The sequence below is a fragment of the Rhamphochromis longiceps genome, linkage group LG8, assembly GCF_057381845.1.
Source record: "Rhamphochromis longiceps isolate RC_006_pf linkage group LG8, R_longiceps_female_GT1.1, whole genome shotgun sequence".
NCBI lineage: Eukaryota > Metazoa > Chordata > Actinopteri > Cichliformes > Cichlidae > Rhamphochromis > Rhamphochromis longiceps.
In genome coordinates this window covers 11,507,207-11,776,868 of record NC_140564.1, presented here as the reverse complement: position 1 = coordinate 11,776,868, position 269,662 = coordinate 11,507,207, and the positions used below count along the sequence as shown (strand labels likewise).

General features: G+C 40.0%; 4 protein-coding genes across 6 annotated transcripts; 2 read left to right on the top strand and 2 right to left on the bottom strand.

Moving 5' to 3' along the window:
• Positions 1–2,382: 2,382 nt before the first annotated feature.
• pemt (phosphatidylethanolamine N-methyltransferase) lies at positions 2,383–82,286 on the bottom strand. Its single transcript, XM_085415746.1, has 7 exons — positions 82,020–82,286; positions 80,133–80,240; positions 55,367–55,482; positions 40,569–40,714; positions 27,999–28,110; positions 8,377–8,451; positions 2,383–4,193 (listed from the first exon to the last, which is right to left on the bottom strand). The coding sequence occupies exons 1-7, from the start codon at positions 82,125–82,127 to the stop codon at positions 4,139–4,141; spliced, it is 720 nt and encodes a 239-aa protein (XP_085271872.1). The 5' UTR covers positions 82,128–82,286; the 3' UTR covers positions 2,383–4,138.
• A 33,721-nt stretch (positions 82,287–116,007) lies between these two features.
• Positions 116,008–119,015, top strand: LOC146663141 (zinc finger MYM-type protein 1-like). 2 transcript variants are annotated; one of them, XR_014913002.1, is made up of 3 exons: positions 116,008–117,145; positions 118,067–118,168; positions 118,328–118,361. XR_014913002.1 is itself a non-coding variant. In XM_085415744.1 (3 exons), exons 1-3 carry the CDS (start codon positions 117,718–117,720, stop codon positions 118,879–118,881), a joined length of 789 nt encoding a protein of 262 aa, XP_085271870.1. In that variant the 5' UTR covers positions 117,165–117,717; the 3' UTR covers positions 118,882–119,015. The 2 variants fall into 2 exon arrangements, 1 of the variants encoding a protein (XP_085271870.1); XM_085415744.1 differs by lacking the exon at positions 116,008–117,145 and adding an exon at positions 117,165–117,850 and having other exon boundaries at positions 118,328–119,015.
• A 28,364-nt stretch (positions 119,016–147,379) lies between these two features.
• On the bottom strand, positions 147,380–266,516 carry rab26 (RAB26, member RAS oncogene family). The gene is made up of 9 exons (XM_085415745.1): positions 266,104–266,516; positions 262,615–262,725; positions 209,499–209,540; positions 206,438–206,504; positions 189,090–189,142; positions 157,422–157,487; positions 155,403–155,459; positions 154,628–154,704; positions 147,380–150,760 (listed from the first exon to the last, which is right to left on the bottom strand). The coding sequence occupies exons 1-9, from the start codon at positions 266,278–266,280 to the stop codon at positions 150,658–150,660; spliced, it is 753 nt and encodes a 250-aa protein (XP_085271871.1). The 5' UTR covers positions 266,281–266,516; the 3' UTR covers positions 147,380–150,657.
• Positions 169,114–172,002, top strand: LOC146663140 (uncharacterized). Of its 2 annotated transcripts, none has more exons than XM_085415742.1 (3): positions 169,114–169,215; positions 169,722–170,696; positions 171,521–172,002. In XM_085415742.1, exons 2-3 carry the CDS (start codon positions 169,748–169,750, stop codon positions 171,580–171,582), a joined length of 1,011 nt encoding a protein of 336 aa, XP_085271868.1. In that variant the 5' UTR covers positions 169,114–169,215; positions 169,722–169,747; the 3' UTR covers positions 171,583–172,002. The 2 variants fall into 2 exon arrangements, with proteins under 2 accessions (XP_085271868.1, XP_085271869.1); XM_085415743.1 differs by having other exon boundaries at positions 169,131–169,162.
• Positions 266,517–269,662: the final 3,146 nt, after the last annotated feature.

Here is a 269,662-nt window from a genome sequence, read left to right as displayed (position 1 = left end):
GCTGTCTGTCTAGAGCAGGGGTCCCCAACTCCAGGCCTTGAGGGCCGGTGTTCTGCAGGTTTTGCATCTCACCCTGGGTCTACACACCTGAATCAAATGATTAGTTCATTACCAGGCCTCTTGAGAACTGCAAGACATGTTGAAGAGGTAATGTAGCCAATTTAAATCAGCTGTGTTGGATCACGGACACATCTAAAAGCTGCAGGACACCAGCCCTTGAGGCCTGGAGTTGGGGACCCCTGGTCTAGAGCTTTAGGTCACCCATGTTTTGGAATAGCACAGAGTCCAAAACTCAGTAAGTGCAGAAACTTCCATCCTTTCAAATTCTTCTGCTTATTCAATTCAGGTTTGCTGTGTGGCTGGAGACTATACCATCTGTCATTGTCTGAGAGGTGGAGTACACCCAGGAATGGATGCCAGCCTGTCACAGGGATAACTCATTCGCAGTTAACTGAATCCCATGCATGTACATGGGGAGAACATGAGAACCACATCACTGAATGTTCAATCTTCAAGATCTGAGCAGTGAAAGCAGACTTGGATTGGACACTTTTCCCTGTAGTTTGCAGCTGTATACCAGCACAGTGAATTTTAAATCCAGTAATCTTCAGCCAATCTAATTCTTGGGGTTTAGTAAAATCATTGCATTGTTTAGGAGCTAAACATTTTAAGGCATTGTTATACATATTCCCACATTCTCATCTGCCCTGTTGGAGACAGATATGCAAAGTCTTGCCTTAAGTGCTTCCATTAGTAGTCTGTATTTCTTTTTTTTTTTTTGGCCTGTCCCGTTTGGCTCTTTTGCCATCAGAATTGTTGTCTAAAGGCAAAGAAAGGTGCCCAACGGATTTACTTTACCAAACTGACCATCCCAGCCTTGCCGTAATGGTCCATTTGATTCACCTTTTATTGTTTATTTTATTTTCACTTACTGAATACGGGACAGACTTGACTGGGGGAAAGAAGGGGAGAAAGAAAGAGGGAAAGAGAAACAGCTGAGAAGAGGGACGGGGGAGAAGGGCAAAAGACAAAAACCAACAGAACGGGCAGAGAAAAAAAATGCATATATCAATCACCTGGATCACCTGCTGAGAAAGAAAAAAGAAAGCAAGCAGAAGAGAACAAGAGTAATAGAATAAACAACATCACAATGATATATGGGAATATGACAGTAAATACTAAATGTTAAACATTATTGTGCAGCACATAAGATCAACAGAACACAGTGTGCTTTGAGGTAGGAGCCAAAAAGGGTGTAGTTTGTGGGTGTGATCACCCGTGTGTACACCTGTGAGCATGGACGCGCTTGTTTTTTGTTTTTTTAAAAGGTTCCTTCATGTAATAATCTGCTAGAGGGTGTGGGGGGGCCACAGCCCCGTCCTCCAGGGCGTGAAGCAGGTGTGGAGGAGATCAAGGCTCCAGACATCCAGAGGCCCCCAGAACACAAGAGACCAAGGAAGACCAACAGAGGGGCAGCCGCGCCACTGTCCCAGAAAGAGCTGAGGAGAGTCCCAGATGAGGGCTCACTCAGCAGCCGCGGAGCAGAAGCCAGGGGGAGTTGCAGTGACGCGCCCGTGAGCTCCGCCGGCAGCCAGCTGATCCTGAGTGACCGAGCCCCAGGCCGAGAGGCCGGGGGCACCCCACCTCCGAAGTGGCCCGAGCGAGCCCCAGGCTCCAGGCCCCGATAAGCGGCCGCCAAGGAGTGAGCCGGTGTGTACCTGGACGCCCATCCCCGGACACAAAGAACCACCAACGCACCGATGTCTGAGGGGGTCCGCCACTGGCAGGGGAAGTGGTGGTAGGGGGAGATAGGCCTCCAAACCTTGGAGGGCCTGAGATGTCCCCAGAGAGGTGGCGCCTGACACCCAACCTGACATATAGACACAGACATACAGGCACACACAGACACAAACATCCATTCCCACCCTCATGCTCTCATATGCACTTACTCCACACTCAACCAACGTGGAGACAGACATAAAGAGACGTTGTACACACGATCACACTCCCCAAGCGTACTCTACAAACCGGGACTAGGTGCCCCCGCCCCTGGAGGGGGGAACTGCACCCAGACCCAGGTGGTGTTTCCCTTTTCCCTGCGGTGGGGGGAGGCAGACCGCCCCGACTCCGCAGCAGCAGGAAGGCTCCACACTCCAGACCGCAGTCGGACGGCCAACTCCTCCTCCTAGTCCTAGCCCCCCCGCTCCAGCAGGTCGCAGAGAACGGGGGTGAGAGAAGACTCCGAACCTCCCTCCACCCGCTCATTGTAATGTTGATGCATGTGTGTTCTAAGGTGCATTTAAAACCCAGGAGGGCTTGGAGCTACCAGACTTGGAGTAGTCTGTATTTCTTGAAACACAAGGAGACCAATGCTTTGCACCCTGACTCATTCCTTTATTACATAAATCACTTCATTAGCATAAAGTAGCAGGCAGTGTGCATTGTTCACTTTGGAATGATTTGCATAGTTGCACTGTTAAGCCAGCAGTGAAACAGCTTCTCTGAAATTTGAAATGATTAACATAATAGAGTAAATACAGTACCATGCATCTTAACACTGAAACCGTCACAGTGTGTGAAGCCACAGCAAATGCATATACATGTATATTTTTACTATAAAGTACGGATCAGTGGCCTTAAAATTTCTGTTTTACTTTAACAGACATTGAAAATGTTCGTCTCAGTAGCGGTTTCAGAAATATTTTTTTTAAAAACAAGGTAGTTATCATGTTGGCTTTTGAGTGAACTCGGATTAAACTGGGACCTTGTTACACTGTGGTTTCAGTCTTGGCTAACACTTTAAAAATAAGCAATTTACATCATGTAATATCTAGAACAGTAAACTTCCTACAGGTAAAATTCAGTCATTCAGCCAGGAAAGCGCACAGACACACCTCTGAAGGACGATACACTTGGAGAGTTATAAAACAACAGGGGTCACTGGGACTTTTAATAATAATATACAGTTGGAGATCTTAAACACAGATATAATTAAAAAGGTTATTCATGAATTTCTCCAGTCACTTCAAATGCATTTGAATTATACATTCTGACTCACCTGCATAATTCACTAGCACATCTCAACTGAGCAAAGCCCTCTGATATCCCTGCAGGACTGCCCCCTCTGTTTGCTGTTTTGATAGATGTAGATTATAAAAAAACATTGAATTCTTTGTCAGGCAGTTATGCATGTTGCAAGTTTGCATGTTTGTCCGGCACTATGCATCTGTAACATCTTATCTGTGAAAAGATTTCTGCGCTCCACCTGCCTTGAAGAATATTATGGCCTGTTTTCTGCTGCTGATCTTTAATACACATACAGATAAATATGATACAGCTGAGTGTTAAACATGTTGATAGGTCAAGCAGATTTGCCCTCTGGCAGTGCTGTGCAATACTGCAAGGTTTAGTATTGATCTGATTCCAAGTAAATACAGAGCCAGTATTGCTTATACCGATACCTTTAACTTATAAAGGCAGCTTATGTAGGGTGGAGCAGTGCGTCATGACTTAGGAGATGAATAATCATCATTTTGCAAATTCTGAACACATTTTAATGACCACTAAAGTCACTGTGATTTTTACTTTCCACAGTAACACAACAAAAGACACCTTTCAGATTTTCATGTATTTTCAGACTGAGTTTTTTTGGAGAGCTGGAAGGTAAACGTGTCGTCTCTGAACCACTTCTGTTGTTTAAATGCGCTGTAGGTCCTAAATTAAACAGACATGACAGTCAACACAAAAAGGTTCAGACATGTTTCACAGTGCATGTTTGAGGTATATTTTTAATTTACAAAAAAAATAATTATTTAACACAATTAAGTGGGTTACACACTGAACTGTGGGGATAGAAGCAAATTATTAATCCGATACTAAACCAGCGTTTGAATCGATACTATCGATATTTGGATTCTCGATCTCAAAAGGACTGACATGTGACAGGATCAGAAAAAAGCCTGCATGTAGATTCCCCTTTCACAAAATCACTTTGAACTAACAGAAAAACACACGGATCAGTAGTGGGGATGTTTCCTTCGTATCCATGGAGGAGGTCAAATAATGACCAAGGCTCTCAGTCTGTTCACACCGGAGGGAATCCTCATCTGAACCCGAAATAGGACGTGTCCGGGGGAAATTATTCATGCTTGTGGCGCAGACTCCTCTCTCGATAGATCTGTTCGGTGAATGGTCTGCAAATACAGAAAAACAAACATGTAATGGGACAATAAATGAGCTTGGAAGGCTGTACCACTCTGTGCCAGGAGCGCGCCTGTGTGTTGAACCGTGAGGGAGCTTGAGTATATGAGTGAACGATAGCAAGATGCCCTCGTCTCTCCACGTGCTCCACCACTCTGCTGCAGATGGATGCAGATCAAAACTTTGGAGTCCAAGAGCAAAACAGAGTTTGAAGCTTTTCTGTGGTACTAATGGCTAACACAAGAATCAGAATCAGTGGACACGCTTAAAGAATTTATGTATCGTGAAAATTTTACAACATGATGTAACATATTGGGACACTGCCTCTTGGTCTCAATGTATCGTTGCAATCAAGTTTACTGCCAAAAGGAATCATATCCATCCCATTAATTAGGCACACCTTGCTAGTACTGGGTTAGACCTGTTTTACCTTCATTCTTCATTGTATAGCTCCTACAAGGACTGCACACCAATGATGCAAATCTCCCAATGCACCAACTGTTTATGCAAGGCAGGATGGATCCATGCTTACATATAGTTTACCCTAAACCCTGGCCCTTTGGTGAAGTCATGCAATGCAGACTTACTTTCCTGCTCTGAGCTAACCGGAGTGTCATCCAACATGCTCCTATAGCCCATCTCCTTCATGGTTCAACACGCTGTCCATTCAGAGATGTTCTTCTGTATCTCTTGGTAGTAACAGGTGGTTATTTGAGCATACGCAAAGCAGTCTGGCCATTCTCCTCTGACCTCTGGCATCAACAGGTCAGAGAACTGCTGCTCACTGGATATTTTCTGTGCTCTTCTAGACCATTCTCTGTAAACCCTACTGATGGTTGTGTGGGAAAACCCCAGCAGATCAGTGGTTCGTGCTAATCTACTAGCACCAACAACCATGGCAGAGTCAGCACCATTGAAATCACATTTCATCCCCGTTATGAACCTCGGGACGCATTTGGAACCATGCTGTCATGTGACTGGCTGAGATATTAGTTAATGGTTAGTTAAACTGTGTCTCTAACATGGTGACTACTGAGTATATCATTAAAGCAAGGAAATAAGGAACTGAAGTATGATAAAAGTGAAAAAACTAAATGCACAGCGCAGCTTTTTAGGAGTACTCTACAGAGCTCCTGCAGTACTGGATGTCACAGCATCTTTATTAAACATTTAAATGCTTACACTTCACACTGTTAAGTAATTTTTTGTTATCCTGCTGACTCTCAGAGCACCCAGCCTGTGGATCTACCACCATGGCCAGTCATCAGTTTCTCGCTTTTCAGGAAAGTCATAGTAATCTAATAAACTGTGCGTAAGAATAGATGAAACAGTGCCGTTTCATCCTGGTGTGAGCTTTCATCGCTGCACTATTTGTATCATGAAGATGGCGATTACGAGCTAAAACAAATCCAAGACGCTCTCTGAACTCACTTGACACCAGTTTCTATTCCCTGCATGGCTCCCGCATCAATCCCACCGCCACTTTTACCAATTCCAGTCACCGTGTGAGGTAGAATCCAAGCAGACACCCTACTCTCCACGTATAGTTTAAACAAATGAGATCATCCTGAATCTCTTCCAGCAGCGAAACACAAATATAGCACATGAATCCCAGTGGCAGTGTGTGGTAAAATCTGGCACCTGCCTATCCTTCAATTCACAGGTTCAAGCTAAGTGAGACAACGATGGATCAGTGTTGCCGGATTTAAATCTGTGCGCTCATGCACAGCTTGTGTTTAATGCCTGACACTTTCGGAAAAGCATGCCTCCGACTCAGCCAGGGTTAAAAATCTCTTTTTAGACTTTCATTTTACTCGGGTGGAGATTTATTTGGTCTATTGAGGCTACTCAGAAACACTCAGCTAGACAAGGATAGCAGAATCATTTCTTGCAATCGCTGGGTGAGTCGTGCTGCAGAAGAAATTGTCCATGAGAAGCAGTGAAGGAAAAAAGTTATAAACCAAGCCAAGTTTTGTTGGACTGGTGAGATAGAGCAGGGATGTCAAACTCTTTTCACATCATGGGCCACATACATACATTAAGTGGGCCGGCCAGTGAAAAATCTCCTTTCTGTTTAATGTAAATAAGTTTAACTGCATATTTAATCCCAGGGATATATTAATATTTCAATAATACATTAAAATTATTTATTTATAAAACTATTGATACATTGTAAAAAAACAGACATTTCTATAGTATACTGATAAATAAACAGGAACTCTGTAATTAATACTTCTGTGTGGATTTAACTGTATGGATTGAACAGCTACATGGAATATTCTGATATTCCAGAATTTCTGATGCCAGAAAAAGTAACACTGTTACCATCTACATCCTCAGAACATGATTGCATTTTTTGTAAGTGGAGGCTTTCCAGTTATGTTGCTGTATCCCATACAGAGATGGGCAGTAACGCGTTACTTGTAACGCGTTAGATTACAGTAACGTACTCGTTACTTTTTTCAAGTAACGAGTAAAGTAAGGGATTACTATTGCAAAAACAGTAATTAGATTACCGTTACTTTCCCGTAGGAACGCTGCGTTACTGCGTTACTAAAACCGTGATTTTTTTGCGAGAATGTCTCATGACAGTGACGTAAGCGAGTGCGCCGTTAGTGACAACAGCTGTGTGCAGATCAATAATGGATCACATATCGATTGTGGGAGAGAGTATGAGCGTGCAGCGTTTAAAGCGTGGAAGTACTGACCTTACTTTAAGTTTGATTCCATAAAAAGTGACAAAAACATTAGCGTCCATCGTGCGTGGGAAGAAAACTTCTTTTTACAGCGAAAAAAACCCTAAACTTCCAAGCAAGCACCGAGTGCGCAACGACGTAATGGGAAACTCACAGAGAAACTCGCGGATTCTTGAACTGACCGCGGCACACCTGCACCAGGGTAAACCTCCGCCTGCCCTACTCCTGCTTTACAGGTGAAAATAGAGCAACAGGACCGCTAGTCTTTGCCTTTATTTATTTTCTGCTGTGTTTTACTTGCATCTATTTGAAAGAGTGAGTGTAAACACAAAAAATATTTTATTTTATGTGCTGGAATGTGCAGAAAATAGGTTTAAATGTTAAACTAATTTATTCAAGTCAGAGAATGTTGCATATAATAAAATTTTTGCTTGATGCATAAAGTTAAAAGATTAAAACTGATAAAACAAGTTAAAAAAAGAGACTTTTCCATTTGATTACATTTTGTATGATGGATTATGCAGAAAAAGTAGAATTGGGCTGAAAGATCTATCGCTTTATCACCTCTTCAGGTTGTAAATCGTGTTTTTAAAAAGTAACTAAGTAACTAAGTAATTAATTACTTTTGAAAATAAGTAATCAGTAAAGTAACAGGATTACTTTTTTGGGGAAGTAATCAGTAATTAGTTACTGATTACTTTTTTCAAGTAACTTGACCAACACTGATCCCATATGTTGCTGATTCTTGTTTTTAATCAACAAATGTAATTTTCAGTCTTTTCTAAAAGCTGCTGATGTGACACGTGTCATGAGTAATAACACCAGACCTTCAGGATCCTGTGTTATAATCTGTGTGACTCAGCAGATGCAGGTTGACTGCTGAATAAGTCTGTGCTGAAACAATACTTAAGTTTATTTGCATATTTTTCACATTATCATTCAGCCTTCATTTTTTGACCAGAAAGGTTTTTTGATCCATGTCCTCTCCTCCTTCTGGTTATCTGCATATTAAAGTCTAGGGCCCATGACTCATAAGTCTCTGCTTTTTTCCTCCAGGTGTCTCTAGTTTGGTTTAATGAGCTGGAAACCAATAAAAAAAGGGAGCAGGAAGTTGTTTTCTTCCCTCCTCCACCTTCTAGCCACTACAGCTGCAGTTTTTGTTTTTGTTTTATAACTGATGAATCAAGTCAGTGTATTTGCACATCTTTATTTTCTTATTTCTTTTGTATGGTCAGTAAATTACTGTTACAGGTTTTTTAGATGTTGCTAAATGTTAGGGCTCTTGGATCTCTTTGACTCTTGTTGGTTTTTTTGATTTTATAAGACCGCATTTGTAGCGAGCATTTCTGGGGGCTGTAACCTACAGTTATTATTTAAGGTTATTTTCAGTTGTCACATGTTGCCCTCACTAAACCCATATATAAAGGATTTTAACAACAAATGTGATTTAATGACAAATGAGAGATTTAGAAAGACTTACCCTTCAAAGCTTATTGCCACCTTGTATGCCAAGGCCACTATGGCAGTAAGAACTAGACCGACAGGACTGGCACCACTGCAGACAGAGGGGGAAAATGACTTAGTTAGAAGGGTCTAGTTACATATGCTATATACACTAGACCATTTCTCAGCAAAGTATCCATTACATGTAATGTAATGTCATTCGTTACCCAACCCCCCCCCAAAAAAAAAACATTCATTCTCTTCCACTTATCCTTGTCAGGGTCGTGATGGGGGTCTGAAGCCTATCCAAGTTGTCTTAGTAGGTACAACCTGGACAGGTTGCCAGTCTATCATAGGACCAACATACAGAGACAGACAACCAGAATCAGAATCAGAAAGGGGTTTATTGCCAAATGTTGAGCAGGTTTACAACATTAGGAAATTGCTGCGGTGCTTCAGTGCAAACATAGTGTCATAAATAGCACTTAAATAGACATGAAAAAAATAAAAGTAGGGATAAGAATTAAAAGTGCTACGTAGAAAGATATGTGCATGAGCTATACATGAGATATATACATGAGAATAAGAATTAAGAGTGCTACGTAGAAAGATATATACATGAGTGCAGGTGGTGATCAGTGCCAATCATGGAATGATGCAGTGAACACAGCGTAGGGTCATGTGTTAGTAGCGGGAACAGTCATATGGTTATTGTTCATGTGTCCAACAGCAGAGGGGAAGAAACTGTTCTTATGGCGAGAGGTTCTGGTGCGAATGGACCGGAGCCTCCTGCCTGAGGGGAGCAGGTCAAACAGACTGTGTCCAGGGTGAGAAGGGTCAGCTGAGATCCGAGCTGCACGCCGCAATGTCCTGGAGGTGTACAGGTCCTGCAGAGATGGGAGTCTGCAGCCAATCACCTTCTCAGCAGAGCGCACAACACGCTGCAGTCTCTGTTTGTCCCTGATAGTGGCTCCAGCGTACCACACGGTGATGGAGGAGGTGAGGATGGACTCGATGATTGCAGTGTAGAACTGCATCATCGTCCGTGTTGGCAGGTTGAATTTCTTCAGCTGCCTCAGGAAGTACATCCTCTGCTGGGCTTTCTTGATGACGGAGGTGATGGTGGGCTCCCACTTCAGGTCCTGGGTGATGGTGGTACCCAGGAGGCGGAATGAGTCCACAGAGGTGATGGGGGTGTCAGTCAGGATGATGGGGGGGAGTGGGGCTGTGTGCTTCCTGAAGTCCACAATAATCTCCACTGTCTTCTGGGCATTCAGCACCAGGTTGTTGTGGCTGCACCAGGACACCAGACGTTCAACCTCCCTCCTGTAGGCAGACTCATCCCCGTCCGAGATGAGTCCAATAACGGTGGTGTCATCTGCAAACTTGATTAGCTTGACAGACTGGTGGGTGGAGGTGCAGCAGTTGGTGTACAGGGAGAAGAGCAGAGGAGAAAGAACACAGCCCTGAGGGGAGCCGGTGCTGATGGTCCGGGAGTCCGAGACATTCTTTCCCAGCCTCACATGCTGCTTCCTATCCGTCAGGAAGTCAGTGATCCACCGGCAGATGGGGTCAGGCACATTCATCTGGGAAAGCTTGTCTCGGAGATGGTCTGGAAGGATGGTGTTGAAGGCAGAGCTGAAGTCCACAAACAGGATCCTGGCGTAGGTTCCTGGGGAGTCCAGATGCTGCAGGATGAAGTGTAGGGCCATGTTGATGGCATCGTCTACAGACCATGGACCATGGACCATTTTGAGTTACCAATTAACCTATCCCCACTACCTGCATGTCTTTGGACTGTGGGAGGAAGCAGGAGTACCCGGAGAGAACCCATGCAAACACGGGGAGAACATGCAAACTCCATGCATGGCCCTGGCCTGATGGTGGAAGTGGAAACTCAGGACCTTCTTGCTGTGAGGCAACAGTTCTAACCACTATGCTATCCTTATGCTTTAAAAAAAGAAAGAAAGAAAGAGCCACACAGGTCGAGGCACTGGTTGGGGACTATCTGGAAACCACTGATTGCCAGAGAAACATGTATTCCACAACTGGATGGTAAGTGGTAGGTTGCTGGCAGTCACTGTGAACTCAGTTACTAAAGGCCCATGGATTAATCTATGCAAATTACAGTGACAGCAGCAATATGCTAGCTACCCAAGCAATTACAAAGAGGTTTTTGGTGTCACATAAACACTAACGTTCAACAAACTCCAGCAACCACTTGCAAACTAGTTGGGGAATACTGGTCACCAGGTAAATACTAGGTTAGCAGACTGCTCTCTAGGCATATATGACTGATTTCACCAAATAAAAATTTCCCACAAAAAAGATGTACAGGGTGGGCCATTTATATGGATACAACGTAATAAAATGGGAATGGTTGGTGATATTAAAGTCCTGTTTGTGGCACATTAGTATATGTGAGGGGGCAAACTCCTCAAGATGGGTGGTGACCATGGTGGCCATTTAGCAGTCGGCCATCTTGGATACAACTTTTGTTTTTTCAATAGGAAGAGGGCCATGTGACACATCAAACTTATTGGTAATGTCACAAGAAAAACAATGGTGTGCTTGGTTTCAACATAACTTTATTCTTTCATGAGTTATTTACAAGTTTCTGACCACTTATTAAATGTGTTCAGTGTGCTGCCCATTGTGTTGGATTGTCAATGCAACCCTCTTCTCCCACTCTTCACACACTGATAGCAACACCGCAGGAGAAATGCCAGCACAGGCATCCAGTATCCGTAGTTTCAGGTGCTGCACATCTCATATCTTCACACCATAGACAATTGCCTTCAGATGACCCCAAAGATAAAAGTCTAAGGGGGTCAGATCGGGAGACTTTGGGGGCCATTCAACTGGCCCACGACGACCAATCCACTTTCCAGGAAACTGTTCATCTTGGAATGCTCGGTCCTGGCACCCATAATGTGGTGGTGCACCATCTTGCTGGAAAAACTCAGGGAACGTGCCAGCTTCAGTGCATAAAGAGGGAAACACATCATCATGTAGCAATTTCAAATATCCAGTGGCCTTGAGGTTTCCATTGATGAAGAATGGACCCACTATCGTTGTACCCCATATACCACACCAAACCATCACTTTTGTTGTGCCAACAGTCTTGGAGGGATCCATCCAATGTGGGTTAGTGTCAGACCAATAGCAGTGGTTTTGTTTGTTAACTTCACCATTCACATAAAAGTTTGCCTCATCACTGAACAAAATCTTCTGCGTGAACTGAGGGTCCTGTTCCAATTTTTGTTTTGCCCATTCTGCAAATTCTGTGCGCCGATCTGGGTCATCCTCGTTGAGATGCTGCAGTAGCTGGAGTTTGTAAGGGTGCCATTTGTGAGTAGCTAATATCCGCCGAAGGGATGTTCGACTAAGTCCACTCTCCAGTGACATGCGGCGAGTGCTACGCTGTGGGCTCTTGCTGAATGAAGCTAGGACAGCCACTGATGTTTCTTCATTAGTGACAGTTTTCTTGCGTCCACATTTTGGCAAATCCAACACTGAACCAGTTTCACGAAACTTGGCAAGCAGTTTGCTAACTGTAGCATGGGAGATGGGTGGTCTCGTAGGGTGTCTTGCATTGACTCCACATTACACTGTGGAGCTGGAAAAACGCCAACCATCGTATCCTATTTATACAGGTGGAAAACAAGAGTGGAGGAATTAAAATATAGACAACTTAAATTAATGAGTGACATGTATTTTACTTTTTATTGTAGCACTCTACTTTCTATTAGTCTTTTTTACGCTAATAACTCAGAAAGCACCTGTATGTGTCTCAGGAGCTACACCTTACTCACAAGCCATCTGTGGGTGGGCATCAGAAACAGCAATCTTACACTCACTCGACACACTGACCTACATATATCTGATCAGGAAGTGGCACAGTGACACACATTCATTGTATGTTAAAGTGTGCTTTTGCACAGTAGCACATGCAGTCTTGCATAAGAGGAGGAAAAGCAGCGGGCATATTTAAGCAAAAACCTGAGTGCTGATGTAAAACACCTCTCATGAGGCACAGCAATCTGAATAAGAAAAAGCTAGTGACAAGCTAGAGCGCTGCCATTATATTCACTGTTAGTGTGTGTTGCAGAGCATTTTTGTTCTTTGAATTTGACACTTCACACAATTGATTTACATTTTTGCCACACCGTCTATTGAAGCTTACCATTCAAAGACTTGTTTGCCATTAGGATAAAGAAAAAAGGTTAATCAGAATCAATCAGAGCAGGACACGGGGGGAGCTGAACTTGACTTGCTGAACAGGCTTATGAAACTATCCACCCTGACCTAGATAAATGGGCAGTAATAAATTCAGTGCTTTTCCAGACTTATTCAAATGCAAGACCATGACAAAGGACACTGCACTGGCTCTGTAGCTCTATCTAAAAAACTCAAAATGAAAGAAGAGGAAATTTGTCCTTCAGCTTCAATATGCCACATTTGAACTTTAACTCATTTTAAATCATACAGCCATTCAGTACTCAGTAACCTGTCGCCTTTTTAATGTCAGTATTGTAAGCTTTTTACATTTTGCAGGTAATAACACTTATACAAGTTATCTAAGGGGGGACATTACTGTTTTACATATACCAGTTTGAGACACACTTAATCTATCACATCTGGGAACCGTGTGAATGTGTTTGACGTGGTGAGGAGGATGAGGTGAGGTGCCACAATGAGGAGACATGACGTTGACAAGATATCTGAATAGGTTTGTGTCTGTGGTACTTGGGGGGGGGGGGGGGGGGGGGGGGGGGGGTTGTAACTTGGATTACAAGTTAATCAGAATCAGAATCAGAATACTTTATTGATCCCTGGGGGAAATTATTTTTTGTTACAGTGCTCCATTATAAACCAACATTAAGACAAGACAGACAATACACTAACTAAGAATAGTACAATATATACATATATATGCATACATACATACATAAGTCACTCATAAATAAATAGCTGAACAAGAAACATGTGTAGTTATAGCAGCAAACAGTGTGTTAAGTGGATGCGTTGTACAGGGAGATGGCCACAGGCAGGAAAGATTTCCTGTGTCGTTCAGTGGTGCTTTTCGGTAATCTCAGTCTCTCACTGAACGAGCTCCTGTGACTGACCAGCATGTCATGGAGTGGGTGGGAGGTGTTATTCAACATTGTCTTTATCTTGGACAGCATCCGCCTCTCCGACACCACCTTGAGGGAGTCCAGCTCCATCCCCACAACATTGCTGGCCTTACGGATTAGTTTATTAAGTCTGTTGGCATCTGCGACCCTCAGCCTGCTCCCCCAGCATGCAACAGCATAGAGGATCGCACTGGCCACAACAGACTCATAGAAAATCCTGAGCATTTTCTGGCAGATGTTGAAGGACCTCAGTCGCCTCAAAAAATAGAGACGACTCTGGCCCTTCCTGTAAAGTGCTGTGGTGTTTTTAGCCCAGTCCAGTTTGTTGTCAATGTGTACTCCAAGGTATTTATAGTCCTCCACAATGTCAACACTGACCCCCTGGATTGAAACAGGGGTCAAGTGTTTCCTGGTCTTCCTGAAGTCCACGATCAGTTCCTTGGTCTTTGCCACGTTGAGCTGCAGAGACCAAGGAACAGGGTGGAACTAACACCCTGAGCCTCTGAAGTTTAGAGTCTCAGTCACACAAACCTAGACCGGTTTGTGACCTCTGGCAATCTCCAGCTACTAAGGTAAAATGTTTATTTCCCAAATGTTTTTTTAGTAGTTGCTGGCAGTCCAAATGTGAGATCGGTGAGAAGGTACACACCAAAAAGCTCCCTGTAATTGCTTTGATTGCTAAAAGATTAGTTTGGTCGCCCATAGTTTGCATGGAAGATGCCAACTTGTCTGCAAACACTCACCACTTGCTATCTGAGCTGTAGTGAAACTTGAAAAAGTGCAACCCAAACAGAAAATGAAGAATGTTCATGTAAAATGATTTTTGAGTAAAAGTTGTGCCTTACTTCTGTAGCCAACATTTTAAAATGCACAACTTTTACTTTGAAGGTGAAAGGTTTCTTGAATGTGTTGCACTTTTTACAATTCCCCCACCGCTTGGTGAGAAGTTTGTACTTGAAGACAAGTTGGCATCTTTCTTGCAAACTTCTGACAAACAGAGATGGGCAGTAACGAGTTACTTGTAACGCGTTAGTGTAATCTGGTTACTTTTTTCAAGTAACGAGTAAAGTAAGGGATTACTATTGCAAAAACGGTAAATAGATTACCGTTACTTTCCCGTAGGAACGCTGCGTTACTGCGTTACTAAAACCGTGATTTTTTTGCGAGAATGTCTCATGACAGTGACGTAAGCGAGTGCGCCGTTGGTGACAACAGCTGTGTGCAGATCAACAATGAATCATATATCGATTGTGAGAGAGAGTATGAGCGTGCAGCGTTTAAAGCATGGAAGTACTGACCTTATCTTGAGTTTGATTCCATAAAAAGTGACAAAAACATTAGCGTCCGTTGTGCGTGGGAAGAAAACTTTTTACAGCGAAAAAACCCCCCCTAAACTTCCAAGCAAGCACCGAGTGCGCCATGACGTAATGGGAAACTCACAGAGAAACTCGCGGATTCTTCAACTGACCGCGGCACACCTGCACCAGGGTAAACCTCCGCCTGCCCTACTCCTGCTTTACAGGTGAAAATAGAGCAACAGGACTACTGAGTCTTTGACTTTACTTTACTTGCATCTATTTGAAAGAGTGAGTGTAAACACAAAAAATATTTTATTTTATGTGCTGGAATGTGTCGAAAATAGGTTTAAATGTTAAACTAATTTCTTCAAGTCAGAGAATGTTGCATATAATTAAATTTTTGCTTGATGCATAAAGTTAAAAGATTAAAACTGATAAAACAAGTTAAAAAAAGAGACTTTTCCATTTGATTACATTTTGTATGATGGATTATGCAGAAAAAGTAGAATTGGGCTGAAAGATCTATCACTTTATCACCTCTTCAGGTTGTAAATCGTGTTTTTAAAAAGTAACTAAGTAACTAAGTAATTAATTACTTTTGAAAATAAGTAATCAGTAAAGTAACGGGATTACTTTTTTGGGGAAGTAATCAGTAATTAGTTACTGATTACTTTTTTCAAGTAACTTGACCAACACTGCTGACAAATGCTGAAAACTGCTAGCTATCGGCAGGGAAGGTTTTGATGCAGCACGATTAAAATCTCTGTAACCAACTTTACACTCGTGACACTTCCAGCAACCTCAGAGTCCACAGAAGACACACTTTTCCCTCAGGGTGGTAGGGTCAATAACCAGTCTTTAGGTCTACTTGACAAAGGTTTTAGTAATCAGTTTGACAGCAACTGCCAGCAACCTCCAGCAACCACTAACCTAGTTGGGAGACACACATGTTTCACTAGTGAGTTGCTGGGTGCAGTCTTGGCTGTCAGTGTCAATATAACCTTAACCCCAATTCTAACCCTGTGCAATCAGAATATGTAATTTCTGTTGCTATTAAATTGATTTCAAGTCTTGGCAATCAGAAACAGTAATCAGACATCAAACATGCAGCAAAAATTATTAAAATTTTTCCCAAAAAAGCTGTTTTGCCTTTCTCCAAAATATAAGCGTAGGTAAATGGTAAATGGCCTGTATTTGTATAGCGCTTTATTAGTCCCTAAGGACCCCAAAGCGCTTTACACAACCAGTCATCCACCCATTCAAACACACATTCACACACTAGTGATGGCAAGCTACATTGTAGCCACAGCCACCCTGGGGCGCACTGACAGAGGCGAGGTTGCCGGACACTGGCGCCACCGGGCCCTCTGACCACCACCAGTAGGGCAACAGGTGAAGTGTCTTGCCCAAGGACACAACGACCAAGACTGTCGGAGCCGGGGCCGAACCGGCAACCTTCCGATTACAAGGCGAACTCCGAACTCTTGAGCCACGATCGCCCCAGGTAGAGTCGGTTATTCACTAATCATTAAGTCAGCCAGATTCCTAGCATCTCCAGTCTGCATATCAAAGTGTGGTCTAATAGCAAACCCCAATTAATACTGGGACTGGAGAAGCACGTCTGAAGTGATAAGACTGCTGAAAGAGGCCAACACCATCAGAAAACATGTTTATCACAAAAAGATGAAGATGAAGGCAGAAAAATTGTTTAGTTAGGTTGGCAGCACAAACAGACACTTTAGTGATCCAGTAATGTGCAAATCATGAACGAATCACTCACAATATATATTTGACACATTTGAGGAAAATACTAATAACATAAAATAAAATAAAATAAATGTTCCCTTTAGAAATCTTAATTTTTTTGCTCTATAAAAATAGTTGTTTTTCTTTTTCAATCACTCATCTTAGCAGTAGGATTTACATGAAAAGAGAAACAAATTAAGTTTGAGTGAAAATGTAAATTTTTTGCACTCTCTGGGCAAATGACTCAGTGACTCAAATGACTCAAAAAAACGATTCACTTTGGTGAGTGACTCATTCAAACTCGATTCAGTAAAAAGAATCGAATTTACCATCACTACTCTGATCCAGTTTTCTAGGCATCACATTTTAGTCCTTCTCAAAACCCGAAACAAGCAGGAGTTGAAAATACAAATTTAAGTCATAAAGTCCTATAAGGGAAAATATGGATGTGGGGCATAGCCACATTACTTGTGTTGTATGTTAGTCATTAATAGTAGTAACCCAGTAAGGTTTATGTTGTATGCTTAATGCAAGAAGATGAGAGCAACAACAGCTCTCCCGTGACTTTAAATTTCTGTGTCAGTTTAGTAATAACTGGGATTACATTTGATTCACATCTTTCCCCAGCTTCAAATTTGACACACGACACTGGCTTCTGTGAGGCCCACTGATTGCGACAGACCAATCTGACAGGGTGAGTCAGTAGACCTTGTGTAAATTTCTATTTAACACTGACCCATATAACAAACTGTCATAATTACAAACAACCCCCCCCCCTCAAAATTCCTTATGCCACACCGGAACATCATCGCCATTTATTGGTATGACGCAGTGTTATATTCATCCCATTTTTGTGATTGAAACTGCTCTAGAAAAAGAAGCAGGATATTTCTTATTAGTAGTTCATGACCTTTTAGCTGTCTGGCTTCCTATTCTGAGACAGAATGTTAGATGATTTATATGAAACAATGGTGATCTCTGAAGCATACGATTCAATGAGACAGCAGTTGTCAGTTTGCTGTGAGTTAAATGTCTGAATAAATGAATGCTATATTTGAATAATCGCAGCATATTATATTCAGTCCATCTGTAAGTCTCGCTCGACATGCTGTTAGCTAAATCTCATTGGAAGTATTGTTTATGAATATGAATGTGCACAGTCTGTGTGAGCGATTCCATATGTGCTCTGTGTATGAAGCAGGCTGCAGATGTGCTAATCCTTCTTTGGCATAAGTTTGGACAACCCTGCGTCGTCCTAAAAGTTAGCGTTTCTTTTAAAAAAAGAATAAATTTAAATGTAAAAGAAAAACAACAACTTGCTCCTCAGCTCACAGTTGAGGAAGAAGTAAAAGTATTAGTACTTTGCGATAAAAATTGTAACATGAATAAGATGTAACTGACAGACTGCATGTGTATTATACAGTTTGCACACTGAACATGAAACCTTTAGTCTGCAGGAATATTTAGGTCACACACTCATCTCTCTGGCTCTCATTGATTTTCATTGGCAGACACTGTTCCTGGATAGACCTCAGCCTGGGAAAATATGGGTTAATGAGTATTTATCTAGGAATAGGCTACTTAGCTAGTCCCTGAGTGATGTGGCTGCAATCGACGTCAAGATGTCAAGTCAACAAAGGCTGATTTTATTTTGAAATATGGGTTACTATAACAAATAAACTATATTACATTCAGGTTAGCAGCTTTGTGAAGCTCCTTCATAGTCAAGTTATACAAAGAGAACATTTCATAACTTGATTTTTTTGCTGACCACTGTTAAACAACAGAAAAAGAATGTGCTAACTAACAGGCATATGACTGAAAAAAGATTTGTAATGTGGTGATATTTGGTGGTCCCATACAAACACGAGAGTCTTACAAAGCCAGTGATGACTGTCAAAAAACCTTGGGTTGGACTCCTCTAAATAGAAATCTGAAATGGGATCCAGTACTCTACAGTACCTCCATCATGTCACAACAGATGTACGAGAGCAGTTTATTGTGGTGGTGACCTTTGAAGAACAGGTGTTCTAACATGCTGTGAATGACGAAGCTATCATGTTTACTTTCAGCACATTGCTACCTTAGCTTAAGTATGTAGCACGATAATATTTGCTAATTAGCATTGTTTTGCTATCTGGCTTTAAATCAAGATTTCAAGTATTAACAAGAATATTAATATTAACATTTCATCCTATTTCATCCTGATGAAGGCAGACTGCTGGGACGTCTGTGGCATCGTGCTTGTGTGCACATGAACACTCCAGTTAGCAAACATGCTAAAATCTCTGCATTCAAGTGTGGTCACTACTGGGTAATATATTACACATTACTAATTACTTACTTAATTACTCTCTGGAGAAAGTAAATTTACTCGTTACATTACTTTCTTGTCACTCTGTAAAATTACATGAAACCTACTGTCACACAATTACCAGTTAAATCTATAAACCAGAGGCTACAGTTCCAAACTCCAGTCTGTGGATGGACTCGGCAAACTAAGCTAAATCAGCTTAACTGATATCTTAGCATTATAACCTCTCAGCCAAATCAGGTCTCTGAAAACAAACAAACAAATGAACTAAAAAAAACAATGGTAAACATGAGTTTTAACAATTCACAGCATATTTGAGCAACTCATAGAATTAAAAATACACTTTAGATGTCTGAGCAAAAATTTCGAGATGAGGAGAAAAAAGTGAATGTCAGAGTCTGTGTGTCTCTCTGGGTCCAATTTATACTATAATCTGACCTAAAATAGCCATTTAAAAAAAGCTTAGCACTGACCATCCACTTATATACTTCATAGCCTTATTACAGATCACCGGAGGACATCAAAATCAAGTACCATGTTGGGCTGGAATTCTGTAAAATACACCCAAGCAGTAATTGGTATAACCTTTGAAGAAATGAGGAGAACAGAAAACATTCTCCGGTCTCAGGTTAGCCGGTTGATGACGATATGTGGGTTTAAAGGAAAGATTCACAGAGGTTACAGCCTAAGCAAAAATCTAGTGAGTCAGACAGTCACACAATATCACCATTTTAATTGAACAGCACTTTAAAATAGTGCAATTATCTTACCTATGATTGACAGCTCATGTGGAGGTGGGAGATAACAGAAATGTTTATTTGGCACATTCTCCTCTCTACATAATAAGAAAGAGAAGCATTCTTAATGGGATATTGCACTTGCATGAGTATCATCTCTGATAAGTCTTTATCAGGTCATTTCTTTGAAGCAGATATGACGCATATGTAGATGAAAAATTTATTAAAGCAAATGAAAGTGACAAAGGTGTCACTTCACATCATAAATTCTTCAAGAATTTTATATCATGTGGAAATGGCTTTTAGTGGATCAACAATACCTTTAGAAATATAATACAGTGCTTCTGGACAGTATTCACAGTGCTTCATTTGTTCCACATTTTGTTATGTTACAGTCTTCTTCCAAAATGGATTACCGTATTTCCCGGACTACAAAGCGCACCTGAATATTAGCCGCACAAGCTAAAATCAGGGGAAAATCCTGTTTTGTACATACATTAGCCGCACCTGACTAAAAGCCGCAGGTGTTTCAATGTTGACTTATCATATGTAAGAGAATATGCACAAAGGGAATTGTCAGGAAAGAGATGGCTGTTTGGAGACACACCCCTTTTATTAATATTTTGAAAAACAAGTTATGGGTACATATTTGCACATGTAGTACATAACAGTAACCTACAGCACACCAGAAAAATAGATTCGGACTACCTTTTAGGCTCAGGTGCAGTGACACGGCTTTAACAAGAAGAAAAGTCAGTCATTCACCATCTTTCTCTTCTTCCTGCGCTCTAAAACCACCAAAGTCCTCTTCTCCAATGTCGGAAACGAACAGGCTCAGGATGGCTTCGTTATCCACTCTCCGCTTCTCTCCTTCGTTGTCACTTTCAAAACCAAAGAAATCCTCGTTGTCAGTGTCAGAGTCGAACACCCTCAGAAGGGCCGTGGCGGTGTCCTCCTCTCCATCATGCAGCAGTCCAGCCCTTCAAAATCCGTTGGTGATCGTGGATGTTTTCGCACTTTTCCACGCTGTCAGAATCCACCGGTGGAGTTGGGCATAACTTGCTTTTCGCAAGTTTATCGCCGCTCGTCATCCACGCCTCCCGCTGAATGCGTAGCGTTAATTTGAAGTTTGTTTTTCGCGCTACTTCGTACGGCACTACGTTGCCTGGCGGACGGACATGTGACTAACATACCACTCTTGAACCCCGATCCTTCCGCCAGGCAACGTAGTGCCGTACAACAGCGGAACAAACAAAACAAATCGTCTTACGATATCACAAAAATCATGGAAAATCCATAGAAAAGCCGCAGGGTTCAAAGCTTGTGCAAAAAGTAGCGGCTTATAGCCCGACAATTACGGTAAATTCATTTTTCACCTTAAATTCTATGCCCAATACCCCATCACCAAAGTGAAAAAAGCTAGTATTGGTTTCCTTACAAATTTATCAAAAATAAAAAACAACAATATAACAAGTAGATAGCCATTGACAGTCTTTATAACATGACACTCAAAACTGAGCTCAAGTGCTTGATGTGCATGTGAGTCCGTCTGTGGCAAATTCAGTTGATTGGACATGATTTGAAAATGCTCAATTCAATTCAATTCAATTCAATTTTATTTATATAGCGCCAAATCACAACAAAAGTCGCCTCAAGGCGCTTCATAGATACAGAGAAAAACCCAACAATCATATGACCCCCTATGAGCAAGCACTTTGGCGACAGTGGGAAGGAAAAACTCCCTTTTAACAGGAAGAAACCTCCGGCAGAACCAGGCTCAGGGAGGGGCGGCCATCTGCTGCGACCGGTTGGGGTGAGAGAAGGAAGACAGGATAAAAGACATGCTGTGGAAGAGAGACAGAGGTTAATAACAGATATGATTCAATGCAGAGAGGTCTATTAATACATAGTGAGTGAGAAAGGTGACTGGAAAGGAAAAACTCAATGCATCATGGGAATCCCCTGGCAGCCTAAGTCTATTGCAGCATAACTAAGGGAGGATTCAGGATCACCTGGTCCAGCCCTAACTATATGCTTTAGCAAAAAAAGACTCGTCTATATAAGGTGCCATAGCTGACAGAGCATGTCAAAGTGCAAACCAAGCCATCAAATCCAAGGAATGGACTGTTGACCCCTGAAAGATTATATCGAGGCACAGGTGTGGGTAAGGGTATAGAAAACTTAATACAGCACTGAAGGTCCCCCAGTGGTCAAAGTGGCCTCTATCATCTGTAGAAGGAAGAAGTTTGGAATCATCAGAACTTTTCCCAAAGCTGGCTGCTCAGCCAATCTGAGTGATCAGGAGCCACAGGCAGAGATGTGACCAAGAACCTGATGGTCACTCTGACAAAGCTCCAGAATTGCTCTGTGTAGAGAGGACCACCTTTCAAAGGGACAACCATTTCTGCAGAACTCTACTGATCAGACAATGGCAAAGTGGCCAGATGGAAGCAATTCCTCAGTAAAAGGCACATGGAAGCTCACCTGGATTTTGCCAGAAGATACCTAAAGGACTCCAAGACCATGAGAAACAAATTTCTCTGCTCTGATGAAACAAACATCTTTGGCCTGAATGCCAAGTGGCATGTCTGGAGGAAACCAGACACCACTCGTCACCTGTTCCTACAGTGAAGCATGGTGGTGGAAGTATCATGCTGTGGGGATGTTTTTAGGCAGTACAAACTGGGAGACTAGTCACAGCTGCAGGAAAGAGGAATTCAGCAATGTACAGAGACATCCTTGATGACAACCTGGCCCAGAGCACTCTGAACCACAAACCCTAAGCACACAGCCAAGATAACAAAGGAGTGGATTTGGGACCACTCTGCTGAAGACCCTTGAGTAATCCAGGCAGAGTCCAGAGTGGAAACCCAATTAAATATCTTGTGAGAAATCTAAAAATGGCTGCACACAAATGTTGCCCATCTAATCTAATGGAGCTTAAAGCAGTTCAAAGAAAAATGAGAGAAAATACCTAGAAACGGGTGCACCAAGCATCATACTCATAGAGGCTGTAATTGCTGCCAAAGGTGCTTCAAAAAACGATTGTTCAATTCTGTCAATACTTATTAATGTGTTATATTTTTGTTTTTATTTTTTTTATAAATTTGCAAGAATTTAAAGCAAAAGTATTTCACTTCATGGAGTATGGAGTGTGCAGAATTTTTAGGTGAAAATAAATGTAATCCATTGTGGAATAAGATTCTGTGATAGTGCTGTGAATACTGTCTGGATGCACTGTACATTATCACTGAGATAGAAAGATAAAACCATCAGCCATCTGCGTATTTTATCTCCCTTTCTTTATCTTCACATTGTAACTTGATAAATCAGCTGCAATAACCCTTTCCAACACTATTTGAGTAGTCTGAGGAATACAAGCATAGATCTAGGCTGTTCCATTGTATTGATTTATGCTGGATAGTCTTCTGTACTGAGTGCCCCACTTGTTGAATGCTGCTCAGCACCCTAATTTTTAGATGAAAGTCTGTATGTCTGATCGAGCCATTTGTTGAACCACCTGCACTCTCTGTTCACATTTATTGATCTTTCTTTTTGTCAAACAGTGGATGATTCACAAATTATTGCCAATAGATTCCGTTCTTTCTTTCTAAGCCTCATTTTTATATTCTTCACCAATGCTTCAATGCTCAGTTTATGTCTCATATTTTAAAAACAAAAAAAACCCAACTCCCTCTTATTCTGAATGGCATGAACTATGATTGAAATGACACACAGTGGTAGCTAACAACTGGTTGGAAAAAATGTCTTTTGTCCAAACTGCAGGAGGTTGCAGGCTGTCCTGGGATGAAATGGGTCACAAAGAAAGTGCAAACTGACAATGTCCTGATCGCTGTGGTTGCTAACAGATTGCCAGTTACCTGTAGTCTACATGGAAGTTGCCGAAAGGTCTACGAGCGCTCACTATCTTACCACGGAGCAGAAAATGGAAATGGAAACCATTTGCTTTCCAAGTAAAACTTGTGCTTCACTACTGAAGCCAACTTATTTCAAAAAGTGTTACATTTACTTTTGTGTCACAGTCTTCACAGTTTCACAACTACCTGATCAAAAGCTCGCAAGTATTTGCAGACAAGCCAGTGTTTTCCAAAGAAACTATGTGCAATCACGGCGATCTGCTAGCAAGCAAACCAATCACGAGAAGGTTTTTGGTGCGACCCCATACACCTTTTTGTAACCAATATCACCTGGCGACAGGCAACAATCTCCAGTAAACACTCTCAAGCGATCAGTGAATAATTATTTAATAATTATCATCAACTCAGCCACAAAGTAAAGCTACAGATCGGGGTCGCACAGTGCTGAGGCAGATAATGTGGAAAAGTTGCTAATGCTCTCCAGACTCAGACCTTTGCTGATATTACCTTCAACAGAAACACTGTGGGATGGGAGCTTCATGACCTTGGTTTCCATAGACTAGCAGCTCCTGTAGGTCTAGTCTGTTAGTGGCCTGGTATTTTTGTCCATATAGGGTATATATATTTGAGGGCTTATTGACAAACAGGTGGGCAGCACATATGAAAGTACTTAACAACAGGTGAAAACAATATGGAGAATCTGAGAAAGACAAAGAGAGGAAGCAAAACTATCAGGGCACAAAATACATCAGATATTCTAAGTAAAACAATAAATAACCAAAACAGACTGACACAGACATGGTTAACAATGTCAAGAGGACCAATGTGACAACAAAACACAAGGAGGCACAGGCAGACAAACTGCTACTAAAAATAGTCAAGGTGTTAAACAGAACACAAGAGATCACAAAACGTTAAATGGTAGAATAACCATTATAATCAATATCATAAGAACTAAAACTTCCAATATACTAGAATATGAAACAAGAAATCAATTCAACAAGTACCAGACTAATATGACAAAACTAAAAACTATTAACCAAAGATCAAAAATATAATGAAGACAAAACGAGAAAACAAACGTAGGAGCAGTGAAACTGCTTCACGCTGCATTTCAGAGATTTATGATTACACACTGCCTCTGCTGGGACACTCTCCACATACACACCAAAGTAGGCACCACAGCTGTATAAAGCAACAGGCTAGTGCACAGTTGTGTGATTTTGCCAGAAGCAGAGAGTGACCTTCTGAAAGTCAGTGTTGTTGTTCTCTCTTAGTAAGAAATAATAATCCATCTCACAAGCATAACACATGACTGCAGTTAGAGCTGGGCGATATGAGATTTTTTCATATCACGATATGTTTTTTTCATTTCAGGCGATAACGATATCTATCACGATATAAGCCAAATAACTATATTTGTAAGATTTAAATGTGCCGTTGCTCACAAGTAAAATGTGAAATAATCAGCAGCTTGTTTTGATTTAAATATTTATTTCCCATAATAAGTTCAACAGGGTAGATGTACTTAAGGAACATGAGACTTTTTCAGATAAATAAAGGCAAATATTGCAAACTACACAAAAGGCAGCCGCTAAAGCGTTTAAGTTTCAAAATAGAACAAACGAAACAGACTACTAAATTGTCAATTCCACTTAGAAACAAAATATTAATTCTAAAAATAAATCTTAGTTTGTTTTACAGAAGAACAGACAAAACTAACTTTTGTCAGTATCAAATAAACTGAGAACTAAAAGGAAATTCTCAATCTCTCCTTGTTGTATAGCTGAGCTTTTCAAACAGTTTTAACAGTTACTTTAGTCTGACAAAAGCCGAATGATGAATTAGCGCTTCCAGTCAGAGACCGAGGCTACGTCCACACGTACACGGGTATTTTTGAAAACGGAGATTTTCCGTTTTCGTTTTAAAAAATAATCCCATCCACACATAAAGGCAGAAATGAAGGAAAACGCTGCTATGAACATGCCAAAGCAGCAGGTGGCACTAGATTCCTAACCGTGCAGAAATGTTGGCCAATCAGAAGTCTAGAAGCCTTGGTGGGAAAAAGTAAACAAAGCTGGGGCATAGAAGCAGACCCGAGTCGTATGTGTGGACGGACAGTAACTGTGTGTATATGTAAGCATTTAAACACTGCAGAGTAGAATTAACAGTAACAGTATTGTAGAAATTCATTTCACCGAAACAATAACGTGGCGCACAGTGTGACGCATGCACCAGTTTATTGTATTTCCAGACTTGCTTTCGTGCCGAGTAGCGTGCAATTTACAGTGCACGCTACTCGGTTTTTTGTCAGACTTGAAATAGCCGAAATACCTTCACACTACGGAACTTCTATGGCTCTTCCGTTCGACAATCTCTCCGGCATTGGAACCGTCATCTGTTTTCTCTTCGGTCACGCTCGGTTGATTTTTCTAGTCGGCACACTCATTTCCTCCATTATGCGCTGGCTCCATTACCCACTGCCTGCTTCCCAAACAAACACACGTGCGGCTTGGCACTTGTGCTGTACGTAACAAGTCACGCGACGTGACGCTGTGGCTGTGATTGGTTCGGCTCTGCGCTACTTAGTTTGGATTGGCTGACCTTTTTTTAAAAATGTTTTTTATTTTAAGAGGACAAGAGCGGCGAAGTCTATCGCGATAGCTTAATTTCTCTATCGAGTAAAAGTTATATCGCGATACATATCGTTATCGTTCTATCGCCCAGCTCTAACTGCAGTCAATGATGCAGCTAAAGAGCAGCATTCACCACACTTTTTAATCAGCTGGATTTTACAATTGTAATAAAACAAATTATATTTACTTAGTTCTTATAAAATGTGAGGAAAAAGAGGGAGTCACAGAGGGGTACTATCTGATATTCAGTGCTCTTTAAGCAGCTGGTGTTCTGTGTACGGTGAACTAATGTGGACTAAGTCGTGACAGATGATGATGATGATGATACAGACTGCAACTCCAACGCTATGCCATCAGAATGTAACAACTTTTGAAAATTGTTCTTCCAAGTCATGAGGGCAATCAGGACACCAACCCCCTACCAAATAATTAAAACTTATAAACATTAGTAACTTTTTTACTAAATACACTGTAGCTGCACTTTAGCTGTTTTTGGAAAAACCCATGCCATGACCGCATAAATGTAATTACATGTGTTGTGAACACAGCCCACACAGATACAAATGCTGGCAATGGAGTAAGAAAGTAGCGTGGACTTGTAGGTTCTAAATACAGTCATCACGCATGTCTAAATTAAGCTGAACTGTATGATTAGAAATGTAAAAATTCAACTGCATTTCACTTGAAAATCAAATTTCTGTTACTGTAACATTCCATTGCAAACCTCTGGTACCAGTGCTGTAGCAGCATCATCATTGCAGACAGTCACGGTCATAAACCTGAAGGAAAACACGAGGGCAATCCCAAAAGTAAGGTCTCCTATCATTTTAGAAATACAAACAACCATTTATTTTCCATAATATTGACATCATTTTAAGACTTGAAGACTTATTTATTTTTCTAAATAATCGCCATTTCGGTTGACGCATTTTTGTAGACACTGTAGCAGTTTTACAATACCTTTGTCATATCCGCTCGCCGCCAAAGTTAGCAGATCATTCTCTAGGGCTTATTACTACAAATGATCCCTTCACATGAAAACAAAAATAACTTATTTTGGATGAGAAGTCTTGAAGAACATGACTGCTAAAGATAGCTTCCTGCTGACCATCGACAGGCAATGTGATATTGGGTATTCTGAACAGAACAGAGCAGGCTGAGGCAGAGCATGCTATGATATTTCGGCATATATAATAAAGTTGCATCAAAGATAGAGTTAAAGCAACTGTATGAACACAAGTGAGAGAGATATAGAGAAAAGAGGTGGGAGTGAGACGAGAGCTGAGAATAGAGGATAGAGTGCAAATTAAATCCAAAGCAAAGAGAAAATGGGGCTAAAATTTGTCATAACAGAAAATGGAGTGAAGATGAGGCAACACTCGGAAGATGAGGCAACACTCGGAATGGAGTCCGTATAGCTCCATGAGAGGAAGAATGGGAGGCTAATAGCTTTTCGGCAGCTGGGTCTTCAATAAGAGAGTGCCTGCCTAGCAACTGCACACGCTGAGCTCGTAGCAGCAGCCTGGTCACAGTTGTCATAGAAACAAGCACACGTAAAAGTTTTTACTGTATTTACAAAGAGCAGTTTGCAACTTGAGAAACATTTACAATTTTTAGGTTCCAGGTTATTATCTGCTCTCGCTTTATTTAGAACGACTTTTGACGTACATCAGGGGACTCATTTATTAACACGCTACAAACTCCTCTGGTTATATTTGAAACAAAGATATTGCTAACTTATTAAGCAAAATCTCTTCCTTTCTCCATCTTGTGCTAATCACTTCCATAAAAGTGACCTCTACTGTCACACACAGAGTCTCCAACACACACACACACACACACACACACACACACACACACACACACACACACACACACACACACACACACACACACACACACACACACTTACATGAGTGCCAAGCCGAGGTAGTTAGCTGTGCTGCCCCAGTACATTGGGTTCTCTGTGATGTTGAAAGGAAAGCCTGTTACCTTCTCATCCATCAGAATGCCAAAGTAGTCACCTGGAAAATACATAAAAGGACAAAACCTGTGTTTCATAACTTCAGTCTGACAGTTTCTTTTTCTTTTCAGTGATTCAGGAAACTGGAGTGCATCCCAGTAGCACTTGGCAAGAAGCAGAAAACATTTCTAAACTGTCCAAATTTCAGTTCTACATCATCTTATCAACTAGTCCCTAGTAGACATGGATTCAGTCAGCAAAGCCCTTTGGACTTGCACAGCGCTACCATGGTTTCTGCTATGCCATCAACTGATGTCTTGTTTTCACAATCCTACCAGACAGATTTTGGACCTGCTTATCAAGTCTACGATGATTTTTGACATGTACCTGACAAAACAACACAACACTAAAGTCAGACTGAGGATACACTGCCGGGAACATGACACAGCTGTGTTAATGCTGCAGTGTCTGGGTGCTGTGCGTCACCTGGCTGTTACTGGTGTCACAATACAACTCTATGGGCATGACTTCATGTGTAATCTTTGGACTTTGTTTCATAGCAAAATATTACAAAAGAAACTTTTTAGAACCTCTGACAACCTCTTTTGGTGACCTGTTTTAGCAGAAATATGTCCTTAACTTTTAGTAATGGGACTTTTTCTGACAACCCCACTCTTAGGAATGGCAAAGTGTATGGCAGCATAGTGCCTTAGTCAGAGATGAGACCCACTGATGGGCACTCAGTGATTTTGTTTTTTTTCTTCCCTCCTAGTACACTAGTGCCTAAAAGCTGGCCTCACAAAGATGTGTTACTGCAAATGGGACTATTTTCTGGTTGGCGCCACTGCTTTGTATTTACTGGTGCAACATGAGTCGATGACTCATATATATATATATATATATATATATATATATATATATAATATATATATATATATATATATATATATATATATATATATATATATTAGGGGTGCAACGATATTCGTATCGATATTGAACCGTTCGATACAGTGCTTTCGGTTCGGTACGCATATGTATCGAACAATACAACATTTGTAATTTATTTTATCAACTTTCCTTCCGACGATGCTGTCTGTGTTGAGCGCTCAGTGAATCTGCGTTCGACTACTCCGCCTAGGCTGCACTGTCGAGCGCAGATCCACTGAGCGCTCAACACAGACAGCATAGTCAGAAGGAAGAGCGCAGGGCAAGCTAGCAAGACACATGGACCTCCCCCACCCTCATTCAGATCTGGCGTTTGGAATTATTTTGGTTTTCATGTGACGTATGACCCTGAAGGTAAGCGAGTCATGGACTAAAGTAAAACAGCATGTTGGATGTGCCATGCAATGCTCAATTACATGGGTGGGAGCTAGTGTGTTAGTGCAGTTAGCTCGTTAACGTGTTGGCTGTCTAGCCCCACACACGGGGCGATCGGCGGTAGCTCGTTAACGGAGATTTGCAGTGTTGTGGCGTTAAGGTCATTTCAACGAGATTAACCTGAAAGCACTAGTGGGAACACAACGAATATGACTGCACATTTACGCCGACATCATCCTAGTGCAAAGACCAAAACAACAAGCATGCTACTAACTTTAGCCGAGTCATTTAGACAGCTGTTAGCACATGATTCTCCTTATGCTGCTGAGAATATAGCCCAGAAGAAGCGGATAGTATAGCTTTTATTTTGGAAAGAGACATTTCTCTGTAATAAACTCTCTTTTCCAAAGATGAGTGATTCCTCAATCAGATACAGGGCTTGCAATATCGCTAGCCCGACGTCCTGGAGCTAGCGATTTTTTTCAGTCGGGCTACCAAAATCTATCTCTGCCCTGCCCGTCGGGCTATTGTAGGAAGGAAAAATATATGTCAATGCTTTTGCATTCTTTCAGAAATGTAGCTGGGTAATTATGTCATTGGCATCTGTGAGCCACTGTCAATATATGACATATTGAAATCGCGTTTGAATTTGCGCTTGTTTTTTTTGCTTTCACTTTGCAATCGTGCGAACTGTGTATAGAGAGCGACAGCACTGATCTGTGAGTGATGATAATTTGCCCACCAATTCCTCTGACATCGTCTTATTAATCGTTAGCTTACTATGCAAACATGACAAGTGAAATCTCCTGCAGCAAGCTTAAACATGTGAGAGGTTGATTGCGCAGAGAATCGCTGAGCTTATGTGAGTGCGTGTGTAAAAGCAGCAGGATATATATATTTTAGTTCTGCTGAGCCAAATAAGACAGGTCAGGGTGAAGAAGTGACAGCCAAAGAAAAGCTTACCACAAAACGGAGAAGTTATGACAAATCAGACTATAAGGCAAAAAGAAAGTGCAGCTTTATGGTTTCATGGACAAAATAATTTCTGTTGCTGCAATATGACGAACTATATAACCAGGGCTGCACATAAGTGGTCCGCAGGTGCGCATTCGCTGTCAAAATAAAAAACACGCACAAGGGTTAGGGTTAAATTTAAAAACTGTACTTTTGAGTTAAAATATAAATTTATAATTTTAATAAATGAAAAATTAAAAAGGCATGAACATTTTTTTTGTATCGAAAAAATATCGAACCGTGACACCAAAGTATCGAACCGAACCGAACCGTGAATTTTGTGTATCGTTGCACCCCTAATATATATATATATATATATATATATATATATATATATATATTAGGGGTGCAACGATATTCATATCGATATTGAACCGTTCGATACAGTGCTTTCGGTTCGGTACGCATATGTATCGAACAATACAACATTTGTAATTTATTTTATCAACTTTCCTTCTGACGATGCTGTCTGTGTTGAGCGCTCAGTGAATCTGCGTTCGACTACTCCGCCTAGGCTGCACTGTCGAGCGCAGATCCACTGAGCGCTCAACACAGACAGCATCGTCAGAAGGAAGAGTGCAGGGCAAGCTAGCGAGACAGAAGTTAAGCTCTCCTTGCAACATGGCAAATTGAACCTCCCCCACCCTCATTCACATCTAGTGTTTGGAATTATTTTGGTTTTCATGTGACGTATGACCCTGAAGGTAAGCGCTTCATGGACTAAAGTAAAACAGTATGTTGGATGTGCCACGCAATGCTCAATTACATGGGTGGGAGCTAGTGTGTTAGCGCAGTTAGCTCGTTAACATGTTGGCTGTCTAGCCCCACACACGGGGCGATCGGCGGTAGCTCGTTAACGGAGATTTGCCGTGTTATGGCGTTAACGTCATTTCAACGAGATTTACGCTGACAGCACTAGCGGGAACACAACGAATATGACTGCACATTTACGCGGACATCATCCTAGTGCAAAAACAAGTGGAAGCAGACAAAAACAACAAGCACGCATGCTACAAACTTTAGCCGAGTCATTTAGACAGCTGTTAGCACATGATTCTCCTTATGGGGACCTGATATGTTTAATATGCTGCTGAGAATATAGCCCAGAAGAAGCGTATAGTATAGCTTTTATTTTGGAAAGAGCCATTTCTCTGTAATAAACTCTCTTTTTCCAACGATGAGTGATTTCTCGATCAGATAGATTTATTTTATTTATTTTGTTGTTTCAGCAACATTAAATTTAAAAACTGTACTTTTGAGTTAAAATATATATTATCATTTTAATAAATGACAAATTAAAAAGGCATGAACATTTTTTTGTATCGAAAAAATATCGAACTGTGACACCAAAGTATCGAACCAAACCGTAAATTTTGTGTATCGTTGCACCCCTAATATATATGTATATATGTACATTTAAGAGTGGCTATCAAACTTAGAACTTGTAATACTATTATATTGTACACAGTATTGTAAATATGGCAACATATATTGTTCGTACTTTATGCAAGTATTAGGAAAATATCCTGTCAAGTCTGTTTCTAACAAAAATCTGACAGCTAGTGTAACATGTCATCCTTATGTTGAGTTAGATGTTAATTTTCTGTGAGACCACTTTACCAGTAAAGACACTCTGGAGCCTTTTCACACAGGGCTCACGCTGGCTGTCCACGAGAATTAGCCATCCCACTTTGTTGCCCTTTGTCATAAATGCAGATGCTGAATAAAAGGAGTTGTTGCTATAAAATTGACCCGATCCTGTTTGTTCATTTAAAGAAACTGAGAAGACATTACACAGAGAAACCTGTCCCTATCCCGGAGTGGGCACTCTGCCTATTCTGAGAGACATGGCCTCAGACTTTGTGTCCTTTACAAGCTAGAAGTCATTGTCAACCAAATCTGACACCTACCGCCCCTCAGCTTGAAGTCCAAGACTTATTGCTTAAAATGTGAATCAAGATCTCACTACATTTGTACTGCATAGCTCCAACAACAGGCCCAATACATCTTATTCACAAAGGCATTTGTGAATAAGACTGTATAAAGAAGACTGTTGAATGCCCTCTCCAGGTCCTCAAGACACATCTAGGCTGGTTGAGTAAACTCCCTCGCACGCTTAAATCTCATAAGAGGATAAGAAGCTGGTTTAGTGTTTCATGACCAGGAGAAACTGAAAATCACTTAGACCTCAGAGGTTTAAATGTCAAAGCCATTTTGACATGTCTTTCTGATACTTTTGCCATAAAATAGAGGTGTCTGTTAAACAAATGCATGTCTGCGAGTAAAATGTTAGTGAGAGCAGCTAAACTAGGTCACCACTCAAAGTAGCGTTAGCCCTTTAAGGTCTACTACGTAAGAAGTACTGCACACACATGAACTTTTTCTGACCCATTTTGGGAATTAAATGTAACAGGGCATGAAAATTCTAATATTTCCCTTATACCCTCCTCATACACCCACACACACAAATATTTACACATACACTTACATGCAGACTCCAGTAGGTAACACTGACCTGCTGAATTGTGTCCAAGTGTCCAAGTTATATAACGATTTTCATAATGTATGCTCATTTAAACGCCACAGGTAGAGTTGGATAAAAAAAAAAATTATATAAATTTGATTATATAAACAAATTTCTTGGTTTTGAATAGAAAACCAGCTGTAACTGGCTGACGGAACAATATGCTAACCTCAATTTTTGACTTTCAAAGTGACTACTGTTAACCCGTTTAGATTTAAGAGCTCCTGCGTCACTGTCGTTTCAATACGGTTATGAAATTAGGCAATTTGGATTTGGTGGACAAGCAGCTGCAATAACTGTGGTAGTCTAGAGGTTAAAGATGTGGGTCTGTGATCAGAATCAACAGGTTAACACCGAGCGTAATTTGATTTTGTTTGGATCTTTGTTTCTAACCTTGTGCCATCAATTTGAATCATCAGGTCACCGTGACTCAAGGGGATTAATATAGAGCATATAAGACATTGAAACACAACATACACCCACAGGCTATGTCCTTCAGTATGTGTTTGTTTATGTGGGTGGAAGGGCAAAGGGAACATGGTGGAACATAGAGATCATACCGACACAATTAAAATCATCTCAAGAGTGAAACACATATATGTAAACTTACACAGACAGAAATTTTCAAATTAATCAGTTGGGAAACAGTTGGGAGGAATACAAAGATCTTTATTATTTGATTAACATTTAAAACTCCTCATAGTTTTTGCCCTGTATATCTCATGCTGCAGTCACACTAGACAAATGGTGGTTTGAGACCACTCCGTGACCAAAATTATTGAGACAGTGTGCAATGAACCTGCAATCTTGTTGCCTTGGAAATGGTTGATTAAAAGATGGGAACTAGGTCTGAGACTACTTGCAGTCAGCTGCTGTCTTCAAAGTATTCTACCAACCAAAGCAAGGAGGTTTTTGCCAACCAGTTGCAAACCACATGTTTTTCACTAATGACAGGTGGTTGTCAGGGTGTCACTGACTGGACTGTAGACCTGTGTGCAATCATTTGATTTTCCCAGCAAGTGCCATCAATTACCATTACCCACTCAGAATTGGTCAGGGCGTATACATTTTACCCTCATGCCCCAGTGGTTGTCAGATGGATGCAGACTTGTTTGTAGGCCTCTGTGTCTGGGGCCTTATTTATCTGATTCTACATTGTCATCGTAATTATCACACATGCAAAATGGTGGACAAGTTAGCATCATGTGGGTAGTGGCTGTAAAGCCTCAATAGGAACAGAACCAGCATACAGTTAGTTTGTGCTGATGAATGCAACTTGTGTAAAATGGGCCCCCAAATCGACTGAGGTTGACTGCAAAATGTTGTCAATCTGTCGGCACTTATGAAGTAGACAGCAATTATTTGAAAACCTTCACCTCTCTGTTTGACAGTGCTTACAAAGCAAATGGAAAGTGGTCATTCAAAGTTTGAGGATGTTGCAAGCATAACCTCCTGGTGAACCGTTGGTCACTGCAACTAACCTGCAACTAGTCTCTGAACGCGAAAAACATCAAGGCAATCATAGAGTAGCCACCACATTTTCCTTGTCACTCTTGTCTTGCACTTCGATTTTTTGTAATCATCGAGTATAAATTGCGAATATTAAGCTGTCTGCATGTAATCCCCCCTTCCCACCCGGAAAAGTTTCTACCTGGCGCACTGCGCTGAGCATGTGTGTTGATTTCACAAGGAGGATGCAGAACAAATTGCAGAAATTTGCAAAACATGCCGTAAAACTATTGCTGCTAAGGGTAGCAATACCACATATTTATTCCACCAGCTGAAAGGTCATCCACTGCCATAATAACACTGTTTAAAATTCTGCATGTCAACGTCTCCCCACACACCAAAGAAAATGTTAAATAAACCAGTAGTGACTCCTATGACTGGTCAGTAGCTTTTGTTTTTTGTTTTTTTAATTGTCACCATCTACACTTTTGTTTCTGTAATTTGAGGTCATCACATTTTTTTATTTTACAATTTTTATACATTATAAACACAAAAAGCACCTTTTTAATTTTTAGTTGTTTTATTTTATCTCATTAATTCTTGCTTGATGTCCTATTTTGTTGCTGCGATCTTTTGTTTTCTAAAGGTCTAGTGTTGACCACAGAAAGAGACTTACTGTGACGCTATTGTCATTTGTCGAAAACTTCTCAGTTTTGTGCAACCGATCGTTAAAAAAATGGTTAAAACATTTCAGTTCATTCAGATTTTTTGTATTCAAAGTAGAAAAAAAATTGAATGTTCGATTAAACATACAATTTAAAAAGAGTTTTCACAGCTCTCTATGCAGTCTTGTGAAAAAATGAATTACATCCCATGATTCAAGAGCTTCAAGTAATTGTTTCTCTTTATGACTTTATCAGTCTATGACATGGTTACGGAGGAACAGATAAATATTCTATTCAATTCACTTTATTGTTACTAGACAAGCAGACAGGCAGTACAATGAAAGTGCAGAGAACACAGTAACACGCAAGATGAGATAAAATTGTTAAATTTAGGGAAAAGAAAAACATTTCTACACATCACCAAACTGCCAAAACCTCTGATTTTATAGACATTTTGGCATATCATCAATCAATTTTCCCTGCTAATTAATTGCATTTGATTAACTGGTTATCAACAGGGAGTTTACACTTATTATTATTTATTCATGTGCATTTGATTAGTAATGCCTGGCTGCTACTTACCCCCTATCCCAGGGGTCACCAACCTTTTTGAAAGTGAGAGCTACTTCTTGGGTACCGATTAATGTGAAGGGCTACCAGTTTGACACACACTTCTCAAATAACAAATTTCCTCAGTTTAACTTAATTATGTGTTATCATTAATAATTAATGATATTCATCTATGTACGGACACTAATTATGTTAATTATTTTTCACCATAATTATAAAGAATGCAATTAGGAAACAAGGTAGGAAACATAAATATCAATATGCAACGCTTTATTTCTATATATCTCTGCAAGTATTTACATTTTGAAGTGATCACTTCTACAACATTTTCACTTACCACTAACAAATTTTAACAAATCATGCACTGTTACATACATTATTTTTGTATGTATGTAACATACAAAAAATCAACTTTCAAATTTTACAGAACTTTTCACCAAATTGGCAGCATTTTAAAGCAAATTGTCACATGTTACACTTAACAAACACATTTGTTTTTCAATAATTAAATTCAACTTTGACATGACACTGTAATGTTGCCACTGAGAACATCTAATATGGCTTTCTTTGTCTGTTAGTGGGAAACCTGGCATTGCATGCTGTTCACCAGTGTGTTGTAATCTGGGGTATAACTTGACACTGCAACTCTGAGTGAGTCTTGCAGATGTGCATCGGAGAGGCGTGTTCTGTGTTTGTTCTTGATGAAGTTCATGTCAGAAAAGGCTGATTCACAAAGATAGGTTGAACCAAACAGGCTGGCAACCTTCATAGCTGCTGTGCACACACCACTGTACTTTTCTGTGTCAACAAGGCACCAAAAGTTTGGTGCACCCAGATAGGCTTTGAGGTGGACATCATTTTGCAATGTTACAATTTCGATTTCCACCTGTCCAGCATCCAAGCTGAACATTGAACTTAGTTGCTCAGCAATGCATGTTGTGTCCACATTCATGAAAGGATTGGAAACAAATGAGACCCATGGCTCAAGCTGATCAAGGTCACAAAACCTGTTCTCAAACTCTTGACCAAGTCGGTTTATGACTTGAGTGTACTTTTCTGCAACTTTGTCAAAAGTCTCAGATGCAGAAGCATTGTCTTTCAGCACCATCTGCACAGAGGGAAAGTGCAGCACCTTTTTTCTCTGTAAATGCACAGAGAAAATGTTCATCTGGGCTTTAAATCCATTTAAAGCACTTATCATGTCAGCAACAGTCTTACCTTTGCCTTGCAGCTCACAGTTCAAATGGTTCAGTTTCCCAGTAATGTCTGTTAAAAACGCAAGGTCAAGTGTCCACTCAGTGTCCTCCAGCAGAGATGTGTCTTCCCCTTTGGATTGCATGAACTCCTTGATTTCACCCAAAAGTGACAAAAAACGAAGCAAAATCCGTCCCCTGCTGAGCCATCGGATTTCCGTATGTAGTAGCAGGTCACCATATTCAGCTGACAGCTCCTCCAATAGCACCTTGAATGTTCTGTGCTGTTTAGCTCTGGAGCGGATGCTGTTTATGATCTTCACGACGGGAGTCATGACGTGCTCGAAGCCGATCACCTTTGCGCATAACGCCTGCTGGTGAATGATGCAGTGGTAATGCATGAAGTTTGGGAACTCTGTGTCACCTTTACAGTGAGCGATGAATCCCGTATGTCGGCCGATCATAGCAGGAGCCCCGTCGGTAGTCACTGATACCAGCTTTTCCAACGGTACCTTTTTCTTCGCGAAAAACTCCTTCACCGCGTTATAGATGTCAACTCCCTTCGTTGTTGTCTTTAGCGGCAGTAGTGTCAGAAGTTCTTCTTTTGTGGAGAAACCATCAAATACCATCCGGATAAAGACCATCAGCTGTGCTGTACTGCTGCTGTCGACGGACTCGTCACACTGGATGCTAAACCAACTGCACTTTGCCAGATCCTGATCCAACTGATCGGCCAAGTTCCCGGACATAGCCGACACTCTTCTAACAATTGTAGTTGCCCCCAGCTGGACATCAGAGAGAGTGGAGATTACATCGTTTCAATATTTCTCGTCTTTAAGCACAGTTTTTGCAATTATCATCATTGCTTCTTTGAAATACTCCCCGTCTAAAAATGCCTTCTTTTTCTTAATCATGAAATGTGTAGCTCTAAATGAGGCTTCGGTTGCTTTTTGAGAGTTTTTCACCGGTCTCGTGAAAAAAGACTGCTGTTTGCTCAAACCTGCCTTTAATTCGCGGGCCTTTTCCGCTCGCAGTGTGCTGCCCTTTGGGTAGTTAGCATGGTAGCTTGTGTGACACGTTCGGAAATGTCTCTCCACGTTGTGCCGCTTTGCCGTTGCCACAGTTGCCCCGCAAATGAGACACACGCATGAATCTTTCACAGTGGTAAAAAAGAACTCTTCCTCCCATTCACTGTGAAAATTATATGTTTTCTTCCTTTTTTCCGCCATGTTTTCCTCATCTCCTCACCTTTGCCTTTGCTGGTCTTCACGGCAACTGTTTCCGTGGAGACCAGCTAGCACTAAATATTAGATCATGATCTAATATTTAATAATAAACATTTTTTTAATATATTATCTCTAACAAATTAACGCCAATGCAATTGTGATTAAAAAAAAATAGCAAGAAAAAATAAAAATAGATGCAGCTTACTGGTAAGTTGTTATGGTGAGCTATTTTTAGAACAGGCCCGCGGGCGACTCATGTGGTCCTTGCGGGCGACCTGGTGCCCGCGGGCACCGTGTTGGTGACCCCTGCCCTATCCTATGGAAGGAGCCAGCATGTCCATAGTTTTTCAGAGGACTGTATGCACAAACATCAAATGTAACAGCAGCCAGACATGTGGCTTTTACTACTGCTTTTTATTTGAAGGTATACTGAAAGTTGAATTGTTCCTGTTTTATAACTGCAAAATTTATTGTTCCAAATGGTTGGAGAGTGAAACCTGCAAACAGCGTTTTGCGACCGGCTTGTCCACTCCGAATACAAAGTAGACTCCTGTTATCACACATGCAAATTCCTGGCACGTCCTGCTGTTCCTCCTGCCTCCCTTCTGTTGTCACAGATAGTGATTAGTTTGAAGCGGAGTGATGGACTGAGGGCATTTCAGTGCACCGATGGACAAATATGCTGAAGAAGCTCAGACAATCTGCCTGGTTCTTGAAGATGACTCATTTAGTCGACTGACCTAAAAAAACAGAAGCTACTGCATGCCAAATGGTCCTGGCAATCTTGAGCTCATGTTCATTTGAAACAATGCCTGCATGTGTTCAGGAGTACATTGAACAAAAGAAAAGGTGTTTGTCTCAGAAGGAAACAAGAAGATATTGGGACACGCCATATCATGATTATGAAAACGACTATATTCAGAGAAATATGTTGGGGCGCATGAATTGTTCAAATGTGTCAGAGTTCATGTGTCTTTACTTATGTAGAGACATGAACTACATGTCCTCTTTTGCATTTTCCTGTGTCTCATGTGATCCCTTAATGTTACTAAAGGCTGTTTTATTGTAGCTTTCATGTACAAGAGCACAATGTGGTGCTTTGTTTGCTCATAGTTTGTAAAGTTTATAGTTTTATAGTTTGTAAAAAAATATGATTTTATTATAATTAATGCAGTTAAGTGAACACAAAACAAGTGTTTAAGGCCATGCTTGGGGTTTTGTAATGCTTAACCCTGAGCAAAATTATAATTTATGGTAAATGCTAATATCTACATGCTATTGTAGCCACAATCTCACTGATGCTGCAAACCGGTTCTGAGAAAGGTGAGGTGCCATCTCTGTTTTGAGCACACTGACTGGGACATGTTCAGGGAGGCTGCAACAAATGGCAACCGCACCAACTTGGAGGAGTAAACATCATCTATGATCAGTTACATCAGCAAGTGCATCAATGATGTCACTGTGTCCAAGACTATCACAATACGCTCCAACCAGAAACTGTGGATGACTGCAGAGGTGTGTGAGCTGCTAAAGACTTGAGAGTCCGCCTTCAGAGCAGGCGAAAAGGCAGCCCTCAGAACAGCGAGGGCCAAACTGCATTCAACACAATCATTCCTGAGCAACTGGATCCCAGACATTCTGATGGAGAGACATCAGTCAGTCCGGATCGGTAATAGCATCTCCAACAGCACCACACTGAGCACTGGAGCCCCTCAGGGCTGTGTGCTCAGCCCACTGCTGTTCACTCTGCTGACTGTGCAGCAATGCACAGTTCGAACCACATCATCAAGTTTGCCGATGACACGGCTGTGGTGGGTCTCATCAGCAAGAGCGATGAGTCAGCATACAGACGGGAGGTGCAACAGCTAATGCTTGGTGTAGAGTCAACAACCTGCCTCTGAACACGGACAAAACAAAAGAGATAATTTTGACTTCAGGAGAGCACGGAGAGATCACTGTCCACCTAACATCAATGGATCCTCTGTGGAGGTCGTCAAGAGCACCAGATTCCTTGGCGTTGACTTGACGGAGAACCTTTCCTGGTCCCTCAGCACCTGCTCCTTAACTAAGAAGGCCCAACAGTGTCTCTACGTCCTTCCTTGCACTTGTACTATGTAGTCATGTGTTGATTGTCTGTTATATGTAGCACCATGGTCTTGGAGGAACGCTGTCTCGTGTCACTGTGTACTGTATCACTGCACATGCACAATAAAGCCACCTGGCTTGATTTGATAAAATTCTGATCGTTAGCATCTGAAGGTTGGGTTAGTGTGTTAACAGCCTGCAAGAATCTATTCAGTACCTGTTAAAGAATTGTATTAAAAACTACATATGTAAACCATTTAGTGTCACAAGAGGAATCACCACAACATGGGATTCACCCTCTGGGAACAATGGCAATCAAGCGTCTGCTGATATATGCCAGTCTGGATAGATGCTTACAGTTTAAATCTTTGTTCTTCAGTGATGTGTACAGTATTCTTTAATAGGAAGTTATATTTAGACTAAAATTATTTTGTGTCCATTTAATATCTGACACTGTGTCTGGGACTCACCTAGGAAGGTTCCGGTGAATCCCAGAGCGAGGAAGCTGCTCACTACGAGAAGGGTACCAAACACCATAAGACCTATCCCAGCGTAGAAAACCTCCATCCTCTCCATCACCTCCCACCTGGCCTGGGCCTTCATTGCCACTGTCATACTACAGGAAAAAAAAAAGAAATCACAAGTGACCAGGTCCCATTATGGTGAATATAGTGGTTATATACACAGTACAGCAAAAGCAGAAAAGTAGAGCAATTGCTTTATTTAAGGCCTGTATAATACTACCATAATATCCTAAACTTACATCCTGAATATACAGTGGTACTATACTGTATGAAACAACAGGGAGATTAGCATGCTGCTGCAATTGCAAAACAGAAAAGTTTTGGAGTGGAAAGGTTTGAAGCTTATCTCCTAACAATGCACCACTTCAAGAACACAGACACAGCCAGTACAATAAAGGCCAGCGTAAGGGCAGCACAAATTGGAGGGTTGGAAGCATGCAGTTGTAACACAGGTGCAGCTGTCACCTGTAATGTCACAAAAATAGAGTATAAGGACAGGTTTAGATACAGCTGCCACCCCCCCACTTGTCGTGACTTTGTTCATAACAAATTTGTTGTTATCTTATACAACAAGTGTGTAACATCCATGCAGCACACATCATACTGGATGTGGCATGCTGTGTGATGCTCCAGGTATTGTAACTGAACACATAATAATGGAGAACTAATGTCTTGCAGCATTTTTTCATGCTAAAAAATAAGATTTTGCTCTTGTACATAACATTAGCATATCTGGCTTCAAATTTAGTAGCACATGTAAAGTACCTTAGCCATACAGCAGCTTAGTAAGCTGCTGAAGTGGGTAGAATCTGTTTCCTCTTTCCACTCTTTTCTATCTCCAGTGGCCCAGCCTTAATCTGCATCTGTCCGAACAATCTAACGGTTCAAAGCTGTTGTCATCAAGTGTTTTCTCGAGTGGAAACTAGGTTTCTCAGAATTATACTGTAAAGCTTTGACCTGACTTTATAAGATAGCCTGACAGTACAACGGTGGCTAGATAGTGGTTTCAAACCCAGGATCCAGTGAGGCAAAAGTGCTGACCAACACGCCATCATGCTGTCCTTACTCTGATATCTTTGAACAGAAATACATCCAGAACAAGAGTAATCCATTAAAGGTCTATGATTTGCAAACTGTTCTACCTAATTATCTCTAATAATACTTGAAAACACATTTTCATTTTGCTTCTTAATGTCCCCAAAATAAATTTGATCATTTATCGAGCTAGTCACCAACTGCAGGACTGGCAGATGATGTGAGGGTTGTGTGTCGGGCAAGTGTGCTCGTTGAAAAAAAAAATTATTTTGCATTTTGTGCTTTCATACAATGTTTGAATGAAGAGTTTCTAAAAGGATGAAAGGGTCTCTAAAAGATGCTCCACTGGGTTTTTGTGTTGCCTTTATGAAAAGATGATACTAGCAGAGTTCTGACTACGAATGCAATTATCGATTTCAATTGTAAAGCATTCACAGTGAGACTTTGTCCACAGACCATTACCACTTTAAGTGCCACCTGAATAACTGTTCAGACACTGCTTGCTCTATGATTTATTAGAAGCACAACTTCCATAAACATATGTGGACAATTCATATTTATATATGAACACCATTCTAAAGGGTAAAGGCAAGTTCATGAGACTAAGGTAGGGATACTGACTAAACCACTCCTTACTTAATTCACTGAGAATCACTAATGCAACATTTATACATCATGTAACAAAGTATCAAATACTTATAGCGGAGCTGTTATTCTCATTTTAAGCTGTCTGGTTTTATTCTTGGAACATACAAGGGCTGTAGGGTCGCATGATTCACAGTTTTGTCTGAAACCAAGCATTTGGCTCATATAGTCATAAAAAAGAAGGTAAACCTGTTTTATTAGGTAAATACAACCTCAGTTGAACAACAACACATGGCGTCGTTTAACATATTACCCTGTCTGATTAGTCATTTAACAACACCAAGCCACCATGTGTGAAAACCTAATTAGATCCTTAATGTTTAAGTGAATTAAATTGGTAAGTACCAGGCAGGTGCTGCTACTGAAAGGAAAGACAACAAAATGATCTTTAATAACTAATATTTGCTGTAAGACCATTTTGAAACAATTTTAGTCCATTTTAAGACATGTTAAAGTTCACGATGGGACAATCCGAAAAAGACTATACAATTATGGCTCGTTTCTCCAAAAGGAAATGTTCTGCAAACCCTCTTCTTTCTAAAAAGAACAAGTCATGGATTAGGTTTGTAAAGTCTACATTACAGCAACCTGGGAGAAGTGACTGCCGATTTATTATCTGACTTTTATGTTTTGGGATCTTTTTACATTCTACAGTTCTCTGAATTTTATGAGGACTCTCACAGCCAGCTGATCTGAATTGTTACCTGGCCACGGGATTCAAAAGTAATATCTTTCCAGAATTTCAAAGGCAACATCTACACAGGTGTTGGGGCTGATGACATACATGTACATGTGTGCGTTTGAGTGTGTCTATATGTGCGTAAGCTTTAACACACCTGTAGCTTTTGGTCTGAATGTAGTGTGCTTCTTGCCGAGGAAAATGGCTCCCAAATCAAACTAGGTTTGCGGTTAATAAGAAAAAAACTAGGTTACGGGGTCCGTGCTGTGAATCTTATGCCGTTCCTCCTTTTGCAAAAGGAAGCAGGAAGTGTAATGTGATGTGGCATTTTGCCACGTCAGACACAAAGAGCAACTGCTGGGATGTCTGTTAAGTAAGGTTGTCTGGCAGAGCATACTGCTGAGATTTGGATTGGAAAGGAGGCAGGAAAAGGGGTCAGGGGGACGGGCATGTGAGCAGGGGGTTAGTGGGTCTCAGGGACTGACCACTGAATGTTTTGTAATGAATGGTGACGAATCACCGCTGGTCCAAGAAATACAGAAAAACTCTCATTAAAATCAAGTTTTCCTGTACCATTTTATGCTATAGCACAGCAAAGTGTCTATTCATGGTAATATAATTGTTTCATCACAATAACGTAAATTAGCCTTACGGGTCAAAGCCATACAGCATCTCCATTAAAGCCTTCAAAATGTGAAACAGAATGTTTGACAAGACAGAAACACCACAGAATGAAGAGGAAATATTTGGAGGTCAGATAAGAAGCTTCTGTGTGGGAGTCACATAAAGGGTCTTTCAAAGTGAGCTGCTTAGTTTAAAAGTTTAGAAGTAAATGAAACACAAAAAACAAGGCTGGTTATTTCACATCAATTTAAGATTTAAACCTTGGAGTTTGACCTATAGTCTAATTGAAAATGCTTGAAATCCTCTCTGATCACTCAGTGATCATATATTTTAGGTAGCTCATGCTTCCATTAGGATCCTCAGTTACAGCAACAATGGGTGCACCATCTTCCCCTTATTTCCTAGATTTCCCCTTCACACTGCAGCACAACTACCTCCAGAGTGATTTTTTCTTGCTTTTTTTCCTTTCCTGCTCCTGCAGTGATGAGATGTTTGCTAGTTTTGCTTACTATTGGCAGGACTACAAGCCAGTAGCAAATAGAAATACTGCACAGATCAGTTCACAACTTTCACGAGGAAATGCTGCTGTCTGGTCTACTCTGGTCAACTAGTTGTTGACTTCATTTAGCCAGAAAACAGCAACTAGTCTTTTTTAATCTGTCTAAGATGAAGATCTCTTTGGATCTCCAAATACATCCTTGAAAATGTGCCAGACAACTTAAGAACTTTGAGACTGTGAAAAGTAAATGTTGTCTTTTAAGATGATTAATAAGAACTTCAGATAGAGATGTCCATTTAGACAAGAGAACTAAATTGACAAAAAGAAAAGAAAAAGATACCTTGTGCATAATACGAACTCTTACTTTTGGCTCCTACATGTATCATATATGTACCACATTTAGTTCAAGTCAGAAAAAATTGATAGACTTAGTTACAGATGGGGGCCAACATATTGTATTCAGTGGAGGCCACCTCTTGCAGATTAGCAGTCTTGACTGACAGACACCTCTGGTCCATCGGTTATGGGCTTAAATGAGTTCTTCTTTCGAGCCTGGAGGCCTACTCTGACTCTTTAAGGAATGTGTCAACAAGCCTGAAATGCTCTGCAGGATCCTGTTTGCTCTGTGCACATTGCTTTAATTGTGCATCTTCCCTTAGGGATACTTAACAGAGCTCCAATGTTTTTACAGAAAAAGCAGGATTATTGAAGCTGATGTTTTCTGTGGCAAATGTCTCTACAAACATTTTCCATCAAGGCTGTTCCTTTTATGTGTTTTTACTTTAACACTCACATTCTGTTAAAGCAACATATATTACCTTGTTCTACCAAAATTGTAAACACTGATAACTGTCTACTAAGTTTGAAGCTGATGATCCTCTAGCCCAGGAGGGGGGCAATCTCAGTCCACGAGGGCCGGTGTCCCTGCAGGTTTTAGATCTCACCTTGGGTCAACACACCTGAATCACATGATTAGTTCGTTACCAGGCCTCTGGAGAACTTCAGGACATGTTGAGGAGCTAATTTAGCCATTTAAATCAGCTGTGTTGGTTCGAGGACACATCTAAAACCTGCAGGGACACCGGCCCTCGTGGACTGAGATTGCCCATCCCTGCTCTATCCCCCTTCATCTATCTGTTCTCTGCTGTGTGTCCACTGCATGCATCACAGATAAAATCTGCTTGTGTAGCATTTCTCTCGCTTTGATTTCTGTTGTTGCCATGATCACACAGGCAGCTGTTGCAGCAACTTGTATTACTCTCAACTGTAAATGCAACAGAAAAGAGGAGCTACTGCCCTCCATCTTTTTACTACTCCTGCTAGTCTCAGCTGCTCTGTGTTTACACTGAAACAGTCAAAAATGTGGACAGCAACTCTGTGACGCTCTGCGGAGATACTTATGCATCTTGATTCAGAGTTCAGGATGATGTTGGGCAAATAATTGTCCAACATTTAAAAGAGTTCTTTGCAGACAACTTTAAGGAACAACTTTGGTAACTTGCATTGTGTAATGATGATCAATGTAGACTGTTAATGCCTGGTTTTAATATTGCATCACCCAAAAATAATCACATTACAATGCCTAAATTAAAAACAAAAAGATTCTTTACCCCCACCCAAGAAAAAACAACAACTCTCAAATGGGTAAGTGTCTGTGGATTTTCTCCCTTACAAAACTACCCATTCAACTCGAGGCACAGGGAGCAACAGTGCTTTTAACACAAGCCTCTGTAGCCAGTTTGTACTTGCAGAAGTAAAACCGAAGGTACATGTACACTTACTAAAAGTATGTCATTTAGTAAAAGACAAAATTTTGAAAGCTTTAGTAACATGACTCAGGGCTGCTCCTAGGAACCCTGACTCACAGCTCAAGGTAGCTCATGTTTGGCCACTCCAAAGTTTGTCTTCTCAGGCATGTTCAGTACAGGCTGTCTCTCATTCATCAGCAAACGGAGCTGTACAGACAACCAATTCAATACCTGCTGCCAACCTTTTCCAAACATTAATCATATTTATATACATGGATTTTTGATATATTCATGTTACAAATTCAGAGCAATTTGTACGACTGAATGTGTAACCCTTTTATATTTAGTACTTCTAAATCTGTCATTTGCTCTCGACTCTGTGTTAATAGCAGGAAAGATAAACATAGACAGTTAATTACAAAATTGACTTATTAAAGCTCAGAGAGCTTTCCCTAAAGGTTTATCATTAAGCCTAATCAGTGGAGAGCATCAGTGCTGTATGGTTGGCAGATAAAAATAAACTCCCTTGATATCCTGCATGCCTGTCAAATAGTTATATTTTGGTCTGACAGAGCTATAAAAAGGCGTAGCTGGCAATCAGGTCATTAGCACTGTAAGCAAGTCATTTAGGCGGACAATTTAGCAGCACAACAAAGAGGCTTTAAGGTCAATTGGTCAGTGTGTCTGTTAGCTGGGACTGAAAACAGTAATAATGTTTTAGGTGGGTTTTTTGTTGTTTTTCCACAGAGGACCATTGTATCTGCTGTGGTGAGCAGAGCAGAATTGCATGTTTCTATTTGCGCTTTCCTGCAGAGGACAAATCTGCTGAACTGGCCGAGCAGCAGATCAGAACACAGCCATGGTAGTCTCATAAACCAGCGGTCCCCAGCCTTTTTTGCCCTACAGACCGGTTTATGTCCGACAATATTGTCACGGACTGGCCTCACGGATAAATACAACAAAATAAAACCAGTACTAGTACCAAAAAAAGAAGATTTATTCATAACACACAGGAAAACACCCAGGGAAACCAAGTTAACGCTAAAAATTATAAAAAAACCCAAAAACAATAAAAAACAAGTAAAACCAAGAAAACCATAACTTTCACACCCAAGCCTCAACTCTTGCGGCCCGCTACCAAACAACTCACGGACAAGTACCGGTCTGTGGCCTGGGGGTTTGGGACCGCTGTCATAAACAACCAATAAGCACAGTGATTCTGCTGAAAACTAAAAAAATGTGTACTACTATACTGAGTATGATCATTATTTCTGAGGCCTCAAAACAGCTGATCATGCTGGAACTCACAGTGCCCTGGGAGGAGCGGATCGAGGAGGCCAATGAAAGGAAACGTGCAAAGTACCAGGAACTAGTGCAGGAGTGCAGGGGAAGGGGCTGAGAGACTTTCTATGAGCCCATAGAAGTGGGTTGTAGGGGCTTTGCAGGACGATCACTCTGCAGAGTCCTAGGCCGGCTGGGTGTGGCTGGGGCAGCCAAGAAGAGGGCCATCGAGGCTGTGAGCCTGGGTGAGGGTGTATGATGTTGTGAGACCCGAAACACCTGATGACCACAGGATACATCACTGAAGATGCGTACCAGTGCATCCAGGAGATGTGTCTTGTATAGTACTTTGACTTCATCACTCTTCATGGCATGCTGAGAGACAATATGATTACAAATGTTTTTTGGTAAGATAAAGTTTTTATATGAACAGCAGCAGAACTAGCAAATGTAAGCTTTTAGTTGAGAAATGAGGCTGTAGCATTGGTAGAAAAAGCAAGCAGGGCACTGATGTCTTCAACTCTAAAAATAGAAACGGTGCATTCAAGGTGAACAAATGGATGCATGGTTAGAACACATACCACAAAGATTAAAATGTCCTGTTTCAACTACCAGGCAGCTAGACCTTTTCTACAGGTCATGCCATCGTGCTCTCACTCAAGGAAAGATTATTTTGTCATAAACAATGAATAGTATATTATCTGACTTAGTGGGCTTGAATTGACCAGAACAATGCCCACGTGCCAAATACGTGGGTAATGAGTCACTTTGATTGATAAACAAAAAAACCCAAACCCAACATTCATTAATGTTCATGTCTGCTCACTAACAGCTTTACTCTGTCTTTGTTACTATGGTAATTAGCGCTAAATCAAGTTTTTCACTGGGTGAATACGTCATTCAACCTCATCTATTTTACTTGTGGTGTTTTGCTATTCTACACATTTCTGCAGCAATTTTGTTAAATTAAAGTCCCACTGATTTCCCTTACAAAGTTCATTTTGGAGCACCGGCGTGACACTGTTGTGGTTTCATCATCGGTCAAATAATAAACTCTTCTACAAAACAGATGGTTTTTAATGATTTTTAAAATGATTTTACTGGTTTAACTGCCATTATATAAATACCAGAATAGGTCTTTATTTTTGTGTTTAATAATATTAAAGAGTCCTGACTAGAAAAAGAAAAAACAGAACAGCAAAAAACCCCAGATGTAACAAACAACACCTTTATTTAACTGAGGACCTTAATACTACATTCACACTACGAAAGTAATGGTTAGAGACTTTGCTATGGCCAAAATTAATGAAACTGTGCAGTTAACTTGGACTCCACTGTTGTTGCGACTGAAGTGGTTGGTTTGAAGATGGGAACAAGGTCAGTGATCACTCAAAGTCAAACCACCTTTAGTGGATCATCAGTTTGTTAAGAAATTCCACCAAGTTGGCAATTACATGCAATCTGTTTATGATAATACAGCGATTAACTGTGACAAATCCACAAAGTCTGTTACTGTCTGCATGCATAGACATTCATAATTTAACAGAAGCACATATTAACTACTTACACTCAGAGTCCGGCCAGAAGCTTAAAGATTTTTAATCAGAAATTCATCTACATCTAGTGACATAGACACAAAATGAGATTGGTGCTTGGGAACCTTTGCCACCTGGTTGTACTTTGGTTATACTCCAATATAAAAGCAAAGGTTGACTCAAGTCCCATATTGCAGAGAGACACATCACAGACCTACAGACTGACTTGGACTGATTGCAATGTGTTCACAATCCGTCTGGGTTTATAGATTAGACAGTAATTAAATGCAAACCTTTGCCAATCTGTCTGAGAATGAGAGTGTCTAACGGAGACCGTTAATGTGAGGGAGATTACGACTGTTTGGAGACAGGTTGCCTCCAAGAAGGCTACCTGTGCAATCGCCATGCAATTGAAAGTGGTCCAGTTGGTTGGCACAGCTATTTGTAATAAGTAGAGCAGCTAAACTTGTTTGCCTCATTTTTATAATCAGGTTACACTGATTAAAAGTTAAAGACTTTTATGCTGGTAGCTGCAACCATGCAGTTTCAATAAAAAGTGCAATAATTTGTATGGGGCTATGCAAGTTGACTCCCTAACTGTTATATCCCCCAGATCTGCTGCATGTTGTCTAGAGATTTGTAATTCCCAAATCCAACCTAGCATAAGACTCTAAAAGGTTTTTGTTGAAACTGCAGAAAACATTATGCAATAGACTGTATATACCCAATTATTAGAAATGTGACCTTCAAGGAAGGTTTATTTCAATAATCAAGAAAACCGTGCTTCAGAATTTGCAAGCAAGTACAAAAAGAGGATAAATAATTTGTCAGCAAAAAATACTAAATAAAAAAAACATTTTCCACTTTCCAAGGATTCAGTGTTTCACTTAGTCATTACCTTACAGGACAGACACTAAAAGCATTCCTGCTCAAATATATTTTGTTGACTTTCACATGTGCAGCGCTCATCATAAGTGCTGCCTGCAAGCCCAACAACTGACTCACTTAAGTCCAACCAGCGACTTCATCAAATTAATTTTTGAATTGAACAAATTTGTTTTGATAAATAGTTCTGGTTCAGGATGCATACAGTGGGGCAAAAAAGTATTTAGTCAGCCACCGATTGTGCAAGTTCCCCCACCTAAAATGATGACAGAGGTCAGTAATTTGCACCAGAGGTACACTTCAACTGTGAGAGACAGAATGTGAAAAAAAAATCCATGAATTCACATGGTAGGATTTGTAAAGAATTTATTCGTAAATCAGGGTGGAAAATAAGTATTTGGTCAATAACAAAAATACAACTCAATACTTTGTAACATAACCTTTGTTGGCAATAACAGAGGTCAAACGTTTACTATAGGTCTTTACCAGGTTTGCACACACAGTAGCTGGTATTTTGGCCCATTCCTCCATGCAGATCTTCTCGAGAGCAGTGATGTTTTGGGGCTGTCGCCGAGCAACACGGACTTTCAACTCCCGCCACAGATTTTCTATGGGGTTGAGGTCTGGAGACTGGCTAGGCCACTCCAGGACTTTCAAATGCTTCTTACGGAGCCACTCCTTTGTTGCCCGGGCGGTGTGTTTTGGATCATTGTCATGTTGGAAGACCCAGCCTCGTTTCATCTTCAAAGTTCTCACTGATGGAAGGAGGTTTTGGCTCAAAATCTCACGATACATGGCCCCATTCATTCTGTCCTTAACACGGATCAGTCGTCCTGTCCCTTTGGCAGAAAAACAGCCCCATAGCATGATGTTTCCACCCCCATGCTTCACAGTAGGTATGGTGTTCTTGGGATGCAACTCAGTATTCTTCTTCCTCCAAACACGACGAGTTGAGTTTATACCAAAAAGTTCTACTTTGGTTTCATCTGACCACATGACATTCTCCCAATCCTCTGCTGTATCATCCATGTGCTCTCTGGCAAACTTCAGACGGGCCCGGACATGCACTGGCTTCAGCAGCGGAACACGTCTGGCACTGCGGGATTTGATTCCCTGCCGTTGTAGTGTGTTACTGATGGTGACCTTTGTTACTTTGGTCCCAGCTCTCTGCAGGTCATTCACCAGGTCCCCCCGTGTGGTTCTGGGATCTTTGCTCACCGTTCTCATGATCATTTTGACCCCACGGGATGAGATCTTGCGTGGAGCCCCAGATCGAGGGAGATTATCAGTGGTCTTGTATGTCTTCCATTTTCTGATGATTGCTCCCACAGTTGATTTTTTCACACCAAGCTGCTTGCCTATTGTAGATTCACTCTTCCCAGTCTGGTGCAGGTCTACAATACTTTTCCTGGTGTCCTTCGAAAGCTCTTTGGTCTTGGCCATGGCGGAGTTTGGAGTCTGACTGTTTGAGGCTGTGGACAGGTGTCTTTTATACAGATGATGGGTTCAAACAGGTGCCATTCATACAGGTAACGAGTGGGGGACAGAAAAGCGTCTTACAGAAGACGTTACAGGTCTGTGAGAGCCAGAGATTTTCCATGTTTGAGGTGACCAAATACTTATTTTCCACCCTGATTTACGAATAAATTCTTTACAAATCCTACCATGTGGATTCATGGATTTTTTTTTCACATTCTGTCTCTCACAGTTGAAGTGTACCTCTGGTGCAAATTACTGACCTCTGTCATCATTTTAAGTGGGGGAACTTGCACAATCGGTGGCTGACTAAATACTTTTTTGCCCCACTGTATATAAAGCTACCACTTCACCTTTATTTATTTTCAAATGTTTACAGCAGAGCCCTCTGTGTGCTGCCCTCTAAACGCGCACAAAAATCTATTTTTTTGAATATCTGTCAAACTGTTTCGGATCATCAAAGAAATTTGATATTATACAGAGATAACCTGAGTAAATACAAAATGCAGTTTTAAAATCATTTATTAAGGGAATGGAAAAGGTTGTCCAAACCTACCAACGTTCTATATGAAAAACCGATTGCCCTTCAACCTAATAACTGGTTGTGCCACCCTTGGCGAAAAAATTGCAATCAAGTGTTTGAGATAACTGGCACTTCAGCTACATTGGAGATTTTTGCAATTATGAACGGCCTGTTTAAGGTAATTCTAAAGAATCTTAATTGCATTTAAAAGTTCACACTTTGTGCTTCAGCTTCTGTGCAGAAACTACTGGACAGACTTTCACCAGGATTTTCTGGTGGAGAGCAGAATTCATAGTTCCATCAATTATGGCAGGTCGTCCCAAAACAGCAAAGCAGTTCCAGATCATCACACTACCAGTACTATGCTGGTGCCACAATTGTTGGTATGATGCTTTTTTTTTTTTTTAAATGAAACGATGTGTTCATATTTATGATAAATGTAACGGAACTCAAACGTTCCAAAAAGTTCAACTTTGCTCTCGTCAGTCCATAGAATATTTTCCTAAAGGTTTTGGGGATCATCAAGATGTTTGGGGAGCTTTTTTGGCAAATGTGTACTCTTTTTGATCACCAGTGGTTTTCTCCTTGGACTCTCCCACGGATCCCACTTTTGCCCAGCCTCCGTCTTATTGGTGAATCATGAACTCTGACCTTAATGGAGGCAAGTGAGGTCTGGAGTTCTTTAGATGTTTTTCGGGGTTATTCTGAGACCTCCTGGATAGGGATGGGTACAGGTGTCCGGTGCCATGATGGTACCGGTTCTGACATAAACGGTAGTAACCAGACCGAAAAGCAGCGCACATTTCGGTGCTTTATTTCGGTGCTTTTTTTTCCTGAGCTGTGATACACTTCTAGCCAATAATTTTACGTTTCCGAGGATAGTAGGCGGGGCCAGGTACGTACGTTCTTTTAGAGCAGAGCTACAGATTAAAATGCCCAAGGCGAAAAGTCTGGCTGTACTTCACAGCAAAATATGCAAACTCAGCAGCCTGCAACAAGTGCTTTAAGCTGATACTGTGATACTGTCAAAGGAGGTAACACCTCAAATCCGATGAAACACCTGGCGATGCATAGCGGTTTTTTTTAAAAGCCCAGAAATGCGCCGTATGATAGCTTGCTGCGAGACCTCACACCGAGCGCATCTACTGTGCGTGGGTTGCCTGTTATCTGACCCGGAGTTAGCAATATCCCCCAAAAACCCCGAAGAGGAGAGTCCTGGCCCCTAGCCCTGCCAGTGTATCAGAAATGATGAGGATGATGATGCAGCAGCAGCCGTTCTTCTCTGCGTGAGTAGCTTAATGTTCGTGTGTAATTTACGTTGAGTAGGCTAACCACGTTATTACATTAATGCATGTAAGGTTTGATGGCAGATACTCCCTTCACCCTGGCCAAAAAGGCTAAAATGACCAAAGAAAAAGTGGAAAACAGTTAAACATGAGAGGTTTTGGATAAAGTTTGTGTTTTTTCCATTGATTAAGCACTGCTTCCAGCCAAGAGTGATACCATATATGCCCTATAGCTGCAGAAAAGGCTAACATTGTTATCTTTTTACAAAAAACCAGCTGAACATGAGAGGTTTTTGGACCAATTTTGTGTTCTCCATTCTTTAAGCACCGGTTTGAGCACCGTTTGAGCACCGGCACCGTTTCAAAAGTACCGATTTGGCACCGGTATCGGATAAAACCTAAACGATACCCATCCCTACTCCTGGATGAGTGATTGATGCGCTATTTGTGTAATGTTGGTAGGTCGGCCATTTCTGGGAAGGTGTTTGAAGGTTTCTCTGTTTGTTGATAATGGCAATCACTGTGATTCACTGGAGTCAGAAAATCTTAGTGATAGCTTTGTAACTCTGCACTGATAGATGTAAAAGACTTTGTTTCTTGGCTATGTCTTTATATCACAGTGTAATGTGTTACTTTTTTAGATCTATTAGCCCAATTCACTTTGTCAGACAGTTTCTATGCAAGCGATTTCTTGATTCATGTTTAGCAGTAATCAGGCACGGGTGTGACTAGTGAAACTGAACTTAGCTTTCCAAAGAATCTGGCCAATCCCCTTTAATTCATGATACATGAATGATGCATTTTGTACACAGGATCAGGTAGATTTGGATAGCTTGTTTCCCTTACAATGTCAAGTTTATTCCTAACAAAGAAAATAGTTGATGAGTAATTATCCATTCAGATAACAGGTGGATGTTGGGGCGTGTAGGAGTTGAAGCAAGCAGCAGCAGTGACACATGGAGGGATATGAAACCTGCACCTTTACACAGCTACATGTACATGATGCAGTGAAGTTCAAGGTGTTTGACTGAAAAAGCTGACAGGCTTTGTTGTATCTAGGTTTGCTGCACGAATTTACACGAACCTCACGATAAAGATTTCTAAATAAATGCGCTCTAATAATTGCTTTGTCAGGGATACATTTGGTTTTAAATATAATTAGCTAAATTTACAGACTGTGTGGGCTAAACCCAAGGGTCCTTTCTAATTATACTATTAAGAAGTGAACATGCTAACATTTAACTTCATGGCCCGCAAACTTACGGTACTATCAGTGTATATAGTTGTGAAGAGAAAAGTATTCATAGGATTCTATATTTCTTCATTATGTGTTGCTTCAGTTAATTGCAGTTTGCAAGTGTTTATTTAAGCACAACCCTCTTAAAGTGGACATGAAACAGTACATGTATTAAGGCCAATTTACACCATGGAGCCCTATGCTGAAACTGTCACAGCTGTCTGTGAAGCAGGATCTAAGATATAAGTCTTTAAAGTTAGAGTCACTGGCTGGCTCGTCGGTTGCTGCTAATAGACTTAAGTTATGTTAGCTAAGCAGTGACAGATCTGCTGACTCAGTGAAAAACAAGGTCACTAAAACTAAAACACTGTTGGCTAGCTGCACTGAAATGAGAAAATTTACCCATTAGCCATAATGTTTGGGTTTGCTTTGTTTGGTTTTCATCAAACATGGATTTTCCCAAACATTTTCACTTTAACTCGTCTCTCCAAAGGACATCCAGAAGTCTTGCCTTTTTTCCTCTGACAAGACATGGAACCACAGCTTCCTATTCAGTATCCTTGTTTGCAGCCTTATATGACTACATCCAAGTTTATTACAGCATTTAATCACCTAATTCACATTTTCAGTTCTTGTGAATGAATGAGTGAGTGAATAAATCGCTTTGTCCCACAGCTATATTTAGCTACTCAGAATGCATGGTGAGTTGATAAAAATTCTCTTCCTGAGCACAAGAGAAAACTGGCAAGACAATTTATCTCTTTGGACCAGCCTGTTCCCAAAATGTTTGTTGCCCAGCAACAGACATCACACAGATCCTTTGAGAGAGGGGAAAAAAGGCTTGTTGTTGCATTGACATACAGTCTGTGTGTGGCTTTGTTGAGAATCCTTTGTCATCATTTTGACCCACAGGGGGAGGTGTGGGTGTATGGACACCATATAGGAAGTGGTAAAGCGTGGGGTGATACTGCCACATACAGAACCGTGGGCACAGATAAAGAGCAAGGAGGAAGGAAAAAGGAGCTGTGGAGAAAGCAGAAAAAGAAGGCACAGAGGTGGGACGAAACAGAAGAAGAAACAGAAACAAAGAGTGTAAAAGGGGACAAATTCATACAGGCTTATATGTCCAATGATGTCCAAGTGACCACTGGACTGGTGAAGGCCTGCCATCCAATGTTATGAGAACCAAGGCTTTCTTTCAATCAAAGGTGACGTACAAATTTAAAATTGTTGGACTGGATGAGGGGGATAACAAACCATATTTTGTTATGGTTAAAAGTGTGTTCCTCACCTGTGGCTGCGGTAAATGTTTAGCAGTATAATGACGAAGCCCAAGCAGCAACAGGCCAGGTAGGGGCTACCAAAGAGCCCCGAGAGTCTTCGTGTACGATGCTCCCATCTCGCCACCTGACAACAGGAAGACAATGACAACGGTGTTTACCATAAATATCCAATTAAACTGCATTAAAAAACTGAAAGTTAATGATTGTTTGTCACACTATGTCAGTCTAAAAAACCCTCAAAGCTCAACTTTTTAAACTCAAGTTTGGCAGAGCTCCAGCATTGCTATGTGGAGCAAGGACAACCTTACAGAAAGAAAATCATTTCTGCAGCACTCCACCAATCAGGCCTGTATGGTAGAGTGGCCAGAGAGAAGCTATTCCTCAATAAAAGACACATGACAGCCCATTTGGAGTTTACTAAAAGCCACCTGAAGGATTCATCTGTATTCATGAGTAGATCGAACAGGAGGTCCTGAAGCCACTGAAGCCAGTTTTTTGCAGTCCCAGGTCAGTGAGGGAATGGGTTACACCAGTTTTACCAAGCAAGCATACTTTATAGTCCATCTACAAGCAACATTCAACCAAGAAAATAAGCTCCATGCAAAATCCTGTTCATTATATGCCCGAAACATCTAGGTCATTATCACAACAGTTTTTTTTTGTTTGTTTGTTTTTTTACAGTATTATGTATGCAACAACAATACGTGCACATGAAAACATTGGCTTTACTGGCCATGAAAAATCAGAATGCTCTTGACAAAATACTGAAAATGGTCTCCTGGTCAATTTGCATATACTTTTGTGAAGTCTCAAAAGTGCTGCCTTTATCTGCATTTTAATGAAGTTTTCAAAAATGAATACGATTTTCACTGGAAGTGTCAAGGATGGACAGGATAAGAATATCAGACGGACAGTTCAGGTTGAGCTGTTTGGAGACAAAGTTAGAGAGGTGAAGCTGAGACGGTCTGGACATGTAGAGAGGAAGAATAGCGGCTATACTAGACAAAGGATGCTGGAGATGGAGCAGTCAGGCAGGAGGAAAAGAAGGCCACAGAGAGGGTTCATTGATGTTGTGAAAGAGGACATGTAGACGGTTGGTGTGACATAAGAGGATGCAAGGGATGGACGAGACAGAGGCAGATACACTGCTGTGTCAATCGCTAAAGAGCAGCCAAAAGAAGGCAAAAGAAAAAGAATAAAACAGGATTCTTTGGCTACCACAGCAGTTTCTCGTATAGAGACAGAGAGATCTTGTTTGCTTTTGGTATCTGGCTTTGAGCCTTAAATAGCTAAATATCATGACTTTTGTCTACAGTTTTGAAATATTGTGCCCATGATAGAGACAGAAGAGTGCTGTTTGTTTGCATATGTTGTTCTGCCCTGAAGCGATTATTTGTTCAAGTTTATTTGTTCACCTCTGAAACAGCTGGTGCATTTCCACACAGCTGTATTCTCTTGCTGGCTATTGATAAGTGTTTATTTTTTTTAAGCTCTTTATATAGTACCGTGCATATCCAGCAGGGAGTGACGCCATAGAATCTTATCTAACTGGTCACAGTTGCATTTTCCAAAACACACTTCTCTCCCAAAAAAAGAGAATGGAAAATAGTCACATCATGCCCATTTATGCAGCACAAAAGGCATTTAACCCATCTGTCCATACGGTGAACCTTTCAGTGGCATTAGCAACTCAAAGTGCTGTTTGTGAAATGACTGAAAAACTTAAAATTACCACCTGACAGTGGGCTAAGGAAATGCATAGATGACTGTAAAAAAAACAAAACAAACCAAAAACAACAAAAATGAATCCCACAGGCACAAATGTTACCATGGCAACAGCTTTTCTATGTTCAGCAGCGGCAAGGTAGGAAAAAAGAGGATGCAAGGGATGGACGAAATATATAAATATAAAGGTGAGGTGAAACAAATGTTAAGAAGTGGTAAAGAGTCCTTTATGGAGTGCAGCAATCCCCAGGTATAAATTGCATTGTTAATGGGTTAGCGCTACCTGCTCAAGACCGATCAGAAGCAGCTGAGAAAGCATGCTTAAGCATGCTGAGAAAACTTGGCAGCTCTCTTTGCATTTTTAGAATAGATGAAAAGCTTAAATCAAGAATTAATCCCCTTCTCCTTTCTCTGAAGCTCATGTCGTCTGTTTTGTTTTTTAAATCCCAGCCTTCAGCAAGCCGTATGCTGACATTTCCTTTTCCTTTCTTTCGTTTTTCTTCTGCCTCCTAACAGAGTTCAACTGCTATGTAATTAAGGGCCAGCAGCTGATGTACTTTGACTAAGATGTATGGTTACATCCACAGTTTGCATTGCAGTCTGCTCCACATGGACATTAGCACACAGCGAGCTGGAATGAAACTGAACAATCATAGCAACAGTGGGGGAATAAATAATGATTAGGTCTGCAGATAGCAGGTTTGTGTTGAAATGATGACACAATGCATTTTACAAACACATCAACATATTATTTTACCAATTCACAATGGTTCTTTTTGAGACTCAAAGTAAGTGGCACTGATCTAAAAACATAAAAAATAAAGACAGGATGTGTGCTCAATACAAAAATAAGAAAACATTCTTTTATATGCTGGTGAGAGCGCCCCATCAGCTTCACAATTCCTTGTATCACATAATAAACTGACTCATTCTAGCACCTCAATTTTGGGATGAATAACCTATAAAAGAGGTCAACTTCTGCTTTACTGCCAGTGTCATATACTTGCTCAAATGTCATCCTGATTTGGTCACTGGAGAAAAAATTTCCTGACCAGTTGGCAAAAAACACCTACTTGCAAATTTTCTAGGGTCACTCATGGGCTGCATGAACATACAGCACTTATTTACACTATGCCCAGCTTTCTGTGCATTGTGCTTCTGGCATGCCAGAGGGTCTCTTATTTGTTAGTTGTTGGCAACCCCACCTACACCACTACACCAGACTACAGCCCCTGCTAGACTGTGCTAAACTATCAATGGAAACACAAACAGAAAATGCTGCGCTATATGGACAGATCCTAAAAGATTCCAGCTAAATGTAGCTAACTAATAAAGCTTAACATGATGTTGCTCCAACTTTGGATGTTGAAAATGCATTTAACAATGTGTGTATGCCAAAAAAGTCGAATATACAGATATAAACGAGAAGTAATTACACCTGTTGATAAAATTGCTAATAACTATTTGGTCAATTAATAATAAATTAGCTTCTGTGCTAGCATGTACATCTAATGTTACGTAAGCACATCTGCCTCCCTACATGTGTCCATTATATCTCTATCATAGGTTTTTCCAGAGTTGACAGAAAATCATAGGAAAAAATCATGACAACCTGGTAATGTCAAAAATAAGAGAGGAAACATTATGTAACCATTCAAGTGTCCCTGATAAAACTACAGTTTAAGCTCCAACTGAATATAAATAAAATGCATAAGTACAGAGATGGGTTCAAAAGAGGTAGAGAGTGTACTCACCTAAGAGAGGAGGACATTTTGTGACCAATGAAATTCTTAGTCATTGATATTAAGAGTTTTATTACTTTCTGCTAAATATACCAGATGACTCAGGCTAATCCATGTTATTATACTTTATACATTAATGTGAAAAAGAATGGATACCCTCTTTAAATATTGAGGTTTTATATACTAGGGCATCACTTTTTTAAAAAAATGATCAAAAGCTTATTCAATAGGAAAGATTAAATTCATGACAGTACAATTAGAAAAAGACTGAACAAGTATGGCTTGTTTGTCAGGAGGACAAAAAAACTTCACAAACAATGTCTTTTGGACAGATAAGACCAAAGTGGTCATGACTGCCCATAATACACATAATACACAATACAGCATATCAGCACAAACACCTCAAACCAACTGTCAAGCACGTTGGTGGAGGTATAATAATTTGGACTTATTTTGCAGCCACAGTAACATGAACTCCTTTGTATACCTAAAAACACTGTGCAGTCCAATGTGAAGCCATCTGTCCAATAGGTAAAGCAACAATGATCCATGCACATTATCAAAGAAAGGTCTAAATAGCTCACAAAAAGAACGATGTGTTGCAAAACCCAAATCAGATGGTGTGGCATAAACAAATGCCTGCGAACCTCAATGAACTGAAGCAACTTTATACAGAAGAGTGACCAGTGCTCTACATGGGCCTGATATCCACTTACGAGGACATTATACTGCTGCTGTTCTATCAAAACTTTAAACGAATATCCTCATATATGGCTCTTATTTTTCTTAAAAACAAAAATAAGGTAAGAAGAAAAAAAAAATCTGGCAATTCTTTATTTTTACATTCATCGGGCCCCAATATGCCCAAATATCAAAGAGAAATTAAAAATGCATGTCGTGGAAGAGTTCGGGTCGAGGTTAAACCATCTTATAAAGACATGTTGGGTTTTTTGGGGTTGAGTTCTACTGTGTCTTTCCCTCTACATTGACCTAAAAAATCCAAAGTAAACTTTAACAAGGAAAAAGTAACTACTGGCACAAGGACGATAAAACACTATAGATGAAATTGCACTGAATGCACTGCTGTTTGGATGTTACAATGCACCAACTACACATGCTCCCCAGGGAGCAGACTTCAAACAAGTAACAGCAGTAACTAATTGACCACGGTTTCTCTCGCTGTCCATGTCCATGCCAAAAGAGAATAATCATGACTTTCACTGGAAAAAAATTTAAATGACGACTTTGTATAAAGAAAAAAAAAAAAAAAAAACCCCACAAAAAACCCACAGTCTCATGGCAGTTTGTGCAAGTTTTCATTGATACGATTCACGTCGATGTACATAAAAATCTATCACTATAAAGGGCTAAAATTTCTACATTTGTGGCTTAGAGGGATTGACAGTAGAGCAAATCCTTTTGCTAGACACACGGATTATATACTTCATATGTATTATTTAAGTTTTAGTAATTTAATTTAATAAATATTAGGTCTTTATTTAAAATTATTTGGTTATTTTAGATTTAGGTTAGGACTATAAATTATTCTATCTACTGTAACTATCATGAAAAAAAAAAGATTAGCTTAGCTAGTCTTAGTAATCTCAAACCCAACAAACATACCTCCATCAGCCATATTAGCAGGCCATTTATGTTAGTATACTCTCTTCTGATCAGGCAGTGGGCCTCTAAGCCTCGTTCAGCCTGATTTGCAACCATTCACTGGGTGATGGCGTATGCTAAAAATATTCAGGTGTTCTGTATGCAGACTACTGATGTTGCTATCAAATCATCAATCAAGCGCTGAAACTAACAGCAGGCACAGATGAGGAGAGTACAGGCAGTGGCGCCACATTGGGAGAACTAGCAGCTCTTCAGCACAAATTCAATCAAGGCTTAGGTAACAGGCTACACCTGCATCCCCATCAGCCCACTTAAATCTGAGATACAGGCACTTGATTGGACTTCAAGTCAGGACAACAGATAGATGGAACCATGTCTAAGGAGCTGAAATGGGAAAACATAGTTAAAAGTAGCCCCAACTGAATATTACCTCAAGACACCCTCTGCAACATACTAGCAACAGAACTCCAAGCAGAATCTACGGCATGCATGGAGGTTATAATGACAGAATGTCACCTTGAACTTTAGCCTCATAAGAAGCTGAAAGTTTTTTGCATTTGTGTGTCTGTGTGTGTTGTACACTGTATTAAAAGACATGTAATGGAGAACAACCTGCACACAGACTCAGCCAAGTACATTAATGCGTGGATGTGTGCCGTCCTGGAGTAATGAGGAGAAAGAGAACAAGAACATGGACAGGACACATGGATACACACAAACTGGTGAATATTTGATTAATTGTCTGCCAGGACAGAACACATGGAGCAAACTAAACTTACACATACGGATAGATTTCTGGAGTCCTGTAAGATTGAGATAAGACTGAACATAGTTTGAATCACTTATAATGTTATTGTGTGTGATCATTTATTGCCCCCAGCAGATGAATAACAAAAAAAACAATGCAAACAAATGATGCCTTTTTGCAGGCTGCTAGCAACAAATTGATCAAAGATACACTTTAAAAACCCAGTCTCTGATTAGTGGTTAGATACAATGCTACTTTGGTTAAGTATGAACAGAGATGGGCAGTAACGCGTTACGCGTTACTTGAAAAAAGTAATCAGATTACAGTAACGAGTAAAGTAAGGGATTACTATTGGATGCAAATTGCATTTCGTTGCCCTGTACCTGTGCATGTGCAATGACAATAAAGTTGAATTCTATTCTATTCTATTCTATTCAATTCAGTGTGTGATTTTGGAAACGTTATGTCTTTAATGTGACATCACAGGATGATGGATTAAAAAAATAACAAGTGTGGCATACAGCTAAGCCCATGCCTTTTTACATTATATTTTACCCGATATGGTTTCCTTCAAATTTATGTTAAGGTCAACTTTTACCTTGGGCCCTAACAATGAAGATCAACTTCAAAGGATTAGCCAACCTAGGTAGTCTTAAAGGCCTAGTATATTTTTGTGAAGTTTAAAGACCTTGCAGACAATATAAAGTTTTAACTGATTGTCACATTTGGTGTGACTTTGACCCGATTTTCACTAAAATGATTTTCACCTCGAGCTCGAGGAAACTGCTAATAAACAGACAGACAGACAAATGGTACTGATTAAATACTCCTGGTCTTCTGTGGGAGAAAAATCCCATAATGACAAAAATTTAACTCTAAGCAGGAAACTTCGCTCCAGTCCTTCTGTGTAAAAAACTAAGTATATGGACGCCCGTGATTCAGTGACTTGTTGAACCACATTTAGCACCATTAACTTAACAAACACCATTTGTGACAAGCCTTAGCCGTTGGACAGATTACCGTGCATTTTACTCTGAAATAATTTGGTATACAGAGAAATTCATGGTCAACTAAGTAACTGCAAGTTGTCCAAGCCCTGTCAGTTGGTATGAGATGTTTATGCTGATATGCTGTGATTGTTTTTTGCCAAACATGGCACTATGCATTATGGCCAAACATCTCCACTTTGGACTTGCTGTCCAGTGGACATCAAATTCCAGAATTTGTGTAATTTGTTTAAATGCAACTTTGCAAACTCAGACACTGTGCCATGCTTTTTCTGTTTGTTTGTCCCCCCCCACCCCTCTTAATTCCAGCAAGTTTGTACTTATTTGAAAAAGAAAGTTGTCAAATTTCTGTGAAAACAAAACATGACTATATCTTAAAGACTTTGTTCAAAAACTATGATGCTTGGGGCTGATTTTTTAGGCCTATTTGAAATGCCAGCATCAGTTTCTTTTAACTATAGCAAATCAAACAGCATATCAGACTTTTAATGTGACAACCAGAAGAAAACATCAACAATCTCGAAACTGTTTCCATTGTGCCCACTGGTGTGACTCACCAAAACATGCAGACATTAGCCTACGCTGTGTAGGTACATCTGAGGTCACGTCAACCTTGCAATCAGTGTAATTGATTGCAAGTAAAAAAAAAAAAGTCTAGTGAATAAAATCGTAAAAGCAATGAACTGTAACTTCAGTTCTTCACTCTAGCGATAAATACACGAGTATCTCTTGCATCGCTGAAACAAATGCATCTGCTGTTATTGACTTCAGTCACTTGAGGTCAAAATGCCCATGTGAACTTTCTGACTAGAAGACAAAGATGATGATTGTCAAATCTCTGGTTACGCTCATGGATCCAGCCATCTCTTTTAGCAGTAACACTCTACTAAGTCATTGCTATAATATCAGAGAGTACCAAACCCAAGTTGGTCTAAGCGAATTCACAGAATATTGCTGAAAAGGGTGTGGTCCTAAACTCGAGAGTCTCTAGTTGTCATCATTTTTGTTTCCCCCCCGACCTCTGCTGACAGCATTAGCTGATAAGCCCTTTGTTTCCTCAAATGTAGGTCACTGGGTCATCTTAATATGTAGAGAGAAGCTCACATGACTATTAATATGCTGTTTGCTCTAGCAGTTTTATCTTCACATACAGTGGGATTAATAATGCATGTGCTAGTGGCATAATTATTTTTTCCACTAAGACCAACCTCTATTTTTGAGGGGAGAACTGTACTCGATATGTTTGTGCCATTACTTTTTTAAAATACAAAACAATACATATTTATTCATCAAAATCAACATTTACTAAAACTAAACCAAAAGTTATTTACTTTATAACTTTATTATATTTACTGATTTCTTATCCAATAATCTGCTAAATAGTGCCATAGGTGGCCAAATAAGTTTTAGATTTCCCCATTTATTGTGATGGGGTGTACAGTCCTGCCATAAAGAGTCATAAATTACATTTGAACTGTTGTTCAAGAACTACCATTCCATTTCAATTACCTTAAAAAAACATTACTTGTAACATATTTTTACCATATTACACCATACTAATGCTTAGTACCCATATTTAAAACCTATTTTGAATTTATTACTACTATAACTACTATGGTGTCCTTTCAGAATGGAACAATTGTGCACTGGCTTTGACATAACTAATGACGGGACAAAACTGATATGGTATCAGTTCAGGGTTTTATACTAGTGATAGTATATAGTTACTAAAGATAGCAAAGAGTTTGAGATTAGCTAAACAAAATGTCAATCCTACCAATGTCATCTTTAAACAAGCTGATATGAATGCTGTTACTTTTGTTGGTGAGCGTGAGTTTATCTGGGAAATGTCTGAGGTTTGTTTCGGCCTCCTCAACTTGACTGTTAATAAAATAGCAAGAACCTCTCAAAATCCGCACAACAGCAACTCTCTTGGTCCCACTTTGGACTTCATGTCCTAGCAGACTCTTGTCACAGTTCAGTGCACTGACGTATGGGTATGAACTCCTAAAACACACGTACATGTCTGTATCCGTTTCTCTGCTGATAATATTCAAGGACCTTAGAAACGAAGAAGAAAAGGTCAGGTGCAGGAGGACTAAAGAGGGAAAGGCTCAAAGATGTAGCTTAATACAGAAAAATAAGTGGCAGCCACAGAGTGGGGCAGTCAAAACTGGAGGCTGAAACACCATGTAATAGCTTCTATCTTAGGATCACTTTCAGTGACTGGCTTTGAAATAAACAAAACTGTATGTACTATACTTGATGTATTCGTCCCAGGATTTTGCTACTACATCCACATTACTTCAAATCTCAGCTTTCAGATTCAGATTCTTGGTCAGTCTCAAATGTCATTTGTAATCGAAATTTTTCTCTCAGATAAATGCCCACTCACGTGAAGTCTGTAATATTCTTGAGATTTATGATTGCGTGATTTTTATATATTAGTGCTATTTCTTACATTTGTAAACTCTAACATATTGTATTATTTAATTAGTTTAGTCTGTTACTGTTACTGTCTTGGAGCAACTGTAACCCACATAACTTCTTTAAGGATTAATAAAGTATTCTGATTCTGAAAAAGAAAATATCCATATTCACGCTGATAACACTCAGTGCAGTCAGGTGATTGATTACAAACAGGGGGGTATTCCTTTTTCTTTGTCCTTGTTTCATTGAACTAAATGGTGAGTTGTATCGGACGTGTTCATTTCATTTTATCGTAGAAAAATTAGCAACAATAATGTAAAGGGTACTAATGGAGATATAATTATTAATGCCTGATAAGTGATTAATTATTAATCACTTACCAGTCTCTCACATTGTTGCATAGAAATTATAGCCCATTTGTTTATACACAGCTCTCCTAAGGTCATGACACAAAATTCAACCAGGTGGATGTCTGAAGGTTTCAGTTATGTCAGCCAGGCTTTAGCCATCATCCAGATGGCCTCACATTTGACTCTCTGGTGTACAGAGGAGTTAATGGTTGACTCGAAGCCCAAATTATCACCCCTCCACCACCATGCTTCACAGTTGGTATGAGGCGTTTGTGTTGACATGCCATGTTCTTTTTGAGAGAAGAGACATTCGCCCAGAAACTCTTCCAACATGCCATACCTACTCAGTCTTTTCCTAATTGTACTGTCACAAACTTCAGCATTTAACACATTGACTGAAGCTTGTAGAGTCTGATATGTAGTTAAATCTAGATTCTATCAATTATGTCTAATCTCTAAGGCCAAGCCCTATATACCACTTATGGATCTTAAAAAAACGTATCCATGCCTTTGTTACATCCAGATTTGATTACTGTAATTCTAACTAACTAACTGCAGCTAGTTCAAAATGCTGCTGCGCATCTCTTAACTGGGAGTGGTAGGTTTGAGTCTATTACTCAAGTTCTTTCCGACCTGCACTGGCTCCCCATTAAATATCGCATTGATTTTAAAATCGTATTGCTCACTTTTAAAATCATAAATAGGGATGGGTAACGGTATCGGTTCTGACATAAACGGTAGTAACCAGACCGAAAAGCAGCGCACATTTCGGTGCTTTATTTCAGTGCTTTTTTTTCCTGAGATGTCATACACTTTAGATTCTAGCCAATCATTTTACGTTTCCGAGGATAGTAGGCGGGGCCAGGTACGTACGTTCTTTTAGAGCAGAGCTACAGATTAAAAATGACCAAGGCGAAGCGGTCAAAAGTCTGGCTGTACTTCACAGCAAAATATGCAAACTCAGCAGCCTGCAACAAGTGCTTTAAGCTGATACTGTGATACTGTCAAAGGAGGTAACACCTCAAATCCGATGAAACACCTGGCGACGCATAGCGTTTTTTTTAAAAGCTGAGAAATGTGCCGTATTTGATAGCTTGCTGCGAGACCTCACACCGAGCATATCTACTGTGCGTGGGTTGCCTGTTATCAGACCCGGAGTTAGCAACATCCCCAAAAACACGAAGAGTAGAGTCCTGGCCCGTAGCCCTGCCAGTGTAGCAGAAATGATGAGGATGATGATGCAGCAGCAGCCGTTCTTCTCTGCGTGAGTAGCTTAATGTTGTTCGTATGTAATTTACGTTGAGTAGGCTAACCACGTTATTAAATTAATGCATGTAAGGTGAACTAGCAAATATCATCATAGCTACATGCGGCTGTCTTCTTGTTTGCAGTTAAACAGCTAAACATGAGAGGTTTTTGGACAAAGTTTGTGTTTTTTCCATTGTTTAAGCACTGCTTCCAGCCAAGAGTGATGCCATAAATCCCCTATAGCTGCAGAAAAGGCTAAGCTTGTTATCTTTTTACAAAAAAACAGCTGAACATGAGAGGTTTTTGGACCAATTTTGTGTTCTCCATTCTTTAAGCACCGTTTCAAAAGTACCGGTTTGGCACCAGTATCGGATAAAACCTAAACGATACCCATCCCTAATCATAAATAATACCGCGCTCATCTATCTTACTGTTCTCAGCTTTTATACCCCCAGGAGAGCGCTTATATCAGCAGGTCAAATGCTCCTGGTGTGACCTAGATCTCGGCTTAAGACCAGAGGTGACCGCGCATTCGCCTTCATTGCACCCTAACTGTGGAATAGTCTGCCTCAAGCTATTTGCACATCTGATTCAATTCAATCTTTTAAATCTTGATTAAAAACTTGTTTATTTAGCCTAGCCTTCCCTGCTTCCTAGAGCCTGCATTTGTAAGTGTACTGTAATTGATCTTTTTGCTCTGATTAATGTTTATAATGATTTAACCTTAAGCCTTTTGGCTTGTGCCTACTGTACCTGGTGTATTACTGGTTAGTTATGTCTCCCACCTGTCACTATATTTGTATCTATTTGTATCTGTTATTGCTCTTAATTACTTCTTTGGTATACCTTTGGTTTTTAAATGTGCTATATAAAGAAAATTGTATTGTATGTAGTTCTTGGGTTTTTTGCAAATTGTCTGAACATTGGTATGACCTTTTGGTGTTATTGTTCATTCTGCTATGGACCAGAAATTATTTTATTATGTTCTGATTTATAAAACCTTAGAACTAAAAGAGGATTTACTTTCTTTTAAGGTCTCTCAATAGGGCACGTGTATCTGCTCCTCTTTTGATATCATTCAAGTGCCAAAGGAAATGGAAAGTGAGAACAAAAGGACAGATGGAGGACTAAAAAATATGTGGTAGTCATAGAGCAGGTCAGTCACAAATAGAAGCTAAAACACTGGTAGGTAGGTAGAATCAGTACAGCAGGTACTTGTGGTGACAATAACAATAAACGAATAATAATAATAATAATAATAATAATAATAATAATAATAATAATAATGCTAAGTGTGAGCACTCACTGCATTTGGTACAGGTCATTACTCCCATAATGTCGGGAGCACAGAATTCTCTAATGGTGAAGGACTAAGCTTTATCTTCATTGGCTCTGCGGGGCCACCCCAGTAAAACAATCCCATAGCATTACCTGTCCTCCAGCAAATGTTACAGTGGAGTCAGGCAGGTAAGGAAGCAGGATTCATCACTCTACAGAACACAGTTCTCCTGCTCCAGAGTCCAGCAGTGGTCTGTTTTGAATTCTGTAGTTATTGAGTCTGTAGAACATTACACTGCATTACCTTGGCACTTGATGACTCCACACTGTAAGTTTACATAGTCTGCTGTTTCATCACTGAATTGCTCTTAAATGCTTCCATTTGCAACAATTAAACTTAGAGTTAATCCTGGATTATCTCGGAGGGAAGAGGTTTCACACACTGGTGTGCAATGGTGGCATCCTATTACAGTACTGCACTATTTTGAGCTTTTTGGAGTGAACCATTCTTTCCCAACTGTTTGCGGTACGTGTCACAAACAGTTGTGAAGGTGGGTCAAGGTAGGTACTTAAGTTTTGTGGGAGTCTCATGGCAATGGGACCGATACCTGACTGTAGAGATTGTGAGGTGTTGACCAAAACCTTTGTCCGTATAATGTAATTTAATAATAAGAGCTTTTTTATTCTGTTACCTCATTATCTATATTTCCTTTTCCAAACTTCAGAATCTTACAGTCTATCTCCTGGCAATCAGTCATTTACAGCAAAGACAATGTGTTACATCATTTATATGAGCCCTGTCCAGGTTCAAGTAGACTTTGTCAGGCCGTTTTCCACTAAATATAAGCAAACTGTTTTGCAGACAAACATTTTTAAGGTCATCAGAACATGCTTTGCATAAAAACCTTCTTTACCTAGAGCCTGAAGTCAAGTGTGAATTCTAGCTGGAATGTGAGCTCAAGGTAGATAAACCAAGAAAAGACAAGCTGACCACTTTCCTACCAATGAATTAGATACATAGCTCGAAAACATGCATGTAACGCTACCTAAAAAAGATTTCTATGAAAACAAAATGCGAATGAAGCATTTGTTTTACAATATGAGCAGAAATGTCATCTACACAAACACATGGTATAATGTACATGGCTGTTGCCATGGAAACTCATTCAAGGGTTTCAGTGATGATAGATGCAAATGTAAATGGCACAAAAATAATGCTTTAAAGATATCCGTGTCAACAACCCTTTTCTTTCACCTAGGTGCTAGTTTTAGAAAGAGAGGATGTAAGCAGAGAACAGAAAGAGGAGTGTGGCACACAAACCTGTCCATGACTGCATAACCGTGACTTGACTGCTTTGCCTGCGATTCTTTTGAAATAATAAAGTTTGTATAAGGTTTCAGCTAGAGATGGACCGATCCGATATTACGTATCGGTATCGGTCCGATACTGACCTAAATTACTGGATGGGATATCGGAGAGGGAAAAAAAATGTAATCCGATCCATTAAATATTAAAAAAAAAAAAGCACCTCACAAAACTTGTGACATGGCTTAACTCTGCTCATAACCGCTCATAGCACATCGGAGCAGTATGCATCACGTGATAGAGCGGCTGTAGAGTGCAAGGCCTGTTGTCTGGTTGAGCATTCGGAGCCTCGCTACCATTTCATCTCCGAGGAAGTTATCCCAGAGAGAAGTAAAGCAAGTGTGTAAGTTCATCTCTGAATGTTTGTAAAGCATTCCAGCGTTAAGCTTAACAACCGATATATGGAGCGACTGCCTCTTCTCTCTCTCTCCCTCTCCTGCTGCTACTTCAATCATGAAACTGATTAATGATCAGCTGTTCGGCTTTTCCGTCGCAAGTCCGTCTCTCTTGTTTGTTTATCGCCCACTTTGCGCCAGAAAGAGGAAACCAGCGGGTGAACAACAGCAGCATGTTTAAGCTTGATAAGCTGTTGTTAGAATTAATTTATTATTACTTTCTACACCAGGATCCTTTTCTAGCTGACGGCTGGTAACTGTGCAGGGGCGGATGTAGCAAAATTTAGCCAGGGGGGCCGATAGGGCATTAACAGGGAAAAGAGGCACAGAGACATACTTTTCTTTCTTATTCTCATTTAAAATGTCTAGCTTTTAATAAATAATTATCTGAATCTTACACCCAAAGTTTTAATCTGATGTAAAATGTATAGAAGTCCATTACTGTATATAGTAACTATTAAGTCTAATATACCCTAGTAAGCTATAGTACTTTTTCCTTTGGGAAGGTACCATCTGTGCAGTCTGCAGTTCTGTTGAAGAAAGATGTTGAATCTATTTAATTATTCTTGAAAAATAATTTATTTCTGTGCATTTTTTTCACACTGCATCAAATTAAAGTTGATTACGTCGATAAGACATCATGAGGTGGAGGGTGGTTCCCTTTTTTTTTTTTTGCTGGGAGTTTGCAACCCTATTAGTTAGGTTGCTTACTCTTTAAAATACCAGAATAGGGAGGATAGAGTAGGTTTAAGTTTATTAGATTGATCAGTATTGCTGAACTATGAAATATTTTGGGTGTAGTGTATTTTTTGCATACAGGTATAACAGAATAGCTTTAGTGGGTTTTTTTTTTGCTTGAATTTGAGTATGAACTTATACAAAATGCAGCAAGATATTAAAAAACAGTTTTATTGATTAAAAAAACACTATATCGGATTCATATCGGTATCGGCCGATATCCAAATTTATGATATCAGTATTGGACATAAAAAAGTGGTATCGTGCCATCTCTAGTTTCAACTAAAAACTTTGAGGTACAGGAATGACAGGCTAATATGAATTACTTGAGTCTTTCCGTCATCAATGCCTTAGTGGTTATGCAGATGGGGCAGTGTGGATGAGAGAGCAAAAAGTAAGAGTAGAGCAGAAAAGCAGAGATATAACACTATGTGGAATGGTGGTTGATGACGAATCTACTGAGAGATGTAAGAGAACAAAAACAAATCATCTGATCTGGATCTCTCTTAAAAAAAAAAAGTAAAAATCTAGTACTTTAAGTGGTGCTACCCAACACAAAACAATTACTATTTTTTGTACAAATTTCTTCAAACCAGTGTAATTTTGAAAGTTAATTTTGATTTAGTTTTATTCATAGTCTTTTGACTGAAATGTCATTTAGTTTCAGTTATAATTCAAGAATCTGAATTCTTTCAGTTTTAGTCGGCTAATCATCATCAGATTATAGTAGTCTGGCTTTACTGCACAAAGAGATTGATGAAAGTGTCAATACATTTCATCATACTCCTCGTGCATTAGGTTTTATTTAGTTTTCATCTTGTTTTCATCAAAAAAAAAAAACTATGATGAAAATTATTGGTCAACAAAATTAACACTTTTTGAAACACTGTTTGATTGAAGTGGTATGACTGTAAAAATGTCACAGATTATAAAGCTTACACACAGGACAATTAGTTCGCAGATGACACCACCGTTATTGGGCTCATCTCTGACGGGGATGAGTCTGCCTACAGGAGGGAGGTTGAACGTCTGGTGTCTTGGTGCAGCCACAACAACCTGGTGCTGAATGCCCAGAAGACAGTGGAGATTATTGTGGACTTCAGGAAGCACACAGCCCCACTCCCCCCCATCATCCTGACTGACACCCCCATCACCTCTGTGGACTCATTCCGCTTCCTGGGTACCACCATCACCCAGGACCTGAAGTGGGAGCCCACCATCACCTCCGTCATCAAGAAAGCCCAGCAGAGGATGTACTTCCTGAGGCAGCTGAAGAAATTCAACCTGCCAACACGGACGATGATGCAATTCTACACTGCAATCATCGAGTCCATCCTCACCTCCTCCATCACCGTGTGGTACGCTGGAGCCACTATCAGGGACAAACAGAGACTGCAGCGTGTTGTGCGCTCTGCTGAGAAGGTGATTGGCTGCAGACTCCCATCTCTGCAGGACCTGTACACCTCCAGGACACTGCGGCGTGCAGCCCGGATCTCAGCTGACCCTTCTCACCCTGTACACAGTCTGTTTGACCTGCTCCCCTCAGGCAGGAGGCTCCGGTCCATTCGCACCAGAACCTCTCGCCACAAGAACAGTTTCTTCCCCTCTGCTGTTGGACACATGAACAATAACCACATGACTGTCCCCGCCACTAACACATGACCCTACGCTGTGTTACTGCATCATTTCATGTCTGGCACTGATCACCACCTGCACTCATGTATATATCTTTCTACGTAGCACTCATAATTCTTATTCTCATGTATATATGTTTGGCACTGATCACCACCTGCACTCATGTATATATCTTTCTACGTAGCACTCATAATTCTTATTCTCATGTATATATCTCATGTATATCTCATGCACATATCTTTCTTTCTACATAGCACTTTAATTCTTATTGTCTGCACTGAAGCACCGCAGCAATTTCCTAATGTTGTAAACCTCAACATCTGGCAATAAACCCATTCTGATTCTGATTCTGATTCTGATTAAGCACATTCTAGCTCCTAAAAAGCACACCCATCATTTAACACTACATCCAAGGCTTTCAGAAATTACACCATGCATGTCTATGCAATCAATACAACTTGATTATAAGAGATGATTCACATGTAAAAATCATGAGTAATTAAAAAATTCCAATGTAATGCTAATTAGCAATCATCACAGTCAGTGTTGCACTGCAGTTAAGAGCATATTCAAGTTTTCTATACAAACTGCAGGTGCAATATCTGGACTGGCAGAGATATATTGCCGTCTTCCGGCTCTCAGACAGGGTACCTGAGTCAGTATATAGACCACCTACATACACACACAGGCTCAAAGCCCACACTGTGCAGGTGTTGCTGAGGTCAGTAATGCCTGCAGAGATTCATTCCTTACACACAAAGTGTACCATGCCCAGAATCGGTGCAACCACAGGCTGATTTCTGGGGCCTAAAGCTCAGGATTATCCTCCTTTCATAACAAGGTCAATGTGTCACAGCCTCACTCTGGCACACTGCCCTCCTGGCCCTGCTGAGTTCTTTCTTTAAGTCAATTTCCTGGCACTGGATGTGTCATGAATTAAACACACGGGACTAAAGAAAGAGAAAACATGGCTGCAGCGGGGTCTGTTTTAGAGACAGATAAAATTGTTAACATTTGGGCATGATCCTGAATATTTCAATGCTTCAAAGTGGTTGCTGAAGCAACATTCATTACAGCAATTTCAACTCTGGAAAAACTCTGTTTTGATTGGGTTTCTTCAATCAAAACATTAAATGTCTTAAAAAGATGATGTCTGACCGTGGCTGCAGCATTCTCGAGGGAGGAATCGGTTGTGATCGGCAGAGTATTTCAAGTTCAACTATCACGTGAGCGTCATGATCCTTTTTATGGATTTAATGCTCTATTACTTTACAGGTTATATAATAGACATTATGAAGAATTACTTTAAGAAGTAGGAGGATTGTTTTTGCTGCTTTACCAGTATTTTTTTTCTCCTTTCATTTGCACCCCTTCTTTTGTGATTTCACCTCAAGTATGAGTCATCCTGGTAGAATTACTCACAGCACTCTGACACACGCACTTGTTCAGGTGAAACTTTACACTGTCATTCCTGCAGTCGCAGACTTACTGATTATGGTTTACAGCAAGGATAGCAACCTTTACCATGAAAAGAGATATGTGGTACTTCGTTTTAGCATTCAGTACAATAATATAGTACTGTGAAAAAGTAATCTGTTCGCATTTTGCTTCCAAGGATCCAGAAAATTTTTGTAATTTTTAAAAGTGGCTTTGAACAGCAATCCTCCAGGCTTTCCGGGGGTCTTTTATAGGTTTTCTTTGGATACTGGTTGCTTTTTCATTCATTTTTAGTACAGCTCTTGTACTTGACCATTTTCAAAGACATCCTCTAGTTTTTCAAGCCACTTAACACTGACTTATTAACCCTTTAAGACCTACCACAGAACCAAGTCCGCCAGAGCTTATATTACATTTTTACATGCTGTGGTGCCATTTTTGGGAGTATTTCAAGTTGCTATACATCAATACAACCATTATAGCCCAAATTTTAATAATATATCTGCATTAGGTGCATAGTAATTACATAAATTGCAAAAAAGTGCAATAAACTACAAAAAAAATTGAAAATCGTTTTTGTTTTTTTTAACATATATTTCGAGTTAGAGAAATTTAAGAGGCTTATCCCTCAAAACTGTAAATACAAAAAAGTTGCACAAACTAGTTTCCCACCACAGGAAATTTATTTTGAGTGTCTTCATAGTTTTATTTTTGAAATACACCAATTTTCATATACTGCAGGAAAAACAAAAATAAATATTATAATGCAAATTTGCAAAATAACAGCATATGCATCAAAATAAACTATTTCCAGCAGTGCAATATGAGTCCTAAGCATCCCAGAAACGACACAGAAAGTCATAAACTCAAACATAACTTTTAAAAACACAAGTATGGGCTCATAAGGCCCCGATCGTAAAAAACTACATTTCCGCAAAATGACGTCACTTCCGGTTTCGGGCAGCTCATGGTGGACATGCGACAGTTCACGCTGATGGACGTAGGAAGTGTTATGAACAGCTGATCGGATCGGCGAAGCGTGTTTCTGGAATATTGTGTTTTTGTTGCTGCAAGTGCTTTTTATGCAGTTTTTGCAAAGCTATATGTGGAAGGAAACTGTGACCTAGGACAAGCTGATGGCATAAGATGTAAGTACAACTCCTCCGGTTTCATATGCAAAAAAAAATTATTGCGCTAGCTTACGTGGTTGCAGAGCTACCGGGATTTAAAAATAGTTACGCAAAACAGAGCGTGCCCGCTCCGACCGGCTCTAAAGGGTTAATCATTCAAGGTTATAAACCTGCACCTAACTGACAACCCATTTTAGATTGTATCTTTGGGTACTTTGTTAGTAACAGCCTATCACAAAAACACTATCTGAATCTATGAAAAATGCCAAAGATAATGAGATAACAATTCAACAAGCCTAAAATAGTGTTGTTATTTTTTTTTTTAGCTAGTAAGGTTAATGCTATAGAGCAATTAGCCAAAAACTTGGCGTATGTCAGCATGGTATGCAGTGTGATTTTAAAAATGTGAGAAAACTGGACAAGTGGAGGCATAAAAAGAAAAAGTATCAGGTGAACAGTATCTGAAAGTCATGTCTTAGGAAATGAGAAAGAAAAAAATCCATCTACTGTTCGCTGAAGCATCAGCAGAGACGGTTCAGGGGAAAGGTTGTTACAGCAAAGGTACTTGGGAGAAAAGGCTGAAGTATGTCAAATTACACCCAATCAGTGGCAACGGGTCTAATAGACTGATGAATACAAATGTGACATTTTTGGTTCAAATGTTGAGAGTTATAACAGTCAGTTTCTACAGCTATCTTCACGGTTTGGTTTAGATTGATGATCATTTTTTTTGATCATATGATTATTGATTGTTACAGAGTTGTAAAATATCATAGTTTTATGATATTTATCATGGTTATAAATCACTGGTTTGACATACGGTAGGGGGGTTTCTCTCTGACATGCGTGGGACAACTTCTACATTCCAATATGAAGTTTTATCAATAGTAGCCATTAGAAGATGGCAACTCTAGTATTATTTGCTGGTTTCTGCAAAAATCAAGTCTGTTTTTATCATGTTTGTTGAGCATGTGTTAGCAACAGCCTCCGATTTGTGTTTGACCAAAGGTAGAAGGTTGGACATCCTGATATGTTTGTGTTTTTCCTCCTGATGTAGAGCAGTTAACCAACCTTGCATTTTAAACACCATTACGATGTTTAATTTGAAGATTAACTGAAGCGCGCCTCGACTTCACGTTGTAACAGGGCAGCTGCTCTGTGCTTCATCTCATTTTAGTTACATCATCCGATTCAGTATAAACGTTGGAACAGTTCAGGGATATTTTGTTGCATAAGAAACACGATTTGGAAACACTAGCATAGCGTGGCCTCATATGGTGATAAAAAACAGCTTTTCTTTATTTGTGTAAAGTTTGAGTGCAAATGGGATAAAGCTTCCTGACTGGTACCTGCCAAGCTGCGATTGCTTTTTTACAGGTCGAACCACGTGTGGGTGCACGTATTCAGTAGTACCTCACTGCAGACTTATACCTCTATGCTGAGACTTTTAATAGGTACCTGGAGTTTTCTAATAAAAAGCTGTGTGACCAGGAAATACTGATTTTTTTAGCACTCTATAACAACTTCTACAGAATGTCTCTCACCTCCTGATAGAACATTTCAGTTACATGTTGCTTTATATATAGAAAGGTGATTTTCTCCCAGTTCATTTAACTATTTATGATACCTTTCCCTAAGACAAATCTAAAAATATGGCAGTACTTTTTAAATAAAGTTATTTATAACTTAGTTCAGATTAGTTTATATCTTCACATGCTGAAAAAGAAGGACACCCACATTGTTGGACCAGCGTTTAATTGTGTGTCTGAGGTAAAATGCTACTATTGTATTTCCTGTACTGGTGCACACTTTGAGCACTTGCTGTCAGACACAGTGATCTGTTAATTTACATGTGAAGAAAAAAGAATAAAATTAGCCGTGCAAATTTTTCCTGTGAAATTAAGTGGTTGATATGAATGATATTTGTGCATTTGGTGCTTTTCAGAAGTGAAAATAAAACCAGATAATGGAAGGAAATACTTTACACAATTTTCACACTTGAATATGAAAAACAGGTAAATAGTTGGGGTTCACCTAAAAGGTTTTCATACCTTTAAGCATTGATGATTCCTTTCTAGATGAGCAATCTGGTTATTCTATAAGCATTTATGCACCATCAGAGATGTAGTCTGTAAACAAATTACTGATAACAAGCGGACTAGCCGCTCCCCTCTTTCATGTTTCCCAAAAGACAATTTCAATTAATCTGACCAAAGAACAGTTTTCCACTTTGCCTCAGTCCGTCTTAAATGAGCTTCAGCCCAGAGAAGATGGCAGGTTTCTAGATCATGTTATCTGCATAAACTGTGTTCACAGACAGTGATTTCTGAAGTATTTTGAAATGTCTGGTCCAAACTAGACTTATTAAAAAAACCTACACATAAAAAATGAAATTTTAAATAACCATCAGCATTTTTGTCAGTCAGTTTGGTAATAAAATGTAAGTGTGCAGAAAGAAGGACTGTCCTTATTTTCCTGACATACTCAAACAGAATAGAAATGTCTTCTTAGGAGATCACATCTAAAGAATTTGGTCCCAAAGCCAAAAGAGGGCTGGGAATGTCTTCCAAACTGTTCTTCAGTTGCCTTTAGTCTTACCCGGACATTTAGGCTCCCTCTGAATGTGCAGCAGGAAACAATTTGCGTTCTTATAAGTATTTCTTTTGTCACAATGCAGTGTGACTGTGACCTACTGTAAATTCTGTCACCTAAAAAAATCTGCAGACAGTAGACAGACCACAGGATAATTACTGGGTCGTTCCAAACTGCAAAACATCTTCAGCTCAGACGCTTTTGCTTTTACAGACTCTCCTGTCAATTCAACCATCTCCTGTTGTGTTAAACAACTAACAGGGCACCGTGTACCTCACACTGCAGCTGTTAAAGCAAAAGTAGCTTCATGTCCTTGCTCACTAATAATAAAGTAGACTGGCAACTTTGAAGTATGAGAGTGTTGGAAGCTTTCCAATTAAATGCTCATCCTTCTTAGAGATAATTCAGGCTACAACATCTCTAGGGTACATTTTTACTTTGACTGTGTTAAAATAAATTAAGTAGTCTAAAAATATTATATGCTAATAGCATATAAATAATATCACACGTGCCAGATTGCAACTTTGGTTAAAGGTTGGTTAAAGTTATTGGACTGTATGTAGTGCTGGTGTTTACAACACAGAAGGCCATTATGTTGTCAGAGAATCTATTTAAAATGCCCCCAAAGGCACCAACGGCACAAAAACTAACCATTGAGGTCTAGCTTGATAATTTGAAGTAATAGATGCTGTCTAGGCTATGTCAGTCAAAGTGGCCACGCTCCTTATCAAGGGTTAGGGTGCAATGCTGATGCACTGGTGCCTTTGTTAACCAGCCTTAGGTTGCCACTAGTGGATGACGCTTTCATCAGGTAGCCTGCTTTAATAAAACTTGTCAGAAACTGAATTAAACGTGTAGATGCAAATACACTTAAAAAAAAAATGGCAGCTACCAAAACAACACAAAAAATAAATTCTGGCATGTTTATATGTATAATATTACTTCACTGTATCATTATACATATTTGTGTCTTTATACATTCATAAGACGGCTAACCCAAAGCAGAAACATCCCATCTAGAAATGGCCACTTCTGGCACATAGATTATAATGGATAAAATACAATAAACTACCTTCAAAGTAGAAATTCTCAAACTGGTGTTACATCACATTTCACCTCTTTAATTATTATTCATGCTGTTCTCATTGTAGCAAACTTTTTCCTAACAGCTAAATTAAATTCAAAGTTAGCAGCTAGTTGGTAACAAAAACAAAACAAGAAAAAAAACCTGTAAAATTGTCAATCAATTTAACAGTCAAATATTTCTTGGAAATGCATCTATTGGATCAGTTAGCAAGAGGAAACTTATCTAATCCAAACATCCTCTAGCATTATTAGCTGCAAAATACCTCCATAACTCATCTATTATATTAATTCACAAAAAGAAAAAGTGAACTGGGAGTGTAACATTTACTTTTCCACTACCTTCTATCAAATCAGTCTGTACAATCATCTTCCTTATTCTTTAGGTGACAACAAAGGGATTGTCATTTCTTCTTAAAATCCCACTGGCAGTTCCTTTAGCCTGATGTTGGGGTAGAGAATAACACCATCCATCCCAAATGTGTTGAGTCACTCTTTAACAAGATAATATTCCAATAAAATCTAATTAAACCTCCATCCAGAGTAGTCACAACTTTGACAATTACCGCGCTGTAGCTCAAACAGAGGAGATAATAAAAAAGTGAAAAGTTTGATAACCTTTCTATATGAGCAAATCCTAACGCTGTTTGTCTCACATTATAGCCACTTAAAGCTTCTATTGCATCATAACGCTGAAACAGGATGATTTGAAATGAGTACCTCAGTGACATTTACTTAAATGCAGATAATTGGCTTCTCCTTGCATAAGACAAACATGCTGGGGCTTCTTGCTGGGCTGTGCAGGTGTTATGGTGGATAGATTAAATGGCCAAGTGAGTCATCATTAAAAGGTTAATTAAATGAATTTCGAAACCCGACACATGAACCAGTTGGAGCAGTGAAACTCTAGTTAAATTAGGCCAATTTCAGAGAATAATTCCACTGCAGAGTAATTTATTATTATTATTGTTATTATGAAAGTTAAGCAGCAGCATCATAGAGTAAATGAAGGCTGCTGGAGCCAATGAGACATATGAAAATGCAATATATCTGTTTGACCTCTTGTGAAGTTTTAATTAAAGATGTATAGATATATATGCATGTTTTTTAATCTAACTAATGCTTACGTACTTTAGATATTAATATGTTGAGTTGGCTTTATGTAACATAATGTTGTATTTACAGTATTATGTAGACTTGCAGATATAATTAGACCACAGTGTTGACTTAATTGTCTCAATAACTACCATCAGTGGGAAAGACGTGCGCACTTATGCCTGCACTTGATACCTGGAGCATCTGTGGAGCGTCACGTAAAAGTTTATGTAATGAGTCTTTACCCTCTGATGATGTAAAGGACTAAAAATATGAATGCAGACTCTTCCTTAGTTACTAATCTCCAACACGTTGACTCCCATACTGCTATTAGCCAAAAACATGACATATCTCAGCATGCTGTGCAGTTAGTCCTTAAAAACGTGAAGAAAGTGGACATGTGGAGGGCAAAGGAAGAACAGGGAGGGCAAAAGAAAACCATTTACAGCAGATTAATAATACATAAAAGTCCTATCATTAACAAATAGGAAAATAAACAGCAAAGATATGACACAAGACCTGAGGGCTGCATCTGCCCCTCCACCTACTGTTCACTAAAGGCTCATCAGAAATGGTCATCAGAGTGGCTGTTAAGGAACCATTTTTAAGAAAGGGAAACATGGAGAAAAGGCTGAAGTACGCCAAATTACAAAACAAAATCTGTGGCTTCTTTTGACTTGGAAGAAGACAAAAAAGAGAGACAACAGTGAGTGTCTAAAGGCATCTGTAAAACAATGGAGGCTGTGTCATGGTTTGAGGCAGTGTTAATGACCCTGTTAAAGTTCAGATCTCAACCTGATAACTCGTATGCTGATGACCTACATTTGTTATGCTAAAAAATGCAGAATTAACACTGAAGCCATCTTGGAAGCTACAAATCCTATTTGCAATAACAGGCCTCCAATCCAACTGTTTGGTTCGATTTTTATTTTATTTTTTTTAAGTATTGACTTTTGCTGTTTGAAGGTAACCGTCACAGGTTTCAAATCGAAAAGTCTAACAAAAATTTATTGGAAAACAATTGCTCTTTTTGGCAATGGAAGAATAAGGTTTTGATTGCACAGGATGAGAAGTACACACATTAAAACTAATATACACTCTTTTTTAGTAGCTAAAAAAAAAAGCTCTAATACAATCTAGAGCAGCACTTACCACATTCCAAAATAAAGGGTTAAAAAGGATGGCAATCACAGCAATACACAAGCGGGAGTCGTAAACATGAATGTGTTTTAGGAAGGCTTCCAACAGCGTCAAGTCCATCTGAAAGAAATAACCACGGGAAAATAAGAGAAACAAAAAATTGACTTGTCAATTAAGGTCACATCCATTCCATATAACATGACAATAAATAGCAGATGCACCTTGTTAACCAAGCTAACTAGCCAGAACTAGCATTAGATGACAAGGCCCTGGCTCTACCGGCCAATTCCAAGCAAAGTCTACAAAACAATTTTCAGCTCATCTTTCATATACAGTCTATTACACATTATACAACCATCTTCCCTAATCTGACCAAAGTGTCCTTGACTTATGGTTTGAACTGGCCAGTTACCGCGTAGTCATGCTATATCAAAAGCTTTCGTACAGCGCTTTGATATTGAATAAGCAGGAGCAAAATAATCACAGATCACACAGTGAAACACGCTGAAGGGTGTAAAGATTACTTAATTAATTAATTTTTATGAAGTGCAGCAACAGCGATAAGATTTCTTTCAAAAACAGTAGGCTCCTCTGTGTGGTTTTCCACTTTATATCCACTGCCGCCAGTGATGGAAAGCAATAAAATCCGTCCTTAGGCTAATGCCCTCTGTTTACTTTGGGTGTCTTCCGTGTTCTTCACAGTGTCAGCACCAAAAGGGAATTATAGCCAAAAGTACTGTGAGCCATTTTGCAGTTAGTCAACAGGAAAGATCTGCAGACTTCATGACAGCATCGTGACTACATAAAATTTACTTCTTTTCAGCCTGAAGGCTTTGCTAAAGGAATGGTCTGGATTACAAGAGCTTGGAGGGGTTTGCAAACCCCTCTCCTGAAGAGGGGTTCTTACATTACAGGGGTAAAACTGAATAAAACTGGCAAATGGTAAGTAAATATCTGCCAAGATTTAATGGAGCAGGACAAAAGGGTGGCAAAAACACTTCACACTACCGTGTGTTTTAATTAAAAAGGCTAATCACAGCTAATCTTTTATCTGGAAGGATAAGAAAAGTGAAAAGGGAAATTGAACAGGTTAGCATTACTTTGTTGAGATATATGCAGCAGATAAGATATTACATGCTCACAAGATTCTGTAGGCTAACAGCTTACACAATTACATTTTTGCATTTTTCGTCTTTACATATATTTATATTTGTCATGTGTGGAAATGAAGCTAAACGTCTGCACAAAGTTGCCAGCCATCAACAGATACATACACAAATTAAAATATGAAAATAAATTTTAAAAAAAATTACATTTAAAAATGTAAATAAAAATATGATGGGCTGAGTTAGATAAATATAATATATAAATAAATAACACCTAACCTTTAATCATTTTTTTTAATTTACTAAGACATATTTCGTTTATGGATATGGAAAATGTAATGTTAAAATGTTCTGCTTGGTATTTGTATTATTACTTCAATAATAATGAACTTATCTTTGAAATGCACAATTTAATAGCTAGCAAACATGGCACTTTCCCTGCTCCATTTTTCAACCTGCGCCGGTTACATAACCTCTTCTGTTTTAATCAAAATAAGAGCATAACAATACCCTGCATGTCACAAAATATACATGTTATGGCTCAATTAAACAGACAAGAATTGTTACGTCTGTGTTTTATGCTGAAACTGCATTGTACTGGTCATAGTAAACACGTGTTCTCCGAATGAAGAAAGTCGTGCATTTATTTTGAAATTACCAACTGTACCGACTGTGTTTTCCGGCGGTCAGCGCTCAATAGTTCAGTCGGTCTGTCAAGAGACAAATGTAGCTTCTCAGGGAAGCGGAGCTACGTTACGCGGAACAACTTCCTGTGACACGGCTTCACTTTTACCTTGGAATAATCGACGTTGTTGAGCCCTCCGCAGCAGTCGAGCAGCGCGGGGTGGTTGTCTGTAGCAGGACTGTCGTTCCGCTCAGCGTCTGCGTTGCTGTCACTCATATACACGCAGAGTGGACGCTAACGGACACGCAGCACTCACACACCGGCGCGGAAGATAAGTGTTGCACAATAAACAGAGCAAAGTTCTAATTTATCACTAAAAAGAGGCGGCAGTTGTGGGTATCTACACATGTCCAGATAACCTCCAACCTTGCAGTGCATTGTGGGAAATGCGGTTCAATTTATTTATTTTATTTTATTTTAATTTTGCAGATGAAGAAAATAATAACAAAATAATGTTTTAATATTTATTTGAATATGTTCTGTAAAATACACCTGAACATTTAATATTTGATTTTTTTATGTCCTTTTTTTTCCTCTTCTGTAGTAAAAAGGATCGCCTGTCGCTCTAGAGTGACATCTGCTGGCTTGAAAAAAATAACCTGTAGGACTCCCTCCCAGCTATAACCTCTATAAACCGTTCAGTTGTAAAACATATCAGTTTAAATGCAAGATGAAGATTGAAACAGATTTTTTTGTAAGTGTTTTTTCCTTTTTTTAGAAGTCTAAATTAAAGGGTAATAACAACTGAAGCAGACCTATTCAGCTTTGTTTCCCAGTTGGCTGAAGTTAATAATTCCTCTTTCGTTTCTTCCCTCACTTCTCTTGTTGTCTTTTTCTTCTTTAACTTTTATGTCCTTTCTTGCACTGAGTTTCGTTCTGCTTTTGCCTCATTTCTGTAAGCATCTTCTCTCCTTCTATCATTTTTTCCTCTTCCACTGTTTCCAACTCCTTTGTGTATTTACAGTTCTCTTTTCCTGACTCACTGTCTTTTCATTGACCTCTTCCTCCCGACCTACTTCCACCCCTGATTCCTTTTAACCTCGTCATTTTCTAATCTTTTTAAAAAAAAGTTCCTACAGCACTTCTTCTTTCCTTTCTGCTTTCTTCTTACTCATCCTTCCACCTTGCTTTCATCATCCTATTCTCTGCTTTTTGTCCCCTTACATTTTACATACTTCCTTGTTGTATTGTCTTCCCATGACCTCTTCATTTGCATCCCTTTATCATCTTTTTTCCTGTTCCTGTTCAACATCACAATCTTATTTCCCTTCCTTCCTCATTCTCATTTATTCTCATTTAATCTATGTCCATACTTTGTCCTCTCTATTTTTCTGCACCTTTTCCTTTACTCTTCCTCCTCTCCTCCTCCAACTGCCAGTGTTTGTTTGGAGTCAGTCATTAAGCAGAAGACACCCCATGTAGAGGGAGAAATAGAGGAAGTGCATTGAAAGCCTTACAGCTCCCTGACAGAGCATACCATCCATTCATCACCGCATGTAAGCCGACAACTTTGCCACATAAAATGAAATGAGCGCGAAATCGGTGAAGATTATGGCCGTAATTAAGATTCTCTTCCCTCTGTCTCATTCAGCTCTGCTTGTTTCTCTTCCTTGCTTCCTTGCTTACAACCTCCATAAAACACGTGTAATCACAACATTACAACCATTGTTGTGTTTGTATGGCTAATATTCTGAAGCCTTGATGTTAGTAACAGCAGTGGTACAGTAACAGGTACTTCCAAGGAAATGCACTTAATATTTGATCATCAACAAGTGTGGCCACTTCAATAAAAGCTGAAGTTTTCAGTATGCAGGTCTGGAACATCAAAGTGTGTGTTAACAAGAGTGGACATCCCACCAAATTTACCCCAAGGTCAGACCATATAGTGGTTAGAGAAACTGATAACAAAGTGCTACATCTTCGACTCTGCAGCCCTCCATTAGCGGGTTAAATGTTAAAGTTCATGACAGTACAAAAAGACAGGAGGTAGTAGTAAAAGACTGAAAAAGTATGCCTGGGTTGCCAGGAAAAAGCCTTTTCTCTCTAAAAGAACATGGCAACATGGCTTAGGTTTGCAAAGGTGCATCTGAAAAAAATCACAAGAAAGTAACACTCGATAATACAGCTGTAATTAAATTGAATATCAGTGTATTCTATTTGAAATTACAATGTAATTATAGTTACAACTGTAAGTAAGGTTATAATGATACTAGAATTTCAAACTACTACAAAAAGAACCCAGGAAAATACTCCATACCCAATAACATTTTTGATACCATTGGGACGATTTTGACCTCATCCTGCAACAACAGAAGGAATGACTCAATATTCTATCCTTGATTTGCAGTCTGCTAGCCGCTAAGTTAATGATAACAGGTGGTTAATGTGGCTATCGGGTAGCTGCTAACAGTTGAACGCCTAACGTTAACGTGTGCGACTTCAAGGTGACATTTATAATGACTGTCTAATACTTCAGTGTCATTGAAATGAGAGCCGTGGTGACCTCTTTAAAATTATTTTAAAGTTTTCTTCAGTGTTATGAATGTTAATTTCTTCAAGTGTTAGCGGGGAGAAGAGCTGTGTGCCTGTTTGTATGCAATGGTGCACTCTGAAGTACTGTGCCAGGTGGAGGAGGTGACAAGGACACTGTTTATATTGATATTCTTGCAAATTAATATCAAATTCGAAAATAACTTTAGTGTCAAACAATATCTGAGTATCGGTTTTCTTTGACATCCCTAAATGTAAGTAAATTTAAGTAGTGCGTAATTAATTTTAAAGTAACCTACTGCATAATGTCCTGGTAATTTAGCAGAAAAACAGACAATATTTCCCCATCTTAGATACAGGGGCTTTTCAGGCTTTTACAGTATACTTAAAGTATAGCTGGAAATTAGACAAGATGGAGCCACTCCATAATACAGCCCACGCCCCAAAAAGTACAGCATACGTACAATGTGAAAGAGAATTTCAGCTAAAATACAGTTAAATTCCATTTAATTACACCCTTAGGGCCAGGCCATTCTGGGACAATGTCCTTCAGATAGAGATGATTGCCCATAGTGCACGTTTGGCACAGCATATTAACAGAAACACCTCATGTCAAATATCAAACACTGACATGAAGAAGTGATGAAGCCACAGGATCTGGGCACCCTGCAGCCATTAAGCTGACCGTGAGCTCTTCTGTATTCTAGATTCAAATATGAGGCCATCTGTCCAACAGCTAAAGCTTGGTCCAGACTGAGTTTTCCAGTGGGACAAATATTCCAAGTAAAACAGCAAATCTACAACAGAATGGCCGAAGAAGAAAAGAACTGAGGTGCAACAATGACCCAGTCACATTCAAGACCTCAGTTGGATTAAGATGCTGTGCTGGGACTTTAAGATAGCTGTGCATAAAGGTATGCCTGCAAATTTCAATGAACTGAAGTAACACTGTAAGTAAGAGTGGGAGATGATCAAATTAATCAGCCATTCACACTGACATTAACTGAAATATTTTACCTGGTGCAAAATATGCTCAAGTGCGTAAATATGGCTCTATGAATAGTCTTTTATTGCAAGCATCTGTGAATAAGCAATATGTGGAACTGATTGAGAGACACTAAAGTGACTAAAGATAACAACACTATTCCTAAGCGACTTGTCAATCGTAGGATAATAATACATTTTCTTCGTCACTTTAATACCCTGCTTTATCTTTTATGCTCTAAGTAGCAACATCATTTACAAAATAAACATCATGCTGTGTTGAAGATACTTTATAGCAATTGAGATGATAAAATGATGATAAACTCATTCAGTTCATAAAATAAATAATTAATTATTCATTCCAATAACAAATCTTACATTTTGCAGCTGAATTTCCTACACGACTAAACTGTCTTTTTCAATAATATAATCTGTTACCTTATTTACTCATTCTTATTGGACAAAATTGCTGCTGTGGTTATTGAAATTGAGTATGCAGGACCAGCAGAGATTTAAGTCATGTGTTCTTAAGCAATGGCAGTAGCTGCTTGCATCACTGTGACTGTACAAATGATGGTTTTTTTCCCCAAAGAGAGTGACTTGCATAGCAAATGTTTGATTCTAACTTTCCTCCTTCATTGCTAAGGATCATGAAAAAGTAACAATATCACATGTCTCTATTTCTCTGCTCACGAACATGATGTATGTTTTAATATAGTTCTTCTCAGAACCATATTTCGGTGTGTGCTTCAAAACAAAATTAGGACAATTCCTCCACCATATTTACTGTTTTACATTTGGCTTTGACACTTTAACACCTCTCTCCTTAGCACACATCGACAACAATTTGATCCAAAGATTTCAAATTTTGATCTATGGATTCATTGGACTCAATTTGGCCCTGCGACAGACTGGCAACCTGTCCAAGGTGTACCCCGCCTCTCACCCTAAGACAGCTGGGATAGGCTCCAGCGCCCCCCTCGACCCTGAAAATAATAAGTGGAAGCGAATGGATGGATGGATAGATGGATTCAATTTGGCATACCTTTTCTCCCTCTTTCATAAGAATGGCTTCTTGATAGCCACCTTTCAGCTGAGACTTTCTGATGAGGGTTTGGCAAACAATAGATCGATCAGCTGAATGGCTAGATGCATCTATCAGGTCCTGTCAGGTCTTGTATTTCTATTTCTTATGGACCTGACTTCCAGATACTTCTTATTTGCTGTGGACAGTTTTATGACTGTTGTATTGTTTTATTTCCTCTTGTCCAGTTACATTTTGCCAAGATAGGCCACTTTTTTCAGTTAATAGCTCTATGCCAATCACCTTATTGCTGCAAAAATACGACATTATGATTATCAAACTGTGATATCTAAAGAAATGCAAAATGTAAATGTTTTCTAAGTTGTCTGTTACAGGTAGATTTAGGTGACTTTAATATGTTTGAATAAGCCTTAGGTCATTGTTAAATGGCTTAACATATTCCCCTGCAAATGGTTGTATACAAGCACTCTACTGAAAATGAGTGAAAAAGCAACAATACCATAAGAAAAGATCTTGGTCCTCGGAAGCAAAATGAAAAGAAATGAGGGATTGCTCATAAAATTTGTGCAGTACTTTTTGCTTATGTAAATGCACAAAAACAATTTTGGGGGGTTTAGCTTGAGAAAAAATAGATGACTTCAATGAGTATGGTAACAGGCCGTTACGCCATCCCCCCTGTGTTTTTTGACCCATTTATCCACCACGAGGTCCTCACTGCAAAGCTGAGGAGAGTTTGTTGGCTTTATTTCGGCTGCATTTATTACACACACCTGTCAAAAAACGACGGTGCACCTTTGATTACATAGCTGGCTGAATAATGGCATAGACACATCTGGTCAAAGTTTTGAAAGGCCTGTTCGGTTTGCAGGACAAATAATTGTAGCTATTTCCATGTATAGTTAAACATTAATCCAGCTATTCACATAAAAACCACTTCTTGTAAATTCACATGCAATATACATACACATACAAGAGGGTCAAGTACCACTGAAATATCACTAAAAGAAAAAAAAACACATTTTGCGGGTCTTCCCTTCTTATGCTGTTTCTCTATCTCATGCTTCAGTCTTACAGCCTGCAGGAACTCTTTATTTCCTTCACCTTCTTCTCTCACTGATATATCTATTAACACATGTTGCTATGAGGTTTAATTGACTGCATTCATTGCTCAAGACCCAGGTCCCTCAGGCAGAAGGTGCATACAGAGTAAAGCTGTCAAAATGCTATGTCAACATCAGTTACTCAGTGGAACATGTTTGTATTATATATTTGTTTCCACATGAAAGGATCTGCAAATCATTGGATAACTGTATCAGTGAGATGTGGTTCTTCCTGCTTGCAGTGTTACTGTTCGTGCGCATTAATCAGTCGTAGCTTTTATCCTACGCTAAGGAGATACACCACCATTCAAATTCACTGAAGTATGTATGTAGGTGAGTGAATCAGTATTCAAGTGCATTTATACAGTCTATACAAGAGTAAGTGCAGGTAAAACCATGCATATATTAACTGTTCCTTTCATAGCTGAAGGGGCCGTGGAAAGTTGTTGGACCTTTGATGCATTTAGACAAGTGAACATTTGAAAGAGTACCTACAGAAAAAAAGGTAAGATAGTCAGTCTTTTCTTGAAATATCCACAAATATAAAAACTAGCTACAACTTTGGTATCAAAGGGCAGTCTTTCTCACTACAGCAATACATACATATAAATATATATATATGTATATATATGTATATATATATACATATATATATATATATATATATATATATATATGAAGGTAACAGTGGTCCCCGTGGTAATCGGAGCACTAGGTGCGGTGACACCCAAGCTAGGCGAGTGGCTCCAGCAGATCCCGGGAACAACATCGGAGATCTCTGTCCAGAAGAGCGCAGTCCTGGGAACAGCTAAGATACTGCACAGGACCCTCAAGCTCCCAGGCCTCTGGTGGAGGACCCGAGCTTGAAGGATAAACCGCTCGCAGGGGCGTGCTGGGTGTATGTGTATATATATATATATATATAGATATCCAAGAAAGGGTCTCCAGTATGAAGAGTTGGACAGCACCAGGGCCCGACATGGTTCACGCCTACTGGCTGAAGAAGCTGACTGCACTCCACGAGCGTCTAGCAGCACAAATGAACCAGCTGCTAGTTAACGAGAGACACCCGGAATGGCTAACTGAAGGCCGGACGGTCCTGATCCCCAAGGACCCCAAGAAGGGACCGGTCCCCTCCAACTACCGACCAATAACCTGCCTCAGTACTACATGGAAGCTCCTGTCAGGCATCATATCGGCTAAGATGAACAGGCACATGGGTCAATACATGAGCGGGACACAGAAAGGAATTGGCAAGAATACCAGAGGCGCAAAACACCAGCTACTGGTAGACAGAACAATCAGCCGAGACTGCAAGACCAGACTGACCAACCTGTGCACTGCCTGGATTGATTACAAGAAGGCCTATGACTCAATGCCCCACAGCTGGATACTGGAATGCCTAGAATTGTACAAGATCAATGGGACCCTAAGAGCCTTCATCAGGAACTCAATGGGGATGTGGCGTACAACACTAGAGGCCAACTCCAAGCCCATAGCACAAGTCACCATCAAGTGCGGGATCTACCAAGGAGATGCTCTGTCCCCACTGCTGTTCTGCATAGGCCTGAACCCCCTCAGTGAGATCATTAACAAGACTGGCTACGGATACCGACTACGGAACGGAGCAGTTGTCAGCCACCTCCTGTACATGGATGACATCAAGCTGTATGCCAAGAGTGAACGAGACATCGATTCACTGATCCACACTACCAGGCTATACAGCAATGACATTGGAATGTCGTTCGGACTGGAGAAGTGTAGTCGGATGGTAACAAAGAGAGGGAAGGTAGTCAGAACTGAGGGGATTGAACTACCAGAAGGCAACATTGCAGACGTAGAGGACAGTTACAAGTACTTGGGGATCCCACAGGCGAATGGGAACCATGAAGAGGCCGCTAGAAAGGCTGCAACCACCAAGTACCTGCAGAGGGTCAGGCAAGTCCTGAGGAGTCAGCTGAATGGTAAGAACAAGATCCGGGCCATCAACACGTACGCCCTGCCCGTGATCAGGTACCCTGCTGGGGTAATAGGCTGGCCAAAGGAGGAGATAGAAGCCACTGACATAAAGACAAGAAAGCTCCTTACCATGCATGGAGGGTTTCACCCCAAGTCCAGCACCCTGAGGCTGTACGCTAAGCGGAAGGAAGGGGGCCGGGGACTGGTGAGTGTCAGCACCACAGTCCAGGATGAGACAACGAACATCCAAGAATACATTGGGAAGATGGCCCCAACTGACCGAGTGCTCAGTGAATACCTCAGGCAGCAGAAACCCAAGAAAGAGGAGGGAGACGAGGAACCATCATGGAAGGACAGGCCCCTGCACGGTATGTACCACCGGCAGATAGAGGAGGTGGCTGATATCCAGAAATCCTACCAGTGGCTGGACAAAGCTGGACTGAAAGACAGCACAGAGGCACTAATCATGGTAGCACAAGAACAAGCTCTGAGCACAAGATCCATAGAGGCTGGGGTCTATCACACCAGGCAAGACCCCAGGTGCAGGCTGTGTAAAGATGCCCCAGAGACAATCCAGCACATAACAGCAGGGTGCAAGATGCTAGCAGGCAAGGCATACATGGAACGCCATAACCAAGTGGCCGGCATAGTGTACAGGAACATCTGTGCCGAGTATAACCTGGAAGTCCCGAGGTCAAAATGGGAGATGCCCCCAAGGGTGGTGGAGAATGACCGAGCTAAGATCCTGTGGGACTTCCAGATACAGACGGACAAAATGGTGGTGGCTAACCAACCGGACATAGTGGTGGTAGACAAACAGAAGAAGACGGCCGTAGTGATCGATGTAGCGGTTCCGAATGACAGCAATATCAGGAAGAAGGAACACGAGAAGCTGGAGAAATACCAAGGGCTCAGAGAAGAGCTCGAGAGGATGTGGAGGGTGAAGGTAACGGTGGTCCCCGTGGTAATCGGAGCACTAGGTGCGGTGACTCCCAAGCTAGGCGAGTGGCTCCAGCAGATCCCGGGAACAACATCGGAGATCTCTGTCCAGAAGAGCGCAGTCCTGGGAACAGCTAAGATACTGCGCAGGACCCTCAAGCTCCCAGGCCTCTGGTAGAGGACCTGAGCTTGAAGGATAAACCGCCCACAGGGGTGTGCTGGGTGTTTTTTATATATATATATATATATATATATATATATATATATATATATATATATATATATATTGCCCACCTGTTTCTGGCATCAGCTTGCTCATTTTTTTCACTCCCATACATATAAAATTGCTTCCATTTTAAAGTTTCCTTGCATTCACTGGTTTCTCTTCCTTGTACTGCCCAATATAAAACTCCAGCATTCAATCTAGACCTTCCACAGGTCATTCAATAACAGTCTGAGCAGTTTGCACTATGAAAATAAATAAAATAAGCAATTAAACTGACACTTTTATCGCCCGAGTTAACAAATGAATGTTGTTAATTCATATTATTAATGATTATTTATATTTTGTAATTGTATTTAATTATATTTTTTGAAAGTTACAAATCATTTTACGGCACCCGTGAGATTAATCAACCACATTATGTATTATATAGTTAATTGGTAAATGTTTACAAATGGTGAAGCATCCATTTATGACACATATTAGCCTATTAGATATCTTTAAAATAAAAATTCAGCACCGTGACTACACAGTGGATCTACAAAGGTACAAAACTTTCACAACGTTACACTTTTCAGTTCATATTTTACGATTCCAGCACTACAAATACTGTTGCTTTCCACAGCAAGATATTATTTTATTTTTCAAATTTGACACTTGCAAAGTCATCCAGTGGAGAGATTGGACCGTTTGAGCCAGTTCTGGCCCTTAGGTCATGGCATTAACCCAATTTATTGGCTACATTATATTCATGAATAGAATACTAGGTAATGATAACAACACCTTTCCCTTTATTTGTTCCTTTTCATATTTCTACTACCTATTCATTCATTCATTGAAGAATATATATGTTTGACACACACCCTCCCATTAAAGCAGTAAAAATCATGCAGTTAATTTGTTTAATCTTTGTTTAACTCAGGCTCAGTTTTAGGCCCTCTTCTCTTTATAATATACATCCTCCCTCTAGGTACCATCTTCCGCAAATTTGATCTTCAGTTTCACTGTTTTGCTGATGACACCCAGTTATATCTCTCTTGCAAACCTGATTCCTCCCTCCCACCTTCTTCCCTTACAGAATGTCTATCCGAGTTAAAATCCTGGTTTACCTCTAATTTTCTAAAGCTCAATGAGGATAAAACTGAGATCCTCCTTATTGGCACCAAATCCAACCTTTTGAAGGCAAACCATTTCTCACTTACCATCGATAACTCCACAGTTTTCCCTTCTCCTCAGGTTAAGAGCCTTGGTGTCATCCTAGACAGTACACTTTCTTATAAATCACACATCAATAACCTCACCCGTTCTGCCTACTTCCATCTACGTAACATTAACAGATTGCTTCCTTCTCTTTCCACCCAGTCTACGTCCATTCTTGTACATAGTCTTGTTACCTCCCGTATTGACTACTGCAATTCTCTTCTGCATGGTCTCCCCCAAAAATCCCTCCATAAGCTTCAACTGGTTCAGAACTCTGCTGCTCGCATTATCACCAGAACCCCCTCCTACCAGCACATCACCCCTGTTCTTCAGGAACTTCACTGGCTCCCTGTGAAATTCCGGATAATTTTCAAACTTCTTCTGCTCACCTTCAAGGCCCTTCATAACCTCGCTCCTTCTTACCTTTCTGACCTGTTAACCACCACTTGTTCTGCCCGTTCACTTCGTTCTTCTTCTTCTGTCCAGCTTACTGTACCTTCCTTCTGCCTCACCACCATGGGAAGCAGAGCTTTCAGCTGCTCTGCTCCCAGGCTGTGGAACTCTCTGCCCCCTGAAATAAGAAATATTGGTTCTCTCCCCCAGTTTAAATCCCAACTCAAAACTCATCTGTTCAAATCTGCATATTCACTGTGAATCCACTGTTTGTTCATTTTATCTTGTGCTTTATTTTATTGTTCTTATTCTGCCATTGTTTTACTAAGTGTTTTATCCTATTGTAAAGTGTCCTTTGGTGACTTGTAAGGCGCTCATAAATAAAATTTATTATTATTATTATTATTAACTATTGCTGAGGTGAATGGCTGCATGGGCCGACATGCTTTACCTGATTAATTATTTCCTTTTTATGATATTGTTGTTAGTTTTTTCACTGGCCCACTAACGTGTTGTATATGTAAATGATTGCTTTGTTGTCATGACTCTCCTGGAAATGTCCTGCGCTAGTTTCCATATGTATTTGCTCTTTGTTTTATGGGAAGAGGTGCGTCTTAGAGCTGATTAATCACTGTATAAATAAATAAATTAATAAATTGTCACCGCACAGCAGCGGGTAGCAACTTGAGTCTAATAAAACTTTCTCTGTTTGTTTGCTTGCCAACAGGAAAGAGGAAAAGTGTGTAGAGAATGAATACACCTCCTGCACTCAAACAACAACATCCGTTACTATACACGATGAGTCTGATATCCTTAAATGGAAGATGCACTTCCTTCTGGATTACAAGAAACTGCTGAACCCTCGTGCTATCAGTACATCTTGTTTGCGAATGTTACTGTAAGTTGCATTTCATAGGGATCGATATGTTCTTTGCATAAGTGAGCTCTTTTGCGTAAGTCGAAATTAGCGTAATAACTCATGGTTGTTACAAATCAGAGATGAGGTGTTCGGTACTAAACTGAACTGCTGATGAGTTTCAGCATTACGTACTCTATTAATTCAGTAAAGCTGCTAAAAGCATTAGGAGGAGAGCCCGAAACATAAACAGCAGGATGGACTGCCACTGTTTCCTTTAGCAGATTTGTAATTCTTATCAATTTCCTGTCTTGTGCTATCTGATCCCTTACTATTGACATCTATTATTCTGGTGATCTAACACTGTGCAATGGACTGCTGGCTAAAACTCAGCAGGCTAAAGCTTGTAATAGCCATGGGGGAAAAAATCATTACATTAGAACCATTAAGGAGATTATTCATTAATGAACAGGATTCAACAGGAGATTCTACTGAAATTACACCAACATTAAACCAAATAAAGTATATAACTGTCACTGACAATTTGCATGTAAAAAATTACATTCGGTGCTAAATGTGTGTCTGGAAACGCTCTAAAGGAGTGTGTTGTAACCACTTTCTGTTGCCTCCATTTGTGATTTGGAATAACGTCAGATTTACTTATTTTTCTTTGGTGTTTCAGTGCTTTCACTTTGGGTGAGGGAATTGTGGGAAAATAAATGCAGAGCCTTCCGCTTGTTGTCGTTCCGTCGACCTTTGACCGTAAACACGAGAGAAAGCTGGAAGAAAATGATGTCACCCAGCGGCTGTTTTGATAAATAGTGTTTACCTGCACTGAATCATTCGCTTTCCTGTGGGAAGCTGTCCATGTGTACTGTATGCTGTCCATGTATAAATAGGCCATGTACTGTATCTAATGTGGGTTTGTGCTTGGACAAGTTCTCGTACAGTAACAAGAACCACCTGAAATTCCTGCAAAATTGCCTGACACACAGGAAAGTGGTGTACATGTTTGCAGTTAAATTCTCTCTATGTCAACTAGGCACAAAGGAGCTACTGTACGCCTGAGTGCCCTGCTCTCTCTCAGTAGACATGCCAAGTGATAATTGGGAATTTGATGGGCTGTGCTGTGTCCTTCACACATTGCAAAAATCTTTAAAGAGTGAAGTCCCTTAGTGGAAGACAGAAAATCCTCCAACTCCCACAAAAATGGTTTGACTGTGCACCTGCAGTAAGAGTGATAATAATAAGTCTGATGGTCAGTGATCAAGTACGATGAATTTTTTCTACTGCTTTGTAGGAATCATGATGATAGTGTTTATCTGGGGTCTTGAAGTGGGGAGGGTGAGCAGCTTTAGGTACCTGGGCGACATCACTGAAGACCTCACCTGCACACTGAACCCCGGCTGTAATACAGCTGAGCGGCTGTATTTCCTGAGGAGGCTGAGGAAATTATGTATACAGCAGATTCTGCAGCTACATTGTGGTAAGCACACTGACCAGCTGCATCGCTGCATGGTACGGCAGCGCTACAGCTATGAACCGCAAACGCCTGCAGAGAGTGATAACAACCGCAGAGAAGATCACCAGGACCCGCTGCCCTCTCTGCAGAGCATCTACCATCACAGAGTCCAGAGGAGAGCTGCGTCCACACACCCCCAACATAGACTGTTCACACTTCTGTCCTCAGGACGAAGGTTTACAAGTGTGAAGTCCAGAACATCCCAACTCACCAACTCCTTCTTCCCCACTGCTTTCAGACTCTTCAACAGCTGACCTACTTTAACATAAATCAGAATTTTTGCACATCAGGTTATCTTACATATCAAACCAGCATATTAAGCTCATAGCTCTTTTACACACAAATCTATTTAATCCTTCAATTTCTTGTCTCCATTTATTTATCCTCTTAGTATTTTATCTGTTCTAGTTCTATTGTACATATTAACCGGCATCTGTGTGTGGACAGCAGAGAAAGAATTTCATTGCACAGAGAAATGCTTTTCTTTATACCGCTTTGAATCTTGAATCATTGGCTTGAAGTGATGAAGTTTGCCCTTTGTTTTCCAAGTCCAGGAAGTCCAAGAGTCCAAGCAGCACCTCACTACTGGTCTAAATAAAACACGACTGCAGAAGGCTGGGTAAAGGGCTTTATGCTGTTAAATGTATACCATAGGTACGTCAAAACCACAAAACCTGCTAAAATTCTGTAGGTCATAACCTGACGTGCACCTCTCCGGAAGCGTAACTAGTCCAATAACGTATTGTCATTGGCATGTTCAGTACCACTGATTCTTCCTATGTTGGTCCTGCTACTTTATGTTTACTTTTACTTTATGTTTAGTTTTCATGAGAGAATATTAAGTATCACCCCAATGTCAGGAATAAGAATCATAGCCTGAATATACAGTACAGAATCACACATGTCAGCAAATTCCTGAATGGAGACTGCCAAAGCTTTCAGAATGGATATGAGGGAATATACAAAGAAATCGAAAAACTGTTGGCTTCCAAAAGTCCCAACACTATTTGATTCTATAATGGCTTACTCTACATAAAACATTTGAACCACAAGTGTTTTGTATGCAGAGCCAGGGTTAGGGTTAGCCTAACCTTAACCCTAACCCTAAGGTAATTAACACCATACAATTCCTGTTATTGGTAGTCTTTTGCTCTTTGTGTCTCCATACATTATTCCACATGTATTTCCAGCTGTCCCCTACCCTCCAAATGAGGCCTTTGTGTATTTATACCTTCAGAGCCCTTTAGTCTTTCTTCCAATGTCTACTTATCTCCATGTTTCTTTCCACCAATGTGCACCAAACTCTTCGAACTCCCCTCTGTCCTGAGCAAGTCCACATTTACGTGTTTTTCATTCCTATGTGTTCACTCAATTTGGAGTCTGTTGTGTATTCTGTTTCTCTGAATATTTAGGGTGTTGTTTTTTTCCATCATTAAAAGTGAGTTTTATGCTAAAACCGCCTCCCTGTAGGGTCTGGAAACCATGACACAGTTACTGTGAAATTGGAAAGAAGCATAATATACTCCAGGGCAAAGCTTTCATTTAGATTGTCACATTCCATCCATCTTCTATATCGCTTTATGAAGCGAGAAGTACTCGATGTTTCCTCTGCAAATATCATCATACTTGGTTTATTCTAAGAAAAACCTTTGCTTTAGCCCTGAGCAAGTCCACATTTACACAGAAACTTAGCAACTCAGTACTCTAATGTTTTTAATCAAAGAGCAATCGATAAATGAATGTGTTGTGTCTGATACTGTATAATGAACTGACAGACAGGACGCTTATATGCTTTTGTTGGGGAACTTCAAGTAGTCCCTGTGGTAGAAGCGAGCATGATGTTTTACAGCTGAGTCAGGTGAGACGGTCAGAATGATCCGGCAATGACATGTCAGAACATTCAGTTGCACATGGTGTGCAGGGAGCCCTGGAAAATGAATGGCCTCTACCAGAAAGTTGCGCAGCACAAAGCAATTTGTCAAGTGCAGTTAAAATGGGCAATATGTACTTCAAGCATAAAAAGAGAGCACTGATAACAAATTTGTCTCCTGTATAGCAAATATTTGTGCAGATGCTGTAATTCTAAGACCAAAACTGATAGACATGCAAAATAGTTTCTTCCAAACCAAAGATGCCAAATAGAGGGTTAGGATTGATTAGAAGATCTGTTTTGGTGTGTGTAAGAGCCAATTAAAGGTTAATTTTATTGGTACTGGTAAAATGATTAGAGGAGAAATATACATGTTTGATGTTAAGGATATAATTTCTAGTTGATTTCAAAATACTGTTTTATTAAAGGTATAGAATATAGAAGTCCGACATTCTAATGCGCTTTTTAGTATTTTGGGCTTCCGGCACACTGTAATTACGTAGTTGGGGAGTCGGATAAGCTGGAAGCAACACAGTTTTTTGACCGAGTATTGCCATGTAAATTAAAAGTTTCAATAAACATCTTTTTTGCAAGAAAAGTACCTGGACTTGCTCGCGTTTCAAATACATGTTGCCGGACTGACTCCTAAAGGTGGTACAGAAGAGTGAAATAGAGACGGAGTGCCGCCACTACAGTGTGTGTGTGCACACGCTTGTGTTTTCAGGTAAGCAGAATTTGGGACCATGCTTTATTTGATTTGATGCAGGGTAATTTGCTCACAAGAAACAAACAGTCGTCGAATATCTTAAGTGGTAGAATCTTTTCTCTTATTTTTTCATGTCATATTTCACACTTCAAAAAAACAGAATCCCCTTTAGTTTGGTCCCCTCCCCAACTCCTTTACTTTGTGTATGTGAAAATACAGTAAAAGGATATCTCAGACTTTGTCTTTGTTTGTTTTTATTTCTACCCATGAGAATAAAACATATGTACGATTTTTAAGCTTAATCTTGCTGCTTGAATGTAGCTGGACAACACTGGAGAGTTCTATGGGAGAGCCATGGCAGTACCACTGAAAAAAGAGCTACTGAATCCCTTTGCAGCTACACGCAACAGGTACATATAGCTTGGCTTGCATCAAAAACCAAAGACTAAAACTAGTACGACATCTGTGACACTGACAGTCAGAAGTGAAAAGCAGTTGTGCAAATTTACTTAAGTAGTAGATTCGTTAGTGGAAATCAAACTGAATATTTCATCAAGGGCTTGCATTAGCCAGCAGTTTTATAAAACAACATTTAAATTTAAGACCTTCTAGAACATTAAGGATGCGTAGATCCCCCTTTTTTGGGCACAGTTTTTATGTACTGCAACACTGTTTAGGAGTTAGGGGAGAAAGGAGCAGGAGACTGGTGCAGTGTCTGCAGTGATGCCAGCACTATACTGGTCAGTCATCACAATGAAAGGGCTTATCAAAGCCATCTATTCAACAGTTAAGCTGCCTTATATGCTCACAAACACTGAGTAAAAAGCTAAATGTACTGGAATGAGGTCTTGATGTATGCTCAATCATCCAGGTAAGTAAATCTCCAAAAGTACTTTGTACACATATGACTGTGTGGCCACTACCAGCTCCACCACCATCATCAAGTTTGCTGACGACACCGTCGTGGTGGGCCTGATCTCTGATAACAACGAGACGGCCTACGTGAAGGAGATTAGGAATCTGGAGAACTGGTGCCAGAGGAACAACCTCCTTCTAAACGTCAGTAAGACAAAGGAGCTGATAGTGGACTTCAGCACTAAGCAGGAGAGGAACTACCAGACCCCCGTCATCAACGAGTGCCCAGTGGAGAGAGTGGACAGCTTCAAATACCTCGGAGTTCACATCACGCAGGACCTGTCATGGTCCTGTCACATCAACACCGTGGTGAAAAAGGCCCGACAGCGTCTCTACCACCTCAGACGCTTGAGAGACTTCCAACTGCCCTCCAAGGTGCTCAGGAACTTTTACTCGTGCACCATAGAGAGCATCCTGGCGGGAAACATCTTAACCTGGTTCGGGAACAGCACCATGCAGGACAGACGAGCTCTACAGAGGGTTGTGCGGTCAGCTGAGCGCACCATCCGCTCCGAGCTCCCTGACCTGCACTCAATCTACAGCAGGCGGTGCTGGACCAAGGCCAGGAAGATCGTGAAGGACCTCAGCCATCCCAACAACAGACTGTTCTCTCTGTTGAGGTCAGGAAAGCGATTCCGCTCCCTGAAGACCAACACAGAGAGACTGAGGAGGAGCTTCTTCCCGCAGGCGATACGGTCTCTCAATCACACCACCACACAGTACTGACCCACACATATGGTTCTTACACACACACTGGACTTTCTGGACTTTGTTTTTGCACAACACTGGTCACTATATTCTTCATTTCCAGTTAATACTTGTACAGCTGCTGTTATTGTGTATATATTTATTTATATTTAGATTTCTTCATACATTCTTATATAGTTCTATATTGTGTATTGTGTATTTTGTTGTACAGTTATTTTATTTTCAACTTTAATTTATATATTTTATCTTATTCTCCCAGTTAAATTTACCCTTCATTCTAATTTGTGTTGTACAGTTATTTCATTTTTAACCTTAATTTATATTTTATTCCTTCCTAGTTAAATTTACCCTTTTTAATTTTTCATATTTATTTCCTATCTTATTCATAGCCTTTCCTTTTTTGTTTTCTTTAGGTCACGAGCAGTTGTCCAAGCATTTCACTACATATCGTACTGTGTATGACTGTGTACGTGACAAATAAAATTTGAATTTGAATTTGAAAGTTGATTCTGTTCATCTGGACGTAGCGTTTTGTGGGAGAAACGTTTCGTCACTCGTCCAAGCGACTTCTTCAGTCTCACCTGACTGCAGGTTTCCACAAACTTATAAACAGCACATTTGCATAATGACTGAAACTGGAATGAGCCTCAAAGAGCAAGTAGAGGTAGTTCTGCCATCTGACCAGGATGTTTTATGGGCACATCCTAGATGAGGTGGTTCCATCATTTTCTACTGGGAGGAGGCTCCAGGGCAGAACCAAGACCAGTTTACACCTCAAAGATGGATTGATGGATGGTTAAGTTATATTATTAGTTATTATTAATCACTAGCTCTCTTCCACAGTGTGTCCTTTGTCCTGTCTTCCTCCTCTCACCCCCAACTGGTTTGTGGCAGATGGCTGCCCCTCCCTCACCCTCGTTCCACTGGAGGTTTCTTCCTGTTAAAAGGGAGTTTTTCCTTCCCACTGCTCAATCCAATTCAATTCAATTCAATTCAATTTTATTTATATAGCACCAAATAACAACACAAGTCGCCTCTCGGCGCTTCATAGATACAGAGAAAAACCCAACAATCATATGACCCCCTATGAGCAAGCACTTTGGCAACAGTGGGAAGGAAAAACTCCCTTTTAACAGGAAGAAACCTCCGGCAGAACCAGGCTCAGGGAGGGGCGGGGCCATCTGCTGCGACCGGTTGGGGTGAGAGAAGGAAGACAGGATAAAGACATACTGTGGAAGAGAGACAGAGGTTAATAACAGATATGATTCAATGCAGAGAGGTCTGTTAATACATATTGAGTGAGAAAGGTGACTGAAAAGGAAAAACTCAATGCATCATGGGAATCACCCGGCAGCCTACGTCTATTGCAGCATAACTAAGGGAGGATTCAGGGTCACCTGGTCCAGCCCTAACTATGTGCTTTAGCAAAAAGGAAAGTTTTAAGCCTTTTGCTAAGTGCTTGTTCACAGGGGTTGTTTGATTCTTGGGGGTTTCTCTGTAAAATTGTAGGGTCTTTACTTTACAATATAAAGTGCCTTGAAGCATTTATTGTTGTGATTTGGTGCTATTTATAAAATGGAACTGAATATGACATTAATGCACGGACAGTTATAATCCCATAGTACATCATGCGATATTGTTAAAGAGGTTACTATTCTTAAGTTGTTAATTATTGTAGTATTGGTTCTTCCTTCCCTGCCCTTCCTTCCCTCTATAAACATTACAGTTTCCCGCCATCCTTACTTTCTATCATGTCATTAGAGTTTAAATGAGGCGAGCCAAAATGTAACTATGTATGTAAACAAGTCATCCTTGTCACTGGATCGATAGAGACGGCTGCCGCGTGACTACAGCAGTAGATTGATTGGAAATGACAATGTGGCTCGTGGGACTGTTAATTGATGCACAAATACGTCACCTACAGACTGAGGCTGAAGGGCCCATTTCCATCATATATGAGCAGAAAGTCAGTGCAGTAGTCTTCCTACGTTTTCGCCTGTATTCTTACTAGGAAACATGCGTCACCTCTCTGTGGGAAGCGCTCTTCAGTCTCCAAGGGAAACAGATTAACGCAGTTTTCTAATTCGATCATAGTAATTTTATGAGTCTGTCAACGAGAGGCCTCTGTAGCAATGACAGAAGATGGCTGCAAAGTGGCCTTTAATTCTGGCTCATATAGTCTGAGAATGAGTCATAAGAGCACAGAGTGGAAGCTACATCATGCTTTAATTTCTTTGCTTTAAGGCTGACTTTTTCACTCTCTAGGTTACTTATGTGGTCATTTACAATGTCAGTCAAGCCCCCACTTATTAATTCAGTTGCTGACCTCTTCACCAATTTACTGATTTATTGACACAAATATTCCACCACTGACAGCGGCATTTCTACGTAATATGCTGACATCTGAGCAGTGTGAGGTGCATGTGACAGTACTTTGAAAAGTAAACTGATACACTTCAATACTGGGGGGTTGAGCATTTAAATGATGTGCAGAGGGTGTATAAAGCATTGTACACTTCCCTGTGAGTGAATTCACTCACATTTCATAGTGAGCCGATATCTCCTCCAGCATTTAACCAGCAGAAAGCGTGTTGATTTCTGACAGTACGTTAAATGTTAAAGTTTATGACAATACAAATATAAAAAACACTTATGGCTTCTTTAAACTGGTTGCAAGGATAAAGCCTTTTTTCTCTATAAAGAACATGGCAGCAGAGCTAAGGTTTGCAAAGTTCCTTCTAAAAAACAAACAAACAATGTGTTTTGGACAAAGGGGGTATCACAAATGTAACAGTGTTCATGGCGTTTTTCATACCCATGGTGTACTGAGATTGATTTGGGGGATTTAAGGAGATGAGGGGGTAAAAATTAGAAATGTGAGAAAAGGCTAAATGCACATATACCCATGCAGAGAGAGAGAGAAAGAGAAGATGAATAAAAGGGAAGAGCTGAAGGGGAGCACAGGGAGAACAAAAAGAGACCAAACAAAGGACCAGCACTAAAGACATCGGTGATCGTAGGGGTTTTGCCCCACAGCAAGAAATCCTGAATAAGGCCATTCTGTGTGAAGTTTCTATGTTTTTGTACAAGCTCTCTATGGCTACTCTGGTTTCACCCCACAGTCCAAAAGACATGCATGGGTTAAGTTAACTGGTGATTTCAAATTTGCCTTAGCTGACTGTAAGTATCAATGGTTGCCTGTCTCTTTGTGTTAGCCTTGTGACAGACTGGCATCCTGCCCGTGCTTGTGTGCACCCTTCACAAGCTGGGATAGCTGGGATAGGCTCTTATTCTGTGAATTTATCTACCAAATAAGGCCAATTTGTGTAATAAATTTTCTTAGATGTATTAATTTCTTAGTTTAAGTTGAGATAAAGGAATTACGCACAGTCTCCCTCTCAAAATGAGAAAGACACCAGTGATATCAGATCAATACTTGATATGGAGAAAATCCCAAACCTAAAATTTTATTTTCCTATCAGAACTGGAAAATTCAATCAGTGCTTTCTCTAGTGATAAAGGGGTCAGTGTGATCATGTCTATTTTCCGGCATCTACAAGCTTATTTGTTTCATGGACTATAAAATAACTGGCACAAATTACCAGACACATAATACTCATTTTTGCCCATTTCGTCCCTTTTGATTTTCTGCTTTGATGGGTGCTACTTGAAATCGGCATCTGTTGAAACCTGTGGCGGAGCCTTTGGCACAATTTGGCTTGCATTTCTGAAGACTTTTTCAGCTTCTCAGTATGAAGACCTTTTCAAGAATGGAGGTAAGAGGAACAAGCTGAAATCCATCCCAAAGCGCAAACTCTCAAAGGATCAATTACACATTTGTTACGAATATCTAAACCAGTGGTTTTCAAATCAGTTTTGTGCCCATAAATAATCCAAAGGTCAGTTTTAGTTCACATCTGTGTTCACATCTGCAGACAATAGCCTCTTGCCATTTGACATATCATTAGTTCATTTCATTTAATGTATTATCATCAATTCACTTAACTAACGCAAACTAATGTAAGTCTGTTAGCCAACCAACAAATAACCCAGTATTGTCATGTTCTGAACTGCCACAAGATCCGCTACACATGCTCTAAGAACTTTAGCTTTAACAACTTATTTTTAAATCCAATTTCAAGAGAGTGCTAACTCTATGACAGTTTTTTTTGAGTAGGGCCCCATTTTGCAAATTAGCCTTTAGTCAATGTAATGCTAGATAGCTAAATGTTGCTACTCTAGCATTAATTGTATGGAAGATGCTTAGATAATGTAATATTCTCCTTAGGTTGTTCCAGTTTTAGGTTATTTGGAGTTTCAGCCTACCTTATAGTTCCTGTTTTCTTTTCTTTTCCACAATTTTATTCTCCGTTTGGCTGACTTTTCCTTTGTAATTTGTAATCATAGTTATTGTTTTTAGTTAATTCCCTGAGTTGTCATTATTCCTCCATGTTGTGTTCAGTGTGTATTTTAAGCTTGCATTTATGTGTTAGATGTTCCCATGTTTAGTTACTTCCTGTTTTATTTTGGAAGGCCACACACATCATCTCTTGTGTACTGTGTTTAGTTTTGCTTCCCTTGTCTCAGCCTGCAATGACTAGTTTCAGCTGATTTCCCTGGTGTTTCCATTTCTCTTGTTAACTTGTGTTTTTATAGCCTTTGCCTCTCTTTAGTTTTTTGTTTTGGTTTTTTTTGTTATACTGACTGTGGACCTCCCTGTGAGTGTTCACCGCTAAAGCGTTTCTTCAGCTTGGATTTTCAGACGTTGTTTTTTAGTTGCCACTTGAGCTCCATTGCCTATGTCTGCATCAGCCTTGGGTTAATAACCTAAGGCTGATGAATGTTGGTTGACTGTCCCTTGGGAACTTTTGCCCAGTGCCCCAAAAGACTCTGAAATGCCCACTGCATCCATCCATTCCATCCTGGAGGACTGGGGCTTAACCTGGCTGTCATAGGGTGGGAGACGGGTCCACCAGTCTGTCATAGGGCTAACTTCCTGTTTCATTTCACTGCTTCTGTTTCTTTCCTTTACTTTCCCAGTTGTATGTCTTGCTCGATGTTTCCATCAGTCTCCTGAGTATATGTCATGTACTCTTGTCTCTCCTTTGTGGAATGTCTGTTTACGCAGTTTGTCAACTTGCCTTTGTGCTTAGTTCCACATAGATTTTCTGTTTTATTTTGTTTTCATTGCTTGCTTTATTTTTTTGAGTACTTGGCATACTCCCTGCAGCACCTTTATCTGTCTCACAACTTGTACAACTGGACCTTTTGGACTGAGCTTATATTTATATATATATTACTTTTAACTGCAGATTATAATATAAACGTAGCAAATAAATACTTAAATGTTCACTTAAATCACTTAAATGTTTTATGTTATGTATGATAATAAGATTTTAAGTATTGCTATACATATGCCAGTTCCAGATCATTGCTACCAGAGCTTTCCCAGGGAAAAAGTAAATACTGTAGAAGGCAACGGACTACAAAAGAACTTTGAAATTATTTGGCTGGATTGGCACTTAACTCATTCACTGCCAGCCATTGGCAGTGAATATGTTAAACCCATTGACTCATGCACTGCAATTGACGGCTATAGACGTCAATGGCAGTGAATGAGTTAAATAAATACCAAACAATTTTCCTCTTTACATATAAAAAAAGGCCTTAGAATATCCTGATACATCTAAAATGAACATATTACTGTTTCTGCTGTTTTTATCTTCAAATAATATGTGGTTAACACAAAATCCTGGATCTGGGAATTATACATCGACCAACTGGAAAATCCAGTAAAAATGTGCGGCTGTTTTTTTTTTTTTTTAAAACACCTTTTAAATTTCTTGCAGCAGTGTGAGCTGCTTTTACAGAGAAAACGGTAAAGATTCTAATTATTTAAGATTATTAGGATTATTCTTTCTCCATTCTCAAAGCTGGAGCTGCAGTTTGCCATTTCAGAAAAGTGGAGATCTGAAATGCATTTATTTTATTACAATCAAGAATACTCAACTATTTGTCCTTTTATCAGTCTTTCTCTTGTGGTTTGATTGGACACAGAATAACTTGATTGGCAATCAGGACCACAGTGTGGTCAAGTCTGAGTGAACAAAAGCCACAAAAGTTAGGTTTGTGGATCAATACGATGTCAGTGAAAGAGAAAAGAGAAGAAACGAGGAAAAAGTGTTTTTATGTAACCTGTCATGAGACAATATCCATCATGTTGAGTGCTTAAAAGCTGTCTGAAAGGCAAGAAAAACCTTACGGCATTAGACCTTGAAGAGATGTGCTCATGTCATGACAATTGGGGGCATAAGTTGTTGCACAAGAACAGGTGTATGGCAGCAATTGTGCTCTCATATGGTCAATGTGTTATGAAAACAAAGAAAGAAAGATTAGTTACAAAGTTTTAAAAGTGCAGTAAAGTTTTTTTTTTTTCAATTCAAATGCTACTATACTGGATTTGTTGGGCCAGTAGTTTAGTCAACTCTGCTTAGAACAATGAGAAAGTCCAAGTAAGTAAGTGAAGATCTAAGAAGGATATTTACACAAGTTGGGAAGGTCTACTGATTTCAGGATTATCAGTGTAACATGTTACTTGGATATTACCAAGGAACTAATAAGTGCTATTTGATGTTTACTTGAACTTGAAAGTGCTGGAACAACAGTATTACTGTCGACAGTGAAGTGAGTTTTCGATTGTGATGGACTGAATCGCCAGCCCCAAAATCAACACCTTCAAGCTGAACTAAAATTTGCAGCTGGCCACATGGACAAACCAAATTCCTCCTGGAGAAAAGTTTTATAGTCAGATGAGCTTTAAAGTGCTTTGTGTGCTCTACATAAGTACCAGTCCATTTACCACTTAAAAGACGAAGATTGAGCAATTTGGCCACAATGACGACGTATGTTGGGAGGACTACAGTTGACGCTTTCAAGCCCGCAAAACTGTAACAACTGTCAAGCATGGCGGTGGTAGCGTCATGCTCTGCAGTTGTTTTGTTGCAATTGATCCTGGTACACTGCACAAAGTGGATGTCAAAGGACAGCTTCCAAACTCAAACTTCACCTCAGATCAACAGCTAGATGGTGGAAACCTGGACACGACTTGGGTGTTCCACCAACAGGACAGTGACCCCAAACACACATTAAAACTGGTTTTGCAATGTTAAAGCAGGCTAACATTAAGCTTCTTCCCAAATCCCTGACCCCAAACTTGGGCTGTATGCTTAAAAGCCGGGTCTGCACATAAATGCCGGGTTCAGGAAACCAACTAATTTATATTAACTCTACCAATTCTGCCAATGCCATGTTCAGTGTAAGATTTGACAGATGGTTGTGTAAAAAGGTATCAGCTGTTATCTAACAGGGCTGCATACGAGCTTTATGTTCTGGTCCTTTTTTGCCTATATTGAAAACTAAAATAGAATTGTTTTTACCCAGTGTAAAGATGAGAAGTAAATCCATCTTTCTATCTAAACCATTTACCATCTGTTTGATACCACTCCTTTGTTTTTCATTAACTGCTCCATGTTTAATTAAAGGAGGTTAGGACCAAAACGGACCCTTATTGTGGCTCATTTGCAAATGTGAAAAGGTGATACTGTAATTAATAGTAAACCAGAAGTTGCTGAGAAAAATATCTAATTCTTAATCATGAATTATTAGGCCTAAAAATAGTGTTTCCTCTCCATCTGTTGATCTTTTAGCATATCGGTTAATGCAAACATACAGTACTAACTTATTGCTTTTTCAAATACTATAAATGAATGACTTTGTATCATTATTACACATTTTTAAACTGTGTTGTATTTGCATTTTATGGTTAATTGAACCGGGAAATGACGCATTTAAATCTTATTGAAATTCTGATGCATAGCAGTAACAAGGCCATTTCCTGTTGCTTACAACTAATGAAACACATCTCTGCAAGTAAATCAGATTTTATGTTTTGATAACCGCTAACGGCAGAAAATCTCTGCTGTAATTTAAACGCTGGTGTTCATGCATGCAATATTTGGTATGCTGTGTCATCTGCTGAATTTATTTAGCTTCTCCCTCTTCATTATTTTAGTAATTCGGGAAAACATTTTTAATAATCAGGCCCTGTAATCTCTCATTTCCTCTGCAGCAGGAATCTCATTTTTCTGTGGTGGGTTGAGAGTATTTTTCTTTTCTCTTTTTCTTTTTTTTATACAGCTCAAAAACAGACAAGCAATTAGTAGGTTCTGCAAATAAATAACTGGGCTGTATGTCGGTTATTGAGGGCAATACATGTTTCTCTTTAATAAAGCTGTACTTCAGATAACAGCCACTAATTACTGATGTCTTCAGTAATCAACTGAGCCGACAGTTTGGCATTCAGCCTGCTGTGAACACCATGGATGGGGTAAAACAAGTGAATTCATTTGTTTATAATCTGTAAGACTAAGAAAAAAAGGGTAAACACTGTGCAATGATACTTTTTTTTTTTATCAGGCAGAACAACAGAACAGAAATACATAACAATCTAGCATATTAAATGGTAAATGGACTGGTTCTTATATAGCGCTTTTCTACTCTTCTTTATGTTAAACTAAGAAAACTTTAAAGTTATCATTTTTTTGTATTTAATAAAAATTCTAAGCATTCATGTAGAAATTTTGCTCTTTTTTTTTCGTTTTGTGTCACGTTCATTTGCAGATGGTATTTGCATCTCTCAGCACTTGCAGGCCCCGTTATTAGGTACACACTGGCCTTTCAGAACTATCTTAATTCTTTGTGGCGCATTGACTGAAAGTTAGAAATATCCTGTCTTAGAGTGACGCTGAAAAGCTAGTTCATGAATTTATTACTTCCAGGCTGGACGACTGCAATTCATTATTATCAGGATGTCCAAAAAACTCACTGAAAAGCCTTCAGCTAATCCAAAATGCTGCAGCAAGAGTCCTGACAGGGACAAGAAAGAGAGAGCAGATTTCTCCTGTTTTGGCTTCCCTTCATTGGCTTCCTGTTAAATCCAGAATTGAATTCAAAATCCTGCTCCTCACATACAAGGTCTTAAATAATCAGGCCCCATCTTATCTTAATGACCTTGTAGTACCAGATCACCCTATTAGAGCACTTCGCTCTCGCTCTGCAGGCCTACTTGTTGTTCCTAGAGTATTTAAAAGTAGAATGGGAGGCAGAGCCTTCAGTTTTCAGGCCCCTCTTCTGTGGAACCAGCTTCCAGTTTGGATTCAGGAGACAGACACTATCTCTACTTTCAAGATTAGGCTTAAAACTTTCCTTTTTACTAAAGCATATAGTTAGGGCTGGACCAGGTGACCCTGAATCCTCCCTTAGTTATGCTGCAATAGACGTAGGCTGCCGGGGGATTCCCATGATGCATTGAGTTTTTCCTTTCCAGTCACCTTTCTCACTCACTATGTGTTAATAGACCTCTCTGCATCGAATCATATCTGTTATTAGTCTCTGTCTCTCTTCCACAGCAGGTCTTTTATCCTGTCCTCCTTCTCTCACCCCAACCGGTCGCAGCAGATGGCCGCCCCTCCCTGAGCCTGGTTCTGCCGGAGGTTTCTTCCTGTTAAAAGGGAGTTTTTCCTTCCCACTGTCGCCAAAGTGCTTGCTCATAGGGGGTCATATGATCGTTGGGCTATTCTCTGTATCTACTGTATAATATAAAGCGCCTTGAGGCGACTTTTGTTGTGATTTGGCGCTATATAAATAAAATTGAATTGAATTGACATGAATCATGCATCTGCTGCAGTTTTGTTAGCAGTAAATCTCTGCTCCACCACATCCTGAAGGTGCTATATTGGAATGAGGGTGTGGCATTAAAAGGAAGCTCAGTGACAACCTTGTCACCTTCAAAATCATTTTAAGGTGACAGTGAATTAACTCGTACTCCTTGTGATGCTTAGTTTAAACTAATGAAGTATACTGAGACAGAATATTTTCTGAATCTTTGGATCTTTAACATCCTGTTGTTCCTAATTACAATCCCCATCGCATTAGACCCTATTGCATCAATTTTTCTTTATGTCCTAGCCGGTTTAACATCCACATGTAAATCATATCCTCTCCTGACTGTAGTTCTCTCTTATACACCAGTATTAATGTCATTCCTTTTCAGTGGTTTGCAGTTGGCTTATCTTCCCAGATCCACTCTCTGGCCTTATCAGCCCAGAGAGCTGTTATTATTATTATTTGCATTAACAAGCAGGGGAACAGGTTTACTTAATAAATTGACCAGTGAATGTGTATACCTATGTATATAGATGGACAACTAGCAGTTGCTAAGCATTTTTTTTTTTTTACTACTGCAAAGGCATCAGAGGTCAAGATAGACCCACTAATCAGAAGATTAGTGGGTCTATCTTAGCTCTTTCTTTAGTGAGGTCCTGAACGCTCCTTGGTGTTTGTGTCTATATGTGAGAGTCTTCGATACTTGAAGTTCCAAACTATGTATACAATAACAATCCAGTCTAGATGTGGCTTTTATTGTGAAGTGCTTTGATCAATAAGACTAGAAACGTGCTTTAAAAATTGAGTTCAAATGACAATAAGACTACAGCAAAATAGCAGTGTTTTTATTACAGCATTACTTTTGTAAAGCTGGAAGAGATGGTGGTGTGAAGTCTGTCTTTGGAGCTCTATGAATGCTGACTAGAGCTCAACAGCCTCTTGAAACATATCACATATAGTGTCATGGGCCGTGGTGCGCGGGCACGAAAGGATCCAGGCGCAGACTCCGAGCTAACAGAAAGACACTTTATTGAAACAACGAAAGGCGACCCGGGGAATTTAGAGAGCAAAACAGAAACTAAAAACCCGGGGAAACAATGACACGAGGAAGCCGGGATCGGGACGGCGGGGGGCTGCAATAGAAAGGGGAGATGATTACTAGGGAGCCAGGAAGCGGGGAAAACATATCAGGACTGAGTTAGAGTAGGGGCTTACGATAGAACGGGACCGTGGGAGCTCGGGAGGGAAGTGTGGCAGTCCGTGGGGGGCAGGAAGTCCGTGGGAATGGCGAGTGGGCCAGGTGAGCACCGCGAGATCCAGTTGAGCCGGAGGACAGGCAGGTAGCAGACGCCGAGTAGAAACCTGGACAGAAGTAGGCAGGTTAAACAAAGTTCCAAGCAGAAGAGAATGCACACTTTTCGTGGAAGTCTGGTTACCACTGTGGGGATGACTAACGGACTGGCGTGGAGCATCCGTCAGCGCCGGATTAAGTGGATCTCCGTGTAATCACCATGATGGAGAGCAGGTGTGCTGGTGATGGCCCAGCCCGGGGGTGTGGCTACCCGAGCATCACGCATTCCACAGACACAGGACCACGGACCATGACATATAGATATAGCGCCTTAAAAGCTTCTTTGTTGTGCCCATTTGTATGTTTCTGTACATCTAAGAACACTGAACAGATGGATGTGAAGCTTGCATATACCAAAGATAGAAAATCCCAGAGCAAATAGTGGTCTGCACCATTCTCAGCACAGGGGCCAAATTGTCTTATAACAACTTCTTCCAAGTAGAACAACAGTTACACATGGGCTCAGCTAAACTCATGATCCGTGGCTCAAGGTAATACTTTTGATTTCCGATTTTTCTGAATCAATCCAGGCAATAAAATATCAGCTTTATTTTTAACCTGTTGTCTTCAGTTTGCTGATAGTTAAACATGATTATGAACAGAGTATGAGTTAGTGGACTATTAGGAACAAAGAAGGACAACATTGTAGGAAAACCTTAGCATTTTACTCTGCATTTATCCTCAGTGGCATAATGGTTATGCGAGTTTGCAGTACAGCTTTAGAATCGAAGGAGGCCATGGTCACCTTCTATTACCAAAAAGAAAAGGAGAAGAAAAAGGACCATGAAAAATACAGGTTATGCTCACATCATTGTTTCAGTGGCTCATAAGCAGTGTTGGTCAAGTTACTTGAAAAAAGTAATCAGTAACTAATTACTGATTACTTCCCCAAAAAAGTAATCCCGTTACTTTACTGATTATTTATTTTCAAAAGTAATTAACTACTTAGTTACTTAGTTACTTTTTAAAACCACGATTTACAACCTGAAGAGGTTATAAAGCGATAGGTCTTTCAGCCCAATTCTACTTTTTCTACATAATCCATCATACAAAATGTAATCAAATGGAAAAGTCTCTTTTTTTAACTTGTTTTATCAGTTTTAATCTTTTAACTTTATGCATCAAGCAAAAATTTAATTATATGCAACATTCTCTGACTTGAATAAATTAGTTTAACATTTAAACCTATTTTCTGCACATTCCAGCTCATAAAATAAAATATTTTTTGTGTTTACACTCAGTCTTTCAAATAGATGCAAGTAAAACACAGCAGAAAATAAATAAAGTCAAAGACTCAGCGGTCCTGTTGCTCTATTTTCACCTGTAAAGCAGGACTGCGGTAGGCGGAGGTTTACCCTGGTGCAGGTGTGCCGCGGTCAGTTGAAGAATCCGCTAGTGTCTCTGTGAATTTCCCATTACGTCGTTGCGCACTCGGTGCTTGCTTGGAAGTTTAGGGGTTTTTTTCGCTGTAAAAAGAAGTTTTCTTCCCACGCACGATGGACACTAATGTTTTTGTCACTTTTTATGGAATCAAACTCAAAGTAAGGTCAGTACTTCCACGCTTTAAACGCTGCACACTCATACTCTCTCCCACAATCGATATGTGATTCATTGTTGATCTGCACACAGCTGTTGTCATTAACGGCGCACTCGCTTACGTCACTGTCGTGAGACATTCTCGCAAAAAATCACGGTTTTAGTAACGCAGTAACGCAGCGTTCCTACGGGAAAGTAATGGTAATCTAATTACCGTTTTTGCAATAGTAATCCCTTACGTTACTCGTTACTTGAAAAAAGCAATCAGATTACAGTAACGCGTTACAAGTAACGCGTTACTGCCCATCTCTGCTCATAAGTGATGGTGATGCAACTTTTACAGCCTTCATAAACATTTCGCAAGACCCTCCAAGGTCTCATATAATTATGACAGAACTTCCGTATAGTTGAGTAGGTATTATATAATAGGCGATCACTAACTTGACGCTTAATTTGTGCTTTTCAGAAATATGTTTGTCCTGATGAAATTGTCTGACAAAACAGGAACTGATCAAAGTTTATTCAGAGAAAAGTGGTTTACATCCAATCACCCATCATCAATGTTTAACTCTTAGAGATGGGAGGTGATGTACACAACATATTCAATAATACGTGTCCATTAGAACAATCACGATTATCTTGATAAGCTCGAGCTGCGTAAGACCTTAAATTGGACAAACGGTTAAGAAAACAGATGCTGGACTGATGGAGAGATGACCTGCTATCAGGTCTTTTATCAGTTCCCAGAGTCAGAACCAGACACGGAGAAGCTGCATTCAGCTTTTATGCTCCTTATATCTGGAACAAACTCCCAGAAAGCCTCAGATCAGCTGAAACACTCAGTTTATTTAAATCCAGGTTGAAGACTCACCTGTTCTCAGCTGCATTTGAATAAAGCACCAAATCCACACTTTAAGCTTAAATTTCAAAACTTACATTTAACTACTGATTTTATCTACTGTTCTGATTTTATCTGTTTTGATTTTATATACTGTTGTTTGTTTGTTTGTTTGTTAATTAGTTAGTTAGTTTATTTGCTTGTTTTATTCAATTTTAAATCATGCTTTTTATTTGTTCTTGTTTCTAATGTCTCTGTAAAGCACTTTGAATCACCTTGTTGTTGAATTGTGCTGTACAAATAAACTTGCCTTGCCTTGCCTTGCCTTGCTAGTCAAATAAAGAAAGGATAGAATTAATGAATGTCCTTTATTAGATTAGATTAGATAGAACTTTATTAATCCCTCGGGTGGGTTCCTCTGGGAAATTCGATTTCCAAAAAAAGCACAGCACCGACAGAAGTTACAGAGTTACAGAATATTATATATACACACACACACACACACACACACACACACACACACACACACACACATATATAAATACAGAGACAATATAAATAAAATATACGAAGGGGATAAATAGAATAAATAGGAATAAAAAATAAAAATACAAGTGAATTGCACATTTCAAGTATTTAAGTATTTATAGTATTTAATAGGTTATATAATCCAAATTTTACAGGAGTTTTTCTTCAGGAATTACCTAACCAAAAGCATGTGCTTCAACAGTAAGACAAAGGCAAAAATATTTATTGTTTATATACACTTTGAAAACACATCAGAAAAAAAAATATTCATGCCAATATGGACATATGACCAACTCTGTAACACTATTCAGCATGACCGGTTTGGTGATTGGTCAGTGATAGTTTAGGGAGGCATATCCACTAGGCAACCACACCGTGACTGCCATTAGGTATCTGGACAAAATTCTTGGACCCACTGTCAGACCCAACACTGGTGCTTTGGGTTCTGGGTTCCTCCTGGTGCATGATAATGCCTGGCCTCATATGGTGAGAGTACACAGGCAGTTTCTAACCCATTATCCCATCCATAACAGTATAGATATCCAGCATCATTTTTTTCCTATTGAGATCTGAAGTGTTCCTTTCAGATCTGCAGAGTTTAAAGCCAGACATTGTTGTCTTACAACAAAAACCAGAAAACCGTAGATGAGAACTGGTTTAGCAGGAATTTAGGTGCATTGAAATGCTGTATATGTGAATCCTGAGCACAGGAGCAAAGCAAACGATGATCAATTAAGGAATTAGTTCCTCAGATACTCTGGGGGGGGATGTTAAGGAGAGCTCATTTGGAAGAATTGAATGTAATTTACTGAGACAGAGAAATTAATTATTGCATTTGCTGATTAGACACCGATGCCCCGTCATGACAGAATCCCAGCAGTGACAGGACCCCCATTAACACCATCACCCAGTGAACCAATGAGCCACCAGGTGGCTATCATGCTAATATGTTACATAGTGATGAACAGAAGGCCAGTGTGGTATGTAAAGCCTGGACTACAGTCACAGCCTAATGCTTTGGCTACAGCTGTGCACACATATATAAGAAAGTGAAGCTGCATTGTTTATGAAACACAGAAATTTGTGCCATTTCCAAAACGTATGGCCCTGACTGTCCATGAATGATGCGGCGTAGCAGCTTTATTTTCTGAGAGGGAACATTTTTGCAACTTACAAAGGATAAAATAGGTGCATAAATAATAAACAGCAGTGGAGGCTTCCAGCAGCTCAGTGGTTAAGTAACACGTAACCATTAATGTACATAATGTTACTGTTCCAGGTCACTGAGGTCTACAGAGTTTCAAAAGTAAACCAGGTCTACTGTCAGGTACCGTGAACCCGCTGGGTTCATATTCATTACGTTTTAAAGTGCAGCTTATGTAAAGAGACAACAGCCACAGAAAAGGTACAGTTTCTTTATTGAGTGCTTTGAACTTACTGATCTTTCAGAATGAGACGTTGCCATGATGCAGTATCTGACAGCTGGAAACATGTGCTTAATAGTCAGCAGATTAATGGCTACTTGAATTACTAGTGTTATGTTCTAGGTTAGCGGGTTTACCCTGGTGCAGGTGTGCCGCGGTCAGTTGAAGAATCCGCTAGTGTCTCTGTGAATTTCCCATTACGTCGTTGCGCACTCGGTGCTTGCTTGGAAGTTTAGGGGTTTTTTTCGCTGTAAAAAGAAGTTTTCTTCCCACGCACGATGGACACTAATGTTTTTGTCACTTTTTATGGAATCAAACTCAAAGTAAGGTCAGTACTTCCACGCTTTAAACGCTGCACGCTCATACTCTCTCCCACAATCGATATGTGATTCATTGTTGATCTGCACACAGCTGTTGTCATTAACGGCGCACTCGCTTACGTCACTGTCGTGAGACATTCTCGCAAAAAATCACGGTTTTAGTAACGCAGTAACGCAGCGTTCCTACGGGAAAGTAATGGTAATCTAATTACCGTTTTTGCAATAGTAATCCCTTACGTTACTCGTTACTTGAAAAAAGCAATCAGATTACAGTAACGCGTTACAAGTAACGCGTTACTGCCCATCTCTGCTCATAAGTGATGGTGATGCAACTTTTACAGCCTTCATAAACATTTCGCAAGACCCTCCAAGGTCTCATATAATTATGACAGAACTTCCGTATAGTTGAGTAGGTATTATATAATAGGCGATCACTAACTTGACGCTTAATTTGTGCTTTTCAGAAATATGTTTGTCCTGATGAAATTGTCTGACAAAACAGGAACTGATCAAAGTTTATTCAGAGAAAAGTGGTTTACATCCAATCACCCATCATCAATGTTTAACTCTTAGAGATGGGAGGTGATGTACACAACATATTCAATAATACGTGTACATTAGAACAATCACGATTATCTTTCTTTGAAAGCAACATATTTACCATGGGGAAAGAATGGATTCTTTGTCAGCTAGAACATGCTATGACGCTATCTGAGGTGCCGGACAGTGTGAATGGCTCTTGAAAGCAAATGAGTGACATAGAGGAATACATGGTGACATCTGGCCAATGACGTCCTCTTGTGTGGTGTGAATGTAACCTCTTGAAGCTCTGAAGCATGTCAAGCATGTCAGTTAAAGACCACTAACTGGAAGAATTCCAGTAAACTTGAAAAGAGGCAAAAGATGTTCTAAGAATCTTTCCAAGAAACAGGACAAATGTGAAATTTGTCCTCCTGAGCCCACATGGTGAGGACATAGAGGGGGCGACACACTGTCTTACAGACTACCTCAACTTTTGTGTGGACACAGTCGCCCCTGCTAAGACGGTACGGTGTTATCCTAATAACAAACCGTGGGTAACACAGGAAGTAAAAGCTGTCCTCAACATGAAGAAGAAGGCTTTCAGGAGCAAAGTGAAGGAGGAGATGAAAGCAGCACAGCGGGAGGTGAAACGCTGCCTGAGGGAAGCAAAGGACACCTACAGGAGGAAGGTGGAGCAGAAGTTGGAGAGGAACAATATGAGGGAGGTCTGGAATGATGTGAAAACCATCACAGGCCACAACACCAAGAAAAGCACAGTGGGGGGGACTGTGGAGAAGGCAAACAAACTCAACAACTTCTTCAACAGGTTTGACCAGCCCACAACCCCCCCACCCTCACCTTCACTACAGAGTCCTCTCCCCACTCTCCTACCTCCCTCGCTTCCCCCCCTTCCTGACACCATGACACCCCCTTCCTCCAATCCCTCTCTCAGCAGCAAGACATCTCCCCCCCTCCCCTCCTCCCAAACATCTCCCAGTGTCACAGTGGATCAGGTCAGGAGACAACTGAGGAAGCTTCGCCCCAGAAAGGCAGCAGGCCCAGACAAGGTGTGTCCTAGGATGCTAAAGGCGTGTGCTGCTGAACTTGGGGAGCTGCTACAACGAGTCTTCAATCTCAGTCTGCGACATCCTGCATCGTCCCGGTCCCCAAAAGGAACCGGCCCAATGAGCTGAATGACTTCCGACCGGTGGCACTGACGTCACATCTTATGAAGACTCTAGAGCGGCTCTTCCTCAACCTCCTCCGACCACAGGTACAACATGCCCAGGACCCACTACAGTTTGCATACAAGGTGGGTGTCGGAGTGGAGGATGCCATCCTGTACCTCCTACACAGAGCCCACTCACACCTGGATGGGGGAAAAGGCACGGTCAGGATCCTGTTTCTTGACTTTTCCAGTGCCTTTAATACCATCCGGCCATGTATGCTTCAGGAAAAACTGAACAGGATGGAGGTGGACCCCTGCCTGGTGGCTTGGATCTCCGACTACCTCACCGACAGGCCACAGTACGTCAGGCTGAAGGACATCACGTCTGACACTGTGGTCAGCAGCACAGGAGCACCACAAGATGTTTTTTTGGCAAATGTGAAATGAAAAATTTTTTGTGTCAACCAACTTTTTGAAATTGAGATTGAGCATACAATCCTCTCAGCCTCTGGACAGGCACTTTGACTGAAGGTGAATCCACAGGTGACTTCGTGGGAGGCAACCTGTCTCTAAATAAGTTGTTGAAGTTGAGCTGATCTCCATCACTGAAGCAACTGTTTTAACAGCAACAAGATCTCAAGTTCATTGATAGGAACTTTTGTCCTGTGGCGTGTCCAGCGGGGTGGCCTGGGGGGGCACAGGCCACCCCCCCAAACCAGACTGGCCACCCCAGGTGCCACCCCGAAGCTAAAACAATAAAATTCAATTAAATATCAAATGTACGATTACGTTTTCGTAGTGAAGCTCAGATATCCGAGTGTAAGTGAATGCAGCATCGGCAAAGGAAGGAGAAAGACGGCACCACAGAAAGCTATTTTCCGGCAAAAGAAAATGATGAGAGAATAAATGTCCTGGTAAGTAATATTAAGTTTGTTGAGTTTAGTAAACTTCGGTGAAATTAGAATACCAAGGAAAAAATAACACTTAAAGAATTATTGCAACCGCCGAATATTTCAGTAGGCTACTGGGCGGCCGCGGAGCTAGCATAAGAGTTATTAGTTATAAGATATAATCCAAGTTGCAGGTTAATACTGGCAGTGTCGCCATGCCAGCTGACTGTACTTCATCATCAGCCAGTGTTGTTCTTTATACATCAATATTACCAAAGTTTGTGCCATGTTCAATGCAGGGATGTGCAGTTCTGGTCCTCCTGGTTTCAGATGTTTCCATACTTCAACACAGCTGATTTAAAGAATCATTTACAGACTTGTGCACAACTAGGTGTTTGGGGATTATTTGATTTGAATTGGCTATGTTGGTATAGGTAACATCTAAAACATGCATGATAGGGGTCCATAAGGGCAAGAATTTGACATCCCTGACTTCCAGTCAAGGTCATACATCAAGAAAGTTGTTGTTTGTGACATAAGTTTTTGCTTTATTACTTCAGGGCCAACCAGTATAGATAGAAGAATAGGAGTGGAGAATGAAAAGATCTCAAAATATTGAGAATTTCTTCCTTAAGAAGGCTAAAATAACGCCAGAAGCAGAGAGCAATGTCAGGGAAAGGTGGACTGAGCAGCAGTCATCATTGTCACCTGTGATTTCTACAAATGAAGGTATGTGAGAATGAATAAGGAAAATGCAAGGAAGGGATGTTTATATTGTCAAGTGTTCAACCGATCCATAGGGGACAAATCCTAATATTTGGGAATAAATAATTAAATAAGTGAATATATGTATTGTGGTACATAATTGGAAATGAAAACAAAATCCTGCTTTAAATAACATGTTTTTTTTATTTAATGAAATGTAATATTTTTATAGTATCCCAGGCACTTTTTCACCTGTTCATGATCCACCAGATAACCAGGATGTGGTGCCCTTTGAAACATCTTCTCCTTCAACATCATGTACGACACTGGGCCATCCACATGGTATTTAACCTCCAATCTTACTTCATAGATTAATATTGAAAGCCTTTAATTGTGCATTAAATATTTTATAATATTGATACTGTCACTTTTGCAAGAGATGTTGTTCTAGATCAAAAACAATTCTTCATTGATTTTTAAATTGAATCCTCCCACACTTAGATATATCTCAAAATCCAGCGGAGGGACCTAGACAGCCACACTTGAAGATATTTCCTCGAACAGTACATGGTGAAAAGAGGAGGGCCTTCAGCAAGACATGGTATTCACAACACAAATGGCTGGAATATTCTCAAAGTCGGGACTCTGTCTATTGTTTTGCATGTAGATACTTTTCCATTCCAAATGCTTCTGAAACTCCTTTTACATCACATGAAGGGTACTCAAACTGGAAGAAGGCAATGTATAAAGATGGAGGTTTTAAGGGGCATGAGAAATCTGAAGGTCATACGAATGCCATGTATGCTTGGAGTGAACATCAGAAAAACATTTTGACAGATTCATCTGTGCGTGATGCTTTGGACAAGGCATATAAAAAAAAAGTAGAGGAAAATCGCATATATATCAAAACTGTTGCTGAAGTAGTTCTCCTTACAGCTATGCAAAACCTCTCCCAAAGGGGGCATCTTGAGACAGATACATCACAAAACAAGGGGAACTTTTTAGAGTTAATGGAACTTCTTTCTAAGCATAATCCACTGATTGCAAAAAAATGAAAGCTGCAGGAAATGCAAAATATACCAGTAACACCATTCAGAATGAAGTAATCGAATGTCTGTCAGAGATGGTACGTGAAGACATTATCAGAGAAGTAAAGGAGAGTGAGTACTTCTCTGTGATTGCAGATGAAACAAAAGACCTAAAGAAAACAGAGCAACTGTCATTAGTACTAAGGTATTACTACAATGGGGCTGTTCAAGAGAGTTTTTTAGAGTTCCAGAGAGCAAGTCAGCTAGATGCAGCAGGGCTCACTCAAAATATCATACAGTGTCTGGAAAGGTATGGCCTTGAATATAGATCCAATCTTGTAGGCCAAGGATATGATGGGGCGTCAGTAATGGCAGGGAAATGCAGGGGTGTTGCAGCCAGGATCAAAACAGAGGCAAAACATGCATTTTATGTACATTGCAATGCACATTGCCTTAACCTTGTTATCGTTGATGCAGTGAAATCAGTCCCTGAAGCACACTGCTTTTTTTCATTGTTGCAGAAATTGTATGTCTACATGTCAGGTTCATATGTTCACCAAAAATGGATCACAGTTCAAAAAGACATGTATCCAGAGGCTCCTAGAGAGCTTCAGAGACTCAGTGATACCAGGTGGGCATGTCGTTACAGTGCATGCAAAACTGTAATGGACAGATTACCAGCTATATTAAGAGTGCTACATGAGATAGATTTAGAGAACAGCGGTGACAGATCAGTGGAGGCACGGGGTCTGTTGGCACAAATTGACCTCACATTTATTGGCAATTTATCCACATTTAGAAAAATTCTAGGGGAAATTAAGTTGCTTTCTGATGTACTTCAGTCTCCATCTCTTGATCTAGCAAAGGCTGTAGACCTAATTCATGCACTTCAAGACACCTTGGACCAATATAGAAGTGAATCCTGTTTTGATGAGCTGTGGCAAGACGCAATGGATATTGCAGAACAGTGTACTGTTGCCTCTGAGACAGTTAAGAGAAGGGTGCAGAGAGAGAGCCTCAGGCTAAAGGGTTATTTTGTAGATTCTCCAATCGGGCAACACAGGTGTAAGGAGGATGACAAGGACAAGTTTAAGAGGGAAGTATTTTACCCCATTCTTGACCATGTACATGCAGAGATGGAGAAGCGCTTCAACAAGACCAATTGTGATATTATGAGGGGTATACAGGCACTAAACCCCAAGAGTAAGAGCTTTTTGTCAGAGGAAATAGTTGTAAGCTTGGCTGGTCTGTATGACTGTGATATTGAAGACCTCAAACATGAGCTGTATCAAGCTAGAAAGGTTGTTCAAAGGAGAGCAGGGTGTGGGAATGAACTCTCCAGTATTTTGGGGTTTACTACCTTCCTAGAGTCTTACAAAGAGGTGTTTCATCAGCTTTTTCGTTTATGTCGAATAGCTTTAGCTTTACCTGTCAGCAGTGCTACTTGTGAACGTAGCTTTTCAGTGCTAAAGCTTATAAAAAATCATCTACGAACAACTATGACTGATGAGAGGCTTAGCAATATTGGAGTTTTGAGTATTGAGAGGAAAAGGGCAAGATCATTAAGCCTGGATGACTTTGTAACACGTTTCGCCACCCGTCACTGTAACAGGCGGATCTACCTATTCTAAGTCATTGATAATATTTAATGAAGCATAGAGTAGGTACTTGAGTAAATGTTCTCTATCAAAAAATAAATATTTTGCAACTACAAGTGCTGCTGTTCACAAATGTTTTTGTACTTCTTGTCTTCTTAACATGTAACAGAGTCTTATCAAAAGTTCAGTATATTTTAATAAGTTTAAATAAGTTTTGCATTGCATTGGCTAATTTGCCAATTGTATGTTAAAAATGTTTGTAGTTTAATGTTCAAAAATGTTTTAGCCCAAAACATATGTGCACTATTTGTCAGTAAAAATACTTGTCCTTGAATGCTGAATAAACTGACAAAGCACTGATTGTATCTCTTGTACTTTATCAACACAGTATCTAAACACTTTTCACTATAGTGGTGAAAATCTCATTCTAATAAAAGTTAAAAGCGCATCCGGTTATTAGGTTTATAGGATTATTGAATTATGGTTAACGGTTGGTAGAATTTTTTTTTAACATTATCTGCCAATTACATGTGCCACCCTTCTACAAATCTGTGCCCCTACCTGGCCCCCCCCAAAAAAAATTTCTAGACATGCCACTGCTTTTGTCATGCTGCAGTCTTTGGTGTGACTGTAGTATTAATGTGTTAGCAAAGTATGCTTGAACTTACCATTTCACTAAATGATGTGCTGCAATACAAGCTCTAATTTCTTCATTTTCATACTGCAGATTGTTCGGACAGTTCTATTTAAAAAGAGAAACAACGCTGTCTGCACAGGCTGCACATGCTGCACATGCTGCAAAGCAAAGACAAGTAGGATTTTTTGTGCAGCATCCATTTCATTCTAGTTATAGCAACTTCCTGCTACTACTCCAGTTTAAAAAGTTCCAGAATATGCTAATGTTTGTATATAGTCACTGACGGGTCCGTAGACCTGTGTGACTCGTATCTTTTTTCACATTTCTTGAGACTAGACATATGCGAATTCACAAACGTGAACAGAATGAAAAGTCAAACAGACAGACATTGTCATGGGGGATGATGTTGGCATCATGATTAAAAACAACCCATTAAGCTCTGCAAAATGCCACTGAAACCTTTTATACAAGAATAATTATTTTTTATGCCTTAAGTACTGCATTTGGTCAGCAGTAGGTCTCCATTACTGTGGACCCCAGAGTTTAACTACAGCGCAAGTACTTTTTACTTTGATGTTTGCCTAGGAGAGAAGAATGAACATATTTTCTGTGTGTATTTTTATGTTTCCGTACACGTGTTGTGTGTGGGATGCAGCAGTACTTCTGAGGATCTGTGTGTATTTCAGTCTCTTGGCAGCTGACTGTTTTTAGCATGTGCACTCTTCTGTCATTTTTATTTTGACATTTGACGATTGTTATGGGGTTTTTTTTGGGGGGGGGGGGCGCTAAACCTGTCCTTTTTGTTGTTGACCAGGATGCCAAATGCTTGCTTACTGTGCAGTACACTAATAAATAAATAATTGAACAGAGCAAATTTGAAAGAAATCACTTCATGTTTTATGTGTTGGAAAGAAAAAAATATCGACTGGATTGGAATATTATATTGGAATACAGGATTTAAAAATGACCAAATATTGGTATTAGGTATCTGTCTTAAAATTACCCACAAATTGAAAAAACCTGGAACAATGGTGAATCTTCCCAGGAAAAGTGAACATACCAAAAAGTACTCCAAGAGCACACAGACAATGGATCCAGGAGATCACAAAAGAATGCAGAACAGCATTTAAAAAACTGCAGGCCTCACTTGTCTCAGTAAGGTCAGAGTTCATGATTCAACAGTAAGAAAGATACCAGGCAAAAATGTCTTCCTTCTCTTTCCCCAACTGGTCGCAGCAGATGGCTCCGCCCCTCCCTGAGACTGATTCTGCCAGAGGTTTCTTCCTGTTAAAAGGGAGTATTTCCTTCCAACTGTCGCCAAAGTGCTGCTCATAGGAAGTCATATCATTGTTGGGATTGTCTCTGTATGTATTATTGTAGGGTCTACCTTACAATATAAAGCACCTTGAGGCGACTGTTGTTGTGATTTGATGCTGTACATCCACCCATCCATCTTCATCCGCTTTGTCCGGGGCCGGGTCGCGGGGGCAGCAGCCTAAGCAAAGAGGATGCTGTACAAATACAATTTAATTGAATGAATTAAAAAATGGCATCCATGGGAGAGATCCAAGGAGAAAACCACTGTTGACCAAAAGCAACACAAAGGCTTGTCCAAAGACAAAAATTAAACTTTCTTGTCAATCTGCGTCTCGTTAGATGTGTTGTAAAACTCACACGGGACTTTGTATTTACTCAGGTTATTTTTTCTATCTGCATTTAATCATTACTTAATATTAATCTCTGGCTTTCAAACATCTTTGACAAAGTTGGCAGAACCACGCTGTTAAGACCACACCTAAAATCTCAGCCTTGGAAAAGCTTTACGTTAAACTCAGAGCTAAAGTATGTTCAGTCTGAGCACAAATCTTTTGGAGGATTTCCTCTGAAGAGAAAAATCTGTATTTTACAGGAAATAGTGGAGCCTTTGTTTAAGGAAATTCAGAATACTGCTTGTTACTAGTGGAAGCGTCTAACAGATGTAGTTCAAACTGGGCTGAACAGCTTGTGAAAACAGAGTCACAGACTACAGTATTACAGACAGAAGGAAACTGCTACACTGGTTAAACAGAGAAAGAACAGTTAAGTAGTCTTACTCTGGGAATCACATATCTGGTTAAGCTGAGGCTGAAAAGGTCAGTGACTCTTGGCTTTAGATAATTCAGCCTAATTAATTTTAAAGGGAAAAAACCCCAATCTGTAAACCAATGACAGTATCTGGATGACAAAATGCACATTTTAAAATAAAGAGCAAGGTTACAGACAATTAAAAGTGAAACAAACTCTATGAGCACAGGCACTGCAGTACTACTCAGTCTGCCCAGTTTTGTTGCAGGAAGCCAAACACAGAAAAATGTATTTAACCTTGCAAATGTACGAGCCCTTCAGGCTTTAAATCACGGTGGTTCTGTCTTGGTCACTAAAATCTATTAAGAAATTCTTTTAAGGCCATAAAAGCTCTTGATAAGCTCGAGCTGCGTAAGACCTTAAATTGGACAAACGGTTAAGAAAACAGATGCTGGACTGATGGAGAGATGACCTGCTATCAGGTCTTTTATCAGTTCCCAGAGTCAGAACCAGACACGGAGAAGCTGCATTCAGCTTTTATGCTCCTTATATCTGGAACAAACTCCCAGAAAGCCTCAGATCAGCTGAAACACTCAGTTTATTTAAATCCAGGTTGAAGACTCACCTGTTCTCAGCTGCATTTGAATAAAGCACCAAATCCACACTTTAAGCTTAAATTTCAAAACTTACATTTAACTACTGATTTTATCTACTGTTCTGATTTTATCTGTTTTGATTTTATATACTGTTGTTTGTTTGTTTGTTTGTTTGTTAATTAGTTAGTTAGTTTATTTGCTTGTTTTATTCAATTTTAAATCATGCTTTTTATTTGTTCTTGTTTCTAATGTCTCTGTAAAGCACTTTGAATCACCTTGTTGTTGAATTGTGCTGTACAAATAAACTTGCCTTGCCTTGCTAGTCAAATAAAGAAAGGATAGAATTAATGAATGTCCTTTATTAGATTAGATTAGATAGAACTTTATTAATCCCTCGGGTGGGTTCCTCTGGGAAATTCGATTTCCAAAAAAAGCACAGCACCGACAGAAGTTACAGAGTTACAGAATATTATATATATATATACACACACACACACACACACACACACACACACACACACACACACACACACATATATATAAATACAGAGACAATATAAATAAAATATACGAAGGGGATAAATAGAATAAATAGGAATAAAAAATAAAAATACAAGTGAATTGCACATTTCAAGTATTTAAGTATTTATAGTATTTAATAGGTTATATAATCCAAATTTTACAGGAGTTTTTCTTCAGGAATTACCTAACCAAAAGCATGTGCTTCAACAGTAAGATAAAGGCAAAAATATTTATTGTTTATATACACTTTGAAAACACATCAGAAAAAAAAATATTCATGCCAATATGGACATATGACCAACTCTGTAACACTATTCAGCATGACCGGTTTGGTGATTGGTCAGTGATAGTTTAGGGAGGCATATCCACTAGGCAACCACACCGTGACTGCCATTAGGTATCTGGACAAAATTCTTGGACCCACTGTCAGACCCAACACTGGTGCTTTGGGTTCTGGGTTCCTCCTGGTGCATGATAATGCCTGGCCTCATATGGTGAGAGTACACAGGCAGTTTCTAACCCATTATCCCATCCATAACAGTATAGATATCCAGCATCATTTTTTTCCTATTGAGATCTGAAGTGTTCCTTTCAGATCTGCAGAGTTTAAAGCCAGACATTGTTGTCTTACAACAAAAACCAGAAAACCGTAGATGAGAACTGGTTTAGCAGGAATTTAGGTGCATTGAAATGCTGTATATGTGAATCCTGAGCACAGGAGCAAAGCAAACGATGATCAATTAAGGAATTAGTTCCTCAGATACTCTGGGGGGGGGATGTTAAGGAGAGCTCATTTGGAAGAATTGAATGTAATTTACTGAGACAGAGAAATTAATTATTGCATTTGCTGATTAGACACTGATGCCCCGTCATGACAGAATCCCAGCAGTGACAGGACCCCCATTAACACCATCACCCAGTGAACCAATGAGCCACCAGGTGGCTATCATGCTAATATGTTACATAGTGATGAACAGAAGGCCAGTGTGGTATGTAAAGCCTGGACTACAGTCACAGCCTAATGCTTTGGCTACAGCTGTGCACACATATATAAGAAAGTGAAGCTGCATTGTTTATGAAACACAGAAATTTGTGCCATTTCCAAAACGTATGGCCCTGACTGTCCATGAATGATGCAGCGTAGCAGCTTTATTTTCTGAGAGGGAACATTTTTGCAACTTACAAAGGATAAAATAGGTGCATAAATAATAAACAGCAGTGGAGGCTTCCAGCAGCTCAGTGGTTAAGTAACACGTAACCATTAATGTACATAATGTTACTGTTCCAGGTCACTGAGGTCTACAGAGTTTCAAAAGTAAACCAGGTCTACTGTCAGGTACCGTGAACCCGCTGGGTTCATATTCATTACGTTTTAAAGTGCAGCTTATGTAAAGAGACAACAGCCACAGAAAAGGTACAGTTTCTTTATTGAGTGCTTTGAACTTACTGATCTTTCAGAATGAGACGTTGCCATGATGCAGTATCTGACAGCTGGAAACATGTGCTTAATAGTCAGCAGATTAATGGCTACTTGAATTACTAGTGTTATGTTCTAGGTTAGCGGGTTTACTGTGTTCTCACAGGTTAATCCCTCTCTGACTCAGGTTACCAGCGAATAAAGTCACTTTAAACCCTTGAACCACGATGCTGCTGTCATAATGCAGCTCACTCGAGATGTCAGGAATAAATAACTCTTTATGTTCTTTTTGTGACTGCCATGACAGCGTTGGGACAGGAATACTAGAAACTACATTTTTCTGGAAAAGAAGCCATCCATCAACCCTTTAGAACATCATCCCCGACGCCTCGGCTAACATAGAATGACCAGTTGGGTTTGTAACAATTCAAGACACTGACGTGGTAACTGCATTCATGGCTCATGGATCCTCAAAGAAGCTGCAGAGGAAAAGGATTTAGGGAAGAAGACAGATATTATCAGGAGAGACAGTGAAGTTCAAAGTATATGAGAAAAGCTTTCTGATGCTTAAGAAATCCAACCATAAACTTGCAGTTTCATAATGCCACATCCCCATTTGTCAGATTGCCATTGATTGACAGACCTGGACATTGCCAGCCACCTGTGCAGATGTTGCCATGACGACCGTCTATATTTACACCTGAGGCTGGATCCAGGCAGGAGGTTTGGAGAAGAGCATTGACACTGTATCAGTAGCAGACACCTGCAGCCATGTTATCTGTCAGAGGTGATTCACAGCCTCTGTCAGACCAACCCAGTCACCAGAACAAAGTGCTTTCATTGTATGCTTGTGCAAACCACAGACACTTACTTGTCTTGTCTCTAGGCTAAAAATACTTTCCATATGTGTATATTGGTTTAAGTAATTTCTTGTGACAATGCATTGGTTGTAATCTATAAAATATGTGCTTAATGTAAAAATAACTCACTTCATTTTGACTCAGGGCAGAAAATCTCAAGTGTGCCACTAATTAGATTTTCACACACCACTGTGACATGTCAAAATGTCACCTGCTTTTCAAAGAGTTATGTGTCTTATTTAAAAAAAATTCTATTTTGGACACTGAAAGCATATTTCTTACATTTTACAAAACATGAATGCAGCAGATACTCGGGTGCTGCGATGAGGCGAATAATGTTTAGGATTTTATAAACTCACAATGCAAACTGCATCAAACGAGTTCAGTAGCTAAGGCTGAGGGTGAATAGTCTCTTTTGCACGTTACTTGATGTTTGTTTCAACTTCAGTTGAATAAAAATTAAGATGATGTTGGTTTAAAAAATAAATGTCAAAAAACTAAAGACTAGAATAAAGCTGGGGAAGGGACTTTGGGATAGCCCTTTGAAGCACTTTGAATCACTTTGTTGTTGAATTGTGCTATACAAATAAACTTGCTTTGCCTTGCCTAACCAGAGGGAAATCTTGTTAAGTACTGGTGTTATAGGGATCATGGACACTGGAGCATAACTTCAAGCTTTTATAGGAGTCTGCCCTCAAAGGAAAGCACTGAGGGAACTATCTGATGCAATGCTGAGTTAAAAGAGCTTATTAAAGTCAGTTTGAAAGTATAGAACAAAGTCAGTAAAATTAAAGGCATTTAGGGTACTTCAAGGTCAACAGCTTGGATTATTAAAGGGAATTTTAATGCTAACTTATTTCTTGCATTCTTGCGCTTGTTAATAATGTTACAGTACACAAAAGCATTGCTCTTATAACCTAGTTCGGCTGTAGCATCTTATTTTTTTCCTATTCTTTTGTTTTTTTTTAGTTTTCAACATATGCGAGGACATGTGGTGAGGTGACAAATTAAACCTTATAAGAGAAGTCATGAGATTTTTCAATCGAAATAGCTTTGTTTGCATAGTGCTCCAAGTTTAAGGTCCCTGAATGAACTGGTGAGCCCCATCCAAGAAACTGCCTGACAAGTCTGTTTCCCTACTGCACCTAATCATAGGGCGATCGTGGCTCAAGAGTTGGGAGTTCGCCTTGTAATCGGAAGGTTGCCGGTTCGAGCCCCGGCTTGGACAGTCTCGGTCGTTGTGTCCTTGGGCAAGACACTTCACCCGTTGCCTACTGGTGGTGGTCAGAGGGCCCGGTGGCGCCAGTGTCCGGCAGCCTGGCCTCTGTCAGTGCGCCCCAGGGTGGCTGTGGCTACAATGTAGCTTACCATCATCAGTGTGTGAATGTGTGTGTGAATGGGTGGATGACTGGATATGTAAAGTGCTTTGGGGTCCTTAGGGACTAGTAAGGCGCTATATAAAATACAGCCCATGTCATGGTCTGGGTGAGAGTGGTGTTTTTCCACAGAGCTGGGCTCCACCTTTGGGCGGAGTCTCCAATCAGCCTGCACACCTGTCTGCAATCAAGCTACCGGACTTCTTGGACGGTATCCCTCTCACGTTGTTCTCTACCTGCAACGCATAAGCCATTCAGCAACACTGTCTAATCAACCTGTCATAATTTACTGGAACCCCGCTGACTCCCAGTCTCTTCTTCATTATAGTGACTCTGTATTTCTCCACCCAGGCCACTGCCCCTCCTTTCACACCTGGACCTGTTCATGGACTTTTGAATTGAATCACAGCTCATAGTTTTGGTTACATGTCTCAGGTTTAGCTCATAGTTCATAGTAAACTTTGTCAGGATTGTCTAGTTTCCCAATTTGATGCTGCCTTTCTGCACTATTGTAAATAAAACTCTATTTTCACATCAGTTTTGCCTCCGTCTGTTTCTGCACTTGAGTCCACACACCCAGTTTGGCCTCTTGGCCTTAACAGGCATCTGTTTGGGCTGCTTCAATGGGCAATTGGCATCATAGATGTGCAGCAACAGCTGCACATCTATGATGCCAGTGCTGAAAAATCTCAGAGGAATGTTTCCACCACCTTGTTACGTTTATGCCAAAAAGAATTCAGCTAAATTTAAATTAACATAATAAAAAAATTACCAGTGACTGGATGTATTGTCATTGCCTGATCTGGGTTGTTTTTGTTTTTTTTACTATAAAGGATGTTTTGATGATGCCTGGCTTTTTTCAGATATTTTTGGGGGACTGTTTTTTTTAGCCTTCAGTACTTTTTTTTAGTCTTCAGTACTGTCAGCTCAGTGTGTTTTTAGTTGTACTGATTATTTTTGGTCATCTGCACCTTCCTGTCATGAACAGTATGCCCAGACCTGGCGAGAGGAAACACACCATGAATCAAGTCTACAAAAACAAATCCAAAGTAAGCAGACTGTTGGGTACATCTGTCTGATGGGACTCAGAATAAGGATACTTGTTACTTGTTACCATTTAATATTATTACAAAGAAGAAGAATCAAGCACACAACATGAGTAGTGTTTTTCCTTAAGGAAATGTGACATATTGTTTTTATAGCACAATTATAACTCCGCCTTTCTCCAAGTTTTATTTCTTGGCTGTGGAATGTTAGTTAACAAGCCAAGCGTACAGCAGTAGTGGGATCTAAAAAGCCACATGCTAGCTAGCCAGGCTACAGTAATAATTCCAGATGTTGTTGGGTTGGAATGACTAGTAGTGCTTGGGGGAGGTGAGTCATGGCTTTCCCCCCCAATCCGTGTGACACATCAAAAGATTAAATAAACCTCATAACACCAGTTAACATTCCAAAGTGCACTTAAAATAGTAGTGACAACAATAACAAGCAAACCATTGTACTCTTTAACTCAGGAGCGCTAATAAGACAGTGTTTGAAATCTGTTTATTTTTGGTATCAAAGTTGTTGAAAACATGAATATTCTGGCACCCTTCCATTTACCAAACACTCTTTATCAACTAAATAATTCAGGATTTTTAAAACTTGTGAATACTGTTTATACTGATGGAAAACAAGTTCCCAAATGCTCCCTTAGGATTTCACCCAGAGTTTATTACTGACCCCGGGGGAGGTTGTATAATCCAGGCTGATGAGAGTCTTCATGTGGTGCATGTCTGGAACCTACAGCTCATTCCAGTCTGTGACTCATTTTCCAACACAGTCCCCAGGCAGTGTCTGAAACTATCTTGAGAAGCATTGTGACTGATGCCACTAACTTATCTGTGCATGACTTGAAGGCTTCTGGACCACTTGAGTATTTGGGTTTAATATTAGCTGCTGAGTTGTGAAACTGACAGTGAGAGTCTTTAACCACAGTATCAGCTCATTGAGGCTATATTTAGTAGTGCTTTGAGGTGCTAAGGTCCCTGTGCCCCCGTACTAATAATAATTACTAATATTTGGCACGTTTAAGGAGTTAAAATGAAAACAGATTTTTGGTTTCTGCACTCAAAAAAAATATTCTCCTTCCCCAATAAACATGAAACAATAATTTATACAATATAAGGTTAATTTAGTCATATCATTAACCATTAAGAAAAATGTGCTTGGTATAAACTAAATGTAAACCAATCAAGTAATATTAATTTGACTATATTCCACTGAATAACATTTTGCATGGAGAGTTTAAAAACAGTTAAAGTAGTTAAAATCAGGAATTTAGTCCTTTTTTGTGTTGTTGTTGTGTAAGTAACAAAATTCATTCATACATTGAACAGACACTAACGCTGGTAACTGTGGGTAAAAACTCTTCAAATAAAGCTCTAATTAACAAGCTCATATGATATATTTAGATGAAGAGAGTATGTTTTATAAAAGATAATCTATTATTGAGGTTAATGTTATATTCTGTCATGGTTCTCAAGATCTGGAGAGGTCGTGGTGTGTGTATTGTTTGTCTTAACCTCTCCCACCAGGGCGGAACTGGACCTTGGTTCCCCGCCTCTGAACCCACCCTGAACACACACCTGTGGCTCATTCACACTGATCCTGGCAGACTACTTAAGATGGCAAGAGAGGCTACTTCCTCGCTGGATCGTCACATTACCAAGTGTCAGTGTAGTGTAACCTATGAAAATGTTCCTTTGATCCCCTAGAGTTTCCTCCTGACTTTGTTTTTTCCTCTGTGTACAGGCCTTCTAGACTCCCTGCCCGTCTTCCCTGCCGTCTGGATTTCTGTGGATGTGTGTGAGTGAGCGTGAGCTTCTTAGTGTGGACATTTTTGAGTTACGGATCGAGTGGAAGAAGAGCGTGTGTGTACCCCCGTCTTGGACCTTCCCTTCGGACCCCGCCCTACTCCCTGGAGCCCCGTGTTATCTGTTCCACTGTATATATGTATATATTCTCACTTGGTGTCACATTTCAAATAAACCCTCACCCTCTCTCTAAACTTCAGAGTCCTGCGAGTGAGTCCTCTGCCTACTAATCTGTGACAATATTCAGTCACTAACCAAAGTGCAACCCAGGATCAAGGCAAAATGTGTAATAGACACGCCAGCCCACTGTGTCCATTTCACGCTTTGCCTCTCTAAAATGTGAAATGGACATGCATGCATAAATTGTATTACCCCCGGGGGAGGTAATATATTTAAAGTCACAAAGTACATTCCAGGGTCTTTTATCATCAGAATCAACTAACCTAGGTGGCTAATGTGTGTATATATATGTAAATATGTTAATAATGTGTGTTTAAACGCTTTCCCGTGATTATTTTCACGTTGGCTTGAAATAAAATATCTCCCTCTGTTGTTACTGCAGCATACTACAACTTACTGCAAATTCTGCATTTCACATTTCAGATAGGTAAAACGTGAAATGGACACGGTGGACCGTGTTTCTATTACACGTTTTGTTGTGGAAGACATGCTGTTCTTATCCTGTCTTTCTTCTCTCACCCCAACTGGCCACAGCAGATGGCCCCGCCCCTCCCTGAGCCTGGTTCTGCTGGAGGTTTCTTCCTGTTAAAAGGGAGTTTTTCCTTCCCACTGTAGCCAAAGTGCTTGCTCATAGGGGGTCATATGATTGTTGGGTTTTCCTCTGTATTTATTATTGTAGGGTCTGCCTGACAATATAAAGCACCTTGAGGCGACTGTTGTTGTGGTTTGGCGATGTATAAATACAATTGAATCGAATTGAACTGTGATATCAGGTTGGACGGTGTAAATGTTGGAAGTGTTTGTTTTAATCCTGGCAAAATCACACAAAATGGGCAGTGTACCTCTATCGATAGCATTCCTGTTGTTCGTTATGAATGTAATGTGAAAATAATTGCTAACTAACATTAAACAGAAAACACTGCTGACATCAAAGAGTATGTTTTATCAACTGTGTCGTAGAGGACGCTCATGCCACCTCATAAAGATCCCTGACATAGTGTGAACACCATTTCAAAGATAATTAAATGGAGTATGTTGGAGTAATACTTGAGATCAACAAAGGCAAAAGACATAATCCTCTGTAAAATGTCATGGCACAGCCATATGACCAAATAACACAAAATGTCAATCTCATGGTTTTTTAATGTTTTAAAATGAGGAGATTTCCGTGCCTCTCCTGTCCTGTATCTGTTGAGTTATTTCAGTCTCCACCAGTGATATTGAGAAGAAGTATTGTTAACGTAACTGTGAGTATAATGTGAAGCAACAGAAAAAGACAACAATGATGTATGAATGGAGAATTTTCTGAGTTACTTTTATTTCAATAGCTTTATTAACCCCATGATTTACTCATATACCTGCCCATTCATCATCCACATACTACATGACTTCACAACCATCAATGGACCAAATCAGTGTACAAATGCACGTAGAGTTTTAAGGTCCTTATCAAACACAGGGCTAAAATACTGTCGGTGAAATCATGACCCTGTGGCATGGCACTGAGAGAATGTGCTTTTCTCTTTGGAATCAATATGATTGAGGCCCCATGGTGACAGAGACACTCCACGGCCCCACAGTCATGCTGCCATCATTTTAGAGCAGCAGGTCTTCTGGACTTGATAAAAATAAATCCGACTGGACCAAGTTGATCTGGATACAACAGGCCAGCTAAATATGTCTCAACTACAGGAGGGAAGTGCAGCCAAAGTCAAAAGGGTCATTCCTCCAGTATCAGAAAACATTTATAAGAGTAATATAGAAATGAAACCACATAGTAAAGATGCACAGCATAAACTCATGAACTCACAATTCCTAAGTGATCATTTCATTCCTGCAAGGGTCAATGGCTTGGGAAATGCTAACACAGCAAAATAAGATTTAAATATGCTCTATGTACATCTAATTAAGTCATAATCAAACAAATAATAATCTGATCCTTAGCTGATCTTAAAATTAGGTAAATACAACCTCAGGAAAACAACAACACACGCGTGCCATGTCATTATTTATTTAACAAAAATTAAGACAAAATGCAGAACAGCCTTACTGCTTCCATATGAATTAAGAAGCATCATCTAAGTAGCAGGCAGGTGCTGGTAATCAAATAAGAATAATAATAATGGATACTTTATTGATCCCCATGGGGAAATTACTTGTTTTTCTCTGCATTTGACCCATTCACTCAGTGAAGCAGTGGGCAGCCCACTAAGCAGGCGCCCGGGGAGCAGTGTGTAGGGACGGTACCTTGCTCAGGGGTACCTCAGGGTAGCCGTTAAGTGGATTCGAACCGCCGACCTTCCGATCATGGGGCGACCACTTTACCTACTGAGCTATCCCTGCCCCCCCACAAATGCACTTGATTAACTGATCATCAGCAAGTCTGAGCATCTCTATAAAAAAGCCTCTATGCTTTGGTAGTTTGCTGGGCTGGAACATTCTGGAACATTGGAACACAGTCTGTCCCAGCAAATTTCCCCCAGGGTCAAACAATGCAATGCACAGAGAAATTGGACAAAACCCAAGAGCTACATCTCAGAATCTACAGACCTTAATAAGCATATTAAATGTTAAAGTATGAAAAAAAACTGAACAAACATGGTTTGTTTGGAAGGGTTATCAGGATATTAGCACAAACACTCTATACCCATGCTTCTATAAGCATGGGGTGGTGGTGGAGGGGTTGGGATTTGGGCTTGTTATGTAACCACAAGTTCCTCCAGACCAATGTAAAAATGAATGAAGTAAACATTTTCTGTATGACTTTAAGTTGTTGCTGCTAAAGTTGCTTCCTTTAATAAGCCGTTGAATCCTGAGTTTTTCACCCACAACTTAGGTTTTGTTAAATAAATAAATGACACAGTGTGTTTTTGGCACTGTTGGGTGTAACGTGTTCCAAAGTAGCATTTTACTGCATTACTGCATTAAATTCAGTAATTATATTACAGATACAGTTATGTCACTGCATGCATTACAACAGTTCTTGAAAAGAAAAAATCCATCAAACAGTTTTTTCCTTCTGTAGTTGGATTACCTGATATAGACCCGATTACATTTCTGATACTTTCAGTTTATTATAAAGTATGAAGCCTTGAGATGACTGTGAGTGTGCATACTGCTAAATATTGTCCACTGTTACCATCATCTTTTATGGAATTCCTATTATACAAAATATGTTCTTTTAATTCTTTTCTTTTGAAGTTTTTCCTCTTGAATGGTTTGTGTAATTCAATGTCACATGGCTCGAGAGCGAGGTTGCGAGGACTGTTTTGTTTATCTCGTATTTTTCGTTTGCCACGTGTCTCTCGTCTCTCCTGCCATTCCATTTGCTATCCATGTGTGCCTTTGTCCCTATCTGGGTTGTGAATGTATTAGCAAATAACAAATAATTCACTACATAAATACAGGATAATACAACCGCCATACCTATTCATATCATTATGCTTGTGAGTCATTGCAAGCATCCCTCTCTTATTGCTTCATTGCATTCATTATGTCAGCGAGGGGGGATTCTGTGGCTGAAAACACACAGTACAGTAGATACACGTGGCCCATCCTGAGTACTCGACAGAAAAGTAAACAATAATCTAAAATAAAAAATAAAGCTCTAATAAAACACAACTATTGAATTATAGTGAATGCTGTAATGCTTTTCTTGTAACAGTAAATGTGTTTGGGTTTATTTGGCCTTCAGACAACAATTCTGATGGCTACACTGCTGGACAGGACAGAGAAAATAATAATAATAACAATAATAATAATAATTTTGGGATTGACATGATTTATTCATAAATCATCATAAAAAGTCAATTCTGCTAATGATATATGGCACATCTTTAATTCTGAAGCCTGTAAAGTGTTTTCGAAATAGCTCCAGAGGTCATAGGTTATCCTGCGGAATGTGTAACATCTTTGAAATAAAAAGATAAAACAAATCCTTTTTATATAGTAAAAAAAGTAAACAAACCAAAGCAGAGTCTGTGTGTGTGTGTGTGTGTGTGTGTGTGTGCGTGCGTGCGTGCGTGCGTGCGTGTGTGTGTGTGTGTGTGTGTCACAGCAAAAGGTTTACCTTGCTGTTTGTTGATGTTCTTCCGGCTGAGTGGGGACAGGAGCCTTATCTTAATGGGACTGTCTGGGTGGAAAGCTGGTTGTCTCCATAACAGTCACGCACAAGCACGTGCACATACATGTGCACACACACAGAGAGCTAGCAGTGCTCCATGTGCTGTAATGAATGATAGCTTAATCACCCACATTACTGTCACATGCTGGTAACGATTAAGGAAGTGTGTATTTCCAGTATTGATATATCGAATGTAAATTGTTTCAATGACCCTGGTAGTTTCCTAGAAGGAGAAAGTGCGTTCAATACTGTGAGACACTTATCACATCAGCAACATTATGAATTTTTTTTTCAGAAGGTCAGAGTCACTGTCACAACAGAAGGGCCAGAAAAATCCTGCACTGAAGTAATGACAAAAGAATTTGGTATCTCCATCCTCTCCATCACTGACATTTCAGGCTATTGTCAGAGCTGCTAGCACGTTTTAGTTACGTACAAAGTTACCTTTGGCAGCACGAGTTGGACAAAGCTTGCAGCTATGAAGGGGAATAATTTAACCTAAGCCACCATCATTTCCTAATGTTAACATGTAGTTATTGCTTAAACATAAACAAGTGCCTTTATTAAATGGCTGCAACCAAACAGACTTTTTATAGCACCTAAACCTGAGGAGCAGGTGAAAGCGAAAGTGACCACGCGCTGTGTGTGTGTGTGTGTGTGTGTGGGGGGGGGGGGGGGGGGGGGGGGGGGGGGATCAATACAGCATTGTATTGTGATATTTTACATGGATTACATTATTGATACAGATAACATTATTTGAGCAAACTTTAATTAAATTGGCTCAACTGACAAATGATCCAACACTGGACACAGTCAGCTTTTCAAAGCTACCTCCTAATTCAGAGGAAGGTAATGGGTCAGTAGTCAAGTGAAAATCAGACATCAACCCTTCACACACACACACACACACACACACACACACACACACACACACACACACACACACACACACACACACACACTGTTGAATGATTGTAACTCCTGGTGACTAAATAGTTGTCAGGAGCTTGAGCTTGAGTCACAGTCTGACTTAAGACCGACTGCAGTCACTCTCAGAGAGGTTGCTGAAGATTTGCAAAAATGTTGTCTGATTCATAAACGCAGACAGATCACCAGCATGTTGCCATCAGTCTAAATGGTCTTTGTCAATGAGCACAACTTAACAGGGACTCGACTCAACTGGCTGCCAGTTGGTAGTAATGGTTATATACTTATAGCACAGGAAGGTTGCTGAGTGCAAATTTAAAAGCCACATTTGAATTTCTGTTAAATTACAATTTTTAGAATTTTTAGACAGCAAAGGACATGTGATTTTCATTATCAGTTAATTGCTGTACTATCAGAAACAGATTGCATGTAATTGCCAACTTGACCCCATTCAGTTGCAGACTGGCATCAGACTGACTTCATCTTATGCTGACATTTATGGCAGGTTTTAATGACAGTGTTGGTGTGCTTGCAAAATCTCATTTTACACAAAAACAAAATCTTATGGCATAAAACAGGTACTGACAAAGTTTAATTTTGAGGATACAATCAGTAAAAAATTGCAATAATATCGTATTGTGGGGTGTCTGGTGATTTCTACCTCTAAAAGATACATTGTGGGTTATGAACAGACACAAGTGGAAATGGCTGATAACAACTGGACATTCTCATTTTACATCATATTGTGACTCCTCAGCCTCCCTGGGAAAGTCTATGCCAGGGTGCTGGAAAGGAGAGTTCGTCCGTTAGTCGAACCTCGGATACAGGAGGAACAATGCGGTTTTCGTCCTGGTCGTGGAACACTGGACCAGCTCTTTATCCTCTCCAGGATACTTGAGGGTGCATGGGAGTTTGCCCAACCAGTCTACATGTGTTTTGTGGACTTGGAGAAGGCATTCGACCGTGTCCCTCGGGGTGTCCTGTGGGAGGTGTTGCGGGAATATGGGGTGTCTGGCCCATTGCTACGGGCCATTCGATCCCTATACAACCGTTGCAAGAGCTTGGTTCGCATTGCCGGCAATAAGTCGGACTCGTTCCCGGTGGGTGATGGGCTCCGCCAGGGCTGCCCTTGATCTCCGGTTCTGTTCATAATTTTTATGGACAGAATTTCTAGGCGCAGCCAAGTGGCGGAGGGCTTTCGCTTTGGTGGCCTCAGAATCTCATCTCTGATTTTTACAGATGATGTGGTTCTGTTGGCTTCATCGGGTGAAGGCCTCCAGCTCGCACTGGAACGGTTCGCAGCCGAGTGTGAAGCAGCGGGAATGAGGACCAGCACCTCCAAATCTGAGGCCATGGTTCTCAGCCGGAAAAGGGTGGAGTGCCCACTCCGGGTCGTGGATGAGTTCCTGCCCCAAGTGGAGGAGTTCAAGTATCTCGGGGTCTTGTTCGCGAGTGATGGGAGAAGGGAGCCGGAGATCGACAGACGGATTGGGGCTGCAGCTGCAGTAATGCGGACGCTGCACCGGTCCGTCGTGGTGAAGAGGGAGCTGAGTGTAAAAGCGAAGCTCTCAATTTACCGGTCAATCTACGTCCCTACCCTCACCTATGGCCACGAGCTGTGGGTAGTGACCGAAAGAACGAGATCGCGGATACAAGCGGCAGAAATGAGCTTCCTCTGAAGGGTGGCTGGCCTCTCCCTTAGAGATAGGGTGAGAAGTTCGGCCATCCGGGAGGGGCTCAGAGTAGAGCAGCTGCTGCTCCACATCGAAAGGAGCCAGCTGAGGTGGTTCGGGCATCTGACAAGGATGCCCCCTGGGCGCCTCCTGGGTGAGGTGTTCCAGGCATGTCCTACCGGGAGGAGGCCCCGGGGCAGACCCAGGACACGCTGGAGAGATTATATCTCTCGGCTGGCCTGGGAACGCCTTGGTATTCCCCCGGATAAGCTGGAGGAGGTGGCTGGGGAGAGGGAGGTCTGGGCCTCTTTGCTTAGGCTGCTGCCCCCGCGACCCGGCCCCGGATAAAGCGGATGAAGATGGATGGATGGATTGTGAATATAGTTGAAAACCATATATTTCCACTTTTTTTCATTAGGTGTTATAAGGTGGATATTGAAATCTGAGATTTGCCAACATTAACCATCCAACAGTTTCTAACTTAAAATAATAATAATAATAATGATAATGGATACTTTATTGATCCCCATGGGGAAATTACTTGTTTTTCTCTGCATTTGACCCATTCACTCAGTGAAGCAGTGGGCAGCCCACTAAGCAGGCGCCCGGGGAGCAGTGTGTAGGGACGGTACCTTGCTCAGGGGTACCTCAGGGTAGCCGTTAAGTGGATTCGAACCGCCGACCTTCCGATCATGGGGCGACCACTTTACCTACTGAGCTATCCCTGCCCTTAAAAGTTTGGATAAATGGGATTTGGACCTTGTCTAAGTGTTCTGCAATAATTTTTTACTGGTGTTTTTATCTTATTCCAATAGCTAACTGCATTTGTATTATTATAATTTTGATTATTGCTTATTTTGCTTGCGCTTTGTTATTCGAAGGACTAGCAGACGGAAACTGGCTATCAGCTAAATCTGGTGCAATGCATCCTTTCTCTGAGGAGATGAGTATTTTTTGTTTGATTGTACAAATAAAGAAGCAAAAAATTCAAAAACAATGTTCCTGAAAAGTAAATTTAAACTAATCTAAACTCAGACTATTTCAGAATAATCTAAACCAAAGTGATTCTAGTACCAGAACTACAAAGTCCAGTATGCAGATGGGGTTGGTTAATGTGAAAATTACAACACTCAGGAGATCATGATTTGTTTCCCGCTTGCGAATTCTTTTGATTTCTGCCTTTTTGTGAACATTGTGACTGGGGTTCAAATAAACAAGCCAACTGAAAAAATGACATGTAAGGATGTCCAGTGTGCTACGGGCACCTAGGAAGTGTTGACAATATGTCGACACTCTGTACTCCGTACAGCACTGTTTGATTGCTCCACTCCAATCAGTAAATCCCATTCAAATTCAGTCCACTCCAGTTAAACTGATATATACCTGATCCAAGGTTAACAGGACTGTAACAGATGTTAAAAATAATTCACTCACGGTACAGTGATTACAGCCATAAGCTAATTAAAAATGCACCTTTAAATATCTAAAGATTTTTGTTACTTTTAAGGTTTAGATCAACCTAGTGACTTAAGGTTCACAAAAAAATGTCAGCAGAAGGAGGATAAAAATGGAGACGAATCCGGGTTTGAGTGCATTTAATCTTCATTATTAGTATTATTAAAATTTCTGTAACTCTGGTGAGTTCAGAGAGTTTATTCCAAGGAGACAGACCGAAGCATCAAAATCCAGACAATAAGAACAAAAACCCCTCCCCCACACACTGTCTCATCCTAAATGTATCTCAGACTTTGTCTGGTGGTTTAACAGATGCAGCGTTATTGCTCCAAACTATCACGGCCTCTCTGAGAAGGTATAATTCAGAAAAGCACACCGTAGTGTACTCAGTAGTCTTTCTTTCTTCCTCTCTTTTTTTCCAGCATTTCTACACATATATACACACGCCACATGGCTTTGTTTGGGGATCCTGGTCACTTTAGCACAGTAGAATGAACTGCTTGGCAACTAGTGGAGGATGAGAGCGCACACACTGAGGCACTGACCACTACAGAAGAGCCATCGGGGTTATGATGCCCTCAGCTAAGGCTAATGATACAGGGAGCAACCGGTGTAACAGATGGCCTTCACTAAGTCATATGAGGCGCTCTGTTAGCAAGTGGGTAGACTATGACTCTCTATTGTTTACTTATTCACACCATTGCACATATTTACACACATTCAGACAGCATGACCTCCTCTGGAAACATCCTTTGGCTTGTGATTGCTACTCTTTTTTTTTCCATGTATGGAAATAAAAATGGTGAATCAATTTAAGCTGGAAGAAATGGAAAAAATCTTTAGAAACGTAAAGCATTGTTAGAGTGGTAGACTATAAGAGACTTTGATGTGACACATGTGAGCATCCTAGAAGCCCATAACCTGAGAAATCAACAACTATTCATATTCTTATCTACTTTTAAGCTAAAAATGAATAAACAAAAACACTTCAGGTATTAGTTTCACGTTTGCACGGCCATTACTGGAGCTGTTTTTAAATTTAACACTTTACAGCAGAAATGAACATTTACAGCCTGTAACAGTTTGCCAGTACAACTTATTGCAGTTGTACATATATTATAGTTTAAAGTGACCATTTTAACATTTTTTCAAAGGTTTAAAGCAGGTATGCTGAACTCGTTTTATATTGTGGGCCTAATATAAGAAAAAGAAATGCATTTTTTAACAGTAAGTCTCTGTTTTTCTACAAGATAAAGTACGTGATGTAGTGAATGAAAGAAATATGTCAGCACAAATAAATAATGTACTACTATAGCTTATTTACACTATACTTACTTATACTACTTATAGTATATAACTTATATACCATCTCTCACCCCAGCCGGTCGCAGCAGATGGCCCCGCCCCTCTCTGAGCCTGGTTCTGCTGGAGGTTTCTTCCTGTTAAAAGGGAGTTTTTCCTTCCCGCTGTCGCCGAAGTGCTTGCTCATGTATGCATTATTGTAGGGCCTTCCTTATAATATAAAGCACCTTGAGGCAACTATTGTTCTGATATGGTGCTGTATAAATAAAATTGAACTGAACTGAATTACTTAGCACTTATATAGGACTAATTAGCAAATACCTATATCCATGTTATGTAACCACAGTTTTTTGCTTCCCCTTGCTTACCAAGCTTGTTAGCCTTAGATAAAAAGACTAATGCAGAACTCTATCACTAAAAAAGCTTCTGGCTGTAGCTGTAGATTTGCTCAAATTACTACAGAAGTGGCACTGGTCTTAAATTCCAGTCAAAACAAACAGAAAAAGGTGATTGCATCAGAAAATAATGCAGGTCACATTTTAGTTGTTGTTGTTCTAAAATGCTGGTCTTCATTACGATCATCAAATGACAGAAACAGAGTGACTTGGTGCAGGGTTGGTCAGAGTGACTGCCAGCTAAAAAACGTGCACATACAGGCTGTGAGATGTAATATACAAGATGATTGTGTCTACTGAGCAAATCTGTGGTACAAGTGCGACCCCTGCTGACCAAAACATGCATTGCAACGTGCTCCACCTTGTTAAAAGATATTTCCTTTTTTTTTTTTTTTTTAGAGTTTTGAAGGTTTTGACCAAGAAAACACCTTAACACTTTAATTCCTAATGTCCTTTGAGTTCTACTTGTTTATTACATGAAATGTTGTATACGTGAACTAATCAGTTTGTATCCAAAAGTTGATTCTGTCCATCTGGACGTAGCGTTTTGTGGGAGAAACGTTTCGTCACTCATCCAAGTGACTTCTTCAGTCTCAGCTGACTGCAGGTTTCCCCGATCTTATAAACAGTATGTTTGCATAATGACTGAAACCAGCCCACTGAAGGAACAATGGGCTGGGAGGTCAGTTCCTTAATCTTAATTATGAGAATGCATCAAGACGTAATCAGTTTGTAATTATTGAACACTTGTTCATGTTGTTGGGTGTCAAGATGTGTAGATGTTCTGTTTTATCCTTTTGTTAAATAGAGGTTCCATTTTAGATAATAACCACATTATTATGATTATGAGATAAGCCTGCCAGTCAGATTATCTTGTTAAGGTCATTTCAACTTGACATAGTATGAGGCAAAACTTTTTTAGGTCATATTGTCAGGGCAACACGCTTCAAGTGGCTCATCTTCAAGCACCTCCGCATCTAGTAAAGAAGAGCGAAGGGGGGAAAATATTTCTGTGTGTCCTTGTCATAGTGTTCCAGACTTGGATGCTTTAAAGAAATTGGAATAACTATTAGCCAGAGTGTGAGTCACAGCCTGTCTGACCAAACAGTGCCGATCACGTATGCATGGAAACCTATTTTCCACCTGCGACTAAGGACACTGTAACAGCAGGAGAGAACACTTGATTTAGGCAAAAGTAAACAGAACACAATGTATATTAATATTGTCTCCATCATCAGTGTCGACAGCAGCATCAGAGATTAACCAGAACGAAGTGCAAGGCATCTTTAACCCTTTACTGGGTGAGGAACTACATATGGTAAGCTATGTATTCACAGCTTGAAATACATGCCAGACATTCCTACAAAGTTATTCAAACAAAAAGAAGTATTCAAAGCCTTTGCCCTTACACTCAAATTGAGCTCATGTGCATCTTGTTTTCATTGATCATCTGTCAGATGTTTCTACAAGGTGAAGTCCACCTGTGGTAAATTCAGTTGATTGGATATGATTTGGAAAGGCCAACACATGGCGGGGCGATTGTGGCTCAAGAGTTGGAAGTTGGCTTTGTAATCGGAAGATTGGCGGTTCGAGCCCCAGCTCCGACAGTCTCGGTCGTTGAGTCCTTGGGCAAGACACTCCACCCGTTGCCTACTGGTGGTGGTCAGAGGGCCCGGTGGCGCCAGTGTCCGGCAGCCTCGCCTCTGTCAGTGCGCCCCAGGGTGGCTGTGGCTACAATATAGCTTGTGTGTGTGAATGGGTGGATGACTGGATGTGTAAAGTGCTTTGGGGTCCTTAGGGACTAGTGAAGCACTTTACAAATACAGGTCTCAAGCTCTCATAGTTGGCACAACCCAAGTCATGAAGATCAAGGAAATGTCTGTAGCCATCCAAAGCAGGATTGTTTCGAGGCACAGGTCTGGAGAAGGGTACAGAAAAATTTCTGCAGCATTGAAGGTCCCAGTGGGCACAGTGGCCTCCATCAACCGAGGTTTTTGTGATCTTGTAATGATGGATCCAAGTCTCCCTTTTTTCCCCCTTTCCTGTAAAATATTCAGACAGTAGGCAAGGGTTAAGACTTAAACCTGACTGAACATCACTGAAGAGATGGCAGTTTGATAGCTTAAGAGGTTCTGCAAAGAAGATGGGAGAAACTGCTGAAAAATGGGTGTGCTAAGCTTGTGACATTATACTCAAAATTATACTCAAAATGACTTGACTGTACTTGCTGCCAAAGGTTTTTCAAGAAAGTATTGAGCAAAGGGTGTAAATACTTAGGCAAATGTTCTATTTTTGTTTTTTATTTTTCATCAATTTGCAAGAATTTCAAGAAAACCTTTTTATATTTTCATTATGGGGTGGTGTTTGTAGAATTTTGAGTAAAAAAAGAAAAGATTTTGTCTCGCACCATTGACATAAATAAAGTAGGCCCCAGGACAGAACCCTGTGGCACTCCATTAGTGAGATTTAAAAAACTGGAAGAGAGACCACTGAGCTGCATGCACTGCTGACAGTCCGAAAGTTAATTATAGAACCAGTCAACTGCTTGGTCTGAAAGGCCTATTTCCATGAATCTCTGACATAAAATACCATGGTCAACAGTGCCAAAGGCTTTTGATAGGTCAATAACAAGAGCTGCACAGCAGTTCTTTGCGTCCCGGGCTTCATAGACGTAATTGAGAACTTTTAGGGAAGCAGTTACAGCACTGTGCAATATCCTAAAACCAGACTGGAAAGGAGATAAAATAATATTTTCATCCAGATTTCTTCAATGGTGTTCTTTCTTACGTAAAATCTTTATTTTTTTGGTTTATGTAGTTGGAAAAAATAATGCAAATAAAATGCAGCCAAATAGCCTGTCCAGTCACTCTCGTGCTTCCTCTGCTCTTCTTTCCTCCATTTCCCTCCGAATCCCTCTTCTCTAATCAAGTCACGTACTTCATCTCCCCTGTCCCCTTTTCTCTTACTTTTGATTTTTTCAGCTGGTCCTCATCCTCCTGCTTTTCCTCATCGTGCTTTTGGTTTCCCACTGCGGAACTGATCCCTGGGAACCTCATTGATGGAGCCAATCAGGACTGGAGTCCTGGTAAAAGCCCTCTGTCCTAACATCCAGGGCTATGTAGCAGCAATGAGCTGCCTGACCCTGGATACTTGCAATCCTAAAGGCACAGGTGTCATTGTGTGGAGATTAAAGAGCAGTAGACCCAAAACGCAGACAATAGAGATGGATGTAGATGTCTTTATTTGAAGTTGCAAATAAACAGTGGGGACAACTAGAAAAGAACAAACAAAACCTAAAATGGGAGAACTAATCTGTAACTAGGAAACCTGTGACACAGAGGGAATGACACCATACATGCCAACCCTCCAAAATTTTCTGTCATTTTTTTGAATCCCGAATTTTAGTGCCCCTGCCGAAAATCTCCCGGAGCTACCATTCTCCCAAACTTTTCCCGCTTTTCCACCGGGACAACAAAACTGAAAAACCATATCGCAGAATTCATAGCGCAACCGAGCCAATTCCAGTTTTCCAACTATGGCGGCAGCTACTTGGTTTATTACTTATTACTTTCTGGGTCGCAAAATAAACTTTTAACATATTTTCAGGCGAGAATGTAGCTGTGTACACTTCAAAAAGCTGAGCTGACGAGAACAGCAAACTCCCAGGACATCGTTTTCAAGCCCCCGCGGTCTTTCACTACTCAGGTTAAACATGATATATAAAGCCATACACATGTTTAAGTTATCAAAGTGACTTCTTTGATAACTTAAACATGTGTTTGGCTTTTTTCAGTGCTTTATTTGTTCGTGAGTAAATCGGTTTGGCTGAGATTACAGTTATTAGATTAGATTAAATTTTACTTTATTAATCCCTCGGGTGGGTTCCTCCAGGGTTTTCACACAGCTGAAAAAACGTCAAACAGAAAACTGATTAAACAGAAGAGTGAGACGGTCCAGAATTTACACCAGCTTCTGGTTATATTTTAGATAGCAAGGAGCCGACGGCAGTTTCATTCCACCGAGAGGGCTCGTGACGTAATTCTGAAGGCTAGACCGTCCAATTTCACAGTCGCTCACTTCCGGCCTACCCAGCTTTCGGAGGACCCGGCCCACTTAGACAGCGAAGGCCTTCACTCATGTACAGAGCAGTTTGTGCCGGTGGATGCAGCCTCTGAATTTGGACACCCCCACTGTTTCTGGCCAGCCAATAATAACAGTGACATTTAACTTATTTTATCTGATAAATAAACATTGTAAAATTCAAGTTTTTTTGTATATATATATATATATATATGTATATGTATACCACTCCCCCCCAACAGCCCCTTTGACTCCCTAATTCTGAGGTCTCAAGGTTGGCAAGTATGAATGACACATGGAGAAATGCCAAAGTAATGCAGACTACCTAAGGGAAGCACACCATATAAATACACACGCGAGGAAATGGCTGACACTAATCAAACACGACGAGGCAGAGAGGAAGCAAAACAGAACACACTGACCTGAGACACGGACCTTCAAAGTAAAACAGGAAATTTATGGTTTAAAACGTAAGGCTTTTTTTAGCCTTATTTTTTAATTGTTTTTATCGACAACTCGGTTTCCCTGGGTCTTTTCCCCTGTGTTATGGACCTTAAAGGCCTTGCAAATATTGTTGGACATAAACCGGTCCGTTGTGCAAAAAAGGCTGGGGACCGCTGTTCTAGTTGACCTTTGCACCACATTTAATATTCAACTGTGTGAATTCTAAAAAAGCTAATCTAAAAAAGAATGGGACTGTGCTTACATGCTTACTTTAAGTGAAATGAACATGAACGTACATGAACATTTAAATCTCACTATCGCGAAAATAACTTAAAAATGTTGGTATCATTTGCCAAAGTTTCTACCGCTGCTTTGTCGGGATTGCTGGGGCTCTGTTTTCCCGTTTTCTTTCATTTCTTGGAATAGGTGGGCATGGCACACCTGCGGATCATTTAGTGTCATCAGTCAGGGTACTTAAGGAATGAGTAATTCATCGTTGAATTATTGTCTCAGCCGTAGTGATTACAGTAATTAAATAGATTCAACATCTTTATTTAACAGAATTGCAGACTGCACAGATGGTACCTTCCCAAAGGAAAGAATAATATAAGTTACACTAGACTTAATATTTACTGAATACAGTAATGGATTTCTATACATTTTACATCAGATAAAAACTTTGGTTGTCGGATTCAGATAATTATTTGTTAAAAGCGAGACATTTTAAATAAGAATAAGAAAGAAAAGTATTTCTTTGTGCCCCCTTTCCCTGTTAATGCCCTACCTGGCCCCCTGACAAAACTTTGCTAGACTTTGCTGCACAGTTACCAGCTGTCAGCTGCTTAGAAAAGGATCCTGGTGTTATTTGTCTCTCAGAAACAGTTCATAACTTCCCTTCAACTCATTCATGTCACCTCAAAGGTAAACCTGTTTCTCCATCACCTGTTCAGCTCTGATGATCCAGTAAGGCCATCTCCTGGTTTCATCTTCATGTTTCCCTCTCACCACATATCCAAACCGACATCATGACCAGCAGCTTTTACAGCTGTGGCTCCAGCAAACATCAGCTGATACTAGAAATTCATATTAAATAAATTCTAACAACAGCTGATCAAGCTTAAACGTGCTGCTGTTGTTTAGTGCGACATCCGCTGGTTTCCTCTTTCTGGTGCAGAGAGAAAAGCCGATCAGCTGATCATTGATCAATTTCATGATTGAACTAGCAACTTTCTAGCTGAAGAGGAACAGGACAAATCGCGTTTTCATCTCAACTTTAAAGTTCGACCTCGGCTGTAATTGGTCCAGCCCAGAGTTACTCATGACCAACTGGCCAATCCACCACCATTCATTTATACCGTTAAAAAAAGAAAAGAAATAAAACCCCATCGGCCCATAAAAACAAAAAATCACGAGCGACCCAGCGAGCAAATGCCCGATGGCCAGTCCAGCCCTGCCTGGAGTTGGACACCCCTACCTTAAATGTATTCACAACCTTGTTTGTGAAATATTTAATCACTTCTGTTGTGTAACCTCAATATAAAAAAGATAACTCTTTAAATGAGGACCTTCACTGACCTTCATTCTAGCCTGAAAAATTTGCAGGCAAATTATGAGATGGGAGATGGGAAATGTAACAGTGAGGTCAGAGGTCAAATATGACATGATATTTGGATGTAAACTGTAATCCTTATTTTTTGTCATTTTTTTTTAACCAATAAATCAATAAGTTTACCTTAAAGACTTTGGTGGATGTAAGCCAATTTTTAATGGATGGTTAACACCCTCACTACACCCCTACAACGTTTTACCAGAATTAATTCAAAACAAAACCCGCACAAATACACAAAATGCTACCAAAAACACAACCTCCTTGGTGTAGGTAAAAAGAGTTGGTTACAGCAAATGTAATCACAGGTTAGTACCAGATGATGGAGCTAAAGATCCACAAAAATGCATTCATTTTTATGATAGATTCTTTATTAGTCAACACAAAAGATCGATACAATACAAATAACCTCAGTTAAGATACAGTATACAGATTACAAGTTAACAATAAATTTATGAGAACTGATTCATTCTAAAAATGTGTACTTCACTGTAAAATCCTTACTTATGCTTTATAGTACTAGTTGATAGAGTTTACAACGTTGGCAGAAATCTGTATGAAACCATCTTTGATAAAACACCTGGAAAAATAATGGCTTTCTACCAATAACTGCAGAGAAAATAGAAAAAAAACGTAAGCAAGCTGTCCTCGAAGATTTAAACGCTCCCCTGCGGTTCACTGTTCTAGATTATACGACTCTGCTTAAGTTCATTTTGCTTTGAAAATTTTGCGCAGTGTGGTAAAATGAAACCAGGGGCTGGATGTATAAACAGAATGTGTGCATTAAAAAACACGTATACGGTTTTCGCCACACATAAAGTGGTATGGTTTGTATTAGAGCGGAGCCCCACGTGATAGTGTGGGAAAAAGGTCAGGGAAACTTAACACATAACACAACAGTTCGCTACTCATAGACTTCAGTGACAATAATTTGATGTGCACTAAATTTTACCAAGCCTTTTTTTATTACTTATGGTAATTGTCGGAGCTATAAAAAGATGTGGCTCTGCATATAAATGTGTTTTTCTTGCAAGAACTGATGCCCTTGTAGTACAGCATTTCTGCCATGGTGTTTTTCTTTGAATTTATATAGTTAGTAGCCTCCACTGCTTCTTTCCTTACTAGTTTTTCTCCTGATCATGAACCTGAGATCAACAATTACACATTTCCCTTTCTCCCGCTCTCCAATAACCTTCCCAGTTATATACTGAGTGAAGCTGTGGTTCTTGTTTGCTCATGTTGTAATGATACCATAACAAGGGAGTGTGTACTTCCACTAATTGGTAAGAATAGGAATGGCAAAAATTGAGCTTTAATAAACCAAAAAAAGAGAAAGAAAAACAACAACACAGTTTTATATATTTGACAAAAAAAAGAATGCGCACATTTTCCCTAACCTTCCTTTGTGCATACAAACAGCTTTAGTCATGAGTATTCAGTTTTATATATCTGGCCCCATGATGTTGTGTTTTTGTGGAAAAAAATACGCGCAATGAAAACCTTTTCTCTCAACAGCGATATGTATCTTCTAATCAGAAAGGCTCACTAAAGAAAATCTCTGTTTAAAACTTTCAACCACACATTAAGTTTTTCATAAATAAATAGAATGAAACATCAAAATCTATATATTGTTTTTAAGTTGGGTCAATCGCTGTGATCATTTCCTTTGCCTGATGAAGACCTGGACATATGATACAAAGATACATAAAACTCCATGAGAGGAGTCTGAGTTACACGGGACCAATTCCAGATCTCTACATTTTAATTCATAGATGTTCTTACAGTAGCTTTACAAAACACTCCTCATTTCTTTATATTTTGTTTCCACGTCTTTAAGTGTTCTTGAGCAACCGGGTTTCAAAATGTATTTCCAATTTTTTTCTGGACATTGGCTGCTTGTTCACTCATTTTCAGTCCCATCCTTGTAATTGGCAATTTTCTGACAAATTCTGTTTTTTGGTTTGTTAAGCCACCCAACACTGACCTATGAATCAGAGATAAAGAAACAAAAAGGCACCAAAACTCAAGGGATCAATTAGTGTTTTGTCTACACATAACAGACATTGCTTAGCAAATAACTCATTTTAAATTGTATCTTCAGGCACTTACTTACACTCACTAGTAGAAACAGGGTGGCTGTAAAGAAGTCGATTTAAAGGACTGGCAATGGGTTTTAAGGAGACATAATCCAAAATTGAAACTTCATTATCAATACTTAATGGAGGTCAGGATAGATGTACAATTGCATTGCTTGATGCTGTCCTTGTTAAAACTGGTGGAATTATGAGTTAAGAATAAAGAAAAGTACTACAATCATGTACTACTTCATCTGGAAAGTGTCTGATTGGCAACAGCTTCGTTTTTGAGCAGTAAAGGCATACTGGGACAGAACAACACACAGTTGAATGCTATCAGTCATGGACAGGCCTCCCTAGATCCCGGATCTCAACATCACTGAAGCAATATGGGATCATCAATGTGGGAACAAAAGGCAGCCAACATTTGTCCTTCAAAAAAAACCTGAAGAACTATTAGAGAAGATTATTTAAAGAAATTACAAGAAAGAGAGTCATATCAAATATGCTGCTGGGAATTTCAAAAACTGTTTTTGCCTTATGTGTTGATATTTCCATGTATCTTTGCACACATTTCAATAAATCACTGCAGCTGTTTCACATTTTCCTAACAAAATGTAAAGAATTGAGTGGTGCATCACGGCTTTTGCACAAAACTATATGTGTAAGGTCCCGTTCAAGGTTTGGGGAAGAAATATGCGATGGCAAATACGCTTTTCACACCCAATATTCAACTGTTTTTGTAATGTTTTCTTTTTGCTATGCAGGTTAACAGCAACACTTCACACAAATGCAGTTGTTTTTTGTTGCAAAAAGCATTTGTCCTTTTCTTTAATTTCCTGAAAACAGAGCAACATCTAGAAAATGATTTTTCTGGAACAACTCCATCATTTCTCAGGAAGATATATTTCCCATTGTAGGTCTGCTGTCCTTTGCTGATTGTGTTGTTGTATACATTGATCACTGCTGGAGATTTATTCATGTTAGAAATATATCACACAGTTCTAACATCAAACTTAAATTGTGTACAAAAGGTCGCTAGCTCGAATGGGTCACAGACACATCAGTGTTATTAAAACCATTATTATATGGTATCCTGTACATAAACAGCATGTACTGTAGTGCAGAATGACAGCTTACATTATGTGCAATGGTGGTTTGTACAAATTGGTTTCTGTTATTCTAGTCAGACTGATGTAATATTCAGCCTTGTTACGTCTGTAGAGTTTCTTTTAATAAGACAGGCATCTATAAACAACAAAGCTTCCAGAGCACAAAATTAAAATTACATTTAAAATATTTACATCACTCATGGAAACTGGCACAGAATGGATTAAACGGGATTACAAACATAGCGTCTGCGCGCAGACATGCATGTGTATGTGCAAGCTTGGAGACAGGAATTATATTACATTCACAGTCGCAGAGGGAAGGTGGGTCGGGAGAGAGAGCGTATTGGCCGCAGAGAAATATAAACATTGAGAATTTCAGGCCATTTCCAGGTACACCAACTCAGACTTATTACATAGTGTAAGAGAGTGCACCTGCTGTCTTTCTCTCTCTCTTGCACAAATACACACACACACACACGCACACACACACACAAGTAGGATGTGGTCTATGAGCGGCAGCAGCCAGCGGTCCTCATTTCTTTGTCGACGTACTCCTGCAGCTGAAACTTTGGCTCATCGGGTTCCTTCATGGTCCTGTGCTTCAGTTCCCTGACACAGAGAGACATAAAGACTCATATAGAACTAAACAGGCACTGAAAGTGGTTAAAGTGCAGTAAACCTAATTTTCATATATATATAAATTCATTTTGTTCTCTTTTCTTTTCTTCTTCACCCCTGAATAATGCTCTACCCTGACTCCCACAGAGCCCATGTTCCTGCTTTGGAGCACTGCACTCATGTTTTAGGGATTACACAGAGGTGGTTTCACTCTGTTCAAGTATCTGGCCAACAACACCTCATCCAGAAAAAATATCTGGTGAACCTCTTCACGACTAGTTCTAGCAACAGGAGCCTCCTGTGATTGCAAGGGCTTGTTAGTAGTTGTTGCTGGTACTACTGTTGGCTGTGCTGGTTAATTTGAAGACATTAGGCTGCATCTATTTCTAGTTTCTTTGCTATTCTCTCTCAGCTTTTCAGCTCCATCATTTCACTTTTATTTGTCCATCTTTATCAACCGCTTCTTCCTCACTAAGCTCTGCTCCACAAGGTGCAGAGTTTCTGCCACACACACAAAATAAAGTATCCATAACTCGAAATTTCGAGTTAATAAGTCGAAATTTTGAGTTAGCTCTGCCAATCAGTAATCTATGTGAATGATGTCATTTTCTTATTACCCGGAAGGATACGGCGCAGAGGAATGGACACTCAAAACCGGATCGCAACAAATTGGGGCTTTCGAGAGTACGTTTGCTGATAGTAACGCCATGTGATTCAGCTAATAACACAGGGATTTCATCATTTGTGAAGCCACGCTGAACATTTGTGCATTCATGACTGGCTGTAATACTGGTAGCTTAGCTGTAGCATTTGTAGCTGAGGGCTCCAGTTTCTGGGTAACAAGGAAGTGACATCATTCATGTAGATGACTGATTGGCAGAGCTAACTCAAAATTCGAGTTACTTTTCTCAAAATTTTGAGTTAATAAGTCGAAATTTCGAGTTAGGGATACTTTTTTTGTGTGGCGGAAACGGGCTTCCATAGTTAAGTGAGGCAAATTGCATTAAAAGTTTTGATTGGACAATCCAGCGCCAGTAAAAAAACATGAACCAATGGGCTGCTGTCTGTGCGGGTAGGCCCAGTGCGCAGCGGCACTTCAAGCGGGCCTGTATAATCGGCAAAGCATAAAATAAGAATTATATTGACCCATCGACCTACAAGCACATTGACCCACTGGGAAATGCCCAGATTAGCAGTCCAGCTCCCTGAGGCAACTGTTATTGTGATTTGACCCTATATAAATACAACTGTTTTCTTATTAAATGCCATGCCATAAACACTGAATTACAGATGACCACCAAGTGTCATTTCTCTACCATTTTTTGACTTTCCAAAGAAACAAAACCAACAAAAAAATATAGATCAGATTAGTGACTTGAGGAGCCCCTCTAGGTAATACTAATAAAAAGAGCTGAAGGAGCCTTTGCCATAAATAACAAAAACAAAAAATGTTATATGAAAACCTATAGATCACTTCTGTCAGTGGGTCATTTGTCGATGTCACTCCTGCACTCTGTCTCAATGCCAAACATGTACTGTTTGGTTACCTGGTTTCATTGCCTTTTGAATTTGTGTTTTGTGCAAGTAAAGGCTCACTGGAGTGGAACAAATAAAAACATAGGGCAGAGATGAGAGATGAGGTGAGTCAGCGATGACGGAGGGGTTCGGAGAGAGACGAGAGAAGCAGAGGGATGAAAAAACCGAGAAGGTGTTCACATGAGCTGGAAGACAACAACGAGAAAATATTTAATTTCATATTCTGTTTGCAGTGTGATTGTGTGCCAGACTGTGCTACTCTATTCTTGGCATCAGCCCTCTCTGCCAGTCTGTTACCATAACAAGACTATAAGTGTGAAACAGCTCCCACACACTGTCCGACACCACACATTTGTCAGAAACACAATCAAAATACTATTGCCAACGTTTTTATTTCTATTAAAGTTCATGTTAAGAGAAAAGACACTCATGTTATATCTGATCTTATAGATGAATATGTCATTTGTATCTGTGTCTAAACGCTTTATCTTAGATATTTCTTTTTTTAGCTTTCTAGTTCCAAATATAGCATGAAAATGTGTTCATAAAACAAATGAGCAACATTTGTCCGGCAGTGCTTCTCGTGGATACATCTGTCCAGATGTACACTGCATGACAGCAATTCTTTTTGAATCTTCCATTGATATTATCCCAAATAGTACTAATTATACAAATTCACTCACCATACATTCCCTGCCTGTTTCATTAGTTACATCATACTGGGCTGGACCCCCCTTTAACTTAAGAACTGCGTTCTTTTTGGGATGCAGTGCATCCAGAAAGCATTATCAGCCTTACACCCTCTGCATCCCTATTCTCTTTGCAGTGGCAGTGCAAGAGCGTTCAGCTGTTTGCAGGCTTTTGAGGAGGCGCACCAGTCTTTGTCTAAGTGGAACCAACTATGTTAGCTAACATATTATATAATTTAAAATAAAACCTAATCTTTGTAAAATGTGTTAGTCTCCATATTTACGTTGCAGATTTGGAGCCAGGCTGTAACAACAGTGTTTCACTTGTTCCATATTTTCTAACATTAATGCCCTATATGAAACTTCCAAACTTCTTCCATTTACGAAAAATAGAGGCCATTGTGCTCATTGGGACCTTTAGCGTTGCAGAAATGTTTTGATACCATTCCCAAAATCGACGCCTCGATGCAATCCTGTCTCAGGTTTGTACAGAGAATTCCTCGGACTTGATGACTTCAAAGCTGGAACCCAACAAAATACTGATCAAGTAAAGCCCTGTGGATTGTTAAATGGACTGATTCTTATATAGCACTTTTCTACTCCAACCACTAACCTTCTGACCAGTAGATGACCTGCTCTACCTCCTGAGCTACAGCCACCCCAGGGACAGTATATGTGCTTACACTCTGGGGATGACGATAGATTATGCTGACCTGTAATTTGGAAACCTCTGAATTACAGCTGCTAATCATAAATTAGTTAGCTAACTAGTCCCACGATCCAACTTTAAGCAATTCATTTTGATACTTTACAGGTGCAAATTTATCTTACCCTAATTTGTAGGGACGGCCTTTAACACTAAAGACTGTAACACTGTATCTGATTGGCCAAAAAACATGATCGTGTTTAATTTCAATCAGTCAGTTTGAAAAACTGATCATGATTGCTCAATAAGAGTAGAAGGAGTGCCCTTTTATTTCAGTCGTTTTACCAATTTAGTTATACTGTGATCAATCTTAGCAGTAGCTTGTATTGCATTTACTTTACGTTTAGTATTTCAGTAAATGCAAATAAAATTTTGAATCAATTTTGCTGATACTGCTCACGTCTTTTCAACCATAGTCTCAATTGCCCAATTTCTAACGTATGACTTAAATCATGTTCCTTTCTTTACATGAAAAAGCTGTTTGCTTTTAAGAATAAATGGCACTTGGCAGACTGTAGTATTTTCTTGTATGGTCAAACACTGACATGTGATGTTAAAAAGGTGTCTCCTTTTCATAAATAAATCATTTTTGTCCATCTTTAGAATCAGGTGGGAAGTGATACAACAAAAGGCCTTACTCGCTTGCATTAAAAAAATCCTGGGTCTAAAAGGTCTAAGTGCTTTGGGTAGAATTGGAGCTAAACTTGGTGCTATTAAGAGCAGTCTGGAAAAAGTCAAACTCAGTAACATCAGTTACACAGCAAATGCTTTCTAAATCAGCCAAAATTTGGGTAAAACTTATAATGGAAAACCACTTAGTGTAGTCAAATGAGCAAACGTTACTCCTTAAGTTGCATATGCTTGCTTTATGATCACATCTAATCTCCCTCTGGGGTCTAATATTTGTGCTGTTGTGCTGAGACTCACCTGGCCACAGCAGTGAACGCCAGCTCGACATTCAGTCCAGATTTTGCACTTGTCTCCATAAACGGCACTCCAAATTCCTGCATACAGAAAAATATCTTTTCAGGTGTGTGTGTGTGTGTGTGTGTGTGTGGCCATGCCACTTGTCTGTCTTTTACTGTGAGGACATAACGACCTAAATTGCAGAAAAATTAGACTTATGATTAATTTAAGATTGGAAGTATATTCGTGCCGAGGGGTTTATGACACCTGGGGAGGGATGAGAGGGTTGATGATCAATACTAATATTTCAAAAATACTTGTGATGGCTACTGAGGTTCCTGGCTTTCAAAACTAATTTTCTTGTCATTTTGTTGTAATTTGGAAAAAGAGCGAGAACGCAGAATGTGGTCGATGAGAGATGCTCCCAGGTGAAGCAATCTCATTCCGTGTACGTGTGAATATCTCAATATTCCTGCTGAGTTTGTTACCTTGACAGCTGCTGTGCGTCTGCCACACTACTCCATACCACTTCATATTTAGCCTTCTCTAACATGCCTCTCAGAGCTTATCTGAGCGAAACGGCCTGGAAAATTATGTTAGCAATCCCCCGTCATTTATTCCAAACAATAACAACATTATGTGCCTGTATGAATACATAAGGAGGGGGAGAGAATTTCAGGGTCAACTTTGCTGCATGAGCGGATTAAGTATAGTAAGTATTTTTTTATTCTTGTTACATGTGTCAAACGTTATGTGTGCTGTGTATAGGCACAAGTTTGTGTTATAGAAAGCTCACCTTTGCCAGTTTCTCCCCCTCTTCTCGCTTCACCACCCTGTCATGTGTCACGTCAGCCTAGAACATATGGGACAGACAGCACAGAATCAGAAACAATCACTTATATTCTTCTTACAGTGTCTTTAGTGTAGTTGGTCCTAATGACAAAATATGTTTTTTAATAAGCATAAAAAAATAAAGAGACTGTGACCCTCCTCGTTTTAGATGCTTGAGCTAGCAACTCTATAACAAGCACAATTTTTTTAGGACTGTTGCTATTTCATTTGCTCTGCTAATCTAGTTACCATATTAGCAAGTCGGTATGAGAACACAATGACCTAACTGGAAGAAAAATTAGGTTTATTATTTGTGTGAATACACGTCTTTGAACATAAAGCTTTTATTTACATTATATTCTTTTATTTTTTAGCAACTTCATGGCTATTTAATATATAATATTCGACTTTCAGTATTGGCTAGTAGCTAGCTTTCTGCTAGCTTAATTATTCTAGGGTTTACAGAAAATGCTATTACTGTAAATACAGCTGATAAAAGTGGAATTTACAGTCTAAAAACTAAGTCTACAGCAAGTATGTTACTGAGCAATTAGATACTGAACAGAAAAAGATACTTGGCATTAATTTAGGATTGTGACTAATGTAAGCCTTAGTCACGCTACAGTAAAAACAGGACAATAAGCTTGCAATTTAGCAAAAAATTGGTAGTTGTTTGGGTGTTTTTGCTTTTGGAGGCTCACTGCAAGTCCTTGCAGCTAATAACTGGTTGCCCAGATGTTGATGATGCAACCATCAACCTCAGAGTGATCACTTTTAAATACGAGGCAGGAGTGGGAGGCAACCTGTCTAACTCAGATTGACTGAAATCCCTCTAAAACAGATTAGCCAAGGTTTGCAAATAACTGCCATATCATTTATACGTTGCAATCTGAGTCAGTCTGCGCTGATAAGCACAACCCATCTGTAATGCATGTCTTTGCAATAAGGTTGATTAAACAGGTTGTGTTCTGGTTATATCACTTTATAATCACAAGGTTGCTGTGCGCATATTGCAGTTAAATTGCTACCCTGCAGCAACTACATTACTATTTGTGGAAGAATTTATGAATTCTTGTTTTAAATCTATGAGGTTCTGTCTAGACTCTAAATGTAAGTAGTTAATGTGAATTTCTGTTTAATGGGATTTTTTGTGCATTTAGTTGGTAAGAGATTTGCAATTCTTGTCAGTTTATCAAAGTTAATGGTTTAAACAGATTGAGGGTAACTGCCAACATGACCCCATTCAATGATAAACTTATTGCAGACTGACTCCATCCTATTGCCATTTTATTGCTGCTTTGACACACCAAAGTCAGTTTGAAGCCTGCAACAGATTGTGCATTGTTTCTTCAGAGCAACCATTTCAAACCAGTGAGGTCACAAGTTAACTGCACGTAGTTAGAATTATTTTGGTCATGTTACAGGATGCAACTACTGTTTTCTCTTGTGTGACTGCAGAAGAAAGAATATGAATATATTAACTAACTCTTCTTGAAGCTTCCACTGTTGCCACTAACTCCTGAGCAAAACATTTGTCTGGCTGGTTATGTTAAATGTCTAGCTTTGCTAGTTGTTAAGTGTTCCACTGTGTACAGCAGCTCCATAAAACCATAAATTTGAAGGCTAAAATCAAACAATGCTAAAAAGCTCATTAAAGCTGTAAACCTTTCCATTCATCAATATGAGCAACCACTTAATGTCACGCTCAAAGCGACTTGATTAGTTGCTAGTATTAATGTGAACTATTGATTAGTTAAGCTTTAATAATGTGCATTGTTTTGCTTTGTTCTGATATAATGATGTAACTACTGAAAACTTTTTGACATTGGAAAATCATTTGTATAAAAAAAAAATTTCCCCTGCTTTTGTGCATATCCATTACACTCTGGCTCAAGGCCCTACTATACCGCCTGTGATCCCTTCTTCCCACCCTCTATGAGTCCATCTGTCCATCTATCTCCCAGTGTTGGCAACAAGGTCTCACCTTGTTGCCCAGCAGCATGACGACCACATCCTGCTGGGCGTATTCATGAATCTCTGTCAGCCATGCCTGGAGATGGAAATAGAGCAAAGAGTGGTGAAGAAATTCAGAACAGGAGAGGATGAGCAGGAAAAACGGGTCGTTCAGAGGAGATAGGACTGATCGAGGGGTGGGATAGGAGATAAAGACTACTGACAAAGGAGACGAATGAATCCACTGAGAAGGAGAAAAAGGGAAAGAAAAGATTAATTTGTTGGTTGCTGCTCTTACTTCATCTTGTTCTCCCCTTCTCCCTCCTCCAGATCGTCCCCTCTTTGCCCCTTTTCTCTTTTCTTTTATGTCTATCCATCCATCTCCTTCCAATTACAGGTCAGTGGTCACTTCCCTTTTTGCTGGCTTGGTTAAAAAGCCCTTAATGTTTCTCACTCCTGCACACTAGCGTCTAATTTCCTACATCTTCCTACATACTTAACTGTTGCCATTTGTATACCAAAGAAAAAGCATGTTTCTATCCCACATTATTTCAGGTTTTTTGTGCAAATGGAAAATGTAAGTGAGCAAGTAGAACTGACTGAAATAAGATGACTGCAGCTAGAAGACAGAGAGAGATGTGATTAGTATAGGCAAATCCTTCTTTATTGTGAGCCACCAAGGAGAAGAACTTTAAATTTCAGTAAGCTGAGCGTATCAAGGCATTCCCAAACCAGCCGAGAGACATAATCTAACACATCCTTGTTTCACATGATCCAAAACACCCTGAAAAAAAAGGGCACCTAGCCCCTATCCAAATCAAACAGCAGAACCATCCCAACTACTAGCTCTTTTCCAGGTTGAGGAACAACAGCTGAGCCCAGACTCACTTTGAAAGAATCTTCTTTCCGTTTCTGGATCTGCAGCCTTATTTTTTTCTGCATGCAGTTTCTGCCCATAGCTTAGGATAAGAATGTAGATCCACCAGGACATCACAAAGGACAAAAAGACAAAAACTAGATCGTTTGATTAGTGAAGGTGATTCATCAAATTCATCTGCCAATTTCCTGCTTCCTCTCCCAAACTTGTGACCACACAGATAAACAGCTTGAAGTAGCAGTTTATCCTCAACCAGGAACGGGCAAACCTTTTCTGACTGAGAACCACAATCTAGGACTAGGAGGAGCCAATTCTCAGCCAGCCACTTCAAGAAAGACAACAAGACCACATTATTCTTAAAAAGCAGAGACTTTGTTTGAGACCACCAAACTAGATCGCCTCTGATGCTTGCCTCTGGCTACAAATCCTGTCCGATATAATTGGAAATACTGACAGTAACAGTACATTGTAATGATTATCCAGTACACTGGACAACCACTGGGCCTTTATGTGAAACTGATGTGCGCTTCAGTGGACAGGTGTTATGAATATATAACTCCTGGTGCACATCCTTTTTAAAGCAATCACTGCAACCTCATAGATATGCTGTGTATGTTGTGACACCTACAAGTTAGTTCACACCATTATCAAATGTAACTAATTTGATAGGTGGCTATGGCATTCGGTGTCTCTCATATATCAAAGATGTGATGTGTCTATTATAATGTGCATGAACTGGCCATTTGTTCAGTACAAATACTGCAATTTTGTTAAAATGTACACTTTAATTTTCATTTTAAATACTGACAAATTCGGAAAGAGTTCCACTCTTCTCCCATACGCCTGCTGTCCCTTATCTTTCAAGGTGCACTTGTTGAATTTTTATAATGATAATGATATTTCCTTGTTGGAATATCTTCTGTCCATGATTTATGACAGCAATCTGATGGCAGTGAGCCTCACACCATATAGCAAACACTCTCCCTATTTGTTGGTCTATTTAAGATTTGAACCTTCCCATTTCCCCCTTTAAAATGCCAATGCTGCTGCTGCAATTTTGCCTGCTCTTTCAGTCTGTCCATCACCCTTAAACATAGAAAAACTGCTGTGGTGTAACTTATTTGCAGGGATTGATGATTTTGGAGCCTTGATGACAGCAATAACTAGCTATATTCTGCATCTTAACTAAAGGAAACATCTAATTAACACATCTGAACTTTGTAACAAGCCAAAGAGCTGGAAAATCAATTGAATATTCAAGTCAGTGATTTCTTTAAATGTTCTTTCTTTAAATCTTCTGCCATGTTTGCATTAGGAGACATGAAACCTTCCACCAATAACATTGATGCAATAATTAGCAACTCATGAAGTACCTACATACAAATATATAAAGATAAGATACATTAAGTATTGTGGGTGATTTTGAAACCGAAGGAGCAATGCAATCCAAGCTCTTTATTGGGATCCATATGAATATAAACCTTTCGTCAGCCAAAGATAAAAAAGCAGCAGGTTTGTTAACAGGTGGTCTCTGCCAGAAACAGGATGTATATTTTATTTATTACTTTTATTTGATTTTATCTAAAGTCCCATCCACTTCAAAAGTTTATGAATACCTTTTGGAGATAGGAAAACAGGATTATTAACACAGGCAATAATGATTTACAGTAATGCAGTTAGCTGGCCTACTTTCATGTTTCCAATTAGCCCAGGTGATTATGAAAACCATTTCAGTCGTGGTAATTACTAACCCCTAGTCTACGGGCTTTTGTGTGATTAAATCTAAATCCAGTCTGTTTTTTCCAACTTACAGATTTTCTTAGGTTGTGAATTTTTAAGAGGGTGTAGATACTTAATAATGAGCCGCAGAGGATAACAAGATTTGTATTAGCTTTTCTTATTTTCTGTTCACAGACAATCCTAAAGGACTGCAAGATACTGTGAGAGTCTTCTATTAAGCCTAAGGATAACTATGAGCAGAATCTGAGAGCTTGTGCAACATTTAAAAGTATCTGTGCTGTCTGAAAGAGGAGAACATGAAGGTTACACTGTTGTCACATAAAAAGGGAATTAATTTCATCAGCACAATGGTGACATGCGGTACGTCCTTCATGGCAGCATCCACAAAAAAGATGCATGCTGTCTTTCCTCAACACACTATGAAGAGAACATTCTTCATGAAGGACAGTGTTACCTTAAAAAACCTGATAAACTAATTTGCAAAAACAAAGAAGAGAACTGTGCTGGTGATGCAAATAAAAAGCAATCAAAAAGGTCTTTGGTTACATGCACATGTTTCCCTATTCAGATTAAAAGATTTTCAAATCAACTGGCGCCTTTAATTGGAGCAGTGTGACCTGGCATAAAAGTGATGAATATGTCATGCATTTGTCTTCTGCTTTGGCACAGCATTAATCAGCACCCAGAAGATGGATATCTATCATCTGCTGAGTGCACTAGTTGTCATTAATGTGTTCCTCTTGATTTATTAGCATACATACAATGTATGCCATCAAAGAGAAAAGGGTTAATACAGACGTTTATGAGAGTCACAATAAATTTGGCATAAAGGAGGGTAGCTTTAAAGGTACAGTGTGTAAAATCTCTCGACCAGAGGTCAGTAGATATCAGATTGCAGTCAAATGAATTCTGTTTTCTTACCCCTCCCACCATTCAGCTGTAGTGAGTGCAGGATGTCAGTCCACTGTTGACCTCATGTGTCATTCCATAATTTTCACATGACGTCAGTACTGCAGTCCTTTGCCCTCCAGCCACCCTTTGAACCTTAACCTCTCCTAACCTGGCCTTACAGGCCAAATCATACCAATCCCTGCTTCTCCACTGCATTCAGTAGTGGCCCATACTTTGAAAGCTTTCATCCTGACAGCATCGTAAGGTGAGCAATTCTCTGTAACATACACCTAGTGTCATCAAACTGGAGCTCTGGCAGAGACGTCGCCATTTTCATGGATTTAAACAAAGCTGCCGGGGCAGAATATGGAACACCCAACCTAAAATTTGTAGTTTCTTTTCATATCTTCATTTTTTCTCCATTGATAGATATTTTATGTAGTCTTAAAATACCTACTGTCCTAAAACACTTTTGTCCTAAAATACTACAGACTGTATGGGCTGACCTCTGGCTGAAAGTGGCAATTTAATCTGTATTAGCTGGCATAGCATTAGCTTATAACTACCTCATGTTGTTTAGTCAGCTCTTTGTCAGCTGTCTGTAGACAGCAGGGTCACATAACTCATCTGCTGGCAATTAGAAATTGCAATATTGAGAATAAATGAGCATTTTATGCACATTTCTGTCTGTTAGAGCCCTGACTACTGTTCAGGAGGTGAGGCTTGAGGCGAGGAGGAAGAGGATGACATTTTATCCAGATGCCGGTCATGCTGTCTCTCGCTTTCTTAGATGATAAAACACAGGTATGGTCCCTCATATCTTTAACCTGAAGGTGCAGACACAAATTAAAAGTTGCCTACAAAGCACACGAACGCCTATCAGTTCTTTCCTCCTCCACCTCTAGTATACTATATATGTGGGCGATCTCTAGCCGCATATATAGAACATAATTAGATTATGGAGCAGCGATGTCCGTCTCGGCCCATGTATGGTGGCTACATAATTACAAAGTAATCAATGTATATTTATGAGTACATTCAGGTACAGTCAGTCACTGTACAAAGGGGCAAAAGAGTGATATTAGTGACAGAGGCTGAAATGAGAGGCCGTACCAAGGCCCAGTATAAGAGTAATTTTAAACTGTAAACAAATATCAGAATCAGAATAATTTCCCCTAGGGATCAATAAAGTATTTTTCGTTACAGTGCTCCATTATAAACAAACATTAACAGAGACAGACAACACACTAACTAAGAATAGCACAATATATACATAAAAGTCACTTATTAATAAATATGGAGCTTGAGCTGAGTATAATAGGTGTGCTTTAGGAGTTTGCCTTTAAAACAAACTAATCCGCTCTTCAGCTTTGAAGCTGCCACTTTTAGAAATGTATGTCCCAACACATTTACATTAAAAAAAAAGCTATCTGCATATTTTCTGGAGTGACGTAAAACAATTTCTTCTTGCTGACATTAAAATCAGGAAATGATGTATCCCACGGCATTTTTTAATGTTAGCAATAATATCTCAAATACACTTCCAAGAACTCCTCCAAAAACCCTGCCGACGTGTCCCTGGCTGTCATGCTCACATTACGGTTTCCTCGAAAAATCCGAGGAGTTCCTTTAATCATTTTGCCAGCAAACCTGAGGGGATCAAACTGCCAAATCTCTCAATTTTCTGCAGCGCAATGCTGTGCACACCTCTGTTGATCCTGTTTCTGTGCTCAGCTGTTGTGAACAAACCTCTCTTGTCAACTTCAAGACAAACATCTTCAGTTTTCCCACATTATTTATGAATGCTGTATTTTACAGTACTGGACCTTACATTGTTTGGCAGTTTTCTTATTGTTTTGAAAAATTCTCCGCAAGAGTGTTACCAGTGATGTGTGACACAGAAAGTGATATAACCCCAAACATAACACAAATAGAAAGAGCCAGCTGGGCACAGAGATACCGTTAACATTTCAAGCATCAATAAGCACACATTGACTGAGCAGGAAGCGAGGCAAATATTTTTCATTGCTACTGGATGAAACAGGAAGGAAAAAAAGGTTAGGTGTCTCGCACATGCATTTCCTTCCCCCCCCTTGTGTGTATCATCGAGAAACGACTACTCCGAGAAGCAGTAATCCTCGCTCTCGTCTGTAGATTTACAGTGTCCTGTGAGGTTTACATCGCTTCATTACGCCAAGATTAATGTACTGAGCTCTGACCTAGCAGACCCAGCTCCCAATAACACGCGAACCTGCCAATTACTCACACAGCCTTGAAAGATCCCGGCAGTCTGTGGGTGGATTATGGGGAAGTGAGGGAAGGAACGCTGCTTCTGAAGTGAAGGGATCAAACTTCAAAGGAATCGCTGTCGATGCTGAGTGTTAAGAGTTCCTGCAGTACGTGCGAACATGTGTGAAAACACATGTAGTGTACATGTGACGGCTTGTAACACGTGGGCAAGATTTACAGCCTTGATAAAGATTTCAGTTTGACACTTTGTGTACAACTGCAGAGTCTGTACAAAGAGTCATGGGAGACTGGCACTCCCTGGACGCTCTGTTTGAGGGTTATACTGAATGTCCTGACTGTGGTTTTCACTTTGTGGGCTGCTTAGCATTGGTGTTCAAAAAAAAAAAAAAAGAGGTAAACAACTTCAAAATGTTACTGCACACCATGCTAAGAAAAAAGGGCAGCAGTCGCTAGAAGTCAGCGGATCATGCCAGGGTGTAATTTGAATATTGCTACAGCTTCCTTGAACCTTGTAAATCTCTTCCAAATACAAAACTGTCATCTGGTGTTTCCAAAATTCACCTCGCTCATGACAGACTCATCAAAATACGATGTCACTGTGATTAGCAATTCTGATATTCACAGAAAAGCAGGTATAGATAATTCTCCACAAACATGCCCTATAAACAGTACAGTCTCAGCGGTATGTGAAATACTTATGAACTGCTATCTATAGATTTGTGGTCTTGGACACAAATTTCCGTTGTTTTCATTTACTCTTACTGGGCGGTTTAATATCTACTGGTTTGTTTCTGATGTCAGACAAAAAAGTTTCGACAGGACAAGAGAGTCTGAATCTGGGGGTTGTGAGAGATTTATGAAGGCTTTGGTCATTTCACCCCTCAAAGCAACAACTACACAGTGTGTTAGAATAGAAAAGGCCTTTATTGTCATTATATATTTACCATTATGTATATAGTTTGAGTTTTACTTGCATTTTAATTTATTTTCTTTGCTTTTTCTTTACATTTGTTTTTGGTTAGGGTTAGGCAGTGAAACTTACGAGGAAGCACTTGGTGACACTGGGAAGGAAAAACTTCCTTTTGACTAGGGATGGGTATCGTTTAGGTTTTATCCGATACCAGTACCAAACCGGTACTTTTGAAACGGTGCCGGTGCTTAAACGGTGCTCAAACCAGAATGGAGAACACAAACTTTGTCCAAAAACCTCTCATGTTTAGCTGTTTTTTTGTAAAACGATAACAATGTTAGCCTTTTCTGCAGCTATGGGGCATATATGGTATCACTCTTGGCTGGAAGCAGTGCTTAAACAATGGAAAACACACAAACTTTGTCCAAAAACCTCTCATGTTTAGCTGTTTTCCACTTTTTCTTTGGTAATTTTAGCCTTTTTGGCCAGGGTGAAGGGAGTATCTGCCATCAAACAAGAAGACAGCCGCATGTAACTACGACGGTGTTTGCTAGCACTTAGAGTCCCCCGAGAGCAGCAGTGCCCAGCCTTCTACCCTTCTACCTTTAAAACCCGCCTTCCAGCCAAATGGCTGGTAGGCTTTTAGCTAGGCTTTAGCTTCAGCCAAGTGGAAGCTAAATTGTCTAGTCATTCATATGTAAATTAGGTTGTTATCTGGGAATTCTGGAGGGAGGGGAGTGGGGGTGTGTGAATGAGGGGGTGGGGGAGCTGCTAAAAGCTGTGCACTTCCTTTTGTGTTCGTCTTGATGCATTCTCAATCATCCAGGGAAATAAATCTCCAAAAGTCACCAACTTGGAGTGTTTCAGTTTGCCATCTTAGGGAGAAATCAACACACATGGGTGTATGTCCTTTGTTGCTGAGATTTATTGATAAAAACAGTACAAAAAACCAACCATTTGTACACATATTTACAAATAATAATAAAAAGTGAGTGAGTACATTTCAACATTTTCAGCAATCACTCACAATCCTGGCACTGCCATGGTATCTGTAGTCTGCATTTACCACATGTGTATCTGTAGCAGTGAACACATCGCACAGTGGCATGATTGTTCTTGCATTTGTGTTTGACCTGACACATGGCTCTTTTTCCAGGGCTAGGTGTGGAGGGTTGTGTCCAAAGCAACTGTTCTTTTCTTGCCTTCTTCCCAGCTACATGAGAGTGAGCCAACTCTCTTGCAAGCTCCACCAGGAAGTCCACCCGTCTTTCCTTCCGGGACGAAGGAAAGACGGGTGCACATGTGCATTCAGTGCTGCCATGTCAATCATGTTGTAAAACACGGCAACTGGCCAGCGCCGTGTTCCTCTGCAGACAGTGTACTCCCGAACCATCTGGTCCATCACATCCACGCCACACTTTGTATTGTTGTAAAGGGTGACAGTGTTTGGCTTCCTTTTGGTAGTGTTGGGAAGCTGGGAAGAAGGCAAGAAAAGAACAGTTGCTTTGGACACAACCCTCCACACCTAGCCCTGGAAAAAGAGCCATGTGTCAGGTCAAACACAAATGCAAGAACAATCATGCCACTGTGCGATGTGTTCAGTGCTACAGATACACGTGTGGTAAATGCAGACTACAGATACCATGGCAGTGCCAGGATTGTGAGTGATTGCTGAAAATGTTGAAATGTACTCACTCACTTTTTATTATTATTTGTAAATATGTGTGCAAATGGTTGGTTTTTTGTACTGTTTTTATCAATAAATCTCAGCAACAAAGGACATACACCCATGTGTGTTGATTTCTCCCTAAGATGGCAAACTGAAACACTCCAAGTTGGTGACTTTTGGAGATTTATTTCCCTGGATGATTGAGAATGCATCAAGATGAAACACAAAAGGAAGTTCACAGCTTTTAGCAGCTCCCCCACCCCCTCATTCACACACCCCCACTCCCCTCCAGAATTCTCATGTAACAACCTAATTTACATATGAATGACTAGACAATTTAGCTTCCACTTGGCTGAAGCTAAAGCCTAGCTAAACACCTACCAGCCATTTGGCTGGAAGGCGGGTTTTAAAGGTAGAAAAGCCAAATGGCTGCTCTCGGGAGACTCTAAGTGCTAGTTCACCTTACATGCATTAATGTAATAACGTGGTTAGCCTACTCAGCGTAAATTACACACGAACAACATTAAGCTACTCACGCAGAGAAGAACGGCTGCTGCTGCATCATCATCCGTCATCATTTCTGCTACACTGGCAGGGCTAGGGGCCAGGACTCTCCTCTTCGTGTTTTTGGGGGATGTTGCTAACTCCAGGTCCGATAACAGGCACCACACCCGCAGTAGATGTGCTCGGTGTGAGGTCTTGCAGCAAGCTATGAAATACGGTGCATTTCTCGGCTTTTAACAAAATGCTATACGTCGCCAGGTGTTTCATCAGATTCGAGGTGTTACCTCCTTTGCACAGTATCATCTTAAAGCACTTGTTGCAGGCTGCTGAGTTTGCATCTTTTGCTGTGAAGTACAGCCAGACCTTTGACCCTTCGCCTTGGGCATTTTTAATCTGTAGCTCTACTCTAAAAGAACGTACGTACCTGGGCCCGCCTACTACGCTTGCAAAGGTAAAATGATTGGCTAGAATCCAAAGTGTATGACATCTCAGGAAAAAAAAAGCACCGAAACCGAAATGTGCGCTGCTTTTCGGTCTGGTTACTGCCATAATGCCACCGGATACCGGTACCCATCCCTACTTTTGACAGGAAGTAAGCCCTGACAAAACCAGGCTCAGGGAGGAGTAGCCATCTGGGCAGATGGCCTGCCTACTACAGATACCTTACTGACAACTTAAGGACCCAGCACACAATATATTCCTCCACGCATGACTTTTCAATTTTATTTTGGTAGTCTGAACATTTGATTTGGGACATGCAAAAGTAACGCATCTTCCTTTGTTATTTAGCACTTTTAGCAAGTAGAGTGTTGTCATGTGCTCTCTCTTCACTATTGTGACTGGTAAACGGTCAAAAATGTGGCTCTTCCATGGCAAACAAAAAATGCCATCTGAATTCTCATGGGACTTCATTATGCTATTTTCAGCTGTTTCCTTTCTAGACTAAGGCAGGGGTGGGCAATTCCAGGCCTCGAGGGCTGGTGTCCTGCAGGTTTTAGATCTTGGGTCAACACACCTGAATCACATGATTAGTTCATTACCAGGCCTCTGGAGAACTTCAGGACATGTTGAGGAGCTAATTTAGCCATTTAAATCAGCTGTGTTGGTTCAAGGACACATCTAAAACCTGCAGGGACACCGGCCCTCGAGGCCTGGAGTTGCCCACCCCTGGACTAAGGTGTTACTTAGTAAAGCTATACTGATGTAATCCCAGTAGATGATATGTTGCTATTCCTGTGTTCAATTCTAAACACTCAAATCTGATCTTGGACCTGCTGCTTCTAATGTCTGACAAGAATTCATTTTTAACTGTGACAAATCTGTCGATCTAATGCACTCCCATCCTTCACCTCTACTGCAGCTCTTTTAGTGTTTCATCTATGTGTCACACTCCTCATTCTCACTTCTTTACTTCTTCTCCACTCCTGTGCTGTTCATAAAAAGCAGGCAATGAAATTTGTCAGTGTGTAATGATCAGATGCTACGCAGATTATATGTCAACATCAGCTTATTTGAACACATCGACCTATCAGTGACGTACTGATCCACCCCATAAGGGATAAATGTGCCATGTGCCATCTTACAGATGATTTACATTAATATAATGATCAGGTGTAACTTGGAAGTCCCTGCTTTGTTGTAATAAGAATATTTCCAAACCAATCACACAGCCATCTTCACCACCCTCACTATCTCCTGTTGCTGTGGCAGCAACAGGAGATAGTGAGGGTGGTGAAGATTGCTCCACCTTCTCGTGGCCTCTGGTGCACCTTATGCTATCTGAAGCCTAGTTAACCATTTGTTAACTATTGTTTTTTTGTGTTTGCATGCCAAAAACCATAACTCTGATGACTTGTTTGGTAGCTTTCTCCAGCACTGTGTAGGCAGAAGAATATATAAAATATTTAATATTAAGAAAAAAACTTTTTTCTTAATTCATTATTTTTTATTAAAATAATTAGTCATGTAATAAAATAAATTCTGCATATTCATGAAATAATATCGGAAAGATTAGTAAGCAACATTAAAAGTAACATTAATATAAGTAAGTAACATTACCTAATGTTATCAACTGTATAGGAAGTAAGTCTGTCTTACTTATATAAGACAGACGTGCATTAACTAAAGTTGAGATGTGATTCAATGCATCTTTAATGAGGCATAGTAAAACTAATGGCAATTGTCAGGATACTCACAAATGTCACAAATGTCAAAAAGTAACAATGTTTCCTCTTTGGTATTTTGTGGTCTGGAACAAAGAGAGAGACGAGCTAACTGAGTAATATTACCAGGATTTGAGCATCCACCGCTTGAGTGGTTAAAAATGTCCTTGGCAGCAGCTCCAGGGTTTATGAAGCAGAGATGATTTAAACTCTTGAAAACAAACACCAAAAATCATTGAGAGTGCTTATTTTTGAATATGGTACTCTATATGGGGCACTATGAGGGAGGCTTTCAAAATGGAAAAGCATCAGTGTTCGCCAAAGACTGTGTATTCTTTTTACACATCTTATATATATTCCACACACACACAGTGGAAAAACTCTTTGGTTAAAGATGCTGTAATTATGAAAATAACAGTAAGTCGTTTAATTACGATTTCTAGTCTAGTCTCTAGTATACTGCCATGGTTAGCTTCTTAGCTTAAATACCTTTCATGTAAACAACTAGACACTGAGAGATGTTGCTCTTACTCCATGCTATTATGAAAGCAGCTGCTCATCAAGCCTGACTGGAGTGTGTGTTTGAGTGCACATGTGTTATTGTGTGTGAAATGAGGACCTGTGTGTGAAATGTGGGTTTCTGGGCGTTAGTTTGGGGAAGCTGTGGTCAGATTTAGGGGAGGAAACACCCATTGAGCTTTATAAAGACAGGAGAGTGAAATAGATTAGCCCAGGCTGAAAGACAACAGCGATCTAAGCAACACCGGAGGTAAACAACATCTTACATTTCATGCTTTGCATTGGATCTCTTTTACTTAAGCTGTAAGTACATTGTAAACATACCGTTGTCATTCATTTCCCAAGAGCTGCACTACGTTAAACGTAACTTCATTTACTAACTTAAGCAATCAGCTTTTATCAGTGAATGTGATGTTTAGTATACTCATGTGGAAAGAAGTAGTTGTTTTGTTTTGTTTTTCAAAGTAGAGGCTAAAGAAACCAATGGTGAAACTCATAAGTAATAAGGTTTGGGTTTAACTGAAGCCAGTTGGTGAACTGAAGGAACACATCTGAGACATTTCATTTTCTATGTGATTGCAGTGTTGAGGCCAATAAAACAGAAGTGTTTCAGCAATTAACTGTCAACAGGAAGATTCACACAGCATATGAGTGTTGACATAGTAGCCACAGTGTCTGTTGTGAAAAGAAAGCTGTTGTGAAACACAAATTTGAGAAGTCAAGACGGGCATCTGCTCTTCCTCTTTTTAACCTTGAAACATCCTAAGTGCCCCCACCCTCTCTCTATATATATGTGTTTTTCTTCACAGGCTTATCTGCACACTAATGTCCCAAGATGAACAAGACAAAATACCCCAATGCTTGTAACGGCACTGCTACTCCAGCACTTGCCAATGGTATTGATGAGTGGGGCCAGATGAGTCAAAATGTGGTTATAGGGAATCAGGTGATCCTCAGAAAGAAAAACAGAGGGCTCAAAGAGAGGTCACCACACAGCCTGGAGCCCAGCAGAGCGCGTCCTTTGTCAGCAGTGTCCACCTCTAATGTGACAACAAACAAGATCAAGAAGGAACCACAGCCTTCTGAGCGTAGCGCATCGCTCCCGCAAACCCCTGTAGCATCCTGTGATCCAGTGAAACGCTACTCCTGCCCCCCCATGGGGATCTCACCATCACCAAGTCACTCCTCATCTTCCTCCACCTCTTCCACCACCTCATCCTGCTCCTCCCCTTCTCCAGTTAAGACATCGTTTATCATCGGCCACGACCCTCTAGGCTGGAAGTTGCATCCCAAGTCCAGCTCGCTCAACCCCCGAGCTCGTGCTAACAGGCTCTCCCTGCAGATTCCCCTCCCCACAATCCCTGATGTTAACCCTCTGAAACCAGAGCCATTACCTAAAACCAAACCCGCCCTTAAACCCAAACCCTCACGACGACGCCACTCTGACTCAGAAGCTTTCCTCCAATCTCAGAGGATCCAAATGCCCGCGGTGACGCTGGATGAACTCTGCGCTGTGCATCTTCACCCGCTTGCCCTTTCAGATGAGTCTGACGATGTGTTCAGTGAGGGGAATGAAAAAGACCCCAGGGTGACCCCTCGCAAAATACCGCCACCCGTTCTGGAAAAAACAGCCATGGCTAAACAAATAGCACAACTTATTGCTTATTCACGCCTGGGCTGTAAAAGCGACAAAGATGAAAACATTTATACCAGGATCATAAAGCCAAAACTTAAACATTCACATCACAGTGTGGACCACAACAGAATACATGCAACAAAAAATGGTAAGTGCTCAAAGAAAATCTCACAATAATCATGCTTATTATGTGTTAAAGGGACAACTCATTAACTTTATAGTAGACTGTCACTGACTTGTGACAGTGACAGAGCAACAATTCTAATATTCTGGTACAGGCATAACTTTACATCCAGACTAAACTTATTCCTTCTGCGTGTCATATGCATGAATAGCAACTTCATCAATATAGAGTTTACATATTAATTGTATGAACCAGTGGGAAATAATTTGGTGCTATGGGTCGTAATGACGACTGGAACAGTGTTGGTAGCAGTTTGCTTTTCTTCACCTGCACTGGAACGTTTAATTCCAGCTAATAATTTTAAAAAATGGTATTAGTGTAGTGGAAATACAGTGATTACTTGCGCAATAACATTATATCAAAATCTAGAAACGTTGATCCAACATTGCAAAAGCATATGTTTTAGAGAAACTAATGAAAAGTATAGATACGCAGAGATAGCAACAAAGTTACCTTTGGTGTTGGAGCCTTGACGCAGTAGCTTTGTTTTACAGTGGGGTTAATCCTATCCCTACCCCCATTTAAAGTTTCACTTTTGTTTACTGAATAGTTTTGGGATTTGTTTGGCTTTTTGCCTGATTAAGGTCTAGAGCCAAAAACGTATGCACGTTCATGAAAGTGAATTTGTTACCTCTGAACACGACACATGGCATTGCCCTTGCAGAAGTTCTAAGTGCAGATGTCTGAGTATCTTGATTTACTTTTGATTGATTTCCTTTATGAGGTGCTGAGATGACATGCAAGCATTTAAGTGGAAATCGATAGTAACATCATCCCCTGTTTTTCAGGCATGCAGCAACTTCACATCAGCTGCGACAGTGAGAGGTCCACCCCACGCTTCCCGGGCTGAGAGATCTAAGAGATAGGAACTGAAAAGACCTCTAATCATTGACTCCACGTCCCATCTATTCTGAATAGAGTAGAATAATTCTTCTTCTCTGTTGAGGAGACTTTTAATTTGTTCTTTTTATCAATTTATGGGGATGAAGTAATAGCTGTATTGGAAAAAACAAGGTGTGCAGATGATGAAATTACTGCAGCTTATAATTACATAAGCATTACTTACGGTGTAATACTCTGTGGTAAAATCTGAATATATCTATGTAGGCAAGGTGCAATGACAAAGGATAGGGCTAGGTAAACAGGAAATGAGCTGTTCTAGCTGGAGATGCACATACAATTGTATTGCTCATTTTAGCTTCTCAAGTGATGACTTATTAATTGAGCTTTTAAGTATACCTGTATCCTACATGCAATATCTTTATAAATTAAAAAAATCAAATATGATTGAAATTATTGGCTGATCATATGGTCTGATGTTTTTGACACTAAACATGAATTTCACCTGCTATCCTCCCCTTCAGCCTCAGCATATCTTTAATAATATAAAGCACACAAACCCCAGTCTGTTTACCAGCAGACACACTCACAATGTGAATGTGATGCAGCTAAGAATCGGTCTTCCCTTTCACTGTGCTTTAGCTGGCTGATGTGTATTTAATGCAAGTCCAGCATGCAGCAGCTTACTGAGAAGTTTCAGGAAAGTAGAAGTGAAAAGTAGCGATAAATGCACTCTGTTTAAATGAGAGTATCTAAAAGAAAATTCATTATTGACATTTCTGCTAAACTCCTTGAAATACAGCTGAAAGACTGCATTTTGACCACATCTTGATTGATTTAAAATCCACTGTGGTGGTGTACAGAGGCAAAATTACAAAATATGACTCACTGTTGAGTCACTAAATGAGGTGCATTGTTGTAGGTGGAGGAGGGTACAGACTAAGAATAAGACTGGTAGCAAATAGCGTCTATGGCATTTGAAACAGCTGACTACGTAAAATGACAACTGAACGCCTGAACCTGCTCACCTTTTGTTACCACGGCTTGTTTGAAACCTAATTAGTGTTTACAGTATTCACGTCATCAAATCATGACAGACTGTATATAATAGATGGATGCAGGTGCAGTCAAATGGTAAGTGGCCTGTATTTGTATAGCGCTTTACTTCGTCCCTAAGGACCCCCAAAGCGCTTTACACTACATTCAGTCATCCACCCATTCACACACACATTCACACACTGGGATTAACTCTATAGCCCAACCAACATATTAGCAACATAATAGTAATTATCTATTTCCTGACATATTGGTAACACCTGCAATTGAGTGAAATAGTGGAATTACTAAATAGTGAAAAGCAGATACACCCCAGGAGAACGAGGGTGTACTTCTAGTGGCTGGGAACTGGCTGACAACCAGTTGGGAGTAGGAAATCTAAGTGGTTGTATCTGTATAATTGCACATAAATGAATATTTAAGAAGTAAAGAAGAGACAGAGGAGCCACCCTTCAACTGTGTTGTAAGTGTTGATGTTGCATAGTTTGTTTACTATGAGGGCACACTGCAATTTCTGTGTAGGCAACTTCTGCTTGGAACACCACAAATACAAAAACCAGCTGATCCAGGCAGAGTTGGCCTGTTGTGACAGTAAAAATGTCAGTAATTTTAAAATTCCACTTATATATATTAAACTACATATAGCAAATGTTGTTTATGTTTTGTGTGCCTGAAAAAAATATTGGCTGATATATTGGATTTTTTAATCACACACCCCCAGCATGGCTCCATCTATCCATTTATCTTCTACCTCCCCCAGCTTATCCGGGGGAACACCAAGGTGTTCCCAGGCCATAAACCCAGGACCTCCTCCTGGTGGGACATGCCCGGAACACCTCACACAGGAGGCGCCCAGGAAGCATCCTTATGAGAACCACCTCAACTGGCTCTTTTTGATGTGGAGGAGCAGCGACTCTACTCTGAGACCCTGCTGGATGGCTGAACTTCTCAGCCTATCTCTACGGGAGAGGCCAGCCACCATTCAGAGGAACCACATTTATGCTTCTTGTATCCACAATCTCGTTCTTTTGGTCACTACCTACTGCTCGTGACCATAGGTGAGGGTAGGGACGTAGATCAACCGGTAAACTGAGAGCTTTGCTTTTACACTTAGCTCTCTCTTCACCACGACGGACTGGTACAGCGTCTGTATTACTGCAGCCACAGTGTCTGTCGATCTGCTCCCTTCTCCCGTCACTTGTGAACAAGTACCCGAGATACTTAAACTCCTCGATTTGGGAGGAGGCCATCACCCGATGAAGCCAACATAACTACATCATCTGTGAAAAGCAGAGATGAGATTCTGAGACCATCCAAGTGAAAGCTTGGAAAGCACTTGGCTATGCCTAGAAATTCTCTCCATAACAATTATGAAGAGAATCGGCGTCAACCACCGGGAACAAGTCTGACTTATTGCGGACCAAGCTCTTACAACGGTTGTATAAAGATCAGTATGGGCATCAATCTTAAAACCCTTATATCTGTTGGGCTCTAATTAACTCACTTTGGAAGTGGTCATTTACAAGAACTGCTCAAACATGTTGGTATGGTTTTTTTAATGTGAAAGTTGGTGATCATAGCCAGAATCAACACTTTTCTGAAACTTTATTAAAATTAAGCTCTTTTTAAAAATGCTAAAAAATGAAGACACCAGTAGCAAGCTTTAAAACAGACTGATGCTATTAATGATAACACAGAAACTGCTTTTCACATGAAATATCTGTTACTACTTCAGCAAAATCCACGGCAAAGAAATCTTTAAGTTTACTTTTGTAAGCGAAATATTTTTTTAAAAACGCAGACAGAGTTTAGATGGAGTCTAATAGAATTGCGTGAATCTGGGTTTGGTCCACTGAGATGAGCTGCTGGGTCTGGAGCAAAGAGGAGAGAAAACTCCAGTGCAGGCTGGAAGCAACGCTGCAGGCAGGTGAGCAATGAGACTGCAGAATACCACACACAGCACACACAGCATATGCATGCAAATCTGAACCTGCTGCAAGTTTTTTCTCAGGAGTTTGTAGTTTTTCAGAAACTCCACATTTTTCTCCTGGATACAGTTCAAAGTAAACCTGTTTCTGAGAAAATGGTCCACGGCACTATGCAGACCACGATCACTTGAATTGACTCACAGTGATTCCAATTCCATTTACTAAAGTCTCAGTTACAGCAGAGTAATAATAGAAGGGCAGCCTGCTTTTTTTATAATACAGTAAATTAAATAAATAAAACAATTTTGATAATTACCAATAACTTAGGGCAGCTTTGGCATAAACTTCACACTAGGTGGTGGTCTAATAAATTTGTTAAGCAGTTTTCCATAGTGTGACTGTAGCCTTACACGGGCACAGCCGTAAGAACAAAGTCTGCCACTGACATATTTAATGGAAAAGGTTTTTTACACATTTCTGTTTGTGAATGAGGCTCAGTGTTCTTACCCTGCTAAATAAAGTGAACTGAAAGTCTTGAGGTGGAATGAACCTCTGACTTAAGGTTTCACTTAAACTGAGTGAAAAATAACTGAAACTTTAAGAGTAACAAATAACAAAAGTCCCAGGAGCCTAAATGAGATGGCAAGGAGAAACTGAAAAAAAAGGGACTAGGCAGAGAGGAAGCAATCTTTTCATCCCTTCAGAGTAAAGAGAGCTGTAGAAGCATAGCACACTGACACTTATTAGCTGTTAGTGTGTGTGTGTGTGTGTGTGTGTGTGTGTGTGTGTGTGTGTGTGTGTGTGTGTGTGTGTGTGTGTGTGTGTGTGTGTGTGTGTGTGTTTGGGGCATCCGTGTGTTAAAGTGTACATGTTTGCTTGGATTTAGCTCATGTGTCAGTGGTACAAAACCTATTGTTGGTTCCAAAGCAGTACGAATGAAATCATGAAAACTACAATGTTAGAAGTAATAAAAACAGCTGTTCAGTATCTCGTCCAGGTTGCATCTTGTTATGGAATTTAAATTAAGCACTCAACACAAGATTTTTGTGTAAATTGATGTCTATTAAAGCCCATTATGACACGTCACTGCATTAAATGTCCATTAAGCCCAGCTGTTTCACAGGATACAGACATACTTGCCAAATCAGAGATTTCTCCTTCAAACTTCATTCAAGTCAAATTTATCGCTGCTAATCCATTTTATTGTGACAACATTTCACATAATTTTTCTTTTTACTATTAAATGTGTGGGCATAATTATGTATGCAATTTTATAACATTTATACAATGTTGTGGTGGCAGAAATCTACATTATCTATTGTAAAAGTTGCCCATCTTGATGGACAGGTATGCCAAAACAAAGAAGCAACATCAGGGCTGAAAAATTAAACCCACACTGAAGTGTAGTCCCTGGAGTGGCAATGTTCCCGTGTATCCCCCAAATTAAAATGCCGAGTTTCACAGCAGAAAAAATCCTGTTTACAGCCTGCTGTCAAAAAGAAGGTAAACTATACAGCTGTTACAGGCGTCAGTATGTTAAAGTTTACAGTTCATGAAAGTGAAAAATGAAAAATTAGAAAATGAGAAAAAGACTGAACAAACAAGGTTGCCAAGAGAAAGACGGTTCTCCTGGCAACCGTACTCGGTTGCTATACTTGGTGGTTTAAACCCTTTCAAAACTAACTCCTGCTATTAACAGTATGCAAGCAAACAACCAGTATGTTGTTTCCAAATTATTTATGTATTGTTTTGTTATTAAATAATTAAATATTAAATAAGATGTAGAATATAAAATAGTGTCGGGGCATTCACAGGAGAACTGTCCAAATAAAATAAAATAACATGCTGATGGAAAGGCAGATGAGGAGGGACAGGTTTTAAGTAATAAGATCACCTGAAAAAAAATAACCATAAGAAGAGACACATACACTCTTTCTTAAACGCTGTTAATGGGAATGTTTATTCTATGTACTAATTGTCTAAGGATACAGAGAGAGCAGTTTCTCCCAGAAAATCCAGTGATGGACACAGGGTAGAAGGAAAACTGGGGTTAAAGTGTCCCAGAACAATCGGAAGTTATGACACCTTCAGTTAATGAGCAATTAACCCTGAACAGGCCAATGAATCCATAACATTACTGAGGCAAAGTAGAAAACTGTTATTTAGATAAAGAAATTAAAACCTGAATTTATTTTAGGAAACATGGATTGCATTCACTAAAGAGGAGCAGAGCCATACAAGTTGTCGGCAGTCAATTGAAAGCCTGGTATTGGGATGGAATTACCAATTTATACATGCGTAAAGACACAGTCAGTGCTGAACAGTATATATAGGTTTTCCTCCATCCAGACGACGATGGAAAAAAACGGGAACAAGACAATTCTCAACCATATACTGCAGCCACAGCAAGATGGTTTTGTAGTAGAAGTGGGCACCGAGCCGGTCCAGATATTTCATGAAAACATGTGGCACATCATTGAACCAAGTATCACGAAGAACTGGGGAACAGTTCTCTCCCAGAAGTCCAGCAACTGGCCTCGCAATTCAAACATTGAACTGTGGCAGAGCAGGTTAGGCCTACATGGACTGCGTGGGTTGCTGGCTGTGCAGAGCAGCAGGGGAACCGTAATAGAACTGGGAAAAGAGTCCAGAGTGTGGAGAACTAATTGGAGAAAATAAAGGGAAGCAGAACAGCAAAATCAGATGGATGAATGTCAGGCCTGAAGAGCAAAGCTGAGGCTGTAAAGAGCTGCAGACTGAGGCAGAGCAGTATGAACGGTAGATGAGAGAGATGATAAACTTTTCAACTTTTTTATATGTGTTTGTTGTTTCCAGCTGCTCAGGTCAGATTTAAAATGGTTTAATCCTTCATAGTGAAAGATATTGCTTTTTATATCTTATATATTTTAGCATAACTAACACCGAGCTTTATCTTAACTTTTAACCAGAATGCTTTTCTTCTACAGTAATTAAATTATTTTGATGTCAGGTATTTGTCATATCCTTTGTTTATTAGTAGGTCCTAAAATACATTTTACACTCATGTTCTGTTATTACATTTATTTAATTGTAAAACAAAGAAAACATCTAAACTTAGGTAAAAAGAAAGTGTGTAAGATTAACTCATAACTGGGAAAATTAGTTAAAGTTACATTTTCAAGATATGACGTCTGCACAATTGCTTCTGTTGTGTTGCAGCATGGGGTTGAAATGTATTTATTTTTCTGGGTATTGGTATCGAATTTAAATTCTAGTATTGTGACCACCCTAATGCTCACTTTGATATCATCTATGTACAAAGCACACAAAGCCAGGAAAAGCCGTACACCTGCTCAGCAGCATCTGAACCTGCTGCTTTAAACTGTGGTGTAAATTCAAGCTTCTGAAGCACAACATGTCATTTAAAGTTGGCTGCCAGAAAACTGGTTGGGTGAATATTTTGCCACCTACTATGGTGCCAAATGGTCCTCCTGAGTGTTGCTTCACATTTCATTTAATCGTATGTCTTGTTAGCATGGTGCTGCATCTTGAAAATTAATTTAATCTTAATAAACAGAAAACACCCTTTGCACAGTTGGGTTGCTCTACATATGCAAACAGCATTGTTGTTGGGTTTGTACAGATTCTGCGTGTGTGTTTTTTAATACAGCATGTGTATGTGTAAATGCCACTGTGTATGGCTGCGAGGCAACAGCACATGCAGGGGCATTAGTGTGAATGTGTGTGCTCCTCTTCCAGCTCCATCACACGCTGCAATGAGCCAAATACAGAAGGAGCCATTAAAGTTTCTGTCAAATTCCCCTGAAAAGCGGAGTAACCAATTAGTGGCCAACTACCACAAGGATGTCACATCTTAATCGCCCATTTCTTGTCTTTTACATATTTATAGGACACACACTGGCCTATTTCAAGCTGTTTTCTAACTGCTGTCTGATAAACTGCGCTGACGGCGGGAATGTTTTCAGCCAAAGACAGAAAAGAGAAGAAAAGAAAATCCACTGCTATCGTGGGAGAAGAGTGCGAAAAGATAACTTGGTTTGAGGAAGCTGCAGCTTCGACAGAAGGGAGCGAGCAAATAAGCAGAGGAGAAACAGAGAAGAGAACGTGTCGACGCTCGAGAGGGGAGATGGAGGAAATCAACAAATTTGCTTGTGTGTCAAAGAGAGAGAAGGAAAGGGAGAGGGACAAACATTTATTTGATTTGGTGCCGTAAACTGGCAGAGTGCTGGAGAGTGTGCCTGCATTGTTAATGTTCTACTTGGCAAAGGAGAGGACCTTGAACAGCAAAGCACTGCCACCCCAGTCTGCCAGTCAAAATGATTTTTTTCTCTATTTCAGCAGCATTCGAGACATTTGAGGCAGATTTGCAGCTCAATTAGGCAAATTGGGCAGATTATCAACCTTTATAAGTTGAGGTTGTGATGGAAAAGAAAACAATTATCTGGTGTATTTTTATTTTACTTACTAGACTGTCCTTTACACCGATACTCATAAACACACAGGGCCCTTCAATCATTGTCATTATGGTTATTTTATAGTATTGCTTCAGATTCCATACATATTCCCTACAATATCCCTACATAGTATTTTTTTTATTGCAGATGTCCAAACTGGTAATGAACCGATTATTTGCTACAAGGTAACTTCAGACTAAAAACAATCTGCCCTCTGTATAAAGATCTGAAACTAATGTGAGGTTTCTGCAGACTGAGGTAGATAAAAACAGTGCCTCTGTAAAGTATTCACAAAGCTGCTGTTCCACATTTTGTCATGTTACAGCCTTATTTTAAAACGAATTGCACTAATTTTTGACCTTAAAATTCTGCACAGAACATCTGTGACTGACAAAGGGAAAAAAAGTTCTTCCAAATTTATAAAAATGTTAGAGCACAAAACAAGCCATGAAGTCAGTGGGATTGTCTACAGACTTCCGAGACAGGATTGTGCAAAAAAAAAAAAAAAGAATATCTGCAGCACTGAAGGTCCAACGAGCACAGTGGCCTCCATCATCATTAAAGAAGTTTGGCACCTTCAGGACACTTCCTGTTGGTGTCTGGGTGGAAGGGTCAGGGAGGTGAGCAAGAACCTGAACATCACTCTGACAGAGTTCCAGCATTGCTCTGTGGAGAGAGATGTTATTGGTAGCAGAAACCGGGAGACTAGACAGGGATGAAGGAAAAAGGAATGCAGCAAAGTACAAGCATCATTGATGACAGCCCACTCCAACGCGCTGTGGAGCACAGAATTAGGCAAAAAGTTCATCTTCCAACAGGACAACGACCATGAACACACTGCCAAGATAACAAAGGAGTGGCTCCAGGACCAGTCTATGAATGTCCTTCAGTGGCAAAGAGCCTGACTGAACATATGTGGAGAGATCTGAAAATGTTTGCTCACTGACGCTCCCCATCCAACCTAATGGAGCTTAAGAGGTTCTGCAAAGAAGAATGGGTGTGGCTCCTGTGCTCACAGCCAGAACTTTGTAGCTGAGATGATGGTGTTAAGTATGATATTTTGTGCTGAGATCATGCAGAGCCAAGAATAAAACAATAAATAAATTAGAATAAGTGCAAATACATTTGTACGATTGTACAAACAACAAGGTCATTTAAAACTTTGACGCGTTGTTTAATATTAGCAATGACCAAAATAACAGCATATTGATATGTGACAAAAATGAAGGAAAAGATGAGAAAAAGATGAGAACTTAGACTAAACTTCTTTGGAGTCATCACACTGAGAAAGGACGCTTCAGGGCCAGCATACATGGGCGAAATCATTAAGCATTCAGTAAATTAACAGATATTGTATTAAGGTTGTACCATACGGCATATGCAAAAAGATTGCAATAAACCTCCACTTCTTCTATTTGCACAGAGTTTTTCTGCTGTCTATAGTCTTGCCCTCTTCTTTCTCTCTGAACGTTTAGCTGGCAGCATGCCCGCTGACACTGAGTGTACATCGCATCGATTTTTACTCTACTGTCGAGGTAATCGTTTAAACAACAGAGCCTCCGCTCCACACAAAGGCCTTCAGTGATTTAATGATTTAAAGATTTTTCTTTCTGTGACCTCTGTGTCCAAGCGTGTTGGTCGATACCAATAAAATTTGCTTGTGCATGCGTGCTTGCATGCTTGCTTGCATGCTGTGGCCTTTGTATGCATGCACTCAAGTGTGCTACTTGCATGTCAGCGTAAATCTTTAGCCAGCAGAGTGTATGGTTCCACAGTAGCAGCTGTATAGCCCCGATATGAGGTTGTAAAGCATTCAAGGCTTCAAGGAAAAATTACAACTATATTTACAGGACATGTAATAATGGAGCTAGTATGAATAATGCAGCCTGAAAAGCTTTTATCCAAACAGTACTCCTGTCCTTCTACGATTCTGGTCATTCTTTTTTGATTATTCAAGAGACATTTCAGTTTTATAATAAAAATCACCACACAAACAGCGCCTGCACTATAATAATGCGCCTAAGATGGGTACAAAGAGACATAATCAAGGTCCAGGCAAATATATTTGCAATGGTGGTGGAAAAGAAAATATCTTAAGAGCAGTTATGCACCTGTTGGCATGACAACCACCAAAACACATGATCATCAACATGTCCTTGATCATTCGGCTTATGGTTACCCATTGTGTAGATTGCAGTAGGGACACAACAATTTGAACATAAGTTCAGGTCATCGGTCGATCACAAAGGAAAAGCTACACCCTCTCTAATCTACACCTACAGCCCTTTATGAATTACCAATTAACCTGACACGAATGGCTTTTGGAGGAAGCTGGAGTAATCTCTATTAACAGGCTACAAGTGCTCTGGGAGAATGTGCAAATCCCACATAGAAAGACCACAGCCGATGAGGGCCAATCAGAAGGCCGGAACCTTCTTGCTTTGGGGTCACAGTGCAACATGCTTAACAAAGCAAAGGTGCAGTCATCACTACTAATCTGATGTGAGAATCTCTTCAACTCATGCATCTGTGGGCTGGACAGCACCTTGGCATCCAAGCTAGCAAGCATTAGCTTATGATGCCACCCTTTCTTCCAAATACTGGAAAAAAATAAATAAATAAACAATCTAAATTGCGGGTTTTAAATTCTCTACAGCAGGCACATTGTACTGGCAGTAAAACAGAGACATAAAAATGGCAGAATAGAGGAAAAAGAGACCGGTCAAACAGCAATAACAATAGTTGTAGTTGCGATTACAGATTGAAAAGAGTCTCAAAAGGAGAGAGAATGATAGATGGACAGCACTGGGGACTGTGTCTCCAGTGCTTATCTTAAAGTTGCTCTCCAGCCTTCACTCTGAAGCACTGCTGCTAATAGATTCACACCATGGGTGGCATACAGGGCAGTGAAGTAGCTTTGCAGAGCAGCATGCGCCACATGACTACATTTATCTCAGTTAAAGCTTGAATAGATGATCTTCAAACTTCTTGTCTCACTTGTAATTCCATCCCAACAATAAATGGTTTTAACCAGTTATTAAATATGTAGCTTTAAACGGCTTGTTTGAAGAACCCATGGAAAACTCTTTTGCTTCACTAACAGAAGTACTGCTAGTATAAAAACAAATTCACCGTTCACTGCAACTACATTTTTAGACAACTAAATGTAAAATTCTCAAAATGCATACAGTGTTAATTGGAACATTATATTTAGTACAGAGCTGTTTAAGTCCTATATTTGTACACACTGTTGCATAGACTGCAGTTATAATAACTTACGTGCTTTAACGTGTCACTATGGCAGTTAAATAGCATCTTGACGATTTGGTCTGGCTTATGCCGATAAAGTCCCTCATTAAAAAAGGCCAACTTTAGAGTAGAAATACATAAGTCTACAGCCTGTTACAAAAACATTTCTCATTTTAACTACATAATGTTCTTATTTATGACAAATATGGGGTAGTGGTGGTCGTGGAGGGACCACAGGTAACTTGAGTTGTGTGAATCAAGCTTGGTTAGCAATCCCATTATATCAGCTGATAGCAGATGAAGGTAATGACAGCCTACATCAGTTGATAGTCCAGCTGCTATAAGCCACTTTACAACTCCTCCTTAAACAGTGTAATGGCAAGCAGGTGTTCCACGCACATATGAAAGGTGTGGAAAATACAAATGACTGCAAATAGAAATAAATCCTCTTTTCGCTATATTGCTCCTCAATGAAATGCAAATGTGACAAGTAAAAATTGCTCTCATTTACACAAACAGATGTGCACTGTTTAGGAGAACCTGTGGGGTGATCGTGGCTCAAGAGTTGGCAGTTCGCCTTGTAATCGGAAGGTTGCCGGTTCGAGCCCCGGCTCGGACAGTCTCGGTCGTTGTGTCCTTGGGCAGGACACTTCACCTATCGCCTACTGGTGTTGGCCAGAAGGGCCGACGGCGCGATATGGCAGCCTCGCTTCTGTCAGTCTGCCCCAGTGGCTACAACTGTAGCTTGCCTCCACCTGTGTGTGAATGGGTGGATGACTGGGTGTGTAAAGTGCTTTGGGGTCCCTAGGGGACTGTACAAATACAGGCCATTTACCATTTGCACCTTGCTTACCAGGGTAGCTACTATTAGCTGACATTGCTTGCTAATGATGGCACAACTCCCAGGGAGATTTCTTGCTCCCACAACAGCCAAATACTACAAATCCTGCAGGTAAGAGCGAAGCATACAGTGCCCCATGAACCTTATACAATACATAGTACAAATAAAAACAAGGGAGTGTGGGTGTCTGCACCTCGATTATTGTAATTAGAACTAATGAACACTAATGAACCCAAATTACCTTTGCGTGGGTGCCTATTTCTCAGATTGTCGTGGCTCACTGTACTGAGCAGGTGTGCTCTCTTTGAAGGGATTAGGGCTCGCAGTATATTCGTGACACACACATATACACACACTCCAACTGTCCACTAGCATCCTACTGTGTCTGCATCTGCTCTGAAGCATTAAAGCTGGTTTTTTGTTTTTGTCTTTTTGAACTGATGCTGATAACTACAAAAACACTCAAACACTCAGAAACAACGACGCTCCATTTAGAGGAGGCTGGATGCGTTATACAAGTAACACCGCACATGACAAATTGCTCTGTATAATCTGGAGTAAAATCATGTCAGGATAATGAGGATTTATCTTCTGATGTGAAACGATAACAGTGCTACGGCTTCATAAAGTTAAATTAAGCAAGAAATAATTCAACAAATCAGGCCAGTCATGCCTGATGCTTCAGCGTATAGCTTAATACTGTTTGTATTTCTCCTCTTATAGTTCAATCTCCAGTTCTAATTTTTAAAGTTTTCTGGTGGCTCTTCCCTGTTTCTCTGGCTTTGATAGCAACATAACATAACATAACAACAACCCGGCAGACCGATCTGAGTTGCTCCCATGGCTCTCTGCACAACTGGGAAGTGAAACAAGACCCACGAGCATTTCATGTAGCTGTGGGCCTTTCTGAAGAAGACAGCACAAACTGATAACAAAACAGACTTTCTAATGTACCTACTGCTGACTCTATGATAAAGAGGCACACAAATAATGTCACTTTTCACTCATTAAAAATAAATTACGTACCTTCTTGTAGCTTCTGAGAGGATAATGTCATAGTTAGCTATAATATGTAATTTTGCTGTGGGAAACATTATTTGTGTCTGCTCTGGTACAGACACAGAAAACATCTCATTTTCAGTCTTGTCCTTATACTTGATCATTTCATTGGATTTTTGTCTGTTAAGTCTCTTAAAACTAAACTACGGACTGTTCAAGCATAAAAAAGGTATCTAATTCAAGGTATGACTCAGTGTTGTATCTATATATAGCAGACAACTTAGCAAGTCCTTAAGAAATAGCAAACAAATTGAGTAAAGACCACACACAGGACCTGAGAGATGTATTTTTCAGTTCATCCACTGTTCGCCAAGGCCAAAGCCTTCAGTAATAGTAATAAATCACACAGCAATAGTACATTCATGTAGTTGTAAAAAACATGACAATATATTAAGTAATCCAAAGTATTCAGAATACGTTACTCTCATTGAGTAGCTTAACGGAATACGTTACAAAATACATTTAGCACCATGTATTCTGTAATCTGTAGTGGAATACATTTTAAACGTAACCTTTCCAACACTGACCTCCTCAGAGCCTAGACTTCAATACTTTGTAACAGGCTGCAAGAAGAACAGAACAAAAGTCAGCAAACATCCAAACAAAAGCTTTGAATCTCAATCAAGCAGACTGGAGAACTATTCCTGAAGACTGCTTCGAGAAATTACAAGAAAGTTTGCCTAAGAGAGTCCAGAAGAATAAAGGCGATCATTCCAAATATTTTCTTTCAAGTGCATTAGAATCAAGAATTTTGCAGAATACTGTATAACCAAACAACTCAACAGATTTTCAAGTTCTAAACGTTAAAAGAGAGAAATCTATTAAATAAAATGAATAATATTGACAATATTACAGATTAAATGAATTTAACTCCATTGGTTTAAGTGTAAAATTACAGCTAGATGTTTACCTCGATGACAATCTGGCTTTAATTTGAAGAACAAGGATCTAAGTGAGGATAATGTTCACAAACACATGCTGGGGCAAATTAATCATGACAGGAACAAATTAAATTTCTGAGGACTCCAAAAAGAGAAAAAAAAAGAAAGAGATACAATTGTGGATGTTCATCAGGTTTGAGCTGTACCGACCAACACACTGTGAACACATGAAGGAAACCATCTCCAGACTCCTAACAGAGTGACGAATAGTCTGAGGGATCACAAAAAAACATGGACTACAGCAAAGCAGCTAAGCTCCTCTCTCCTAATGGCTAATGTGAATATTTAGTGAATTTAACAATCATGCTGTGTATGTGTGGGGTGGTGCAAGGAGCTGCCCTTCACATGAACAAGCCTGCAGGCTGTTGGAGCAATGTTTTGTGTGTATGCTGCACTCAGCTCTCTGACTGACAGTAAACTCGTGGCACTCAAGTAGAAAGAAAAGAAAGGGTTAGTGCCTTGGGTATTCATTATGATTTTCCTATTGAGCCTTCTCCCCCTTTATTTACCATAAAGTCTCACTGAGATAAAAATATATATATATTTTTTTTTTCAAGAGAGACCTGACCAAGGTATCACTCATATAAACTTGCATTTTAAAAGAAGACATATACGGCATGATGAAAATATATCCACAGCAAAAATTAACACAGAGACCACTAAAGAGAAAAAACATCCACTAGCTCCCTTCACCAAATTCTGTGAGCCCCTTAAATTCCTCACTGGATGTGCAGACCTGTGAAACACTAAACAAACGAGAAAAACCTTTAGCAGCAACAACTTGGAGTGATACTTTCTTTATAACTTCATCAGCTTTGCACATCGTTTGGGAGAGATTTTGGTGCACTCTTCTTTACAGCATAACTTTGGTTCACTGATGTTTGGGGTTATTTGTTTATGAGCAGCTCTCTGAAGGTTTCAACCACAGTATTTCAATCAATGTAAGATCTTTGGCCAGGCAATTGAAACACCTTTAATCTTTTCTTTTTAAGCCCTTTTGTTGTAGATTTGCTGTAGATTGTGTTGTTGCGTACAATAAATAAAACATACATGGTCAACTTAATGACAGCAATGTACCCAGGCAGGTGCTGTGGTTGCAAAAAAAAAAGCCCAAATCATCATCCCTCCACCGCCATGCTTGATAGTTGATATGAGGTGTTTGTATCGATATGCTGTGATTGGTTTACAGCAAACGTGTACGCATTATGATCAAACATCACTTTGGTCTCATATTCTTAAACGACATTGTTCGAGAAGTCTTGTGGTTTGTTCAGATGCATCTTTGCAAGTCTAACCCATGATGTCATTTTCTTTTCAGAGAGAAGAGCCTTTCCCCTGGGAACCTTTTTTAAAAAGCCATACTCGTCTTTTTGTCTTTTTACTGTCATGAACTGTAACATTGAACATTTTTATGCTAACTCAGGCCTGTATAGCCTGTGAATCTTATCCTAATCTAGTGCTCAGAACATTAAATTCTGTATCGTTCATGGACAATCGACAAGATTTCTGTTGGAAGAATCTTTGACATTTTGACATTTGACAGTCCAAACCTTTGTTCTTCTTCAACAGAGCGTCTTGTGAACTTTGCATAGATACAACACCCACTTCCCCTTGAGATTCATTTCACAGATAAATGGTACGATGGGGCCTAGATGTCAGGACATCTCCTGTACCAGAGATGTCCTGACATTTTCCTTTAGAATTTACTGGTATCATTTGGAGTTAATTCGTCTATTACTGATAACACAGGAACATTACTTCCAAACCAAATTTTCTGCTGCATTTAGAGCTCCCACTTGTTACTGTAATCTAATCATCAATTGATTCTAGAGGCTGATAAACCTCAAAAGAACAGGCTGACCGCTTTCCTAACAGTACGTGTCAGGGTGACATCAGGGTGATGTAGCCCCAAAATTTAGCTCGAAAACCTGATGCAGCAAATAGAAGCTGATGGCTGAGACCAGTAACAACCAGCTGGCTAAAAGTGAATGTGACAGACGAGACAGGGGATCCCTGAAAGTTAGGGTTATCCATGGTTGGTTTGGGCATTTGTTGTTAGTATCCAAGGTTTCATATCCCCAACCGAGAGCTATTTAAATGCAGGCATAATGACGGTGAGCGGCTGTTTGGACAGAAGCTAAGCTCTGTGTCTCTTTCTCTCTAGGGACTCCTCTTCCTTCCGCTGCTAATGAAGCCATTTGCACACCTACACAGACACACACCTGTATGAGTGCGAGTGCATGCTGAGGTCACACCGGTAGCCCCGCACATCCATCCACACACACACACACACACACACACACACATCAGGTGTAAGTGGATCAGACCTGCCAGATGGCTGTGGAACCATTCCTCTGCCTGATGTGAAAGACACTCGCTTTTTTAAATGGCCATCTCCTGCTTTTAACTCTACCCCGTGTTAATCAAAGGAAAATCATGCACCTACAAGGCACGGTGGGGAGTGGCACCAAATGGGGCAAGAAATGGCTGGAAAATCACAGTGGGAACTGAGTTTGGGTGACAGACAGGCTGCCACTTCAAAGGGAGAGATAAAGGTTTTGTAATCTGCACCCCTATGCTCTTCAACTTTGTCCCCTCCCTTCATTTGGTGTTACATTGGTCATCCTCAGCTCTCCTATCATCATCACCGTCGCCTTCATCTGATCCCCGGTCTGAGCATGAGCAAGTATCGGAGATTTTATGGCGTAACTTTGAAGACGGCTTTGAAAACTAATGTAATCAAATGCAATTTTTTTACCAGACACAAATGATATCTTTGTGCTTTTCTGCTTTGTTTACATGAAAAGAAACAATTTAGAAGTAGACAGGAGCTGATGTTCAGAGATACAGCCGACTGCCAGTACGTGGGAGGAAAGTCAATGAATAATGAAACGACCTCCTAAGTCTCAGTAACATATAATAAAGCTATTTATCATGTCTCGTACCCGCCGGCTGGTCACGAAGGCAGCATGTCATTAAAAATGAGCAGATGTCCCTACCTCAGGAGGAGCTTATGTTTGCAAGGCAGAGATAATCCAGCTAAGCATCCTGTGGAATTCTGTTTTTATGTGTGAGAGCACATGCTTACACATACATCTGAGTGCTAGACCAACCCAAATGTAACACAGGGTGCCAAATATAAGGCCTGGGGGGGCAGAATTAGGACAACCAAAGAGTCCAGTCCGGCCCACTTGATGCTTTGAAAAATGTGAAAGAAGGCATCAATTTTTGGACCTTTAACTGTGTTTTACAACCTTTCTTAATGTTTTAGACATTGCCCACAGTCAATCACACCAATTTTACTACCGGTAATTGATAAATAAGCAATTAAACAGAAATCTTTGCATTGTTGCACTTACTGTAGAAATATCTAGAAATATACATAGAAATAAAAAAAGAAATGAAAAAAGAAAAAAGAAACAACCTTTATCATGTAGAAAAAACTGAGACCTACTGCTGAAACTATACGTCTTTTTCTTTTATCCAGACAGCTCTCATTAAATGTGTAATTAAAATTTGTTACACTAACAAAAGGGGAGTTTCACTGGTCTGGCCAACTTGAGCTCAAAGTGGGCTATATGTGACCCACATTGTTAATAACTTAGCTCTAACATCTCCATTTCTCCAAGCTCCTTGCAGATGTTTGGCCGTCACTCTTGGAGTAAAAGTCCCTCTGACTGCTCTGACTCCTGGTGAGGAGCTTCCCTCCACCTGAGGGTTAGGGTAATTTGACAGCAAGCCTAGCCACTGTATCATCCATATATCCATCCCTCCATTCTCTTCCACTTATCCTTGTCATTGCCTCATGGGGGGGGGGGGGGGGGGGGGGCTATCCCAGGTACAATAGGGCGAGAGACATTGCCCATATCATCCTTGCTTGTGAATGAGATGATACACAGACCACTTTGCGTAGCATAAATGAAACAACATTCTTTCAGAACCTGAATAGAAATGAGGTGCAACTGACAAGCAGGCGAGTTTGATCTTACCCTGATGTTATCGAAGGATGCTTTGTTGGTGACGTCGTACAGAAGCAGCAGAGCTGAGGAGAGAAAATAAAAACGTCACATTTGAAATTGGATCGAACTTCATGTCACAAAATTACAAGTGATCAGATTATTTAGCGTGTTTCGTGGCAACAAACAGTTCACGACATCCAGAAAGTATTTTCTTACACCTCTTTCCCACCACTGTGGCGCCAATTCATTGACACTTTCATGATCTACCTCACACTTTGAGAACTCAGCATGATGCAGGCCTTGTTTTTCATGGACATAAATGCAGTTTCTAGATTAAGTGCTGCCACAGTGCGGGTGAAAAAGAGGTGATCGGGACAGTTTACTGGCAGTGGTGCCAATTTTTGTCTGCTGATTCAGAATCAGACTGATTCACCACAATAATCAATACAGACACTGTAATCACCATTAGTGCTGCTTGGAGTGATCACTGAGCATTTTCATATTAACTGTGGCTCACAGTGATGAGGTATTTCATGATCAACAAGAGCACTCAGTGTTAGGGTGCCTGGGTCGTCAGCCCCGTGTTGTGTTTTTGGTTCTTTGATTTTGTTTATTTCATTATATTCTAGCTTTGTCTTATGGGTTATAGGATTATTCTTAGTTTAGGTTCTCTGTGTGGGTTTTGTTTGAGTTTTAGTGTTCTGGTTTTCTGTCTGTGATCCATAGTTGCTGTCTCCCCTGTCTGCTGTATCCCTGTGTCAAGTCTGCGTCTCTGTGTTATGTTTCCTGTTTTACTTTGAAAGTCTGTGTCTCATGTTATTGTATCAGTTTTTGCTTCCTTTGTCTCTTTAGCACTGATTTGTCCCAGCTGTGTTTCCCTCCTGTTTCCCATTCCCCGATTGCTCCCTCTGTGTATTTAAGTTTCTCTGTGTCACTGTCGCGATCTACCCTCATTCATGCTGTGTGTTCTGTCTGCCTGACTGCCCAAGTTTATTCTTTGTATTTCGGAAGGTTGTTATTTTGAGTTTAGCATTAAAGCTGTTTTTGGAGTTCACGTTTTATCTGTACTTTGGATCTTCCATTTTACCATTTCTGCCTGCACACAGCCTAAACATGACACTCAGAACTCCCTCTGAAGGGCAAGGGTTACACTACAATTCAGAGGTTTTTATGAAGTTTTTATAAAACATGCTGACTTATACTTTTTTTATAGATCATTTATGCTGATGTCAGAAAATTGTGTATTTTATCATCGTTGCCTATGTGATTGGAGCAGAATCGGCTTCTATGAGACATTAAATCTTGAAAACTTATATAGTCATGCATCTATTTGATGGCAATGATGACGAGGTTTCACCGACACGCAGCTGTTTGTTTTTTTTAATATATCCTCTTCTAAATGTCAAGGCAGACTACAGATTACAGATGGCTGTACAGAAAATGAGCATTGCTTTAGCCATGCATGCTTTCCAGAACTTTGCAAAGTCTAATTAGATTTTACTCACAAAAGGTCAACGTAGATGCATGTGGGAAATTTTGCACCATAATTACATAGGAGAATACACCATAAATATTATACATCTCATATCCCCCAACAAATTGAACCTAACTGTATTACAAGACACGTGAACTTGTGGTGTTCAGTGAAGTATTTTTCCATCTAACTAAAAAGTGATTTTTCTGGTATTTTAATGCTCCATAAAACTCTCTGGATTTCGCTGGATGAAAAACGTAAAATAAAATGCCCCCCACTGTTACGTGATCAAAGTGCTGATCTCTTTCATTTACCACGGTATTAGCATTATATCTGACAACATAATTGCGCGCGTGAATTCTAATTACCTCCAACTGCATTGTTCGGCTGTGGAGCATAATATCACCTCAGGTGTTACTGGAGGGTGTGCATTATAAAGCTCGAGACAGAAAGAAAAACTCATTACACCTGCGAGGGCAATTCTAACTCATTTTCACAGCTTGAACAACCTTCTCTTTTAAGAATTAGTGTAAGCTATTTACCTCCCCAGCACCTCCTCTCCTCCTACTGCATGTAATCCCTCCAGCCATCTTCTCCACTACTTACATCTCACTCCATCCTCATTCTGCCACTTTATTCCATGCACACCTTAAAGTATGTCTCCTGTTTACTCTCCTTACTCATCCCCCGATCCCGGCACGCCAGAGTCAAGGCTGCATTTTTGCCTATTTTGGATTAAATCCTTTGTTTGTTCATTTCAGCCAGACAAGTGCGTGAAGGGTGTTTAATGAGTTGTAATCACCGTCAGCTCCAGCCAAACTGAAAAAGCACAGTGAGGGGGAGAGGGAAGCATGAAGAAAAAAGATAGGAAGGACAGAGCGAGAGAGCGAGAGATGATCTGCCACCACAAGTTAATTTCCTCTCCCGTTGCTCCTGTTGTTTATAAGATACTAGAAGAAGACGAGAGTAAACCACAAGGAGTTGCTTTCCTTCACCCTCCCTAATCCAATTACATCTTGCCAAAAGCAAGACAGATGAAGTTGGAGAACTTTCTCACAGAAGCTGAGAAGCAGAGTTTAGTTATCACAGGTTGCAAAATAATAGGCAGAAGAATGAACTCTGCAAAAAAAAAAAAGAGAGAAATACTGCTGGTTTTAGGTGTTGGTGTATGATTATGGCATATTAATGTGTGCAAAACGTTTGAAAGTGTGCCTCAGTCTCTATGTGGGTACTCAGATTTATCTGCAATCACAGAGTGAATCACAGATTCAAATGCTCAAGTGTACTGAGGTTTGCACAGGGTCAAAAACGCAAGTACAATTTGCACATGTGTGACAGAATATGCAAATATAATCAGTCAGAAAAATGATTGTGAATAGCCTCAGTGCCCTCAGGCAGCCCTTCCGTCGGCTGTCTTTGGGTCTGACAATGCATAAGCAGTGGATTACACCAGCGGTCCCCAACCTTTTTTTTTTTTCACGGACCGGCCTTTAAGGTGTCGCGGATAAATACAACAAAATAAAACTAGTACCGCTACTGAAAAATAGAAGAGTTATTCATAACACAGGTGGAAAGACCCAGGAAAACCGAGTAAATGATAAAAACGATAACAAAATAACGCTGAAAACCGATAAAAACCCTGAAAACCACACATTTCACACCTGAGCCTCATCTCTCGCGGCCCGGTACCAAACGACTCACGGACCGGTACCGGTCCGAGGCCCGGGAGTTGGGGACCGCTGGATTACACTATTCACTATAGCTGCAAGTCAGGATTGCTAACGTACAACTACTGGTACAAGTAAGAAGATGTTGTGGGGTGGTATAGATTAGGGTAAAGCGTTGCCTGTTTCTCTTTGAGAAAATAATCAGTTTTAAAGTTAGTGTGTAAAATATTGGCCACTACATGACAATAGATTACAGTCAACTGAGTTCTGCTTTCTTACCCCTCCCAGTTCAAGAGCATATGTTGGCTGCTGTAAGACAAAATATTTAAGTCAGTCAAGGAAGATCAAAACCATCAAATGTACCCATAATTGCTGTTGTGTTTCTGCTACTGTCTGGACAGCAGTTTTTCCCTATGTGTCGAAGTCCACTGTTGACTGTTTACCTCAGTTGTCAATGCTGTGTGAGAAGTGTCCACATCTCTTTGCTCTGAAAGAAGACGTAAAATTGCTCTCCCCCTGTTTAAATGTGTAGCATACATTTATTTTCTATCTCCATTTCAACTACTTTTTCTTGTAATGGTGTAAATGTGCATGTTTTTCATGGTTTAGAAAAGTACATTAGCGACTGTCATTTATAACCTCTCACCGGTCTATGTGTGTGTCCAGTAGTTAAAGTACATGAAACGTCTTTTGAGCTCTCTGATGTGTGGCACTAAAATGTGAGAAAAAAAGCCCTCATGTTCAGACTTTGTACTGAAAGCAGAAAAAGGCATTTTGTCACAAATGAGGGAGTTTGAGACTTCCCCTTAATTGCTGTGACATTTGTTTGGGCAGAAAGCTGAAGGTAAAAGTGTGTTTTATATGCAGGCAACACACCGTGGCATCACTCATTCCACAGCTCAGTGAAAACAAGGATCCTCACTCATATCATATCAGTTTCAGACAGCCAATCCACCAAGACACCTTTCATCTTTGGATATGACCCCAGCACAAACTACTATCAGTATTACACACAACATGAATGACTTTGTGAGCCACTACCACCTTGACAATCCAAGTGCGTGCATGAAAGTTTGAGCATGAAGAGATGGATAGTGAAGTGATCCATAAAGAGTACTGCCATCCATCATCTCTCAGATGATCATCTGTGCCTGCTCTCCTTCCTTTGAATATACAGATCGTATGCATATAAATGCAAATAGGAGCAGGTCAGAAATGTGCTGTTGAGCATCGTGACTGCTGAATGTTAAATTTGCAAAATACACCTTAATATCTTACTTTACCTGAAACTGTAACATTTTATAATCATGATTATTTAATTAAACTTTGGTCTTTTTAAACAGTTAAACAATGAGATTATAATAAAGGATAATTAACATGTGCATGTGACATTTTTTTTTAGCTAAGCTATAATACATATCATATTATTATGATATTGTCTTTTTTCGTGTGTTTTTCCCACTAACATCTTCGGTATGATCAGACGTAACCAAACTTGCCCATTCTTGGCCCTTGAAAGCGTATGATATCATCATGCTGTCAAGCAACTACATACGAATGTGCTAAAATGACCCTTTTATGCACCTATAGTAACCACCACAGTAATTTAGCCAATTTTAAACATACCGTATTTTCCGCATTATAAGGCGCACTTAAAATCCTTTAATTTTCTCAAATATTGACAGTGCGCTTTATAATCCGGTGCACCTTATGTATGAATTCTGGTTGTGCTTACTGACTTCGAACCGATTTTATGTAGTACACGGCGCTCAAAAATCTGTCAAAAAATGCTTTAGTACGACTTTGGTAAGCTACAAAGCCGCACCGTTTGATGGATTGTCGGAGCATTACGGCTACCATAGTCAGGAGCCTCGCGGAGTAATCTGGGTCCAAAACTCCGTCTGCTTCAGGTCCCAAAGTCAAACGAACAGTGCGGGATCACTGACAGTTAAAAACTGTCTAAACTCTTTCATCTTTAATAAAATGATCAGCGCTGATGCTTTACCAGTTATAACAATTAGGTTTAACATCCAGGCATCCATGAAAACAGAATTTATTAAATTTAACGGAAGTTAGCAGGAAGTTAGCTCGCTAGTTTCCACTTAAACATGACATAGCATGTTCTGACTGAGAGATTTGTGGAAAAATTCAAATGTACAGCTCTGCTATCACTTCCGACATAAATGAAGACAGAAAACTAAACAGCAGTGACGTTTGTAGGGTTACTGACGTTGGGCTAGCTGGTATATAATGATGTGCTACGTGATCGCTAACATAAACATAGTGAAACTGGAGGATGAACGATAACTTTTTCCACTCAATAAAAGTTAACGTGAGGGTTCCTGATGGTTAGGGACAAATGCAATCGCATGGCAGGATGCGGCAAACGGACCAAACTTCAGTCAGGAGAACAACTGAGATAATCCATCCACAATACGAGGTTAGTCATTAATATACTGCAACAACACGGGAATAGAGCAGCTGGGAGAGAATACAGCATTAATGAATCAATGGTACAGAAGTGGAGGAAGCAAGAAGAATGAGTTGATTAAAGTTTGACTTATCTGACTGTTCTGTTTCGCTTAATGCACCTTATAATCCGGTGCGCCTTATGGTCTAAAATATACGGTAGTCATTTTTGAGCACTTCATACTGTGATGTTTGCAGCATGTTTGTGAGGTATTGAGCAAAACATAACGCAAGTAAATATTCAACCATAATGAAAGTTAAATTATGAATAACTAACGAGCTATTCCCTTATTCACGAGGGTTCACACGAGCAGGTTATTCCATGTTTTGATTCGTTAGATTTGTGCACCAGATGCCCTTCCTGAAGAAACCCCAAAGACTGAAATGGACATATTTAACTGATTATTTCAGTTCCTGTCCATACTTCTGAGAACAGGATAACACAGCACCACAACAAATGACATTAAATTGGCTTCACTATGTGCTTTACTGCCTTTTTACTGTTATGGTTTATATTTGCAATGAAAAAAACACATAGTACACCAAATTATCTGCTGTGCCTATACGCTCAGTTATCCAGTAAAAGGCCCATTAATGTGAAATTATTCTGAAAGGTCAAAAACACTAGACTGATGTGGAAGGAGGTGGTAAAGAGCTCTACACCTGTATATTAAATTAAAGGTAACTGATTAATCATCAGACTGTCTGTTTTCAAAAACACTAGGAATTCATACACAGCTTCTTTTTTTTATAGTAGACTTCTAAAACGCATAACAGACAGCTGGTGTTTAGAGTACAGTTGAATCAATAATATCTACAAACAGCATTAAAATGCTGATCCATATGTTTATGTACCCAGTGAAAAAGCGCTCACTTTCCATGCTGTATTAAAATACTTATATTGTTTATTGTTGGTTTTAATTCATTTATTTAAACAGTTAAGTTTAACATGTCTGATCAGGAAAAAAAAACCCTGTGAATGATTTACTTCAAGCGGCCCACGCTCAGTGTTCTGTGGTGAGGATGTTCTCAGCAGGTATCACGAATGGCGGCAACCAGTCAGCTGACAGTTAATGAAAACATCAGAGCACTTGTGCAGATCAGCGCTATCTTGACACATCGACCAGACATGTGAAGAGTAACCCCCTACATTCTTCCCTAAAATATTGTGCATTTGGTGACACAGAAACCGTATTATTTCAAAACTCTACTCATAGCTCAGGGCACTTTTCTCTGTCATTACCACAGTTAGAAATGTATTCTGGGATACCTGATTGCCCGGACACTGTTGACACTGTGTCAGTCTACTATCTGGGATTGATCTGTCTTGGCTTGCTGTTTGCAGTAAAAAACTGTCTGGGCAGTGACAGTTTTACAGTTACTTTTGCTGTTGTTAAATACTGTTAAGCTATTGCTTAGCTTTTTGCAGGGAAAAAACTGCCTTGGCTTTTAAGTTGTGCTGTGTCACTGAATAGTATGCTGTGTCAGTTCAATTGTGTTTATATAGTGCCAAATCACAACAACAGTTTTCTCAAGGTGGTGTATAGTTTATGGTCAAGACTCTATAATAATAGAGACGAAACCCCAACAATAAAAACATTCCCTGTGACCAAGCCCTTAGCAACAGAGGGAATGATAAACTCCCCTTTAACAGGAAGAAACCTTTCTAGAACCAGGCTCAGAGAGGGGTGGCCATCTGCATCAATACTATTGAACTATGACGTTGTTTTGTCCAAAATATCGTTATCGCAAAATCGCAAGATTTTTTGAGGCTATATCGCCCACTTCTACTAATAAATATCCCTACATTTAATGTATATGAGTACCTGAACAATACTCAAAAAAATCAAAAAGTGTGGAATGTAGTTCTGGTCGCCATCTTAGAAGACTACATACTGAAGCATGTTTATTTTTATATTTAGTGTACAAATCTGTGGATCTGGTAAACATACAGTATATACAGGCATGAGAATTACAACTCAAATCAGGCCTTAAAAGTTTCAAAGGTGACTTTACAAATTGCACTAATTTATGTGCCATAACATTTTCATGAGCTTACAAAGTAGAGTCACAATCCATCAGAACCTCTACACCATGCAAAGGACCCCTGCTAATAAAAAGCCTTTGTCTATATGACATTTCTCACCGATGAGAAATATTTTCATTTCATCCCTTCAGGCAAGTTTTTGTCCTGCCATTGATGTTACTGTATGTCAAAATGAAAGGGAGAATGTGACATTGCTACACAGTCCCCTCCTTCCATGACTTTCACTATTCCTCCGACAGCTATAGCACCACTTACCATCTCTACCTCTTTGCCTGCCTAAGCACAGAATAGTCCTCATTCTATGGCATCCATTATAAAAAGAAGTGGCTCTATCACCATGAAGAGCGATTAATGATTCCTCTCTAGGAAGCACCCACAAATAGCTGACACCTGTCTTTTCAGGAGACTGTAAAAATATAAGCAGGTAGAGTAAGAAGTAATGACACTAGCTCAATAATGAATTCAGTGGAGAGTACAAGCAGATTTTGAGCTTCATCATAACTCTCTACAAACCCCCCCAAAAAAGCCAAAAAAATAAATTTTATGGTGACCTTGCATATAAATTATAATATTTAAAATACACAAGTAGATATAAGATATGTGCTTATGAGAAAGAAATATATAGATTTTGATGATGAATTGCACAGCTTGCTGCTTTCCCAGAACAGAGCAATGTCATTAATGTTTTGCTTCCAATCACCCTTTCCTGCTTTTTCATGCAAACCCTTTTCATCCCCTTTCTTTGTTCCTGCCCATCTTTCTCACTCCATCTTTTCTTTTCTACCTTTCTCCTCATTGCCACAGATGTTGTCTTGATCAGCGTTCTCCCTGCTGCTGTCCCTCCTTCCGATCTTAGTTGGGTTATGTGTCGCCCCCACAAGCTGCTGCAGCAGACTGAGGTCTATGGTTGCTCATTAGTGACAAGAATAGTGGCCCAGTAAGATGGAATAGAAGGAATAAAAAATGATGCGGGCAAGACCGGATGAGGCCGAGCAGAGCAGCAACATTATTGGGTAATGAGACTGATTTAATCTGAAATAGATGTAGCCTCTATAGGTTCTACAACTGTTCTTTGTCACTAATATTATCTTGCAGATGCTTGTAGCAAAGTTGATGACATTCTGATGAAGAGGCAGGTGAAACAAACAGCCAAACATTATCTATTGTTATTCTTCTTATTAATGCTTTCCGCATAGCAGTAAAATAGCACCTTTTGAGAAACTAGCTAATCAGTTTGGCTATGGAGTGTGGCTTTTTGGAAACAGGTACCTGTTAGTGTGAAGAAGAAAGTTTTCACAGGTCTGCATAAAAAACCACAGGGAGTGCAGAATTATTAGGCAAATGAGTATTTTGTCCACATCATCCTCTTCATGCATGTTGTCTTACTCCAAGCTGTATAGGCTCGAAAGCCTACTACCAATTAAGCATATTAGGTGATGTGCATCTCTGTAATGAGAAGGGGTGTGGTCTAATGACATCAACACCCTATATCAGGTGTGCATAATTATTAGGCAACGTCCTTTCCTTTGGCAAAATGGGTCAAAAGAAGGACTTGACAGGCTCAGAAAAGTCAAAAATAGTGAGATATCTTGCAGAGGGATGCAGCAGTCTCAAAATTGCAAAGCTTCTGAAGCGTGATCATCGAACAATCAAGCGTTTCATTCAAAATAGTCAACAGACCCTGTTGACTATTTTGAATGAAACGCTTGATTGCGACCCGCAAGAAGCGTGTGGAAAAACCAAGGTGCAAAATAACTGCCCATGAACTGAGAAAAGTCAAGCGTGCAGCTGCCAAGATGCCACTTGCCACCAGTTTGGCCATATTTCAGAGCTGCAACATCACTGGAGTGCCCAAAAGCACAAGGTGTGCAATACTCAGAGACATGGCCAAGGTAAGAAAGGCTGAAAGACGACCACCACTGAACAAGACACACAAGCTGAAACGTCAAGACTGGGCCAAGAAATATCTCAAGACTGGTTTTTCTAAGGTTTTATGGACTGATGAAATGAGAGTGAGTCTTGATGGGCCAGATGGATGGGCCCGTGGCTGGATTGGTAAAGGGCAGAGAGCTCCAGTCCGACTCAGACGCCAGCAAGGTGGAGGTGGAGTACTGGTTTGGGCTGGTATCATCAAAGATGAGCTTGTGGGGCCTTTTCGGGTTGAGGATGGAGTCAAGCTCAACTCCCAGTCCTACTGCCAGTTTCTGGAAGACACCTTCTTCAAGCAGTGGTACAGGAAGAAGTCTGCATCCTTCAAGAAAAACATGATTTTCATGCAGGACAATGCTCCATCACACGCGTCCAAGTACTCCACAGCGTGGCTGGCAAGAAAGGGTATAAAAGAAGAAAAACTAATGACATGGCCACCTTGTTCACCTGATCTGAACCCCATTGAGAACCTGTGGTCCATCATCAAATGTGAGATTTACAAGGAGGGAAAACAGTACACCTCTCTGAACAGTGTCTGGGAGGCTGTGGTTGCTGCTGCACGCAATGTTGATGGTGAACAGATCAAAACACTGACAGAATCCATGGATGGCAGGCTTTTGAGTGTCCTTGCAAAGAAAGGTGGCTATATTGGTCGCTGATTTGTTTTTGTTTTGTTTTTGAATGTCAGAAATGTATATTTGTGAATGTGGAGATGTTATATTGGTTTCACTGGTAAAAATCAATAATTGAAATGGGTATATATTTGTTTTTTGTTAAGTTGCCTAATAATTATGCACAGTAATAGTCACCTGCACACACAGATATCCCCCTAAAATAGATAAAACTAAAAACAAACTAAAAACTACTTCCAAAAACATTCAGCTTTGATATTAATGAGTTTTTTGGGTTCATTGAGAACATGGTTGTTGTTCAATAATAAAATTATTCCTCAAAAATACAAGTTGCCTAATAATTCTGCACTCCCTGTAGGTACTCCATGATTCTAATGTTAGAACCACATTTAGCAGCAGTAACTAATGTTTTTTATTCATCACCAGGAAAGAATACTGGCCAACTCTTCTTTACATAATTAGTTTGTACACATTCGTTTGTGCACAGCTCTTAGGATACCACCCCAATTGTCAGAAACTCATATCACATCGACGCCTGGACTTTGACTAGACCATTGCAGCTCCAGATAGGAACTGGTACAAATTTAGCAATTCCGATTCCACCATCGATTAGATTCCTAATCGATTCTCATTGGCTCTGCTTGGGGAGTCACCACCATCGCTAAACAGCATACCAATGGCATTGCATTCATGCAAAAAAAGTAATGTATTGCACATACTACACAGAAGACTTTTCTTAACAGTAATGCATTATGTCACTTAATTACTCCTAGGAGAAAGTAATCAATTCTACTTGTTGCATTACTTTCACATATCTCCATAAAATAATCTGAAACACATTGTCTCATAATTACCATTTAAAAATATAAATCTGAGGCTACAATCCCACACACCAACACAAATCCCTAACTCGGACGTCGGCAACCTTTAACATCAAGAGTCATTTTACTTCCTTCAAGCAAAAAGAGAAAAAGACAGACGGGCTGATGTAATTGTGAGAGAACAGACTAATAATTATTGTATTCACAGAATTAAATAGGGCTACGGTTAACCCTAATTCTAACCAGTAACTCAGGAGCCACATGCAGCTATTTAGCAGCTGAAGAGCCAAATGCTCTGCGCTATGCTAATGAGGATACACATATGATTTTTCTCTTAGTATTTAGGTATGAACATAAAGCACAGCACAGATATAAAAAACCAGCACAAAGAGACTTTAAAGCTATCCCCACAGTGATTCTACTTTAGAAACATGGACAGGCAGAAATGCAGATTGCGGCCTAACTGCTCAGTCATTTGTTATTGGTTGAAGTTCAGGATCTGCCTACTGGGTTGTAGTCAGCATTCACTTAGCTAACATCACTCTGGCTTCTTGGCTAGCGCTAGCATGCTATCTGTGCAGGTGCTTGCAAAGAGCCAAAGTTGTGTTAGCAGTATAATGCAGTTGTTTCTGTCCTGGATGGAGTTTGTACTCTACCATCACACTATAAAAATGTCCATAGCCAAGCTGCAGACTGCACCACTATTTACCTCCTCCGGCACATGAACAGAAATCAGCTGATTATACTGCTAGTGGAAGTGGTACTGATAAGCAGAATCATTAAGCTAGCAGACTAACAGTTCAAGGAATTGAACTACTGGGATTCAGGTCTCTAATTGCAGCACCTTCATTCTTTTCTTCTCAGTCATTCTGCTGTAGATTTGCTCCTGTGATCTAGTGACCCATCTACGCTTAGGATTGGGTTGTGTTATAGCCACGTGCTAAAAAAAAAAAAAAAAAAAAGGCTGATTTTCAAAAAAACCAAAAGATATTACACTTCAAATGTCATGGTTCGTTGTGTGGCAGGCAGGAGAAGGACCCAAGATGCAGACTCACAGACACGGGGATAAACTTAAACACAGCTTTAATGCTGGCACGGCAGAACGTAGGAAATACAAAACTAAACTGGGAAAACTAAATACAAAGCTCGCCAAGAAACACAGGGAGGAACACACACAACATGAGGGAGAACGCGACGCCGAACAGAGGGAGACTCAGACAGAAATACACAGAGGGTAAACGAGGAAAGTGGGCACACACGGGGAACACAGGTGACACTGATAATCATAATGAGACAGGGCAGGGTGAACTGAACATGACATGTACAGGCACAGAGGTTCAGACAGGAGGAGAGAGAGCACGGGGAAACACAGACGTAACAGGCTGGGGAAACATGAAACAACCACAAAGGGAGACGAGGGCTCATAAATACATAGAGGGCACACAGGGGGGAGAGAGCCATGAAGGGAAAACACTTAGGGAACAACACAACAGGGCAACTCAGAAAACATGGCCTAAATAAGGAACAAAATACAAAAATACATGAAAACTAAGAATACTGGGCCCACATGGCCCAGGACCATGACATCAAAGGCAAATACATTTTGAGGTTACATTTTTTCTGTTCAAATATTTTCATTTCGTGGGTCATAAATAGAGAAAATTTACTTTAAAAGGGGTGAATATTAAACCCCGAACACAAAATGTCTTGCCAATGACCTAGTGGATATTAGGAGCTTAATTTTCTCCATGAGTACCAGTCATGATGTTGACAAGCAAGCCAGACATTGGTTTTTCCACCTCCTGCAGTATGTGCATATCACGCCTCTCCTTTTTGCATCCCACTTGGGAGTTAAGTCTCAAAACCCTCTAAAGTAGACCAATTAACTGAGACACTTATGCATTAAACAGCGATTTGCCTGTCACTTTTATGACTCCATTCAATTAATTATCACAGCATCCCTTTAAAGAATAATTAGTTCATCTCAAATAAGACCTCTGCTAGAAATACCAACAGCCTTTTGGGGCATCAGAATTCGAGAATAATCTGTTGAATAGCTGAAAATATATAGAAAAGGGAGAGGGGGGAGTTCCCAAACATTTGTATTTACAGTCATATCGGGGGAAAAAACAAAACAAAACTGGCACACGTGATATGCACATTGGGTTGATAAATGTAATAAAAGCAATTTACTTATTGATTGAGCTCAGTCAACAGAGACTTTAATAATACAATTTGAGTAACTGTAATGATGAGGGGTGACAGTGGCCCATAAGGTTTTGTGCCACTTAGAATGTTCTAGCATTGATTTTCTCTTTTTCAATATAAGTGAAATGCCTATGAGCTTTTTGAATGATTTTGTTCAGTGGATTGTGCTGGGTGATGTTCCACACAGCAATACTGAGTGATAGCAGGTCCTTGCTGGTCACTGGTATCAGTTGTTTTATGTTTGTTGACTTCCTGTCCAACTTAAATACTTGAGTTATTAAGCATACTCAAACTTCTACAAAGTGCAACTGACTTTGAATGCCTTACTTTTTCAGTTTTAAAAAAAACTGGTTGTACCTCCACTTCTTCGTATTATAAGTAGTAACATCAACAGACCCCAACGTTAACACCATCTACATTTACTTCCATAGTGTTGTCTTTTTTCTGTCATATTACGATGCATGTTGATTTTGTTTTATACCTCTGTTAACACAAAAATCAATTCACATTGTCTCCAAAAACACACAAGACTGAAGTTTATGCAACTTAGAGGACAATAGTAATGTTAATGGTAATGATTTAATCATTTTCAAGACTTGTGACATTGGATTTAAGACCTTGGATGACACTGAAAGACTGAAAAGATTATTGCATTTTAGACAGAAACCTATGTGAATAGCAGCAATAATGATGGAGTGGAGCATTTCACTGAGATGTGCCATAACCCCGCTTCCTTACACCATGGGTAACAAAAGCAATGAAGGCCATTATAAGGAAATGAAGCAGCCAAAGCACCTCATTCAAAACAATACTGCCTGAACAACCCTTTCAATCATAAAGCACCCATTGGAGGCATCATCTCTAATGCAGCCATTACCTGTTCCTCTAAATCTATTAACTCAATTATTCTGTTTCACTGAGTTCATCGTGTTACTTCTATATGTGAGATATAAAAATCGGAAAGACTTTGGAAGAGTTTCATTTCGGGCTGAAAGGTCTCCCATTTGCTGACGTGGTATTTTGTTACAAAGTGACTGAGTACACCCAGTTAAAGGTAGTGATGGTGTTGTGTTTTAGTTGTGTTCGCTAAAGATGCCAGTTGCATTCAGTAACAGCATGCTAAGTGGCTAAAATGAAACCAGTCACTTCAAAATCGTGAGCTCCACTCTTCTTTTATTCTACTGTTTTAATTGTTTTGCGCCTGTGTTCAGATGCAATGAGGCGTTTTGTCATGCAGGAAATCTTCTGAGGAAAGTGCTACAGTGTTTCATTATAGTCTTTTACTCACACTGCTTTCTGCTTTGACGTTAATTGATTTTTGTCAGCTGCCTTTTGTGATGAAAGCTGGTTGTTTGCAATGTTAAATGGTTTTGACCGCTTTGCTCCTCTAGACATCTTGGTTTCCATTCTTGATTTGAGAAATTAATTTGTCTTTCCAAGCATCTTTCAATATATCACCCTGTCATGCTTGCATCAGCCCCCCCACACCACCCTGGTAGTATTTTATGTCTCAATACCTCCCTTTCCTTGCCTTCCTCCTCTTGTTTCTTGTCTCAACCACCAAGTCTGCTTTTCTTCTTTTTTTTTCTTTTTTAGTACCCTGTGGTTTCGCTCCATGCTGCGGAAATGACAAACTGTCAGTTCCACTGGGGGAGAAGGGGGTGAAAAAAAAGAGTCTGCGGCTGGTTTCTGGACCCAGCTGGACCTTCACGTCACCCTCTACACCAGATGGGCCTGGCAGATTGCACTGGGCTCACTCCAACCACCAGCTCATTTGTACTGATTGTCTGAATTTCTTTGCTCTCTGTTCATGGACACAATAAAAAGTGAGAGTGGGGCCAGAATTAAATAAGACAAACATCAATAGTTGTCTAGAGGGCATAGTAGTACTCTGAGACATGCTTCATTCCCCTCCAACAACTACTGAGCTGTCTTGGGCAAGTCATTGGTCACATTTAAAAACTAAAAAACTTTAAACTGTCTCCCAAAAAAATGTACAAAACTTTTCGCTGCTTCTTCTAAAGGTCCTCACAAACACTGAGTCCAAATAGCATTTAGGTAAAGTCATTAGCAAAGGGGCAACTTCTCCCAACTGTGAGTTATTGCTTAAATTAAACCAAAAATGAGTTAACGCAAATTAATCCGCATTGAAATTAAAACTTTTAATGCAGTTAACGCAGTTAGCGCATGCAGTTAAAATCAAGTAATCAGGATCAAGTAATTGCGATTAATCGCGATTAATTACAGACAACTGTGAATTTAATTAGTTTTGTTTTGTTTTTCATTTATTGACAGCACTATTAAATACAAATATAAAGTGCAACTGCCTGCTTTGTATGACTGGTTTCCATCTTTGCAGTCAAGTTTTCGTTGTTATCTTATTATACCAAGTGTGCCTTGTAAAGTATCACAAGGTTGGTTATGTGTCAGTCACCAACAAATACAAGCAGGAGGGGAGATGAGTTATGACTCATTGTGTGTTGTGTAGCGACACAACCAGCAGTGTGAAGTCTGTTGTCTGATCTGGCAAGCCGTGACATTTTCATGTAGACACTTTTCAGCATACTACCTTATGTGCACAATACAGCAGATGGCGGTGGAGCAGATCAGTGACAGAGAGCACGGGCTATAGTGAAGAGCTCCAAAGACATCGAATCAGTAACCAGTAATGAGCTTGACAGAGAGCATATGCACTCAGCTAATCATCCATGTAGAGATAAAAGAAAATAATAAAGAAGTATAAGCAGTGAAACTTTATCTTCCTTGACAGGACTGTGAGACTTTAACTGTAATTAAAATTGCAGATTTTAAACTACTGACTTAAATCTGTTTACTATTTCCACACTTTGGACTTCCTCACTTTTACCTGGCGGTGCTCAGAAATGGAAACGAGACCCCTGACTGTGGGATCTCTACATTTCAAAGTCTGAGTCACGAAAAACTGTCCATTAGTTCACAGTAGTAGACAGCTTTCGTGACGGCTGCATTTGGGCTGGATTCCCTCCCCTGGTCCTGTCTGTCAGAGCGAATGAGCTTTATTTAAAAGTCAGCAACAGACGGACAACTCAGAGGAGCTGGTTTGAGGTTCCCTTGGTGCCTTGTTAAAGATCAGTGAGGCTAAACTGTTGCACTGACAGATCAGAATGATGCTGGGCAACTGGCCATCATACACACACACACACACACACGTACTTATGTATAACACATGCAAACCTCATCAAAGCCAAGCGCACACCCATACATAACGGACACAATCGGGTACACGTTTTCAGCCACGTCCCATCATTTTGCTATTTTATATGCTGCTGAGCAGATTTCGCGTTTCAGTTAATGCCAGCAAGTAAGTGTGTGTGTGTGTGTGTGTGTGTGTGTGTGTGTGTGTGTGTGTGTGTGTGTGTGTGTGTGTGTGTGTGTGTGTTCGACTACACCTGCTCATTCAGGTTGGCCTGAGGCAAACTGTTATCAGTACTCAGCGGGGCTGTTCGAGATATAACTACTACACACACATACACCCTCACAAGCACATGTGGGAATAGCTCAGAGCTCCCCAATACCCCCCCCTCCGATTCCCCACTGTGTGAGAGGCAGGCTCATTTTCCCACCCAGTGGTTAGCCTCTCGCTTAAAAGAACCTGCACACAGCATTGAGCCTCTGGCAAATGCGTGTGCCCACACACACACACATGCACAAACTAAGAGTATTGTGATTCCATCACTTACCAATACTCAGCCAATACTTACAGAACCAAGACTCAGTGGCAAAGTGTATTAATTGTGTTAAAATGGCTTGCTTTTTGTACCAAGAAGTAAGGAAGTTCATGTCCCGGCAACGTGAGAAATACAGGTGGAAATGCACACACACACACACACACACACACACACACACACACACACACACACACACACACACACACACACAAAGCAACATGCATGTTTTTGCAATCTCAACAGGTATGAGGGAACAACAGGGAGCAGCGTGCCTGCTGGTGCCAGTAACACATTTGAAGAAAACAAAGGCAATGAAATGTCTGTCAGAACAGTCTGGCTGTGTCAGGAGAAAATAGAGAGTGGAGAGAAGGCATGTCAGTCACAACCAAAGAGGTTCTCACAAACACAAATTGAGGAATCCTACCGTGAGCATCACGATAGTAAGCATGAGTGACACTCCGAAAACGCTCCTGACCAGCAGTGTCCCATATCTGAGAGAGAAGGGAGGAAGGAAGAGCAGGATGAACAGAACATCGGTTGGCATAGTGAACAACTAAATAGATAGATTAATAGCTTAGCAGTTTAGCAACTAAATTTAAAACAGCATCTTTATGTTAAGACAAATTCTGCATTGAGTCTGGAGGTTGGAATTTGTAGAACACCAAGCCAAAAGGCTAACTAAGCGATTACAAGCATGTGTATATATATATATATATATATATATATATATATCCTCATCCCCAGACTCTGCGTCCTCCTCAGAAGACGTGTCAGTGGGATTAAGGAGGTCCTCGAAGTATTCCTTCCACCGCCTGACAATTTTCTCAGTCGAAGTCAGCAGCGCTCCGCCAGCACTATACACAGTGCAGGTAGAGCACCGCTTTCCCCTCCTGAGATGCCTGATGGTTTGCCAGAATCTCTTCGGGGCAGTCCGAAAGTCTTTTTCCATGGCCTCTCCGAACTACTCCCACACCCGAGTTTTTGCTTCAGCCACTGCCCGAGCCACATTCCGCTTGGCCTGTCGGTACCTATCAGCTGCCTCCGAAGTCCCACAGGCTAACCAAGCCCGATAGGACTCCCTCTTCAGCCTGGTGGCTCCCTTCACCTCTGATGTCCACCATTTGGTTCGGGGATTACCACCACGACAGTCACCAACCGGCTTGCGGCTGCAGCTCAATGCAGCAGCTTCGGCAATGGAGATGCTGAACATGGTCCATTCAGACTCAATGTCCCCAGTCTCCCTTGGAATGCTGTTGAAACTCTGCCGGAGGTGTGTGTTGAAGATCTCATGGACTAGGGCCTCCGCTAGGCATTCCCAGCACACCCTCACTATGCATTTAGGTGCACCAGGTCTGTCCAGCGTCCTCCCCCGCCACCTGATCCAACTCACTACCAGGTGGTGATCAGGTGACAGCTCAGCCCCTCTCTTTACCCGAGTGTCCAGAACATATGGTCGCAGGTCTGGTGATATGATTACAAAATCGATCATCGACCTGCGGCCTAGAGCATCCTCGTGCCACGTGCACTTATGGACACTCTTATGTTCGAACAAGGTGTTCGTTATGGCCAAATTGTGATTTGCACAGAAGTCCAATAACAAAGCACCGCTCAGGTTCAGATCAGGGGGGCCGTTCTTCCCAATCACGCCCCTCCAGGTCTCGCTGTCGTAAAACAATAAACAGGATCTTATATACACATTACATTTTTGGTTTTTATTTTTAATACATTTGTAAGAATTTAAAATGAATGTAATCTATTTTGGACTAAGGCTGTAACAAAACAGAATGTGGAACAAGTAAAGATGCAGATGCCCTGTATATTCAGGTTTCTACTGAACGTAACATAGTCACAGTCCACTGACTCAAGTTTTATAGAGGATGCTGTTTATCAAATTTAACTCCTCTGAACATTACCATTCTTGCCTTGTACTGAAGAAATCATTAACGGCCTTCACTCTTTAATGTTATCCCATATTTCTCCTTTTCTGGTACCTGCTGTTGTAACTTGTGTTATCACTCACCAAAACAGCTTGGACTTTCTTGAATGAATCTCCAGCATGTGATTAATTGGTTTTGCTCTCACCTTTATACTTCTTTAATTTTCCTCTCCCTTCATTTTAATCTTTTCAATTCCATTTACTCCATTCAGTCAATTTTAACTAATGAGAAAAACCAACTAATATAGATCAAACATTTTAGATATGTCTCTACAGGTGATCCAGTCATCATCGGAGACATGTCAAATCAAGAACATGAGCCAAAGTAGAACCGAATATGCTAAAATGACTCCTATGATAAAACATCCTAGTGCAGATAAGGATGTTTTATCATAGGTGAGTGCGTTATAATGAAAGTAGTCTACAGCGAGTCAGAAGTGGATGTTTTACTGCTTTCTGCTATACACGTGTAAGGATAATTGAGTTCTTGTACCTACAAGACCCAATATTAATATTAAATGAGCTTGAAAGTTGTACAGTTATTGCTTATCAGCACAGACTGACTCAGACTAATTGCAACATGCTGTCAATCTGTCTGCATTTATAAATCAAACATTAGTTGCAAATCTTTGTAAGTCTGTCTGAGAGCGATTGCAGTCAGTCCCAGTTAGGCAACCTGTGCAATCATCTTACAATCAAAAACACTTTTCCCGAGGTTTGTGGTCTTACACATTAAACCTGTGGGCGACCAGTTGGTGCAACTACCAAGCTACCAATGCAAAAACATTCAGAGCAGTTAATGGATAACCAGCAACTTTTCTTAGTTTCATGGAGGCTATCATCCTGTTTTTACCCGTGTGTGACTCAACCATAAAACAATATTACAGGATTTTTGAAAAGTTTTAAAGATTTGACTGAATGACTTGATTTTTTTTTACTGCCATAAACATTTTGGTAATAGTGCAGCTTAAACTCAGCAGTCACATTTCCACTTATGCTATAATGTAATTAGTCTAAAGATACGTAAAGTTTCATTAAACTAATTCATGAAGTATCACCTGAAATATGCCATCTGACAGACAGACAGATGGATGGACGTGGATGGATTAAAGATGAGAAAGATAAAGAGAGAGAGCGTTAGCATTGTGTAATTGAGGTGCAAAAAACCATCAGACAGTAGCTAATGCGGTTTTGGAACGGCCAAGAGTCATTGGTCTCTCTGCCTGTCTGTGTCTTTTGTTGATAACTTCCAGGCTTGATAATCTGATGGAAAGTCTGCAATTCCCTCTTGTGTCTTCAGTCAGGCAGAACGGCAGGCTAATTGACTGATAGAGATTAACTAAGGCCCCATTAAGTCATCATTTGCACTTTTTGCCCCTCCCACAGCAGGAAATGAAGATGTATGGGAGACGTATTTTACACCATGGATAATAGTTGCTGGAGATTTATTATTAAAAAAATGACCCACACGTACGTTTGGACAGGAATGGGGGAAGAAAAAGAAGATTTTATCGTTTTAAAGACAGATATTGTGGATTAGGATTCTTACCTGCAGTTTGACCTTCACAGCATCAATGGTCATAACTTTATTCTGAAAGACAAAAGAGAAAAATGATAAATGCTAAAACACAGCTGTAGACAGAAAGCCAGAAAGCCAGGTAACAAGAGAAAGGGGAAAAAAGTCAAACAGTGATAAGAACTTTTGCTACAAGCGCATAGAAAAAGAATACAGAGGCATCAGAGTGAGACTAAATGATGCTTTCAGGTACTGCTGAAGGAATTTGTTTGATTCCCAGAAGAGGAGCTTAGAAAGTAAGACAAGCTATGCATGCAGAGGCTGATGTATTACAGTCGGCTTATTGTGACCACAGTTGTTGTAATAAGGGCTTGGCCTCTGCCGTAAGGCTCTCTTTTATCACTGTGATATTGCCAGCACACTGTACTATCTATAGCTCTATGCATGTACACCTTTTGTTATGATGAAGCCTTTTGTTTCAGGGAGTTGCATCATTTACCTGCATGACGACTGTCAAAGCACATACGCAAACACACATTCGAAGGCGTCTCAGTACTTCTGCCATGTCACGTTATGCGGAAAGTGTTAATGGTCAGTGATGACAGCCACTCCTGCATTATGTTCTGCAGTTCTTTTAGTGTAAACAGGGAACTTTTCCATCAATGCAGGGAGTGTGATAATACTGGCAATGCACACACCTCTTTGGTTGGGACACAACAGGAATCTCAGCAACCGTTTCCACTCTTTCAAGCAGATACAGGTAAAAAAAAAAAAAATACATCAGGGAAGCCAATTTCCACTTGGTTCAAACCCCTTAAAAACCTGTTTTGCTCTGCATTTTTATAATGTCTTGCCACCCCAGTGCAAATATGATCTTTGACACATCACCGTCCACTTTGTACTTGATGGGATGTCGCTGCAACACATGAGCTTTGATGTTGTTCTCCTTCGCTCTAGTCTTGGCAGTTGCTTGCCCTACACCCAAACGCTGAGGGTACAGGGACTCCATAAACTATTCCTTTGTTGATGAGCCCAAATAATTTGGTATTCTGTGGCATGCTTTGTGCTCTCTGTGGGGTGAAACCACCAAGAGTTCTGCAGCTGGATAAGCAGTATCAGTTGCTTTGTAGCAAAAACAAAAATCCAACAAAAACAAGTGCTTTCTGAAAGGAAAGATGATGGGTATAAAAACTTTGAGTTCTTTCTAGTTCGTAGAGTTGTCACAAGGGAAATAAACTCAGGAGCAAAAATGGGCTGAATTAATGATGTTTATTGGCTTGCTCAAGGTCAATATTGGAAACCAGACATGCCTGTAGAAACATATCCTGCCTACTAAAGTTCGTCTTTAAATAACACTACTAATATGTACCAGGAAATAAGTGGCAGTTTTGCTCAAATGAAAATATGACGAAGATGCTTCAGATACATCTAAATACATCCAATCTAAAACCTTGCTGGAGATGTGAATAAAACCAAAGCCTCCGGTCTAATTTTATGTTCCATAGGTCTGGCACTTATGGACTGATGTAAGACAATCAATATGTCTGAACAAGAAGTTTCAAATCTTTGCAAACGACCTATTTTTGGCTCAATGCCGAACTCTGGGATTCTAACTGTCTTCTTGAGAAAATAATTATTTTGGCTCTTGCGACGGCTTAATCTACACTGCTGAAACACTGGAAGAAGCAACGTCTGGACCTTTAAAAACAATCTACAAAACAGTGCAGTTGTACATTTCTTGAAAAAGCTTAGTCAATACATTGTTGTGTGAGGTCTTTCACAAACTCTTCTCTGTCTCTTCTATAACTTAGTCATTCTATATTTCAGTGTACAAAGGTGCCTATTCTTAGAGCAAATGTGTCCCTGCAAAAGTGCAACAACATTAAGCTTTCATATTTTGCATATTTATTTTTGATTGATTCATCTGTACCTTATCACATTTCATAATAAAAATAGCACCTTCTCAGAAACTGTTGTAAGTTGCAGGTCAAGTCATGGTTACCCACAGAAAGATGCCAATTTACTGCAGAAAGCAGGCTTACTAACACTTAAAGAATCAGCTGGAAGCTGTATACCAGTGGCTGTAAACAGATAAAAATTTCTATAGACCTTCTAGACCTTCTACAAAAATATGTTCAATGATTTTATAGTATGTATTGTATGTAGTAGTCTCCAGCAGTGAGTCCATGGTGAAACCTGCATTTTTAAAAATAACCATATATCTATTTAGTTTAAAGTCTTACGAAATATAGTATGATAATTTGTATTCAATTTCAATTTAGATTAATATAGATGATAGATTGGTGTGTGAATTAGGGTTTTGCTGAGTTATGAATGATAAATAAGTGTCTTCAGAGCCCCTCAAGTTCAGTTTCCAAAAACTCAACATTAAACAGTCAACAGAAGGAAAACAATGCAGTATTATAAAAAAAAAGGATACACAATGTAAAGATATAGTACATGATACACAGTTCTTAACCACAGCTGTTCATGTTTATCATTGCACAGATAATTTTTCTATTAAAGTTTTAAAACACGAAGAGGTGAACCTATACATGTTTTATAAGTCTTTGTCCAATTCCAAACTAGCTAGCCTATGTAGCAAGCTAGCTAGCTAGCCACTAGCAGCTAACTGAATAGCTCGCTTATCATAAACTGAATTTCTAACCACCTCGTGTTGCCTAGTTATGTACTTGTGGGTAGCTAAACTGTAGGTTGTTAACTAGTTAGCTATCTACAGCTGATAAACAGCAGATCTTATTTCAAACAAATGTTGATAGCAGAAAAAAATAAGAAGCCTGATTAACCCCAGTCTGAAATCAAAGACTTGTCAAAAATAATTAAGACTTTTTAAAAGGAAATGTCTCACTTTTTTACTGTATAATCGATATTTGCAAAAGGACATTAACAAAAACAACAACCACACAAAGAACTATGTCAAAAAATATGAGTATGATGCAAAAATTTAACTGAATATTTCTGCAAGCCTGCCCTTCAGCATAGAAATAGAAACTTTTTCTAAGGGTTCTGCAAACCCACAGGTTGTGGCATGTACTGTAAATCTGTTGACCTTTCCATTTCCATTTTGATGGATGGATGTGTGTGAATGTTTAAGAGCCAACACATGAGCAGGAGGCACAAAGGACAACCTAGCTTTTTGCTTTCAGCAGCCAGGACCACTCTAAGAAAAATGAAAAAATTGAACAGGTTAGTTTGACCAAAAGTGAAAAAAACAACATCAGAATCACAGTCAGAGACCTAAAGGGGAATCTTTTGAGTCACAAGTGAAACAAGAAAGGAACTGCTGAATTGTGTGATCTGCTGCTCCACTTTTAGCTGCTGAAAAATTGAAGTTATGATTGCTTTCCACCTGCGGATGAAAAAGCCCTTTTCACTGAGATGGCATCTCCTGACTCTCAATCACAACTAACAACTGTGGGCAGACTGCCACATCAGACAGCAAGGAAACTGATTTTTAAGGAAAGAAAGCTGCAAAATACAAGAGGGCCAGTGGTTTCATAAGTTAAAGCATATACCTAAGTAACACACACAAAATCAAGGCTCCTAATAGAACCTAATATTTTCTGAGTAGGTCAAAGCTGATTAGTGAATTTGTCTGAGAGCCACAAATCACAGGCTGGCATGTGTGTAGGCAGTCGCATCCACGGTGCATAAATGAATATAAGCTAATTACAAGAGCAAATAATGCATAAATATTTGGTCACTCTACTTAATGTTGCATAACTAACTTTTAATTTGCATACTGATCTCTGCTTTGCAGTTAAACTGTAGACACAGAAACTGTGTTTTGGGGTTTGAAGCCTTGAGCAATTGACCCATTCACTAACAGTATTCTTCCCCTCATTCTTAATGCATTTCATCCATATTACATGGGATATTGTGAGTTGGAGTTAGTTTACTTTACAAATGGAAACCACTTACTAGCTCCTACGCCTCATTTTGACTGCATTAAAGGGCATTTATGGCTGGAAAGAATAGTTGCTCAAGGGCAGCCTCTGGAAGCAAACAGTGAGGTTATGGAATGCAGAACTGTTTATGCACACAGAAGCTTCTTCCAGTGCTGAGTTGTTCTAGCAAAATATAGCAGCTTGTAACTAATAACTGATCTAATTCATTGTCAGTGGCTGCAAATAAGCACAATGATATTTGAGTGTTTTGTTACAAAGGTAACATCACTTCCTGTCCGAAATGTGGGTAGAGGTTTTTAGATCACTCAAAACTAAAACCAAAGCCATCAGAGTAGTATTGACATATGGGGCATAACCTGTTCAGTTTTTCTATAAGCCGAAATAGAGCTAGCATCTAGCAGGAATCACGTGTTCGTGCATATTCCTGGTGGATTATTTTGGGACATGAAAGCTGTATTACTACTGGTTACGTTGTCATGGTAAATTGTAAACGGACTGGTTCTACTTTACTTGAGCACTCAAGGTGCTTTCATACACATTCACATAAGCACTTTTTCACCTAAGTGCTTTCTATCGAATATTCACACGCATTCACACCCCAACACCAACTTGGGGTTTATATTCTGGCATGCAGAATGGAGAATCAAGGGATTGAACCACCAACATTCCAATTAGCAGATGGCCAGCTGAGCTATAGAAGAACCCAAAGAAAAGGACTGCACGAGATTTAAAAAAAAAAAAAATTGCTACATTAACTTTCCAGTTGTTAGACAAACTCACACCCATCTGTGTGGTGTTTTGCTTTAAAACCCTTCTTACAGTTCAGTTCATTTTTACTGAACTTACCACAACTTATTGCAAATCTGTTTTAGATCCCAACACTGACTTAGTGGTGCAAAGGCAGATGCTTAGATTCCCCACCACCAAAACACTATATGGTCATGACCAAAGGTCAAAAACTAGAACATGAATACTTTTTAGCAACAGGGCTGGGATACAGGAACTCACACTGCAATACTCAAAAAACAACTCAATATGTCCATGTCACTATCTGACAGGCTCAATATGTCCACTGTTGAGAACAGCTATCAATCACCAATGATAACAATCTGGTGCTGTCCATCACTGACTGACATTCAATGTCGAGTCTGGCCGACAATTAAAAGTGTAACACTCACCTTAGCACGTATCAAAGACTTTACGAGTCCTTCTGTGTTTATCCTAGCCCACAGACTCCAGATAAAAGACGAGTTAATAGCGACTGCAGTGTCACCAGGCAACGTTTCACCTCTGCTATCGTTTTTTTTGAAAAGCTGACGGGCCAAGAGTCGTTTACCAAACTTTATCATACCTTTAGACTCTAATGTCGATCATAATAAAATGAACATTATGCTTTAGCCAAAGAAAATATAAAACTTGGGGCTGACAATAATAATAAAGTCATTACGTTTATCAAGATGTCAAGTGGCAACATCTCCATTAATATATTTTCAGCTCAAATTCAATCCAGAATAGACATCACCTGTCACATATTTACAGAACAGAGGTTTTTCACTCTATCTGCCAAAATAGACACTGACCTCCAGAGACAGAACATTATCAAATATGGATTATGATGAGTAAACCAGAGGCTCAATTTGATAACAAATAATGCAAATGTAGAAAAACCGACTTTAACTTTAAAGAACAATTTGACCCAATTCAAAGCTAAGAAAACTCTAAGACTGCCCACCATGACTGGTACATACAACCCACCTTATCTCACTGTACTATTTCGGTTTCTTAGTTCCTGTGTTTAATATGAAATTGTTTTATTCTCAGATTAAAGAAGACAACAAAATGATCCCATAAATTTCTCTACACCCTGGTTTTGTTTTCAATAAACTAACAAATCTAATCTAAGTTTGCTATAAACATTATGTTTGTTGAACTACTTTTACACTTAATTCCACCACCTAGGTGAACAGATATCCACCCTGATAACTATTAGATTTTTAAAAATTAAGGTCTTAATTCTCAGTGCTGCCTCAGTGTTTGTAAGCTAGTCTGCCAGTTATAGATCCAGATCTTTAAGGAGCCTGATTCTGAAAGCATATTAACAGCTTTGAATTGGGACCTGAACTGGATCCAACCTGGATCTGAGCGCATGATGTGCACCATGGACCTAAACCAAGGAGTTCTTCAAAAGTAATGGGTACAATTTTAAAATATAACTAATCAACAACTTAAGAGACGCAGTAGTTAAAGGGTGACTTTATAGCTGAGCACCTATGGCTTCTACAAGCTGAAGGAGCAACACTGCTTTAAACTTATATCTATTTGCAATAGTCGATGTCTGTAAACGCACACATGAGCTTCCTGAGTACAGAAAGGAGGAAATACCCAACGCGAGGGTCTCTTGGTAAATAAGAGAGGGGAACTGAAAAGAAAAAAATTAGACCCAGTGGCACGGACCAATAAAACATATAAATAAATGCAAAAACACCTTTAAATTCAAGAGTTATGGTGCGGTTCAATGGGTTTCAGAATTTTCAGTGTTTAATTTTTAATCCATTACTAGTAGTAATAATCAATAACATTGCCACATTGCATTGCCAAACAGTACTTCAGTAAAAATGACAGATAGCAAAGACAAGTTCATTTGCTGCTTCTGCACCGCCAAGGGAAAGTTCACTATTCACCCGTCCAGGTGCAGATGTTACAGCGTTTTCAGCAATTATGAGTAACCAGTAAGCGCTATGTAGAGTTGTTTGTTTGTTTTTATTTTATACAAAAAGCCACGAATGAAATGTCTGTGTTACTCTCTGATCGCAGGGACTGAAGTAGGAATGTGACTCACAGTGTTACTAATGATTTTTTTTTTTTACTTTAAAGGAGTAAAGATGTTAGCAGCACTGTGTGTAGGCTGGGTGTTTATATAACTGTGAACCAGTCCGCAGAGCAAACCTGCAGAGTGCTTCTGATACAAAATCTGAAATCCAGGACATCCACCATTTAGAAGTAACTTGTAAATGTAGGCTTTTCACTACATACTTTAGTTCTCATAACACAAAATTAAAAGGATGCCATATTGTTTGATGGGAATTAAAATTATCACCCCACACAATGCTAAATTCAAAGACACCCCAAAAATCAAAATGAAAAAAAAAAATGCGGCTGGCTAGTGCATTTTGACAAAATTTCATTTCAGCAACTCAAAAAGGTACTTTTGAGTTTGTATGGCCCCACATGCATGTCTGACAATGACAAATTGTGTCCTGGGGGATCTCCCCTCAGATCTGGACCAGGGCATCACTAAGTTCCTGGACTATCTGAGGCTGAACCTGGTGGCATCAGGTGGATTGAAACATACTGTCCTAGAAGTGCTCTATTGAACTTAGGATAGGTAAAAGTAGGGGCAGTCAATAGCATCAATTCCTTTATCCTCCAGGAACTGCCTGCGTACTCTCGCCACATGTGGCCGGGCATTGTCGGCTACATGTGGTGGCTCATTGCCCTCAGTCACACAGGCTGGTTGCAAGGGAAAGATGTGTATCCCCTTAACAGGTTGCTGAAGGTTCCTGCAGTTGCTATGAAATCAGCTGGTAAAGCTCTATTCACGCATCAGTTACCCCTGATAACCACCAGGTGTTAGGGGAAAAGTGTGCATTTCATTTAATGAAGTAACTGATAATTGATCTCTGGGCCGGGTAGCTATGGAGCACGTTATGAGGCACTCTATCCTGGAAATATGGAAATGACCGATACCAACCACTGTTTCATACAAGAAAAGATCAGCAAACAGCATTGGATATTTAAGACAGAAGAAGAATTTGAGTTTGAAACAGTATTCCAACCGCAGCAAACCAGATACGTAACGCTTGCAATGACATAAAATTCAATTTCTTTATTGTCCCACAAGGGGAAATTAGTTGTGGGACAGAACTGGTCTCTCAGCAGCCTTCCTGTTACCATTAAAAAAGGCGCACAGCATTACGCAGTATCCAAAACCCAGATGTATACCTAAGTACTGCAATAAAGCACAGCAATGAGGAAGTCAACATTCCAGTCAACCAGCCTTCCACTGCTGGTTCTACTAAGCCAGGGGTGTCCAACTCCAGTCCTCAAGGGCCGGTGTCCTGCAGGTTTTAGATGTGTCCATGATCCAACACAGCTGATTTAAATGGCTGTGTTGGAAAACAACATGTCTTGAAGTTCTACAGAGGCCTGGAAATGAACTAATCATTTGATTCAGTTGTGTTGACCCACAGTGAGATCTAAAACCTGCAGGACAGCAGCTCTTGAGGCCTAAAGTTCGACACCACTGTACTAAGCTATCCATTTTCATCAAATTTGTTCAGAGTATTCACATTGTAAAACATAATGCTCAGCCAATTCTGGTTACAAGAGCTTAGTATTTTAATTAAAAATTAATTATTAATTTGTTCTAGGAAATATCACTCCAATCAGTCGCAGCAGATAGCTGCCCCTCCCTGAGCCTGGTTCTGCTGCAGGTTTCTTCATGTTAAAAGGGAGTTTTTCTGTCAAGTGCAGTTTGGGTGAATTAAGTAATCAACATGTATTCTAAGCGAAGCAGCAATTAAAATGGATTGTGAATTGTGAAAGAGGACAGACACCTTGCCATTGGGGAACTTAATAGGTCCTCCAGCCAGACCTTGCTACACCGTGTTAACAGAGACAATTTCAATATAAGGTTGTCTTTCAACTCATGTATGTACAGTGGCTTGCAAAAGTATTCGGCCCCCTTGAACTTTCCCACATTTTGTCACATTACAGCCACAAATATGAATCAATTTTATTGGAATTCCACGTGAAAGACCAACACAAAGTGGTGTAAACATAAGAAGTGGAACGAAAATCATACATGATTCCAAACATTTTTTACAAATAAATAACTGCAAAGAGTACACCTGTGTGTAATCTAATGTCAGTACAAATACAGCTGCCCTGTGACGGCCTCAGAGGTTGTCTAAGACAATATTGGGAGCAACAACACCATGAAGTCCAAAGAACACACCAGACAGGTCAGGGATAAAGTTATTGAGAAATTTAAAGCAGGCTTAGGCTACAAAAAGATTTCCCAAGCCTTGAACATCCCACGGAGCACTGTTCAAGCGATCATTCAGAAATGGAAGGAGTATGGCACAACTGTAAACCTACCAAGACAAGGCCGTCCACCTAAACTCACAGGCTGAACAAGGAGAGCGCTGATCAGAAATGCAGCCAAGAGGCCCATGGTGACTCAGGACGAGCTGCAGAGATCTACAGCTCAGGTGGGGGAATCTGTCCATAGGACAACTATTAGTGCACAAAGTTGGCCTTTATGGAAGAGTGGCAAGAAGAAAGCCATTGTTAACAGAAAACCAGAAGAAATCCCATTTGCAGTTTGCCACAAGCCATGTGGGGACACAGCAAACATGTGGAAGAAGGTGCTCTGGTCAGATGAGACCAAAATGGAACTTTTTGCCCAAAATGCAAAACGCTCTGTGTAGAAAACTAACACTGCACATCACTCTGAACACACCGTCCCCACTGTCAGATATGGTGGTGGCAGCATCATGCTCTGGGGGTGCTTCTCTTCAGCAGGGACAGGGAAGCTGGTCAGAGTTGATGGGAAGATGGATGGAGCCAAATACAGGGCGATCTTGGAAGAAAACCTCTTGGAGTCTGCAAAAGACTTGAGACTGGGGCGGAGGTTCACCTTCCAGCAGGACAACGACCCTAAACATAAAGCCAGGGCAACAATGGAATGGTTTAAAACAAAACATATCCATGTGTTAGAATGGCCCAGTCAAAGTCCAGATCTAAATCCAATCTAGAATCTGTGGCAAGATCTGAACACTGCTGTTCACAAACACTGTCCATCTAATCTGACTGAGCTGGAGCTGTTTTGCAAAGAAGAATGGGCAAAGATTTCAGTCTCTAGATGTGCAAAGCTGGTAGAGACATACTCTAAAAGACTGGCAGCTGTAATTGCAGCAAAAGGTGGTTCTACAAAGTTTTGACTCATGGGGCTGAATAATTACGCACACCCCACTTTTCAGTTATTTATTTGTAAAAAATGTTTGGAATCATGTATGATTTTCGTTCCACTTCTCACGTGTGCACCACTTTGTGTTGGTCTTTCACGTGGAATTCCAATAAAATTGATTCATGTTTGTGGCTGTAATGTGACAAAATGTGGAAAAGTTCAAGGCGGCCGAATACTTGTGCAACTGTATGTAGTTTTACTTAATATAAAACTATTCAACAATATAAGACACAATATATAATATATAATACGATTATATCACCGATTATCTTTATGACATCTTGCGAAGAGAAAATGAAGTGTAATAAAAAAAATTGAAAATTCCCTTTAGAGTGAAGATTTTAAGAAACTTCATTTCTCTCTTTAGAAAGCATTGGAGATTTTGTCTTTTGTGCCATCTTGGGTGCAGCGTGTAATGGTAAATACAATTATTGTTGTTGTCAAATGAATTTGCAAATGTACCATTTTACAAAAAATCTAAAGAATAAAATAAAATAAACAAATAAATTGGTGACTGTTTGGTGACTGCATTGCATTTTCTTCTATATTCTGCAACCTTTTGAAACTTGTGTTGAGTAAATTGTTGCTCAGCGTTTGAGGGTGTTGCACAGTTGCACAAGTCACCTGATATGAGGCAACCTTTCTGCAAACAGTTGCAGTTTGACTTGGACAGACTACAATCACAGATTGTTGAAGGTTTTCAAATAATTGCTGTCTAATTTGCTGTCTAAATACAGACTCTTGCAAGCAGTCTGAATAAGTCTTTATCAATCAGCACAACTGGCTGCTAGCTGGTGGTATTTGGGGTTATTACCCTATAGAACAGGCAGATTGCACATGTAAGTTGATTGCAAATTTCTCTCCATGTAGACGGCCACAGATACGTGATTTGTTAGAAGCTGACGCCAAAAAAGGTCTGAGGTGATACTTTCTAAGGTGTAACTGATATGTATGGCAGAAAGAAAGTGACACATTTTGGAATGAGCTTTGACAGGCTGACACATTTTCAGAGTACTCTGCAGTGTAGACACCCACATGGTGCCACACAAACTCATGCACAAAGAATATATGCATATTAAACAACAGCAAGTCTGAAAGACTGGCATGTATGTTAAACAGCAGCTACCTATACGGAACAGATATAAACATACAAAGACAAAAAACAGTTGACAGACACAAACACGAAACGACATTTCACACATGCATACGCAGACTAGGAATCAAACACCTACACACAATCCTGAGCTACTGACAAATAAGCATTAATATTCAACAGCACCCCTGAGCTACCTGTCAATCAACCTGTCTGCCTGACCAGTCCCTGTTTTGAATATATTTGAGTAATTAGAACTCCCATGAAGTCTCCCACTTGAAGAAAAGAAAAGCTCAAACCACTCATGGACTAATCAACACAAACACTTATTCCACGCCAAAAACACTCCGGCTACCAGCAAAGAGTTGCAGCACATTCAGTCTGTACCTTCATGTAAAACCAAATCAAAGCTATAATAAAAAATACAATTCATGCCCAGTGGTGCAAACTGTGTTCTTTTGTGCGTAAAATGACGAACTAAATAAAACAGCTCAGTGGTTCCTTTTATTTATTTCAACAATGTACTCCTTTGGTTTCCAAAAAAAAAAAAAAAACAGTAGTGAGATTTGAGTTTAAGATTAGAGAAAAACAATAACAAAAGCTGCAGGTTAAAAATATGTGATGCGTGTATACCCTGATGAAATCATTTAGCCCCGTGAATAGCGTTCACACCAAAATAAATGTACAACAATGTTAGCCCACATTGACTATAGTCTGTGTTACTCATACTTAACAGTTTTATCCAAACTCTTTTGTATCCGGTGCTTTCTAAAGACAATATGGCACAGGTGCAAGATTCCAAATTTTCCTTATGCGAATTGGATGTGTAACGTGTATATATATATATATATATATATATATATATATATATATATATATATATATATATATGCACCTTCTTTGTCGCACCTTTCTGCAACTCCGTTAGTTGGCTAACCTCCCTCCGTGCTACTTTGATCTTGCCCTCTAGCCTCCTTCTCCATGGAGGGTACTGCCCCTTGTGGCTGTTCAACTTGTAGCCAAGCATCTCACTGATCACTGCTGCCGTATTGTAGATCAGCTTGTTAGTGTCGGTAATCGTGGTTGTAGGTATCGTCCGTAGTGCTGCATTAACATCATCTAGCAGACCTTCTGAGGGTACTTCACGTAATCTTGGTAACCGGCTACGGGGGATCCAGGTTTCAAGCTTGGCCATGATCCTATCTTTCAGGTCAGTTCCTCTCGCACTTAACGATCCTTCTCCTATCGCACTTGGGGCTATGTACCCAATCTCGGGTGGGGGTGATGATATCGCCCCCCTGACCTGGCGTCCTGACTCCTCCTTGCCGTAGCATTTGTGTTGTACCTCGTCAATCTCTAGCTGTGAGAGCAAGCTGTCCATACCTGAGGCCTTAGAAACTGCCAAGCAAAGACTCACAGCCTTGGCCAGCCGCTTGAGAAGGTACACCAGAGAGATAGAAGGCAGGAGAATAAACCAGCTGTTCTCCACAGAACCAGCAAAGGTGTACTCTCAGTGGCAAGGGAACAATAAGAGAACAGCACCACCAAGGCTGGAGACCGAGCAATACTGGAAGAGCATATGGGAGAAGGACGCAACCCATAACGGCAATGCTCAGTGGCTAGTGGATCTGAGGGCAGACCACAGCAACCTCCCCGAACAGGATCCAGTAACCATCACAGTGGCAGATATCCAAGAAAGGGTCTCCAGTATGAAGAGTTGGACAGCACCAGGGCCCGACATGGTTCACGCCTACTGGCTAAAGAAGCTGACTGCACTCCACGAGCGTCTAGCAGCACAAATGAACCAGCTGCTAGTTAACGAGAGACACCCGGAATGGCTAACCGAAGGTCGGACGGTCCTGATCCCCAAGGACCCCAAGAAGGGACCGGTCCCCTCCAACTACCGACCAATAACCTGCCTCAGTACTACATGGAAGCTCCTGTCAGGCATCATATCGGCTAAGATGAACAGGCACATGGGTCAATACATGAGCGGGACACAGAAAGGAATTGGCAAGAATACCAGAGGCGCAAAACACCAGCTACTGGTAGACAGAACAGTCAGCCGAGACTGCAAGACCAGACTGACCAACCTGTGCACTGCCTGGATTGATTACAAGAAGGCCTATGACTCAATGCCCCACAGCTGGATACTGGAATGCCTAGAATTGTACAAGATCAATGGGACCCTAAGAGCCTTCATCAGGAACTCAATGGGGATGTGGCGTACAACACTAGAGGCCAACTCCAAGCCCATAGCACAAGTCACCATCAAGTGCGGGATCTACCAAGGAGATGCTCTGTCCCCACTGCTATTCTGCATAGGCCTGAACCCCCTCAGTGAGATCATTAACAAGACTGGCTACGGATACCGACTACGGAACGGAGCAGTTGTCAGCCACCTCCTGTACATGGATGACATCAAGCTGTATGCCAAGAGTGAACGAGACATCGATTCACTGATCCACACTACCAGGCTATACAGCAATGACATTGGAATGTCGTTCGGACTGGAGAAGTGTAGTCGGATGGTAACAAAGAGAGGGAAGGTAGTCAGAACTGAGGGGATTGAACTACCAGAAGGCAACATTGCAGACATAGAGGACAGTTACAAGTACTTGGGGATCCCGCAGGCGAATGGGAACCATGAAGAGGCCGCTAGAAAAGCTGCAACCACCAAGTACCTGCAGAGGGTCAGGCAAGTCCTGAGGAGTCAGCTGAATGGTAAGAACAAGATCCGGGCCATCAACACCTATGCCCTGCCCGTGATCAGGTACCCTGCTGGGGTAATAGGCTGGCCAAAGGAGGAGATAGAAGCCACTGACATAAAGACAAGAAAGCTCCTTACCATGCATGGAGGGTTTCACCCCAAGTCCAGCACCCTGAGGCTGTACGCTAAGCGGAAGGAAGGGGGCCGGGGACTGGTGAGTGTCAGCACCACAGTCCAGGATGAGACAACGAACATCCAAGAATACATTGGGAAGATGGCCCCAACTGACCGAGTGCTCAGTGAATACCTCAGGCAGCAGAAACCCAAGAAAGAGGAGGGAGATGAGGAACCATCATGGAAGGACAGGCCCCTGCACGGTATGTACCACCGGCAGATAGAGGGGGTGGCTGATATCCAGAAATCCTACCAGTGGCTGGACAAAGCTGGACTGAAAGACAGCACAGAGGCACTAATCATGGCAGCACAAGAACAAGCTCTGAGCACAAGATCCATAGAGGCTGGGGTCTATCACACCAGGCAAGACCCCAGGTGCAGGCTGTGTAAAGATGCCCCAGAGACAATCCAGCACATAACAGCAGGGTGCAAGATGCTAGCAGGCAAGGCATACATGGAACGCCATAACCAAGTGGCCGGCATAGTGTACAGGAACATCTGTGCCGAGTATAACCTGGAAGTCCCGAGGTCAAAATGGGAGATGCCCTCAAGGGTGGTGGAGAATGACCGAGCTAAGATCCTGTGGGACTTCCAGATACAGACGGACAAAATGGTGGTGGCTAACCAACCGGACATAGTGGTGGTAGACAAACAGAAGACGACGGCCGTAGTGATCGATGTAGCGGTTCCGAATGACAGCAATATCAGGAGGAAGGAACACGAGAAGCTGGAGAAATACCAAGGGCTCAGAGAAGAGCTCGAGAGGATGTGGAGGGTGAAGGTAACGGTGGTCCCCGTGGTAATCGGAGCCCTAGGTGCGGTGACTCCCAAGCTAGGCGAGTGGCTCCAGCAGATCCCGGGAACAACATCGGAGATCTCTGTCCAGAAGAGCGCAGTCCTGGGAACAGCTAAGATACTGCGCAGGACCCTCAAGCTCCCAGGCCTCTGGTAGAGGACCCGAGCTTGAAGGATAAACCGCCCGCAGGGGCGTGCTGGGTGTTTTATATATATATATATATATATATATATATATATATATATACATTAGTATATGTGAGGGGGCAAACTCCTCAAGATAGGTGGTGAGCATGGTGACCATTTAGAAGTCGGCCATCTTGGATACAACTTTTGTTTTTTTCAATAGGAGGAGGGCCATGTGACACATCAAACTTATTGGTAATGTCACAAGAAAAACAATCGTGTGCTTGGTTTCAACGTAACTTTATTCTTTCATGAGTTATTTACAAGTTTCTCTTTGTTCACAGCCATTGAAATGTCGAAGAGGTTAACACGTGCAGTCCTGCAAACCTGAAGCTGATTCTGGGTAATCAGGTTGAGGATTTAAGATCCATGCTGCCAGTTTGTCAATGAGCTCACGTCGGTATTAGCTCAAAGTTTCCACGCCACCCATGCCCTGCTCTAGTAACGCTGTGCTACGAATTATTCTGTTTTCTTAAATAAACCCTGTAAAACATACTTGCCGTCTCTGTTGTGGTTCTCTGCGTTTGAGTCCAGTTTTGCTATCGGCTTGCGGCTGCTGTGACGGTAGCGCTGCACAATGAGCCTAGGCGCATTTTTTGCCAAATTCAGTGATCTGATTGGACAGATGTTTATTTGCATGGGTGGAAAAAATCACAAAATCAAGCTTGATCCAAAAAAATTAATGCTGCAAAAATAACAGCAGTGACGTCTCCTGCTAAGACGTAGTGCTACAATTTTACAGTGAACCACATTATTCACACAACTTGATTTATTGAACATTTTCTTCATGCAAGTCCAGAAGATTGTAAAAAGTACATTAATGGGTTTCTAGTATAAAGAGATATTTGCTTCAATATAGCAAATCTTTACTCCCTGGAAACATCACTGAATACAGTATAAACATTGCACCAACACAAGCTAGCATGTTTCCATGACCTTCTCAACACTGTTCCCTAACATTCCTTACTAGGTTTACCCTCAAAATGAAGCAACATGATTGCTACATGTGTTAGCATATGTCATCTATAGCACTGAGACACTGAGAGTAACTTTATAAGACTGAGACTGAGTACCACAGTCTTCATGTAAAACATTTTTAAAATAAAAGCATGCGAGACAGTTAAAACTGTTTTACCACAGGATGTCTGTTTTCAGGATCATTCTGAGCAAGCTGGATATTCTGGGGGGCTATAAGTAGAGAATTGGAGAGGGTCAAATTGTTATTGTTGCCTGGAGTTAACGACAAACTGAATTTGGAATGCAAATTCCAGTTTCTGCTGTGAGACAGTGCTCCAGCTTTCTTCGCCCACCATCAACCCCAAGTACCTCCCACCAGCTGTAAGGCAATTCATTAATGTTTCTTTTCATTCTTTTAAAAAGCATTCATCTCAGAGTGCCACCCAGCAGTTTTGTTATCACAGCGTAAATGGAAAGATATTTTGTGGTAGCAGATGAAGCTTTCCTCAAAAGCTGTGAGGAGGAATACTAATGCCTCCATGCAACGTGGACTATAAAAATATCACTCACTATCCAATATAAAACAAATTACAGTTGCAACAGTTATTTCAAATTATAATCATTCATTAATTTATTATTTAATAAAAATATAATGAACATTTCTGTAAGATGAATTCAGTTAGCAGCAAAGTGATTATCAAAATGAATCCTGACCTTTAGAATCTGTAAACATGTTCAGCACAGATTGAATTCCTGAAGCATACAAATCCTCACTCATAATGGCAGAAAGTGTCAGCAAGGTATGACACAGCTAATAGACAGCTGTATTGACTCAACTCACTTTATAGCACTTTTTTGAAAGGCTTGAACATTGACCTGCCAAATTGATATTTAGAGTAGAAAAGCAGGTGCTTATCTGGCAAAAAGCAGCAGATCAGACAAACTTGACAGACGTAAACAAAACCGTCTGCATTTGGCTTTCAGCTGCCGTTCATTTTCTCAGCTTCTGCCTCGCTGTCAGGAGGTAAACTGCGAAAAAGCAGGTAAGCTCCCACGAGCTCCTAAAACAAACACACGTGTCTCAGCAGCCCACTGCCTAATTAGCGCAGACATAATGAGACTTAATTAGGCTCTTCAAGTTTTCAGGTAGGAAACAAGCGAAAGGTATGAAAAATTAGGGAAAAATAAAATCCAAAGTGCCTCTGCGAGAGATGAATACAGAAACTACTGTAGGCAGGTATTTGACAAAGACAGATGTAGTCTGTAGCAGTTACTGAAATCAAAAGTTCAGAAATAAAAGAAAGTCATTTCCTTTCACTGGCCTTGGGTTCAAATAAAGCACTGTAGCATGAACACCGACTTTGCTCTGCTGTCAGAGAAATTGGTCCTGACAAAGTCTGCAAAGAAAATATGCCTAATGAAGGACCTTTAACAGTGATGAGAGCAAAATGAAATCACTCGTCTCGCACACCTTAATCATCATAATATGCTCGGCTGATTTTGATTGGGAAGAGACTCCCATAGAGGAAACTGTTCTCTTAAACTGGATGCCTCTTTGTTATACCGGAATTCATAAAGAAATCTATCTTCCCTTTACCTTTTTTTCTCCCACCGCTTCTTTTCCAGCTTCAAAATGATTTGAAATGTTCACACATTCACTCTGGACTCGGTTAATGTTGCAAATACGACATAAAATCAGCCTGCTAATTGATTAGGAGAAGAAAGTCATACATTTCTCTCACTTTCTTCCAGTCGACTTCAGAAACGTCTAACATACCCTGCTGCTCTGCTGTGTTTCTAATCGCACTCCCTAACTCGGTCTAACTCTCACCATGTAGACAAATGCACATCCGAAGTTAGTGCCTAAAACACTTGGAGCGCCCTGCCACGAGCATTCAAACACAGATGCGTGCGTATTTGTTTTCTGGTTTATAATTAACTAGAACATTATGTATCACTGTGTGTAACAGCCGACAAGCCTTTTACACTTTGCTTCTGTGCTGCTGAGATATTTTTGGGTTGCTGGGATGTTTGTGCCTGGGGCATTATCTAGACTAAGTCTGAATCAAAAACCTCTGCAGCTCATGACAACCAAAAGACTCTCCAAACAGTGTCACCCTATTTAAAAGGACTGTTAGAGTGTGAGTCCTAAAACTGGACGGGATAAGTGTTGGTAACTAATGTTGCAGTGCAGCTTCTTTACTTATGTCAGCTACAATGCAGAAATGAGATGTCTCCATATTGGCTTTGCGCCATTTGGTTGTTAGTTTACAGAGAAATTAAACCCCTGTTGGGTGGGTTGCAGTGACATTTTGCCACCTTTGACAGGCAGAGATTTAAGACCACGTTTCTCCACACCAGTAGAGCACTTTGCTCTTAGACCGCTGGCTTATATATTTAACTCCTTAAGATCTACTGTCTCATATTTGATTCAGTACATACGTTTTTTGTGGTTTCTTTCTTTCTTTTTCTTTTCTTTTTTTTGTGGTTCTGAGAATTCACCACCAAAACTATGATTTTTTTTTTTTCCTTAAATGGATTTGCCAGGCAATTTGAATTTTCAAGTTTATTTTATGGTTCAGGGCAGACAGAGCTTTCAGCTTCTAGGCACCAGCTCTCAGGCTGGATTTAGGAGACACTATGCTTTTTAAAAAGTAAAGTTTTCAGCCTAACCTTAAAAGTAAAGATATAGTTAGAGCTGGTGACCACGAATTCCCCCTTGGTTTCACTGCAATAGCCTAACCCAGCGGTCCCAACCTTTTGTGCGCCATGGACCGGTTTATGTCCGACAATATTTTAAGGTGTCGCGGATAAATACAAAATAAAACCAGTACTACTACCAAAACAAAGAGAAGATTTATTCATAACACACGGGAAAAGACTCAGGGAAACCGAGTTAACGATAAAAAAAATAACGATAAAAATGGATAAAAATCCTGAAAACCATAAATTTCACACGGGGGTTGGGGACCGTTGGCCTAGGCTGCTGGGGGCTTCCATGAGTGTTTCTTTTTTACTCACCTCTTTTCATTCTCTGTGTGTTTATACACACATATTGCATTTTAGAATCAGGTATTATTCATCTATAACTCTTTTCTTCACAATGTGTTTTTTGTCCCTGCCCGAGCCTACGTCTGCTGGAGGTTTCTTCCTGTTAAAAGGGGCTTTTTCCTTCCCACTGTCACCAAGTGCTTGCTCATGATAATCTGATTGTTGGGGTTTCTCTTGTTTTCTCTGTATTATTGTAGGATCCTTACCTTACAATATAAAGCGCCCTGAGGCCGCTGATGTTGTGATTTGGCGCTGCTACGCCATGACAATAATTACAAATATCATAAGTCAATATAAGTCAAACAAGTCAAATTGGTTTATACTCATATAAACAAATAGCTGTTTTCTAGTGCAGACTGATGTACAACATACCATGTAAGAACTGGATAAAGATTGATTTACTGCACTAACTTTGGTCTGCTTGCAGTAATGATGCACTAATCTCAGGTAAATGCACATCAAGACTTGTAACAGTAGATCACAGTAAGTGGAGCTAAATTCGTTAGCTTGCTTTAGAAGACATATTCTCCACTTTCCCTCTTCCTTTTCACTTATGTTGCAGCAGTTTGGCACAGGATGGCTTCCACCCAGCACCTTGCAAAACCAGCTTATCCTGGATTTGTCATCCTCTGCGGCTCTGTCTCTCAACTTCCTCTTTTCTTCTCTATCCATCTCCTTCTTTCCCCAAGTGAAATTTTTAATACATCTTTTCGTAAAGCCTCCCAACCCACACTTTCCCTTTCCTTAATAGCAAATGTCCATGCTCAGGTTCCTTTCTTCCTTCTTCCCACTTCGTTTAGATTCCTGCTCCCCCAGGTACTGCTCTGTCATGACCTATGTGATTTCTGTGCAGCTTCACCTGACAATTACTGTTGAACCTTGTGCTCATTTTTGAAACAGCTATGTCTCAAGATGAGACTTTCCTTTTTTCTTTATCATTCTTTTACTGTAATCCATTCAGGATCTTCCCTGTGTAGGCTAGCCACAGCTAATATGAAATATATTTCTCTGCTTCTGAGAAGTCTGGCTTAGGTTTGGATAGCTTCGGGTCCATGGGAGCTCTATCTCGTTCTCCTTTCCTTCTTGTCACAAATCTCAGAAAAGATTTAGATTAGTGGGCAGCCAAGCACAGCAAGTCTGACTCGTCCACTTTAAGGCGAGGCCTGTGCCGGTCTTCTCTTTCATTCCCAGGAGATATCTTAAACATTGTCCTAACTCTGTTTTTCCAAAACTTTTAAAAAAGGACTCCCTCATCACTGCAGTAAAAACATCTAAACTGATACTACAGGTGTGTCTTAAAGGCCTCCATTGCATTGATTATGATAAACACAAAGTGGCAAAAACATTTTTTCCATGTCTTTGTTCTCACATAAATCAGTTCTCATAGATGCATTAGGAATTCATAATGTAAGTTTTTCTTATAATCAAGGACCTTTACGGCTTTACAGTTAGCTGTTACACTTTTTTAAATTGTTATCAAGCAGTGCCCTACGATTTTCATTCTATATATCATGACTATAGCAGGGGTGTCCAACTCCAGGCCTCAAGGGCCGCTGTCCTGCAGGGTTTTGATGTCACCCTGGGTCAGCACACCTGAATCAAATGATTAGTTCATTACCAGGCCTCTGGAGAACTTAAGACATGTTGAGGAGGTAATTTAGCCATTTAAGTCAAGTATTTAAATAAGCTGTGCTGGATCAAGGACACATGTAAAACCTGCAGGACACCGGCCCTTCGGGCTGGAGTTGGGCACCCCTGGCCTTTAGGAATCGCTGGTTTAGACTGGCCAGAACACACATGTTGTTGACTTGACTGAAATGCATCTACAAACATAATATTGTAGATGCATTTGAGCTAATACGATGATGAAACTTAGTGAACTGCATTAAAACTTTAATGTGAACTTCCTTAATTAACTCAATTAAACTTGTTCAATGTGAACCTTTGTAATTACAAATATAAATATTGTGCATTCAGTAATGAGATTTTTATTTATATATTTACAAAGACAGTATGGTATATAAATTACCTATGACAATGTGATATGCTATATAACACAGTCATAAAGAAACATGGCCCACCAATATTCATGGTTAATTTCAACAGCTAGTCACTACGTTTGCATTTATGTAGTTTACAGCTTGACTAAAGACTTGGATCTAACCATAGACTCCAAGATGAATACCTTCCAGGTCAGTTCCTTAAACCTGTATTGTTTTTCATCGCCACCATGATTTAAAAAAGCCTTTTGGGTAAAAAAAAAAAAAGTGATCTGTGGCTGCAATATCAAGTTCATTTTGTAAATTACGCTCCTTATTAGAGTCAAAAAGGAGGTTAGACCCCAGTATGCCTCCTGATTGGCAAGTAGTTATCCAATAATATAGAGCAGTGTCCCTCAGTTTCAAAGCCAGATTCGCCCAGTGCTCATGACATCTGATTTCAGAAAGATAATATGGTGGTGGTAGCAACCCTAACCCCAACCTTAAATCTTTTGGGGACAAAAGAAAACATGACCTTTGTTAGGGAAAAAATATGAATAGTTTTTGACATTAGTTAGAGTGATTATTTCACACTGCTCCCGGGCACTGGATTGGCTGTCCACTACTTCACTGAGTGAATGATTAAATGCAGAGAGTAATTTCAGTTCAATTTTATTTATATAGCACAAAATCACAACAACAGTCGCCTCAAGGTGCTTTATATTGTAAGGCAGACCCTACAATAATTCATACAGAGGAAAAACCCAACAGTCAAATGACCCCCTATGAGCAACCACTTTGGCAACAGTGGGAAGGAAAAACTCCCTTTTAACAGGAAGAAACCTCCAGTGGAATCAGGCACAGGGAGGGGCGGGGCCATCTGCCATGACAAGTTGGGGTGAGAGAAGGAAGACAGGATAACAGACATGAAAGACAATCCTCCCCCTACAGGGGATTAATAAAGTATACAAAAACAATTAGATCGCCTTGATCCTTGGGAATAAGAATAAGGGTTGGTTGGTTCTGGACGTAGAAAATTTAGACCTCAGAGGGTTTAATGCAGAGCTGCCACTGAAATCTTCCACATTCCACATTGCCATTATAGTTGTTGCAAATGTAAAGATACTGATGCAGTCTAGTGGCTTAACATGCACTCAGTCGTGTTGTTCAATAGACTTCAAACATGAATTCATCCTCAAACAACTTACGTGAAATCCTTTCCTCCAGGGTATCCGTACGTGCTGTTCCAATCCTGTCTGTCTGAATATTAGAACAGCCTCGAAAGAAATTCTAATTTGAAAGTGTGCAGCATGTAATGCCCTAATAAACCATTCAATCCTCAGCCAAACATGATAGCTTTACCAAACAATAGGACTGAAATCCTGTTAGAGCATGTCGTGTTCTTCCAATAAGTCCCACTAGGCTCTAAAACTTCTGCTTAAGCCAAAGTGTTATCTTTCCTTATTCATAGGCCACTGTGCAAGCTCTTTTAAAGTTTTTTCTGAGCACTGTGTGATAATGCAGCAGCATTTTGTTGAGGCTCTGAAATTGTTAAGAAAGTAGAGGCTGACAGCTTGATGAATAGTCACTGTGTATCTCTGCGGTTTGGCCATGATGAGGGAGTTTTCTAAAGGCTGCTGTTTTTTAGATGCAGCCCACCTCAGCTCGTATGTTCAGGAGGAGAAAGTGTGCGTCTCATAATCAAAAGCTGGGGAGTAAATTAGATTCTCATCTTGGTAGCTGTAGCCTTACTTCATCCACTCCGCCTTTGTTTTGTCGGGAACTGGAGTTTGATTATTGTGATTACTGAGTAGTGCATTTGTCAGAGAATGGCACAAAGGGTGGAGAAGAGAGGAAAAAACGACGGATTAAAAAAGCAAACGTGTGCCCGTGTGTGTTGGTGCTTTCTTTCTTCCATCTGTGTGTGTGTGTGTGTTTCGCTGCATACATGAAAATGTGTGTAAAATTAGTGTGTGCGTATAATGCATTGCTACTCATCCTGTTCTGGTGTCATCCCTCACTCTCTGGGATTAGTAGCACTGTTACACTGTGATAAAGAAGTACAACAGCACTAGTCAACAAAATGAACTGAAAATTATGATAGTTTTTTTTTCAATGTGGACTTAACTGAGAGTTGAAATGATTAAATGAATTGTTTCCAAATTAGTTCAGAAAGTTCTCCTCTAACACTGAGACCTTTTTATTTTCTGCTCTCGTGTGTATAGCACTGTGTAAATGTGTTCTATGCAGTTTATATATATATATATATATATATATATATATATATATAGCACTAGCTAACCGCAGCTTTAAAGTATCTAACTATCAGCAAATGTCAACAAACAGGTGGCTCGAAACACAACACAAACTCCACAAAGGCAAAAAACAAAACTGAATGTGGCTTCAGAAAGCATTTGTAAAGTAGCTGCTGGCGTCAGGCAATTTCCCCACATTAGTAGGTAAACTAACATTACCTGACTTTAGCCATAAAAAGATGAATTTTATTAGTTAAAACTACGTCATCAAACCAGAACAGCCCCAACATAAGGTTGGTCATAAAATTACAGCCAAGCTACGTCCTGAGATTGAGTCAAGGAGGCCATATACGTGAGAAGGAAAAGAGGGCGGGACTAAGGGTACATCTTTCACCATCTTACAATGCTGTAATTGCAGCCATTCCCAAACTCTCTGTGAATGGTAATGATGGCCATTGATCAGTGGGCTTTGATCAGTGGTTGTTGATCAATGGTCATGACAATTTGCATATTAATGATCAATGAACTGACCTCCCAGCCCATTTTTCATTCAGTAGGCTGGTTTCAGTCATTGTACAAATGTACTGTTAATAAGATTGGGGAAACCTGCAGTCAGCTGAGACTGAAGAAGTCACTTGGATGAGCGTCGAAATGTTTCTCCTACTAAAAACGCTTCGTCCAGATGAACAGAATCAACCTTTTGAGAACATCTCAGATGTTTTTCTATAAGCTACTGTTAGCTAACACTAGCCTACTACTGCAAATTATCGTACATAGAAAACTGTCCATAGTATTTTGAGTGGATAGCCCAACTGGGGCTGGTCTTCTACCTTAGCCAGCCATAAATTTCCTGATCACAACCGCTTAGGCTGTTGCTCGCTTGTCCACAGAATGTAAGCAGGTGGAGATCTTGTGTTTAATTGTGAGCATCAGAAAGTTACTGCAGTTCACTTTACAGCTGTAGGTGACCATGATTTCATAGAAAATAGATTTAGCATCTATTTAATTCTGCAATATTATAAAAGTAATAGCAAATAACAGTATCATCCAAACATTAAGAAAACATTTTACAGTATGACACACACGGTGCAGTTTGCATTAATTGTACATGATCTGTTCTATTATTTATTTAAATAAAGCTGAACACGAATGACTGAATAAACGTTCTACATTAAGTGTAAATGATAACTTGGGGTGCAGTTAATCATTAGTATTTTATATATAACCTGGTAAAAACTCTCGAGATTTAAAAAACAGTGTCCTTATAAGAATAGTTTACTGATACTTTGAAGATTTTACAACCTTAACTTAGAATATTGCTGTCCAAAGTACTTCTTTTGTCAGTCAAAAATTCAACATTGAATGTACCATTTATTAAAATGCTGCAAATTTCATATTTATATTTTTGGAACCAGTAGAAGTTTTTATTTTCCTGACAGATTTAATTATTAAACAACTATTATCGATTTTTTTTTAATGTATAATATTTTATTTTATCTGCAGTTTTTCTGCCTGGACCAACAGATGATTTGTATTGCTTAGTTCTTCTTGGACCGAGTATTTTTGATACTACAGTTACTGCTCAGATCCACTGAAACTCAATTTGCCGTATGGCTGAGGATGGTGCAAGTGCCCTGTTGTTCATCAAGAAAATATAAATGGAAGGCTACATAGGATGCTGCCACAGAACTCAGAAGCAGTGATTGGTGGAGTGTCTGGAAATAGCTACAACACAGAGCAAACTATTTTCAGCCAGTAGGCTGATGCACTTGTCAGAGCTTTCAGCTTCAGTCCTTATTGTGCTGATCAAATACCTTTAGTTCTTTTTCCCGTGTCCTTGAATTGGACTCACCAATAGAAGCTATGAATACAGACATGCTGTTCCTGTCTGTCAGAGAATGTTTACAGGTTTGTAACCACTATTTACCAGAATGTCAGGGTGTAATCATAAAATTTAAGATGTTGTATATTCACGGATATATCAGAAATAACATTGTTTTCTCCTTCATGGCTAAATCATGACCATATAATTGGAAAAAAGGGGAAAAAGAAGACATCTTATTATCTGACAGAGAAAGAGGCACTGATATTTCATTTTCTTGTCATCCTTCAAGCTTGATGTTCGCTTCCTTATAATCAGTGTCTGCTGCTATTCAAACATCACACAAGTAGCCAATATCCTACTACTTGATACTGTTATTTTAGGGTCATAACCCTGAAAAACGTCATATTCTGGAGATTTTAAAAGCAATACTGAACGAATTATTCAGAAAGAAAAGGCTTAAAATTTAATTATAGAATGAAATTATATGATAATCAAAAAGGCTCAGATTGTTACAACAACAACGGTTCAGCCTGCTACTTGTGCAGTTTATGAAACCTTAAACACTGTAAAAACATTGCCTAGTTTTTTTCTGCTCAAGTCTTAGTGATTTATTTTAGCTAGAAAAAAGCTACACAGAATCATGGACTTCATCACGAAGTCACATAGGTCACATAAACAAGCTTCTTTAGCTCTCAAAGCTATGGTATTTTTCATCAGTGCACTTAAAAGGTACAAGTATTGTTTTGAGGTTATTTAATTGAAAAGAAAAAAGTAATCTTGTATAAATATACACTGATTAGTGTGAAATGATGTCTTCCAACAAACTGATGAGTTCTCATAAACTCAACACTAGTTTGTGGAAGCCGTCATGTTGTCCGGCTATCTTGAATACAATTGCCGAGGTGGACATTGTGTCATGTCTTAAGCAGGCGAGCAGGACTCAGCAAGACTCACATGTTATTAACGAGGTTAATATAGAGGGAGAGAAGGTGAAGGGGAGAAATCCACACAACTCTCTCTCACCACAGATAAATCACCAGGGTCGACCAGTTCACGGGGAAACACACAATTATCAGCTAGTCATGGAGAACACGGAAAGCTTCACTAACGAGGTAGGTCAATGATCCTGCAACGAATGACTGCCAGCCACCGCCCGAAGAGGGAGATGGTGACTGTTTATCAGGCCCAGGTGGGTGATGATCCACAGGTGAGCAGGGTGGGGACCCGGAGTCCAACACAGAGAGAGAAGGAGAGAGACCGGACAACATGCTGGGAGGGCAGGGACCAGAGATGGGCAGTAATGCGTTAATCCGATTACTTTTTTCAAGTAACGAGTAAAGTAAGGGATTACTATTGCAAAAAAGGTAATTAGATTACTGTTACTTTCCCATAAGCACGCTGCGTTACTGCGTTACTAAAACTTTTTTTGCGAGAGTGTCTCATGAAAATGATGTTAAGCGAATGCGACATTCGTGGCAACAGCTGTGTGCAGATCAACAATGGATAATATAACGAGTGCGGCAGAGAGTATGACCGTGCAGCTTTAAAGCATAGAAGTACTGATCTTACTTTGAGTTTGAACTAAAAACAAACCCTAAACTTCCGAGCAAGCACAGACAGTACACTGCCACAGGAATGTGAAACTCCCAGATCCTTCCACTGACCGCTACAACACACCTGCACCAGGGCAAACCTCCGCCTGCCCCACTCCTGCTATACAGGTAACAATAGAGCAACAGGACCGCTAGTCTTTGATTTTATGTATTTTCTGCTGTATTTTCTGAGTGAGTATAAAGACAAAAACCTATTTTATTTTATGTGCTGGAATATGCAGAAAATAGGTTTAAATGTTAAACAAATTTCTTGCAGTCAGAGAATGTTGCATATAATTTAAAGATGCTTCATGCGTAAAGTTAAAAGATTAAAACTAATAAAACTAGTTTCAAAAAGAGACTTTTTCATTTGATTACATTTTATATGATGGATTATGCAGAAAAAATAGAATTGTGCTGAAAGATCTATTGCTGTATCACCTATTCAGGTTGTAAATCGTGTTTTAAAAAGTAACTAAGTAACTAATTACTTTTGAAAATAAGTAATCGGTAAAGTAACGGGATTACTTTTGGGGGGAAGTAATCAGTAATTAGTTACTGATTACTTTTTTCAAGTAACTTGACCAACACTGGCAGGGACCATGACACATTGCTGTTCCAGCTAATCGTATTTTATGTATGTGGCTAGTGACAGGCCACATACACAGTACAACTTACTGTTAATTTAAGCTCAAAATCTATCTTTCAAATATATGATCATTTAATATTATAATAATATATTATAATATTTGTATTTGCCTCTGTTTCTCATTATGTCTTCCTTCTCCTTCACCACTGCTGTCTCTCCTTCCTCAGTTCCACCTTATCCTCTTCCTCCTCACCTTTAAGCATCATCTACTGAACTGAAGTCAGCTCTAACAATCCAAAACGTGCACGCACATGCCTTTTTTATTACGATGTCATCGCAATTACGATGCAACCCTCACGTCTCCGGATAGCTAACAATGATCAAACGAGCTGATTATAAGCAAACATTGTGCTAGCTAATGTTAAAGTCAAGTGTCTTAGTGACAAGTTTAGGAATCCTAATCAACTTACCTCAACATCACTGTCATTGGACATAAGTTAGCCTCCAGTCAACTTTTGAGCTAGGTCTTGTTTTTGTCCAGTCCCTTCAGGTTTCCATGTATGCACATGGAGGGGCAGGGAGGTGTCCTCTGTCTGCCTCACAGTTTCCATCAAGGTATTTTGAGAGCAGTCCCAGAAAAACTGCCTTGTAAGTAGTGTACATCACTCCAGATGAATGGAATCAATCTTCTTTTGACTACAGTGGTCTTGAAAAAGCTTTATATAATGTCATATGTTTACATTGTGAAATAGTCACCATGTACTGCAGATATGGATGTCAATTAGAGTTTTCTAGCTTCCACCAATACTCTATTTTCTCTGCTAATGGTCTATAAACTCAATGTTGGCTAATGTTTTAGCTTCTCAATACACATCATGTATGAATACTAAGGCAAAAACATATAGCCGTGGATGTATAAAGTGTGTTTAGAGGACCATCGCTGAGGCAGTAACCGCTCGTGCTGTTGTGTGATTGTTTATGGTGTGCCGCGGGAACTTGAGAATCACCTTTACGTTTAAAAAAGAAATACAACCCCGGTGCCGTCTTTCAGCACAGCAATGATTTGTAAACGTCACCGTATGGGATTAGGGTTGATTCACTGCAGATGGGACACACAGGCGGAGCTGTGGCTGTAATATTTCCAGAGAAGACGTCTTGCAGAAACATTAATTGATCACCTGGGTACAGTCTTCCCCTTCCAACACGTTAATAAGAATTTAATATGAGGCCGCTGAGCTATGACATGAAAAGGGCAGGCATGAAAAAAAGATGACACTTCACCTTCACTCATCACATTTAAATATGTGTTATTATACACTGGTTTTATTTAACATCCCATAGCAGTAACTCTAAATCCAACCATGGTATATTTTATGTGTTGTTATTCAGTGGATGTGAGTTTTTACAAATACCACCAGCTGCAAAAAAGCACTTCAATGGGAGTTTGCTATCTGATGATACTGCTTACTCGCTTTTCTCAAGTTTAAAACCAGAAATTTTGCTTTGAGAGTCTATGAATATGTATGAAAATGCAAATTCCAGCTTTTTAAATGCTTTTTAGGTAAGAAATGGTTCTAAAAACATAAAGTTTTGAAGGTTAAAGCATTCCCCCCAAAAATCTTCATTTATGAGTTTGTACACAAAGTGGTTCCTCTGACTTCATGATCAGAAGAACTAAAGGCTCTTTGAAGCTGCCGCTCCACTAAGCCAGCGAGCAAATGAAACGTTGCATGACTCTCGTAGTTATTCCTGCACTGGGATGAATTTCTAAGATGATCTCTCTCTCGTGGCCAGTAGGGTCTTCTTTCAACTTTGAGGACTTTCTAGATACTGACAAGATTTCCCACCGCTGTGCATCTGAGAACATTTTTAGTCAGTGCTTCTCTGAAGGAGAATATTATGCTGCGTCTAATTTGTGAGTAACAGTAGTTTTATTTTTGCAGGGGTAGCTGTGTACAGCAGGCCGTCTATCGGCTGGAAGGTCGGCAGCTCTATCTCCGACTCCTCCAGTCCGCCTCCTTCAGTATGATTATGAGAGTGTGATTTGGTGAATGAGACTTGTAATAGAGTGCTTCAAGTGCTCAACTAAGTAGAGAGGCGCTATATTATATATATATATCATTTTGCCATAAAATATAACTTATTTATTGTTAAAAATACAATAATACCAGGTAAGAATACTGATGTAACACGCAAAATGTTTAAAATGGAATACAACGTAACAGCTCAATTAACACTTGGGACAAAGTTTACATGAGCAGCTGCCTCAGAAGTTGTTTCAACCCTCTAAAAACTGACTACCACATTTAAAAAAAAAATGTATTATTTGATCATTTTGAGAATAAAGTTGAAATTTCAAGAAAAAAGTGGAAATGTGGGGATTACAGTTGTTTCAATGCAAACTGCCATGGCTGCTATACCCTCTGAAAAACTGCCCTGTCTAGATGAGTGAGTGAAACAACCTGATCAGCTGTCTCTTCAAGTGTTTTGTGATCATGTATCAACATCATGTATCCTCTGTGTTGCGCAAGGGCGTAACCATCAACATCATTGGCACCCATTTCATTTTGTACAAAGCCAGCCAACTCTTCCAAGTTTGTGTTTTTTCCTTTTGACCAGAAACAGCTTTCTGCACCAAAGCTTTGCTCAAACTACAATTTCAAGCTTAATCTTGAAATTTCAACATTGTTCCTAAAATGATTAATAACATTTTTCTTTCTTAAAGTTGCCCTAGTACCCCATTGTACATTTAAGTCACTAAAAGTGAAAACTGAAGGCACGTCGAAGTGTCTTAAACCTGCATTATTTTATTTGCCAGCAGGGGGCGACTAAAAAAAAGACTTAAAGTTCTGTAGAAATCTACGGGATGACGCCCATTTGTGACCATGTTAGACCCTCCTAAAGAATTTATGGCCTCAGTCGCTAGTTTTCAGTTCAATTTTATTTTATTTATATAGTGTCAAATTACAACAAAAGTTGCCTCAAGGCAATGCAAAGTTTCTGTCCACAAATATAGGATAAATTAAAAGTATAAATTGCAATTATGATTAGAGATAGGAGGATTATCCAGGATATGCTCATTGACTAACACCTAGTTAATACCAAACTGTTTCTGGTTTTAGAATTAGATGAACCACTCGCCTGTCACATCATGTTTTAACACACCAAGATAACAGCACTAAAACCGCTCACCCCGAGGGATGATTTTGGCAGTTTTTACACCACTTCATTTTTTAAAAATTGAACTTGCATGTAATTATGTTACTCTGAGGTGTGCTAATCTCCATAACAATGCAAAAAAAAATTTATTTGACTGAATGCCATTCGTCTCTAAGTGCCTTGGTATCCGTTTTCATAAATAAGCCGCAAGAGTAGTGTCTGTGTAAACCCAATGAAAGCAGTGCAGTGTGAAATTGTGCTCTGTGGACATGTAGCGATGCCTTCAGATGAGATAAATATCCATATGGAGGGAACAGAAGTGAATACAGCTGTGTTGTTACTTCTCATGACAAATTACACACACATTTTTCCTCAGAGTTTGAAATGGAGTTCGTTAGCAATTTGAGTCTAGCCGCCTAGCACTCATTCACTAACACACACACACACACACGAGCAAAACCAATTCCTCACTCAGAATCACTCTGTCATCTCAGAGCGCAGAAAGTGCCAGGTAATCCTATTCCACTCAGTGCTTTTATTAAATGGCAACACCACTGTTATGATTTATTTTCCACTCCCACCTCCTTACAATATAAGAAAAAAAATTCTAATTATAAATTTCATTCCCACCAGTGACAATAATAACCCGAGGGTCAGCCTTAGGCCTCGCAAAGTTATTCTCAGATTTATTTATAAAAACACGTTTGAACATCCATGCACCAAGGCTGTGCAAAGCCAATAAAAACAAAGACTCGCAGGGGCATCAAAGTTGCCAGTTTGGATCCCTGAAGTGGCAGAGAATAGGAGGATGGGGAAAAGTGAATGAGCAGTGTGTTTCAGCGCTTCAGCAATTATGAGTGCCTCCAGCCTCGCAGCCAAACTCCTCAGTACAATTCTGTGAGTCTGTTTAATTGAAGCGGGCAGTTTTGTTTATGGAAGGAAGGATAATTTCTTTCTTTCTTTCTTTCTTTCTTTCTTTTTAATTTCTGTGGCAACTTACAGAAATGTGATGTTTTAATAGAGCTGTACAAGAGTCAGAAAGCTGTGTGGTGGATGTTTTTGCAGAATAAAATTAAAACTATGATCATCTTTGTTTTTAGAAAGTGCACTAATCAGCATTTTAGCAAAATTAAAACAGCGTTTAATTTTGCCATATTGGAAATTTATTTTAATACAAATTAAATATCAATAAATAATTAGTTTCATTTTAAAAATGAATATATATATAAAAATGAATGAATGTATTCAGTTCAGTTCAATTTTATTTATATGGCACAAAATCACAGGAACAGTCACCTCAAGGTGCTTTGTACTGTAAGGTAGACCCTACAATAATACAACAGGGAAAATTCCAGCAATCATATGACCACGTATGAGCAAGCACTTTGGTGACAGTGGGAAAGAAAAACACCCTTTTAACAGGAAGAAAGCTCCAACGAATCAGGCTCAGGGAGGGGCGGGGCCATGAAAACTGAAGGCTCTCCCTCCCATTTTACTTTCATGTAAGCTCACAGTCTGAGAGCAAAGTGCTCTAATGATACAGTACTATAAGGTCTTTAAGATAGACCTGATTTTTCAAGACCTTGTATGTGAGGAAGAGGATGTAGTTTTAAAATATGTTTAAGTGCTTTTTAGGTAAGAAATGGTTAAAGCTTCCCCCCAAAAATCTTCATTTATGAGTTTGTACACAAAGTGTCCAGTGGTTCCTCTGACTTCATGATCAGAAGAACTAAAGGCTCTTTGAAGCTGCCGCTCCACTAAGCCAGCGAGCAAATGAAACGTTGCGTGACTCTCGTAGTTATTCCTGCACTGGGATGAATTTCTAAGATGATCTCTCTCTCGTGGCCAGTAGGGTCTTCTTTCAACTTTGAGGACTTTCTAGATACTGACAAGATTTCCCACCGCTGTGCATCTGAGAACATTTTTAGTCACGTGCTTAGCTTCACAAAGAAGTTAGATATCATAGAAGTCTACAGGAAAATGGCCTCCCAGTCAGTTCAACAACTGACAATATCAAAATGCACAAAACACTCAGCTTCAAGCTTCACAACTGGACTTCCACCAACTGCATTTTTAACACACAGTCTGTGGTTGTGCTTAGTCAGTGCCTGTCGTTTGCATATACGACAACATTTCATTGGTAAACCAACATAGCGGTACAGTGCCGTCGCACTGCCAAAGAAAAACAACATTATAAACAGAACATAAACCACTGAAAATTATCGATGTAGAAGGAAGTTGGTGGTGTTGCTCGTGATGCTGAGAAATGCTGCAGATGATTTTATTACAGGCAGTCGTGTTACTGATCAGGTGCTTTAAATTTATCAGGTTCTAACATGAAGGAGGGGATCAGAGTTGGCCTAGGAGCAAGAGAGTTAAGTTGCCAAGTCATTAAGTGTGTATTAATACAAAGCTTATGTTTACATAATTTTAATTTTATATTATTAAAAATAGTCCCAGACACAGAGTCAGTTATGACCCACGAGGTCTGAAAAAACGTACCTGGCTTAGATATAATGAGGAGGGCATGATATGTTACCTATGCCAAAAGCATTGTGCCTCCACGCTGTAAAAAGCTGCTGGATTATGAGAGCTGAGCACAAACTACCAGATGCATATGAGTTGGATGACAGTCAGCAGAAGAAGAGCAAAAACACCTTAGAGAAGAACACACTTTTGCAAATACTTTTAACTTTATAAAAGTTGAGAAAAATAAATATAAAGCAGCTGCTTTAGAAGTAATCTTTTATGTCTGTAGGAGGAAAGCTGCAGTGGACTCTCAAAGGCTTGAGAATAATGAATCAATGTCTCAAGTCAAAGTGGCCTCACCAGAGCAGCTGTGAACTCTTTATTTTCTTACTGCAACTGACTGAACTGTGCTTATTGTCACAGTTTCAAAGTAAATCCTGCAGCCATTCAATTAAATCACTGTACATGGGACATCTTTACATATTTACTGTCAAACAGGACAACAAAATAGCTTTTCTGCCCGAAGTCTGTTTCATCGCCAGTTATTCAAGATTCTGGATGACCAGCTGGTGGCAGAGCGGTTAAAATTCCCAGAGTGGGGATTAGCGTTGATGAGGCTACTCACTGAATATAGATGAAGATGACATAGTTTTCTGGAGACCTGACAAAGTGGAAAGCATTTGATTAAAAAAAGCAAAGAGCTCCTTCGTGAGTGACAGATCCCGAATGGCAGCTGGTGAGTCTCTTTTCCTTATCCTTCGGTATGAGCTGGTGTGATGTATGAGAGTGTCAGAGTGATCATGCCGAGAAGCTTAAGTGGGACAAAAAGCAGAGACACTAGAACTCATTTCCTGGCCTTACAACCGTGCACTGTGCACATTGCCTCAATCTGGCCCTGTCAGACTGCACTGAGGGACAGATGGGAGTACCATACCTCATCATATATGCCACAATTGTTGGAGCAGTATTCTGGTTTTCCCGGGCCTCCAGCAAGAAGACCGACAGGCTTGAGAAAGTCCCTTAAATCAAACTGCAGGTTAGCCGTATTCCTTTGTAAATAATGAGTTCTCTCCCGCTGCACTGTGCCTGGGACGATCGATGAGCGGCTTTAGGTTTTCACAAAGAGAAACCTTTATTTCAGTCAGGTGGAGCAGGAGATATGAGATCATTTGGACAAAAACAGAGCAAAATAATCATAATCAATAATAATCATTTACAACTGATTACAAATCTGCTCCATTACACTCCATGTTTGCATGAAAGCATCAAGAGGCAACTTTAGCTAGTCATACAATCATTGTAAAGGTCCATGATTGGTCATCTGTGATTATTCCCATGTGGCATTTTTAATTCTTCTACAACTCTTTTGTGTTTGGTTTGGTGTTATTGTGTGGTCAGCTCTGTTGTTGTTTTTAAAAGTCCTTTCTTTAAAAAAAAGAGTGGTATGCTAAGTGATAGGAAAACCTATTTACTATGATAAAGCTGCCACTGTTACACGGCAATAAAAGGCTGTAATGCGTCTGAAACACAGAAGGGATTTCCACAGTCTCTAGCCACGGCTCAAACCTTGACCGCAAGCTTTGTGGTAAAACGCACAGCTTAGCTGAGCGGTCTGTTTAACCGTTTTAAATTAAGAGCAGATTTTGTGTTGGTGGAAACAGCATGTGTGTCTGTGTGTAAATATAGCCAGAGAAATGTCTTTGGTAATGATTATTGTTAATTCCTGGTAGAAGCTGGACTGATGAAAGCTTTCATTTCTATAAAAAAAAGAAAAAGAAGATCCCATAAAGAGTAAATTTGAATACTATAGTTCATTTATTGTTTGTGATCCAATTACGACCACGTGATCTGTCATTCCCCTGAGTAAAGAGCCAAATGGTAGATGTAGAGAATCATTACATCCCTAATAAAACATGTCCTCGCTGAATATCAGGATGTGATTCATTTCCATGCTGCCTCAAAGGGTTTTTGGTCATTTACATTTTTTGATATTACAGGGCCATTGGCAGTATTTTGGAAATGTAATCTACTCGCTAACTTTTGTTTTATTAAAAAGAAAAAACCCACATTGTTTAAAAATTTGTCATGTGATTCAAAGTCACCTTGTTTAACTTGTGTTTAGTTGTAAAATATAACCTCCCAGTAATACTAAAGATAGGTCCCTTGTGGCTCTGAAATTGCTAACAATTCCATCATGATGTGTGCAGATAATAATTTGCTTCCCAGTGTAAGAAATCAGTTCTCTATGGGCAGTCCTGTGCCACACAGATTGACACTTGAACCCAGACTTGCTCCAGTGTTCGGCAGCCTTCACTGCAGCACTGTGATTGAATTGGAATGCTTCCAGTCTGAGATTAGTCAACTGTCAGAATGGGAAGTGAGGTTTTTCTTTTGAGCAAACCTGTCCTGATGGAATACTATGCTAATACCCCCATCTGTATATTTGTCACCACATGGAGATTATGGTTGTAGCGGCTGCAACATCAACAGTGACAACATCAACATGCCCCCGTCACCAGAGAAGGACCTCGGATAAACCTGAAGCTCAAAAAAAGCCTGAAAGCCATCTGCCAGCCGAACGAGCTGAATCTGGTGGAAGCAGTGCCAACATATTCATCGCATTGCATCGTTGTCACGGTTACTGGTCCATAACAACGGTCTCCTGGGAACTCAACAAGCACATGAAGAGTTGTCTGATGCAAAAGCAAATAAATAAATAAAGAGGTACAAGCAGACCAATACATTTGATTCTGTAAGCATCTCATTTTATTGTATATCTGTCCCCAAGGTGTCCAGGTCCCCTTTGTCAATTTACTAGTAATAATAACATAAATATTCTCACACTGCAGCTTATTATTTACCAAGGTTTAAAAAAAAAACACTGCCACATAAATGTAAATGAAAACCTACAGAAAGAATTTAAATAAAGAAAAAAACAGCAGGAATGATTGAGGTTATGTAAGAGTGGAGAAAATGTGGCTTTGTACTGTTCCTGATGTTGTTATCCTGTGGCAGCTTATTAGCATGAGTGTGTTTCATCATTTTGCTTATTCATGAATACTGAAGTGCATCTACATATGGCTTATTTTCAGCAGATACTGCAGGAGAGGAGGAGACCATGTGCTGCAGACTGAAAGGAGATTTCTGACAATGATCATTGCAATGTGGGCGATTCCAAGGTTTGATGGCTTTTGAACAGAATTTTTGATAACTGTGGATCAATGCTTCGAGTCACATGATGACACGTTTTGATATCATAGGTGTGCTATGATTCTGATTATGTTATGATTGTGCTTTTCACTTTCCACCCCACAGCCTGGTGCCATAGCCTTAAGAGCTATAATGTATCACATGTACTAAGTACATAATTCAAACACAAAACTTAAATAAATAATATTCAAAAGCTTTAAGTGCTAAAAATAAAATGGGTACAGCTGATTAATGCCATATGCAGCTGTAAAGCCTACTAAAACATGAAATAGTCACAAAAAAGCTTCTTTTTCTGTGTTCATGGCTACGAATGACAACCTTTTTGGTGACAGCAATTTTCAATGTTTATCATGTGTCTGTAGCACATGTGTTGTTCAGACAAAGTGAAATCAAGCCACTGTGCTAACCAAGAAAGAAGCTGGAAAAGAAATTGTAACCATTACAATTTAACCAACACCATCATCCATATCTGCTCGTTTTAATAGTTTTACCCGATGACGGTGAAATGATTCGCTCCATCAGCAACTATCTGAACCTCCAAATTTGTACCTTTCCATTTTTTAACCCTTACACACAGCTTAGGTCAATTTTGATCCATTTTTACATTTGAAAGCAGTACAAATCACCTTAGTGTAGTGCTTTTTATTTCATGATTTCTCCTAAAGTCATGAAATAAACTTTAGGAGAAGCTGCTCCCTCTCTCTGCTGTGGAGAGGGGGAGCAGCTTCCGGTTCCTTGGTGTACATCTGGTTGAGGATCTTACGTGGTCAGGACACATAAACAAAACAGTCAAGAAGGCGCAGCAGCGCCTCTTCTTTCTCAGGAGACTGAAAAGATTCGGCATGAGCCCCCACATCCTCAGGACCTTCTATCACTGTGCCATTGAGAGCATCCTCACTGGATGCATCACCACCTGGTATGGCAACAGCACCGCTTACAACTGCAAAGCTCTCCAGAGAGTAGTGCGGTGCTCTGAACGGATAATTGGAGGTGAGCTTCCCTCCCTCCAGGACATCTACAGGAAGCGGTGCCTGAGGAAAGCGGATCATCAAGGACTCCAGTCACCCCAGCCATAAACTGTTCAGACTACTTCCATCAGGAAGGAGGTTCTGCAGCATCCAGTCCCGAACCAGCAGACTGAGAGACAGCTTTTTCCACCAGGCCATCAGACTGCTGAACACTTCATAGACACCTCAGCTTCACTTACCAGAACTTCAACATTATGCACTCTATACTGTATATAAATGCCACTTGTTTTGCGCATTTCCAACTGCCAAACTTTCTATATTTTATTTTATTGTCTATTCTATTTAATTTTTAAAATATGTATATATATATATATATATATATATACACACACACACACGCAGATATACATATTTACTATACACATTCAGTAATGCGCATACACTTTTATATTGTACATATATTGATTCATATAACTCCCAGATTTACCCATTCTTATATTTGCTTGTTCTTATGTTATTGTATTTTTGCACACCTCTGTTGCTTGTGAAGCTCGCACACAAGAATTTCACTCACATGTACTGTACCAGTGTACCTGCATGTGATGTGACAATAAAAGTAATTTGATTTGATTTTTGGTTTGATTTTAAAGTTAGCCAAAACACACCAAAGTGAAAATATTCTAATGTGCTACTAAAGTCTAATTTTACCTGTGGATTTTAAATCTACCATACCCTACACCTCATACGCATGGCTTCCTGTTATGCCTTTGAATGCAGACTAGTTTGCAGTGCACAGTTTTATCTGTTAGTTTGTGTTAAATTATTGTTAATAATTACAAATGGTGGTTATGAGGGCTAAAGGAACACTGCCTTCGACAGTGCAGAAAGATGATTCAGTGAAAAGGTGATGCGAAAACTCATTCAAAAGAAAGTTCTGCTTGGTTTTATCCAGAAAAACACAATTTATAAAAATGAATAGATATTTATTAACATGTTTTAAGATACTATAGTTAGATAATATTTCATTTTCCCTTTCTCCAATTGAGGAGGGGGGGGAAGGGGGGGGGCTTTTTTACCTCTGTTGGTTTTGTGTTTGTTTGTAGTTGGTTGTGTTGGTTTCTTAAAATTAATCATCTTTATTAATAATTACTTATTATATGCTTGAAAAGCAAAAACGAGGAGCTACAGTCTGCAAAGGACACATACATACAGGCTCCACTTTATAGCAGCCACGCTGTCTCACAGAGCCATCTCACTGTCCACAGCTGAGCCCACAGCTTACACAGTGTTACGCAACTGAAAATTATAAGTGCCTTTACGTCAGCATAAATAATGCATATCCTGGGTGCATCAGGTCACTGGCAAATCCCACCACATGTAATATAGATGCACTGGTAGGCTGCAAGGATCAAGTCTGTGATTCATTCTACAACTTGAAAGAAAACAATAAAACGACACCAAGCAAATGACAGAAGCATGTGTCCTAATTTGTGGATGTCTTTGCTGCTTCATGCATATTGAAGACTGCCTTCTAGCTTTTTGCAATGAAAATTGCCTTTGGTGTACCTGTGCATTGTTACCATGACAACCAACATTGTCCAGCGCGGTCAGCGGGAAATTACGAAGCAGAAAATGAAGCAGAAATATCACGTTTATTAAAACGTAAGACTGTGAAATCTGTTGAGTTTGCCAGTGTTCACTGGTACCGTTAAGATTAGCCGCCCCCAAAAAAGCCTCCCAGACTCGATGGACGTCTGGCTCAGGGAGTGCTATGTGTAGTAACACCCTATAGATATGTGTGTACAGAAAGTATACACATACACAGAGTTACTTGTGGAAGGGGACAAAAATACTAATACTGATTAGTAAGAACTGAGATCACTGAAATATTGAATTACTGAGATCACAGCCAGGAGCTTCTATCTCACTGCAGTATACTGCCAGTGTCTAAAATTAACACATTTTCCATGAACACTGTTGCTCCCCAGCCTTGTAAAGCAGGCTTAATCTCACAAGCTTAATATTCACGGCAACAATTTAGGCTTAACAACATTTGCTGAGAATCTCCTGAAACTAGCAGACAACCCATCCTGAAAGCTATGATGAAGATAAAAACAGCGCCTCTCAAACGTCACAAGAACTCTTGAACGGTGCTGAAACTGTGACCTTTTTGATCTTCAGCCTTTTCCGAAAAAGTTTAGGGGGAATGTTATGAAGAAATGTGACATTTTCTGATTATTACCAGAGCTGCCTATCAAGAGCTTCGTCTTTACTAAAGAGTAAACAATTTTGTGTTAGTTCTTCTCAAAAATCCACCATCTGCCTTCGCCACAGATTCATAGGATGTAAGCTTTTGTTTGTTTGAGCGCTTTCATTCACATTTGTGATTTAAACAAACCAAGATTGCTTTTTTAGCCACGTAGTAAAATGCAGAGTACAGGCTGACTTCAGTGCCACATATTTTTGCTCCGCCTGCAGTTTGACGAGCCCATACAGTAGCATCCATTCACAAATCCAGTCAAATCCAGTCATTCAGTCAGACATATACTGCTGCTGAAGTGTTTTCTTCCCCTCTTCATCTTCCACCACCAGCAACCTCATCAAATTTTAGCCCTGGGAGTTTGATCAGAACGAACAAGCTAATTTTAATACAGTCAACAAATAAAAGCATACATACGGTGGCCCCTAGAGACAAAGCACGTACAAACTCCAAAACACTTACAAAATCCAAAACACGTGCAAAATCCAAAACACATGCAAGCTCCAAAACACTTACAAAATAAAAAACACATGCAAAAGACAAAACACGTACAAAATACAAAAAACATGCAAAATCCAAAACACGTACAAAACACAAAACACGTGCAAACTCCAAAGCACTTACAAAATCCAAAACACGTGCAAACTCCAAAACACTTACAAAATAAAAAACACATGCAAAAGACAAAACACGTACAAAATACAAAACACATGCAAACTCCAAAGCACTTACAAAATCCAAAACACGTGCAAACTCCAAAACACATGCAAAATACAAAACACGTACAATATACAAAACACGTACAATATACAAAACACGTGCAAACTCCAAAACACTTACAAAATACAAAACACATGCAAAATACAAAACACGTACAAAATACAAAACACGTGCAAAATCCAAAACACGTACAAAATACAAAACGCGTGCAAAATCCAAAACACGTACAAAATACAAAACACGTGCAAAATACAAAACACATGCAAAATACAAAACACGTACAAAATACAAAACGCGTGCAAAATACAAAACACGTGCAAACCCCAAAACACGCGCAAACTCCAAAACACATGCAAAATACAAAACACGTACAAAATACAAAACACGTACAATATACAAAACACGTGCAAAATACAAAACACGTGCAAACTCCAAAACACTTACAAAATACAAAACACATGCAAAATACAAAACACGTGCAAAATCCAAAACACGTGCAAAATCCAAAACACGTACAAAATACAAAACGCGTGCAAAATCCAAAACACGTACAAAATACAAAACACGTGCAAAATACAAAACACATGCAAAATACAAAACACGTGCAAAATACAAAACACATGCAAAATACAAAACACGTGCAAAATACAAAACACGTGCAAAATCCAAAACACGTGCAAACCCCAAAACACGCGCAAACTCCAAAACACATGCAAAATCCAAAACACAACGGAAGTGCTCCAGGACGCTAGGGGCAGTGTTGAGCTTTTGTTACCTAGTAACTACACAAGCCAGGAAGTACCAATGACCGGATTTGGGGTCTGCAGCCTTAAAGGCCGCATTTTAAGGCCGATTATGTCACAGCGACACGACAAAGACTGTCCCAATTCAAAGGCTGCTCGAAATGCAGCCCTCAAATGCGTCCTTAATTTCCCTGAATTTTAAGGATGGGTCTGTGTAGCCTTCATGGCCCAACATATCCCAGACTTCATAGCGCGGCGGTGGTTTGGATAATTTTGCCGAAAAAAAACGGCGGAAGCGGAGCGGACGAAGAGTAAACTTCCAGAAGTAAGTACGGAATATTATGTCACTTATTTATGCGCAAATGTTTTTATAATGAAGAACATTAAAACATTACTGTTGGCAACATGTCGGGAAAGTTATGTGACATTAGCGACGTTTGTACTAACTTGGTTTTAAAGCCTTCACTTCAAAATATTCGCCGTTCAATAGCTGACTTTAATCTTACAGAGAATGTGATGATTTTATGCGTAATTAAAGTCAGTCATGTCAGTCAGCTGACGGTTCACTCCTTAAGCTAAAAGAAAGATGCTTTAATCACAGGAGTCACACATGTGTCCACTGTACCATCTGGGAACTCTTCTTGTTTAGCACTCGTAATGACACAAACACTAAATCCTCCTTCTCTGGTGCTGTTTTGTAGCAGTGTGTACACCTGAGACTGTCACCTGTCTGTCTGTCCTGCACTCTCTCTGTTTCTTTCTCTCTGATTGTGGAATAAAAGTATGAACATGTATTTATAAGTCACACTTGTGTTTGAATCCTGCAGCTTATCACACATTTGATTTCTATGTGTGACACCTGCAAGTGTCCAGAGTGAGGACAGACTGAGGGACCCACTGCATTACATCATCTGTGAGGCTTTGCACCCCTGATGATCCACCAGGACAATCTCAGCAGTATGTGAGGAAGAGGAGGAGGAAGAGCCAGCAGCAGCTGACAGATGGAGAGAATAGACAGACTGTTCCCTGTTTGTGAAGGACTGCTAGAAACGTTTAAAATAACTAATTGTCTGTCCTGAATCAGTCTTATTAGGTAATGTTCAAATAATTTTATCATTCCAGTGTTTCCAGTGTGGGAGAAAGTACTCAGGGCCTTCAAGTTACGCACTATGAAAGGCAGCAACAAGTTTAATGTTCAGAAACCTAAAGTCTGTATCAGCAGCAGAATGGAACTAAAAATAAATGTTTGTTTCAGTTCTATGAAGCTTTGAGTATTTTGGATCAGTAGCACTGCTGTGTTTGTTGCATCATATTGCTGTAATTGTTTATATGCTTTATATATTCTGAGGTAAGTTGATCTATAGTGTTACATCATATTCTATAAGGATGTTATGTGTTTGTATACTTTCTGCCCAGTTTGACCCATTTAGCAGACGTCAGCCTGTTTAAAGCTCTGATATCTATTCTGTATGACTTAAAGCAGTTATGACATGGTCTGATTTTCTCACCCAATAAAGGAATATTTAATACATCAGTCTACTCTTCATTTTATCAGAAACATATATATACTATTATATATTGTACATATATTTATTAGTTTCAGATGTAGCCATTCTTGTTTTTTGCTTGTTTACATTATTGTATTTTGCACATCTCTGTTGCTTGTGAAGCTCGCACACAAGAATTTCACTCACATGTGCTGTACCAATGTACCTGCACATGTGATGTGACAATAAAAGTGATTTGATTTGAAACAGCTCACAGCTTGTACATTTTCTTTTTACACATGTATGTAAGCATTTGAGCCAAATTTAGTAATGCCAACATACTGAAGGAACAACATTTGTCTCTTATATATGATACACCTATATATGCACTGTCAATATACATTTTGAACCAGCTGCAGATGTCAGAGTAACAACTGACTGACCCCCACATAAAGTGCGTTACAGTAGTCCACAGGGGAAGAAATAAAAGCATGGATCACGGTTTCAAAGTGCTGCCTAGAAAGAAACGATTTCACTCTTGCCAGTCGCCTTAAATGATAAAAATGGACTGGTCCAACTTAAAACCAAGGGCAGTAACAACAGGTTTAAAATAAACCTCCAGGGGTTCCAAATGAAAAGAAGAGGACTCACAGGGGCCACTGGGTCCAAACACCAACAAATCTGTTTTCTTTTCATTCAAATTTAAAAAGTTTAGAGCCAACCAAGCTTTAATGTCATCTAGGCATGTCAAGAGAGGTTTTATTCAGATGCCATCCTTCGGCTTCAGTGGCAAATAAATTTGGCAGTCATTCCTATATACTTGTCTTTGAGTGAAGATTTAAGGTGGTAAGTAACTAACTGCAACTTGAATCTGTACTGAAGCTCAGTATTTGACAAAGAGTTCATGTTCACTGCTGTAATACCTAATAATGACTAATATAATAACCATAATATTGGCCATATTATATTTACATTACCAAAGTGATATGACTTTAGTCTCATGAACAACATTAGCTAATTGTTATTTACTAGCTAATCTTAAATGACTGTTCAGTACAGAAATGAAGCCCAAAAATCATGTTTTACTGTCCTGTGGTCTCAGCCTCAGATACTTATCAAATCACACAAAGCTCTTGTAGAAACAAACAAACAAATGAAAAAAAATATGTTCTCCTTCATTTCTGTCAAAAAAAGTTGTATGACACGTTTCCAGCTGTTAGTATCATAGTTGCTAGGCAACCTGGGAAGCGCAACGGAGACTAGAGCCCATGTGTTTGCAACAAACTTGCCGTTTATTTTACAAATCGAGCTCAACACTGCCCCTAGCGTCCTGGAGCACTTCCGTTGTGATTTGGAGTTTGCATGTGTTTTGAATTTTGTACGTGTTTTGGATTTTGCACGTGTTTTGGAGTTTGCACGTGTTTTGAATTTTGTACGTGTTTTGGATTTTGCACGTGTTTTGGATTTTGCATGTGTTTTGGATTTTGTATGTGTTTTGGAGTTTGCATGTGTTTTGAATTTTGTACGTGTTTTGGATTTTGCACGTGTTTTGGAGTTTGCACGTGTTTTGAATTTTGTACGTGTTTTGGATTTTGCACGTGTTTTGGATTTTGCATGTGTTTTGGATTTTGTATGTGTTTTGGAGTTTGCATGTGTTTTGAATTTTGTACGTGTTTTGGATTTTGCACGTGTTTTGGATTTTGTATGTGTTTTGGAGTTTGTACGTGTTTTGAATTTTGTACGTGTTTTGGATTTTGCATGTGTTTTGGATTTTGTACGTGTTTTGGATTTTGCATGTGTTTTGAATTTTGTACGTGTTTTGGATTTTGTATGTGTTTTGAATTTTGTACGTGTTTTGAATTTTGTACGTGTTTTGGAGTTTGCACGTGTTTTGGATTTTGCACGTGTTTTGGATTTTGCACGTGTTTTGTATTTTGTACGTGTTTTGGAGCTTGTACGTGTCTTGGATTTTGTACGTGTTTTGGATTTTGCATGTGTTTTGGAGTTTGCATGTGTTTTGGATTTTGTATGTGTTGAGGAGTTTGTGCGTGCTATTTGGAATTTGTAAGTGTTTTGGAGTTTATACATGCTTTGTCTCTAGGGGCCACCGTACATACAACCTGAACTCTGTCAAATTTCTTTAAGAAAACCTTTCCAAAGAGCAGTTTGGGGACACTGTTATTTTAAGTATAAGTGACATGATATTTTTACTTTGATGATCCACATTAACTGGTGTCCAATCCCAATCCCAAAGATGTTCTACCAAGTGAACTTCAACATGGGTCCAGATCAAAACATGTGGCCCAGAAAGCTATAAGTCTCCAAAGTAGATGGATTTTAATGCCTCACTTTTCCTCCCCTAAAAACATTTTAGGTGACGAATTTAGCCGAAATGTGAAAAACAATTAACTGAGGTGTTTTCTCTGATGCAAAGTACAACCTCTCTGTCTTTGGTCAAGAGGATAACGGATTTTGATGTGATTTTGTATCGATCACGACACATTTCTAAGGAGCTAGTTTAATTTGCCCTAGAAGAGAAACAGTGTGTTCCAGTTCTGCACCATAAATCAGTCCTGCAGCTTTTTTTCTCCAAATCTAACCTTGGAGCTCACAAAGTAAAACACAATAGGAAGTGACTTCTCTTTCAGTGAGTAATTTACCAGAGAAGAGGTACATTTCTGGAGCATGCAATCATGTTTAGAATGTGCAGAATAGAGTCTGACTTGCAGGTCTGAGACTTCTCAAAAGCCACTTTCAGTATTTGCTGCACCCTTATTGCTTCCATCTTACACAGTAATTTATTTTCTAGTTAGTCATTACCAAGGGGGATAAACACTGTGGCTATTATTTCTCCTGTGTGTTTTCAGTTCTTCCACCTTTGGGCATCGACATACATGTTAAAATCCTGAGCTCCGTGTGCACTGAAAGGATCTGTGATCTCTTCTGATTTTGTGCCAAAAAGTGACAAAGCAATTTTCATCAAATCCAGCCCATCAGCTTACAGAGAAATATTTTAAAATGTAAAGTTCAGATATTTAAGACGTGATGATTATGCAAAAGTCAAACTCTGAAGCTCAGTCAAGACCATAATAGTCAAAGGATGATTGTTATTTCCATCTGCATTCATTTATATTTTGCAGCATAGCTTTGTTCTGGGACCTCCCTGCTCTTCCATGCGAATACGTGGAGTGCATAAATTGGGGCGAGTACACCTCGCTGCTCTACCATGCAAGACACCAGCACACCATGGAACACGCATCAGCGACTACAGATATAGCACTTATTTAGTCAGATAGAGGATGAAAGGAGGGACAAGGGTAGTGGTGGGTTGCAATATGGCACCAACTGTGAGTTAGATTAACACTCGATTTAGTTACATCAGCACTTTATACCAGCAGTCCCCAACCCCCGGGCCACGGACCGGTACCGCTATGTGAGTCGTTTGGTACCGGGCCACGAGAGTTGAGGCTCGGGTGTGAAATTTATAGTTTTTTTTAATCGTTTTTATCATTAACTCATTTTCCCGTGTGTTTTGAATAAATCTTCTTTTTTTAGGTACCAGTACTGTTTTTTTTGTTTTTTTGTTGTATCTATCCGTGGCACCTTACAGGCCGGTCCGTGAAAATATTGTTGGACATAAAACGGTCCGTGGTGCCAAAAAGGTTGGGGACCGCTGCTTTACACCACCAGTCACCTCAAGGCACTTAATATTGAAAGGTAAAGATCGAACAATAACACAGAGAAAACCCCAACAATCACACGGCATCCTACGAGTAAGCAGTTGGCGACAGTGGGCAGGAAAAAAACCCTTTTAACAGGAAGAAGCCGCCAGCAGACGCAGGCTCAGGGAGGGGCGGCCGTCTGCCTCGACTGATTGGGGTTGAGGGAAAGGAGACGGGACAAAAAACAAACAGGTAGAGAGCAAGATGATTATATGTAGAGTGGTGTATAAGCACAAAGAGAGTGCAAAAAGGTGAGTTAAGAAGAACCAGTGCATCATGGGAAGCCCCCAGTAGTCTAGGCCTATTGCAAAATAACTAAGATAGGGTTAAAGATATGCCTTTAAAAAAAAAGAAAAGGAAAGTTTGAAGCATAATCTTAAAAGTCTGGGAGCAGTGCTCCATTTGAGTGACACAGGACTACGAGTCTTTAAGATAAGAGCCTTGCAACTGATTCTGGATCAGCTGTCCCTCCTGTCTAGACATTTGTATTCCCACATACAATGACATAAGCAAAACATGTCACATGGCAGTTAGTTCAAAAAGAAAATACAGTGAGGTGGTCAACAGCGTGTCATGCTCTGACTGTTAGTGTGTGTGTGTGTGTGTGGCCTGGAAGGAGCAACAAACACACACAAACCACATGTGTCGATGTGAACTGTGCAGCATTGTGTTTAATGATTAGCCAGCCTGGTGCTGTGCAGCATTTAAAGCTGTGTGAATGGGTGGAGAAAGGGACAGAAAACCACATTATGGTAATAAGAGAAAACACAAATAATTAAATGCAGACACACACACACACACATGTATCATCGACAGCAGGGAAGAGAAACGGGAATACGATCTGCCATTCCTCCACCATGGAATAGGTAAATCTCATCAGAAATTCTAACAAACCTCTCCCAGGAAAAGACAACAAATAAAAATAGAACAGGAGAGAGGTCGAGCAGCATTTGAAGTTTGATTTCTGACTCATCACTTCTTCCTGTCAAGTGAAATATAAATAGATGGAGAGAAAAAAGCAGGCAGAAGTACCAAAAACTTTTTTCCCCTGCTCAGTGCTGAGACATATTCCTCATTATCTTAAATGTAAAAAGGTCACATTGCTGCACATTCCTGACAGAGCCGATAGTGCCGGTTTCTAACACTCACAGCCGCACTCAGTGCTGGAATATATCACATTTTAAACTTTACGACAGCACATTTACAGCACTTCAGTTTCAGTGCTTCTGCCCTAATGGGTGCATGGACACACAGGCTGCACAACTGACAACTCTGACATCATATTTACACTTCAACAAATTAAAAAAAAAAAAAAAAAGAGAGATAAGTTTTTGTTAACCTGCTCATAAAATCTGTTATTGCCTCACATCTAACAGATCTTTAAAAACTCACCCAAGTAACTTACCAGTATGAGCAATTTAACTTAAAATATTCATTTTAATTAAGCGTGGGGTGAGAGTCGAGGTGACCTGTGCGGCACTGTGTCGGCTGCAAGCAGCTAAATATTAATTACTTATCCTCAAATATCACTGACAGTGCCAATTAAAGATTTTCACTGAGCTCTAAGGATACTACCCTCTGGTACCAGGGAAGTTATGAGAACAAAGACACCCAAATTACCCAGGCGTCCTTGCAGATAAGCTCCGGCGCCCATCATTTACTGTTCAGCACAAGCTGATAACATTATCTACAGCAGAGGGGTTAAGTAAAGACAAAATGTTAATGGCAAGTGCCTGCAATTTTCTTTTGAAAGGGAAATGAACTCTACTAATGTAGGTAGATATATTCTTAGAAGAAGCAACACACTCAATGAGAAGCAACACACACCTTCCGAAGGTCATTTTTAGCTAGGGCTAGCTAACATACAGGGAATCAGACCACGTTTCTGATCAATTTAAAGTAAATTTTCTTACTAAAGAGAGACTTAATGTAGGTTCTGCTGTTTAAAACGTTCATCCTGATGATAAAACTGTACATTTACAAAAGCAGTCACACTAAAGTGTTAATCACACATGGATTATTTTAAGGTCTAATGAGCGTATGATCCCATATAAGTAGCCTGACGAAACGAGCGCATTTCAAAAGACCGTCAAAGGAGTGCTTCTTTCAGTGTCTAGCCCAGATATTCAGGCTCCTAATAATAACTGAAATCTGTCACAAAGTGCTCAAGACTTCAAAAACATATATACAGAGGCAGAGACTGAAGAGATGAGCGTCTGAGCAGACGCACTAATGAGGAGTAAACGGTAATGTCAGCATGTGTGGGAGTGCTTGTGAGTTATAGACCTTGAACATTAGAGCAAGGTTTTTAGTTATCACCTTTGTCAAAAAGTAAAACAGGCATTTAAAAAAGGTTAAAGAAATCGCTCTAATTTTTTATTTTTTTTTTGAAAGTGTGGTTCTTTCTGTTGTGTCAGGGGAGAAATCTGACTCATATCAGGTGATAGGAAAAATTGTACACTAAAAGCAGGTGTGGGTGTTTGATCCCCTCCGTATGCCAAAGTGCTGTTGGGCTAGAAACCGATAATCAGTTTGCCCCTTAATGGCTGGCCACCAACGTGTATGAGTTATTGTGATACAGCTTGAATGCTCAGATCATATCATGAAATTTGCTGTCCTACTGCCTTCTTGTAAGAACTGGATGAACTCGAAATCTCCATTTCTTTCATCAGGTCCAGCTCGTCTTTGCTTGAAGTTGACTTTTCCATGTGTTTTTTAGGATGAATTTTTCAATGTTATTGGTGTGTCTATAGTGTGTGAATGTATGTGTGAACGGGTGGATGACTGGTTGTGTAAAGCGCTTTGGGGTCCTTAGGGACTAGTAAAGCGCTATACAAATACAGGCCATCTACACTGAACAAAAATATAAACGCAACACTTTTGTTTTTGCTCCCATTCCCCATGGGATGGACGTAGAGACCTAAAATTCATTCCAGATACACAATATAACCATCCCTCCCAAACAGTGGTCACAAATCAGTCCAAATGTGTGGTAGTGGGCACATCTGCTATATTGAGATAATCCATCCCACCTCACAGGTGTGCCACATCAGGATGCTGATCTGACATCATGAGTAGTGCACAGGTGTACCTCAGACTGCCCACAACAAAAGGCCACCCTGGAATGTGCAGTTTTGTCTCACAGCAAAATGCCACAGATGCCACAAGCAATGAGGGAGCGTGCAATTGGCATGCTGACAGCAGGAATGTCAACCAGATCTGTCGCCCGTGCATTGAATGTTCATTTCTCAACCATAAGCCGTCTCCACAGGCGTTTCAGAGAATATGGCAGCACATCCAACCGGCCTCACAACCGCAGACCTCGTGTAACCACACCAGCCCAGGACCTCCACATCCAGCAGGTTCACCTCCAAGATCGTCTGAGACCAGCCACCCAGACAGCTGCTGGAACAATTGGTTTGCACAACCAAACAATTTCTGCACAAACTGTCAGAAACCGTCTCAGGGACGCTCAACTGCATGCCCGTCGTCCTCATCGGGGTCTTGACCTGACTCCAGCTCGTCGCCGTCACAGACTTGTGTGGGCAAATGCTCACATTCGATGGCGTCTGGCACGTTGGAGAGGTGTGCGCTTCACGGATGAATCATGGTTCACATTGTTCAGGGCAGATGGCAGCTGAGAATGTCCCAGTTCTTGCATGGCCAGCATACTCACCGGACATGTCACCCATTGAGCATGTTCGGGATGTGCTTGACCGGCGTATACGACAGCGTGTACCAGTTCCCACGAATATCCAACAACCTTGCACAGCCATTGAAGTGGAGTGGACCAACATTCCACAGGCCACAATTGACAATCTGATAGACTCCATGCGACGATGTGTTGCACTGCATGAGGCAAATGGTGGTCACACCAGATACTGACCGGTTCTGGGACCCCAGACCCCCAATAGTGCAAAAAACTGCACATTCCAGGGTGGCCTTTTGTTGTGGGCAGTCTGAGGTACACCTGTGCACTACTCATGATGTCAGATCAGCATCCTGATGTGGCACACCTGTGAGGTGGGATGGATTATCTCAATATAGCAGATGTGCCCACTACCACACATTTGGACTGATTTGTGACCACTGTTTGGGAGGGATGGTTATATTGTGTATCTGGAATGAATTTTAGGTCTCTACGTCCATCCCATGGGGAATGGGAGCAAAAACAAAAGTGTTGCGTTTATATTTTTGTTCAGTGTATGTTACCTGACAAAACTGCATCTGCATCAGAATCACGCTCAGTGTGTAAAGGTCTTAAGCACAAGTACCAAAAACTACATCACGTCTAAGTACCACTTGAAGCTGGCTCTAAAAGTGATTAAATACCCGTAGACTTTCAAAGCCCATGGTATGAATTGCATTTAGCTTCACAGGATACTTCCCCCTTCAGAACAACTCTGAGTTGGGTGAACTCATCCACCTGGATACTGGACTTCACTTTGATTAACAGATTTACGATACAGACAGTGGAGGCTAGGCCTGCTATGCCTCACCTCTGCTAACTGGACTCATTAAATTGGACCTATTCTGTATGCGTGCGCCTTTTACCTGCTCTAAAACCATTTAGATTGATAATCTGACTGATGCTAAAGCTTGCTACATGGTACAGACCGCACAAAATGTTTGGTTTATGAACGAGATACTAGTGTTTTATTAGCTTGCTAGCCAAGCTAGTTAGCATTAACTGATCCCTTAACACGTCAACTTAGCATAAATGTTTTCACTTCTGGCTCCAAAAAAGCCCAAGAAAAATGTTGAAGCTTCAAAATATAGTCCAAAACAAGTGACATCACACTGGCTACTGTTATGTTGTCTATGTTCCAGGTTCATGGTTCTTGTTTTGCCTACAGTATATGAGTAAATAAATGCTAATGAGATCCATCTGGATCTCTATAAATGCTAAAAAGACTTAGGTAAAGTATATATATAAACTCTTAAATATGTATCTTTGAAATAACAAATAGTATTTTTCATAATAATCAGCTCACACTGTCCCCTGTACTGTAATTGCCAGGAAAGATGGTTTCGTGTCATAGAAGTGATAATGAGGGGACAAACACACAGAGCACGCTAACAGCCAAAGCTCGGTTGGGATAACAGGAGTTTTTTGATCCAGAATCTGTAAAAGTTTAGGGGTTTTTTTTTAGCTCTATAGTCTGCTTGCAAAGTAATAATGACCACTTTTTTCTGTTACACAGTCTTTGTGGCCAATGACTGGAGACAAAGCACTTTTATCTATTTTTACCTCTTTTGCTGTTCTGTTTTTCTTGAGTCTGAAACAGCGTTGTGCTCTCTAATGTTGTGTTCAGCACAGTTCCAATTCACAGTTTGCAGCCTTTGCTTGCGACATCATACCTTTACTTCTTTTATATGTATCATGAGACCCTGGCTGCCCTGGTAAAACAGCAACTGATATGTTGAATGCTCAATAAGCAGCATGGTTCTCTAAAATGACAACACAGAATGCTTCCCCTGTGTGGTATCCAAGAATATACAACAAAAGATGCCCTGGTATGCTGCATTAACACTGCTTTCCTACTTTCTACCATTAAACACCCTCTACTATAACTGTTTCTAGTCCCAAGTTGTGGCACTTCAAGTGTGACCATTTTTTTCTTTCTTTCCTTTTTTTATATGTAAGCCTCCTATGTAATTTCCCCCAGGGCACGACGGGCAAAAATTGGGCAAATAACCCATCAATAAATTAACTTAGTTTAACTAAAACTTTTTCATCTTGTTCCATTCAGTTTAAATGGATTGTGTCGCCTAGGGGACAGAGAGGGTTTAAACTTTTAAAGGCTAGTCATTATAGCTGAACCCTTTTTTCTAGCGGCTGCTACTCACTCGCAGTCAGACAATAATATGCTCTCAATCTCTCCCGCTTGCTGCTGCTGTCCTTGAAAATCAGTGCACTTCCCAAGCGAAGAATTTAAGAGGTACTGATTTTGCACATGAAGGCCGGTTCAATCGTCAAGGAGAGCACTACTGAAAGTGTGAAAGCAGCTATAAAGTTTCCTCTCTGGCACTGCAAAATAGTCCCAGTCCTGATTTAAACCTACAATTTTTGACAGAAAATCTTTATTAAATATTTAAATATTTATATTTGATAAAGATTTAATAAAGACTTTAACACCAAGTGTAAACTTGGTGTTAAAGCTGTCAAAATATTATTTGCCAGATATTGAAAACTTTAATAAAGGTGTTATTAATTAACATTATGAGGAAATGTAGCCTTTCTCATTGTTATCATGCTTTGTGTAAGCCTCCCTCTTTATTAATCTTCAATGTAAAATCTCAGTAGTGCTTGTATAAAGGAAAAATCTAGTAAACATAGGTCTAAGAATCTCCATTCTATGGATCATGATAAACTCTAGCTCACCACATCTGTGTTATGATATTTTATTTATAAATATATTATTTAGGAATGTCACAATACCACACAAAAAAACCCTCAAAAAACCCAATATGCTACACAGCTACACACAACTTTAGGAGGTCCTGTTATGAGCAATTGCTATGCTAGCCTGGCTTTTGTGGTGGTTGTGGGCAGAACATTCATTTCAGGATTTTTAAGACATTTCTGTAGTATCCCCGACACCTACACCGTTTACAGTACCCTGAATTTTCAACATTTTCACATTGACTTGATTTTAAATATTTATCTGTTCAAACAAACTAAAATTACAACGTAGACCTGCTGTTTCTCCTCGCATTATAATACACTGTTGTCACTTGGCTGCAAATAGATTGCTAGCTGCTAGGCTATTTGCCTTTGGCTACACTAGCTATTTCCCAAATTTTGGCACTTAAGATGATTCATGTTAAAAGATATTTAACATGAATCATCATATCATATTTTATACTTCTGATACAGCTGTAAACCTTTACCGTACATGTGTTAGTGCAAAACAATTCCACTAATATGTTTCCTGTTTCGACTGCTGATCGACTTTTTGGAGGCAGCGAACATCTCTAGCATTTCAAAAATGTCCCAAAGATTCGGAACCATATGTCCTCCATAAAAAAAATCTCTGGCACAACTCACACTGCAAACAGCTACAATTCTCAGAGACAGACTAAGTTTGAAAATTGGTGGGAAGAGATTTCCTTCGGATGGAAGCATCAGCCACAGCTGGATAGAATTTAAAATTTCTCAGTAACTTGACAAAGCGTACATTTGGCTGAAGAAGCAATGACGTCAACGGGCAGACACAATGTAGCCTATATGCTAATGCTTACCCTGAAATCAATGCCCACGGTGGAGATGAAGCTCCCAGCCAAAAAGGCTCCATCTTTGAAGCGAACCAGCAGACAAGTCTTTCCCACGCCTGAGTCCCCCACGAGCATCACCTGAGACAGAAGGTGACAATGTATTGGTTCATAAAATTTTAAATCTTGCGCGCGTGTGTGTGCGTGTGTGTGAAGATGTTTAAGGTATATAAAAAAATACATAAACAAATACACTACACTGGGAAAAAGCAGCATGTACAGACCAATGGACATAAAACTGCTTATTTTATTATGTTTTACATATCACATTATATATAAATATATATACATTTTTTCTCTAATTCAGTGGTCTACTCTGATATTGGTGTTCATTTAAGTTTGATTTGTCGTGTTCAGAGGTGACATTTGGTACACTGAACTGTTACAAGTGGGAGTACCACATAAAGTCAAAGTGGAGCTGTGATTTTGGTCAGTCTACCATGGGAACAGTTGCTAATCAGGGTGCATTATTAATACCAGCTGCCACCCACATAATGAGAATTTAGATTTGCATATGCCCAATGTAGAATATCATTAGTCTTTTTCATCTCCATTTCATACTTTCAATTATGTATGTTCTGTGTCAATGCTGTGTCATTATTGATTATTCCTCAGCCAAGTCAAGAGCCAAGACAGAGGTACAGAGAGATTTACTTCAAACAGTCAAGATATGATTGTACTACAGACTAATTCAAGGGGTTTAACGACAAGTATAGCATCAAGATACATATTTATGAATCATTGCAGTTTGTCTTTTTTTGTCTTTCTGTTAGCTAAAGTATGTAAAAACCACCAAGTCAAATTTTGCGATGGAGATCTAGAGCTTTGACAAAAGTAAAAAACATTAAATGTTTGTGAGTATCCAGATCTGGCTCTTCCAGATTGTCACACGTAGTACTTGCTTCCAAGACTCCAGACGTTCTTGTGATTTGCAAAATAGGTTTTTAGTAATAGTTCTCTAGTTTTCTGATGGCTTTTCAAGCTTTTCTTTAAACATTTGCTGTTTTTTCACTCACCTTCACTCCAGTCTTATACCATATGATTAATATTTTTTTAAGTTAAGCCACTTGACATATACCTATGAATCATTCATGCATAAAAAGGTACCTAACTCAAGGGATGAACCAGTGTTATGTGTACACATAACAGACATAATTAAGCAAAGAACCAATTGTCAAAAAAACACATAATTGATTTCAATGTCTTTAGCTGAATCCATAGAAAATGTTAAAGATAACACAGATTGACAGATATCAAATAGTATTTTAGCACCAACAAGAGGATTGCCAAAGAACTGAAAGTGTATCTTAGTATATCTTGGCTGAATGGGTGGAGGACAAAAGAAGAACCAAAACACCTAAAACCCTACAGTAGCTGAACAGTATCTGGGAAACAGGAAGAAAAGGCTGGGTTATGTGAAATTACACACAAAATTGGACTGAAAATTGGTTACAGTAAGTCTTATAGAGAGATGGAAGGATCTCCTCTGACCATCCCCATGCATTCTGAGGACAGTTTGACAAAATAAGTCATCAAAGTGCATGGAGGAGGTCAGAGGAGAGGTAAAAAAGTGAGTACAGCCACTAAAACATGATGGAGGCTCAGCCAGTGGTGTTGGAAATCTTGTCAAAACTGATGGAATTACAAATGCAGATAAAAGTACTGTCTGATACTGATCCACCATGCAAGACCTACTAATTGGAAAATGCTTCATTTTTCAGCATAGCAGTAATGCCAAGTACACTGTCAATACACTAAAAGTAGAAAAACACAATGGAACACTAACAGTCATGGAAATATTGACTTTCAGGCTTACATTTATTTACATTTATTTATTTAAGTGTTAAGTTTGCACATTTTAATAAACTACTGCACCTATTTCCCATTTTCCTACCAAAATATAAACAAATGACGAGTGGCTCAAGACTTTTGCACAACCGTGTATTTAGAATTGCATATAGTATAGTAAAACAGAAAAGATATTTAGATTTTTAAATGATGAAAAAATGTCTTTCATTTATAAGCTATAACTCAAAAATATTCTTTTAGACACATAAAGTGGGCTACACACACACACACACACACACACACACACAGCGTAGATGTAGCTTGCGGAAAGGGAAGAAGGAAGGGATGCAAAAGCTGCATTTTTTTAACAGCCAGCAGTGGGCGACACCCTGCAAAAAAACATCTGGGTGCACGGAAGTGTGTATGGCAAAAGAGTTTCCTGACGTCAGTAAAGAGTTTCCTGATAAGCTTATAAGCTCATCTGCTTGTTTCTACTTATAACAAGTGAAACTTAATGTTAGTTTTGTCAATTTGTGTGCCCATAAGTGTTCATGAACGACATTAAAGCAAAGTATGCCGTATCATGTGACTGACAATCACCTCCTATGAGCACCAGTCAATCACATCCACCTTTTCACTCCTCACATCTGGTTTCAAAACACCAAGATGGTGTTTTGTTTTTTTTTTTTTGGGGGGGGGGGTTACATTTTTTGTAAGGGAAACTAAAACAGTCCTTCATCCCTGATGGCATCTGCCTCCTGACACAGCTATCAGGACATATCAAACCTGAGCTTTACCATGAGATGGCAGTAGCACTTATTCTGTCAGCTCCACTCCTGTTAAACAAAAAGCGCCGCTGCTCTCCTTCACTGCAGTTAATTTATCTCATTAATAATAGAAACCTCTCTCCATCATCATCAGCTCTTCCATGTTATTGCACCGGACAACATGTGTGCAGCAACACTTAATGTTTCTAAAGTTCAGCGCTTGAAAGGAGACACCGGATGCACTAAGCAGCATTTCATGCATGTGCGAGCAGTTTGGAAGGTAAACATGAGGAAATCTCAAGCACAGGAGGAAAAACTGTCAAAAACACGACACTGAAAACAACATTTGTTTTCTTGCATAAACACACAGCACACAGTTTTTGCATATGTTACGTATGTTTTTCTGCTTTAAAGCACCTTGAGTGGCTTAAGAAGCCTGTTGAAACATAGATGACAAGGTGTATGATGTATATAGAGCTACTATCCAGCAGTCAAACGAGATGAGATGATAACTCAGAGAAACTAAACTAAAAGAAAATTCTGAAATAAAAATGAACACAATAGGAAATTATATTTCTTGGCCGAAACTAACTTCCATACACAGCCATGCCTGAAAACTACAAAAGTAGAAACAAAGTAGAAAGCCCACTATTTTAAGAAAAAGCCTGCTTTTCAGGGCAAATGAATCATCTTTAATCATCTTTAGATTCATGTCTGCAGACATTCACTGTGATTTGTCTGTAGAGTCATGCATTCTACTGGACACAAGCACACTTTTAACTAAGAACATAAGACACTTTTTTCCTTTAAAGAGGGACTTTTTAAAATTGGCTGATGCTAATTCGCTTCACTTCTCAGGTAAAGTCTCTATAAGACGAATACCCTACGCTAAGCTTGTGCTCACCTTGAAGGCGATGTCATAAAACTCTCCGCTGTTGCTGATGGATGGTCTGCTGGGATAGACCAGCCCGGAGGACGGAGCAGCAGCTGCGGTCAAACCTTTCCCCGTCCTCCCGCTGCTCGGAGATGCCTTGGGGCTCTTGGAGCTGCCTTTGCCTTTCGCTGTCTTCTTCCTGGACATGACTCTGACGACCTGCTCCACTTCGAGAAATTAAAAAAGGAAAAACGAGGAGGAGGAGAGTGTGAACTGGACACTTTTCTTTTCTCCTTTTTTGAGTTCTGATCGGGGTGCGTTGAGGTGAGGTAAGTTCACCTGTGCGTCAAAATCATGACTGTGCGTAAAGCCTAAATTGGCAAATGACAACAAAACGGAAAAACTGTCCTTTAAATAGAGGCAGCTGTTGTCTCCGCGGTGCAGCTGGATGACTGTAAATCTGAGGTCTGCTCACAATGTAAACAGCACCCTCTCTCGCTCTCCCTCCCGCCTCTCTCTCCCGTTCTCTCGTAACGTGATGTTGGGAGCGGGAGAAGGCATGGTTCTGTGGAAAATCCACACTAAAACAAAAAATAAAGAGAAAATAAATCCACACACTTTCAAATTATGCAGCACAAAAGCAGTCTCGTTAAGCTAGAAAACAGATTTCTTATAGCTGATAATGCGGCACATGAAAGATACTTGATGAATGATTGGTCATTATTTTAAGGAAGGACGAGAGACTGGAATCAGTCTTTTTACGGGGTAATTCTGGAAGCTTTACAGTATTATGCACATCACTTGGCTTCCACATCTTATTTAGGCTGTGGCTCCAAGTTTTTAATGCAAAATCAGACTGCACTAATGTTTTGGGTGTATTTCCTGCCTTAAAGGTCCAGCTTGCTTCTGGCACCGATTCAGACTTTCAGTTAGCTGTTAGTGCTGTGCCATACTGCAAATTTTGGTATGATGCGGGGCGAGTATACCGATACCAATTACCGATATTGATACGTTTAACTTTTAAAGGCAGATGAGAGCAGTGTGTCATGACTTATGAGCTGAATCATCAATTTGCAAATTCCAATGACTACTAACTCACTGTGATTTTCACTTTTCCAATAATTAGTTTACACATCAAAACACATCTTTCAGCTTTTCATGTATTTTGAGCCTGGGTTTATTGGAGACCTGGAATGTAAATTAGTCTGTCTGGGTTAACTTCTGTTTTTTAAGTGTGCTACAGGCTATAAAGAAAATAGACAGTCAACACAAAACGGTTCTGACATTTTCCATAGTTTGAGGTATATATATTAATTTGCCAAGAATGAAAAAAAAAAATCAACGCAATTCAGTGGGCTACTTGCTCAACTTAGAGGATAAGTATCGATCCTATTCTGGTTTTATCAATCCGATACCAACACCACCGTTGGTATCGATGCTATCAATATTTGGATCAAACCTCCTCTACTTGCTGTTCTGTGCAGACACTTTCAGATTCATGGCTTCGTATCTCCTGTGTCCAATACTACTGAGGCAGCTCCTCTTGGGTATAGTGCACAAGTCCAACAGCTGTTAAGCAGGCATATATGTGGGACTTCAGGTTGCCTGTGTTGTAAACAGTGTTGGTCAAGTTACTTGAAAAAAGTAATCAGTAACTAATTACTGATTACTTCCCCAAAAAAGTAATCCCGTTACTTTACTGATTACTTATTTTCAAAAGTAATTAATTACTTAGTTACTTAGTTACTTTTTAAAAACACGATTTACAACCTGAAGAGGTGATAAAGCGATAGATCTTTCAGCCCAATTCTACTTTTTCTACATAATCCATCATACAAAATGTAATCAAATGGAAAAGTCTCTTTTTAAAACTTGTTTTATTAGTTTTAATCTTTTAACTTTATGCATCAAGCAAAAATTTTATTATATGCAACATTCTCTGACTGGAAGAAATTTGTTTAATATTTAAACCTATTTTCTGCACATTCCAGCACATAAAATATTTTTTTTTGTGTCTTTACACTCACTCTTTCAAATAGATGCAAGTAAAACACAGCAGAAAATAAATAAAGTCAAAGACTAGCGGTCCTTTTGCTCTATTTTCACCTGTAAAGCAGGAGTAGGGCAGGCGGAGGTTTACCCTGGTGCAGGTGTGCCGCAGCGGTCAGTTGAAGAATCCGCGAGTTTCTCTGTGAGTTTCCCATTATGTCGTTGGGCACTCGGTGCTTGCTTGGAAGTTTAAGGGGTTTTTTTCGCTGTAAAAAGAAGTTTTCTTCCCACGCACAACGGACGCTAATGTTTTTGTCACTTTTTATGGAATCAAACTCAAAGTAAGGTCAGTACTTCCACGCTTTAAACGCTGCACGCTTATACTCTCTCCCGCACTGATATATGATCTATTGTTGATCTGCACACAGCTGTTGTCACTAACGGCGCACTCGCTTACGTCATTGTCATGAGACATTCTCTCAAAAAAATCACGGTTTTAGTAACGCAGTAACGCAGCGTTCCTACGGGAAAGTAACGGTAATCTAATTACCGTTTTTGCAATAGTTACTTTACTCGTTACTTGAAAAAAGTAATCGGATTACAGTAATGCGTTATCTCTGGTTGTAAAACAATTAGCTTGTTCTTTCACTGATGGACGTTTGGGATTTAGAGTGGCATTACAGCAGGAGAAAATGAAATGGTTATGCTAAACCCCATTAGCCAAATGAGTCATCAGTTTTTTGGGATGGTCAATATTTAACTAGAGCTTGGCACGGCCACACACATTTTTTATCTCAGGTGCCAAGCAGCAAAAAGGTGAATTGTTGACAAAACCATGCAGTCTAGGAGAGAGAAAAAAAGGTGTGTTAGACATATTAAAATTAAGCAACAGTTTCCAAACACAAATAGCCCTGTGGGTCCTTGGGCAATGGTTTTTCATGGGCCCATAAGTAGTCTTATACATGCATACAATACAATACACAAAACACTATAGAAAAGTCCAGTGTCCCAAACTGTCACTATGAATGTAAATGTGCTACATCTGGGGAGTCCAAACCTTCATCCTAACGCAGAAATCTTAAACTCCTTTGCATCGCAGGTCACATACACCCCATTTTTATCTTATGTCTGCACTAGAGGGAGGCGGATTGATCCAAACATTGATGTTGGTATTGGTATTAGACTGATACTTTGTTTCTATCCCCTAAGTTCAGTATGTAGCCAACTGAATTGTGATTTCCCCGAAATATTCTGCCTTAAAAGTATCAGAATTTGTACTGGTGTCTGAAACACTGGCCCTTTATTTACTTGGCATTGGAGCATAACAAAATTTACAGTATTGCACAGCACTAAACTGCACATTTAATCTCTGAATCATTTTAATATAAGATAAAGAAGCACAATTTCAACCATATGTTTCAGTTTTTCTACATGATAAAGAAATGCTGCTGTAGTAAATTAAAGGAATCTGTGAGCATGACTCTTTCGGATTAAATTGTAAGGAGTAAATGTGTAAAATTACAGAAATCTATAACCTAATTATTTTCGTGTATATGAATGGTCATAGGGGAGGTCTTTGTCAGTAGGGAAAAGCTTTAAA

Coding starts and splice junctions, on each gene's coding strand:
- pemt (XM_085415746.1), bottom strand. CDS start 82,127: ATGAGTGACAGCAACGCAGACGCTGAGCGGAACGACAGTCCTGCTACA. Junction 55,483..80,132: donor ACCCTTTATTTTGGAATGTG/GTAAGTGCTGCT, acceptor TCCTGTTGTCAG/GTGGCGAGATGGGAGCATCG. Junction 28,111..40,568: donor ATTCACCGGAACCTTCCTAG/GTGAGTCCCAGA, acceptor TGTATTTTCCAG/GTGACTACTTTGGCATTCTG.
- rab26 (XM_085415745.1), bottom strand. CDS start 266,280: ATGTCCAGGAAGAAGACAGCGAAAGGCAAAGGCAGCTCCAAGAGCCCC. Junction 209,541..262,614: donor CCGTGGGCATTGATTTCAGG/GTAAGCATTAGC, acceptor TTTGTCTTTCAG/AATAAAGTTATGACCATTGA. Junction 157,488..189,089: donor CATCCTTCGATAACATCAGG/GTAAGATCAAAC, acceptor TTCCATCTCCAG/GCATGGCTGACAGAGATTCA.
- LOC146663140 (XM_085415742.1), top strand. CDS start 169,748: ATGAACAAGACAAAATACCCCAATGCTTGTAACGGCACTGCTACTCCA. Junction 170,697..171,520: donor AATACATGCAACAAAAAATG/GTAAGTGCTCAA, acceptor CCTGTTTTTCAG/GCATGCAGCAACTTCACATC.
- LOC146663141 (XM_085415744.1), top strand. CDS start 117,718: ATGAAAAGATCTCAAAATATTGAGAATTTCTTCCTTAAGAAGGCTAAA. Junction 117,851..118,066: donor TGTGATTTCTACAAATGAAG/GTATGTGAGAAT, acceptor ATAGTATCCCAG/GCACTTTTTCACCTGTTCAT. Junction 118,169..118,327: donor GACACTGGGCCATCCACATG/GTATTTAACCTC, acceptor TCCCACACTTAG/ATATATCTCAAAATCCAGCG.